This window comes from Cydia strobilella, chromosome 6 (assembly GCF_947568885.1).
Source record: "Cydia strobilella chromosome 6, ilCydStro3.1, whole genome shotgun sequence".
Lineage (NCBI taxonomy): Eukaryota > Metazoa > Arthropoda > Insecta > Lepidoptera > Tortricidae > Cydia > Cydia strobilella.
Window position 1 is genome coordinate 16,673,305 of NC_086046.1, and position 288,358 is coordinate 16,961,662.

Genomic DNA, 288,358 nt, shown 5'->3' on the forward strand with positions numbered 1-288,358 from the left:
GGCAAGCGATTTTAACGCGTCCCAGGTTCCATTGAAATTAATTCCGTACAAGACAATCAGACGGGTGTGTTCGACACGCCGCAGTCGGGCGAGGCTGTCATTACTTCATTAGTGAACGTACTAATGGCGAAAATGAACCAAGGATAATGTTGGTATGGTTGGTGGCTCTGGTGGTGCACAAATTATTATTTTTTTTAGTTTTTAGGTACAATTGTTATAGTTACCTAAGAAAAAGAAGAAGAAGTTAATCCTGAAGAAAGGCCAGGTCAAGAGCACCCTAAACCGGCGAGCGCGTATGAGGAATGTTAGAAAGTGAAGGAAGCGGAAGAGGTATGTCAGGATTCACTCAGGATCGTAGCAAGTGGAAATCCGTGGTCTCTGCCTACCCCTCCGGGAAATAAGCGTGATTATATGTATTAGTTACAAAATAAAAATAGGCATTTGTTATACAAATTGGCAGTTTAAAATGGTGCCATACTTGCTAATTTCTTATTTACGACCTGGCAAATATGGGTAAATAGAGAAGCACAAGTACCCATATGGCTCTATGTAATGGTGGACTTGGCATCAATAATGGAATGTATACAAAAAATCATGTAAAATAAGTATTTATCATTCGTTTTAAAACTCTAACAACATTTTACCATAAATAAAAGCCGTAGAGCTGCTTAAGTTTGACGTTTTATTCATTTCGAAAATGGCGCCATATGCCTATGTCTGTAAAAAATAACATAGTTTTAATTATGTTGCAAACAATCTTTCATTACTCCTTGTCGAAACTATAAAAGACGAATTCATGGGACATAAAAGCTGAATGTCTCATGAATTCGTAACGCGCAGCGCAACGCGGTAGAAATTTTACAGGTATCAGTGAAATATCAACAAATTCAACAATATACCTACTCAAATTTTTCTCTTAAATGTCTCATGATTGGTGCCGTTACTATAAACTGAATTATTTTCGTTAAAACAAAACAGGTTGTACGTATAAAAAAAATAATGTGTACATTGGACCCTTTTCCGGAAAAAACTTTGAAAGCTTCATGTGAATTCCGTAATAACTTTTTGGATCGAAAGTACATATTTGTTTTCACGAAGACGTGAACCCAAATTGAGGTAATGTTCGGTAACCATCGTATATTCTTTTATATGGCAGCTGTCCCACTGGCGACGAGGTCAAACTCACTTGCAATAGTGAAAAAGACAGCAATATGACACTGATCGTCAACAACTTGTTTAACTGACGGTAAGTAGAACTGTTTCTTTCTAGCTCAAGAAACTTACAATGTAGGCTGTAGATTCTATAATTATGATTTTCAAATGATATTTTTTTTAAATCATTACTTATGTGTTGAATAGTACGGAGGCTGCATAGCCGGCTGATTATAACTTCGGCCTTCTGTCACGGTGCAATTTTAAACTTCTTTTTACTATGTAATTTAATAGCACAGTTTAGATAGCTATAGAGAAAGGGTTATGCAATTTGATTATAGGTCCCTTTGTACCTACAAATTCAGTATACAATTTCAATTACAACCCACGAAACAATAGCATACTAGAATACAATCTATTTTAGAAAGCACAAGATGAATTGTAGGTTAGTGAATCCAATCCATTGTTGAGTCAATACGAGATGATGGAGGCGGTGAATATTATCATATCATATCTGACCAGTCCGAAGACAATAGGATATGCAATACACCTTATCAAAATTACTAGTCAATTAACTTTTATATTGTTCCAGTAGGTCCTATTGTTTGCCAATACAAGCGTGAAGTCGGTGTTACGAGTATCAAAGACAAGTTAAAAATATAGACCAGTACACTACAGATACAGAGACCCATTGCTCATCATTGTTGTAGATTGCGTAACATTATCGAGATGCAAGTTTTAAATATTTTATTGACCTAGACATCACTGTAACACCATCTCTATATTATAGAGTAAAAACGGTGCAGTACGGGTAAAAATTATCGTCAACTTAGAAACCAGTGATTCACAGGTTGAAACCGAGGGATCTTATTACCAGTGTACGGATGTTGTGAGTGTTGTGTTGTGCCATAGACCATTGATATAAACATGAACGGGTAGCTTCAATTTCTTTGTCTACCTCAAACATTTTTATAAACTAGGGTAGTTTAGTGTTGTTTATTATCCATATCTCCGTTGATATTTTGCTGGGATGTCAGCCATCCGTACCACGGCTGGTGCAACCCAGCTGAAACGTCGGACAAGGTTAATATTATGAAATAATTTAAATCCTTAAATATGTCTAAAAAACGAGAAAGTTTTAAGTGTTCGTAAGAATTCGATGAGACTGTAAATGATGAGAAATGCGAATTTATGTAGATTGTCAGCTTTTATTTTTTTATCTCCGCTGTTATAAACAGAATTGTAAGAATGTTTATCCAGGTAGTATTACCAAGTAAGCGTTTCCGGCACTATGCGAATTTAACCCGTGAATATAAAGAGAGGGTTACAGCTCCGACCAATTTCGTGTAATGTGGCCATAAAATGCTGATTTCAAATCTACAGCGTCGCTTCGAATCCAACTGGGGCGGTTCTGAGTATGATTGCATTGAGATAATTTGCAAGGAAATGTCACAAGTTGGTTTGATTTAATTATCGATAGTTGGAAGTTGTTAAATGCTTTGGGACAACAACAGGCTCGTCCTAATTTGAGTCGGATAAAAGTGATCAATAATGATGTTTAAGTTTCCAAATTACATTTTGATAGACTAGGTAACTTTTTTGGTAGGTACTATGAAAATGTTATTCAAATGTTGAATGGATAAACAAAGTTTTCTGTACGTGGATTGTGTTGTTTTAATTAAAAGTTACAGCATCATAATCTCCTTTAGATTCATATTCGATATGCCGTGTTAATGTTTATTTAATTTGACCTACTTCCGATATGGGGTATAGGGTATTTGACAACATTAAAAATATATAACGAATTGCTGTCATCCTGAAAGATAATAAACTAGTAAAGTATATTTCACTATATTTGAATGTAAATTATGTTTAGTTTTTGGAAAATAAACGAAAGAAAATTTAATATTTTTTGAAATTTCATCAGGGACGTGAACGCTCTGTGATTGGTCAACGCTCGGATGACGTCACACGCGGGTAAACATTCTTGATTGCCTTGAGTGTTTTAACTGTTTTATTTGTATTTAGTTAATTTTAGTTATTGTTCCACAGTTTTCTGATATATTCCGATTTATCCGTATATCTAGTAGCACAATATTCATAAGAATCTCAAAATGGAGCCGAAATATGTGAAAGCTGATAGCGGCAACCTACCACATAGACGCATTAATGGTTGCACTTTTCTTTAAAGATAATCCGGATTACTATGCTGCGGAACTTAGAAATGTAAAAACAGCTGTGTGAGTATACGTAGAAATTGTTTATTTACGAACATTTCGATTTCGATAATACGAATACGACGACGATATATATAAATAGAATACGATGACGAGAATAGTATCTCCATACTGCACTTTAGTTTGAAAGAAAAAGTATGGTACTAACTACCTACTAATGCTGAATAATGCTGTCAAGTATGATGTTTAAGGCGCGTTCAAAATAAATAAACTTTAACATTGTTTTTTTATATTTAATACAGGAAATTTCACGGAAATATCAATGTAGTGTAATTACTGTAATTATTAAGTCATAAACAATCAATTAAAACCATTTTCAAAAATTAGTCAAATAGCCTATTAAATAAAAAGAGAATTAAAGCATAGCAACACAGGACAGGAAGATACAAAAATAAAATATGTATATTATGTAGATTCATAGGATTATGTCATGATATCTGAAATGGAGCAAGCGTATTTGAGTGTACTCCGTGATGTACATTATTAGGATTCTTAGAGCGTGTCTGTTCCTTGATCCAAATAAAATGTAAATCATGGGATTCTCACCTCTGCTATGCTAGTCGAAGGTAGATTGTCCGATGGCAGAACTCGATTATTCTCATGACGTGGTGAGCCTTTCAATTTCCAACAATGTTCAGTATGCGAAAATTGTTGTCGACCTTTTGTACGTGTTTACTGCAAGGTATCTCGGAGCGTAACTCAAACAAACTTTAACATAACTCAATGCGATTTTTCATTCAAAAGCTTGTAGGGTTAGCGCATTTTGATGCATGCTTAATGTACATTTGACACACAGATATCTACAATTAAAACGATTACTTAGTACTTAAACTAAGCTACTGAGCGTTATACCTAAATGTTTCAATATTGGTGTAATAGGATCTAAGTACCTACGTATGCAAAAAAAATTTTTGTTGTTATAAACCAAAGGTTTTTCTGAAAGAAATCGCTCAACCTCTACTCACGTTTAATCTTGTGAATGATTTAATTTCTATTAATAATACATTAATCATTATGATGTTTGAGGTGCGCAATAAATAAAATATCTATATGTATGTATATTATACATGTACCTTATACTACCTATACATACATATATACAAAATAGAATGTAGGTTCTCCAGTGAGTTCGTTTTAATATTTTGATTTAGTCGCCCGTCTAACCAAACCAGTCCAACCTTTTACTTAATTTTTTAATAATATAACAAACAAAAATTATTAGCCTATTAATGCAAACAATTTTTTTTTCAGTTCTAAGTAGGTATTCCTGGCGCTGTTTATGAAGTAGTAATAAAGTTGGATAAAGTTTCATTCACGCTCCATTTCTTATTGCCTCGACTTAGGGAGATATAAAAACAATCGTTATTGTGTCATGTAGTCATCAATCTTAGGCCATTAAGCGATTAGATAGAATGCTCTTATTAAATAAATCGATAACTTGCCACCCACGCGTGCATCGATTGATCGAATCAGACCAACTCCCGAAATCTGGATCCGATAAATTGACCACGGCTTCATTTTGTTTAATGAGATTAAGCCGTTCCCCATCCATCAACACGTATCGGCTTAAAATAGGTTTAGCCATGAAATTAACGTTCTCAAAATGTAGTAAACTTTATCTTATGACTGGTAAAATAAAGTTCAATTCAGACAGTTTTGAGGCTCTGTTAAATTCGATATATTTGTTAGGGACTGTACAGCGTTCCCGCCTTTGAAGCCGAGACATCGATATTAATTAACGCGTATGATTTTGAGTGATAGCTGCTGTGCACAAAAAATAATTAATTAATTATTTCAATGGCTTAAATTTAATTTCCACACAGCGGGAATTTCGGTTCATTTGACGTCGATAACGGACAGAATAAAGAGTCTGTACTAAAAATGTGACGACTTTCAACAACACAGGCACTAAGATTAAGAAACATTCCGTACCTATGTGTCCAAAAAAAAGTTGGACGGATCTCGCAAAATTCTAGAAAACATCACAAAAATAAAGCAATTTCCATTATGGAAATGAATAAAATAAGTATAAGTTGATATGTAGTAAATAAACATGCATAATCTCCCAGTATGAACAATCGATGATATTCATTTCGATATTTCATAAATCTGTAAGGTAAAGTAGACCGAGCTTAATCTGGCGGCGCGGCGGCCGGTATCATTTATCCATCTAGCATGACCACTGCCTGAGCAGCTACGCCTGCATGGCAGCTAGGGCTATTCCAGTCGGCACCTAGAAATACTTATCGAAAAATACATTTCGAACACGAAAACCATGTATTCGGGGATTGAGAAAGCGGGAGGGTGTGTACTTCGGTTGTATTAGCGGGGTGACTCTTCGTTCCCTGGGACCTTTTGTTCGATCTGTATGTTATTTTGTTGTGGGCGGAGCACATTGCTAGTAGAGCCGATGGCCGCTGGGACAGAAATGCTCTTGAGTGGCGATTGCAGCAAGACTCAGCAAAGCCCCAACGAGGTGGACCAATGATAGGTTCAAAGTCGCAGTGCAGCCGCAACTGATACTTGGGGAAGAACTTCGTCAAATATTGAAATTACAGATACAATAAACTTTCTTTAGAAACGGATCTCCAATCACTCCGATTCTTGAGTAAAAAAAGTTTTGGTTTCGACAGTGTGTTCATTGAAATCGTCACATTCGTTTAAAATCAACGCAACAAGCGTGCCGTTAAAAATGACATCATGGACAGCAATTGACTCGTTAAGTATTCTAAAATGCATTAATTACTTCATAAAAATATGTAAGCCGGCTTTGATATATCGTATTGCGAGTGTTCCTCAGGAACGCACCTCAGTACTAGCCCTTAGCGTCGCACGCGCACCTCGCCTGGATTTACACGGTTGTTTTATTTATGCGCGGCACGGGCGGGGCCGCGCACGGGCGCCCTCTGGCCGCTGTTTATGCACATAGGCACAATGTGCGTAGGAATCATGTGCTTATAAAATACATTGTAAAATGGAAATATACTATATTATTGTTTAGTTTTAGTAAACTAGTTCTAGCCCGTTTATGTAATTACTAGCTTTTTTGTCTGCGGTGAATGAGGATTTAAAAATTCCTATGTCCTTCCCCAGGACTCAACCAGATCTCCGTATTTTTTTCTACTTCAATCAGACAGTTAATTTCGCATTTATAATATTAGTAGGGGATTATCTTAGGATTATCCCAAAATAATATTGTAATTAGATAAGGAAAGAAAGAAAGATAGCAGAAAAAATACACTAATAAATACATAGTACATCCTACAGTCGTAATCAGATTATTAATCAGTGTCAGAGAACGCAGGTAGGAAAACACAGACATATCGCAATATATTATTGTTATTAGAGGAAACAGCAGTAGGTAAGTACTCGCACTGAAGTACCTTACTTTATCTTGTTAGGATGCTCAAATAATTCCCATCGCTTACTAAGCACTGGTTAGTCGATGGCTCGGAAAAAATAATAATTTGATTTGTCTTAAAAATTTACGGAACCCCGCTGTCTAGTCAAAGATCTGTCACAGATCATCTGTGGAGTGTATAAGATAAATAAAGTCTAAGAAAAAACGTACTCGTACCTCAGAAAAGCAAGAAAAATTTATGCTCGAAAAGATGGCGCCATACTCGTTTAGATGGAGACACCGTTTCATATTTAACAATTTAAGAAAGAACACGGGTTGTCATATGGAGTTCTTAAAAAAACATTATAATCATATATATATATATATATTTTTTTTTCATTGTTTTTAGTTTTAAGAGCCCGGTTACGATTTTAGTCGCAAAAATGTAAAGTTGATAGATTTCTTCTGTGAAATTGTACACCTTTTGTTACCTAATTGAAATAACAATTACTGGTTTCTATTAGCACGACTTCTTATCTCTAGGTTTATCAGATCATTTTTTTGAAAAAAGGCTTACTAAATTAGTAATGAATTTTTTTCTGATGGACGTTTAGGTAAACGCGTGTAAAGCACTGACTTTGATGCTCTTATTTGTAAATTTCGTAAAGTTTGGACTGCTATAAATGGTAAATTTGTATAACACATATTCTGTACTCTAGGTTTATCAGATTACATTGTTGTTATATGACTTAGAGTTCGAGGAAATGAAAGTTAAACGAATTCAATTTTCTCCAGAAATGACCTCAAAAGAAGTGACAATTTCTCCGAAAATCTACTTATTTTCGACGTAGATTGCATACTCAAATAATCTGCAATGTTTACTTAAACTGTTGCTGTACTTCATTTTATTTAAATTGCAACTTTTATTTTCTGACGATTTTTTAAAAACTTCCCCTTTTTCTGGCATAACATCGGTGACACGCGCTCGCGGCCTCAGTCCCGCGCGGGAGCTGGTAGAGGCAGGACGTTTGTTGATCGGCTCCGCACGTTGCATCGACGACGACGAAGTTATTTATCATTGTGTGCGTCGCTCGCCGTGTAAAAAGTTATATTTGTTTGCGTGTTTGGCTGTACTGTGTGCGTGTAAACTGCGACCAGAAACTTTAATCCTTGGGTTGTAAGTACTTGTTTATTACGCCTTCAAAAAAAAGGAGGTTCTCAGTTTGACCCGTATGTTTGTACGTATATGTATGTATGTTTGTTCGCGATTATCTCGCATTTGGCTGAACCGATTTTGATGCGGTTTTTAGAAAAGTGTTTGTTACATTCTGGAGAAGGTTTTAGTATACATAGAGCTAAGCTGATGCTGAACCCTGGCTGTACCTAGTGGAACGCAGGTTTAGTGCAACATAGGCAAACGCTGTTTTGGTCTGTCTTGATGAGCAATTAGGAGAGCAGTACCCAAGATGGAGCTGATGCTGAACCCTGGCTGTACCTAGTGGAAATCAGGTTTCGTGCAACATAGGCACACGCTGTTTTGGTCTTCCGACACGTCTTGATGAGCACTTGGGAGAGCAGTACCCAAGATAGAGCTGATGCTGAACCCTGGCTGTACCTAATGGAACGCAGGTTTGGTGCAACATAGGCACACGCTGTTTTGGTCTTCCGACACGTCTTGATGAGCAATTAGGAGAGCAGTACCCAAGATGGAGCTGATGCTGAACCCTGGCTGTACCTAGTGGAAATCAGGTTTCGTGCAACATAGGCACACGCTGTTTTGGTCTTCCGACACGTCTTGATGAGCACTTGGGAGAGCATTACCCAAGATAGAGCTGATGCTGAACCCTGGCTGTACCTAATGGAACGCAGGTTTGGTGCAACATAGGCACACGCTGTTTTGGTCTTCCGACACGTCTTGATGAGCAATTAGGAGAGCAGTACCCAAGATGGAGCTGATGCTGAACCCTGGCTGTACCTAGTGGAAATCAGGTTTCGTGCAACATAGGCACACGCTGTTTTGGTTATTCGACACGTCTTGATGAGCAATTAGGAGAGCAGTACCCAAGATGGAGCTGATGCTGAACCCTGGCTGTACCTAGTGGAAATCAGGTTTCGTGCAACATAGGCACACGCTGTTTTGGTTATTCGACACGTCTTGATGAGCAATTAGGAGAGCAGTACCCAAGATGGAGCTGATGCTGAACCCTGGCTGTACCTAGTGGAACGCAGGTTTGGTGCAACATAGGCACACGCTGTTTTGGTCTTCCGACACGTCTTGATGAGCAATTAGGAGAGCAGTACCCAAGATGGAGCTGATGCTGAACCCTGGCTGTACCTAGTGGAAATCAGGTTTCGTGCAACATAGGCACACGCTGTTTTGGTTATTCGACACGTCTTGATGAGCAATTAGGAGAGCAGTACCCAAGATGGAGCTGATGCTGAACCCTGGCTGTACCTAGTGGAACTCAGGTTTCGTGCAACATAGGCACACGCTGTTTTGGTCCTCCGACACGTCTTGATGAACACTTGGGAGAGCAGTACCCAAGATAGAGCTGATGCTGAACCCTGGCTGTACCTAGTGGAACTCAGGTTTGGTGCAATATAGGCACACGCTGTTTTGGTCTTCTGACACGTCTTGATGAGCAAATGGGAGAGCAGTACCCAAGATAGAGCTGATGATGAACCCTGGCTGTACTTAGTGAAACTCAGGTTCATTTATTGTTATCAGAACTTCCACCCCCTTTTAACCCCCAGTACCTACTGCATGTTAAACGTGTGGTAGCTCTGGTCAGGTGCCTGCTTCATCTGGCAGCCCTCCAGGTGTTCCAGGTCTTGAAGAACTTAACCTGCCTACAGCATACTCTACCAACTTCAGATTAAAAGAGTTTTACCCCTGATCCGATGCGTCCAGCAGTACTCCAGGTGTTCCAGGTTTTGAGCTGTCTCCGTCATACACTACCCACAACACGTTGAGCGAGTGTTACCCACCCTTTGCACTCAGCAGCACTCCAGGTGTTTCAGATCTGGAGCTTTCCCCATCATACACTACCAGCGGCACGTTGAGCGAGTGTTATCCGTTACCCCTGACCCTTTGTACCCAGCAGCACTCCAGGTGTTCCACGTCTGGAGCTTTCCCTATCATACACTACCAGCAGCACGTTGAGCGAGTGTTACCCCTGACTCTTTGCACCCAGAAGCATTCCAGGTGTTCCAGGTCTTGAGCTGTATCCATCGTACACTACACACTACCAGCGGCATGTTGAGCGAGTGTTACCCCTGACCCTTTGCACCCAGCAGCACTTCAGGTGTTCCAGGTCTTGAGTTTTCCCCATCATACTCTACCAGCGGCACGATGAGCGAGTGTTACCCCTGACCCTTTGCACCCAGAAGCACTCCAGGTGTTCCAGGTCTTGAGCAGTATTCATCGTACAACCAACCACACGTTGAGCGAGTGTTAGAAGAGTGGAGAAGAGAAGAGGATGACTGGAAAAAAAAATTACCTATATTATCACCCTTCCCAACGATTAAGACTATCTCCATAATATCAAATTCCATCCAAATCGGTTTTATTGGATCCCATACAAATTTCCATTACCCCCCCCCCCCTGCCCCCCGTTTCTGGGGTAAAACCTATCCTATGTCCTTCCCCAGGACTCAAACTATGTCCATACCTCATTTCATCTTAATCGGTTCAGCGTTTATTGATTCCCCATACAAATTTCCACCCCCTTAAAGGGTGAGTTCTTGAATAAAAAGTATTCTATGTCCTTCCCCGGGATTCAAACTATCTGTATACCAAATTTCAACAAAAGGCTAGTTTCCCCTCTGGGTTGGAACGTTGGAAAGTCAGATCGCAGTCGCTTTCGTAAAAACTAGTGCCTACGCCAATTCTTGGGATTAGTTGCCAAGCGGACCCCAGCAGACTTCCATGAGCCGTGGCAAAAAGGCTGGGATAACGCGAGTAAGATGATTATATATATATAAGATATTGCCTTAGTGCAAATCATTATCATCATGCTATATAATTTGTATGTATTATATGAATACATAGGTAAATTGTTAAGAGTAATAAACGATTATATCAAATTTACCGAAAGTTTTATTTTAACCTAATTAAAGTTATAAAGTGACGCATAATGTTGCGAAAGTATCAATATTGTTTAGGCGGTCGCGTTATTTCAAGCAGCGGCCGGCGTTCGGTTACTGTGTAAAAGTCGTATCTTCGCGCGTTTTCAAATCGACTACGGGCTCTTAATCCTGCGTCGAAAGATGGCTGTAAATTTTACTGTGTCTAAGTAAGTAAGTAAATATTCTTTATTGCACCAAAATTATACATTTTACATACATGTAAAACTACAAAGAAATATTTAAAGAAAAAATAGAACCAGGTAACAATAGGCGGTCTTATCGCTAAAAAGCGATCACTTCCAGACAACCTTTGGGTAGCAGGAAATGTAGAACTCATACAAAAGTCAACAGGTAGTGCAAAGAGCTAAATATGGAGACTATTAAACACAAACACACATACTACAATTACTACTTACAAAAACACACAACAAACAAACAAACAAAACAACAAAGTCTACAAAGTTTACTATGACAATAAACCCTCTATACACAACAGTCTCTTTGCTCTAGTTATTACAAGAACCCTAAGTTATAAGAAAATGCCAGTAACTACATAGCTGGCTTTTAGAGGATGGCCAAATCTAATTAAATATTCCAAGCGCGAATGTTAAGGAGGTTAGTTCGTATCCGACCTCAAGTACTGAAGGCCTATTTTAATTCACGTCACTGGTTCTCCCGGGATTTCACTTCACCCAATTCTCGCAACCATTTTGGAATAACACTATCTTACCGCAGCTGCTCTCCATTTTACTTGTAAAAGAGGAATCTCTATGCGAAACAAATTGCAAGTCTGAGGAAATAATACCAGCTTTTTCCTTATCTCACTAATCGCGTAGTTTACATTAACGTTTCAACTACAGTTGCACCAATTGCTGTAGGGTCAAGGAGGGAACAGTGGCTTGGAAAAAATTGCCGGGTACAGTGGCTCACTCAACCTAATTCCAACATGAGAGAGGCTATTTGCTTTCTTGCTAATACAGCAGTAACATTCAATAATTGAACAAATTCAATTGGACGAGCAATGGCGATTCTATCACGTAAGTGTATAGCGATAGTTGGGCGACTAATCCACTATTGGCGTTGAGCCACTATACCAGCCTTGAACCTACCTACAATGTAGTAAATATCTTCTGTATCTCAGTATATCAACAGTACCTCAGCAGCTCATAAAATGTTATTAAGTATAAGTGAGAAAATAGGCACCAACTTAACTACTACACCGATATCTTTAAATACAGCTAAAATCGAAAAAAAAACCTATATAAGTAGTATATGACATTAAATTAGAAAATAGCCAGTAACTTTTAACCATTACGAGTTACTTATCAATGTTTATCATCCTGAAAAATCAGTCATACTCTATGAATAAATAAATGAAAATAATGTAAAGTAATAAAATAGTATGTCAGATAGTACAGGAGGAACACGATAACACTGTGTATATAAATAAAAAATCATGTAAAGAAATAAAATAGTCCAAGATAGGCAGTACTTATATGAGGTATAAAAGTAGGCAAGAAAGTTTAATATCAACGCTTTAGAATGATACAATGACACGAGTGTTTGCCTTCTCCTTTGCGTGCGCGGAAGGACGATGAGTTCTTTGTGTCTTCGTGTCCTTTTGATGCCAGTCTGGATGTTTTCAAAAGAGAAACTTATATTATAAATATCAGTGCAATAAACGAGTAGTATATTTCCCTTGCTAAGTTTTCTACCTTGTTTAGTACGATATCAAAAGTAATAGAACAAGGTATAATTATTACAGACATGACATGATATTGTAATCATATAGAAGGAAATAATTTAAAAGCGACCAAGCGCTACGTAGATGTAAATAAGTATTGAACATTTAAAAACTGACTTTAGCAATGTAACACATGTTTTAATGTCTTAGGTACCTTTTTTCAAAATAGAAAAAAGTTTTTTTCTTACTTGTTTTATGTGGCTACAAAAAAGTCAGAAGGACTTATTATTTGGCATGGCTTATGCTGTCTGTAGATGCGTAAGTAATCAAATATATGTGCCGTGCCTTGAGTATAACTTATTGTCAAATTCACGAAAACAGGTTTATGAGTGAGATCATTAAAAAAGCTGAACAAAATCTATATAGAGCATATTAAGTTTTAAAATAGTACATGCGCTGATTATAATCAATTGTTATCGCGTTTAAAAATTTTTGGTTGAAAATTGAGGCAAAAACTACTTAAGTCGAAATAGTAAGTATTTAAAATTGAATGGGTAAATGAGGCTCTCATACTGGCGTAAATTAATATGTTATTATAAGTTATAAACTATACTTTACCCATAAGTCTGCGCGTTCGACTACCTGCCAAATGACACCTAACAATTATTTCAAACTATGATAAACTACTGACTTCGAACGTTGTAATTTGGCCCGACGTGGCGATTAACATATAGCTGCCCACGTCTCCAAATCGATTGGAATCTAATAACAGCGTCTCTCGACAGTTTCTTCGTTATTAATGTGCAACAGGTATTTTTTTTTAAATAGGGCTTCGTATAATTTATTTAGAATGAAAATTCAAAACTATTGTTGAATCAGGGCACCGTCCGAGTGTCAAGGTAAAAAAAACTGCAATATCACTATTTTATTTTTTGTCGTTGGCTAAAAGGTTTTTAACAAACGGCTAGGTAACGTTTATTTATCGTTACAAACGTTTTATACATTATATAGAATAATTATATACTAAGTTTTGGTAGACATACAATTAAAAAACATACACGCTCGATTTTAATTCAAGCCTTTAGAAGCAATCGTAAAAAACTTAATGACTCAAATTCGATGCACATCAACGCTTTTATGGGTTGTCGCCCAAGGTTACACTGAGACTATTAAATTATAAGGTGTACTATCAGACCACATAATAAATCTGTCTGAAAGTCATCCGCATCAAACCAAATTGCTTCAATTATATCAATTGACGGCTGAGTTTCAATAGCCAATGCTTGACGGTGATTTTGAATTTCCTGTCAGTATTCGTAGTTTAATGAGTCATTTTACACACGCTAAAATAAATTAAAAGCGGTATTCTAATTGTACATTTTTTATTATATTGTTATAGTATGACCTTGAGTCCTTGACACAACTTCCGTTAATGCAAGCAAGATAGCTTACGACACGACTTGCAGTTAATTTCGCGAGCATTTTCAGCGCAACCTGCGCAACCAATCCTATCATAATATCAATATCAAACAAATCCTTAACAGATTTTTAAGTCAGAATACCTACAACAGATTTGTACTGGAATAAGTAACAGATCATTCGTAATATTGTCTTCGGTTACCGCGATAGTTACTCATGAAATAAAACTATGAAAACGGATTATATCGCGTATAATCCGTTTCGCGTATCGCGGGGATGTATTATAAATTCAATATACGCGATATAATCCGTTTTCATAGTTTTATTTCAGATCATTCGTACTTAATTTCATTCTATAAAGATTCGATTTTAATTTCATTCTAATATCGATTAGAAGTCAGTGCACGTTCGAATTGGCCTGTAAGTAATGTTATAATACAGCCATGCTATGAGGGGTATAACATGTTCTTATTGATGTTTGGGTATCGATAACTTCATCAATTGACTATACGGATTGAAAAGTTTTAGACGTTTGCAGTTTATATTTAGGTACAATTATATTAATATTAGGTGCTGTAAGTAATAAAACTTATTTTTAATTGATAAACTTTAATAATCTAAAATCACATTCTTTTTATCAGGTTATTATATCTATCTACTTACCTATATCGAACCAAAGGTAATAGGGTCTTCAATAATTGACAATAGGCTCAATCTGGATTAGACTATTATTGGCAGCTATTGTACTGGATGCGATAATTTAGACACTAGTTCCCCAATCAAGCAAATTGGTTGCATTAGGTCGTCAGATGCGAGATGCGTATTGCCCACGAATAAGCTGATTTCGCAAAATTCTGTTGTAATTTCTTAAAATATTCAGTACACACATAGTCAAAGTAAGGATATTACGATAGCTGTATATCAAGACTAAAAGGTAATATTTGGAAGATAATACGTTTTATTATGCTTAAATGATTGTAGTTCTAATTTTTCATGACATTTTTTAAAAGACGTGTAAGTAAGAAAAACATGTTGTAAAAATTCTTCGTCAACATATTTTTGGGCTAACTTGTGGAAGATGCTCCAATCTCCATCTATAATTCAGTTTAAGTTATCAATATTGCGTTGGCGGCTTTGTGTTTCAAGAATGTGCAGACAAATCAGTGACTGTTCACTAAAACAATCAAAATCCAACTCTATTTTAAATTTTTAAGGTCTTCTATTCAATGGTCGATGTTTTATTTAAAATGTCCCTAAGTAAGCAAGCTTTCAGTGCCCGAAATCCTTTCTTTAAGTCCAGTGGTTTCCCACATACTAATGTCCCGTGAATAAGCAAATAGTTGTACAAGATTGGTAATGGTTTTTGGAGTGCTTAGCTAATATTATTATCTCTATAGTCGGTTGCTTCCCGTGTTTGGGTAAACTTTACCAACATTTTTTTGGGGTTTTTTACACTTGAGATTTCTGTTGGTTCAAAAAAAAAAACATGAGAATCACTGCTATTTGGTGCGATATATATTAAAGTTACAATTGAAATAGGAAAAATAGTAAAGGTGCATTCTCGCCGCAGTTAACTTTTGTGGATGTAAAACTTGACTAGGAATATATGATCACGCGCCTTGCGGAATTTCACTGGAACTATTTTATTCATACTATACTGAGCTGTCATCCTATACATGAAAATAACAGCGCCCTCTTGACAATGATCATATATTACTGGTCAGGCCTTACAATACAACAGTAGATACCTAAGTAAAAAAATGTATTGACATATTTCACTGTTGTTGTGGCGCGCTATGCGAGATTCTGTCAAAATAAGTGTCTATAAAAATGCAATATAACACTTTAAGCTCTCGCGTTTTGTACACATAATTAACGTCATTAACGGGTTTAACGCGATTAAATTTCGGATTAAACGCTTTAAATTTATTTGTCTACCCCGAACATTTATATAAACTAATATCGAGTAGTTTATTCATGTTGTTTACTAATATCTCCGTTGGCATTTTGTTGGGACGTCAGTTTTCCGTGACCACAGCTATTGCAACGTCGGAAAATTAGGTAAAATAATGAAATTTAATCGCGTTAGACCTGTTAATGTCGTTAATTATGTGTAAAAATGCACCTACCAACAGCAACCTCTGTGGTAAACTACATAAAATGTATTGAACATATAATAAATGTGGCCTGGATATATTAAATATGTATGTTGAACCTGTATGCCAGCGTAAATTTAATTTTGCACGACAAACTTACTCTACTCGAATTAATAAGTATTATTTTATTAACAAAAAATAAACAGTAAAAATCCATGATAAACAGATATTAAAAAAATCTTATGTAATTGAAGAAACGTACCGCTCGCAATTAACAGGTTTTTTTTTCTTCATTTTCTACAAACAATAATGCATTCGCGATGTACCACGGATAGTCACGCTTGCATAACGTGGGAAGCCTCTTTGTGATGTTAGAAATCTACATTTCTTTATGGATATTAACATACAAAATAAACAGGTATAACAGTACCAGCATTGTTAGCTGAGTGAAACATTCTCTTTGTAGCATATAAGGAACAGGAATATAAATTTGCGAGTCGCAGGTAAAATTATGCCTAGTTACTATTTAATTAAAAACGACCGTGGCTGGCACTACTACTTAAATTATACATATATATCACCTTGAGGTTATTGGAACAAATGGGGCTACGTTTAAGCTATATTAAGTTTAAGCAGCAAGTTTACAGTCCACTATTCAAATTTTGCAATGTGTTTGCAACAAACGTTAAATACTGTTTTATTTGTAATGTTATTGATATAAAATATTGAGTGAAAAGCATTGGGATACCAATAATTAGTCCGTTCATAATGCAATGCTACACTCATGTAGCATTGCGGGCCGAATTATTTTATAGGGGATTTTTTTACAAACATTTTTTACTTCATTGAGTTTCAGGTCCAATGCTAATTTCAATATTACGTCGTACTGAATTTGCAGAGTTTAAGATAGTTTCGGTTGGACGGTGGTTTTGACCTCGATATATCAAACGCTCGTCAAAAGTTTCGCATATCATGCGCTTGATTAGAATTCAATCGAGCGAACAGCCACAAAAAAACTATATTCGGAAACTAAAATGTTATGCTAGTATAATTCACTGTGGGTCTCTTGGAAGTGCGATGATAAGATTGCTTTGAAAATTACGCCTGGTAGGTAGTATGGGGTCATCGCAGCCTATAGTATGATGATTGCAACATTTGCAACGCGTGCATCAAGTTGCAGATTCTTTATTCGTATACGAGTTTTTAGGTTTTAGTCAATAGACAGAGTAAAGGGCATGAATGGCTAGTCTTTCGCCGTTAACACAGTGGATCTTTGTGTATGAGCGTGAAAGCGCTAAGAATACGTGTGTTAGCGATGTCTCGCACACACAGGGGTGGCGTGCGAATCCGCATCCAATGTATGAAGACCGCCTTAGCCTTAGCTGGTTTAATGAAAAACTTTATCGCAACCACTGATGACGTGCCATCGTGCACTCTTAAGGGGACCACTGACTATCAGTCCGCCTGACGATATCGGCCGGTCAGTTGTTCGGAACTGTCAAATTTTAATTCTAACTGACAGGCCGATATCGTCCGGTGGACTGATAGTCAATGGGCCCCTTTAGTAATTTTGTTTTCGATATAATTTTTATGCCTATATGGACGTTTAAGAATAAGGCTTGATGTCGATAACATCAAAGATTTGTAATTGGTGAACGGTGTTTCGAAACTATACTTAGAAACAATGAGTGAATGTAATCATTATTATAATAATTAGTTTTTATATGTATCGCTGTACTAAACTAACTGTACTAAGTCGCGTTATTTTAACTCAACGGACAAAAACCGTATACCTATAGAAGGGTAGGTATATTAAAAAATATTAACACTGGGATGGTTAGCTAAAACATATTATGACGATGTGGCATGATTTTAATGCAATATACGAGTGAGTACCCATAACCTGCACCGAATTAAGGATGACTCACGTTAGACCGGGCCGTGACCGGGCCGGAGCTTCCGGCGCTTACTTTTCTATGACATGACGAGACATCAGCTTTCCATAGAAAACGAAGCGCCGGAAGCTCCGGCCCGGTCACGGCCCGGTCTAACGTGAGTCATCCTTTAATCTCAAAGGTCAAAGTTACTCTTCAAGGCGAATGTAACTCAGCTTAAGTAAAGGCTAAAAGTTTTATGTCGAAAATAATACCTTAATAAGGATAATGTCGCTAAACGATCAGTCAGTGAATTGGAAAAGATTGATGTGTCTTCATTCCGTGTTACCACTTTCCCATTATAGGTACCTACGACAGTACCAAGTTCATAGAAAATAATTTAATTTGTTCTTAGAGTACCAAGTTCGTTCAAACATTAAAAGAAAACGTCTGAAATATTTTTCCCACGTGTAATGTGCTGAGTCGAGAGGTAAATCAAACACTAAGATTTTATAGTAACTATACCTACTTCCAGTGTAGGTAAGTAAGATAAGTTTTGCAATAGACAAATATGAAACAAAGAGTTGGCCTATCACATATACTTTTTTAAACTATATTTCCATAGACAATGTTTGGCCGGAAAATATTTACTTATTAAAAAATAGATTTAAATTTGAAAAACGTCGGCGGGGCCAGACGATTTACGAATATTTTTTACAACATTTTCATTTCATACAAAGTTTAGATTTTCTAATAAGTAGATTTATAAAGAAAGTAAATGTTTTCCGGCCAATTATTGTATGTGGAAATATGGTTTTATTAAGTATATGTGACAGGCCACCTCTTTGTTTCATATTTGTCTATTGCAAAACTTATCTAGTGACCCATGTATGGACAAGAAAATACCTATTATAAATTTGACATAAATTTAAATACAATATTTATACGACAAAATCATAATGCATTCATGTTGTATCACTGCATACCTATAAGTACATTGCCTCGTGTGATACTTAGACTGCTAAAATCAGACCATACTTTTGGAATAGGCCTGGAGAATGGAGAACGGACCTTGGAATAGTCCGGCAAAATACAATAAAAGAAAACGAACTGTCAAAATATAGTAAAGTTTACGATTACAAAAATATTATCTTTACTATAATTTACTCCACAAATTACGACAAAACATAGAATGTTAAAATTAAACGAACATTTTGCTATAACCTAGTCATAAGCCGAGATCCAATCCGCTGACATAGTCTTAATAAAACATGTCCAGAGCAGAATTATTTATTACCTGTGTGTACAAACATTTATACGACTATATTGCTCAAAGTACCTTCATGATAAAATGTTTGTTCAAAACTGAAACTAAACTCAAGCGTAAAAAGGTCCACTTTCCAGGGGCTAAATTCATTAGGATACGATTCTTTAACAGTAAAACCTCGATTTGTGGCCTAGACTTGTGGGGAAATAAATCTCGTAAAAATAAGGCTTCCCCGTCCCATTTTGTTCAAGCATACGTGCCTGTCATACTAAGTTCAATATCGACCGAGCTACCTCTTTCCTATACTCTAACCGATAAAATTATTAAAAGCTTTCAACGTTATTTGATATGTTATTTGTGGAATAAAGCACTGGGTTTAAAACTTCTCTACACCTTATAAAACAAAGTTCCCCGCCGCGTCTGTCTGTTCGTATGTTCGCGATGAACTCAAAAACAACTAAACGGTTTTCACCTATGACTCTTGAGGAAGGTTCAAGTGTATAATTTGTTAAGGTTTTGTGTAACCCGTGCGAAGCCGGGGCGGGTCGCTAGTATTTAATAAACATGGATGAAGGGCGCATTAATATGACGTTTTTAGTAAAAAGTACCTACCATTTTAATCGACTTTTAATTGTATTATTTAGATCATTATAATAATAGCGCCTTAATTACTGGCTATCGAGTATCATATTACTTGAAGGCTGAATGTTTGTTTTAATTAAATAGAACTGATATCGAATCACCAGGAATCATGTGGGAGGAGGTCTTCGTATTTTCTAAGTCAAATTGTTTTATTTAATTACTATGTTCAGAATATGAAACAAATTATTTTATTGAGTAGGTATTATCTTTCCACGTAAAAAGTTAAAATTACCGTTGATTGAAATATGAATTCCATTTAAAATCCCAACAAGGTATCAAGTTGCAATAAAATAGCCAATTAATATAACCAAGTAAGTACATATAAATGGCTGTGTTGAAACGCACATCCAGATAAACCCAATTAAGTACTTCATATGTCACCATTTACAAGATTATTTATTTCCCAGTTGCTAAATCGCGCTTTTATGTTAAACTAAAGATCCACTAACTCGATAATACTTATTTATTAACTAGTTAATCTTTTCATCACGCCAGTCTACTTTGATTGGTTATTAAGATTGTAAGAGAGCTTACTTAACTGACGTAACCAATAAGGTGACAAATCAGTGTTATTGCGTTGAGATTTGAGCTTTATGGACACTGTTTTGTTGGTTCTATAGTTGATATGTGATGCGTATGATAAAAACAATCCCCCCAAGACTACGCATTGTTAAGACTTGCGTTCACGCAGACTTGACGATTTTATAGTATGGCAAACACAACCATGATAAATAAATACATATTATAAGACATTCTTACACGTCTTACACAGATTGAATAAGTCCGACGGTAAGCCCCAGGAGGCTTGTGTTGTGGATACTCAGACAACGATATATATAATATACAAATACTTAAATACATAGAAAACACCCATGACTCAGGAACAAATATCTGTGCTCATCACGCACATAAATGACCTTGCTGGGATTCGAACCCAGGACCATCGGCTTCGCAGGCAGGGTCGTCACTACCCGCACTCGGCCAGACCGGTCGTCAATAATTTATTCTAACACCACCACGCCACCAGTGGCTCTGTGATCTGTTGACCTCATGAACTTAACTTAAAACCGAATAGGTATATGTATGGCTCACTAGTAAAAAAAAAAGCTAAAATTAAATCGACAAAAAAATGTACTTATCGAATTACTCACAAATTTCCTTTTTGCCTAATCTGAAACGGAGACGCTTGGCCTCTTTGAGCACAAAGGTGACCGCAAACCCTATACTAAATGATTCATCTAGAGTTAAGTGATCTGTGGTGTTTGGGATTATGATAGTTATCGCTCCGTTTGACACCATGTCATGGTTTATCAAGATAATGCATTATCTATGTAATCAGTTAGTAGGAAATAGGGCGCAGCATATTTTATAACGTTTGCTGCGGCCATTATTAAGAATCGTTAAGATTTTGCGCTATTTTTCGTAGCTATATCTACTGTTAAGAGTATAATAAAAATTTACAGTGGTGATATAGTAAAATCGAAGGCGATAGGCCGAGACGCAGGAGCCCAATGCGGTGGACAGACCAAATCCGCTCAGCCCTTGATGTAACGCTCCACGGTGCCCTACACTCGGTGACAGACAGAAAGAGGTGGCGGCAAATTGTCCAAGAGAAGCTGCTCCCTAGAAGTGACCACGACCCGCAGTGATGAGGAAACCGATGCAAGGAGGAGGAGGTGATATAGTAATTACTTCGACTAGTTACAGTGTAGTATTGCTGTGTTTTCCTGCGAATATTGTATCACTACGACCCTCACTACTTTTATCCTGATTTAGTGATTTATCTACGCAGGCTAAACAAGTAAACACAAATATATCCCATTAGTCGAGTAACATATTCCGGAAAAGTACTCGGTTACTAACCACGGGCTGTAAGTAGTAGTTTATCAGCCTGGCACGTTTTGTCTCCGGCCAAAATAAATAAACATGAACGTTCGAGAAGGCCAATTAGTGCGATTGTGGTGTTGGAAGTGAGGTACCCGGGCCACGCGACAAACGGTCATTTTGTCTTTTAAGGTTTAGAGGTGCCAAAGTATTTGGAACAGGTATCGGTGTCCATTAAGGAAATGAAATAAAAAAAACTTTATTTTCAGGCAACTATTGAAGTATTGACCTTAAAACTAGCATACATATTATCATAAAATATATCTTAGAACTAAAAACATGCAAGTATGGCTGTGATGTATTTTGCAACCCTTAAGAGTCGGGGAACTGGCCGCGGAACCGCCGGAACTTGACACCCTTCGGCCGAAATTCCTCCTTGGATTATTGGTATAAAGGTGCGAAATGGAGCGAGCCTGGCACAACTGCACAGTGGCGAGCGAAGCTAGGCCATTTAGAAAATTCGAGTCAGTAATAAAAAAAAACGTGAGTGAGTGAGGTCCCTTACAATTCCTCAGATTTCTTGCGCAAGCTGAAGGTAGTCTACCAATCCGGACTGTGGTTGGGGTTGGAACGATATTTTTTTATATATGTAGTAAATGTTTTCCAATTATTAATACATAATACACATAATACACTGATTTTGTACGGAACAAATGTGTCAACTATCGCTTTGTTGTACTTTTGACTGGCAATGCAAAGAAACTATCCACAGCGATAGGTACTTATTCTGTTTCACGTTCTGCAAGTTTTGTCAGCATTGAGACCGCAAAATTGTAAAAATTATATAAAATATTATCAAGTGCCGGTTAACAAGGAACACGTAATTTTATCACGCATCATTCACGCACCATTTTGCTTTTAATTTTACATATTTGAAAGCAACACTTCATAAATTTCATCACATTGGTTTCATATGTCATGTCAGACCTGAAAAGCCAACTAACCTCTGCGCTAGACTCCCTGACCAAGTGCCAGACCCGTATGGACGAGATAAACGGCAAGCTCACAGACACGGAACGTCGCCTGCAGGCTTTGGAAGACCAGCAATCCCAAAATGTGCGCATTAAAGCTACGTTACAGGACCTTGAAAACAAATACAACATTCAAGCACAACTAGCTTTAAGAAACGACGTAGAAATCATAGGATGCCCAGAAACTAAAAATGAAAATTTACATCATACTATGATGACCATAGCCACGAAGATTGGTGCCAGCGTATCAGACATCGACATCGACTACGTTTCAAGAGGGGGCCCCAAGAGGAAACAGTCTAGCAACGAGTCCAATCAATTACCACGACCAGTGATTGTGCGCTTTGCCCGCAGAAAGGTTCGGGATGACTTTATAGCCAAATCAAAAATCCGGCGAAATTTGGATACTACGGATATTATCACGGAAGGTACTCCACAGAAGTTATACATTAACGAACGACTAACTCGCGAAAACCGTCAGTTATTTCGAATCGCCAGAGAGCGGGCGGGCCAGGCAAATTTTAAATACTGTTGGACACGAGGCGGGTTTATCTACGCACGAAAGAGAGACGGCGCGGACGCCATCAACATTATCAACTACGACTGCATTGACCGCGTTTTTGGACCTGCACAACAGCCTGAACCTGCCTCTGAGGGCTTCCCTGCTATGTAACTGTTCCCCAACTGTAAGATTACCTCGTACTTTTTTATTAATAATTTAAAAATGTATAGTTGTCTATGGTGTATATATTACTACTGTATTTTTAGTAAGCATGTAACTAGCATAACATTATGTTGTTTTCAGTGTGTTAAACAGTCACAAACATTACCAACACATAATAACATATTACTCACACAAAAAAACACAACTACTTGCAGACACTTATCTATTGTAAAACATGAATCTGGATCCCACCCTACCCTGCGGCTTAGTCCTGATTCTCCCTACATGCAACCTCCGCCACCGACCTAGACCCGGGGGACGATATTGACAAAACTTTCACGGTAAGCTGCCACACGGTAGGGACTCCAGAGCTCGGCCAAAAACATCTTAGCCAATCACACACCATCAAAATTTTAACCTTTAATATTCGAAGCCTGCAACGCAACATCTCTAGTTTTTTAGTTACTTTAAAACGCTTTAATACAATGTTTGATTTTATAGTACTGACCGAATGTTGGCTGAAGGAAGGCTCTGTGATTGAACAAATTGACGGCTACAACTCCTACCAAACTGAAAATTTAGGGAACCAGGCAAGTGGAGTCGTGGTGTACATAAGAAATATTTGGAATGCCCAAGTAAGTGAGCCAAAAATTCAAGATGCAAATTGTCTTTTTATTAAAGTTCCTAAATGTCTCTCTCTTGTTGGAATCTATCGCTCTCCGTCAGTGAATAATATTGATCCTTTCTTAAATTCACTAGAATCATTTGTAAATAGTACAGACAGTAGTTTGGATCTCATTATTACAGGGGACATTAATATAGATATTATGAAGGTAACACCCCAGTCCTCTGATTATTTATGTCACATGGCTAGTCTAGGTCTCAAATCTGCAGTGGATAAGCCCACAAGAAATGAAGCATGCCTGGATCATTATTTAGTGAGATCTAAGCAAACCTATGAAGCAGTAGTTTGTGAAACGGACATAACTGATCATGATATGGTAATACTCTGCTTGTCAACTAAAACTAAATCAGTCCCTATAGAAAGATCTGTTTACAAAGTAGATTATGATGCCATGTATAGTGAACTAGGACAAGCGGACTGGGATGCTGTTGCCAATAGTTCCTCTCCCACTGAAGCTGCTGATATATTTACTAAAGTTTTGACGACAATCATCCAAAATAATTCAACAAAAAAGGCAGTCAGTCGCTCTAAGTTTATTTTAAAGCCCTGGATGACACCCGGGTTAATTAGGTGCTCTAAGCATAAGGACCGATTGCATCTGATAAGCCGCAAAAACCCGAATGACCTTAATGCTAAACAAATTTTTAAGCGTTATAGGAACTTTTATATAAAGCTTATTCGGAAACTTAAAGTCGAGTACGAGCATAAACAGGTAACTGAAAATCGAAACGATCCAAAACAACTGTGGAAAACTATAAAGCAAATAATACAAATTCCGAAAGATAATGGAACCCCTGGGTTTGTCACTATGAAACCGACTATACTTCAGTCATTGAATCAAATAAATAACTATTTTTCGTCGGTAGGTCAGTCGCTTGCAAACGACATTCTTGCCAATTCGGGAGAAACTGAGGCGTCCCTTGCATCTAAAATTAAAAAATTTGCATCACCATCAAAATCTTTCTTTAAGACCCCAACTGACACCCAGGAAGTTGAAGGCGTAATCATGAGTTTAAAAGCGAGTGCTGCCTCTGGCATAGACGGAATAAGCAACCAGTTTTTAAAACGCGTAAAAGACTACGTAGCGAAACCCCTTTCAACCATATGTAATCTTAGTCTGGAACACGGTTCTTTTCCTGAGACCTGGAAGACAGCAGCTGTAGTACCAATTCATAAATCTGGTGCCAAGGATAATGCAAGCAACTATAGACCAATATCACTTTTGTCTAGCTGCTCAAAGGTGTTAGAAAACCTAGTTAACAAAAGACTTATTAACTTTCTAAATTCAGAAGGCTTATTGTCGGATAGGCAATTTGGATTCCGCCAGGGGAAATCTACAGAGGACGCGGTCTCTCTTTTTACCAAACTAGTGAGTGCATACTTGGATAAGGGTAATCCGTGTACTGGAGTATTCCTAGACCTGTCCAAGGCGTTCGACACAGTTTCGGTTCCTATACTACTGCAGAGACTAGAACACCTTGGAATCAGAGGAGTAGCCCTACCTGAACCTGGTTCAGTAGTTACTTAACTGGCAGACGTCAATGTACAAAGCTTGGAAATACGTTAAGCGAGGCAAAACCAGTCGCATTCGGGGTACCACAAGGGAGTATCCTCGGCCCAACTCTTTTTATAGCATATCTAAATGATTTAACACATATTCCCTTAAAAAATTGCGTCTTGAGTTCGATATTGTTTAAACGTTGAGCAAATTGGTTCAGTGCCGTATATCGTAAGTACTAAGTAGTCATCAATATTTGAATTTAATTGAATTTAAACTGTTGTGAGACATACTAACATTAAATCATTTTACGGTTTAGACTCACTTGTTTTAGTCACTCGCGCGACATGTTTCGGAGAGCCTAGGTCTCCTTTCTCAAGCACTAATAGTGTGTACGCAATACACGGTCGTCGTGAACGCTGCTCGCACTATTCGTGCTTGAGAAAGGAGACCTAGGCTCTCCGAAACATGTCGCGCGAGTGACTAATACAAGTAAGTCTAAACCGTAAAATGATTTAATGTTAAGTCATCAATATGATTATGAAAATGACTGTGACATTAGAAAGTCATCTTGACACAGAATAGTGTTTAAATAAAAAAACACTAAGAACAAATTAAATTACTTTCTTATGAAAATATTTTAATTTGTGTTTTTTACAAGTAGTCACACTACTATTTAAACTATAAACGAAATAAATATCACATACAAAGAAAAAAATGACCAAGGCCTCCAGTGCCCGGGGCTGGAATCGAACCAGCGTCCTCCGTCCTGGAGGCCTTGATCATTTTTACCTTTGTATATTATATTTATTTCGTTTATAAATAAATAAAACACACAAGTCTTATAAAATTGCGTTGTCTAATTAAACGGTTGTGTGGGTTCCCTATTCCAGTATTAAATTAATAATATATTCAAATTATCTCCCTTAGGAAAATACTTGCAGGAATACGTAACCAGTTTCCCCCCACTAGTAAGTTTGCTTGCAAGTTTACACGTCCGACCACCACCCTCAATTTATGCGCATGTAATTGCTACTTGCTCGCGGTCTCGCATCGGCGATCTCTGCCACGTTTTCATTAAACTCTCAATTGTTTTTCAATTCTCTTTGCTGGGTAATGTGGGGTGTAATTAGTCCGCATATACAGAGTAGATTCGTTTAAGTCTACTTGCAAAAAATGTGCAATCCGTGCGTAAAAAATAAGTGACGACACACACTATAAAATGCACTTAAAATTTTAAGAGTTTGTAAGTCACGTTTTGAAATGTCAATGAACTGATGATATGAACTATTATAATCTTATGGTTTAAATGATAATCATGTGTTGTTCAAATGTAGACATACCACAATTCAATTAAAAATGTTTTAACTGAAACAAATACAGGGTGGGCACAGGGATTCCGACAGACTTTAACCGTGGATTCCTGGCAGTGTTACGAAAGAAAAATGTTATATCAACATGGGTCCAAAATTGCCTAATTAATTTACTTAATTTCTGGAACAAAATAAATCAATTAACGATAGTACTAACTTGTGAACGTATCTTTAGTTTGAAAGAGTGAAAAAGACAACATGCGACACCAATATGACACTTTATAGTCTAGTTTATAGCAGGTGACAGGTAAGTTTACTATTTTTAACACTTCTGCTTTGCATGTGTGATTGTTTGTGTCTTGGTATGTATGATTACGTCACATAAGGGCGTGTTAGCCTTGAGTTTTTTTAACTTCGAAATTACTTAAATAATTGAATATCTCGTAAATTAGGCTTTCTATGGCATTGTTATATTACTTTTTTTTTATCCAAATAGGCACTAGAATTCATGGTTAAAGTGTGTCGGAATCCCTGTGCCCACCCTGTATAATATCTGAGGCTCGTGCCGGGAAGCCTTGATAGCTTTTTCTTTAGTACCTACATTTAGTAATTTTAGTAAGGTACCGTAAAATCCCCGGTAGCATAAATACGTCATAATGACGTCAGCGACGTCATTATGACGTAATAATGCCGTCATTATGACGTCGCTGACGTCATATTGCTACCTGGGATGGGGTGAGTAGGGGCAAAACTGACATTCAAACCTCGATAACATTTTGTTTTTACATATGCAAACTGAATGGTGTATATAATAAGTGTTCCGGACGTTGGTGTTTTATTTTTTATTTTATTTTGGGTAGTTCCATTTCATAACTTGACGATAAACAGGAAATCCCACCTCATCCCGTAGTCCCTTGTAATTGGGGTGAAATGGGATTTCATACAAAGGTGATTTTGGAAGATTGTTGGATCGTTTTTATTTATTATTATGAGTAAACTATAGCTCCATTTTAAATTGGAATAAATTATTTTTGGAGCATTATCCTTAAAATCCCATCTCACCCCCCTTTCATTCTTTCTCTCCCCATTCATAACCCAACTCTCTCCGCAAACCCTACTCACCCCATTTTACGGTATATGATATTTATTTCCGTTTATAATTAAAACTTAATAAATAACTACGTGCGAGGAATGCGAAGGCTATTATGGTCCAATTAATGATAAAACATGAGTCGTGTTACCACTATATAAACACATACATATGTCACAGGAAAATTTTAATTCCAAAAGCCTCCCCCGTCCCATGCGCCCGTAATAATTTCGACGAACTCCAGATTTGATGGACACCACAGCATATGATGAGCAGCGCCACGCGTGGCAAATTAAAGAACTAATTCGACCAAAATGCCGCGGCAAATTGCAAACGGCGCTGTTAATGTCATGGGGTATTTTACAAAATGCCGACTTCTGTAATTCGCCTTTGGAAATTTTACAAACGGCGGATTCTAACAATATGCCTGCGACATATACACCATACCTATGGCATTAGGAACAGCCTTTATAAGTTTTCGATCCAAACGTATCAGCTTTTTAGTTTTTTTACACCATAATTTTAACTTGCAACGACTTGATCTGCGCTCATTGCCACCTGCCTCTAGCTCCCAGTTTCACTTCTTTCTTTACTACAAACAAGTTTATCGTCCTTTACTTCTATTTTTAACTTTTATGCGCTTATCGTAGGCTTATTAATTCCATTTGTGAGTTTTTTTTACTTGTCTAGTTACGAGTTGTGTTAAGAATGGTAACTTGGTTAAATAATATTATACTATCAAGGATGACTCACGTTAGACCGGGCCGTGCCCGGGCCGATGCGTCCGACGTCATTTTGTATGACGGCTGATCGGTGATCACGTGGTGCTTTCTCTAGAAAACACATCATAATACTACTTATTTTTCTACCATCTCGCATATTGTACTTTAATAGAATTCTAATGAAGACACGCCAATTTATTAAAACAAAATTAATAGACTGAACTAAAGCGGTAATGATCGAGCCAGTTTTTATTAAATCTTAACACCTCTTTAATGTTGCCATAATTTACAGTTTTACACGTACAACTAATTGGGTATCAGTCATAAATTAGTAGAACCTGGAAACCGAATACGGGGTGCTCGACGCGGCAGTTCACCTCTATAACAAAAAGGTATATTTTATAGACATGTTAATTGGTTGAAAACGCCCAAACTTTTGTTTCAACTGGTTTGAAATAAGATACTGCCCATTCCAGAAGTGTAAACGTTATTCTTACCACTAATATTCTCTGTTTAAATACCTATTTATTAGCATATCGTGAGAGAATAATTTAAATTCTATCACGAAAATGGCCGGTGTTGTATAAAAATTTAAAATTCAAATGAATGTCCACCCTTGGTGCCATATGGGAGGCATTTATCATTTTACTTAAAATACCTAGGTAGGTAGTTATTAATTTTATTAGTGTATATATATATATTATTAGTTAGTAATTATTATTGTAGTTAATTTTACGCTTAAAAGTTCTACACTTACATTTTTACTGCGTAGTTATTTTTTGACAAGCTGATGATGAAAGGAAACGACAAAAGACCACAAATTATTTTTATAAAATATGTAAAGGTAAATTAATGTATGTAAACTTATATGTATGTAAACAATTCTGTAATGGGCTCGTCGCAATATTTTTGATGTTAAAAATTAACATTTTAAATTACGAACATTAAGATCTAAAAGATCATGCTAATTCTTGGAACCTAATGGCGTTGGTCTGGTTAGTCCCCAAGGGTTCGCTGAATGTAGTTTAAAAGACGTTGAACTGTCTTTAGAATAATAAATAAGTAATATATAGGTACATTTGTGTTAAAATAAAAGCTGAATAGACCTAGACAAGAGCCAGTTAAATATGTCGTAAAACTCAATTTCCAAAGAATTGATTTAACCTTTAACTGCGACTTTGAAATAAGGCGTCGTAAAATTGTCGTGGTAGGTGGCTGGCCTCTCATTTCTTTTATGATTATGACACTTACACTATAATTATGACTTGTTATATAAATATCACCAATCAGACTCTTAGGGAGTTAAATATTACTGTGTGGCTGGAATTAATCACAATAAAGATTATATTTGAGTGATGTACCTATAACGACGCATCACATCATTTTCGCAGCAATGTAACAAATAAAAACAATTTAATTCCATTAACTGTAGTTGTACCGAGCTCTGCAAAGTGCGAAATCGTGTGCAAAATTTAATTTAATGTCTGGTACTTACACATTTCCAATCAATAGGTACTATACTGCATTTTTATAGGCAGGTGTTCTGTATTAAAAAAAAAACTGATAAACTTAGAGAAAGCTTTTTTAATATGGATAAGTAATAATTAACCATAATTTTGAATCGAGTGAAAGCAGTGCCCAAGAAATAAAGTCTCAATTTAATATCTTAATATTATTACATGTATAAGTATACCTAATGGTAATATGTATTATTTAGTAAAAGGGCAAGTACCTACTTAGGTACCCATAATTACAAGAACTTGACGGCATCTGGCACTGTAACCTTACGTCTGCCCCGACCCCGAGCCGTATAATTAATTCCCAGGTTCCTGTGCCTATAGTGCCTATCATTAGTCATTGTTAGCCATTGGTCTTTGATCATAATGATCTTAATGATGGGTTGTATTGATTCCTTTCATCATCCATTATTTTGTCCGCAGCTCAGCGTGATATTAAATTAATGGAATATTAGTGTTAGAGCTTTTGAAAACAATAACGCAATATGATTAAACCGACAAGAAAAGAGCTAGCAGCTGATAGGGGTAAGATCGGAGTAATTGAATAAGCTTTTTATTCAGATATAGTGGATTTTATTTCTTATTCGGATTATTCCGTTATAATCACTTTTTCTAAACATAAAGCTGCCTTTCCACTAAGACGGAAATGAGCGGAGATGAGAGATATGCAGGAATCAACCAATAGCATTGGTTGTTGGTTGTAATCCAGCGGAGCGGAGAAGAGATGTGGATTACCAATGCTGTTGGCAGTTGGTTGATTCCCGCACGTCGACTCTCATCTCCGCTAATCTCCGCTTCAATGGAAAGGCAGCATTACGGATGCGTGTACGGAAAACGACCTAATACTAATAAGGCCTGATTTATAATATGGGTTGTTTTTACTTACTATTAGTGTTGTTTTGTAACTGGGTCAAAATTCTTTTCGTTGTCTTGTTTCTGACCACTCTGTCACGCTTGTCTTTTATCAAAAAAATAAATAAAGTCAAGTGGTATTGCATGTCTTTCTAGCTGTAATTATAACTCACATGAGCAAAATTAAAAACTAAATTTCACCTTATACAAAAAGCTCCACTCGTTCACATTTTTTGGTGACAAAAAATAAGAAAACGAAAATAATTTTGGACCAACTACCTTGTACTGTTAACTTAACCACCGATAGCTAGTTAAGAGTGTTGTTTTAATATTTATTAAAGGTATAATTCTTTATTTACATAGCCGAATCTAACGCTGTTTGTTTACGTACCTAAGTAGGAACTGTCCACTTAGCGCTTAAATAATTTGTGTTAATTTTCTGATGTTAATTTTCTAGAAGGCACTAGTTAATTACCCGGAGTGTCCAGCTCTTAAACTCCAAACGAAGAACATTACCAAACTAATACCATCACATACGTCCTTTAGAACGTGTTAGAACGACTGACTCGTTATCATTTTTATGCAAACCAGACGGAGCTTTCGAGCAACTAGGACATTTATCTGGAGAAAGCCGGACCCCACACGACTGGAAATAGTGGAGCACGCAAATTGCATAAAACAACGAGGCAATAAACTGGGTGCTGGTGATAAATGGCACTTTATTGTACTGAAAACGCTAATTAGGTGTAGCATACTTTATGTTTCAAAGGATAATTAGATCGTTCATTTAAAAGCTACTGCATATTGAAGTCTATATAGAATATAGAAAATTCAATTAAAACTAATACTGTCTTCGGTTACCGCGATAGTGAATTAAAATGAATTTATTATAATTATAATTTTTCTAATATAAAACGAATTGACATGCACGACTTATATAATTATAAAACAACCTATCAAATTGCTCTTATGTTTAAATTAAGTTTAAACCTAGTGTTGCATGATAATTATTGTACTTAATTGTAATTTATTAAGTTTACTTGTTAAGTAACATGTCCTATTTTGTATGACCTAGCAGGGTATCATGTACCTACTAAGACTAAAATGTAAGACCTTAATGTACTGATGAACATGATAACAATGGATTAAATGAATATGAATAGTTACTCAGGAAATAAAACCCACGAACTCTGTAAAGGGTTCGAAACGTCGGGATGTATTATAAATTCAATATACGCGATATAATCCGTTTTCAGTTTTATTTCATCAATTAAAACTAATCACAATTATCAACAATAGCTTTTTTAAAAAGGTAATACTGATTAAATTAATAAACCAAAAAATTTATACAACTAAAAAACCTCAAAACTATGTAATGGTGAATTGTTTTGGAAAAAAAAAGTGCAAAAATCTCTGAAATAGTTAAAAAGAGTGATGGAAATCGGTTCCCAGGTAGACCAGATTTTTCTGTAACTACCAATATCTAATTATATTTTTGACACGTGATAAAAAGAACGGACGTATTGTATTATAGGTAGTCAGCTAGTCCAATTTAATTGAAACTCTTAAATAACTTAAAGCTTTTAATACAAAGTTGGCCATAATCGATATAATATTAAACCGCAAAATGTTTAAGCGTATCGAACGCTTCATAAAAGTATTTCAACACTAAGTCTTTTGAACGAAATAGCGAAGCTCAAAACCGCACCGCCTATTAGTGGCTTTTAGATGAACTTCCAAAGATGTGGTAAGATAAAAGATTTTAAATGAAAGGATTCAAGGACTACACAAAACAAGTAATCAGTTGCTTAACTCTTAATTTAATAATACATAAATCCTCGTATATTAATAATATAAATAAATTAAAAAACTTATATAAGTAACAAAAGCGTTGCTAAATAGAACTAAAGAACCCATTCCGGCTATCACCTGGTCAGAAAATAATAGCTCAGCCAACAATAATTATTATTATCTTAACGTAATTATTTAATGTATCTGTTTAGATACATTCAATAATTGAATGTTTATTCAAGATTTAATTTTAGAGAAATAACTTTCGTCCTACCCTACCCGATTAGAGTACGTAATAGCCTACAACTCATTTAGAGTCGAATGAAGCTAATTGATACAGTGTGGCAGTGTAATGCAGTGCAATATCAACGTCAAATTCCTATAAAAAAATTGAACCCCAACCTTGATCTCTTGGTCTCTTGGTCTTGATTATGACCTTCCAGCTTTGGACACTGGAGGTTTTGGTCAGTTTTTCCTTCGTATATGACATTTATTTAAGTTTAAAAATTATGACGTTCAAGAAAATAGTGTACTCCCATCTTAAAGGCCGGAAATACACTTGCAACCCCCCCCCCCTGGTGTTATTGCTTACCATGGCGATTGGTCAGCTCGTTAACGTCGTCATTATAGTGGCTTTTGCATGCTTTGTCACTTCAAAGTCGGCGCAGAGTTGGACTCTAACTGCGAACTGCAAATGAGTCTTTGGAAACTGCAAAGTCAGTGTACTGACAATTATATTTTGTGACGGACAAGTGCTGTGGTTTTCGAACGGGCCGCGCCTCGGCAATTTCAAGCTCCAAAGACTTGCTTTTTGTCCAGTGAACATTGATAAAAGGTGAAATTCTCTTTAATAATAGCATCTTAAGGGTCAATGACTTTATTATAGTGTGGTTTCCTATAATGCCTTTTAGGAAATGATATTGATAGCGCGCGGTTAAATTGACCGTTGAGTTCACTAAGTGTTGAGGTTGTATTACCATTTTCTTATTTTACGTGGTTTATTGTTATTATAGTATCCCTTTACATGGCTACATGTATTTTAAAACAAAATGGTTTAAATATAAATATTGTTGAAAGCCTTTCAGTGTATGTATTATTGTATGTATAAATAGCTCAAAGGAAAATAGTCACTAAAAGCTTCAGTGCTTTTTAATGATTCGTACTTTTATTTCGGTCTATTTAAATACAGCCAACACACAAAATTAAATAAACGTTCTTAAACTGTAAATATATTATACAAAATTATGAAACTGCAAACGAAAAGCGATAAGTAGGACACTTAACCTATGTGTCCTACATATCTCTTTACTCATCACGGAACAATATGGTGTTCCTGACGTTTGGGAACGTGCGCGAAGCCGAAGCCAACACGCAGCCGTAGCTAGCTAACACTTTTGACACTTAATGAAATGTAATGCCAGCTGTACTACATACTGATCGAGAGCCCCCGTGACAGGCCGAGAACAAGTGTGTACATCCTGCTCCCTTGTTATCTCGCTGTTACTCGTCTCGTCTTGCGCTTCTCCGATTGGATCGGAGCGGTGCCGAGACTCGGCGAGCCCTCTTACACAACGAAGACAGCGAAGAAGAAGACGACACAACACAACACACAATCGGATGACACCAACACATAGGCACGACGCACACGCCAGCGTCGCCAGTTTAAGCTGCCGGTCGCCTTCACTGCGGCCCCGAAACCTGCCCCGCTCCAACGGTATCACCAGCCTAGGGGTCGTGGTGTTGGATAACGGCCGGTACTGACAGAGCTGGCCAGACACACAGCCGTCCCCAAAACCTGGTACCTAAGGGCACAAAAGCGTTCAACACGCTCATATGGCCCTGCCAATTGTTATTAGATAAATATATGACATAATATCTGGCAATATCTGCAATATCTGTCATGAATAGCGCGCTTGGCTGTACAAACTATTTCTGCAGGTGACTACAAGTGTACATAGAGTACCAAGAGTTCCTAAGGGAATTTATAATGGTTAAAGCACACATGCGAACTACTGCACTCTAAATATATCACGTAGCAAGAATGTACCCACAGTCGCGGCAGTATTTAAATTACAATCGAACTATTAGAATACATGTTTATGTAAATGGCCGCTAAATGGTAGTTTTGTTTGAAAACGAGTCGTGGCACATTAAACTAATGTGCTTAATAATTTCCCTGGTCAGCGCTGTTCTTAGCTTTGACTAGTTCTAATAGACTCCGCATTGCCAAGTGAAAATAAACACACCATTTTATATTAAGTATAATTAGAAACAGATTATGTTTATTCTTGAAATTATTTATTATTCATAGATATTTTAGATGGAAGGATGGACATGGAAAACAATCGTAATGTGGACGTAACGTAGTTGTGCTTTCATACTTAAGTATGAAAGCACAACCTATCCTACGTACTCTAAATTAATTTCCGTAGGATCTACATCTACGCGTAGGATCTAAAGCACAATCACAAGCATAGAAGTTTGTAGATGTGCCTGTTGCTCAGCCCGCATGAAATTCGGCCTCGGGATGAAAAAAAAAAGAAAAAAAAATTAGACATGTTTTCGTGATCTCTTTCTATCGAGCCAACTTAAACCTTTTAAGGTTTTGCTTAGAGTTTGAGCTCGCAAATTTTATAGTCTAGTTTCCGTGTGAAATTATTCATGGCATTTGCCCTTGATTAATCCGCATAAAAATTCAATATAAATACTACAATTTTGCGTTAGCACCCTCTTAACACCAATTATTTGCGAGCACAACTCGTCTAACTCGTCTTCAATGCTCCATCTAGTGGGTAAGTCATCTGTGACATTACCATAACGCCGGTGTCGTGTAGCGATAGGTTGGGCCAATAATTATTGTCTTGGAAGGTTAATGTGGGCTTTCGGTGTTAAAACCAGTCCAGTGGTCTTTGTCGCGGACTAAATACGGACATTCTTAGAACACTCACATAGGTTCAATCGGGGCAGTTGCAACTGTGAGACAAAGGATTACTCTTGAAATGTAAGGAATGAAAAACCACATATACTCTTAAGTACTTGTAAAACCTGTAATGTACATGTGAAATGCAATAAATAAATACTATAAATACAAAAATACAATAACGATAGTATGGCAAAAAGGCTACAACGTAAAATGAAAGCAAACAATATTGATATTGATAAATACAAGGAACTCTTGCATGTTTATATCCATCTATTAGTCATTTTTACAGTCATTGACAACTTTTGGAATCGACAATCTTGGGATTGGGTTGCCGATCAGATGCCGGACGAAATAGCTAGGACAACACTAGGTGAAAAAGTTTCGGTACATCGACCTGTTTATCGTAACTGGTCTTATTAATTGAAATTTAGAAAATTAGTAATGCTAATAAGTAGTATATAATATATTATAGTGAATAACATGTTTTGACATACCCTTCCATTCCAGGGTCCATTACGTACTTATGTAACATACTGATATGCGAATAAAGATCTAATAAAAGGGCATCATTTTAATTTCGTGCTAGCTTGGTGGATGTGCCATCTGTTATTAAACACGTTTAATTTTAATGGTTTAATATATTCAGACGAGACGACACTTGTTTCTGTCAAGCTTCGGTAAAATCATAACAAAACGGGCTACTTTTCTGGCCAACCATTAATCGTTATAAATCATAATGTATTATGAACACTGCATCAACATTATGACAGACCCAACGTCGCTTGTCCCTACTTATTTTAATTTGCAACCGCGTGTAATAATATGCAGTTCGAGTAACATTACTAAACTCAAAAGAGCATAACTGCATACACATTTCAATGATGAATATGATCTTTTTTATTTAACTAAGTAAAATAGTGGTAGCAATCTAGACCGGTCTATCTAGTGCAGCCTAGGATAAAATACCGCCTGTGGTCAACCAGATACACTGTCTTTTTCAAAGACGCTGTATTTCCAGTTGATCAAGATATAACACCTTATAAGCTAATGGATATCTTTCTTTAATTATATAGAACGATTCAGTAACATTTGAATTGCAAAATATCCCATATTTTGGAGCCTTCATAATTTCACTTAATTTTTGAGAAAAATCCGTGGGTAATAGTGAAAGCTTGTTAAAATAAGAGAACAACGTGAATTCACTTATATTAGGTTTGATACATAAGTAAAATGACACATAAAACATGAATATAAAATTACAAATATTAAAATCATCAACAAATATGAAATAGGTTTAACACATTTTGAATTTATTTTAGTCTTAGCGGTACACCCCGAAATTCAGTTAATCTTTAGGCCATTTGAATCAATTTGACCCGTAGAACCAAAAAAAGGAGAGTTTTTCTTTGTCATCTTTTTTTATACGGCTTTTTTTATATATATACGATATTAATATTTTTATACACACACACACACTTTAACATTGATATTTTTTTTACGACAGATTCCGAGATAAAAGCGACCATCTGAAAAAAAATACATTGATATTATGCTTTCTTTTTAAATATTTAATAATGAAAAATTAAAAACAAAAGTAAAGGAAAAAATATAAAAAAATTGCTTTCTTAGGGTTCGATTTTTTTATACTACAAACAAGCATACGGCCCGCCTGATGTTAAGCAGTCTCCGTAGCCTATGTACTCCTGCAACTCCAGAGAAGGATATGAGGTTATTAGGTATAATTTGAGGTATATTTTCCAAAAAAAAACGGTATTGTATCTGGAATCTGGAGAAGCCAAAACTTGGTATGTTTTGAAAATTATTTTATTCTAATATTGTCTTCGGTTACCGCGATAGTTACTCATGAAATAAAACTATGAAAACGGATATTTTATTCTAATTAAAAAAAAAACTAAAATGTAATGATGTGATATATTTTTAGAATCGGCTCAGAGCCCTTTCATCTAATACCACGCACGATAGGTTTCTAAACAATTTTTTTTCCCATACAAAAAAAAGATGACGTCATAACTTCGTCAAAATTTTTCGTTTTTTGGTTCTACGGGTCAAATTGATTCCAATGGCCAATAATTTAATAGTACCGATTTTCATGTTTTGCAGCGTTTTTTGGACTACTACACTTTTCGCAGGTGTGCGTGCAGGTTTCCTCGGAATGTTTTCCTTTATAAAGCAACGGGTAAATATCTAAAGATATTTCGAATACAACTACAGTCCGGAGAAACTAATTGGCAGGAGTCGGGGTTTTCGCACAGGGGGAAAGTAAAGTTTACCAACTAAAATAGTAAATAGTGTATAGTTTTAATTAAATTTAACTTGTGCACATGCAATGTGCATTGGTTAACTTTGCTCATAACTTCGTTCTCAATGACTTAAATGAAGTAATGTTCAGATTCGCTTGTGGTAGTTTCGATTCGATTTTACATCGATTATCGTTGTGTACAGATGTAATGCATAATTGTTTTTCATCGTATTTTATCGGAAATGTTCGTATTTGTACCGTATCAGTACCAGTACTTTTTGTACCGAGACTGACTGAAACAGCAAGACACCTTCGTACGTTTCCGTGAAAATACGATGGAAAATAATTAAAATGCACTACTGACTACATCTGTAGTCCGTGTAAGCTCACTTTGTACCGACTTGGGCAGAACAAAGTGATGGCGTGTCATTACAAACGGCATATTTTCATAGAAATTTGACATAATCTATGATAATACCACACTTTGTAATTGCAAATGCCATGTAGCTTGGTTTATACTCAGTACTGACTTCTCAGTTGATTTATCTAATGCTGTAGTATAATTTTAAATGCAAGCAAACATGATCTAATTGCATTAACTTGTCTGACTTTGTGTTAGACCTTCGATATCATTCTACCAATCACTTTTTTATAACATGTCGGAAGAAAGTCTGTGTACTGATTTTTTCTGTGGAATAAAAACCGAAGAAGTCTCGATTTAGTATGGAAAACTGATATCGGGAACCTATTTAACCAGTAATATTTTAACATTTTTAATGCTTGGTAAGAAGTTAATCTTCACAGCCGCAGTACTAAAATCGTACAGTGCCCGATTCTTAAGTTGGATGAAGAGATGAAAGCACTACCCATCAGTCTGTCTTATTTATTTATGCTGTGGCCAATTATTTCGTAGTTACCTAATTTGATTTTTACTACAACATTTTTAATCTTAAACTAAAATAGTACCTACAGAATTATAATTAATGATAGACCGTTTTCCTGATACTAAAGTTATTTACAATTTAATTGTTTATTTATATAAATTGGTCTTAGCTCTGTTTATCGCGCTAAACCCATTGGATTGGAATAAATCAAACCGCGATTCGACGGGTAATAAACGAATTATTAACGTCCGATATTATGCAGATTGCAGGTCTACATTCATCGGATTGGTCATGGAATATTAATTTTAGTTCACCGATATCACCTATCAAATTGTTACCTATATTGGTGATTAGTTGTCTCACAAGTATTATTATTTAGGCCGGTGTGGCCAACCACAAAACACGCACATACATCGAATCCACAGTGTTGGCTCAACCAGAACGGGTATAACATAACACTAAATAGACTACCAGGCTCTCGCTTGGATTGGATACTAGATAAAATAAATAAAAAAACGCTCTTATGAGTTAAAAGAGTTATGAGTTATGAGTTGAGAAAATATAAAATAGCATTAACGTATGGGTATAGTGAAACCAATCATATTATGATTATTTCGGGACGTTAAATCATAATCAACAATACTAAGTTCAGTGGAATTAGCCCAAATGGATTTTTTAAATGCATTTACGTATAAAGCGTTCATAAGTTCATAACGGTTTATAGCCACGTTAAATTAAGCCGAATATTGGCAATCAGCGAAACTAATTCGTGTATTTTTGAAAGTTTGTGGTGTCCAGATAAACATACAAAGGGTACCATCTTCGATGGTGGGGGGTGTGCTGAGGGTGTAGGAGGGGGGGGGGTGTTGAAGGTACCTTTTTCATATTTTTGCACATATCTCGAATATCTGTACTGTCTATACGAATAGCATTATAATTACTTCGGACAAAAGATTCTACATCAAATTTTCTACACATTAGGTCATACATATACATATTCATTTTTACTCTACGATCAATGCTTTAGGAGCTACAGGGTGCAGTTTGTTAACAAAGAGATAAAAATAGACGATTTAAGAAAACGTCGTTTTTTCGTAGTTGTTCATCATAACACAAATTTTTAAGCAAGCGTAGTCACCTGCTGATCAAAAATAAAAATAAAACTGGCCAAGATCATGTCGGGCCATGCTCAGTGTAGGGTTCCGTAAATCCGTACTTCCGTAGTTACCCGCCCATCTAAATATACTTTTTGCATAAACGTATATTTTGACGACTGGTCTGGCCTAGTGGGTAGTGACCCTGCCTGTGAAGCCGATGGTCCTGGGTTCGAATCCCGGTAAGGGCATTTATTTGTGTGATGAGCACAGATATTTGTTCCTGAGTCTTGGGTGTTTTCTATGTATTTATATATTATATATATCGTTGTCTGAGTACCCATAACACAAGCCTTCTTGAGCTTACTGTGGGACTTAGTCAATCTGTGTAAGAATGTCCTATAGTATTTATTTATTTATTTATTTATACGTATTATATAATATTGTCTTCGGTTACCGCGATAGTTACTCATGAAATAAAACTATGAAAACGGATTATATCGCGTATATTGAATTTATAATACATCCCGACGTTCGTTGTAAAGAGTTCGAAACGTCGGGATGTATTATAAATTCAATATACGCGATATAATCCGTTTTCATAGTTTTATTTTATACGTATTATATATAAAGTATGATCACAAAATAAAATACATAATTAACGTATAAAGCATAATATTATTTTAGTAGTGGTTAATAATAGTGTCCACTAAATTATATGCAACCGTAAGCTTAATTGATAGTGCAGACAGGTGCGGCCTGTTCCAGTTTCTAGGCTGCATAATATAGGGAACCTGTGTTCATTTTATTTAAAATATCGTTCGATTCAACTTCATAATTACAGATCATTTTGGGAACATCAGAAATGGCAATGAGAGTCAATCCGGCGCGTCAGATTTTGGTCGTATGAAGTCTACTTGGTAGGCGGATTTAGTAATTTTTGATCGTGAAATTCGTGAACAAGCTTGTTATATGTTTATATAATTATTATGTATGTTTTATTTAACTTTGGTAAAATAGGTAGTAATACAAGCAAACCATACCTAATAAAAAAACTAAAGACAAATCTGAAATAAATAAATAAACAGAAATATATCTATGAAAATTTCAACTGTCTAGCTATCACGGGTCATGAGATACAGCCTGGTGACAGACGGATAGATAGACAGACAGACAGACAGCGGAGTCTTAGTAATAGGGTCTCGTTTTTACATTTTGGGTACGGAACCCCAAAAGTGATACAACTTTTTGCGTCTACCTTACTCCTTCATTTCAGTTTATAGACTTTATATAGAACTAAAATTCAGTAGCATGTTGTTAAATATAATGCATTCTGCAAAACAATAGAATGCAACTAATTTTGAAGTTTAATTTCCAAAACAATTATGAAATTCTACACTTTAAAATCTCGGACCGTCTCTGTATAATTGCACTTTACTCTAGACTGTAGAGAATGCAGTGCAGGGCGCAAAAATGTAATGAAAATCGTGAGTCACTTGAGTGTTCGTGGTTTTTTTTCCTTCATTTTTAGGGTTCCGTACCCAAAGGGTAAAAACGGGACCCTATTACTAAGACTCCGCTGTCCGTCTGTCCGTCTGTCCGTCTGTCCGTCCATCTGTCCGTCTGTCTGTCTGTCACCAGGCTGTATCTCATGAACCGTGATAGCTAGACAGTTGAAATTTTCACAGATGATGTATTTCTGTTGCCGCTATAACAACAAATACTAAAAAGTACGAAACTATCGGTGCGCGAGTACGACTCGCACTTGGCCGGTTTTTTAAACAAAAATGTTTAGCTGTAGTTATATGTTTTTATAAGTGTATTAGGGCAAGCGTGTTCTCTTTGGAAGTTTTAGAAAAAAATCTCGCTTGAAAGAAGCAGACGCAGTTGAAAGAGAACCAGATACTTTTTTTTTTGTTAACTGACGCTGGTAAAAAATTGTGTAGTAGGTAGGTACAGTCGAGTTCATAAATATGTGTACATTTCTTCACCTTAATCCATTGCAATAAGGTGAAAAAATGTATACATATTTATGAACTGTACAGTCAGCGAACGCGAACTGTGGAGATATACATATCTCTATTTGGATTGGAAAAGTATTTTAAGGTAGCAGATACTTTTGGTGCGTTGTTTCATACGCTAATACTGATGCTGACTGTACTAGTCAACCAACTAAAAGTGCTATATTTTATGATATCACATTATTCCAAAAACAATTAACAGGATCGCAAACTGTTGCAGTTTATTATTATGAACACCGTCATCGTGATCCCAATGTAATTCAGCGTGATAATCATCTGCAGGATAAATTGGATCTGTAAATTGAACAATTTAATTATTCGAACAGAACAAGTGACCGGACTTGTTATAATAACGCCACACCCGCTAACCAGAGGTTCCGCCACATTAATTCACGATTTAAATAACTAGTGATCTTCTGGTTGCCTACTAAGCCCATGCGAGTCGGACGCCCTGGTTGTCCAATTCTTAACTGTGACTTTGATGAAAATTTTACTGGTAATTTACAAAAACCACAATTGAAACGTATCCACATTTACCGACGCATGCCATCTATTGTAAATAGCAGATTTTTAGGTAGGTAATTAGAGCTTGTATTAAAGTGTCAACACAAAAAGTTTACTTCACTGACTTCACGAACAAAAATAGAATTTGGACCCAAGTATATAGTCCTCCACATCGATTTCGATGACGGCGACCTCAACAATCAAGGTTACCGCCAACACCCCATCGCCGCAGGACTTTTTAGCTCGAGTCCAGATTTAATTGCTAAGGTCATCTGCGCGTGAGCTTATTTATAGTGGACCAGCGGTTGCGCGGGTGCAAGTCCACTTCACTCGTCCCTACCTCTGTGGCCCAATGGACCGGTAAACCGGTACGATCGGCAGAGGTCGGGATGCAGCGGGAAGGCCGCAAGTCACTAAGTGGATTCTGACTAACGCCCTTAAGGTTTCCCACATTACCCTGCTACATCAACATTTGGGAAGATATATATCGATGTAGACTTTACATTCACGGGAATCATCCGTTAACTACTCCACAGCTGCTCGTGGAGTCCCCTTTCCTAGGTTTAGCCCACTGACGTGGTTGCCCGGGGTGTGGCCGCTGTGACTACAGCTTCTTGGAGCCACTAGGAAAGAGATTGCAGAGGTTGATCGTTATGAATTTAGAACACTCCGCTACACCCCACACGCAAGTAGTAGGTAAATGGATTATGTTGTAGTAAGCGTACTCCAACTGTGATTTTACGTTGACGGAAAATTTATTAATTATACAACATAACTTAGACTATATTCTAAGTACATGTAGAAGATAAATTAAAGTATATTCAGGTATGTTATATCAAACATTGGGACCCTTTAATGCGTAATAAAAAAAACTTTTACTAGTTCACATAAACACTCGACACAACTGCAATTGAAATTATATTACACGTACTGTGGACCGACTTCTAATGTATTTTAATCCGAATCAGAGGCCAGAGAGCTCAGGCCTTATTTAAAAGCGGACTGTACAGTAAATTCCATGTTTTATTGTACAGAAGGTGCGCCAAATGACAATCGCAGCCTTGCCTAAGCCACACCTTGTTTGGAATTAGCAACACAAATTTCTATAACTTTGGCTAAATAACTTTACAGTCACATTAACGCTATTAAAATGGTTGTGGATGCTTTCATTTGCAGTGTTTTTTTTCCTATTGTTAGTTGTAGGTATATCGAAGAAATACCTACTTCTATGTGTTTTATGACCAATTGCAGCCTATACATATATTGCCGATTCCTAAACTTATATTATTAGGTGAATACCATTCCTGAAATGAGCATCGATTTCCGATAGGTACGATAAATAAGTAGCAGAAGCGTCAAAAATGTGCAAGCTTTTATTGCTGTGTACTAGGCAGTTATATTTTCTGATAGTTGAATTTCCCGGGATGTATCTATTAAAAAAAACACTTACAGACTTTAAGACACCTGCTCGACTAAGCAGTGCTTAGTGATAAAAAAATAGTTATTTGTGCAACAAGAGAGGAAAGTTGGTTTTTCTTGCGAGTGTTTATTTTGAGTCCCGAGAAAGCGAAAGATTCTAAGGTAGAATCTTGAGCGTAGCGAGGGACTCAAAAACACGAGATGTAAAATAACTTTGCTCTCGTGTTGCACACATAATTTTTCACCTCAGTAGTGAGAACATATTAAAGGTTATTTCTAATTACACAGAATAAACAGAAAAAAAAAAGTATTATAATATGTACGATACGATAAGATACGATACGATATGAGACCGGACCGGAACGGACCGGACCGTACCGTACCGTACCGTACCGTACCGTACCGTACCGTACCGGACCGGACCGTACCGTACCGTCCGTACCGTACCGTACCATACCATAAAAAAAAATGTAATAAAAGTATGAAGTTCATGGCCTTCACTAAATTAAAAAGCTACATTGTTTCACTCCCTGGAGTGAGGAAAGTCGCACTTTCCTCACTCCAGGGAGTGACGAAAGTAGGCTTGTTCGAGCTGCTGAGGTGAAAAATTATATTTTTAGTTACCTATTCATGTAAATAAGTAGGTCATTGACAACCACTCCTAAATTCTGCCTACTTCCCTTCTCATACAATATCTCTCGCTTAAGCATTAAATTTATTGCCAGTCAGTATACTCACAACACTACATCACTTATTCGATATCTGTTCCAATCCAGAGATTGTATAAGTAGTCAGGTTTTCGCTTACCCTAGTCTGACCACAGCCAGGTATGATTTAGGTTCTATAATAGCACTTTGGACCGTTAATATAACGGTAGCAGGACGATAGATATTATTAATGAAGCCTTGCTGCTTGGAAATTGTCCAATTTATTTCCAAAGTAAAGCTATAAAATGTCTAGGAGCTTTAGTTACGCATGTTAGTAATCTATGCTTCTATCTAGAACTTTAGACCTAAGTTAAGATGTAGAACTACATAAATGGTGTAGCCGCCGTGCAGGTCTCGACGACAAATAAAAAGACTTCGATTTGAAGTAAACTTATAATTAATAGGCGCTGGTTACGTTACAACAAGGTACAGTTGACGAAAACGGTTAAAGGGTGTAGAAGTGGTGGTTCTAGTATGGAGGCTGATGCAAGAGTGATTAAGCTAAATTTGAATGGTAAAAAGGTATAATTAATTTAGGTGCCTCTAATTGGCCGCGATACAAGTTATGTGGAGCGCTCCTATTGGTGCTTTTTAGAAAGCCTCTGCATAGTAACTGAGCCCGACGGCTGCGTTTAGCTACTGCATTATACAAATAAAAGGTTGCGTTCGCAACAAATGGAGCACATGTAAGATAGCTCGTGGCCATCATAACCCTTAGGTAAATGGCACGATTATCATGCTTTATAAAATTTTTATATGAGGCTGCTTTGAGCTCCCATTTTGTATTTTAAATTTTTAGGAACAACCTAGCCTTTTAACCATTGAAATACAAGTTGTTTACGCTGCGCGCTGCCGAGTAAGGAATTTACACTATTTTGTCACAGAAATACACACATGTAAACAATAAATATACCTACCGTTTTAAGAATAATACACTTACAGAGCAATAAAAAATTCTTAACCAAATTGAGGACAAACGAAGTTTAGTAGGTTTCTGCTTCATTACACTCGGAATGTTTATAGAGCTTCCCAGAAACAGAAATTAATTTCATTCAGTTGGGTTCAATTGGCATGACGTACTCATACTAACTAGCAATGTCAATCGTTTTCCTATATATTTAGTTCATACCTATCCTATACCTACTAAAATATATAGTTAAAATTATTATTTTCCGAGTGAAATACCTATTCTCATTGAAAATAGAATACAATATATTTTTATTTAAATCTTTTTTTTTCATCATCAATCGGGTTAAAAAGTATACAATTATTATATAACTATTCTCTGCCCGCAGCTATGTCTACGAAGACGTCACAAAAGTAATGCCTCCCTCTTCTTGACCGGGCGTGTCCCCCATTTCGTTATCCGATTTTCAAGATAAAAATTTAAAAAGTATCCTCAGATTGTATGCTATCTGAATTTGAGTTACTTAGTGAGGAACAGTATTAAAGTTACTTATAATACTTATGAATTTATTAATTATCTTAATAATATAATATGAATGTTTATTGATAGATATAATTTAGTAGAACAATTATTATTTCAGGGTAGTAATTATTAGCTTTAAACTCATGTACCTAGATTTTAATTTACTGTATTGGTAGGAATACAAAAATTAACTTCAGTTATTATTAATAGGTATGCAAATATACATTCGTCTAATGTTGACGTGCAAAGAGTAATTAATTATGGTTCCAATGTATTTGAATACGAATGTCATGCACATATTATTTGTATTCACCAGTAGGCGAGGCAATGCAAGCTGTCACTCAAATCGAGAAGAGCTTATAACATCCCCTCTCAAATCTTTTATACGACATTTTATTTAAACGTTGCGGCAATGCTCTCGCGGGATCCTACAAAGTTAAAACGACACAGTCGTAATTGAGGAAGCACAATACTCGTCCGATTGTGAAGCTACGTGTTGCAGTACTTTGTGTCATTGCGCTCTTGACGATCGTTTATTGAATCTGCATTCATAAATGGCTTTCGTCTGAGTTTATTGCCGTCTGATTCATCGTGTGTTGTCATCGTTGGTATGGTGACATGTTAGTGAAAATATTTGAATCACTGTCATACAATTATGTACACTATTCAAATAATCCTGCCATTCCTACCGCTATGATGAGTGGGTAGTATTACGTGTGAGAATTTACCTCAAGTCTATATACTTGACCCATATAGTGGGAAGATTTGACTATGGATGAGGTCTTGGTGGCTCAGTTGGCAGAGCGCTGGAGTATCGATCCAGAGGCCGTGAGTTCAAGTCTCACCCAAGGCAGTAATTTTTCCACTTTTAAATTTATTCTAAGCTTAATAGCATCGATCGCAGACGTTTCTGCTTGTTAATAATTAATTTCTATATACTTGTATATTTTTTGACATGCATGTGTTATTGCCCAAGTAGGTAGGTATCGTTAGGTGATATGGGAGTGCTGATAAAATAAATAATTTAATTTTGGCATTTATAGACAGCGTTGGCCGAACGTTAATTGCAATTAACCATTAGCCACGTTTCGGTCAACACTGCTTATATACAACCGTTTTATAAGTCTCCCACCGGAATCCACTCGGACTCTCCCTACATTTGGTCATCGTTTTAATATGGGCATTTATAATATGGTTGAAATACCTATTCGTTGCTAGCTGACCAAGTATTGCTAAAGTAAATGTTTAGGACATAACTTAAACACGTGTATGGTAAATTTTAAAGCGACACGAATTCAGAAAACTGCACTGCGGATACTACCGCTATTTAAGTTACGGCTGTACCTAGACCTACATATAGGCGGCTCTTAGAATATCGCCTGAAAAATGAGAGGGACGTGAGTAAGGACCGTGTCACAAAATAAATGAAGACAGAAAGTCATTTTATAACATGCTTTTGATGCTTGATTTTAATATGAGGTATTTGATTATACCTCACTTAAAATCAACTAGTGATATCTACTAGATTAGGGGTCGGCAACCTTTTAGCAGCCAAGAGCCACATAGTAGTTAACGAAATTGACGTGGGCCGCACTTTGTTAATATTTATGACTTTATCAGGTATTGTTGTTTGTCAAAATTATATACAAAATAGCCAAGGAGGCTCGCGGGCCGCAAGTGAGAGGTTCGCGGGCCGCGTGCGGCCGGTGGACCGCCTGTTGCCAACCCCTGTACTAGATTATGTCAATTATGCGCCCGCAACAATATGAAACGACGAACAAATTTACGTTTTTTTACGCATTATGTTTGTTAAAATTGTGGATAAAATGATTAGAGCGCGATCTTAAGAGTTCAACTAATGAAAATATTATTAATTGGCTTTAAAATCTAGGCGACCAGGAGTAGGTGTTTATTGACTTATTTCAATGTTAAACTAACCTTTTTCATTGGTTGACAACAATGTTGAAGTGTTAGTAGTAGGTCAATTAAACTTTGTTCACCGTAATAGCCGAAAATAGTCGTAGAAGCATATTTGCGACAACTTTGGACAAGCGAAAGCTGGGTAAGAAACTGCTTACAGCCTAGGAAAGTGGCGTGAATTTGTGTCAGTTCAACCTTTAAAGTCGGGCACGGGCAGGTTTAGAGGTAATTAAATTAATGGTAAACGGAAAACCTGTACTATACCTCAACGAGACCTGAGATTAAGATTATTTTGAATTACTCGACCCGGCAACTATTTTACTAACAACTCTTGGCAAATGTTTAGTACTAGCTTACGCCGCAGGTGCCATTTCTAGATTTAGGTATAAATCGCTCTTAAGGAACTACACATGAAACTCGAAAACGTGGGTAATATAAAATCTTACCTTTCTGTTCTTAATAATTTTGTGTCTAAGGACTAGCGATATTGATGAAAGGCCAGTGTTCAATGGATACAAATTGACTTGACACTCACCTCGAGAAGAAAAAGTGGCGTCGATATTAGATAACATTGTTATTGGATCATGTTTTGTCTAAGTTCGTTGTTTGACTTCTAAGAAGTACAATAGTAGGTCCGGTATATTATATTTCAATGCCAAACACAATTAATTGGAAGATATCTTTTGCTATGAGACAAATATTAATTACAGAAAAGTCTATTGTTGCCTGCTGCATTCTAAGTAAGTATCAATTTATTTTGTGGCAAAGTTCTAATTTCGATACAAAATATATTGAAGTCTGACGTCTAAAAATTGATTTCCAAATGGCACGCGACGGGTGAAACAATAGCTATTAGTTATTCTGTGACAATAGTGACAATGGCTATTATAATTATCACTTCAGGCACAGAATAACTCATAGTTACTTCAGGAGACCATAGGGCTGGCGCTTATCTCTCCCAGCGTAAATCGCTGACAATACAGAGAGGTAACGCAGGGACGGGGTGTTCTTTTTATAACTTCGGTAGACATTTTTGTAATTCTATCTATAGTTTTTGTTTTAAAATATATTTAAGTAGAATGACAATAAGCATGTATGTATACATGCATTTCGTCGTCTAGTGTACAGATACTGACTACTTGTCCGCTACTATTGATGCTGACTAGCATCAATAGTTAGCGGACAAAACATCGATTAGAAAAAAACTGAAAAGAAAACATTGGCACCCAATGGTAGCGATGGTGGTGATGATGGTGGTGGTGGTTGGTGCGCAGAGTATCCCGCTTAAGAACTTGATGGCGTAGATGGTAATATTTATATCTATACCATAATAATATTTTTATAGCAGTTTGGCGATTCTAACTACATACCTGTTCCAGAAAACACCTAACACAAACGTGACATTTAGAAACGCCCTGGCACAAGCCGTCATATCTATACAAAATGGTCGGTGGAGATTGGCAATCGGTGCCGGTAGTGCGGGCGTGGCGGGTCACGACTGCACCCTGGTCTGATACTGCCATAGCTTACTGAGTCATTGCTTCACGTCGACCATTATGATCTTCTGGCATTTTTTTCTAGACTAGCAAATTGGCGCTTAGAAGTGACGATTTGTTGTAGGTACCTGGGAAGACAATTAACGAATGCAAATATATGTAGTCGCTATGTTCTTTTAACGCTTAAAAAGCTTGAAGCTTGGCTGTCGAATTTGGGGATGGGCAGTAAGACTCCCGAGCTTGAAGTAATTGATTCAACCTAACAATCAGTCTGCAAATTACTCTCATCGCTCTTATGCGTTATGATTTTACAAGATGCTACTCAATTCACTTGCTACTAGCAATACAAATGCGCAAAACACTTTAAGACTTCTATGAGGTGGTAAAAACAAGGGCATATTTTAATTTCGAGGTCCTTCTTATAATGACACGTTCGAGGTAATAGTTCGGTAAGCAATTAGAATGGAACTCCTGCACATTGTCCGGTGCTAGTGAAAGGATACAAATACTTCAATTAGATAAATTGTTAGGTAGAGAATTATAGCGGCTTTAAATCCTTTTCTGTTGTGCACTGATTATGCTAAGTTATGGAGGTAATAAGGTTCGTTTGTTTGTAGAAATAATATTTAATAATATTTATGCTTAGAACACTGATTTAAACTTTCACGATTTTTACTCATTATTATTTATCTCCACGGGACTTAATCGCGTAAAATAGTTTTAATTTTACCTCCGACGTTTCGAGGACGGCGTTGTCCCCGTGGTCTCGGAGAAGACTGGCTAAAGTTGACATCAACATCTTCTAGGCGCGCGAGTTTTTCGAACTACCCGCACTTGGTCTTGTTTATTAACTTGAACGTTTTGCGCACTAGGGATGCTACCGGGTCGACACACAACACTCACAATATTCGATTTTTCAACTTTCGATATTTGGTTTCGCTTACACTTACTAATGACTGGGTTCCATGTGGATGAGATCTTAAAACCTTCGTCTCGATTGAAATTTCTATGTTTCTCGATTTCAATGGTTTCACGGACTTTTATGCTTAGAGCTAACATTTGGGGTAAATTAGATTTTTTTTAAATTTAAAATCGACTGTTATTCACAATATTTTTTCTAACTGAAGCTAGTTGCTAATGTAGAACGCCCATCAGGTCCTAAAAACTAACTACTAACATGGCTCAACGACCCAAAGAGGGCCTTGGCCTCCGAAACGAGAGCACTCCACTTTTCCCGATCCTGCGCCGTTTCCTGATTATCGGCTTGAAGCTGACGCAGATCTACTTCTACACTGTCTCCCCAGCGGTATCTGGGCCGACCTACCGGGCAGCCGCCAGTCGGTCTTCCCAAGTACGCCCTTTTGGCAGCCCGATCCTCTCCCATTCTTAATAGGTGACCGAACCAGCGAAATCTGCTCCACCAGGTCCTGCTGCATATATTTATTAAATTAAATACAAGTATTAGCCAATCTAATAACGGCAAAGATAACACTGCACTGCACTGCACTGGGATAACTAGGAAATCAGGGTAATTTTTAAGTGGCAAATATCTACACAACTAAAAGCACTTTCTAGTATAGCAACAGTAAGCAAGATGCCTTGGTAAGCGTTGCAGTAGTATAAGTGTTGCTAAAGTATCAAATGCCTCTGGTTTTAAAGATATTGGCCCAAAACTACCCCGCTTTCGAAGTCACCCCAATGCACCTTACAAGAAAGTAAATATAAAAATCGAGACGTAAATAAACTTTAAACAAGCAAATTAGTAATAGGTATTGGTTAATAAACAACGAAAGTAGCGGAAGTTTGAACCAGAGATCAGGCGCGTGTCCGCGGAGATTAAGCAACTGCCAAGAGAATAAGATGAAACAGTATTATAACTAAGATAATTATCAATTTGTCATAGGATAAACTATATATTCATTATTTTTACATTTTTAAGAGACATACAAATTTAAAACTCTGATAATGTATTTGTCAAAAAAAAAAGGAATAATAGTAATGAAAAATAGTAGTATTTTTTTAATGATCATTACAAGTATCTAAATAAATATCTGAAGGATGCGGCTAGTAGGTAGGGCACGAAATGTGAATTTGTATTAGCAAATACTGGTTATACTATTTTGACTGTGTCAAGAGGGCGCAGAGAATCATGAATTTCAACTAACCACTGATAACGTTGATTAATCGATAAAAAGTCAAAGCTTGTGTTAATTACATTTCTGTCCACAACTAGTATATCTAGTTTTCATTACATTAGAATTAATTTGATTATAATCAGTAAAAGTTCAGTTCATTATTGAGTCTATGGAAGTTCGAGTTAGTAGTTGACCAACGTAATAAATAATGATTACGATAGTATTTCTTTTGTTATCTTTTCAATTATTACACAATTATTTTCATGACTATTGCGCAAAGATTAATAAATGGTATTAGATTTGTAGTCTAAAAAACCATTCTCGAGTTTAACAGGAGAACTAGATGGTAAATTAAGTTACCGCATAATATTCGGAGCCGCAATCACTCTTTGATATTGGTGACGTCATTGGTGTCACTAGTTTCAGTTGTTTCTTTGTGTTGTTGTTGTGTGTTTGTGTAGTTGTTTGTTGTCTATACCTATTAATTATTTCTATACCTAACCTTCAGCCTACGCTGTTTGCTTAACTAAAACGAGCAATCTTTGAACTATGATTTAATGTCGGCTCATTAAATGGGTTTGTCGAAGTAATTTAATAGTAAAAGTTAATCGAATGAGACATAAGTATGTCTTCAGCAAGCTAAGGCGTCGTACCTTTTCTAGATTACATAATTAATAGTTTAAGCAATTTACAGTTAGGGTTCTAGGAGACCAATTGTTTTAAATTATGTTTATTGCCTCAAGGTTAGGCTGGTTTAACAATAAATTCAGAGAACATGTCTTATTAATTAGCATGTTCTTTGTGGGCTTATGTTTTTAACAACTAACTGTAATCATTAAACTTAGTCATATTAGACACGGACAGTACGAGTAAAGCTAAGATTAATATGAAGTATCACGATAACATTTTGATCATGTTACCGAGATTGATGTAACTTCCTTTATTGCTAAATGGTTAACTGAAAAAAAAAAACGTTAATAAAAGTGCATACATTCGGGCTTTGTTCCGTGTAAGGATCTTATGCCCATACGAGTTATTAAAAAGATGATAGGTCTGGTTTGAATAACTTACTTACTTTGAATAACTTCTGGTTAGAAAATAAAAAATAAAACCTTTTGGATAAACAGATTCTCGATTCAAACAAGGTGTGCTGGGTCAACTTTAAAAATTAGAAGTGATAGCGAAACAAATGAGCAAACGGATCCATTAATTGAACGTTTTTCTCAAACGAATCAATAAAAGATCGATGTTCTTCTTAAACCGATCTTTCGAACTTCTAAATTACGCCGTATGTTTTAATTACTTAAATTCAATTTTGAGGAGCTACTGAAATGGAAATAAGCAGCTGAGATCAATTGCTGCTCGTTTGAAAGCTTAATTATGTTTATACTTACTCATGAATTCTGGAACCAGTCCGTTTAATCGATACGTTTATGGATGGATACATAGAAAAGTTTTTAAGTGATAGTGGAAGGCTGGTTGGTAATGTACCTTTTAGACTTGAGATAATAGGGATAATGTCTTCTCTTTATTTTATGGGTATGAGTGAGTAGGCAAATGTATTATGTCCAGCATTACAGATAGACACATTTTTGTAGAATGACGCTTCGATTTGAGGCGTAAAGTGATGATAAAACGTTTCTATTAGAAAAGTCGTAGTGACGTACCTAATATTTAACTCACTGTTCGTATCGATCAAATTGTGACTTGAGAAAAAACTATACTTAAGCTCAACTTTATGACATTATGTAGGTACAGATTTTTTTGAGGACGGGAAAAGACAGATTATTGATTTGACAAATTATTAAAAGGATTATAGGGACTCCCAACGGCCTCGTCTCGGAGGACGTACCGGGCCATGCGGGTGTGCGTCAGGGGTGTCTCCTTTCACCTCTCCTATTCCTTGTCGTCCTCGATGGCATCATGAATAACACCACCAACAACAACCGCCGCGGCATAGAGTGGGGACTGTCCAACGTCTTGGAAGATTTGGAGTATGCCGATGACCTATGCCTATTGAGCCACATGCGCGCCGACATGCAAGCCAAACTGGACGACCTACGGCGAGACGCTTTGGAGGTGGGACTAAAGATTAACATCCGGAAGACCCAGGAAATGAGGTGCGGAGCGACGAGCTCGTTGCCGTTGCTCATCGGCACAGAGGGGGTGGAGAAGGTCCACAAGTTTACGTACCTCGGTAGTGTAGTGTCGGAAACAGGAGGAACCGAAGAGGACATCGCTTCGAGAATCGCCAAGGGGAAAGCAACCTTCGCACAGCTCCGTCCGGTATGGCAATCGCGGAAACTGACTAGGAGAGTTAAGCTCAAGATATTCCGGTCCAACGTGAGAACCGTATTGCTGTACGGATGTGAGACGTGGAAGGTCACTAACAACATCTCGCATCGGCTCCAAGTCTTCATCAACCGCTGTCTTCGCCGTATCCTCGGTGTATACTGGCCCGAGAGAATATCCAACGTAGATCTGTGGGAACGTTGCGGTGAGACTCCGATCGACCAGCAGATTAAACGCCGCAAGTGGAACTCCGAAATGTAACTCCACACGCTCCGAAGGGAGCCGAATCACATCCTGAGGCAAGCCCTAGACTGGAATCCCCAAGGAAAGCGGAAACGTGGTCGCCTTAAGCAATCTTGGCGGCGGACGATCATCGCAGAGGCGGCGACCATTGGCAAGACGTGGAGCGAAATGAAGCGCGAAGCTCAAGACCGAACGGGATGGCGGAGCACTTTGGATGCCCTCTGCCCCATCTAGGGGATGTAGGACCATAAGTCAAGTAAGTCATAGGGACTTTTGAAAATGGACCTACCATCAACGTGGAACAAGGTATAGTGAGTCTTACTTACTTATGAGTCTTTGATATTGTTGTTGGCGTTTGCTGTTTCAATTACCTCAATGCCCTAATCGCTTTTGAGGTCAAAACCTTGGAATTGACACGAGCCGACGCATCTTTAATGCAAGGCACTACTTTCAGTTTGGAACGATTTCAATCAATCGGCTATTATTACTGAACGTTAAGGCAAAAATTAAAACGTAAATATCTATGTAAGTATTCGTAATTGAATAAGATTTACGTACAACCTATTAGGAAGCCCAGTTTTTAAGGTTGATTAAGGCAAAGTTATAAAATTATCAAACAAAAACACCATTCACCACAATCGCCCATGTAATGACTCTAATCGATCCAGATCCGCTCGTTGCACCACCTCTTTGTGCATAACCAATTCGCTCCCCAAATCAAATAAGTTAAAAGTATAGTTCTAGTACCTGGCACTTACGCCCTGCAATTTCTAAATTCCGAATTTTGGACGGATTCCAATTACTCGAAGTGACTCTGCACTAATAATCGATTTAAAAAACGATGTTACCGAATGCCAGGTGCTTCTTACCCACCGCCGTGAGACGAATCGTCGTGACAATCGCTTTAATTAATCATTCAAGCGTCTAAGGAAATTCGTTTAAAATTAATTCGACTAATAAGTTGCTTGAAAAAAGTCAAACAGATAGATGAGTAGGCAGTTTGACTGCTAATAGGTAGTTATCTAACTAACCAATAGGTAAACCAAAGTTAATATATAAAATATAATACAAGTAAAACCTTTGTCACATTTTTCGCATTCGCTTCGCTTTACGCGTAACATATCGTAAATTTTTTGAGGTCATAATTATAGGTCGTACTTTATACAATAATTGGTGACCTGCTCCACTGAATATTTATTTTCAAACTACATATAATCAAATATCTGTGGGGCACGGGAGTGCCCCCGCCAAGACGAGCCAAGCGAATACAATTTTCCAACTAGTATAAAGGGGCCCACTGACTATCAGTCCGCCGGACGATATCGGCCTGTCAGTTGTTCGGAACTGTCAAATTTTTGTTCTAACTGACAGACCTGTATCGTCCGGCGGACTGATAGTCAGTGGACCCCTTAAAGTAAGGTTACGTTTACACTATGATGACTTCCAATGAACAATTAACAGCTCCGTACTGTCGAAAACAGTAGGTAAGTGGACAACGTGTTAACAATAAAGTGTAATATAAAATATTTACTTTATTTAAAATGTAGTTTCAAAAGTAATAAACTTTATATTATAATATCCATCTTGAGAAGATAAAAGTGATAGGGTCTAAGTGCACTTATACCTTTATCGTAAAGGGGCCCACTGACTATACGTCCACCGGACGATATCGGTCTTTCAGTTAGAACAAAAATTTGACAGTTCCAAACAACTGACAGGCCGATATCGTCGGCAGATTGATAGTCAGTGGGGACTTCCGGTTCGAACGCCATCTTGATAGTAGCCTCGTGATTAATTCCTTTGTTTGTTGTTCATTAAAATTGTTTAAAGTCTAATATGGATAGCTTTATTATACAGTAATATAATTTGGTAGTGTGCAGTGAATGGAGAATTAATCTCAAAGCGTGTTTAACCACCATTTTGGAGTCAACGGCCGGTAGTCCACGTGCTTCTCGTAAAATCCAGCTATCGGTTTTACGAGACAATAACAACAATAACTACCGAACAACGTCGGGCTCTAAGAGCATTTGGTATTTCTACCTCTAACCGTGTCTGGCTAGAGCCCTAGAGGCCCATAATTTTATTTACCGTACACTGGCAGAAGAAAATCAAGAAATATTAATTCGATCCCACGTGGATTCCACTTTGACGTTGGCGAAATCATCGACAGTATCGATGGAGCCATACTACTTAAAGATTGATTGATAGTCAGTGGGCCCCTTTAGATACGAAAAGTCAAAACACTAAAGTATATTCGGTTACATGATGCATTCTCCTTATCTTTTCCCCTGTCTTAACCTCTTAACACTCATTAACCCCTACATTTACTGTGAAGACATTCGATACAGGCGCAACTATCTATAGAAAACTGTCAATATGGTGTTCTTAATGTGGTGCCAAAATAATATTAATATCAATCCGTTGGCTAGCGCTGGCAATCAATACGTTTTCGGTATCATTTGATATGTCAAACGCGCATTCATAAACGTTTGAGGAGGAATGGAGGATTCAACTATTTTATTAGCCGTTGTATTTGAAATTTGATTCTACATAACCGTTGAAACGATTGAGTCAACAGACTTTTATCGCACTATAAAAGCTGAATAAACATTCGAATGGCTCCAATGAGACACCTTTAGTTGTTTGGATAATATGGTTTTTAGCGATTTGATACCAGCATGCCGGAATGTTCAATGTTTGCTCTGTGGGAGGTCAATATGTCAAACATGTTTTTAAATTTGGACTATCTATTTATCTATCGCAACCAGCGATTAATCTGTACCGTGTTGCATGAGAAACTACAACTAATATTACACGGCCCTGATCGCAACGCTGTTTTAGGGGGAGACTTACCCAGATGGCAGTGTTGAACCAAATTAAGCTGAAATTTTCTTAATCTTTATTTCTGGACGTATGAATCGTGACTACCCCCGTTAAATCGTGCTCAAATCTACGTCGGCAACGTTTTCAAGTATAAGCCGCTTACCGCCCGTTTAAAGTGGGGGTAATCTTTAACAGCTTACGAACACTGCAATAACTCCACTTTACAACTACTTCAACATTCATTTTATGGCATCTTCAGCGTAAGAGGTTATTAAGAGCAAGTGGCTTTTTATGTTTAAAAAGATGTTTCGATCAGATTTTTACTTGTTAGGTACGTTATCGGCAATGCAAATACAATTAAGTTACCGATCGTAATAGGGGTGTAGGGGAAGTAAAGAGGTGTTTAAGGTACTTTACAATCAGATCATACCTGATAACTGTTCTTTGAATAAAATATAAGGCCGCTCTACCATGCGCTACCACTGGATTTAATTCAAAATAAAATTGTTACCGGCGCAATCTACCAAGTGGGTTTTATTTGGTTATTGATGATGATGCACGTATTTTAAGGACAGGAAGGATTTTATCTTGCCAAATAAAAAAAGACACTGAAAACTAACATTGTCTTACAGAAATGTGCTCGAATCGTACACGCAATCGTTTCCCCATGTATTCTAGTTTCATCTATCAAGAATAAAATGTTTAAATATTCCCTGCACGTTTTAAATAGGCGCAGACTGGTTGACACAATGGCACATAAATACTATATTATATTCGCAAGGAAATGGTCAAATGTAACGTATGGTTTGCTTGGTATTGTGCATACAAGATTTGAAAACAGTTTCTAGCTAAATTGTAAATTTATTTGCAGGAGATTGCCGTTATTTTTGCCTTAAAAATGACAATGTAAACAACAATTTACTGACAGGCCGTACATACCTATACAAAAATTATTATAAGTAACTTCTACTGCGCTTCTTCAATTATTTGAGGTGTACAAAAAGAGAAGGTATTTATGTTTTTTATTATATATTACGTGATTTGTATTATTAAGTATGTATATTCTTAGGTTTCTAAGTAGGCGAAAAGAATAATTGAACTTACCAATTACGTTTCTCTCTCAGGCGTTCCGATTGTAATGGGACACGCGCCACAAGGAATTAGGTACATGTTTATCACTGCACCGTTTATTTTACCTTATATTATGCTTATACAAATTAAATATTTTATTTACTAAATAGGTAATTATTGGAATTGAATATGTGACTTTAATGTCTTTATCGTTTTGTGTTAGCTAGACGTCAAACATCCAATAAAGAGACAGTATGCCTCTTTAACCTCTTTTAAAAACATTCATGATATATTCAACAGCGCAGCTAAAGTTTGTTGTCCACTTTTAGGTTTTTAAACGTGAGATATCATTTCACTTCCTTACCAGGAAAGGTGCACGTTTCCGACTTTAACGCTTGCTTCACCTTTTCGTATATTCCCATTGGCTACTCTAACGTGGTCGCATGAAGTTCTTAGGCGTACCAATTTAACGTGACCTCGAGACATGTAAAGACTAGGTGCAGTTGGAAAGCGCATTTATATTTGGTTTGCCTAAATTTACGACTGTAAGCAATTGGAATGACAGCCCTGTTTGTTTTGCCTTCTGCCCCTAAGCGGCACACCTTTCGCTAAACATTGAATCATTTGCATTTGTATCGCAAAACACGGCAGTATGTCAGCCAAGTTCGGTGGCTCTATCCGATTACGGCTCACAGATCGTGCTCAGTGAATACTTATCGAAGGTGTTAAGAGGTGTCTTTTCATGCTTAATGTTCTATTCAAGCGTCTTTCTGGCCTTCTAGGGATTGGACTTGTCTTTGGGCTTTGCTTAATTTATGGACGACATTGGACTAGAAATCTGACCGAGTGCAAGTCAAACTAGCGCAGTGTTGGTTCTGTAACCAAATCATCTCTCCTACTTATTTATTTATTTGTTCAAACCAGGTTTTTTAGGGTTCCGTACCCAAAGGGTAAAAATGGGACCCTATTACTAAAACTCCGCTGTCCGTCTGTCCGTCTTCTGTCACCAGGCTTGTATCTCAAGAACCGTGATAGCTAGACAGTTGAAATTTTCACAGATGATGTGTTTCTGTTGCCGCTATAACAACAAATACTAAAAAGTACGGAACCCTCGGTGGGCAAGTCCGACTCGCACTTGGCCGGTTTTTTTTAGCTTATGATATTCACCATCTTATTTTTAGTTTACTTAATAATATTACATATAATACACTTTCAATAAATTGCATCTCTGAACATGAATATGGGGCTATACAATAGCCAAAGACACACTGAATAATGCCAGAATTAGCATCCTACGACCCGTTTCTACAAATGGTTCCTAACATATCAAATCAATGACCATGAGAGCAAAGACTAAAATAAAATAGATACCCTATCAGCTGATCATACACGGCGGGCGGAGGCAGACGACGGATTATTGCCGCCCACACTTCCACACACAAATATTTTCAAAACCAAAATGCATCAAGTTGATTAAAACATCTGTCGAAATTTCATTCTTCTTGCAACTCTGTTACGTCGAATTTGGTGTGAGCCGAGATGAGATTGGTGGCTTTTCGGATATCGAAGGTATATACTTACGTATACCTCGCAGATGTCTCAGTAACTTAACCCGAGACGATGAATATGTGGCGACTATAAAAATGCTATAACATTAAAATAAACGTCAATTAAAAGTTTAACGCATTTCTTCATTGGAAAAGGAAGTCGCTTATGGGAAAAACGTCGCCAAAATGCTTTTTATATTTATTTAAGAACGGTTCTCACCGGTCTCTTCTCGTTATCGTTTGTCATATTGACTTAGGGATTGAAGTAATAGATAAAAATGACACAATGCCAAAGGCTGTTGACAGTCGATAAGTATAACTAAATATTATGAAAATAAAATATATTGTGATTTTGAAATTGTTTATTTTATAAACAAATAATTATTTTATAAACAATATCATAACATGACTTGAGAGATTTTAAATAACATTTTAATAGCACATTTTGCGTCTACTTACAATTATCAGCTAATATCACAGACTTTTTTTAAAGACAACAATTATTACATCACCCATGTAGGTTTTGAATTCGCGACATTTATATTCTTAAAAATACGTTTACCTTTTTTTTTGACAGCGAGGTCTTTGACATAAATAATTTAGCCGTGCTCAAATAGGCAAATGAACTATGTACATTTTATTCTGTAATCTTTAACTTCTTACATGACCAAAAGTTTATAATGAGTTTTCAAATATTATTGTTTTTTGCGGTAGATCTATGATAGATTATATAATATTTATGAGTGTGATCGGCTCAGTCATAAGCTACTTACATTAATGTTTCACAGCAAAATGAGAAACAAGTTATATTACATTTTATAAATTATTTTACCAGTTAAATATGTTTGAAAATAAAAGCAAATTTAAATGTGTTAAATATAACAAAAAGAAAACAAGATAATTAACAAAATGGAAGTGCGTGAATTTCAGTGACATTAGTTTTATTTATTGCACTTTCAAAACTTTCTATGTTTATGTAAAAGGTATGATTAATTTTAAACAAAATATAGATAAATTATAATCTTGCATTACCGTGTTGACTTTTTCTAATTAAAGCAAGTTGAACATAGTTATTATTAACAAAATATTATAAAGATAAATAAAAAATAAAGAATTAGAAACGTATCATCTCTAAAATCGATTTAAATGACCTGATAATACAATAACATATTCTTAAGAAAATAAAATAAAAGTCTAATAAAATACTTGTGATAGGGTGACTCCTGTAGTTATTGTATTGGCCCCTATATAGAAATTGGATTTTACTAACAAATCAGAAAAAATAAACAAGCGAAAAGAAGTCATTGTTAAGAGTGGCCAATTATTATGTAGTGGACAAAAACTATAGCAGTCACCCTAAATTCAAGCCATAAACAAAAAGAAAACAAAAATACTTTAAAACTATATCAGGCAACCAGAGATAAATTAGATAAACTAGCTTTCCACACAGGTGTTGGCTTTCCACACACGTTGGCTATCTCGGACAGAACTTGAAATGCGGGAACAGGAAACAATGCAGAGACAGGAACCTGCAACAATGGAGGCCAAGTCGTAATTCGCTTTTATCATAAAGTTACAGGAAACGAGGTTTTCTTTAAAACGTTAGCCCCCAAAGATTATTAGATAAGATAGGTATTGTTATTTTAATGGTTGGCGAATTTATTTACATTTGTACAGTTATGGACTTAATAACTGCTACTGTTGTTACAACACTAATCAGTGTGTGAACCGGCCCCAATGTAAAGGCCGCCACACATACCCGTTTTGACCTTACATATTACCATTTTTTTTTACTGCTGATAAATATGTAGTATCTTTTTGGTGCAGACGATATTGAAATGTACTCACCTAGTAGGATCATACAAAGTGTCGAAACCCGGCACGTTGACTACGTTCCACTCGTTCTTATATACGCTGTAGCCGAAGGAGACTTGCTCCTTTAGCTTCTCAGTCTCCAAGAGCTTCAATTGCTCCAAATGTGAGTGAAACTCCGGTATCACCGTCAGATTTATATGCATTATGTTTTCTGTGGACAGAGGGGAGGCAATTAGGTCTGATAAGTTTTTCCTATAGTAAAAGATATATATATATATGACGTAAGTACGAAAGCAGTACAAATATATTATTTTGGGATCTGTCTTTTCCAAACGCGAAGGGAAGGGTAACATTTGAATTTTATTAATTCCATGCCATTGACGTTTCAGACCAATCCTTTTTTAACAAAAATAACTTGAATCCCAATAGGACAAATTAATTTTTTTTTCGTAGCTTAGCGTATCTAATTGTAATAGACACAAATCACCAAAAATTACTTATGTTATAAAAATAAAAAGATACATTTTAATATCGTTGAGTTGCATTACCCTCGAGTTTGAAAAATACTATATATATCTGAACAAATGTCTAAAAAGACGTGACAATGGAATAAAAACAAAATTTGTGAAACAAATTATTTTTGTTCGAAAATAAAGGCACAAACAATATGAAAACTTTATCATGTTGGCTACAAATTAGGAACTAACTAACTAATTCAAATTCTACGGAAGTCCCAAATTGCTCTGCGTCTACAAATTCTAGAATTGGACACGGCAAGTTTCAAATTTTACACCAAATGTTTGTTAGTTCGACAACAGAGTTGGAATTTAAATTTAATTTTGACTGTAGATTATTTAGTGAACTGCATTAATAAACTGGGTACGGAAAAAAATTGCGGAAAACAAGGCAACGTCTTTATCATTGAAAATTAGTCTTAATAGTAGATAGTACCTTACCTATAAGATATCCAAGGGATACGTCGTCAGGAAACCGAACATTATCACAAAAACTGATGAACCGCCCACCACTGGAAAGAAAGTTACGTGTTAAACATGTACCTTAAATAGCTGCGTGATATTTATTCTTCACGAAAAAAAGATTGAACTTTACTATTATTTAATAACCAAGTCATGAAAAAACGAAGGTAGTTATGTCAAGATAAATAATAATAATTTTTTGTATCAAGATTTCGTATGTTGACTGCGCATTCTTATCAATTAAAAGATAAAATATCATTTTAACATTCGTACTAATCTGTACACAAGATTTAATCAAGTCAATTGCAACATAATATAAAAATAATATACCTAATATGACACATAAATTGCAAGTCAAGCCGTATTTGGTTACAGTAAATCATAAACACGTAGCTGTTATTGGATTGGAATGCAGCTGGTGGTCAGAAACTCTAACAACCTTGGCACTAATTCTGACATCGATTAATTATTTATAATAAGCATTAAATTCTATTTAATTCTTTATTATTAAAAACTGATATCATATCAATTTTCTGCTTTGTTGTATTATAGCCAATGGCCAAAGTAAAAGCCCTTGTGCACGTTCAAGCGTACTACACGACAGAGATGAAAGTAATCGTGTAAAGTCCTCGCTACACGCTTGCTTGGCTTGAATGTCCGGCAGTTGTACAACCACTTGACTGTCCGAGAACACTAGAGTATCACAAAAGAGTATCGACTAACAATAGGCTTTCATTTTATTAATCGGCCAATTTCAATAAACGATAACATAACACAATGTACGTAACAATATAAACGCAGATGCATTTATCTGTTTGGAAAGAGTCGTGGAATGTATTGGGCCCCATACATTCCACGACTCTTCTCTTTCCGCACAGACTCTATAATTATTTGATTACTGGCTACACAGAGTAGTTAGATACTGTCACTGAATTTATCAGCAACAGTTGTCATTTTTCGTCAACAATCGTTTCCATTTAAAAATAAAAATAAATCTTATAATAGGTACATTACTAAACATACAGACAGAATTGTGACCAAGGTTGTTAAAGTCATTTAAACCTCAAATCGATTCTTGTTTAACAAAATAATATTTTTTTAAACTACTCAGTGCAATTTAGCTAAATCATGTTGCGGAACACATTTTCACATACCTATATTTTGACTTCAAAATTATAGACAAATTGTGGCTGTCAAATGCCATTGTATTCTGATAATGCGTGGCGTGATTTTGCAAAATGTTTTGTATTCCTGTTTAAATGATGTTGCTTACTGACTTAATTTGCCCAGTGATAATGGATTTTTGAACAATTTTTTTTTACCATTATGCTATTTCATTTACTGAGAGGTAGTGACGATCTTCTAATAAGATTGGAATTGTGGGCCTACATTTAGAGACTAGACTATCTGTCTGTTGTTTGTATTTTTAATTAGTTTTATTTTTGTGTAATTCGACATTTAGAGACTGTATACATCTCTAATAAAGTATCTAATATTTCATTAATTCCATATTTGTATTTGTATTTTGTAATTGTTGGTTATTTTTATATCTTGTAAAAATTTTACATGTAAAAGTGCCCCTGTGGCCTATTTACATACATATTTGATGCTTGATGTTTAAGCATGCGGTAATAATCATGCACACAAAGTGGGTAATTTTTTTATTGTTTATTGACTCACCTCGCAAAAGGTAACATTTTTAAAGCCAAACTTCGGCTCAAGCATACTCCAGCGCCGCCCGTGCCGAACCAAAACGAATATTTTAACTGGAACAAATTTTTTTTGTTACTTTTATGATCAATCAGAAATTTACAATTACAATACAAAAAAAAACATTCTTAAAAGCTAGTATGTTAATACAACAGTTCACATTATACTAAACAGTTGCAAGTACAAGAAAGCTACCTACAGATATTTGAATATTTAGGTAAGGTCAATACGGATAATGGTAGCTGCGGGATAAGTGTGGTTGTTCTTCAAATATTGATAGGTAAGTGTTTGTTGCCAATTTATACATTTGCTACTTACCTCGCAGCAACACTTACCCGTACTGATTTACCTATTTAATCTGCCAATTGCTTAACTTTAGTTACTAAGTATAGGAATAACAGTATAATATAACATTTAAAACTTTCGCGTTTTGGACACATATTAAATCACATTTACAATCGGGTCTATCGCGAATTTATTTTGTTACCTTTATTTACCGACGTTTCGACACAGGTTTCACTGGATGCGGCTAACTGTGACGTCTCAGCAAAATGTCAAAACAGAGATTAGTCACACAAATCTCTGTTTTCACATTTTGCTGGGACGTCAGTTAGCCGCGACTACGACCAGTGAAACCTGTGTCGAAACGTCGGTAAATAAAGGTTACAAAATAAATTCGCGTTAGACCCGATTGTAAATGTGATTTAATATAACAGTATAATAATTGAAAATAATACACAATATACAATCAGCATGCTAACTTTAAAATTTTCAACCTTCGCATTTTTGCTCTTCTTGGACTTCTGGTAGATCCGCACTGGCTTGTAGACCGAGGTCCGGCCAAGGTACCAGTCCTCTTTGTAGTCGTACCTTTGGAGCACTTCGACTAGGCGTGGTACGTTCACGTAGTTGTCATCGTCGAAGTGGCAGAACCATCTGTAACAAAGTTATTTATTACCACAAAGGAAAAAAAACCGGTTAAGTGCGAGTCGGACTCGCGCACGAAGGGTGTCCGTACCATTACGGAAAAAAAAAGAGAAGAAAATCACGTTTGTTGTATGGTGGTATTTAAATATTTATATTATTCTGTTTTTAGTATTTGTTGTTATAGCGGCAACAGAAATACATCATCTGTAAAAATTTCAACTGTCTAGCTATCACGGTTCATGAGATACAGCCTGGTGACAGACGGACAGACGGACAGACGGACAGACGGACAGAGGAGTCTTAGTAATAGGGTCCCGTTTTTACCCTTTGGATACGGAACCCTAAAAATTGGGAATAGTTTGTACGGTCGAGTTCACAAACATCTTTAATACAAGACAATCTTCCTAAAATATATTTACCAGTCTTTAATATTTTCAGTGTCTTAGAGGCGTATAAATATATTTTTGGAACGGTGGCTTGTAAAATATATGTTCCTGAACTCGACTGTATATTATACTCAGTATAAAATTTACCATTTTTCATTGTTTTACCAAGTATGTTTGGTTTTGTTATGGTGCTTTTTTTATGTAACGCAATATCATTTTATGTACATTATTTGTTTGTTGAAACCAAAATACATATAAAAATTGTATACTTATTCAAGCGGGATTTTTTGTATGATTTATTTATTTAATCTTTATTGCAAATAAGAAAATACAATTGTACAAAAGGCGGACTTATTATGATAATTGTAACGAAGCATTCAGTATGCATAATTATGTAACTTTAACAACCAGCTAAATTCACTCTAGGACAAATAGACTAGATGTCGGCTTACTTGATTCTATACTTACACAGGAATTCAATGCCATTAAAACATCAAGTACTTAATTGTGATTACCTACGATAAATATCAAAGGCTATGGGGTTCTGTGATAAAATTCTGCTAACCTTGAATGATGACTTTAGCTTCTATAGTTTAGAATGTCATAAGTGACGTAAGTTTGCGATTGAAATAAGCGTTTTTGTGTAAGCGTGGCGGAATTGCGTCCAGCGTGTGTAATTAGTGCGGTATAATTTAGTGGCATTACCATTACACCGACGCAAATAACAGGAGCTGCGCTGGCGCAGTCCGCAGTACTCAGATTAACAATAAGGCATTAGTAATAAGTGTATGTATATAATAACTTAAAAAAGATTATGAAATCCATTTGTCTTTTCGTAAATAGGATCGCTTGAGATGAAATATCCATCCTAAACTAATATTATAAATGCGAGTCTGTCTGTCTGTCTGTGTGTTACCTCTTCACGCTTAAACGGCTGAACCAATTTAGTTGAAATTTGGCATAGAGATAGTTTGAGTCCTGCGACATAGGATAGTTTTTATGTCGGAAAACATCCCTAAAGAGAGTGAAAAGGGGGGTGAAATTGAGAGATTTAATGAATTGCCTGATAATTGATGTGAAGCAATTAAGCTTATGCTCAAATTGAATGATTGCTATTATCTTTATCCAGGCGCTAAACTTACTCTAGCTGCTGTTACTGATTCCACGCAGATTCCGGGCAAAAACTAGTAATTACATGTTAGGATGATAGGGCCTGTGCGGAAATAAAGAAACGTTGAATATAAGGGAACCAATATATTCTATGACTCATCTCTTTCCGCACAGTATTTACCTAATAGGTACGAGTACGTAGGTACTATAGCGTAGGTGCTGGCTATGTGGGTCCAGAAGGTTTGTAGCTGAAGTAAAACACTTGTCTATGTACAAGAATTGAATGAATTTATTTACAGAATACACGGTTTATATACAAAAATGAAGAAAGAAAGAAAGAGACATATTTACATAGAAGAGTGAAACAAGAGATAAGGAGGTACGCTGGTACATGCCGCAGGCGCGCGCGGCGCGCCTATAAAACTGAGTGGCCCGCCTTCGCGAGTCCTTTCGCTCGCCGGCCGCTGTGGAGTCAACATCGTGTCGTCGGTCCGCCGTGCCCCGCTGCTTGGAAACAAGACACGACGAGTCCGACGAAGATGCTGCAGGATATTCCAACTGTCCTTCTCAGGACAATCCAAACTGCTCTTATCAGAGCAATTTCATGTTTCACCGCGGAGTATGTCAATCGCACCGTTCCTCAGCCTCAGCACACGGTGTCAATCGATGTATCTTCACTTGTGTAGTGTGTTCCCACAGGGTTCCCCCTCAAGCGAAGCGTACCGGCAGGCGAATGGTGCGGCCTCGGCGGGTTGTGCTTGTAGGTACTTGAACGGTCGTGGTTGTGTTTTGTTCATTTCTTCGTTTCAGGATGCCTTTTTTCTGTTGTTGGTTGTTGTTGTCATTTTTGGTGTCTTGTGTTGTCGGTAAACTCGGTGAAACGGTCGGTTGCGTCGTTATATTCGATGTTGTAGCTGTAGGTATACTCGTAGTTGTGGCTGTGGGTACATTCGTTGCGATCGTTGAATTTGTAGTTGTAGGTATGGTTGTTGAACTCGTAGTTGTAGGTATATCTTGCTCGGTGTCGGCGATGATGAATGCGGGTTTTAGGCGGTCGATCGAAATATTCATCTGGCGGTTAGGTAGCTGCAGAGTGAATATTTTGTCGTTTCGTTTTAGTACTCGGTAGGGTCCGTCGTAAGGTGCTTGTAGCGGCTTCTTTACGGCGTCGACTCGTACGAATACTTGTTCACAGGTTTGAAGGTCACGATGTACGAAAATAGGTTTCTTGTTGCCATGCGGGATTGTCGCTGTCGGCGTTAGGCTTTGTATGGTCGCTCGTAGTTTTTCGACGAAATCGGAGTCCATGGTGACGTCATCGCGCGTAGGTACTAACAGTTCGCCGGGTAATCGTACACTGCAGCCGTAAGTGAGTAGGGCTGGGCTTACACCGGTGTCTGTGCGTAGTGCGGCTCGTAGTCCAAGTAGAACGGTAGGTATTGTGTCGATCCATGTCTTCTCGGTTTGTAGTCTGGCCTTGAGTGCGGCCTTGAGACTTCTATGCCATCGTTCGATAATTCCGTTCGACTGAGCGTGATACGGCGTTGAACGGGTTCTTTCGATGCCGAGTAAGCGGGTAAGTGACGCAAATACTCGACTCTCGAATTGCCGTCCTTGGTCGGTCGTGATGGTAGCGGGGCATCCGAAGCGGGAGATCCATCCTTCGTATAGGGCTTTAGCGACGTCTTCGGCGGTGATCTCGCATAAAGGTATTGCTTCGGGCCATCTAGTTGCGCGGTCGATCATTGTGAGTAGGTATCGATGTCCGCTGGCGGTAATAGGTAGAGGTCCTACAAGGTCGATGTGAATATGTTCGAACCTTGTAGTTGGCGGGAAACTCGAAATGGGGCTTGCGGTGTGTCGCTGGATCTTCGCACGCTGGCAGTAAACGCATGCTTTTGCCCATTTGCCTACATCGGCATTTAGTCCGGGCCAAAAGTAGCGTTGAGCAACGAGTTTTCGTGATGTTCGGATTCCGGGATGGCTTATGTTGTGTACTGCGTTGAAGGCGGCACGGCGTTGTTCTTCGGGCACATAAGGTCGTAAGTCCGTGCTTGATGTTTCGCAGTACAGTTTTGTTGTAGTTCCGGGAATCGTGACTTGTTTCAGCGACAGGTTATCTTGCTGTGCGAGCGTTCGAATAGTGTCGCTATCTCGCTCTTGCGCTCTTGCTAGTTGTTCGTAGTCGATAGGAGATGGACATGCGATGGCTTCGATGCGAGATAGGGCGTCGGCAGCGGCGTTTTGAGTTCCCGGAATGTGTCGTATGTCTGTTTTTTTTTTTTTTTTTTTTTTTTTTTTTTTTTTTTTTTTTTTTTTTTTTTTTTTTTTTTTTTTTTTTTTTTTTTTTTTTTTGAACCTGACTTGGGCTCTATTGCAGGGGGGGCAAGTAGAGCGGTAGGACTGTGTGGGGGGATGGTAGCCTGGGGAAAATCCAGGACCCTTCCGCATCACACGAGACGGTTTTTGCTACGCTGGAATACTCCTAAAGAGTTTTCGCTCCAGCGCAGATCGGTTGAGCGGTCTCAACCTGATCTGAGGGTGTAAAGGGAATCGAGCTAATGGGAGTTTTGTCGCTGGTTCGCTACAACCTAGCCTAGCCGAGAAGACTCCAGCAAGAAACTCAGCTAGGCCCGACGACTGTCGGAATGATGCTAACCGGTACGCGGCGGTACCGGGTTGATAACGGACTGAATGTGTCGATGTGGTCGCGTGGTGGACGTCCCCGCCGGCGGGCAAGCCTTTGTGTACGCGTTGTGTCCGCGATGGACGCCGCACGCTCAGCGGCCATCCTAGCGATGGACGCTGAGATTGCGTCGTCCGGATCCGTGAGTGTGTGCCTGGGACGACGGACCGAGCGTCCCCTAATCAGTGTGGATCGGGTTACTTCAGAGGGGGGAGGTGGAGGAGTGGGAACGTAGTTCGCAGCCTTCCTAACTAACGGATTTCTATGGTGCGGAGCGTTATCAAAGTAACGCCGCGAAGTCTGCTTAAAGAAACCGTAAATGGAGTTAAGCCCCGAGTCACGGTGCAAACTGAGGTTCGTCTGGTACCACGGGGCACCAGTCGCCCTACGGAGGAAACGATTTTGAACGACCTGAAGCGGCTTGAGACTTGACATACTCACGTGTGAGAATGCCACACTTGAGTATGTCATGATTGGACGAACACAAGTCTTGTAAAGGGTCAGCTTATTTCTAAGTGACATTTTACTAAACTTGTTAATCATCGACCCGAGCCTTCCTAATACGAACAGCGCTCTGTTACGTACCCTACGGATGTGGTTTCGGAAAGTCAGCCGACGGTCGAGTGTGACGCCGAGATATTTGACCTCGTTCACCCACGGGATGGGTTGGTCAAATAGCCGTACCGGTTCCACCTTCCTTTCGACCGGCGCGGTGAAAGTAGGGTGGAATATGATAGCCGCGCTCTTATCCGGATTGACTTCAATACGCCAAAGACGAAACCATTGACCGAGGTCGATGATTGCCTCTTGGAGGTATTTCCGGATAAGGTCGCGACGAACGTGAGACGTGAAAAGCGCGGTGTCATCAGCAAACAGACCAAGTTGCACCATCGGGTGTCTTGGAATGTCATTTGTGAACAACGAATAAAGCGTAGGAGAGAGGACGGAGCCTTGCGGGACTCCTGCCCTAATGGGGTGTGGGGCTGATAGCGTTCCCTCCAATCTGTAGCAAAAGCTTCTGTCCGTAAGGAAATCTCGTATTATGAGTACGAGTCTATCCGGCATTCCGATCTGATATAACTTGTATATCAGCCCGTTATGCCAGACCTTGTCGAAGGCTTTTGCTACGTCAAGAAAGATCGCACCAGTCTTTACCCCACTTAGCCGTGAGAAGCCGTCTAAGATGTGCTCCGTGAGGCGGTGCACCTGCTGGACACACGAGTGCCCTGCGCGGAACCCGAACTGTTCGTCAATGACGATTGAATTTGCGACCGTGAAGTTAAGAATCCTAGTAAGAAGGATTCGCTCGAATAGCTTCGCGACGGAACTAAGTAAGCTAATCGGCCTGTAAGAGGACGCAGACGTACGGGGTTTACCCGGTTTCGGAATTCCGATGACCGTTGCACGTTTCCACGCGGCTGGAAAGTGACAATTGGTCAGGGCGGCATTGAAGATGCCGACCAAAACGAGCAGTAGATGCGCGGGCAAAAGTCTCAGCATGCGGTTGGAAATGCCATCCGCACCCGGAGACTTCCGAACACGCAGATACCTTACGCGGGAGCTGACTTCCTCAACCGACACCGGAACGAAAGGTCGTATGTCTGTTGTGAACTCGCTTATATACAACAGCTGACGGGTGCGACGTGGTGATTCGTTGTTTGTGCTAGTCTTCGTAAATGCGTAGGTGAGCGGCTTGTGATCGGTGAAAATCATAAGTTCTCTTCCTTCGAACATTTTTCGGAAATGTTTCGTACTTAGGTATATTGCGAGTAGTTCTCGATCGAAGGTACTGTAGCGAGTCTGGGCGTCGGAGAATTTCTTCGAAAAGTAGCCAAGTGGTTGCCAGGCATTTTCGATGAATTGATTAAGTGAAGCTCCCGCGGCCTTGTCGCTCGCATCGCTGAATATTGCTAGCGGGGCGTGGTGGGAGGGGTGCGCGAGCAAAGCGGCGTTTTGTATGCTCACTTTGCACGCGTTGAATGCTTCATCGGCTTCGTTGTCCCAGCTGATTTCCGTTTTGTCGTGCTTCTTCGCATTGTGTAGGTATTTGCAGAGTGGTGCTTGAATTTGTGCGGCGTTTTTAATGTTTTCGCGGTAAAAATTCAGCATTCCGAGAAATCGTCGTAGCTCGTCGATGTTTTTCGGCTTAGGATAGTCGATGATTGCTTGCACTTTCTCGGTAGGTGGTCGTATGCCGTCTTTGCTGACTTCGTAGCCTAGGAACTTGACCGATGGCTGTCCGAATACGCATTTCGACGGGTTGATCGTGATACCGTAGTCTTCGAGTCTGCTTAGTACGGAGCGTAGATGTTTTTCGTGCGTAGATTCGTCGGCCGATGCGACAAGTAGGTCGTCGACGAATGGGAACACGAAGTCAAGGTCGCGCAGTACTTCGTGAATAAAGCGTTGAAACGTCTGTCCGCAGTTTTTGAGTCCGGGGCACATTCTCGGAAATTCGAATAGGCCAAATGGAGTTATAATGGCGCTCTTCTCGACGTCTTGCGCTGCTGTTGGTAGTTGTTGGTAGGCGCGGTTGAGGTCCAAGGTGGAGAATATTTGTTTGCCGGCGAGTTGGTAAGTAAAATCACGTATGCGTGGGATTGGATAGCGGTCGGGCTTAGTGATTGCGTTTAGCCGTCGGTAATCGCCACACACACGTAAATCACCATTTTTCTTCGGTACGACGTGGAGAGGTGATGCCCAAGGGCTTTTGCTTGGTCTGCATAGGCCCTGTTCCATCATGTTGGCAAATTCTTTCTTCACGAGTTCGTAGCGGTGCGGTGCAATCGGACGTGGTCTGCAGTGAAGTGGTGGTCCGGTTGTTTCGATGAAATGTTCGACGTTGTGTTTCGGGCTAAGCTTCATGGAGGTAAGACGAGTTGTACCAGGGTAGTCGGCAAGTATGTTGTGGTACGACTGTTGCACGTCTATACTGCGCACGGTAGGTATGTTTGCAGTACAGAGTTGTGCGTTCGTGTATAATAGAGTCTTGCCGTCGATCAGTCGTCTCCTCGTGATGTCGACTATGATGTGGTGGTAGTCCAGGAAATCTGCACCGATGATGGGCTTCGATACTGCAGCAATGATGAATTTCCACCGGAATGGTCTGCGTAGATTGAGATCAAGCTCCAGCGTCTTCTCGCCGTAGGTAGGAATAACTGTATTGTTAGCGGCGTACAGTTGAAAAGGTAGAGGTTGCGCCTTCGTGCCGGGTGTTCTTGGTAGGACGGAGATGTTCGCCCCAGTGTCTACCAAGAAGACAAGTTTGGTAGTTCGGTCTCGTACGAAAAGGCGGTGTGATTTGGTGGTAACGCCGGTTTCCGCCGCAGCCAGCGTTACGTCTAGTTTTCCGATGGTGCTGCTGTTGTCGCCGGGATTGGTCTGAAATTGCACGGCTGTGCACATTTCTGGGCGTCCATTCCAAATCGACGGTGGTAATGGCAATATGGCATCGGTGAGCTTCTGCGGCTGCGTGGGCTTCGGTTTCGGTCTTGCGATTGCGAATAGTTTCGTGGACGCGACGGGAAACGGCGATGAGAGCGGCTGTAGCGTTGGTTACTGTAATTTTCGCGCGGTCTCGAACGCAGCTCTGCGACTTCCAGTGATAATCTTCTTATCTCGCCGATGAGGAATTGGGTGTCGAGAGCTGACGTAGTCGGTGGAGGTGGTGGCGGTGGCAGTGAGAGTGGTAATACTGCGGGAGAAGAAACTGCGGCGATTTGGTGCGACGATGATGTTGACGTGTGCTCCATCATTTTGTCAGCGAGCAGCGCGAGGTCTTCGAGCGTAGTTTTTATTTTGAAAGCTTCGCTGACAGTGAGTACGGAGCGTACGTGTGGCGGAAGATGCTCGAGCCACATCATCTGGATCGTCGTATCGGGAAACTTTTCTTTGTTCAGCGTCTGCATACGCCGTAGCAGCTGACTGGGCTTCTGGTCCCCGAGCTCGACTTGTGATAGCAGTTTCTTAGTCTGCGCGCTGTTGCTCTCCTCGTACACCGAGATGAGTCTGTTTTTTATGGCGGTGTAGTAACTTTCTTCAGGCGGGGAGTAGATGAGATCGCTGATGTTCTGTATGTCTTGCTTTTCCAACTGCGCAATGACCATTTGAGCGAGCTGCGCCTGACTTCGCTTCAGCTCAGCCGTTGCCGCCTCGAAACTGCAGAACCAAAGTACTGGCTGGTCTCGCCAGAACGGTGGAACGCGAAGAGAGAGTGATATCGCCGCCACGTCGTGAGATAATGTTACAGCCGGAGATGGGCTAGTGCTGTCTCCGTTCGGGGTATCGCTCTTTTTCTCGTCATCTAGACCCATCTTCTTGGTTGTGATTCTCTTCTTGCTTCTTGTCCAGAGTCGGTGGTCACCACTATAGCGAAGGTGCTGGCTATGTGGGTCCAGAAGGTTTGTAGCTGAAGTAAAACACTTGTCTATGTACAAGAATTGAATGAATTTATTTACAGAATACACGGTTTATATACAAAAATGAAGAAAGAAAGAAAGAGACATATTTACATAGAAGAGTGAAACAAGAGATAAGGAGGTACGCTGGTACATGCCGCAGGCGCGCGCGGCGCGCCTATAAAACTGAGTGGCCCGCCTTCGCGAGTCCTTTCGCTCGCCGGCCGCTGTGGAGTCAACATCGTGTCGTCGGTCCGCCGTGCCCCGCTGCTTGGAAACAAGACACGACGAGTCCGACGAAGATGCTGCAGGATATTCCAACTGTCCTTCTCAGGACAATCCAAACTGCTCTTATCAGAGCAATTTCATGTTTCTCCGCCTAACCGCGGAGTATGTCAATCGCACCGTTCCTCAGCCTCAGCACACGGTGTCAATCGATGTATCTTCACTTGTGTAGTACACACTACACAAGTGAAGATACATCGATTGACACCGTGGGAACACTCCCACAGTACTTACATAAATTCATCGTTATAACAAATATAAACTTTTCGTTTTTCATATTATGCTTTATCTATATGTGATTGTTCTGAGTTATATAAAGGTGTAACAAGAAGGAAATTAAATTAATTTATTCTAAAAAACTAAAAAAATAAAAAGCTAATAAAAGCTGTCAAACACAAAGTAGGCAAATGAATGATATTCTGATTCGGATTTATTGAGATAATCAGCTTATTATTTAAGTATTTTTTTTGGCATAAAGGTACAGAATAAAGTCAAACTGCGAAGGAATAATATGTTAAAACTGTTAAATTCTGTGCACTGTTACCATGCAAGACCACATGATTGCAAGGCGTACGACAAACGGCTTTGCCGCTATCTTAATAATCACGATCAGGTTTCTTACATTGGTTGCTCTGTTAATACCCAATCTTTTAAATCACAACATGAAAAAGGAAACCTTGCTCGTTACTAATAAGGATGATATTCCAAAATAAGGAAAAATAGAGATACGAGGTTGAAAAAATTATCTGTTTCGATCGAACTGGTTGCAGTGTTTAACCGATGAAGCATAAATGGCGAGACAGATGTTTAACGAAAGGAGAGACAATATTTAAGATCAATAATTTTGTTTTCTACTGTCAAATTAAGATGAAAACTGAAATTTGTGCTTTTCACTGTCGTAAAACGTAGACACCTATTTCGTTCACCCGATTGTTCCAGGAAATATTATTTTCGGGCTGTAATAGTTATCGTCCTATTTTTTAAATGAATGATGTTTTCAATATGAAAACGTGTTTATGTTGCGCGATAATTCAGATATTTCTAAAGGATTGTGAAATGATTTGTTTAATTTTAAAGTCAAATGTTTATTTAGGGTAGGTTTTAACTGGCTATAATAGCCAGTAGTCTTGCCTACGTATACTTAGTATTCCTGTACGGTATCTACGCATGAATATTGAATCTAAGCGAAACTCCAGTTGAAGTCACAGCGGAGGCCGTAAATGCCTGGGGAGATTAGGTGTCGGACAAGCGATCCTACGGCCAGGCAAGGCGCGTTTAAGTGGCCAAACATGGAGCTAAAAGGCGAGGAACAGAATCAATTGATTGACAGATGGTGAAATACTATACGAGCATTAAATGAAGATAGAACAATAAGTTATTATGAATAGTTTGAAATATATATTATGCCGGCACCGCGAGTAAGTTATGTTATATAAGTAGGTATGGCGTTATTCATAAACACATATGGTATGTTTAAAAGAAAAAAGTTTAAAACTTAGTACTTCCGACTATATGACGTCACACATGGAATGGGGAGTCAAATATCAGAATGGAAATTGTATAACAAATCCATTTAAACTCAAAATTTAATTGTTTATGGCAAAATTTTTAAAAAATCGTACTTCGAACATAAAATGCTCTAATGCAGACACGTATCATTTTGTGCACACCTTTTAAAACAACAATGACCCTTTTTCAGAGCATGAGAAATGAAAATAAAGAAACATTTACCTTTAAGTAAACCCGTACAACCATCTAGATATTCCAGATATATAGTTAGCTCGTTGTTCAGAGCCCATAATCCTATTACACCAGCCACCTGGGTCCAATAAAGATAGATCGTTCTGCGCCAACTAGTGGCCTTTCTTAAGAGGAAAGTAGATACCGCTTTTCATATAAACGTAGTCAACATTTTCCTCTATGAATATTGATATTATAAAAAATATTTTTACACAATTTAATGAATCTATTTTAACCATAGCTTTAAAATTTAAAGCTAAATTATTATTAGTTCAATTTTTAAAAGCTACTTAATCTTACAATATTGCATAAATAAAAAAAATCTAATGAAATTGCCTAGCTATGGTTAATTAATATAATTATTATTCACAACGACGGGTCTTAATCGCGTAAAATTAAGTTTTAAATTTACCTCCGACGTTTTGAGGACGGCGTTGTGCCCGTGGTCTCATTAATTAACACCAAGCTGTTTTTTGTGTGTGAGATACTTATATTAAAATCCAGAGAGGAAAATAGGTACTACGTTTGTATGGACTAGCGGTCGTCGAATTTCTTCTAAGTCCTGCCGCGGACCGCACAAGAGCAAATAGCACCGGGATCTTACAATTTCCTAAAATGCCATTATGGATTCACGGGGGTTTATGAGGTTTTAAATTTGATCGTTAGGGTCACACGGTAGCTTTTGATGGCTTACCCAATTTTATAGCTTTGGGGACATTACACACTTAAACTACATAATTAATGTGCATGCGGTTTACACGTCTATTACAAGATAAAACAATTTTGAAAATTAACTATACCGCTTGTGCAAGACTGCACAAACTTTTTTTATAATTTTACCTTTTTTACGTAGGTATTTTGTTTAAATGGTTTTACGAGTATTATACTTTGTGTCTACTTTTACCATTTTTCAGATTACGTTTTGTTTCTGAGAAAACCAGTGTCTTTTATAAAAGTCGTCCATAAAACCGTTTATTAATAAAAATTGAGTTTATTTTCAACCCCCGAAGTAAAAAGAGGATTGTTAACGAGCCCCCGGCAATCTCGCCCGTTTCACCTTCCCATACAAACGGAGTTTCATTATCATTTTAAAACTACGTGTTGGATTGTAATGAAACTTTGCAAATATAATGACATGAGGTATAGTTATACCTGTAATTAGTTCATATAGCTCTAGTGTATAAAACAAACGAAATAGAGAAAAACAAGTTTTGTATGAAAAACTAAAATTCGCTGTATTATTTTTACTATGGTATCTTTACCATAGTAGGGAAAACAATACAGGCAGTATTAAAACCCAGTTTGTGACTTTTGTGGGAAAACAAACCCAAATAAAATCACCCGTCGCCGCTGTGTCAACGCGTGAAAATTATTGTGAGCCCAAAATAATATTGGACTTGCTCTCCAAAAACCATTAACGTTTGTTGTGTTTGAACACTGAGGTTCGAGATGAGACCGCGGATTAATGTTTGAACCATCATAAGCAAAAAGTTGCCCCGAATGGTGGTCCCTAAATAAATTTTGAAGACACCGATGGTGTAATAAGATGTCCATTAAGATCCTTTGATATTTTAGTAAACTCGGCAGACGCTTGACGATGTTTAAAATGCGAGAGTGATTTAAATATCCTTGATTTTACGATGGGCGACGAAAATATTTGAGCACAATCAATATTCGAACTTAAACTATCGTGAGAAATAGAGTGACGAGTGACGACGAGTGAGTCAGGGACGACGTACAACCGCCGCGGACACTCGTGCTTGAGGAAGGATTCCCAAAGAATCCGAAACATGTCGCCAAAAGCGACTAAAAAATAATAGTGAGTGAAACCGTACTGATCTAAATATTTCACAATCAATATTTTTAAGCGATTTTGCTACACACAAAGGCATTTTAAATTCTTGTTTTGATTTACTTTAAATGTATTTAAGACTTCAAAGTTAGAGAGCTCCAAAATAGATTTTGTTTTATAAATAAAACACATTAAAAACTTAAATTTTTTTTTAAAGCTTTTTATTCTTGTTTATTTTTATTCTGATTTCACTTTAATGAACATAATCATTTGCTGTCCTGTCGATAACCTGATGCGGGGTCTGCGCATACGCAGGCGACGTAAGACTCATCAAACGATCATTATACCTCTCAAACAAAACGGAAACCCAATATTTACCCGCACAGCTTCTAAAAACAGAAGTTAAGAGGGTCTTGTTTTTAATAAAAACAAAAACGTTCTCCATGGGCATGTGTACGCAGTGCAAACCACCATGATATTTAACCTAGCCCAAGTTTGTTGAGATAACGAGAAATGATTTCAAAATTAATTGGATCGATAGTAACTTATATGAAATTCAATTTGTTTGCGAATGAGATCGTTGGGGTGTGTAATTTCCTCTAACAGAGTTTTGTTTGTTGCATTAAATTTTACACCATCCGTATATATAAAAAATAGCTTCACAGTATTAACGGCTGATCAGAGGGCCTATCGCGAACCACGTTCGACGTTTTTCCTCTCTTTCGCACTCGTAAATTCGTACGTAAGTGTTGTCACACTTACGTACGAATTCGTCGGGAATTCTGTCGGGAGGCACGTGGTTCGCGGTAGGCTATATGATCTATAGACGCAATGACATTATTGTTAAAAAAAACCAACCGGTGCGTGTCAGACCACGGATAAGGGAAGGTTTTTTACATAGCATCATACGATACAGAAAACCATACAAGCAAAAGTGCGTTTTTTCGCGTAACTTAATTTGTTTTAATAACGTAAGTTTTTTTGAAAAGATTTACCTATTTTCTGAATTTTTTCATTTATGTTCAAATTTTTTTTACACATTATTTTGGCCTTTCAGAGCGATTATTTCCAAAAGTATTCGCTAAGTCAATAAAACGCTCTTTGCAACCTAAATATAAGAGTTATCGAATGGCGTGTCATATATTGATATTTACAAAAATAGTACATTTCGATGCTAGTGCGGAAAGTATGTCATTACTTCACGAGTACCGAGATAGCAAGACTCGGGACGAGTGAAGAATGACATTTCCGCACGTGTATTGAACGACGTTTTTTAATACAGTTGCGAAAAAATAAGAAAAGATACAAGTAAGGAATTCGAAACTTTTATATTATTAATCCTGTAACATTGTAATTCATTCACATTGACATTATGAAGAGGTGTTTTTTTAGCTGGGTGTTATTATTATTCAACCCATATCAATGAGTTTTTTTTTAAATGCATGTTCTATAGACAGAAACAATTGTAAATATAAAACATTGTAATATTATTACCCAAATATCGTCAATTACGATTATTTGTGTATCGTACATTTATAAAAACAATATCGCATGTTGCCTTTGGAAACATAAAGCAGAAAGAAAAAACGCCTCCACTTTGACAGGCGTTCCGTTCTATTCAGACAACTTATTAAGAACGGTTTTTCAATATTCAATATATAAAAAAATAGACGTTATAATGATGAAGAGGTAAGTAATAAAATATGAAATATGTATATTTTTCGTATTCTTACTTTAACAGTAGGTTTTTATGTTGATTACGACGTTTAAAGGAAACTAATATTAACACTCATCAATAAGTAGTCATGAATTGGAACAAGAATAAATTTAAAAAAATTGGAAAAGTAAAAAGCACTAGTTCGCGATAACCAACTTTCCGCACGCTAAACAGCTACGTAAAGTAGCACTTTTTGAGCAACTGTATTAAAAATATTTTGGTTAGCTAATAGGGTAGCTGGCCACAAAAATAAGGTTTCAAAGAGAATAAAAAATATCATTACCTTATATTACCGTTGGTTTCAAACTCTTTGTTTCACATTAGAACAATAAAAAACATGAAGTATATAACAGTGTGCTTTTCTCATTAATCTCACGACAGGCCCCGCCTTTTTTTTAAATAACCCTCAATTTCCGTTTGATCCAGATTGACGTACACGCAACTTTATTTATAAGCTTGTAAAACTAATTGCAGGCATTGGTATAATTATACAGATTTGTAGTGTTAGTATGTGAAATTCTGGTTTGATTGCATTATAATTGCTCGGTTGTATTGGATGACTGATGTGCCGTATTGATGTCTGGTCTCATCGGTGTTGATGTCAGAGTCATGAAATAATTTACTAAATTGTAGTCTTTGCGTGTATGACAATTCACGACCAATTGTGGCGCACCATAAGACATTCTGCTTCTTTTATATTTTCTATGTTTTCTATAGTTTCGAATCGGAAAAAATATAAAAATATAAAATATAATAAAAAAATATAAAATAAAAAATATAAAATATCTCTTCATTAGAAATACACTTATGATTTATTCTTATTTAGTCTTTGCATATTGCCTGTTGCGAAAGTGCACGCTTCTTTAACATCCCATCTAACGTCCTGTCAAATAGAATTCTCGCAAAGCAGAATTATTTTTGTAGATATTAATGATTACTCACTTTTTATTACTTTCTAAGTAGCGATCGTATTCTACTGCCATTTTGCAGCAAAGTGCATTTCTGGAGTGATTTGGAGAGCATTTGGTATTCACCATGTGGCCATCTGTCAACAAAATAATTTGCTTTAGCATAGGTATGATATTTAGATGTTCAGAGATATTGAGTGATAATGGGTTATTTTTGAGGTATTGAATATTTAACTCGGATGTGGTCAATGTAATTAAATTAACAAATAGCCAAGAAAAAAGTAAGTATTCGTAATAAGAAATGTGAATGTTGATCAAAACTAACTTATAAATGGTTGTGAGATAGAAACTTACTTGTTTGGGTTTGATGAACTTGATAATCTCTGTCGGTGAAAAACCATGTCTGGAACAACAATGACACACAGTTTAATAACATAATAAAATTATATTTAGGAATTTATCACAATAAAAAATATACAGTTAGACCACGAAGTCCGAGGAAGTTTTCAAATGTCAGTCCGCTTGCCCCCTAATATAATATGTGTCGAAGTCCCACTTTGTCGCTTACCATAAGGACGAGATTTGCTTGTATCTTTATACGAGTAACTAATAAAAAATATACAGTTAGACCACGAAGTCCGAGGAAGATTTCAAATGTCAGTCCGCTTGCCCCCTAATATAATATGTGTCGAAGTCCCACTTTGTCGCTTACTATGATGACGAGATTTGCTTGTATCTTTATACGAATAACTTAAGCCGTCCTTATGGCAAGCGACAAAGTGGGACGTTTTGCCGGCCGCGGACAATAAATACTTGTCTATACCTAAGCCTCCGCGCCAGAAGGCCTACCGCCAACAATGAAAAATCGAAAAACGTTAATCTGCGTCTGTATAGCTCTTGTGCATATTCGAGCGATAGAGAGGTAAATTAAGAAATTTCGTATTTCGCAGTAGGGCGTCAGATATCCCACCGTAGCGCACACCCTTAACGCTTCCTTATGCTTTATGCCACGTACCCATGGTTTTCATTCGAATATTCAATAACTGTATTTCTTACCCAACGGTCAATGTCCAAATAAACGTTTTTAGTAAAATAAAATGAGTACAAGATAAATTAGCTAAGTACCTACAATAAACGAATATTATCTTCAACGTAAATTGTATGTAAATACCATTGCCCAGTAACAAATGCGTATACAATATGATTTAATGCATAAAACGTTCACGCTTTGAACAAATTAACTTAACAACGTATTTATATATGCTTAGTGTGATCAATTCTTTGGTATTTAAAAGTAACTGAACCGCGAATAATGCACATTTATTATGGGTTGTGTTTTAATACGTTTAATATCTTATGACTCGGAGAAAAAGAAATCAAGCAAGTAATTATCTTAAGAAAATAAATATATGTATTTCAAAATTGTCATGGATTGACGAACCTAAAAATATCAGTTTTAGGCCAAAAGGTTCACCCGCTGTCTTACACTCGCTATTTCGTCAACTAAGGGCAACTGTACGATAAAAACTGTTATGTGGTAAATATCATAGATTAACCTTCCTTTCCTTATTCAATAATTACAAGAAAATAAGTAGTCCTTTCATAACTTCATAATTCCAATAACTTAAAGCTCCTATATAATGTCCAAAAGATGACCAAAACTTATACTGTTCAATATATATATGAGCTAAATACCGTTTCACATAATTTACCAGGAAGCGTATTCAGAAAAACTAATTATGTTATACTTAACTGAAGCGCGTCGATCTTAGGCTTGTTAACAGGGTGTTTATTAGACCAACCCGAAATCGCGAAATAAAAATTAACTCCCTCCCATACATTTTGGCCGGCTGATGTTGATATTTTGTATGGGAGTCAATTTTTATTTAGCGACTTCGGTGTTAATCTCAAAGTAAAAGTTGCTCAGTATGATCTATAATATTCACCTCATAAATTATTGCAGGTGACTAAACTAACCTGTATGTGTGCGAACGCGCCATTCTGATAATTATCTCAAATTTGTATCAGTCATCATAGGTACCTATCTGAGTACGACCTCGAGTCTAAGCTACAAATAATATCGCAACATTAGCATTTGGGGCGGAATAGAGTTACCTACAATCTTGTTGCCCGCTGACTTAGCACGGCTTGCACCTCTACTCTTCTTCAATACCTACATAAAATGTGTCGTTCTCAAGTAAAGGGTACCACATTGTCGCTTACCGCAAGGACGCTCTGACAGGTTATTCGTATAGAGATGAAAGCAGATTTCACCCTTATGGTATGCGACAATGTGGTACCTTTTACTTGAAACGTTAACACATAAGGGTAATGAATTTATGAATTTAATTATGGTTTATCCAGACCCGAATAGATAGAACGGGTGAAGGTTTTAGTCCCATGGGGTTTATTATTTGTCCTTAGTCTGATATCTTTGTTTTAAAAATATTCATGTCTTGAAAATATTATTCACAGAGAAGATAAAAATAAAAGTTATGCAAAATGTTAGCGGATTGTGGCTTAAACTGGTGATTTATTGTGACACTGATAAGATTCACACATGGGGCAGCCGTTTACGGAAATATGACTTTAGATGGATGTGCACAGCAAAAAAATTGTCGTATGTTTTGTCGTTTTTATTCATGAACTATTTTGTCATTATTTTGTTTCGTTTTGGAGGGATATTTTAAAGACCACAATAGTAATTCGTTTAACAAGGGGGCAAGGTTGTTGTTTTAACCACTCGTGCTAATTTGTATACCCGAGCAAGTGAAATAAAATCCAAAATTAGAATCTTGAGCGTTGCGAGGGTTTCAATGCACGAAGGTTAAACAAAATGCTACCGAAATTTTTCACCACACCAACCAAACGCCATCGACATAGGAAATAACAAATGTAAATCATCTCTCTTGCAAAACTCGTTTGTAGAAAATGCAACTTACTTATCAGTTCTTGAAGAATAAGGATAGCCTTTTAAAGCTAGTGTGGTGAAAATATAATATGTACTAAGTACAAACAAAGGTGGTGGTTTAAAGAGCACTTTCTGTGTTATCTTCTTCTCGTGTCGATGGTTTCGAATTTCATATTAAGCGGGACCAGAAGGTAGCGACACTTTGTGTTATCTTATGCTGTCACATTAAAACAGGAACCGAACTAAAAATCCCTACTTCTAAAAAACTAAACGAATTTCCCTTTGTTAACTCTGGTTTTACTTTGCTAACAATAACACTACAACATAGGTAAATGAGTAAACAAACGTAATAAATAATAACTATAAGTAATTTATTAGTTTCTTCTTAGTGACTTAAGAGTCTCCGGCAAGCTCGGCCGAATTTCACCTTTCCATACAAACGGAGTTCCGTTTTCATTTTAACTACGTTTTGGATTGTAATGAAACTTTGCACATACAATGACATGAGGTATATCTAGGTCTGAAACTAGTTTATATAGGTCCAGTTTATAAAACAAAAGAAATAGAGCAAAAACACGTTTTGTATGAACAACGTACATTCGCTGTATATTTTTAACTATGGTTTCTGAAGCTACATAAACTAATTTCAGACATACATAATAGATATACCTTATCCTATTGTAAGTTTGTACTTTCAGTTTGTAGTTTCAGAGCAAACTAGCTACTCGTTTTAAAATGTGAGCGGAACTACGTTTGTATGGAGAACCGAGTTTGCCGGAGACCCTTTAACTCTCTAAAGTCTGCAAATAGCATTAGACACATCCCGGTTTGCTCACGACATGTTTCCTAAGGTGGTGTAGTACTTACATGATAAAGGTTACCAAAGGTTTACCTCCAGGTGGTCAATGATCTACAGAAAACTATATTGGTGATTTAGAGACAGCTGTGTTGGATTGGTATGTTCTTGATAAGTAATCTTAATTCATTTCTGCGAAATTATTTTGCCTACCTTTATCATATTCATATTTTTCTATCTGTGTTAGGTATGTCTATTATAATATGTGTGAGCTCGTTAGATTACGAGTACTTTTAGCTAAGGTAGTCATAGACAAAGGCTTTTTACCTATATAAAACGCTTCTGTTTGTTTTTAGGGTTCCGTACCCAAAGGGTTAAAACGGGACCCTATTACTAAGACTCCGCTGTCCGTCTTTCACTAGGCTGTATCTCATGAACCGTGATAGCTAAACAGTTGAAATTTTCACAGATGATGTATTTCTGTTGCCGCTATAACAACAAATACTAAAAACAGAATATTTAAATGGGGCTCCCATACAACAAACGTGATTTTTTGATGTTTTTTTCCGTAATGGCACGGAACCCTTCGTGCGCGAGTCCGACTCGCTCTTGGCCGGTTTTTTCACTATATGTTAATCCTATGATTTAACGTTTGTCTGGTATTTTTAAACGATTTTGAAATTTGGTATTGTGATACAAAATATTAACAGCATTTTTGCAAACGTACCTGCTAAGAACTCTCCCGGTTTAAAAATTCATGACATGCGTTTAGGTTCGTTTAGGGAATATTTTGCAGTCCTATTTATGCCCACTCAAATCATTTGTGACTCTGTGTCAGTGACACTTTTAACTTAAAAATACTTTCCCTGAAGAAGACAAAACAATCGCAATGACTTTGGAAGACTTTGTCGTTTCAATTGCTTTGAGAATAAGTAATTAATTTTTAATGAGTTTTTTACTTGAGATCTTTAACGGAGAGTTTCTTTGAACTATTAATTTTGTTAGTTAATTAGTAATTACGCTAAGCACTGTTGATGTTTAGTTGAATTTTTTAAATGAAGGTTTTCTGCTGATGGTTAAGGATAGAAAGCAATGAAGATACCTATCAATTTATTATCTAAAAATAAAAAGATTACGTTAGTCATTTCATATACACTCATGGACAAATTATTTAGAGGAACGCAAAAAACCGGCCAAGTGCGAGTCGGACTCGCGCACGAAGGGTTCCGTACCATTACGCAAAACAACGGCAAAAAAATCACGTTTGTTGTATGGGAGTCCCACTTAAATATTTATTTTATTCTGTTTTTAGTATTTGTGGTTATAGCGGCAACAGAAATACAGCATCTGTGAAAATTTAAACTCTCTAGCTATATTATACAGTTCATGAGATATAGCCTAGTGACAGACGGACAGACAGACAGACACAGACAGACAGCGAAGTCTTAGTAATAGGGTCCCGTTTTTACCCTTTGGGTACGGAACCCTAAATAGTTTTAATTATTAATTATAAAATTACATCATTCAAAAATAGGTGCTTCGTCCTTAACATTAGGTTCTTATTAATTAAGTATCAAGAGTGTAAGATTGTTAACAAAATACCCCCATCAGTAACAACACGAGATAAGCATCAGTTCTCAGAACTTGGCTAAGGTGCGTGCTACAATTTCAAAATAACGCAGATAACCTAAAGAAACACGATAGCCGGAAACATTTCGACGTTCGTCGGCAAACAGCTATAAAAAAAAAGCCTATAAGCGCTGTTGTCGTTACCTGGGTGGGTGTGTTTTATGCTTATACCTACTTGTGTATTGCCGAGGAGACTCGATACTTGGTAACTGTCATAGGACTCATAGGTTAGACTAAACGTATACCTACCTACATATTATACATAACATGTTGTTCCTTTTACGGTGACATGCAAACATTTTTGAAATGCAAAATAAATTTACAGATAGTAGTGTATTGCTAGTACAAATCATGGTTAATTTATGGACTGTAAATACGTTTATATATAACTAAATCCATAATCTTAGAATAAATTTCAAAGTGGAAAAATTACTGCCTTGGGTGAGACTTGAACTCACCGCCTCTGGATCGATACTCCAGCGCTCTGCCAAATAAGCCACCAAGACCTCATCCATTGTCAGCAAATCTTCCCACTATATGGGTCTAGGGGACCCTAGCGACATCTACCGTAAGAGTGTTACAAGTCATATTGGAAATTCACCAGTTACGATGTGCTACCCATTCTAAATTAATTTTTAACAAGCAGAAACGTCTGCGATCGATGCTATTAAGCTTAGAATAAATGACAATAACAAACAATAAATGACAATTGATGATGTTAGATTTGCTGACAATGGATGAGGTCTTGGTGGCTCAGTTGGCAGAGCGCTGGAGTATCGATCCAGAGGCCGTGAGTTCAAGTCTCACCCGCGGCAGTAATTTTTCCACTTTTAAATTTATTCTAAGCTTAATAGCATCGATCGCAGACGTTTCTGCTTGTTAAAAATTAAATCCATAATGTTTTTAACTATTCTCTACTTATAAGTTTTGGTTAGACGGAATTATGATTCTGTATCTAAGAATAATACACAAACACACAGGAGCCTCGTCTGCCAACAAACCACTGTGTGGTGTGGCAGAAGAAAATATGTACGTATTTAGTTGTGCGTAAGATTTTTGAATAAAGGATTTTTTATTTTTATTTGCCTAGTACCTAGGTACCTAACTAGTGGTTTAACAATAGAAAATTAATCAATACTGCTAGTCCTTCCATATCATTTTTGTTTAATATTTTAGGTATGAAAACTAAGTGAATATTGTTTCTTCTACAATTGATAAATGTAGGTACCCATCAGAATATCCAATTATTGGGGCCTTAAACAATAAGAACTTGATTGAAAGCAATCCGACAACGGTACAGTTGGCAACATAACATAATGTAAAACAGTTTCTAAACAAGACCACGATTAGAAATGCGATCGGCCACGAGCTTTCGATACAAAAGGCCTAATGCAACATCACAATCGGGTCACGTGGCCGGCGCGCGCCTTGGCCACGCGCGGGCGCAGCCGAGCGCCCGCACAATATATGATGCTGGTCCTTCGAGCCGGATTAACGGTCGATTATGCACGTTCCATGCAGGAAATGCAAGCTGAACGAGAGCACGACTGAATTTGGAGCGTTCTCTATTGTTTGTTATATCCACGATCATTTTATAGACTATTTCGCTTCGGGAATTCCCGAATCACATGCTATACTCGGCCTGAGTGATAAATGGAATCACCAAAAATGTTTGCATAATAATGTTGTGTCGGTCCTGTCCCGTATGCTCATGGAATAATAATGTGTAGGAAATTCAAACGAGTTTATTATAAGAACTGGTGCTTTTCAGCTTGTTTTAGATTCATTGTGTATTCATGCTGAGAGTAGAAAATTAAGTCGATGTTTTATAAGCAATTCCGAAGGTAATGGCAATATTGACCTGGTGAAGACACTGCTTGCTGCGATCTTTCTAGTGCATTTATCACCCTAGTATTGAAAGTTAACTCAGCGGGTTGTCTTTTTATTGCCATTATGTTATGTTACCTACATAAGGTAAGGTAAGGTAGGTGGGTGTTATAGGTATTAACTATTAACTGAACGAAGGTGCTTATAAATATTGGTATAGTTTGCATAGTTTTGCGAAAAGCTATCAGTAACTGCAAATATGCATTACTTAGGTACCTACCTTTTATATAATTTAAAAATTGTTACGTTTTAACATAATTTTCTACTAAGTAAAATGAGTTTATACTCATTCTATTCGGGTTTAAACTTAGTTAAGAAAAATAATATTTTCGGTTTGTTTTTCTAAGATTCATCAGGCCCGTGTTCTTACATGCAGTTTTATATTTAAAGTGGGTAGGTAGATAATTTATTTTTCAAAATTATTTTACATATGACTTAAAATACATATTACTTGTAAGTGCATAAGGCATACAATTCTCAAACCATGTTGGTGAATTTGACACGTTAATTGAATGTCACGCATGTATATTTAGTTTTTGCAGTTTGCATGCAGTTTTATATTCTAAGTGTTACAAACATAACAGACTTTGTTAAAAACCAAACTCCCAAACTAGGTAGGTACACAAGGATTTTATGGAAAACTGCCACTTATAAATTAAGTTATCATTATTTTCACTCTTAAACAAACAAGAAAACATTCAAGAAAATGTGAATAAGTAGTAGGTACATGTACCTTGTTGTTGATAATAGCCAGTGCAAAAAATAGTCTTTGCCTTGCTCAGTAGGTTCTTCCAATGCAACTTCGGAACAGTCATTAAGATGCTGGCGGATGATAGCTCTTGTAAAAATAAATATTGTTGACCACTAACAAGGTACGAGTAGGTACCTACTCACTTTATCTTATTTGAATAATCTTGTTGGTTAACTTGTTTTGACATCTTTATAAGTCCTTTGCCGGGAGATCTGACAGTTGTCTTAAACAAACAAGTTTGTCATTTGGCCTGACATCTATCTTAAAAACTTAACTAATTAAATGTGAGAACTCAAAATGGTTACCTGGTTTTTTGCCAATTGAAACCATGTCTTCAATATTATGGGCAGTCTTGTTTTTTCATAATATTTTGTAGTTTTAACACTTATAAACAAATCATCCAATGTTATCTTTTTTGTCGTATCACTGTCATTAACACTAGATTTAGTCACTGGGTCTATAGTCAGTTCTTGCACTTGCACTCGTGGTTCTTGGAAGTTAGAGACACCGCCCTGGTACACCAACAGGGTGCAGTATAAGAAAGCGATGATCGCGGCAACTTTAATCAGCTTTCGGCTCGCCATGCCCGAGCCGAATGACGCCAAAGCGCGCATGAGCTTCAAAAAGCTTCCCCGTCTCTTCACTCATCTGTTGGATTTTGTTTACCGAAATGTTATTGATAAACAGCACGCAAGAAACAAGCTGTGGTGCTGAGTCAAAGAACGGTTACAAACTAATAAAAATGTAGCACAGGGCTTCGAACATGCCCGCGCCTCCGCGCAGCCGCCCCACCACGTGGTGCGAGCGAGAGATCGGATGTGCGGCGCCGCTCGGGGCTGAACTACCTGCGCGCGCGCCGCCCGACCTCCTGTTCCCATCTCTTTCCGTACACCCGTAGAAAACCAGTATCGGTGTGACCTCGAAATCCACAATTACTGAGGGTAGTCAGTATTCATACTATCCTGGTTTGATTGAGACATGTGCTAGTAAGTGATGGGATTAACAACCCTTGCAACGCCGGCAGCTACTCCCGTGTCAATGGCTGGAGTAATTGATGCCTACAGTATCGTCAACTTTTGAACCTTGCTCGTACTCTTGTATTGGCGGTATAAACAACCAACAATAACCCTTTGTTAGAATCATCTTAATACATACACTTAACTGGTGCATTATGTAATGTAAACGTAGTCCTTTGATGAACACGAATACAAGTGTTTTATCTTTATAAATAAAAATATGACCAAGCCCGGGTTACGACACCGGTGATAAGTGCTTCGTACTATTGTATGAATCGTTCTGATCTGACAGGGTTGCCACCCATACTATATTATATAGTATTGTACTATATTTCAGTTAATTGTACTATATATTATACAAAAACAATATAGTACGAAAAATACTATATTTTCATCACTCAAGAAAGGTTTATACAAAATGTCACCGATATCGCATCGTATGCGACTTAGATTTTTAATTCGCCTCAAGTCGGCGTCCTATTTTTTATCATTTTTCCCAGTAAATACTAAATACTATATTTTTTCAATATTTTGACAAAAATACTATGTGTGTATAGAAAAAAGGTGGCAACCCTATCTGACGCTAGCCGCCCGTAAATCAAAACTTGCAAAGACAAATGCAATAGGTATACTGGTTATATCAAAACATAATGAAATAAAAGGCTTTATTATAAGCCTCTGGGCTACAGGTAATGCAGAAGTTATAAAGCTTCTATTTTAGATGTACGTAGACAGAAAAACAAAACAATATTGCTGGAAATTATTTGAAGCACTAACAAAAATAAGCTGATAGTTGTGCAATAAAGAGTATTGTATTGTATTATAGGTATTACAAAATGCAATTCGAAGGCATCCAATATACCTACTTATATTGGTGACACAGTTTGAAGGCACATTTCTATAAGGAACAAATTATTCTGAATTTCTCTGTATAATTGTAAGTCTCTGTATATAAGCAAATCATTTCGTAAAATGTTATCCAGGAGATCAAAAAAATTACAATATTACTTATTTATATTAACACCAAAATATTTACAACAATGACAAATACGTTAGTTGACAAGCAACATGACAACTTCGAGTATGGATGGTATAGAAAGGATGCCAATCTCCTATGGCAGAATCTCAGAATAATGACTAAAGCATAGAAGTCGGGCAAAAATGCTTCGCAAATATGTATACCCGTACTTTACTTCCTTACGAATTAGATAATGTGCCGAAAAGAGATGCATATATGCTTGTTATTTCTCATTTACGTACGGTGTCATAAGTTTGATAATTTGCTAGGGATGTGACTGTGTCGACTTTTTATATCGATAAATTATGCATAAGTTTATGTGCCGTGTAAAAGAATAATCACGAAATTGGCAAATTGATCTGGCTAATGAAAGTTGAACCTAAAAAAACGCGGCAATTTCAAGAAATCTGTAGCAGGCGGCTCGTTGAAATGAATTGAAATGCGTGGAATACAAGGATTGCATAACTTTTATACTTTTTATAATTTTCATATTCTAAAAATCATTAAAAAGTATAAAAATTTTGCAATCCTTGGAATCAAAGAGCCGCCTGATATGAGGATTAATGCATGTACCTAATATAGCTTTTATCTCATTTGCAGTCTACCACTCAGAACCGTCTAACTATACCTCTCGTTTTTTTATCATTAGAAAGAAGGCGAGCGATCTTAACGTGTCGTTTTATCGAAAAACACTTTGAAAATAAGTCACAACAAATATAATATACGATCATTTACATACTTTTGCTTTCATAAGTAAAATATTGCTATATTTATAAAAAAACTTGTGAATAAAAAGACACGTGGAAATGGTTTACCGTTTTTTCTAATGCTAAAAGACTAAGTATAGTTTCTAGTCATGTACAGTCAGCTGCAGAGAAAAGGCACCCCCCCTGCATACAAAGTTCTGTAAATTAGTATGGACGTGGGGTACCTTTTCTGTGCAGCTGACTGTACCAAATAGGAAATGAAAAAAAAAACGTTCGTGTAATATTTTTTTTTTATTTAATAATAGGGAATATTACGCGAAACTCGGCGTAGGTGGCGCCACTATCACAATCTGAGGGTCTATCGCGAAACAAGAAAATCGATCATCTAACATCTCTGTCACTCTTGCGTATTCGAGCGATAAAGAGGCAGCTAGATAACGAAATTTCGGATTCGAGTTTTCCGGTAGGTCCCCTGAAAACTTGTCAAAAACCTGTTAAAGGTAGAGTATGAATAAGTTACGATACGGTGCACTAAAAAAGCTAGTGCTGCACTCTGGTGGCAGAACATTTCAGTAATATCCCCTATTCCTCGTCCTTTGGAAATCTGAAATAAAAAGTTGAGTTTTGTGACCAACAATATTAATAAAAGGATCATTCATCAATGATCATTAATGTCTTTTTTATTAGGGTTCCGTACCCAAAGGGTAAAGACGGGACCCTATTACTAATACTTCGCTGTCCGTCTGTCTGTCACCAGGCTGTATCTCATGAACCGTGATAGCTAGACAGTTGAAATTTTCACAGATGATGTATTTCTGTTGCCGCTATAACAACAAATACTAAAAAGTACGGTCCCCTTGGTGCGCGCGTCCGACCCGCACTTGACCGGTTTTTAGTATTAAACTATAGTCTGGCAAACACAATCTGTCAGTAAGTAAGAACAAAGAAAACTATAGGTACAGTCAAAGGCAAAAATATCGATCCAGACAAATGGCTTAAAAATATGTGAACACGATTTTATTGTCTGAGCGTACACATATTTTTGAGACTTTGGGAATGTATATATATTTATGCCCTTGACTGTACTCATCAATTAAAATGAGACAGTCCTGGGCCAAACTATAAGAAAGCTGTAAATGTCGATAGGTTATTGATCTGAGGTCGATACATCACTATGCCAAAAATATAACCTTTCATACTTAGCAGAAAAATTCGAAAATTTATGCAAAAATCTATATAGACTTGAATGCAAGTAATAATTACATAAACAATATATCGATTTCTATGTTTAGGGTCAGGTCCTATAAATTAATTTCTTCAAAATTGAACAAAACTCACCGATTAAAGGTTATCGGTTCGTGCGTATTTTCTTTTCTTCCTGTATTCGATTTACAGCCCTCGATCACACAAGACATTATCACAAAGGGAACTTCAAACCATTACAAATAAAAACAACACGTTTTCCAACAATCTTTCAGGAATAGCAAGAATATAATTAAAATAAACCAAGATGACCGCTGAAACATCCCGAAATATTTCAACTAAAATAATACGACTATGTCAAGTTGTTACAGTTGACACCTACCTGTGAAATAACGAACTTATATTTTATTTGGCTGGATTATATTATAGAACCACATAGGACCATTTGACATTTCCCTCAGTTCATCTTATGACAATACTGAAAAAAACGAAAGAACTTGCGGATTGTTGTCTCACTCACTCATAGACAAAAAGTAATAACGTGTTGTGAATACGATATCTTTTACCAAGCTTTTATTTTTGCCCGGCTTCTTTGCTTTAGTCATTATTCTGAGGGCAGAATTGTTGCAAAAGTGAGCTTTCAGCTTTAAATAATAGTTCCTAATCTCTCCGGTGGCGCTAGTTAGGCTCTGGGACATGAGTATAACATGAACCAACAAATAACCCGACCAAATTACGTAGGTTGTTTTTGGTAGTATTTCGGGTGTATGGTGGCGCCGCCTAATTACTGTTTTTTGATGGACACTTTTCATACATAGAGATTTGGCTCCTTTATATAGTCTCCATGACTTCGAGCATGAAAAACTAAATCCGTCGAAAACACTAGGAATACAACCTCATCATAACCACAGATCATAACCATTTGTTATTTTTCGGTTTTTGACTTGGCTCGTTTCTGACAACTGTACTCAACATAAAGTAATGACAATTTTTTTTACTAGGTATGTAATAAATGTAATAAAGAACAATTTGCTCATATTTCATCTATTTATTTTTAAGATATGAAACATTAATTTGATGAGGGTGTTTAATTTGTGTCGAGAAACTATTAGGTACATTAATATTACCATGTACAGTCAGCAGCATGTACACTAAGCGGGCGAGGTGTTCAAAATGATCTGGACGCGACTTTATTGTTAAGAGAATAAGAGCGCGTCAAGGTAATTTTGAACACCTTGCCCGCTTAGCAACTTCTGCTGCTGACTGTACCTGAATTTATTTTTCATTTGTAAGTATTGTGTAAATTCTTACAAATGAAAAATAAATTCAGCTTAAACCCTCGCAACCCAACCCCCTAAATTTAATTTCCTTGCACTATAAATGTTCCAAATTTTAGCTTTTAGAAAAACGCATTTAACCGACTTGCAAAACCAGTGATCCCATATTTAAGTGCATCGTGAACAAAGTTTTGTACGAAGAACTACAAATAAAAAAAATAAAAAGGTCATATCGAAGGCGTCCTTCCACTACAAAAACGATTGTAGAGTATATAGGCTTTTAATAAGTAAGTTCTAATCAAATGTAAGTAGATTGAACAGTGTAAAAGCAATGTGAAAAAATCATTCTTGAGGAAAAGAAAAGACTGTCCTACATTTGCAAATTTGGATGCTTTCTCAAGTGTTCGGTCACGTTTCACTTCATCATAGCGCTAATTTGTTTCCATTGATCAACAAAACATCATTGTTCGTCCGACAGCGATGACTACCCACCAGCATACTGTTGCCCGACTTAAAAAACAGCCGCAACAAGCATAAAAAGCAAGTACCCTTACTACCTTTCATCTTTCACGCATGTCAAACGATACCCTCCGTCCAGCCGTGGGTGGTAATGAAATTAAGAGCCAGTCATTGTTGCGTTAAATTCCGCTCAAATGAGATAATAAAAGATGAAATTGCCTACCCGAGATTAACAGCATGATTTTTTAAAGTGCCGAGAGAAAGAACAAGAATATTGATTCACGCAGCTAATTTTCAATTGTCTATTTATCTCGTATTGATGAGAAATGTCTCTTAATTTCAATTATGTGGTTTGTTTACCTTGGAACTTTTCTTCTTAATAAATTGTCGCTGCAACAATCATCTGGCAAGATGCTGTGGCCAATGATGGTGATCATGGTTGGTTTATCTCTGCGTTACTATTTAAGCAAAATTATAGGCTTTTTTTTTAGAGCAGTGCCTATTGGTTGCAGTTGGTTTATACGATCCGATGTCATGGTCAATTGGACAATATGTACGGTTCGTCTATAATGAAGATCTTTTAGAATGAAATTACGATTTAGTAACTAATTAAAGTGGGTACTTAGGAGATTAGTACTGCCATATAAGGCAAGTAACAGCAACACTGGAAACATTTAATTGTTTACCATATTCTCGATGATTTCGAAATTTAAATTACCTAATATATATACTTATATATTTTTTAAAGTTTTGGCTGTCGTTTTCTATCAGCCTTGCTATCCAAGCCCCTGAATATATTTCCCACATAATATTAGAACCCCAAGTTCCGTGTCGATTAATGGAGTAGAAAATAATTCATTCGAATTCGACACTATTATCAACTAACCATTCATTGTTCCCGCTCATTCCCACGGTCATGGCTGGAATTCCCTATTCTATAAAAGCCTAACTACTTGTATAATTTGCTTACACTTACGTCTTCTCTTGATGGATTTGTATTGGCGTGTGCGCAGCTCATTACGGGCTTAGCTCCCGCAATTAGTGATGAGATAGTTCGACTTTCATAATGCCGCGATTACATCCCGTTATTTCATAGTGTCTAATGGTAGACCACCAATACTTTGCTTACAGTTACCGTTGTTATGTTTGCAAAACTTAAGTCCCCGGCAAGCTCAGCCGAATTTCACCTTCCCATACAAATGGAGTTTCGTTCTCATTTTAAACCTACGGGCTGGATTGTAATGAAACTTTGCACATATAATGACGTAGCTCCAGTTTATAGAAAATTTGTACTTACAATAGGATAAGGTATATCTAGGTCTGTAATTAGTTTATGTAGGTTCAGATACAATTTCATATAAAACTTGTTTTTGCTCTATTTCGTTTGTTTTTTAAAATAAAGCTATATAAACTAATTACAGATCTAGATATACTACATGTTATTGTATGTGCAAAGTTTCATTACAATCCAATACGTAGTTTCAAAATGAGAACGAAACTCCGTTTGTATGCGAAGGTGAAATTCGGCCGAGCTTGCCGGAGACTTAACAATAACAATAAATAATAGTTGTTAGACCCTGGCGGGTGCTGTCTCTGCGTGCGTTCCTTGACACGGGCAATGACAGTATCCGCTCGGCGTATCACTTACATGTCATTAAAGTGTCAAAAAGGCATCTACGTGTTGGCTTCGGCTCCGCACACGCCTCTTAAAGGTCCGGAATACTATTGCTACGTCTATGCGATATGTATGCATTCTTAATGCCAAGTTGGTGCATAGTTAGCGTGGTCAGAGTCACACCGGAGCGGCTTGCGAATAAGCATCCAATATGAACACCGTCTTAACAAGGGTACATTATCCTGCAGAAAGCGGTTTAATACAATAAACGTCGTATTTATTACAGTTTCGGTAACAGCAAGTGAACAGATTGGTGACGTCCGGGCGCAGCCGACGCTGCCATTATCCAATTTAAATTCATTTATTACGCGCGTTGATACGGAGGGAAAGGATTGTGTACAAGTTGAACAAGACTCGTTGTGTATGAAGGTGGCTTGCTGTTTCCTTGACTTAAATTACTATATTGCAATTATATAGGGAAAATTGGATTGATTTGATTGAATTAAATTGAACAAAATATTTTTCCGATTCCGTATTTCATTACTTTAATTTTAACAGATTGCAATATATTTTACACAATAAACTATAATTGAATACAGTTACCTACTAATAGACTAATGTCACCTGCAAAGGAAAGTTTGTTCACTTAAGCCAACTTAGGTGATCAGGTTCTTTTATTTATAGACCATTACTTAGGTTATAGTTACAAAATCTTATTGCTGTATTTCATCATCATCATCATCATATCAGCCCTCTATCGCCCACTGCTGGGCATAGGCCTCTCTTCCAGTACGCCACTTGTCCCGGTCCAGGGCTAATCTCATTATTATTATCATTATTATTGCTGAATTTACTTAATATAAAGTAGAAATTTATTGTGTCCTATACCTATTACATGTTTGTGCGATTGATATAAATACGAAATATTTATCAGTACGGTTTTTACTCACTATTATTTTTAGTCGCTTTTGGCGACATGTTTCGGATTCTTTGGGAATCCATCCTCAGGCACGAGTGTCCGCGGCGGTTGTTCGTCGTGCACTGCCCGCGCCGCCCGCCTCGTCGCTCGTTGCGCACGCGCTGATGGGGCGGGGGCGGGGGGCGCGGGGCAGTCCGCAGATGGAGTCGTCAAGTGAAGGTCTGGTAGGGCGGCTGTATCGAACGAAGTCAAGCACACTGCACTCACTATGTCCCCGCGATCGTCACAACACACTTGCCGCTTGACCCTAGGTATTATAGGCTTCCATGCAGGTGGCAACATCCAGCCTCCGTCCCGATTGAAATTAGGGCGGCGTGAAATTTCAATCGCCTCGCGAATCTTACGCGGCACAAAACATTTCTCCCGTACCAGTAATCTCGCTTTATCGAAACGAATGAAATGGGACGCGCCTATATCGTTCGCATGCTCTGCCACAGCTGAGTTCCTGGTGTCCATGTTCTTTACGCTGCGTATGTGTTCCGACAACCTAGTGGAGACATTCCTTCCGGTCTCACCGACATACGCCCTACCACAATCGCAAGGTATCACGTATACCCCCGGGCTCCCCAGCGGGTCCTTGTCCTTTGGAGAGCGCAGCAACTGCCTGACTTTGGTATGGGGTCGGAAGATTGTCCTAATGCTAAAACTTCGGCGTAATAGGCGTCCAATTCTATCCGTTATCCCCTTAATAAAAGGCAAGACGACAGGTGCTCTCTTGACCGTTTGTACTTGCCTTAATGTACCCGTACTTGCTGCTCGCTGACTCTGTCTCCAATTGTACCCATTGCTCTCTAATACCTGCCTTACATGCTGCAGCTCCTCTTGCACGTACTGCGGGTCACATAGCCGTAAAGCCCTATTGATGAGCGCGCGTGGAACCGAAGACAAATGTGCGGGGTGATGGTGTGAGTCAGCTTGCAGGTACCGCTCAGACGAGGCGGGCGGCGCGGGCAGTGCACGACGAACAACCGCCGCGGACACTCGTGCCTGAGGATGGATTCCCAAAGAATCCGAAACATGTCGCCAAAAGCGACTAAAAATAATAGTGAGTAAAAACCGTACTGATAAATATTTTGAAATATGTCTCACGATAGTTTAAGTGCGATATAAATACGTTTGAGAATAAAGCCTTCTAGAGACGGCACTTAGTCCGAAAGATCGAGCTCGTCTGCTCGCTACCGCGGAATGGGAGTCGGCTCTGTGCTTGCAGATATGTACTTCCATCCACAACAATAGGCACATTTCTGGACATTACCACATTCGGGTGGCCACATGCCTTAAGGCGCCTATTACCAGTCCGCGGGACGATATCGGCCTGTCAGTTGTTTGGAACTGTCAATTTTTTGTTATAGCTGACAGGCTGATATCGTCCGGCGGACTGGTAATGGGTAGAATAGGGGCTTTAGAATAGGGGCATCATGCCGCACCGGTGCCAATTCGGAGTTATGGTAGAGTCTGGGTTACCGCGGCCTCTCATGCGGCCGTTGTGCTGGGAGAATAGCTCGGCACGCCAGCCTTAACAACGTTATCCGGAGGGCCCTTGTCAGTGCCAAGGTGCCTCCAGCCGAACGGAATGACGCTGGTTCCCAGAGGTCTGGCCAATATTCCGCTTAGCGGATCAGCATTGTTATACAGCGGGGCAATGCGGCCAGCCTTCTAGGCCTACCGAGCGACCACGATTTAGGTAAAAAGTGTTTTATTTTAATGTTTAACTAATAAAATTGCATTTCGTTGTATTAATAAATTTACCTCATAAGATTTAATACTTAGTATTAAAACATGCCAAAACACTCAAGCCAGTTCGATAATTCTGAAACCGAAACCCAGTCAGACTTGTAGCTTAGTATACTGGGCTACCCAAGCAAATAAAAATTCAGTTGCTTATTTTAAGCACTAGTCTATCCAAAACAAGTTTTGTGGTCCACTGTATAAGTAAGAGGATAATAGATAAATCGACGTAAGCCGACGTGTGATGTGACGGGATATCGTTCGGATTAAATTGAGTGTTCTTAATACGTTTATTTCGATACACGCAGGTTTTGTCCGGTATTGGCTCTGATACGATTAAAACGGATTAAATCATAATTAAATTAACATAAAGTTTAATTTTTTTTGTTGCTACAGTGATTCTAACCCTTTGATGTTCATACTGTCAGTTCAAATGGAGGCAGACGTCTATCAAAACGGGAAGAATATATGCATCTATAGACCTAATACGTGCCAGGCCATAATCAGGTTTTTTAGGTAATGATATTGCTTGCGTCCGGTTCGTTATGGGACTGCAGGCGTGTGTCAAAATTTAATTTGCTATGCGAAGTGCATTGTCATTAGAGATAAAACTACTTAACATTTTATGACTTCATTGAGATGGAATTTATATGTTTATTAGAGCCTTTAATGGAGACACTTTTTTCTATTATTATATATTTTTAGAGTTCCAAGTCTTATTTCTACCGCCTCATCTCCCTTAATCGGACAACCAATGGTACCGTAATATGGATTCGTACCGAAGTACCATTAAATGTAGGAAATTTCACCTGAATTGGATCCCAGAAAATGGACTAAAAATGGTGGACGAATAAAATTTTATCACAGGTTAGCTAAAAAGCTTGTTAAATTCTTCAGACTAGTGTACGGCACTGTGTGGCACAAGCATTTTTGTACTGAATATGCTTGTGCCGCACAGTGCCGCAACTGGTGCAATCCGCGATTAGGTACCTACTTTTTCTGACATCTCAGTTATTAGAACACTTTACGCCATTTAATGAACCACCATTGTAACATCTGCTCAGTAACACAACCACTGACCTCAAAAGTTTGATTCTACCTTATTAAAATTAGAGTAATAAGCAGATTACCTCCCGTTGTTCCGGTAACTTTAGTTGACTTTCGGAACCCTTTTCCGCCGTTTCAATCCAGTGATGGATTAATGACCTTTATCAGGAACTTAGGAGTATCCGTTAATTCCCATTGTCTCGTTCAATCCACGTTTAAATAATAAAAGGGCCGGAAAGGTTTCGGTGACCTCTTGATTCATCTGAACCGCTACTTAACTGTATGAAATATCACCCAACCACAATGTAAAAAGTTAGTCTAGACTGTGACCCAACTATGGTCTTAAACTTAAATAACTTCGTTTTAATTTATTTATATGGTCCATATTTGTAATTCGATTTTGTTTATTTTTTTCTTTTTTAATTATAATTAAGAATAAAAAAAATAAATTAAATAAATTAGCATTATAATGCTAATTTATTTTATAGCATAATTTTATTCTCGTACCTAGAAAATGCATTGTGACCCTATGTAACTGACTTGGACTGTGTTAGGTATTACTAATTTTACTAATTTAGTATTGTGTCATTCATATAGCAGTTACGAGTAAGGCATGACTTCTTTTGAAAGAGCTCTATTGGGTCACGCGTGACGAGTCACGTTTTTGGAAGCCTATTTTGGAGGCTATGAATATGACAAAACTTCTATGGATGATTTAAACCTATTGAGATATTTTTGGTCACGCTACTTAGGGCCACTTGCACCGTTCAGTAACCCGGGGTTAACCGGTTGAATCTGGATTTACCATGGTTACCAGTACAATTTGACACTGGGTTAACGGTTTAACTGGTTAACCCCGGATTAGTGGGATGGTGCAAGTGGTGCTCATAGTATATTTAGCATCGCAGAATATAAAATATATGCTGGTTTTGGTATGAGATAGGCAGATTCACTGTTTATCATGAGTGGCACGTGTATTACTTACAAAAACGAATCCCGGACTCGATACAAATATACATGGTCAATATTATTATAAATTTGTGGCCTTAATCGAATTTAAACTATCGTGAGACATATTTGCTTAACTTAACTTAATATTGTCTTCGGTTTTTATCGCGTATATATATCTTTACTTGAAAATAATTGTAGTGTATAACTAGCCTTATGAACCGATTTTGCATGTACAACCAGCCTTAAAGTTTGTAGTCTATGATTGTTCATTATTTTAGTATGTGGGTATTTTTGCATTTTGTAATTTTTCCTCAGTCACCCGTTGACCACGAACGCTGTAAAGAGTTCGAAACGTCGGGATGTATTATAAATTCAATATACGCGATATAATCCGTTTTCATAGTTTTATTTCTTAACTTAACTTAGTTTAACTTAGTTTTTTAATTTGTGGCCTTGTATATGTCACACCAACACCAGAATGGTTTATTCTGGTGTGACATACAAGCTTTGATAATATGATATTGATTTGTCATTACTTGCTATGCATTTTGTTCATATTTGTACTAATATATAAGTACTGAGACTAACTGAGAGTAACGGCTTTGGTTCCATTTTTCTATTTGCTGCCCTATTTAACTCTAGAAATTCCGACAAAACCATTTAATATGCCATAAAACATTAAAACAATAGCGCACTGTGGCTTGCAGACAGCTAAACAAATGGCCACAGCCGAAATATTAATAGCTGCCTCACTGAGAAACGACGTTAAAGGTAGACTGCCTGTGGAGATAAACTTTCCTGACGCAAATCAATTAGACGTGTACTCTGTGGGATCTCTGTTGTTGCCTGTTTTATTTTATCTGTTAATATTCAGGTTTCATGCAATTAATTTTGGGGCTATTAAATGTCGGTTGTGATTTGTTTGTTGTTTGTATCTAAAGTGTGTTTTAAAATTTTATTAATTATGATGACACAACGTAGAGAGTTAGACTATTGGCGTTACTGATAAACGCCCGTCAAGTCACAACAACAACAACCGTGGTAACAAGCTCTTGATAATCGTTTGTCTTTATCCATCATTTAGACATTAGTGTTTGTTAGAAAGGGTCGAACAGAGGTTTGCTAAGTTTTATGAATAAGCGCCACTTGCACCATCCACTAACCCGGGGTTAAGCGGTTAAACCGTTATCCCTGTGTAAAATTGTACTGGTAACCATGGTAACTCCAGGTTTAATTGGCTAACCCCGGGTTAGTGAATGGTGTAAGTGGCAATAAGAGTGTATAGGTGGAGTCTGCAACAGATAGAGTACGATAAAAAGCATTAAACTGGCAATATCTTAATTTATATCATATAGAGTAAAATAATGGCATTTTCTATTTAAATCAATAAATGTAAATGTTGGAATAAATGTTCGCGCTAAATGAGACAGGAAAAATAATTCAGAAAGCAACTGGTTCAAAATAAACCAGAATAAATCGATTGCAATATTTCTAATAAGACATACTTATCAAAGAACTCACCGGCTTCATATCTAAATAGCAAGCAAAGAAACCAACTTGAAAGCTGATACAAACAAACAAAAAGAACATAGAGATTCATCTTCATTAAAAGATCTCAGTGTTTTTTTGTGGGCGGCCTAAGAATTATTTGGCTTGAAACCGTGGGTAACGCCCACAGGAATTCCTTCTATCATCCCTAACCCTTTAAGTTTGTCCTCTGTGTCCTACAATCGCAAATACAAAAAAAAGGATATAATGCCTTATATATATCCTATTTTTTTTTTGTATAAGCGATTATTAACATTAATGAAGAAAAAACTAATATGGCTTGGAAATTTTCTTAGCATACCGTGTTTCTAGAATCCATATATTATACTCGCCACTATAAATAGTTATTTTAGATAATAGTGCAGAAAAAAGGAAATTCGAAACGAGTGGCGATAAATTAAAACACGACCGCAGGGAGTGCTTTAAATCGACACGAGTTGCGAATTACCTTTTCGCACGTGTATCGAACAACGTTTTACGGTACATAATTATGGCCCTTTAAACTTTCGACATATGCACAAAAAGTGCACTTTACGCACTAGTGCGAGAAAGTAGCACCATATGTACTGTAATAGTTATTTGTTATACAAGGGTGCAAAGTTGTATTTTACCCGCGAGTGTTTTAACACACGAGAAGTAAAATACATTTGCACCCGTGTGTAACACAAAACCTTTCCCCCATACTATAGCGAGGAAAGTGCAACATCCACAGGCGTTAGATCATCTTCATCAACTGGAATCACTCATTTTTTTACGATATTATAACAAAAAACTGGAAATTCTGTACTTTTACGTGAGAAGTTTTTAAGTAAAATTTTTGTTGACAATGTTGACATTTCTGACGTATGAAATGTCAATGATGCATTTTGAAGTTGCATCGACTTGTGCGTTCAGAATTATATTTAACATAATTATTAAAAAACAAACGTTTATTATGGAATTTTAAGGTTTATGACTTAAAATCATTAAATAAAGCTAAATTTGGTGTTTTTTATTAGATTCTCAAACCATTTATTTAATGATAATTAATATCGAACGAACCATTATTATGAGCGTTTTACGTTTTATTATCTGTCAAGCTACTTAAACACGCTCCATTCAAGGTCAAATTACTTTCCACACTAGTGGATAAAATGCGTTTTTATCCGCTTGTTTTAAAGGATAAAAGACGGCTTTCCGAGCTAGTGAGGGGAAAAATCATTTTCAGTCTAAATCTAAAATATCTGTAGAATACCCATACTTATGCGAATACTCGTAGTGTGAACATTAATTACCTACAGGTCACTCTACTAAATTATGCTATTTATTTGTATCTATTTTTACACATAGCCTATTTTGAATTTATTTTTATATAAGTACATTGAAAAGCACTTGAAAACAAAAATTCGTCACTTATTTGTACGGTCTAATTTAATTGAACCTAATTTATTTATTGAAATTGAGTGTGCCTATCATAAAATTGTACTTTAATAGTAATATTAATGCACAAAAATAACCTTTAAGATTAAAATCAATATACTTACATAAATCTACCTACTTACAAACAAATTTAATCACTTATAGTAGGTTTAATCTAATATTTTAAGGAGAAGTTGGATTTGTAAGCATCAAACGCCTACTTAAAATACTAAAGCAATTTGTTCACAGCTGGGCACATTTGCTGTTAATAAATAATTGGTTAATCTTTGACATAATCAAAGCTCAAACTTTGTGTGTTTTGATTGAACTAGCAATTACATTATATCTGCCCTACTTAAGACAAATGACAGTTGAGTAGGCAGATGTGTGGGAGGTAGCCTAGCTTAGATTTTGAATGTAACCTAGTTAACCTAGTTTAAATAGGTAGGTACCTAAGTTCTTTTATTCACTTGACAGAGTAATGTTTAGCGTCTAGTTTGTGTTGTATGTGTTTTTCAATGTATTGTCTAATGTTTATGATGCTATTTAAATGTATTTTCTTTCTTTCTTTTTTTCTTTCTTTAATGTCTCAACCACTTTTAACTATGTGAGAAATATTTCGAATCGAATATATTTAATAATAGGTAATTGAAGTCATACATGAGTGATTATGCCGATATTTTCAAGCACTATTTTAGCGGCGCCTACACCATTATATAAATTAATTTTGTTTTTCGATACTTGGGTACCTACCTAACCTACCTAATTAAGTTAAGTGCAATAAAACGCCAATCTCCCCCACTGAAACTTTTTGTCTTTTATCCAACTTCGTGATTTTGTAGGGACGATAAAAGGAGGCAAATGGAAAATTACTTAGTTGACTGTCTTTACGTCAAAATCTTTCCTTTATTTTTATAAATGAATCAATGAATCCATCAATGTTTGGTAGATTTACTTAGATTTATATGTATGCAATGTATGTGTGTTGTATGGGTGCCCCACTTAAATATTTATTTTATTCTGTTTTTAGTATTTGTTGTTATAGCGGCAACAGAAATACATCATCCGTGAAAATTTCAACTGTCTAGTTATCGCGGTTCATGAGCCACAGCCTGGTGACAGACAGACGGACATACAGACAGACAGACGGACATATGGACAGTGGAGTCTTAGTCCCGTTTTTACCCTTTGGGTACGGAACCCTAAAAAGGAGGGTAGGTACAGGTTTTTAAAGGGTCGGCAACCCTCATGTAACACCCCTGTAGTTGCAGACGTCCATAGGCTATGGTGACTGCTTACCATCAGACGGCCCGTATGCCACTGACGTGGTATTAAAAAAAGCGTGTTTATTACATAACGAAAGTGGCCATGATCCTGATATCTTGAGCTACGAAATTGGCCATGATCCCGATATCTTGAGCTGTCATTAATACACTCGAATAGCGTCTTCGAGTTGAACAATTTTCTTTAAACATCAAATAAGAATTAATTTAATTTCCTTGTACTTTTGGAATCAGTTTCAAACTCATTGATTATACTTAGGAAGTTGTAATAAAATTTAATTACCGAAGCAGAGATCTTGGACGCGTCAGCTAATCTCTTATTTATCGCGGCCCAAGGGACTGCGTGGGAGGCATAAACCTATCACTACCGGAATATATGGTTGTTGTACATAGGTGACGATAATCAGTAATTTAACTATGGCGTTTATGCCGTTTTACATAAAAGGTACATTTTCTTGTTTCAATACTCAATACTCAATATCTTTATTGCTAATAAGGACCCATTCCATCCATTCCATTTCATTTTGATTCCATAGTAAGCTTTTAGGTAAATTAACACTAAGTAATTACTTCCAGTGATCGGCGATTCGATTTGCCACACCGCGAGATCTGGTATAAATGCTTGTATGTGTATGTCGCAGGCAAATTGTAAGATTCGGCAAAAACGACGTCGTCATTTTACAAACGTTTTCCCGTTTGTAAATTGCCGAAGGCAAATTGTTAGTGCGCTCAATAGTGGCAACGTAAACATGATGGTTATCTGAGGGTGACCAGAGGGTGAGAGTTTGCTGTTTTATCAATTTATATTAACCGTTATATCACACCGCCATCCTCACGGCTACCAAAATTTCAAGGTACAGTCAGCTGCAGAGAAAAGGTACCCCATGTCCATACTAATTTACAGAACTTTGTATGCAGGGGGTGTACCTGCGTAAACTGCGTCGTCATTTTACAAACGTGAAAACTTTTGTAAAATGACGTCGCCGTTTGTAAACGGCGGATTCTTACAATTTGCCTGCGACATGTGTCACGCTAGGAAACCCGCAATATCGATTGAATTGTTTAGTAGCGTTTAGTGGTGTTTCAATATAATTAACTACTAATAACAATTAATAAGATGAAAACGTTGTCTTAACCCTAGTGCCAACCAAATAATTAATAAGTGATTATTTCTGTTAAAGTTAAACTCGCATTGTTTAGTTTGTTTGAATGGAGTTCGGTTAGTGCTCAGTGCGTTCTGTGATTTTACGCACCGTTTTTAACAAAGCGGCATCACTTCTACGACGCCTACGACTGCCTGTTGTAACATACTTTAGCCCGCGGCTTTCAACGTCTAGATCACATTTTACATGGTAAATAACTATGAGTGTGTTGGAGTCCATAATAATTATGCCTTAATTACTTTTCTATGTGAGCATGTGTTTACTTTTGTATGTTTTTTTGTATGTGTTTTGTATTTTAATCACATACTACAATAAGTGATCCGGCTTTGGAATGATCTCCCACTCAACATCAGACAGGCTCCAACCAAGCTCTCGTTTAAGCGCATGTTACGCAAGCATTTTTTCGACAAGCTCACTGGTTAGTTGTCCATCGTAGGCATAGTATTATTTGCACTGGGTACATAAAATAAAGTAATATATATGTAAGTTTATTTAATTATAGTATGTTATAGTATGTATATGTAAGTTTATTTTCGGTAGTGTGTATTATTTATCGCTATATTTTTTGTTTTAAGTTACCTATTCTGCTTTTTTTTGTTCAATGCCTATCACTGTTTCTGTTTAGCCTGGTGGTTGACTGGTAGAGAATGCCTTTAGGCATTAAGTCCGCCATTTGTACTTTATTTGTTATATTGTGCAATAAAGTTTAAAATAAAAAATAAATATAAGTTGGTAACAGGGAAATTAGACTTTGATAACTTTAAAAATAAACATAATTTAATAAAATAATTTACTCGTATTGCATGGTAAAAAGTAGTGATGGTTTGTACATGTGCCTGAACTAGGATTCCCTGTGTTTCAGGTGAGAAATATAGCAAACATAATTCATGCAAATTAATTTTCACATACAAAATACACAATATAATTTAGGAACTTAATACAATACATTAATCGAATAATGATTCTATTTATGTATGTATACAATGTCCAATTGGCGAGAGTTCGCACAGGATCGAGAAAAGTGGCGCTGTCTTGTGTCGGAGGCCAAGTCTCATTTTGGGTCGCTGAGCCAACGGAGTAAGTAAATAAATATGTATACAATGTATGTATAGGAAGTCGCTTACTTTTTGTCACGCTGGATAAATGCATGACCATTTTGCGGTTGAGTAGTAATTATAATTTATAGTAATGTAGTAAACTAACTTTCGTATTTATTTTTGGGTTTGTATGACTACGTATTAAAAAAAATTTAAAAAAGAGGCCAAGTCCGAGTCGGACTCGTGCACTAAGGGTTCTGTACCATTACGCAAAAAACGGCAAAAAAATCACGTTCGTTGCATAGGAGCCCCACATAAATATTTATTTTATTCTGTTTTTAGTATTTGTTGTTATACCGGCAACATCTGTGAAAATTTCAACTGTCTAGCTACCACGGTTCATGGGATACAGCCTGGTGACAGACGGACAGACAGACAGCGGAGTCTTAGTAAAAGGGTCCCGTTTTTACCCTTTGGGTACGGAACCCTAAAAATATACTTTAATATTTTCTTAATTTTGTTTAGTTTTGATAAAGAAAAAAATGATTGATCTTCCCAAAGTGAGTGTAATTTCAAAAGCCAGCTTCGGCGGAGAGAAAGAATATTATATTTATAAAAAAACCGGCCAAGTGCGAGTCAGACCCGCGCACGAAGGTTTCCGTACCATTACGCAAAAAACTGCGTAAAAATCACGTTTGTTGCTAACCGCCTTAAAAAAAAAGGAGGATCTCACTTTGACCCGTATGTTTGTGTATGTATGTATGTTTGTTCGCGATTATCTCGCGTTTGGCTGAACCGATTTTAATGCGGGTTTCAGAAAAGTGTTTGTTACATTCTGGAGAACGTTTTAGTATGCATAGAGCTGAGCTGATGCTGAAGCCTGGCTGTACCTAGTGGAACTCAGGTTTGGTACAACATAGGCACACGCTGTTTTCATAGTATAAACAGGGCAAAGTATGTTATCTTCATACAAACGCGCTTGCCCTGGTTATACTATGCTGTTTTGGTCATCAAACACGTCTCGATGAGCACTCAGGAGAGCAGTACCCAGTTTGGCACCGCCTTCAAAACCTAAGTCATTACCCGGATGGTTATTAATTTGCTTATTATTAGGTATTAATTACTTTTTGGTGGAACTTTTACGGGATAGGGACTGGACAAGGATAGGGGTGGGGTATATACAAATTATTTTGTGCTTTCCAGTGGGTTGGTTTTTTGAAGGCGAGGCGGTTCCCTTTTTTTAAGAAAGAAATAAAATTAAGTTTTTTTTAAACTTTTTAGTGTTGTTTTCTTAATACAAATTTCAACTGTCTAGCTACCACGGTTCATGAGATACAGCATGATGACAGACAGACGGACAGCGGAGTCTAATTAATGGATCCCGTTTTTACCCTTTGGGTACGGAACATTAAAAAGAAGCAAAAAAATACCCCAAAAATTCTTATAAACCCTGACTCAACGATCGGGACTGTTTTTGTCAGGAATTTATGTATGTGTTTACCAGAATCCTACTTACCCATACGGTCTTTGGTACAGGGAAAGCGACTACTTTATATTATATTATTTATTCTCGTGTTAAAAACACTCCACCTTATATTCTGGCCTGTTTGAAAAAATAAATATCTGTAGGATATCCTTCGGGCATCTGAAGCTACCTAACGAACCTAACCTACCTATCTATCGACTTAGTGTGACTATCGTGAAAACATTAATCTTTGGGGAAAAAAGCGACTAGGACATACGCGTGTGATTAAATTAACTACTGAAAAAATTAACGCCTAGTTAAAAAGCAGAATGGGGAAAAACGCGAATGGAACAAAAGCTATTGGGGAACAAAAATTTTGGGTAGCTAATCTAAACAGTCGTCAAATTGTGTCTATTTGGCAAGTTATGATTGCCACATTATGAGTGGTACATTAAGATGATCTTACTCCAATTAACAATTTAATTTTTTTAGGTCGTATATACATATATCAATTCTTTTGCCGAAGAAGTCAACAACGACGCATATTTTGCCAGAGCTCAACGAGGGAGAGGAGTGTTAGGGTCGGCAACGCGCATGTAACTCCTCTGAAGTTGCAGGCGTACATAGGCTACGGAGACTGCTTAACATCAGGCGAGCCGTATGCTTGTTTGCCACCGACGTAGTATAAAAAAAAATCACATTTATGTTTTAATGGGTCTGTTTTATGTGAAACGAAAATATTTTTTGTTTTATTAGAACATTACACACTCGGAAAAAACGAATACCCGCTGTTCAAATTTAACGATGATCCTATGTGTAAATTTGTCTATTGCAATGTGATTGCAATCATAATGGGCAAGAGACAGTTACGACTTTGATATCTTCATTAGATACGTACGCCTCCGTTCGCCGCCATATGTAGCCGCCCTGCAGGTCTCGACGACAAATAAAAAGACTTCGATTTGAAGTAAACTTATAATCTGGAATAGGTGCTGGTTACGTTACAATGTACAGTTGACGAAACGGTTAAAAGTGTAGAAGTGGTGATTATAGTATGGAGGCTGATGCGAGGCTGATGAAGTAAATTTCACCCCAGCTCAAAAGTGATGTGTTATGAACTATACATACATTTTATACAGGTGAAAATGACGGTTGTGATATTTTTGGCCTGTGAAACGTGGACTGAAAAACAACAAGCATCGCTCAACGACCCACTTCGCGCAAAAAAATCTCAACAAGGACAACAAGCCGAATATTCAAAACAATACACGGCGTCAGGAAAGAGCATTTGATTTCATCCAAAATTAGGGCTCAGAAGGACAACGTCACATTCACCTAAGGTTTTTTTTCCACTTACAGCATTATTCGTTTAATGAAGCATATAACGGCCCGGTCAGGATAAATGATAAGGGTAGGGTAAGAGGTACGAACAATCGGCGTCGCTTTCAAATAGGATACGGGACCCTATTTTTTAACGTTAAATTTTGGTAGGTATTTGAGATATCAAGACTTATTACGTAAATAACAAATGCCGAATTTTCTGTAAAAATAGATACTCGTATACTTAGGTACCTGCATAGAATCAATCAAGGTATTAATTCCCGAAAGTACATATTATAAAACAGCTCTTCCTTTAAATTTGAAAACTTTTAAGAATATTTTGCACATTTTTAGAGGTAAAAATGGGGCAATGTCGCGGGCCGCGCGGGCGGAGGTTAGTATGTACTCGTAATAAAATAAATTACATTATAACATAAGTATTTACATCATACCTTAATCAACTTTCGTGGATTAAATCGTTATGCTCATGACGTAGTAAATGTAACGGATTGTTTTGGTCCGAGTAACCTACATTTATTTATGAACGAGAGTTTGACGTCACGTTTCTCGGTTTTCCTATCAAGTCAGGGGGGTTACCATGATTGCTAAGTTAAATCGGGACGGCTTCTGATTACGTATTTCATCTTATCTTCTTCTCTTGATTTTATGCTTAGAGTAGTTTTACTGTGTTTTTGAACACCAGTGTCTTAAGGTGATATTCGGATGGCAACTGTAGCGGCATTACTATTGCGGCATTACTTGGGTTAAAATTCTTTTCGTTGTCTTGTTTTTTGTCCCCAAAAATTGTGACGGAGTTGAGCTTTTTGTATGGGGTGAAATTTATTTTTTATTTTTTTATAATCTACAGCTAGAATGACATGCAATAGCACTCGACTTTTTTTATCACTACATCGTATAAAACAAAGTCGCTTTCCGCTGTCTGTCTGTCCCTATGTATGCTTAGATCTTTAAAACTACGTAACGGATTTTGATGCGGTTTTCACTAATCAATAGAAGTAATTCTTGAAGAAGGTTTTAGTTTATAATTTGTAAAGATTTTGTTTAACACGTGCGAAGCCGGGGCGGGTCGCTAGTTTATTACATAAAAAACAAAAATAGAAGCGTGACAGAGTGGTCAAAAACAAGAAAACGAAAATAATTTTTACCCACTTGCATTGTCACTGTCAATTTCCTTGATAAAATGAGTGACAAATTAAATCACTCATTTTTTTTATAATGCAATCGTGGCAGTTTGTATTAATATGATCAGTTTTTTTTCGAAAGTGCGTGAACAATATTATAATAGTAGGTAGTTAATAATTGAATGAGGGCTATCGTTTTTTTGCTCACCAGTTGGCGCCTCTGTTGATGGTGGTCCAAAAGACTAAAGAACAGCTGTCAGTCATTGAAGTGACAAGTGACATTTGACATTTCGAACTATGGAAAAGACCACCATCTACACTAGCGCCCCTTGCGGTGAATTCATACGCGTTAGCCCTCATTAAATCTGCTGTATAAAATACAAGAAAAGATATAATTGGATACTTATCCATTATTAAATCTCTTTTGATTCTTTACTTATGCACAAAGAAAAACGAAGCATTTTTGTAATATTTTGGTTACATAACATACCTATAACACCCTGACGGACACCTTTTGATATTTAACATTTTTAACAGATATCAGTGAAAGAACAAGGCTCAAAGTCATATGGCGTTCTAAAAAATAAAAATAAAAAAAACATTTATCCTTATATTATTTTACATTTTTATGTTTAGTTTTAATCGTGTCTCGATAGGTGGCAGTAAATTTACTGTAACTACAAAATTTACTATGACAATAATCCTCTATACTATGTATTCTCTTTGATAATATGTAGGTTCGTATCCGTACCCCAGCGGATCCCATCCAAACTTTCCGTCAATGCACTTAACAAGTTTTCAAGTTTTAGAAACGATTGCAGCATTATCCGGGGAAAACGGCACGGCTGGCAACCCTACCGAGCTCCCGCCGGTTCGCAAGTGCACCACGCATGCGTCGAAATTGCGCCAATTTCGCGGGCAGCGGCCTCTGCCGGCAGTACCAGTTCGCAGGCACCTCGGGGCAGAGGCGGTGCGTCGCGTCGCTGCAACTGCACGGGATGGCACTAATTTTGAAAATATCATAGTTCGAAATGGAACGACGTGGTTACCAACCGTCGTTTGCCAGGCTTAGCTAACCTGAGTGTTGTGTTTAGGTTTAGTTTCGGTGTTTAAAAAGATGTTGGAATAGTTTGAAGCTTTTAGTAGTTACGTATGTTAGTGCAGTGTGGCAGAACTGGCAGAACATAACCTTGACATGTTTCCCGCGCGATATTGCCTCTTGTTTTCAGTTGCACTTCAGTAAAAGCGAGAGCCTAATAATTAACATCAACTTTCTCCTAATAAACTGTATAAATACCAGTAAATTGTAGATTTAAGCAGTTATGTGTGAAGTAGGTTTAAATATCGTAATTCTATAGCAGTAGAATGTTGCAAAATTATATGGAAAAATGACATTTTTGTGACCTATTCTAAGAAGAAAGCGGTGCGGTGCTGTCAAAATGCGAATTTATAAAGGTAAGCAAGAAATACCCATTAGGTATAAATGTTTACACACTTCGATAACAAATAATGCAGGTAACAAAAAAAGTAGTTCGATGGTTATGTCAACTTAGTATTGCTATTAGAATCCTACATTTTAATTATTATTTAAATATTAAATTCGACGTTAGTGTGAACCCTAAATTTGATATTTAACTAAAAAAAAATTACGCTAAAATCAGCTATACAGTTCGTTCCGATTTTAAGTATTTTGGCCTTCAATTAAGTAACGTGTTTATGGGGACATTGTCGCATGCTCCTGAACTCTATTTGCCAACATGAGGGGAAATAGATTATTAGTATTGTATTGACCATCGTGGTAAATAGCTTTGTAGTTAGGGTGTTAACTAGTGGTAACTAGTTAAGGTGTTAAGAGGGCTAATACTCCTCAGAGAACGGAGATTTTGAAAAGTCGTAGCGCTTTTATAGATCACAATACGGTTGCCAAAAATTTAATTAGCAATTTTGAGGCCTTTCTCTAGAAACGTTAGCGATTTGAGTGGTGAGTTTTTGACTTTCACTAGATAAAAAAAAATCATGAACATAGAGGTCTAAAATGCACATTAAAAAATTAAAATAAATTTTGCACAAAAACTCAAAATATGAAAATTATTTCTAAAAATGAGCAATATTATATGCTTGAGGGAACTTGTTTACTTGTTTTATTATTAAAACACACAAGAAATTAAAATACAAAAACATGATAAGTATCCGCGGTCCCGAGCACGCACATTCATCTCGCTCACGCTTACGCTCGGTGAGAGGGAGAGAACACGAACCTACTGGGCCTTATGGCCTGATTCGGACTTTAAGATACGTCAAAAATTTGCTAAAGATACGATATGGATCGGATATGTCACTGTCAAAAGTGACGTTATTGTTTGAAGAAACGTCACTTTTGACTGACATATCCGATCTGGGTGCACTACATTTTTTATAACTACTTTTATATATTATACCAGTAAATTGTAGAGTTTTATATAGAGAGAGATAGTTTAATATATCGTCATTTTGAATAACGTAATAAAAGGCATACTACAATATTACCTAATCAACAACATACATAATGTTATTCTTGTTATAATGTCTAATATACACTGCCATAAGTATTACAAACTAAAACATATTTGTTCTAACTAGTGACATTATATAATTATATGTAGGTCTCAATAGAAATAAAAGGCTCCTAGAAAAATGGGTCAGGTTAGGTTAAAACTGTGACCCCACACAAACGAATATCTTGCAAAAAGTGGGTTAGGTTAGGTTAAAACTGTGATCCCACACAAACGAATATCTTGCAAAAAGTGGGTCAGGTTAGGTTAAAACTGTGACCCCACACAAACGAATATCTTGCAAAAAGTGGGTCAGGTTAGGATAAAACTGTGACCCCACACAAACGAATATCTTGCAAAAAGTGGGTTAGGTTAGGTTAAAACTGCGACCCCGTATAAAAAACATTGTTTTTGATTGTATAAAGTATTACGATATATTAAAACATAATACAGAAAACGACATTATACAATATTTGTTTATACTAGTTAAAATTATATAAAAATAGGCATTATATCCATTACAGTTTAGATTGAATCATAATATTTACTTAAAGTATAATAATAATTACATTATAAATAATAATATATGAAATGGAATTATGGCAAAATATGTACGATAGTTTTTAATAATTATATTAAACATTATACTACCGACCGATATAAACATATATTTGCCACTTGGCCCTTATCGGTATTTTCAGACGTGACCGCACAAACGGAAAAAAAGTACCGCGTTTATGAACAAAAGGGATAGTCTGTAGCAAATCCGTAGTGATATAAAGGGCAAACAATATAATAATAATATAAGTCTAAAAATAGGATTAATTCGACTAACATATTGACCTGGAGTTACCATGGAGTGACACTGGGTTAACGGTTTAACCGCTTAACCCCGGGTTAGTGGGATGGTGCAAGTGGCCCTAAAAAGCTTACTCGTACCTACTAGCCTGTGTCCGCGACTTCCGTCTGCGTGAAATGATGATGATGATTGATAAAAAACCCGGCCAAGTGCGAGTCGGACTCGCGCACCGAGGGTTCCGTACTTTTTAGTATTTGTTGTTATAGCGGCAACAGAAATACATCATCTGTTAAAATTTCAACTGTCAAGCTATCACGGTTCATGAGATACAGCCTGGTGACAGACAGACGGACAGACGGACAGACGGACAGACGGACAGACGGACAGTGGAGTCTTAGTAATAGGGTCCCGTTTTTACCCTTTGGGTACGGAATCGTAAAAATTACCCTATGTCCTTCTCCGGGCCTGGGACTAGTGCTAGCTCAGACAGACATAAACTGTATCTGTCTTTTGTCCATGAAATTTCCCAGCTCACTGTACATGTGTACAGTGAGCTGGGAAATTTAATGGAGAAATTATGAATGAATTCATTGATAAATTCGCCACGCACTTTTACGGCTGATGGTACGTGTAGGAATGACTTGTGTCCATGAAATTATGAATGAATTCATTGATAAATTCGCCATGCACTTTTACGGCTGATGGTACGTGTAGGAATGGTGGTTTTATATATTATGGTCGCTATGTCACTGAAACATGGCGAACTGAGTCCCCGTTTTATGACATAGAGGTTTAGTAAACCTATTTAGGCTCACTTTTTCCTGCCACCAAAATCGCCAAGTATAAAAAGAAAAAATCTTTAAAAGCTTTGTCGCAAGAAGCAATTCAAACTTAGTACGGCGAGAACGATAAAAATAAAGGACAATCTGCAATGCTCGACGGCTGGGACGTACATTTTCACGCAGTTTTGAAAGAAAATTTGCAACGTGGCCGGGATTTTTTATTAAATTTAGCGAAAAAACTAGTAAATACTAGTAGTTCGCCTTAAACAGAGACCTCGCGACAGATCTATATTTTAATCTTCCATGCTGAACTTTCTAATTAAAAACTGAAAAATTGTACTTAAATGAACTAATTTCCTGAAAAATTACATGGACATTGGTTGAAAATTACTCAAGACATTGTCTAATAACTATGGAATTTCAAAATACGACCTCGGTCGACTATAATGTTGTTAATTTATATTTTTAATGTAATTATAAAAAAGACATGTAATATGAATTATTATGAATATACGAATATGAATATGTTCTGAGACGTAAAACGTACTAGCTTACTACGAGACTACGACGTAGGTACGTGTACCTACTAAGCTTACTATTATTGTTGCGAACTGTATTCTAACAACCTCGATAACTATTTAAGGCATTAAAAAACATCCCCGAATAAATTTAATAGTAAATGTAGAAAACAATTGAACTATAAAGGCTTAAATCTAATAAAGCCTCAATTGAATTCTCCCGTATTAAACAAACCTTGCTTCAATCAAAGATAGATATAACTCCGTAATAGATGGATACAGTCTAAGGAAAAAACGCGCCTCGAAAATCAAGAAAATTTGATTCTCGATTAGATGGCGCCACTACCCTTGGCCTACTTTCGTATAGATGGCGTTGACGGTTTCGTTTGTTATTTAACTATTGTAACGCATATCAGTGAAAGACCCATGTGGTTAAAATAATATAAAAATAATTAATGCAAATATTGCAAATATAAAAATCATTTATAAATACATTTTTTGATATTTTTATTTTTAGTTTTAATCGTGTGTCGATCCATGACAGTGAGTTTACTGGTGGTACAAAATTTACTATGACAGTACCGCTCTATCCTATTATATCCTCTTTGCTTCAATGAATGAGTTGTATCAGTCACCTATGTTTTAGGTAGGTCATCCACAAAACATAATAAGGTACGTATTCACTAGACTCATATTGACCGGGATATAGACCGTGATTACCTTTTGTATTATTTGTGAGCTCCCGATATTTCGACGCAGTTACATCCATCCATCATGTTTTTTTTTTTTTTTTTTTTTTTTAATTATGGCAATCGTTTTTAGACATTCCTGCCAGCTTCACGTCAATATCAACAGAAAAAAAATATATAATGTGCAACGATTATAACTACTCAGATCTGGGCTGAAAGGACAATGGTTAATGTTATTGATTAGTTGTGTTACAAATATTAGTCTAGTTAGTTCTTCGTTAATACACATAAATGAAGCAGCTAAACTATTTGTTATGTATTAAATTTGAATTTTATTAATTTCTAGGAAAATTGCTAAACATCTAAAAACTGTTGGGTCGAACGAGAGCAGAGAGCAAACATGAGTAGGTAGCGGAATTTTTTGTTTAATTAACCCATTATATAATTGTGTATGATTTAGCCGAGGGCACGATAAAAGAATATGATTTAATGTTCCCTCTTCAAGCCCGCATTCACAAATCGAAGTGTCACGTATTCTTAGCTTTTTTAAGAAAACTGGTGAACTGCAGTGTCCAAGTCTCATGCGAATTATTGAAGATGACGCTAATTTAGTTAGGGCTAATTTGGAAAATCATGGCTTGCGTGGGATGTCTGGTTGTATTTTAGAATAATGGAGTGTCTTTGTTCTAGTACTCAACCTCCACCGCGACTTCCAGGAGTTGTATATAAAATTTGGGAAGGGATAAAAGATCGTAACAGTAATTTTTAAATGGAAATTTATCGCCACATACTACAGCCTCTTTAGCTGTTTGATCCACCTTTTCATTATCCGCAATACCTGAGTGGCCTGGAATCCAAGCCAATACCACCTCCTGCCCTCTTTTGTTACAAAGTACTATAGCTTCTTTAATTAGGAAAATCAGGGGGCTGTGTAACTTAGAGGAAAAGGGGTTAGTTAATAGTGCCTCCAAGGCACTACGGGAATCGGAAAAGATAATAGAACGAACCAGTCTCCCCAGCAAAACGTATTCTAGACACTTAAGAATACCTACACATTCCCCAGTAAAGACCGAAGACTCCGGTGGACATTTTGTCTTCTGGACAATGCCATATTGAGTGTGATAGGTTCCAACCCCGACGCAACCCTGTGGTGATAGTTTGGAAGCATCTGAGTATAGTGTATGCCATCCCGACCACTCTTCCCCCAAAATGGAACAGGTGCGAATATTCGCGAATGGATCACCTTTTTGGATGTTAAAATCTAGTATCACTTGAGGACGAAATGTAACCGCTTCGTACGGGTGTTCGAATATTGGAAGTTTCAGAGAGTGATGCGCTGGATCACGAATATTATTAAATTTACTGAAGCTATTGACGAGACATGGGCAAAGTTTGTTTCTCCAATATTTCGATCTATGCGCATATTCCTCTAACAGCTTAATTTTGTAATACATAGGATGGGCCGTAAATTGCAAAACTCGGAACAAATATCGATCAGACAGGTATTGTCGACGAAGATCAAGGGGGGGTTCTAAACACTCCACCTGCATGCCATTAATGGGGCTAGATCTCATAGCTCCCAATATTACTCGAAGTGCCTTAGCTTGGACTCGATCTAGATAACCCATGCCTACACTACTAGCCGGTTCCAATAAGTATGTTCCATATTCTAACACACTTCTAATAATAGCGTTATAAAGAAGCTTTAGAGAGAACGGGTGTGCTTCCCACCACACTCCAGATAAGCACCTAAGAATGTTTATACTACGTTCACATTTAGTAGCCACATACTCACAATGTGGTAGTCCCGTAAGCTTTGAATCTAATATCAGCCCCAGAAATTTAATTTTAGGTTTTATTGGAATGGGGTTACCCTTTACTGTTACAGAAACGTTGGGGATCTTACGTTTTCTAGTAAAAATGACAACATTACTTTTCCCTGGGGACAAGTCTAAACCATGTTCCTCTAACCACACATTAAGAGTCCCCAATGATGTTGAAACCGATTCAGCTGCTCTTTCAATTTTCGAGTCGTTGGAAAAAAGCAGAATATCATCGGCGTATTGTAAGATATTCGATTGTCCAATATTTCGCTCTAAATCATAGGTATAAATATTGAATAATAGAGGGCTAAGCACTGACCCTTGAGTGAGGCCCTTCCAAATACGCCTAGATGGCGTAATTGTTTTACAGTTGCCTCGAAATGTGATATGTCGTTCAGACAGCATTAACATAATAAAGCTGCTCAGTCTCGCCGCGACTCTCAGTTCTTGAAGCTTTTTCCTGAGAGAGGGAAGCCGAACGTTATCATATACCGATGCTATATCAAGGAATGCCGCAACCATTGATTCATTACGAGAAAAGGCCAATCGAATATCAGTAGTAAATATACTGAGGTTGTCGGAGGTACTTTTACCTTTCCTGAAACCGAACTGTGATTTGGCTAATAAATCGTTCCTCTCCACAAACCACTCTATTCGGTTCTTTACGAGGTGTTCTATAATCTTTAGCATGACCGATGACAGAGCTATAGGTCGATAGGATCGTGGGTCCGCTGGGTCTTTGTTGGTTTTATGGATAGGCATTAGTAGAGGGACACAAGAGTAAATTGTTTGATTTTTATTGCAACAAAATGTAAACCATCAACGGGGGGAGTTGGAATGACATTAAATGTAATATTGTCTCTAATAAGTAAAGCACAGCCGGCATATCCATCGTTTCTGTCGTCACGAATGTTGACGAATCCAGGGATACGGAAGTTAGTATCCGGCTTAAGCCAAATTTCTGAAAGTGCGACGATTATGGGTTTATGCTTGTTCAATAAATAAATTAAGTCGTGGTTTTTACTGAGGACACTACGAATGTTCCACTGTAGGACCAACTGATCCATTATTAAAAGTTGAAATGAAAGAGGAGAGTAAAGGAAGGAAAGAGGCGACGTGGGACATCAGATTGTTTGGTGGGGACCATTTTGATTTGGAAATGGTAGAGATTAATTGCGTGAGTAGGGCAATAATAGTTTCCAAGGGAGAAGACGCATATGGATTATTCAATGCCGATCCATTGGGTGACGATTCTACCTCTTCATTAAACAGGGCCATATGGGCAACTCTGTCATATCCCATGCGAGGAGGGGGAGATGTACGGGGTTTTAAAAATACCGTTTTTTTATAAGAGGTTTTGTTAGAAGCCGAGGACGTGACCGCGTTGGAATACGATTTCCCTAATGTAGGATGCATTTTATCAGCCTCTGCGTAAGAAACGTTACTTTCTGCCATGGTCTTCTTGATGTTGCACTGTCGGTTGTATTCGGGGCAGGCCTTGCTGGTAGCAAAGTGTCCCGTCTCACCCTTACAGTTCACACATTTTGCAATATCGCTATCGTCTTCGCATTTGTCACCCGTATGGCTGCCGCTACAACGGAAGCAGCGAGGGGCCGATCGACACGTATTTTTTGTATGCCCAAACCTACAACATTGGTGACATTGAGTAGTCGGAAACGTGTACACCTCTACCTGTAAGGAGTTAAAACAGGCGAAAATCCTGCTAGGTAAGACCTGTCCGTCAAATGTAAGCACCACTGTTTCCGAGGGGACCCATTTATACGTACCATCCTGGTAATTATTTTTCTTAAAATTCAGGCGTCTGGATTTAATTATCGGTCCACACCCCACAGGGACCTTGACACATTTTTGTATGTCCTCCGGTGTCCACTCAGTTGGGATCCCCTTAACAATCCCTACTCTTGTCACATTAAATGAAGGGATGAACGCTTTGTATTTTTTGTTGACAATTGTGTTCGAGAGGAGAAAGTTATTTGCATCTTCAGCAGAGTGAAAACTGACAGAAACTCTATTTCGTCCTATACCCTTAACGGATCCGTCAACGACATTCAGAAATTCCCTGTGATGGCTGTGAAGAAATTGTCCAAAAGTCACAGGATGCAACGTAGCACCTAAGGACTCACTATCGTATTGTACGTGAATGGTAAACGGCCCAGGGTCACTAAGCTTGTACAGTTTCCTATCTGTGACGGCTAGCGATGGAGTTGCGGGTAAGCTTTCAGTTTGTGATACCGGGGGTGAGGTCTGTAGAGGAGTGGGGGGAGTTTTAGTCTGAGATTCAATTGTTTTTTGACCAAGTTGGAGCACAGATTCTTGAGACTCAGACACTGGCAAACCCGAAAACGTATTTTTTACAACTAATGTAGTATGTACTTCCCGGTCCGATTCAGAATGAATCGACCTGGACCTAGATCGAGAGTACGGACCGGTTTGCGATTTTCTCATTTTTCGAGCTTTCCGTCTTTCCCTCCTACGTTCGGCCTTTTCGTCCTTCATTTCCGTGTCTTTGATTTCATCGTCGTGGTTTACAGTTATAAAAGCTGCCGGAGACGGGGGCGCCGAAAGAAAAATCTCGTCCGACCCCCCTCATAGCGGTTATCGCTCATAGCGGGAACTACCCGCACAACGTTTTAAAAAACTAAGTAAACTATGAAGGCAAACTACAAGCGGGACAAACACAAAATACCACTTACCACCTTCACCCAACACCACACATACACACACACAAACCCTGATCTGAGCGCAAAATGAAAGAAAATCCAAATTTAATATTTAACCACTTTCAACACGTCAGACCGCGATTGACGCTCGGCCGGAAGTCCTCTGCATCATGTTCACGGGTGACTGAAGATAGCGGGTGGGTGTCAAAGTTGTGTAGACAGCGCTCTGTCTACCCTCATTCTTGCGCGTCGGCTGCGTTCACTTTCAACGTTACCAACGTTATATAACGGTAACGGTATCAACGTTCTATATCCCGGTCAATATAAGTCTAGTGAAACTAACCGTGAATCATTCAAAACTCTAAAGGTACGTATTCAATCTTATACTCGTGTCTCCTAGTTTATCGACTCTCAAAGGTCGCACACCGGCTTTTGCTACACGCGGCGCGCCCCGAACTCTGTTGTTAGGCGGTTGCACATTGTAGACGTTTTTATACGATTTTTCTAATGCGAGCAGGTGATTTAAGTTTAACTTGCAAAACATTGGTATGGTGTAAATTCATAAATGCACAGTACATATTTGATAAATTCGAGTCAAAAATATTTGCACAGGACCAGTATGTTTTCACATTTTTATCGCATTCACATTTAGATATCTTTGACATTCATTGAAGCTTCGAGCCGATCCGAACCCATGCCCATTTCATCTTAAAAAAATATATATTAAAAGAGACTAATCAAGATAAAAAATATCAGAATAAATTGTTAACTTTACAACTAGGGAACAAATCCAACTATTTTTATGGAATATTTTGATTTGTTTTTCTCCACTAGTGGTCTAGTGGTCAGGACGTTAGCCGCGTAAGCTCAAGACGCGGGTTCGATTCCCGCCTCGGCCACCGGTGGACTTGGTCACTTTTTCTTTAGTGTATGATATCTATTTCAGTTAACAAGTTAACACTTTAATCATAGACAAAAAACTTTAATATACAAAATTTTGTGATGTGCTAAAAGTGAAATGTAACGATCTTTGAAATGAGTTCTAGACAGTTTTTTTATCCCCCAACTATGTTTTAAATTTGTATTCAATGTGCGACCAGCCTTACGAATGAACGAGAAAGGGATACCTTATGTTTTCAGCGGGCTATGAACCCGTCTCCTTTACGTAACCTTAACTCCAGTGAGATTCATTAACAATGTTACTTAAATTTAGTTCTACATTACATTATATTTTGGAATTGTGTTCATTATGTTGGACTAAAAGTTTAACATGCCAGATATGACACAAGTTTCGTAATTAAACTCGTGTTTGGAACGGTAGTTATGGTTTTGGTTATCACGGTCCCTAATAAGTTTTAAGTTAATTAACATCTAGACCGTATATGCATAATTTTTTAAATCTTATTAAAATTTCATTTTACACATTATTATATTACTTAGGGTAGACCGAGGCGAATCGGATCAACATGGGAAATCCGATGATATTCGAAATATTGCATTGATATGACCACATTAAAATGACACCGTACGTCTCTCCTGCGTTGCTTGGTCATAAGAAATATTTTAAATATCAAGAGATTTTCAGTGTGATCAAATTTACCCTGTGGTCCGGTTCGCCTCGGTCTACCCTACGCATAATTAGTGTTATTTTCATGAAGCGAAACCTGCACTAAGTAAACCACATCTAAACTGTAATCTTAACCAGATCACTTTGGGTTTTCGGCACGTGTTTGCTATTCACTAACGTTTCTGCCACCGCTGTCAATAGTTCTATTAGATATGTCATCGCCATAAATTAATGTGGAATTTGACATTTCATTACACCTACATCAAATACTGACTTTGCCAACAATCAGTAATCAATAACATCAAAGATCTAAAAGGAAATATTTACCTCAAGTAGCCGTGGCTTTCTAATACGATCCATTATTATAAGCTACATTTATATTTATACCACTCAACAATATCATTGTAAAATCAATCAAGTTCTCAAATGCTTAAAGTTCATATTTCATTAACCATGTAAGCGGTGGATATGACGTCGGTTAAGACCTCATTCAGCGTAAACGTCTCAGAACGGCGTGAGTTATGACAAGCCACTGAAGGTGAATTATTTATCCAAGTATGTAAAACCTCGGGAATTTTGCCTCGTGTTAAATACCCTTGATAATGCCGTTCCGACGACACATGAAGGCTTAATTTAAAGTTACTATGGTTGGCAAATAATTTTCAAACGATGAAATTCTATGCACATGATTTTTCTTTTCTTTATTTACGATGTTTATTGTTATTGTCAAGTAAGTTCTTTTTTGTATTGACGTAACAAACATTTTATAAGTATATTGTGTTATTTTGTATTGCAATAGAACCTATAGTTAACGCTATCTCTACTGAGCTCGTTCACTTACGTACTAACAATGGCATTCTGTTAAACAAAAGCCATTATTTCTTTTGTGTGAGCGCGTGCTGGCCTTTGTGCCTGAGGCTCACACACAATGGCCACGCGCCCAATCACAAAGGCCACGCGCTCATACAAAAGAAATAATGGCTTTTGTGTAACAGAATGCCATTGTTAGTACAGGTAAGTGAACGAGCTCAGTAGAGATAGCGTTAACTATATGTATTATATTACGCGATGTATTACACCTAAATACATATTATACGTCTGAATTTACTAGCCCAAAGCCTATGCTTTCAAGGTTTTTTCACATTACACCTCGAAAGATAATAAATGAATATTCACGCAACATAAACTTTCAAAACCATTTTATTATTCTTTAATTTTCACTTCATTAATAGATTTTCTTCGGTACTAAGCAAATGAGAAAATGTTTGAAAATTTTTAAACGTTACTAAAATTCCTTTGATATTTTGTTTGTTCAAAGAAATAAGTCGTCTCGCGGCGTCTCGTATTAAGAGTCCCCGGGAAGCTCGGCCGCGTTTCACCTTCCCATACAAACGGAGTTTCGTTCTCATTTTAAAACTACGTGTTGGATTGTAACAAAACTTTGCACATATAATGACATGAGATACTATGCCTGTAATTAGTTTATATAGCTCTAGTATATAAAACAAACGAATTAGAGCAAAAACAAGTTTTGTATGAAAAAAATAAATTCGCTTTATGTCGCGAATAACGCGAATCGGCTAATAGCTGCCAACGTCATGGAGTAGATGGCGCTCGTAGTCACGTTTAAGTAAAATAACCGCTTTTAGGTTGTTGTGATTTTTGAGGGTAAGACAAGAGGGTATTACGCGCGAACGACAGTAAGAAAAGGAGGTTGTGTGCGAACAAAGCTACGGGAAGAGTGATATTTGCTGTAGGATCTATTCAAGAACTTTCTTATGGTGTTATTAGAATAATGAGGTGTCTCTTGTAGATTGTGACTAACATTCATTGTGATATCAGTATTCAGAGTGTCAACAGTGATCCGAGGGAATTGTTCATGGCTAATGTAAGCGAAGTTCAATCATAATTATACAAAGGGTTTCGTCCCAAGATATTAGTAATTTAGAATTATAGAACACATTGTAGTTACGAGAAAGTGTAACCACTCATCATATGAACTTAAGGTAAACTTAGTGTGCGGAAAGGGCTCGCTATAAGGGGAGGTTGGAGGCGACTATGAAGCCCAAGTAACCAGATGGATAATCAGGTGTAACTCATGTTATACTTAGGTAACAAAGTAGGACATCAGCAATGAATTATCGTCATCTCACTAACGTCCAGGCCTCGTATAGGTATGTAGTATGTTTACATATCGTTTATCCAGTATCAGTAAAGGCATCAGCTCATTCAGTAAAGGTATCAGCTCATTCGATAGGTTAATAAGTATAGTGAGCTTGACGACACTTTATGACAAACAAGTGTTTAATTTGTAACGTTTTGCTGAAGATGTTTAATTAAAAAAAGAGCTATTATTTACAAAATAGAGTAAGAAACACATAGGTACATTACTTATTAAGAGTTCTTTTTATATAAGAAATAAGAAAAATAGATATGAACTTGTTTGGTATCTTTTCAATAAAATTTTATGAGGAACGAAATAGAGTTTGGATAAAGCTATACAACGAAGTTTTGAGATTGTCAGACCAATTTCTCGGCATGGGGATTCTGGTAATTGTATCGACAATTCTTGCAATGGCTTTCTATGTTAAATTCTTTCTACTTAACAATAACCTAAAAGTTTATATGTATACTAATAATATATTCCGTGTCTCTCAAATATACTAAATATAATTACATGTGTACAGGACAACCAGTCGCGTAGCATCTGGTATTATTTATATACAGAAGGGTAACGCATGATATTGAAAACTATAACTATCATTTTAAGTTTCTGATTAGTGATTACGCTATCAGCAAGGTCAGTGCAGTAGGCACCATTAATTAAAGAAACCTTATATAGTAACATAATTATTTACTGCTGAAACCGAAATAAAACAGTCGACGTAGTTTAAGTCCTAAATATATACGCCGGCCGGTTTTCATTACATATTTCAAGGGTTTAAAATGCAATAACGGCTGACGGTTTTATAGGCACATAAACATAAAAAGGAGAATCCAGTTCTTGCTTAGGTTTTTATTTACTGCGCTTTGAAATTAGACCGAGGTTAAGTAGTCCGAAGTAAGATAGGTATTCCCGCAAACTTCGTAGGGAACAAGTCAATAATCACTTGCTGGATCAGCAATTTATGGAGAATTGTCAATGACTCTTCTTGTCTGTGTAAATCCGTACGTAAGTGTGACAGGAAGGCAACAAGTCGAACGTGAATCACGGTAGGCCCTCGGGGGCTATGTTTCGTCTCATTCTACAAAAGTTTGGGCTATAGTTCCAAAAGTAGATTTTACTAAAATTTATTGGAAAAATTGTCGGTGAGTCATAACATAACACACTTTTAGTCAAATAAATAAACTATCTACTGAAAAACATTTTTTTTTCAACTTCGTCGTATCTATATTTTTATAAGCAATAACATTCAAACAAAAGATACATTTCGGTTTGCTTCCGCTGTCTATGACTTTGTGACGGGACCGCAATGAATTGTTTCCAGAATATCTGGCGGTTTAATATCGGGCTGTTTAAAAAAGAAAGCCCCCGTAAAGGCATTCGTTTCATTTTGCGCATATTTGGAATACCTTTCATTGGTGTTTCGCAGGTGAGATTACGTTTCGAAAGGTATATTTCATGAATATATTAAGCGGGGCAGTTGAATTTTAAGGAATTTATTTTTATATAGTAATTAAAAACGTGATTTATGTCCGGGTAAATTTACTGTACCTAAACATAATTATAACCTATTTCCTGTACAGTCATCAAAAATTGTGGTCACTTTCTTGTATCACACTTCACCTAACATTGGCAACTAGATAATCATCACAATCACATTGTTTTTGTAAGAATTTACATGTAACTTTCACATCATGTCAATCAGTTTAATGTGTATCATAAAATGCTTTATTTTTATGTCGATCACAGTAACTGTCGTCCGAAGTAACTCCCATCCGAAAAGAAGTCCGAAGTAAGAAAAATAATTGCCTCACAATAAAGCCAAAGTAATTGGCCTTTATTGTGAGGCATAAATAAACACATAAGTAGGTATATAGCAACTCGTGAGATAAACCACAATATAAGCAACATGCACAGAATTACAAGTACCTCCCCACCGTTGTTTGCCTACACACGTTTGATTAAGCATCTGACTTCAGAGCCAACATTGATCAACTTGAAGGATGTTTTGACATTGAGAGCACATTGCGCAATCGAGGGTTGGAACAGTATTATGAGCCCCGTTTGCGTCACTTGCTTTGCTTATTAGTACCTACTTTGTTCTTTTTCGGAAAGACCTCAAAATAAATTTTATTTTGCCATCTCCGTTACTAAAAAAACGACAAGAAAATAACTACAGCCACAAGTCGAAAGATCCGGTTATTTTACCTACTTATACTCGTAAATACAACGCAACATCGGCATCGGTTGGGTCGGCAACGCGCATGTAACTCCTCTGGAGTTGCAGGCGTACATAGGCTACGGAGACTGCTTAACATCAGGCGGGCCGTATGCTTGTTTGCCACCGACGTAGTATTAAAAAAAAATGCAACTTGCAAAAAATATTCCAGACATTCTGTTCAATTTTATCAAGGGATTAAAGTAACCTTTGCGAAAGCTGATCTCGCACAAAAAAATTGTCCTAAAAACACGAGTAATCCAAACGCGACTGATATTAATGGAGCGAGTCTCACATTTTCATTTTTACATTTTTTTTCAGAAACTCTTATCGCGGTCAATTTCCATTATTGCAAAACAGCCTTTGCTGCGTACAACATACGCTTAATATTTCTATAAAGCATAAGAGTTAGATATGCCGTTAAGTAAAACAGCCTATTTCCCTGCGGTACTCGAAGTGTTCCGCATGAATTCACCGCTCACGTAACGCAGGTCGGTCAACATCACATCAGCAGTATTTTGAAAGAGATACATTATACCGTTTTGATCCATTATTAATTGAATGATCTTTTTAATGTATAAAATTAACTGTTACCGCAGTACATTGAAATAAACATGATTGAGTAGTCCATTGTGGAGGTCCATTCATTTCATTGGTATTATAGGTAAATAATCGATGTAACTATGAAAATCATGATAAAATAAAAAAGAACATTGGAATATTGTTTTAAAATAGGTATATTTTGTGTTTTAACAACACAAACCATGCAGATGATGTTATCTATAAGTTTTGTCTAGATACCGATATTCTATACAAGGAGTTCGGGTTTAAGCTTATAATTTATAAATGTAGCTTGAAACTTACTTGATTAAAGTTATAAAAGTCATGTGATACACACACATACACTCAAACAATACCTCATTCATGCATCATTTCATCGTCATCATCATTTATGCATAACATACCACAATAAACAAGTAACAACCGACATGTGCACATAACACCCTCTGTAATAATAATACATCATACAAAACTGTATGAGCAAAATTTTAGCTTCAAAAGACTCCACAAAAGCATGATTACGCGGAAACTCATTGTGGAATTACATACGTAATTCTGTTTGAAACCATGACGTCATGAATACTGAGATGGCAGCCACGCTAATCTAAATAAAGCGACCAAGATTGCAATGCGATGAGAAAATGTTTTGAACTGTTGACTTGTTTACTCAGGTAGAGGTGGTGGGGTTTTCAGTTATGGATCGAATTAATTCTGTAATAGAAATAGCTGTTTAGCTTGATCACATCTTATTGCTAAGTACACGTCCCACGTCCATACTAATTTACAGAACTTTGCATGCAGGGGAGTGCCTTTTCTCTGCAGCTGACCAATCTTTTCTTCTTTTCCCTAGGATTGACTGATGCCTTTAAGTTCGCCTTTTGTACATTTTTTTTGTGCAATAATTTACGAAAGAAAAAAAAACTATGAAAATGTATCAGTGCTTCAAGTTCTCGATTAAATTCGCCGGCAATATGCGTATGTATATTAATAGAAAAATTATTGACGATAAATTACGTGAAGCCCAGTTGCGTCAAGGTATTGTTATTCCTTATATTTACTGATGTTGTTACATAACAATGTTGCTGGAATTTAATACAAAATATACCAACGCCGTTACATGTAAACTTATTATTAATCTTAAAGACAACCGGATCTCACAAAGCGGTCTACAAGTTATACTTAACTTAGTTGTTGATGTTGTAGCCATCGGATCAAATGCAGTAGAAGCAATCGAAGTTACGACCCATTTAATTTAACTAGGCAACTGGGTATCTTCACAAATGTGTTGGCACTAACTTATTCTTAACTTTCAGGCTGACCTAATTTCTGATAGTCGGTAGACCCGATCTTCGAATTAGAAGGCTACGCTTCGAACTTAAAAGATCATTGTAAGTTGAGAGGGGAAGAAACTTGGAATTCCGGTCTTTGATGTTGGTATCGACTTACAAAGGTGACCCACTCGATTTAAGGGTATTAAAGATGATTCAATAAGGATAAATAAAATTTAAACATCTCTTTTTTTGTTTTATACTCTTATGCTTTATTATATTATGTGCCAAATAACTGATTCAAACAAACTAATAGAAAAAAGTATAACAAAAATCATTAAAAGCATCTCCGAAGTAGAATTATTGATTGATTAGGATAAATAAAGAATAAGAATCACAAAAAAAGTATTTAGATGAGGATCGTCACTAACGAACTATATTTCTCAGAGCTCAGGTGAAGACAGCACTTACAACAGTGTGCGATCTCGGTCAAAATCCCAACATCCCTGAAGTGTGCTTGCTGATTATTGGTATTTAGGCCCGAACTTCGGGAAGGAAACGTTAAGGGTCTATCGTAAAGTAAACCCGCAGGAGTAGGTTGCCGAATTAAGCTTATGTGCTCTCAAGCAGCTAAAAACGGTTTCAAATACTATAGGATATTTTGCCATCATTATATGTTATTTCTTTTTTACCGAATACATTTATTATCATATATTTTTATTCCAACTGACAACATAATATGATTATAATAATTATGGTTGTCTAGAAGAGATCGCTTACAGCGATAATACCGCCTGTTTCTAACTTTATTTTGATTGTAAATCTGTTTTTAAAATTGTTTTATTTTGTGGTGCATAAAGAATATTTACTTACGTATTATGAATTTATTTATTTAAATTAGAGTAAAATAATAGTATAATAAATAAATAATTTGACGACCGGTCTGGCCTAGGGTAGTGACCCTGTGAAGCCGATGGTCCAGGGTTCGAAAATCCAGGCAAGGGCATTTATATGTGTGATTTGTTCCTGAGTCATGGGTGTTTTCTATGTATTTAAGTATTTATATACTATATACGTCGTTGTCTGAGTACCCATAACACAAGCCTCCTTGGGCTTACCGTGGGACTTAGTCAATCTGTGTAAGAGTGTCCTATAATATTTATTTATTTGTTATTTATTTATAACCGCGACCATCACACGACCACAGGGCTCGTGGAAGAAAACCAAGGTGCATTCCTACGAAGGAATACATTTGTTTACATTACGTACCCGCCCTACATGTCTCGCGCGTTTTATTTCGAATGTAATATTTGCCTTCAAATTTCATGATATTTGCCTCTGCGTACTTGGCGTTGTTTTAATACTAGCACTGGTGTTAATAACGTGGCGTGTGCTTATATTTAAATTTTCTTCGTTTTATGTGGCCATTGTTTTGTTCTATAATTATATATGGTTGCTGGTTCACATTATCCCTTTAAACAAAATTCTAATAATGATGCTATTGATGTGTGTATATAGTTTTTAGTCAACACCAATTTTAGTTGCAATTTAAGGAAAAACAATTGATTAAAGAGGCAGACAAGAGGCGGTCTCGTGCGATCTTTTACAGAGCTATGGGTTTAAGTATACCTATTTAGAATACTAACTTTGTGATTAGGCCAGTTTATTTGCTTATTACTTTACCACAGTGCATATTTACTGATGAGCTGTCTGAACTCGGTATTGCAACCATTCAAGCATTGTGGTATCCTAAGCCTGCAAATGCTTGCCGCTAATCAGCATTCCTATTCATAGATGAAGCTATGCATGCTAATATCAGCTGAGCGTCGCTGGTTCGGAGAGTAAAGGATTTAGAGATTGTAATTTAGTCACATCTTTGTCATACTAACGAAGGCAAAATTTCATGCGTTGTATGTATGTGTACAAGTAATATAATCAGAGCCCGGAATTTTCGCGGCAAAACAAAAGACTGTGGCAATCTCGCTAGAGTTAGAAACATTTTTTTATCGATATTGATAGTTGTGTAATAGAAGAAAAAGACGGTCAACCAAATAAAAACAATATTTCAAAATTAAGAAATTGTGAGGTTTATATAACATTATACACAAACAGATACAATTATCTATATATTTTATATAAACGTAAAAGTCCTGACTGACTGACTGACTCACTTAAATCAACGCCCAGCCCAAACCGTTGGATCTAGAGAGCTGAATTTTTCACAATAGATAGTTTTTATAACGTTAGTATCCACTAAGAAGGGGTTTTTCAAAATTCATCCCCTAAGGGGGTTAAAAAGGGGATGAAAGTTTGTATGGGGTTTAAGTTTTATTTTAAGCTAGCAATTTGAAACTTGGTAAAAAGATATATTATTAGAGTACAAGGAAATCAATTTCAGCGTTTTTGAAAATTCATCCCCTAAGGTGGTGAAAAAGGGGTTGAAAGTTTGTATGGAGACCAAAAATTTTATCAAGTGCGGGACTTGAAGCTTTGTGTATGAGCATATTATTAGAATACAGGAAAATAAATTTTAGCGTTTTTGAAAAGTTTGTATTAATAGTTTGCATCGGGAGCGAACCTTTTTTTAAAATAAGTAGTGGAATTAAACATCTTCTAAGAGGGTTGAGAGGGATTATATCGAGAACATTTTTTTTCAGTTAGGAGCTTGAAACTTCGTAGTTTGTGAAAGACAAATTTCATGCGTTGTATAATCTTTTGCTGCATAATGTTCTATGCTCATGTAAAATATATAACCTCCAACATACAAATCCACGCGTACGAAGTCGCGGGCAACAGCTAGGTATACATAAATGTCTTTATACGAAACTGTTTACTCCCAGAGAAGTTTGAGAAATTAATGATAACATATGATTGTTTACTCCTATCACTGTCACAACCCAAATATAATGTCGAAGAAGAATATGCATCTGTTTCTATATAATTTCATGAACCCTTACGTAAATATTCTTATTATTATTTTTTATTGGTGGGATTTTTTTTTCTTCCATTATCGATATCGATAGAAAAGTGTTTCTAATTCTAGTAAGATTGCGACAGTCTTTTGTTTTGCCGCGAAAATTCCGGGCTCTGGACTAATATTATAATACTAGAGTTTTAGCCTCATATTTTCGTCGTTTCATATAACTGTTTAAAACTGGATATTATATTTCATTTCATTTATTTTTACTCACTAACAATATACATTGTATTTGAATGTCATTCTATTTTACAATCTTAATAACCATTAAATATAAAATTAATTATGAAAATAATATTTACAATACAAAAATATTACACTAATAAAAATATATTTTTTATTCATACCTAATTAAATATACGTGATAACACTTGCAACAAGTACGATAATATAAATACGTGACTAAAGGTGGTACTCCACCTGTCAAATTTCTTTGTCCAATGTGTAGGTATTTGCGTCTCACATTTTTCTTAGCCTTTGGGTACCCTAAAAAGCAGCAAATTAAAAAAAATTAGGCGCGAAGGGTTATCAACCCAAACAAAATTAGAATTTCGAGAATTCTTCTACTGACAAACTTGATTGACCGGCTATAACAACTGCAATATAGAACGTAACTAGAAGAACGGATTCTTGCTCACCCAACGAATGTGACATGAAAGCGTTCTGGGCCAGTCCGCGGCAGATGTCAGCGCGGATGACATTTCCGCGCCCGTCACGCGCGCTGACAAGTTTCCAATAAGTCGTCTCTTATGATGGGCCTAGAATGTATATAAACGATAAATTGGGAAATTGTATTGATACGTTGAATCTTGAACGATTTTACATGTATAGATTTAGATTTAGGTATTTATTTATTTATTTAATCTTTATTGCACAAAAGAAAATACAATCGTACAAAAGGCGGACTTAATGCTATGAGGCATTCTCTACCAGTCAACCTTCGGGCAAAGCAGATAATTTGTAGGCGGTGCAACATAGTGATTACATATATACAAGTATAGTTATTCTCATAATATAATTAAAATTACTCGGGGCTCGAATACGTCTCCCGAGCACTTTGATTATTCAATCTTAGTCTGGCAATTTTACCGGTAAATCGAAATGTGAAGAAAGGTAAAAATATGTAAATGTGTTACGTACAGAATACAATCTCTATTGTCGAGATGCTCTATAATTTCCTCTGGGAGTCTGTGAGGCCGGCCTCTATGGGCTAGGTGTTGATGTAGAAATTGCTCTTCACGCTGATTTGAAGTTAAATAAATAAAAATGTTTGTTTTCTTTGCATTGGAAGTGTTTTTTTGAAATGTAGACTAATTTTATAATTTTTATTTTATCCACTGGCTAAAAAGTCATCACTAATAAAGATAAATACGCAAGCTTAGAATAAATTTAAAAATGGAAAAAATACTGCCTTGGGTGAGACTTGAACTCACGGCCTCTGGATCGATCTCCAGCGCTCTATCAACTAAGCCACCAAGATCTCATCCATAGCCAGCGAATCTTTCCACCATATGGGTCTAGGGCTCAGTTGGCAGAGCGCTGGAGTATCGATCCAGAGGCCGTGAGTTCAAGTCTCACCCAAGGCAGCAATTTTTCCACTTTTAAATTTATTCTAAGCTTAATAGCATCGTTCGCAGACGTTTCTGCTTGTTAAAAATTAAAATAAATCCGCAAGTCGATAAGGAAAGAAAGACGTTTTTTTTTATAGAAGCGTTCATATATTTATGATACCCATGAACTGGCATCTTCCATTTACATATATATATTTTTAGAAATAAAAGAAAATTTTCACGAAACAAAAAGAAGCACGTTTTTCTAGTCAAAGCTAACTAGTTCCTAAATTTTTTGATAACAACTAGATTATTTAAGCGTCTTCTTTTATTCAAAACTAACTGCCTCGGAACTTTTTTACAGTCTACCCCTACTTAATATTATAAGCGCCACTTGCACCATCCCACTAACCCGGGGTTAACCCGTTAAACCGTTAACCCAGTGTCAAAGTGTACTGGTAATCATGGTAGCTCCAGGTTTAACCGGTAACTCCGGGTTAGTGGGATGGTGCAAGTGGCGCTTAATGTGATAACTCTGTCTGTCTGTCACCTCTTAAAACCGCTGAACCGATGTAAATAAAATTCGGTATGGCGATAGTTTTGAGGCCCGGGTAAGGACATAGGGTAGTTTTTATCAATTATCATTCCACGCAAACGAAGTCGCGGGCAGAAGCTAATAAACGTATGATCACGAATTGCAAATGCTAAAAAGTATCTACACCTCCAATTTCCTTCAACTGCCCACTTAGTTACAAAGTCCCAGAAATAGTGCGATCTCGTTCACTTCCTCGTGTGTCGTTGTAATTTCCATCTGGCCTGGCGTCGAATTAGCATCCAATTTGCTTAAATGCCGTTAATACGAGCCTAACGCGTTAAATTCAACTCGTTATGCCACTTTACTCTTTACATTTTATTCAGCGGGATTATTTCTGTTAGAGCTCTTTCCCACTGACGTCCAGTTTTTTGCGGGTACGGTTTTCTGCAGGATCCCGTTTTAGTGGTATACGTGCTAATATAGTCACGTTCACACGAGAATTCTATTTGCTGGACACTGCACGCATACTATTGAAAACGGGATCATGCAGAAAACCGTACCCGCAAGAAAGTGGAGGTGGTGGTGGTGGAGGAAAGAGCTCTTAAGGGGCCCACTGACTATCAGTCCGTCGGAAGATATCGGCCTGTTAGTTAGAACAAAATTTTGAGAGTTCCGAACAACTGACAGTCCGATATCGTCCGGCGGACTGATAGTCAGTAGGCCCCTTTACGCTTCAATCTATTAGGTAGGTAGTACACTCAAATTTCCATTTTGTGAACATTATATTTTTGAAACCAGTAATTTAATTTTGGAAACCTTTGTCTGCATATCTGGTTTAAATTTTTATTGTTCGTAAAACCTAACGAATGCAGTACAATTTTATTTTGTCTTCTTTGTTTTTTTACCCGATTTTTTGGGACAAAACCCGAATTCATTCCGCAATTATATTTCACACACAAATGAACTAGCAATTTTATTGCAGATTTAATTGGTTTTGTTACATTAATTTTGTTAGAAAGGATTTTTTTACCTTCAGTTTTTGCTATTGTATGTGTGTATGTAATATGTACGTATATTCTTTATTGTACATAGAAAAACAAATACGAGAAACACAGTTACAAAGAAAGTTAAATACAACAAAGGTGAACTTATCCCTATATGGGATCTTTTCCAGTCAACCTTTGAGGAAATGAGTAGAAAACAAACAAAAGCAACAATGTACAACCACTAAAAGTAATGAAATATAAATTTTGAATTACAAATATACTTAAATACGAATATAGTAATATGTTACCGTAAAACGGGGTGAATAGACACGATTTTGAACTTCTAGCTCGATTTTCAGAGGGATTATAATATCTTAATTAATAAAGTTAACTTTTTTGTATGAGTCTTAGTTGGTTCTTCAATTTTACATACGTATTTTTAAATTAAAACCGCTTATTTTAGAGAAAATCGAGAAAAACTACCCGATTTCGTCATATCCGTAAAACGGGGTCGATAGACACGTCATATGTGGTGATTAGAAAAAACAGTCAGGGCTGTCACTAACTTCAAATAGGTTTATATTAGGATAAAAGAAAAACAATAAACTGACAAATCACTTTTTTATTAATCAAACATAATTTTAAACTATGACAAACTCATAATACGTATGAGAATTGTATGTAGAAAAAATCAACTTAGCTTACATTTGAAGCGTATTATTTAAGTAAGTACCTAGACCTACCTATTATTTACCACCGTTAATCTTAGGCTTTAACATTTAGATTTTAAACCTTTGCTGTAAAATATTATCCTATTGTTGTAACATTAACCGGAAATAAATATTTTTATTATTATAATTTTTTTATTTTTTTTTATTTAAGGAACAGTTTATATACCTACACGTATATACTCGCATATATTTTACATACATATATACAACACACAATACGACATACCTGACATATCTACATAGAAAAGAAATTATAAAATTGGAGAAAATATGTTTTGGCAACCCTAGCATAAATATTTCCATTCACCCCCATTCGTTACTCTTCACCCCTCAGTGTTGTCTTTTTACCCCATATGACGTGTCTATTGACCCTATATGGCGTGTCTCTTCACCCTGTTGTCGTGTCTATTCACGCTGTTGGGAAGTAAAAACGGTTATGATTTGTTTTTTGCACATTTATCTTTAATTAATAAGGATAATCGGCGTTACCTTTTATTATTTAAATACTAGAAGAACTGGTTTACATAATACACTTTAAATAACACAATAACTAACCTGTATTTCACTGCTACACTAAAGTTCAGACAGGCAATATATGTTACTTCCACAAGGCTTCACTTCAAACTAAAATATTTATTACTTGTGACCAACTTTATGCTTGATCCGTGTTACCAGATTAAAGATTGAATATTCTACTATAATTTTATCTCAAAAGAATTCTCCATGGTAGTGTAGTTTTTAAAATGTTACAACAATGTAAAGGAAAGTACCGAAATTTTCTCTTTTCACCCCGCGATTTCTGATCACCCTGTTCTACGGTAATACATACCTAAATGAATATAAAGTTAATATAAATAAACAAATACTCAATATATAATATAAATAAATGTATACGAAATCTTACTTGAATGCTAAAGGAAATTAAAAAATACCTATCAAATAGAGAGAAACAGAATTATGAGTCGAGAAGCCACAATTTTTAGCTATTGTAATGTAACTCCACTATACACCTTGAACTTATAAATACGGTTTCTTTTTTTGGATATTTCAACCAAAAAGTTAGTTACAGAAAACTTATTGAATGTTCATAAAATTTTTCTAGATTTCGGTAATTATGCTTAAAATGTAGTTAAGTTTAAGGCTTCATATCCTACTCCTATTTCATAGTAATTCATGACTAAATAAGACTAGAATATCCAAAATACTTTCTCTGAACTCAAAAGAAAATGATTATATAAAATAAATTTCATTCAATAATCGTTACAACGTCAACGCAACCTCATACCGACGTCTGGGACTTCACGGTGCTACCGCTAATCTATATTTATATGCTAAACGGTGCAGATGACATGTAAAATGCCGCATTCCCATGGGCAAAGAAAACGGATCACTGCATAAAATCTTTGTACAATGTTACCCATTTTCATTGCTAGTTAGTTTATTTATAGCCCCTTGTCAGATCGAAGGAGTGATAAGTCAGCCGCGATCGGTAGGTATTACGCGAGATGAAAGCACGTGTCAGGTATGGGATCCTTTGAATCTATTTATAGGTGACGTGGCAAGTTATTACGTGACGGTATAGTGACTACTGTACTTGGAGCTTAATATCAAAATCGTTCTGATAGCCTCTGATTGCCTTGTTGCCTATAAAAAGGCGTTACTCATTTAGCACCACCCAGGGGACACGTGCATGGTAGTGGTGGGTACTTCCTGTGGACGCGAGTAACAATTGCCCCCCAAGAATATCAAAATTGTGTAACGGGCGTGTGGTCTACCACTTATGTCCGGCAATTAAGCTTATGGTTGGCAAAGAAGTTTCGCGGCGATTTTCATGTAAATAGTAAACAGAAGTAATAGCCGAGTGTTGGGAATATCATCGTTACACACCTTTGTTACCATAGAAATAAGGATGTGTACCGTTATATTTGGCAACTTTGTATTTGACGCCGACTGTACTATTGACTTTATCTATATAAAATGAAACCTGTGGGAATGTAGTTCGTTAAATATAACATGATAAATTTTATTATGAATTAGAACACGACACTAATCAAATTTGATTAGCCGTAATGTCCCATCAATTACTCAATAATCCAATTGGCATTTGAGACAGTGTTCCGACAACTTAACTAAAGTAACTATTTGTACTCCTTACATTATGTAGAATAAATAAATAAAAAGTAATTTATTGTCGCAGTATATGAAAAAGGTATGCTTTGAAAGCCTTATTAAACTAGTCATATTTATTTGTTAATTAACTGAGCTGAAAAGTTTTGATTGGTGCGAATCGAAGCGGAATGTGATACTTAATACAAAATATTTCCCATTGAGTGACCAAAACCCCATACGTTTTCGAACTCAGAGGAAGATTTTGAGGTCACACGGTGAAATCTACCACATTTTATCGAAATCGGACGAAAAAATTAACAAACAAATAAAAAATCTGCCCAGCATAGACTGAATTCAGCGCGTATGTAAGCCGTAGTAACTAACATGTGCTACGCCGTAGCACCAAATAATGTAATAAAGTATAGAGGGTTATTGTCATAATAAATTTTGTAGTCACATTAAATTAACTGCAATCTATCGACACACGATTAAAACTAAAAATGAAAATGTATAAAAATAACAAAAAAAAAATGTATATACATGTTATGTATAAATATATGGATAAATGATTTTTTATTCTTATTTTTCATTGTTTTTAGAACGCCATATGATTTAGACCCATGTTCTTTCACTGATATGTGTTAAAATTGTTAAATATCAAACGGTGTCGTCAACGCCATCTAGCCTAGTATAGGTCAAAGGTGTGGCGCCATCTATTCGAGAAAGACTTTTTCTTGATTACCGAGGCACTTTATTTCCTTAGACTTTATTTATCTTATACGGAGTTACATATATCTTTGATAATATCTACTATAAGGAGCGTAGCATGATCTACTCTTTGGTACCAAATTCTTTAAAGTATTTAATATCATATTCAAGAATATTTAGGTACATTTATTATTTACTGTCGGAAATGTTAATGATTTTTACTTTGTAAATCAAGAACAATAGCAAAAGTCCACAATCTTGGAAATGGCTTACATAATATATCTACGTGAGAGTATAATTTACTGCCTATACCTTGCGGGATTTGAAATGTCTTCGCATTCCAATTGTATGTACCTAACTCTCACAAAAACCAGTGCAACTGTGACCTCGAGGCTTGTAGTGAATATATGCAACTGGAGATAGCATTATACTGTTTTTGTGCAAAAATGAGAACCCTTCTAGAACCTGAGGCAAGTTAACCCAACTTTCAACAACCGCGATATAAACAATGGAATTTCTCGCTACTTCTGAGACAATTTGCTCATAAAAGTTTGTTGAAAACTCAAAGGGTACACAGAAATTTTCAAAGATTCTGAGACGAATATTGTTTTAATGATTCATTTATTCGGTATAATTGTGAGCTCGGGTCTAGAACAGCGAATAATAATTAAGTTTCAAGTAGTTATTGAGAAATTAAGGGATTCAGAGTTCGTGCAGCAATAGGGAAAAGCGTTCTGTTTATATTATGTTGCAAGTAAATAAACTAAAAACTTTATGTACACATGTGGAGTTGATAGGGAATATTACGCGAAATTGCGTAGGTGGCGCCACTGCCACAATCTGAGGGTCTACGCGAAACAAGCAAATCGAAATTTCGTTATTTAACATCTCGTCACTCATGCATATTCGAGCGATAAAGAGGCAGGCAGCGAAATTTCGGATTCGCGTTTCCCGGTAGGTCCTCTGTAAACAAACCGCCTTGATGCATCAATGTCATATTTTATTATCTCTGAAAACTTATCAAAACCCTATTAAAGGTACAGTACAGTATGTATAAAATACTCTATGGTTTACTAAAGTGGCTAGTGCTGTACTCTGGTGGCAGAACATTGCAGTAATATTCCCTACTTATTTAATTTTTTATTAAAGCCTTTTATAGAATTTTAAAACCTTTTACCTATACAATGTTTTACGTTTGTCATATTACTAGTACAAGCTTCATGAGGCAGTAACACATTTTATTTGAATTACTTTTTTTATTTTATTTGTAACGAAAAAGCCTGATTGCTGATTGTTTGCTCAAATAAAAAAAAAATTCTGCAACGTCAATCTTAAAAATGCAGAAAGGCTGAATAAGAAACCCGTGAGCACACAATTTGTAACAAAATATTCACCGCACCTTGATTAGGCGCCAACTGACGGCTCCCACTCCGAGCTTAAAAGATTTATCTTTGACCAGCCTATTAATGCTCCAATACAAAGAAGAAGCATGAAAGGGTGTCATCGCCGCAGCCCGGAAAGATTGATGACAGTTTCACTCAAATATATCCATTCATATTGAGCTTGCGAATAAAAGTTTGCGCCTCGTAGTTATTGCGGGGATGAGCTGGATTTCCTTAGTTATTGAAAATTATTCCCCATTCATTGCTGTACTTGCGTGTTGGAAATTATCTCCATAGAGCTCTGAGGGTATATGGGGTGGAAAAATGTGATGTTATTTATAATAAGGAAGCATAAAACATGTGCCGGTGATTGAACGTAATCCTGATGAGGGTTGCCAATATTGTACATATTATGTACGAGGAGGTATTATACGTAGGTAAGTTTGCAGCAGATCTAGAATCTGTTGTTGGTCTTCTTAGGACTTGATGATAACAAATGGTTTATGAAATATTTTGTGATATTTTTTTAAACAAATTTCCTTTTTTAATAATATAGTGGAAATCGAATGTAATGCCAGACTATCTACTGGCTCATTACTTTACAGTAACGTAAAAAAAAACAAATCTAATACGAACATTGCCGACGCTAGACTGAGCGTGACAAAAAAGCAATAAAATTACTATATTTGTAACTGCTTTATTAGTTTTATTAGGTTTACTGGTACTCGGTTCAAAGCACGCAGTATAATCATGGGGCCAAATGAATCCATATTGATGAGCTGTTTTGAATTCAAATAGATTGCAGGTGCCTCACGTAGTTAATTCTGGAGCTTGGGGAATAATAAATTCGATGCCAAGGAAATTGGACTGTTCCCATTAATGTGGCTTAATGTAACTTACAGATTGAGAGATTGTGGCAATGATTAAATTTTAGATGGGCACAGACATACGAGTAATATCAATCCCACCAAAAACATTTTCATGTTAAATGTTGCCAAGACGAAACCATAAGGCTCGCACTGTCAAAAAGTTGTCAGAGCTCTTGTAGAGCCAAGCTTCTAACTACAAGCCCTAACTTCACAAACTTTACACCTCTTCTTTGCTTAATAAGTCCACTATTGACATCATATCCCGAGAACTTTGTTTATCTGGTATAATCCAAACCCAAGTTATGAGGGTTCAAAAAAACGAAGCGCTTCGTGAAAGGGTAGGCATTGCCCTTGCGCTTCGCTTTGCTCGTCTTACTGCAAAGTAAATATTTAGGTCAAAAAACTCAGATAAAATTATAAAAGCAATCATTGTTTACAGAAAAAAAGTAAGTAAGTACAACAAATTAAGAGAAATAAAAAAAAAAACTTTAAAGTAGTTTGCCTATTTGATAAACATGAGACACATGAGATTACATGATATGCTCAATGGATTGAAAAATGTTATTTCTCACAAAATAGAGAAAAATCCGACCGACAGCAAATTGAATCAAGTACTCTTGGTTGTTCCCCAAATAAACAAAACGAAATTAAAAGCAAACATGACAGAGAACTACCTTGTTTACTGTACGTTTCTAATCAACCGGCTTTCAGGTTACCTTGGCTTTGTTTACTGCCTGTTTATTGTAAGACTTGTGTGTCGTGGGACTTGGCTGTGTACTTTCTTTGGTCGCACGCTTTAGCTTGATAATCAAAAGTTCAATCCGCGAGCGGTCGCGCTTTATAATCACGGAAGGTCCAATTTATTATTACATCCAGATTTGCAACAATAGGGATGTTGACATGAATCGCGAATATATAAAATATTATGTTTTTACCATAGCAAGGAATATTAGAATGCTGAAAATTATATTTTGTATGTGTAAATAATGCGTAATAAATTAATTAAAAATAATTTAAAAGTATTTAAAATAATGCCCAGCATCACGAGACTGCAAACGCAAATCGGAGCGCGTGAAGTCACGTTGTGAGAAACACGCACAGACAAGTTGTGAGGACCACCAGGTCAGTGCCAGAGGTGGCGCTGACAGCAGTTTGTTTATCACATCGTTACATCATTCATTATATATCAAGGAAAGCTCACAGGCCGGTAATACACGTTCCATTAAGAAAGTTTTTATAATCAAAAGTTATGCTAATTATTCCAACAAGTTGTCAAGTATTTCTTACTAGTAGAAAATAAACCTGAACATTACTTGTTTCAGAATACTACATCGCTGTCAAAATCATCTTAATCATCACAATAAAACTGACTGACTGCGACGTCGTCACCGAGACACCAAATGGCATTATAACCGGATTTCAAAGAGACTCGTACTCCATAAAAGACATACCAGAGCCAGAGAGCTTGCCCGTACTAACGGGTAACGACACTAGATGTCGTATCTCGGAGTATCAATGTACTAATAAGAAATGCATACCGATAAACCGATTCTGCGACGGTAGTAACGACTGCGGGGATTCGTCGGATGAACCCAGGCACTGCACACGTAAGTTATATTTTATTTGACTTTAAGCCAAAGTGGTTTTAAATGTAGTCACATATCTAGAAAAGCACTTAACCTTATAGAGATATTCATATTGATTGTAATTCAGGCGTAATAAAATTAATAATAATATTTTTTCCGGCTGGCTACTTTTACGGAGAATATGCCATTTTTATCAGATTCATTATGTTAGATTTAGGTCAAGTTCTGCGGAAATAAAATTGAATTACTGCGCCAAGTTGCCAAATTCTGGTGGCGGAATGAGTAAAATTGATAGATATCCTGTCTTGGCAGCTTGGCACGTTGTTAGATTAGTAAAATTATTTCCGTGGATTAAGTGTAACAATGATAAAATCAAGGCTAGGGTATTTAAGGCTAGGTACTGAAAATGGAGTGATTAAGAATTTACACATAAAATGTTCCTATTTTTATAGGTCAGTCAAATTGTTTATACAAACCTTACACATTTAAACATTTTATATATTTTATATATTATCGTAAATAATCGTAAATATGTAGTATGTTTATATATGTATGTATATATGTTTATATATGTATGTATGTATGTTTATATACTAAGCATCGTAAAGTATAAATTATTGGTACAAAAAAATACAATGGTTTCCGATGGATTTGCAGACGATATGATATCCAAAATTTTAGTCAAAATATGTATAAAAAATTATCTGTAATTTTTCCACCGTGGCTAAAAATCTAAATAGCTAATCGGCATCTCACTAAGCACCTAAGCAGGAACACTGGCAGCCGCAAGTGTTCGCAAATGAGAAAAATAATTGGCTTAAGTAGGTCATCGGACTGGATTGTAGTTCCCAATACTTACCAAACACTCGCTCCCAATGACCAATATAAATCTAACTAAATACCTGTAAGCACTACGCGTAATCAGAGATCAAACTTACGCTGGTTCTTTGTGAGAAGAGCATACTGTAAGTGGAAAGAATAACGTTCCAGGTGGGTCGATACGAGGAGTGCCTGAATTGGCACGACTCCGAGCCTAGCTCTATGCGAGGCCAAATGGCCGGTCAATAATGAATACGCATTACAGCTTTACGGAGCGCTTATTACCTGCATAAAAATTAAAATAAATATTTTAAATTTGTTGTACTAACAGTTAAGACTTATGTTTTTTTTGTCTATTTTATAATATAGAAAATCGAGAAAATATGTTTCATAGGTCCTACGTTAAATCTGTCTTCAGGGTAGAGATTCTTATTCAATTTGTGTGGCAAAAAAAATCAACAACACATTCAAATTAAATATTTGAAAAAATAGTAGGGTAGACCGAGGCAAATCGGATCACAGGGCGAATCGAGATCAGACTAAAAAAACTGTTGGTGTTTAAAATAATTATGTCTTACGACTTACGACTGACGTCGCAGGGTAAGGGAAGAGACGAAATTTTAGTGTGCTCATGTCAATGCAATATTTCAGATATCAACGGATTGTGATCCGATTCACCCTGTGATCCGATTCGCCTAGGTCTACCCTAGGTATAATATACCTAATTAAGGATTACTGTGTGATTAAAATTTAAATGTGTGATATGAGACTGTTTAAGGCGTTCTAGTGTTACTCCTTTGGGTCATGGGTGTTCCCTTTGGTGGGTTAATTAGCAAGATTTTTGTAGGCCCAATCCTCTTGCTACAGTAGCTGAGATGATAAACATAATCAAGTTTACATTCCACTGATATAAAGTAGGAGGAGAGTACTAAAGCCTGTTGTGTTAACGTAACGCATGCATTCCCATTATGTTCAGTTGAGCAAGCTGCATTCCAATTTACATAAATACTCATAATACAAATCCCGCCGGTAACGACCGTCGCCGGACATGTTTAACGAGTCCAAATCGTCGGATGAGGCTACGTATTCCACGAGTGTGGCGAACCAGTATAATGTGACCTTATGACGGTCTTCCTATTGGGTGCCATTCGCACGTGAGCGGGGCATTGCTATATGTGCAATTTTATTGTACGTAGCACCGTCAATCACACATCAGAGCGGTGTGCTGTTCCACATCAGTGTGATAGTTATATTGTTCGTTTTACGCGAAGTAGGAAAACTGCTGGAGAAAATACTTTGGGCATAGTTTGACCTGCTCTCTCACATTTATTGGTAGAATGTTTAACTGTCACATATTTCATTGAGGCTATCGCTCGGGTATGGTACTATTCGTGAATAATTCCATTAATTAAAGTGGTCAATGATAAACTCCCGTCCCGTCCCGTCCCGTCCGTGGGACTTAGTAAATTTGTGTAAGAATGTCCCTTATTTATTTATTTAAACTAGTCCACCAAACCCTTCGCCTCGCTCGTGATCGGTAAGCAATTAGCACAACATCCTTGGTCTCTGTGGACTTTATTTTATAATGCTACCCCAAAATCTATTCACAGATTTCCGGAACTGGTTGGCATAATTGTTGCATTTATAGCATAGCTCACTGTACGTTAGGACTGGTCAGTCTAACGTCAGATCAAGCTCAGATTGACTGTTCTAAATTGTTTCGACGCCTGAACTAGTAGAAATTCCATCGTACTAAACAGGTCACAATATTTTAACGAATACGGTCGCAAAACACAAGATGATGATAAGACTACCATGCCTAAAGGTAAGATAACTTAAAAGCACGCAAAAGCACGTATACGTATAAAATGTGATAATATTATTATACTCGTACGTTACGGACATGGTAAAAAACTGTTTTGAATGATTCACGGTTAGTTTCACTAGACTTATATCGACCGGATGGACTGTACAACATGATGCATGTAACTGCGTCGAAATATCGGGAGCTTGAAAACAATACAAAAGGTAATCACGGTCCATATGCCGGTCGATATGTCATGGTAAAAAACCGGCCAAATGCGAGTCGGGCTCGCGCACGAAGGGTTCCGTACCATTACGGAAAAAACGGCAAAAAAATCACGTTTGTTGTATGGGAGCCCCACTTCATTATTTATTTTATTCTGTTTTTAGTATTTGTTGTTTTGTGTTATGGTACGGAACCTTTAGTGCGCGGGTCCGACTTGCACTTGGCCGGTTTTTACCTTTTGGGTACGGAACCCTGAAAAGTATGGATGGTATAGAAAGGATGCCAATCTCTTATGGCAGAATTGTTGCAAAAGTGACCGCTTTCAGCTTTAAATAATAGTTCCTAATCTCTCCGGTGCCGCTAGTTAGGCTCTAGGACATGAGTATAACATGAACCAATAAATAACCCGACCAAATTACGTAGGTTGTTTTTGGCAGTATTTCGGTGTATGGTGGCGCCGCCTAATTACTGTTTTTTGATGGACACTTTTCATACATAGAGATTTGGCTCCTTTATATAGTCTCCATGCTGAAAAGTCAAGTTAGGAAAGACTGCTCTAAATATTTTTGTATGGGGTAACAATTAAACGAACAAAAAATATTCTTTCTACTCGTCGACTATAATCTGTGTATTACAACTTCATATGCAACCTTACTCTTTTCAACGTTGGATAGTCTATGGCACTTCCGACTCAAGCATAAGAATTTTATCGATACGGTTTAGTCAATTATAAAAATTTTGAAAATAGAACTTCATACATTTCGATAAAATATTTCTAGTTTGAGGAGATTCGATTCAATGCAAATTAGCCTACTTAAACACGCTGCTGCGTCGCATCTGCTTTGTGATTGGTTGGTGGTGGAAAACTGTCTTAAAATTGAATTTAGCAAGGAGCAGGGACCAGGGCCTCATGAGTTACGAGGAGGTGTCGTTGACCAACACGCCGGGGGTGCCGGGCCCCCGCGGCCGGGGCGCGTACGAGTATGAAGGTATCGCGGGCTGCGGCAGCTCGCGTATCTTAGCTGTGTACTTTTTGTTTGTTTACCTGTATGATTCTACTAGTTGAAAGTATTTTTTTTTGTCTCGTAGAAAAAGTATTGTATACAATAGTGATATAATCAAGCTTTTCAATCTCGTACCTTACTTAAGCAACTCAGCAAGCTTCGTTGCTTAAACACGGTACTCGACTGAAAAGCTCTGTATTATATCACGATTGTATAAAATACTAATACCTACCGATTTTCTCTCCCAACTTTTAAGGTTAAAATTATCCCGTTGGAGTGGAGTATGTTTGCGTCCGCTGCCCGTCAACTTCGGGTCCCTCGTGACAAGCATAATATAAATTTATTTTCACTATCTCTACCGAGCCTATGGAAAAGTTGTGTTTAATTTCCTATTCAAAACGGATTTAAATGGATCAAGTAATTCGTAGGCGGTGTGGAGGATTTAAAAATCAGTAACATATTTTTGATAGGTCACTTACCTAAAACCTAGATCACTGGCAAAACAACATTGCAGCCGCCAAAAGTCTAGAGGAGAACAGTAAAAATTAGTGATGTGTCTACCGACGGAATAATTTAAATTGATGTAAATACTAAAAATCTTTCTTTATACATGTAAATAATTCATCATTGTTTTAAGCATTTAGTAATAAGATAAGCAATATTGAACTAAAGATGGTTCGCTTCCATAACAGCAAATTTCCTTTGATAAATTATTGCCGAAGCCACGCGTAAACATAATTATTACCTGACGCATGAACGTCTAATCTTTACCCGTATACTACTGATCGAGCCGACCTCGACCCTTCGATCGCCAAGAGTAATGGGTGTCTTTATCCCCCTCTTTATTGAAAAAACACACGAAATGCCTAATATAATTTCGGCTATTCATGCCTGAAAACGCCTCTTGGGCTCGTAGATCTTCGGGCGCCAGCAACAGATGCTCCAAATGAGGAAACTGGGATGTTACTGCTAAGTGTTACTGCACTGTGAACGTGTGATTTAGCATGCCCTGAGTTAGCTTTGCTGCATGAGAACGAAAATTTAAACCTCATTTAAATATTCCTATTGTTGTATTAAGAACTCGATTTAACTATGCAAAACATTTTTGTAATTTATAACCTATTTGTAGCGTTTGGCATAGTAAACATGATAATTAGCCTCATGCATGAAGTTTATATATATTTTTTTTTTTTTTTTTTTTTTTATTTAGGCAACAAACAGTCATATACAAAAATGATGTAATAATAAGCAATGTGTTAATAGACCTTGAGTGCCCTACCTTAATTAAATAATTTCTAATCTAAAGTAGCTAGTGTAGGAGCAGTAAGCGGAAAATAAAGTTATCATTAATTAACAAACTTATCAGTAACTTGAAGTGTATCTATATTCATTCATCCATGTATATGTATGCACGGACAGGTTGCTTACTCGTACATACATCCACACTGACACGGGGTACACAAAGAAAGTTATAAATTATTTGTGCATAAGTTACCTATTACAATGTTAAATTATAGAAGTTGTTACAAAAGTTTAATTATACCTACTTAAATAAACAGTTTGTTATTGTTTACAATTTCGATTTGAAGTGAGTAATAATTTGTTTTTTAAAACTTTCACAGGTTTTATACGAAAAAAGATCAATGTGGGATACATTTATATTATAATAATTGAGACAACGGTTGAAATAAGAATTTGAGCAATATCTCGTACGAGAGAAAGGAATAGAAAATAATTTCTTATGGCGTGCAGTGCGTCGAGGTATCTTAAATAACAACGTACCAAGAAGTGAGGGGGAGTCAATAAAGCTGTTAATGATTTTGTAGAGAAACATTATATCAAACTGTGCTCGACGATCTTCAAGTGTCAGCAATCCATAGTGAACAAGACTATTTTTATATGAGTTTCGACTCCGTCCCATACGGAAGTCGATAGACTTGAGAAATTTCCTTTGTACACGTTCTATCCTATTGATATGACACTTAAAGAAAGGGTTCCAAATGATACACGCAAAATCTAGGATTGATCTGACTAAACTGTAGTATAATATCATGTATGTAATTTCGTTTTGAAAAGGCCTACAAACCCTTAATATAAAACCAAGTTGTTTGTAAGCCCTTTGAACAACGATATCTATGTGATTATTAAAAGTAAGTTTATTATCTATTAAAACCCCAAGGTCACGGACTTTGTCAACCCTGATTATGTGGTGATTATTTAATATATAATTATATGTTATTGGATTTTTGTTACGTGTAAATGTGATTATATTGCACTTATATTTGAACGAAATATTTTTTATTCGGATGTTTGTTAGCGTTATATCATGTTACAAATGCATTTCCGTTATTAAATTATCATTTAATTGCTTAATATAATAAATAAAAAGTACAAAAATTTGTCCGCGAAAAGCTAGTGAGTGAAACGCGCGAAACGCCACGTGACGTCACGCGTTCGACAGATTAATTCACATAAGTGTCATTTGTAGCAAACGTCAGTTGGACCGTCCAACGTCTGACGTCATCACGCTCTGTCGAATTCGCGCCAGAAATTTTTTCGACATTTTAAATATTTTTTTATAAAATAATGTGAAGGTATTTTCATTTTTTCCGGTGCACAAACGATATATATTGTGATTACAAAAATTAAAATAGAAATCATGCATGGAGCTAATTAAGCTTTGAAAATGTCCCGTGATGAAATATTATTAGTGCGTTTACAGGGAGTATGTCTTTCAACCAAAATGCTTTGCTTATAAAAGAGTTTATCGTGACTTTAATTCAATGGCTCTTTTTGATATGTATTAACTTTTACTGCTTTCACTTGTTCGGAAATTCAGCTATCCTGTATATAAATAAAAATGTATTCGTCTAGCGTCTGATAATCTCATGTTTTATTCCGGATACTAAGCTATCTGTCTCTATGGATTACGTTGGAATAAGAAAGTGAAGCCACAAACACGGTAGGTTTTTGTGGGTTTCCTTCTGGTTTGATAATCTTAGAGATGTTTACCTACATAGCAGGTATCTAACCAGAATATTTTAGTTTATAAAAACAATTTTGCGAATCTTTTTAAATGTCTGTTTTTATATCGACATTTAAGTTATATGTCCATGTTTGTACGGTATCTATATCTTACAGTTGAAATGGCTACGGTGTTTTTTACACCTGAGTTGTTGTTAGGCGCCAAAGAATTTAATTTCCGATCCATTTCGTACTTTGTCACAGTGACAATCAATATGAAAGTCACTAGAGGCCTCATACTATTGTCACTGTGACAAGATACAAAATGGGTCGGAAATTAAATTATTTACACTGTACGAGTAACATTGTAACTTTAGGCTTAAGGCAGAAATATGTTTTAGTCATAAAAGTTAAAGCTAATGTAATTAAACATGGATCAGGAAATTCTGCTACATTTTCCGGGTACAAAATGCAAAAACTATAATTTGGTAATGGGCTAGCGTGCAACATTGAGGCCAAGTTTCCCGCTGCTGGCAAAATTTAGACTCCGAACTAATTCCATTGACTTAGAAGCGAAATTTCTTTGCTTAGTCCTAGAGTGTTATTCCTTTCGCCTACCAAATATGGCTAAGTAAAAGGCTCACGTAAAGGGTAGTATAAGCACATTCTCTTATTACACATAGTTTCTATGGTTCACTAAGGTCACAATAAACTAGTTTGCGCAAGATATCAACTTACTAACACTCGCACAATCAACGGGAATACGCGACCAGATTACTGGCAGCCATTGTTCTTTAGCGAATTGGTAACTTTATTTTAGCATAAGTCTTGTATGTGATAATGACTGCAATGTGCTGAAAAAGCAAAGTAAATTTGATGCACATTTTGAGTTATTTCCTAATATTAATGGTTGAATTGACTTTTAAGTTTTGATTTCAAATGATAAATAATGAATAGTGTTCATTTGGATTTGATGTGTAATGTTTTAATGTGGCAAATTTTGTTTAACCCTCGTACTTCTCGGGCCAATCGCTACGCTGGTTAGATTTTGTAAGCTCGCTTGGGTATCAATATTAGCATGAGGGGTTTAATAGGTACCTTAACGTTGCGCCCTCGTAAAACAAATAACTATTTTGTATATGCCTAATGAAAAAAACAGAATAACTTGTGTATTTTAAGTGATTCAAGCTATATGTTTCGGAGGGTAAGTTAAACCGTATAACTAATTTAATGATAGTATGCTTATGCGCGATAATCCAAATACGATTAAGTGCCTAATGATATTATAGTTTTTTGCAAATTTTACACCCTGAAGCTGGACTGGATAAAATTTCGTACTTATAAAAATTATTGCCGTACTCAATACCGCCTGGAACCTTATTGACCGTTAACAAATTCTCTCGTATGCCGAAATTATGTAAAACTATTTGAAGTAGAAACCAGGGGACCCTGGGTGGTATGGAAGTTGAAGAATTTGTGAGAGATTTCGGTCACCGGTCATGGGACATACAAAACATTTCGCCCCGTACCATGCAACAGATATTACTGGTTATAAAAGCTAACAGAGTGTTAAGATTTTACACTTTCGACGAAACAAAACACGAGATACGCGAAATATTCTCTAATTTTCAGGCCAATATTTTTTTAACTTATAAAACTTACTTTGTAACAAAGACACATAGTCCCTATGATAAGATAGGAAACGGATAATAATCAGGTTAGACAATGCGAGGACACGAGCTCGCTTCAATTCGATTTAGTTTCCATCTCAGAAAAATGGATTTGCTTTCTGATCGCAGTTCCGTCTTCAGACCATGGAATTGAAGTAATTGTAAATGTATTACTAGAGCTTTTGATAGATACGGGTAGGAACAATCATCGACGCCGTTGTTTAATCATTAAATTCGACGAAATGAAGTCAACCAATGGCCAGATGGAAAGGTATTAAACTTTCCATTTATGATCGAAATAGACTGCTACGAGTCTTTATTATCTTGCTACTTTTAATATATATTAATAATAGTCACTTTCGCAACTAAGATACCATATTTAGCGGTCACGTAAAATTATTAATTCTTGCAAGCTGGTTAGGCTGTAGTTGGTACTTTATACTTATATGTGCCTATGATGACGAGATGTATACCAATTTTATCATGAAAGCATAACATTTGGAAAACATTTCTCTCCCTTACTCGTTTTTGGGTAAAGCCTGTTGTTTCCGTGATTTTTCTCAACCTTCCATACGCTCCAGGTGCACAGGTGCGAGGTTTAACGTAGCAAAAATGCAATTTATCATCCGCATTTCTGAAGCCCTCCTTCGGTCGGCATTTTCTTTTATCGCGATGACATAGCGTGATAGGAGTATATATGAAGGCTACACGGAAAGAACATGTCTAGTCACTTTTTTCGGAAAATGAGATTTTCATCTCAAAATGCAGAATGCTCTTAATGAACTATTAGTTACATGTTTTGCTACCACTGTATAATATATGTAACACAACTTTTTTTAAGTTAAAAATGACCTGGTCACGGAATTACCATATATTTTGACATGGTTCCAAATTTTAATACCGCGATTACTCAAAATGTGACTAAAGTGACTAGACATGTTCGTTCCGTGTACCCTTCATATGTACATAGGTTCACTCCTAAAACGTTAATTAATACAGAGATATTATGTAAGTCCTTAAACCTGTCTGTGGCTACCGAGAAATTTTGAACTTTGATATTTCGTGGAAATGAGAAATATTGAATGCGATATTTCGTGGATGTAAATAATTATATAACTCATAGACCCTCTCGCGGGCAGCTTTCTCGCACAAGGGATTGCCGTTGCAATACAGCGTATATAGGAATGCTGCCTGCGTGTTGGGAACCCTGCCAAAGGGTCCCGGTTTAGTGGTAAGTTTTTAGCAGGTATTTATTTTTGTTAGGTTTTTAGTTTTAGTTAGTTTATTTTAATGGTAGTTTTAGTTTGATATATATTATGAGTTTATAATTATTATGTTTTAATAACAAAACTTCACTCACGTATTTTAAGTAGAAAAACGCTCGACATGTTTCACTCCGTACCGAGGAGTGTCACCAGGAGCTTGCGTTGACGGTGACTTAAAATACGTGAGTGACCCGTTATTAATATATTTAATTATTATGTTATTTAAGTTTTCATTAGGTAAAAATTAAAATAGTGATGTCATGTTACTTCATAGTGGCAACTAAGAAATGGTTCTGTTTGTAGGTTTTGTATGTTACAATAACCTTTAATTATGTGACGTTACCTACAATAGTTTGTTTATTCATAAAAGTTTTACTCACCAATTATTTGTTTACGTGTCCAAAAAGAATTTCAGATTTTTAAGTCTGTTTTCTTTCATGTGTACAGTGCACAGTTCTTATGTTGACCCAGATTCCGTCAATAGAGTACACCTAGGAACTAATTTTAACTTGCCCGGCGACGTGTTTATGAAGAAAGTTTTGAAGCTGCTCCATATTTATGGCCATTGTGTCTTGTCTGATCTTCCATGTTTTTCAATTAAAATAAATAAGACAATTGAACTCAATTGTGCAGTTAAGTGAACTCACTTACAGTATTTTCAATAAACGTCTTCACTAGGGAACATATCGTTCAAAAATTAATTTTTTTTATTGCTTGTTTTCTTTTAATTAAGTACTTTCATAACGCTGCGAGTTCGAATAATATTCAATTGTAACAGAAGTGTGTGAACACAAGTGTTCAATTCAAATTACCACTTACTACTTACTTACTACTACTTACCTTATTACCTACTTATTATTACTTAGCTTGTTGTTTATTTTGATTTGATTAACTAGAAGTCAAGTAATATTGTCTTCGGTTACCGCGATAGTTACTCATGAAATAAAACTATGAAAACGGATTATATCGCGTATATTAGTGTTGGATGATGCTGGACATTCTGATGTTTTGAAAAGATGTGTCCCGCCGAGTTTGTTGCCGGTCCCATATTGGGATACCCTCCTACAATTTAGGAGGGAATTAAATCTTCTCGGGTCCGTGGTGTAGGGTTGGAGCCGGCATAGTTTATTTTTATCGCGTATATATATATATCTTTACTTGAAAAATAATTATAGTGTATAACTAGCCTTATGAACCGATTTTGCATGTACAACCAGCCTTAAAGTTTGTAGTCTATGATTGTTCATTATTTTAGTATGTGGGTATTTTTGCATTTTGTAATTTTTCCTCAGTCACCCGTTGACCACGAACGCTGTAAAGAGTTCGAAACGTCGGGATGTATTATAAATTCAATATACGCGATATAATCCGTTTTCATAGTTTTATTTTAGAAGTCAAGTAACTTTTTTTTTATACCACGTCGGTGGCAATCAAGCATACGGCCCGCCTGATGGTAAGCAGTTACCGTAGCCTATGGACGCCTGCAACACCGGAGATATTACACGCGCGTTGCCGACCCTTTAAAAACCTGTACACTCCTTTTATGAAGAACCCCATACTGTAGCCCCTCGGGAAAACCTCGGCAGGGAGCTCATTCCACAGCCGAAACTATAAAATATATTATTTTCTGCTTCTACTTATTTCGTGTAATCTGTGTTTCTTGGCTAGCTTCCATGGATCTATTTATTCTCCCGTGTTTAAATAAAAAAGGTTAATTAACTAAACAGTTTACAGGTACAATAAAAATAAATGATTTCAAACTAGGAAGCTTCTCATTTCTTGAAAATCGGTTAAAAATCCCCGCTATCTTTATTAATAAACAACCCGACTCCCTTTCTAAAAGCCAGCGCATTTACGCCGCTTAAAGCTAAATTGAAATCTTAATTTATTTTACGAGATATTTAAATTCAAAATTATAACACCCGTTTACCGAGATGCCAGTTTAAAATTCGTAAATCCAGCAGAATTTAGTTCTATTGAGGTTGCCGTTATTAAATTTGTACTGGCAAAGCACAATGCCACCAGCCTGGAGTAGGCATGTGTCGTAGTATTTCCTGATTTCAGGAATAATTAACCAAATACGGCACATTTATATGGTAGTAAAACATAAAATTAGCTTTCTATATGCTAATTTTTTATATAGACTTATATTGACCGGGATATAGACCGTGATTACCTTTTGTATTATTTGTGAGCTCCCGATATTTCGACGCAGTTACATGCATCATGTTCACGGGTGACTGAAGATAGCGGGTGGGTGTCAAAGTTGTGTAGACAGCGCTCTGTCTACGAGTGTGAACGCGACCGGACCAACAAGTGTGAATGCGACCGTTGGTAACGTTGAAAGTGAACGCAGCCGACGCGCAAGAATGAGGGTAGACAGAGCGCTGTCTACACAACTTTGACACCCACCCGCTATCTTCAGTCACCCGTGAACATGATGCATGTAACTGCGTCGAAATATCGGGAGCTCACAAATAATACAAAAGGTAATCACGGTCTATATCCCGGTCAATATAAGTCTAGTGAAACTAACCGTGAATCATTCAAAACTCTAATTTTTTATATTATTGTATTAAGTTATTATATACCAATTAATAGTTCAAAAACAGGTTATGTAATTAATTATTTGATTTTATGCTGGTAATTATTCATTATGTAGATTGATCCTAAAAACTTTATTATTTCATTTTAGGTAATCACGTAATATCGTATTTTGTTTACATACAAAAGCATAAAAATATGTAATTTTTGTTGATTATTTTATTAGCTTCAAAAATATTCATAGTCATATAAAAAAACCGGCCAAGTGCGAGTCGGACTCGCGCACGAAGGGTTCCGTACCATTACGCAAAAAACGGCAAAAAATCACGTTTGTTGTATGGGAGCCCCACTTAAATATTTATTTTATTCTGGTTTTAGTATTTGTTGTTATAGCGACAACAAAAATACATCATCTGTGAAAATTTTAACTGTCTAGCTATCACGGTTCATGAAATACAGCCTGGTGACAGACGGACAGACAGACAGACAGCGGAGTCTTAGTAATAAGGTCCCGTTTTTACCCTTTGGGTACGTAACCCTAAAAAACACCCGTTTTAGGATATTTTCCATTTTCTTTAAAAAAAAATTAAATAAATTTTGGCAATAATCTTAAATATTTCAAGAACGGCATATCACTACACAGGGTCTAATGACTAGAAAGGTGCCTAATAAGATACAGTGGTTCGTTAATTTGCCAGCCTCTGCGTGGCTAATTTACGAAAAGGTTTAACTTTAAATTGAATTGTAAGCCATTGCGTCTTTTGTAATGCTATAGATTTTAACTTAATCCTGATGTAGAGTTACGCCATTTGCGTATTTTACTTTGCTAAGTTAGTAAAATTGCGATTGGAGAGTGAAAGGTAGCTAATATTCTATTATTGTATTGCATGAATTACAAATTTTCGGCTGATATTGGTGAGTGTCCTTAAATCATGATTCTTACCTTCTACTAGGTTCATGGTTGTCAAAAAAAAATTGATATGATTTTTTAGTGTAATTAAAGTTTGCTAACATATTCTGTAGTACAAAAGCATATATATCTAGAATACTTGACTCATAACAGCTTTGTAAAGGTATATTTTTTATCTTTAACTAAAAGCGAAATATCACCGCAATTGCTTGAAAATTCGATCCGTCACATCCCAAAACTGGGCAGGCTCCAATCAAAGAGAGTTTTTCCTCCTCTTTTCACAATAAACACATGGTCGTTGGACGTAAAACGGTAGTCCTATATTACTGAATATAGCCAAGCGTTCGCGTTGCGCTACCCAGTCTAAATATAATATCAATATCCATACCAACAGTGCGTAATCATGGTCACACTTTAAACTGTTTCAAGTGAGGCCATTGCTTGGCTGCGTTCTGCTTACGATGTGAACAATCTAGGCTACAGCGGATTCAATCCGCCATTATTAAGTTTTAATGACGTCGGCCACAATGCTAGGCCTCGGGGCGATAAACAATGGATAATGGGTTCTGTTTCGCTTGTGATAAGATATATAACCGCGAACGCAATCTGGTCCAGCGAGGGCAATGTTATCTCGAGACGACTGAAATTAAACATGAATAAAATTGAAATGAATGAAGGTACAAAACAACAAAAGATTGAACAATAAATCTTAATGGGTGGCTTTTGGGATAAATTGATACTCTTATTGCTCACGACGTCGTGAAATACTAATACCTAAAGGCGGCCTAATACGAAATACAAATATATTATGTAAGGTAGGTATGAATGTAGGCTTACGGAAAAGTATTCAATAGAGAATTAATACGTAGGAAACCGCTATTCACGTCTGTATCAAGAGTGAATGTCAGAATACGTCCACATCCCATAGTCAGTTATTAATACTATATGCCGAATATTTTTGTGCTTTTATGCCAATACAAAAATCTGTTATCGACCATACATTCATTAAAGGGTGGCCGTGTAAGGAGTTACTCATGCAGGAGTAACTCGTAGTTTCCATAGACGGTGCCTACTGATATGGTTAGGTTAGGATTGACCTTTCATGATGTGGTCAACCGATTATTTCAAAAAAGTTATTGCCACATCCTGAAATGATTAATTCTAAGATTTGGCAAAGATATATATATTTCTATTCAATTTCACGTAGAAATAACTATCACTTTCACATTAAACTAGAACTCCTTCACACGAAATTTACCTCAGAGTCGAATCTCGATTAAATCGGAGTAATGTACACGGAACGCGTGTACTCAACGTACGTTCGTTCCACTTTCAAATAGGTAGCGAACTTAGTCACAGCAGGGGTGCGAAACTCCTCTTTTCGGGCATTCTCGGCTCCGTTCGGCTCAGCATTGCTCCGAGCAATTATTAGGGCTGGCACACACCTCCACACCACACATAAGCCACACCACAGATAAGATAATGACTTGAATTTTCTCAAACCTAAATAGCCGAAAGGAATAGTATACCATACATAAATCGCTGTCAAACCTAGGATTTGTCAAATTACTTATTCTGTGGTAACAGTTCAAGCAATGAGGTTAGAGCAGGTCAATTGAAACATTTGAAAACGCTTACTCCTGAACGACCCCCTTATATCTAAAGGTCAAATCGACGTAGGTATAAATCAGACACTATAGACAATTTTTCATAAACTTTATTCTCCAAATTTAATCATGAATCTACACAGAAGGCTACGTAAATGACGCACGGTGACTCCTGTGTGGAAATGTTCCTTTTTAGGGTTCCGTACCTCAAAAGGAAAAAACGGAACCCTTATAGGATCACTCGTGCGTCTGTCTGTCTGTCTGTCCGTCTGTCAAAGCCTAATTTCTCCGAAACTACTGGACCAATTAAGTTGAAATTTGGTATACATATGTAAGTTTGTGACCCAAAGACGGATATGGAACGTAAACAAATGAATTTTAAACTCGGGGGCCACTTTTATGCACTTTGGTAAATGAGAAAATTAAAAAATAAAGTTTTTCAAACGATATCGTGTTACATATCAAATGAAAGAGCTCGTTGTGAGCATCTCAAATATTTTTTTTTTATAATTTTAGGATAAACAGTTTAGAAGTTATTCAAGAAAATAGGCAAAAAATTACCATTCCCCCCTTTATCGCCGAAACTACTGGGTCTAAAATTTTGAAAAAATATACAAAATAGATCTTTACCTATATAGATCACAGGAAAACCTACTAGAAATGTGCAGTCAAGCGTGAGTCGGACTTAATTACTTAGTTTTTGATCCGACCGACCCCTACGGGGTTTTTAAAGACATTTCACTCACGTTTCACGTAAAAAATACATTGTTTAAACTGTGTTAACTGTGTAATGTACGGAACCCTTGGAACGCGAGTTCGACTCGCACTTGGCCGGTTTTTTTGGATTCTTTCGACACCGTTTCGTTTTTACTACCTACTCATGACTGTAGTACTTTTACAGAGGTGAATAGTGCAAAAAATAGCAAGTATCTTTAGAAATGTTTTTCAAAATGTTGACAATATCAAAAAATTCAATGAAAATTAAATTCCTAAATAAAAATGATTCAAATTATAAATCTCACGAGTTTTACATCTACAAAAGTAAATACTCGTTTTAAGTCGAGCGCTGAAAATTTAAAAAGAAAGAGGTACATTACTGAAATTTAATTTAACTGGAAATGTATCTAAACGGTGAATTTCTACAATTTTTAAAGCACGCTAGCTGCAGTTAACTGTGCAACAATGTGCATTCCATTACTTTTCCTCAGCCCCAAACTGCAGTAAAATCATAAGCTTGTATCTAAATACGAGTTTCAGAATAACTTACATTTTTCTGTTACTGGCTTGTAGGTAGATTAAAGGAACTATGTTGTATACAGCTTGATCACGCATAGTCTCTTTCTCTTTCAAAGCAGTTACGAATTGGTGCATTGTAAACAAGTTGAGAACTCCCGCTAGTAAAGTTCTAAATTAACTCTCTGCCATACGGCAAGCACGGTGGGTATTTAGTACGCTGAAATTATATTACTCTGAGGTCTGGACGTGACAATGGGTGAGGAAGAGCTGCTAATGTAGGTGCCACTTCAATGTGCAGACATAATTGGATATTAAAACCACAATTTTATCTTGTTAACAATCGCGGAGTAGACGGATATAATTAGAAACATTTTAGATTGCGCGCCGTGTTTCTTGTAAAAGTTAAATGAGCAACAATGGTAATACACGTAGCGGCTTATTTTCTTAATAAACCAACGGACTGACACTGACTAGACCAATATAAAAAATAATATGTATGTATGTAGTTACGTAAATAAAAAGAAATATTTTACAAAACGAAGTTATAGCTTATAGTTATAGTTATAGCTTTATAGCTACAGTCATGAGTAGGTAGTAAAAACGAAACGGTGTCGAAAGAATCCAAAAAAACCGGCCAAGTGCGAGTCGAACTCGCGTTCCAAGGGTTCCGTACATTACACAGTTAACACAGTTTAAACAATGTATTTTTTACGTGAAACGTGAGTGAAATGTCTTTAAAAACCCCGTAGGGGTCGGTCGGATCAAAAACTAAGTAATTAAGTCCGACTCACGCTTGACTGCACATTTCTAGTAGGTTTTCCTGTGATCTATATAGGTAAAGATCTATTTTGTATATTTTTTCAAAATTTTAGACCCAGTAGTTTCGGCGATAAAGGGGGGAATGGTAATTTTTTGCCTATTTTCTTGAATAACTTCTAAACTGTTTATCCTAAAATTATAAAAAAAAATATTTGAGATGCTCACAACGAGCTCTTTCATTTGATATGTAACACGATATCGTTTGAAAAACTTTATTTTTTAATTTTCTCATTTACCAAAGTGCATAAAAGTGGCCCCCGTAAAGATACTTGCTATTTTTTGCACTATTCACCTCTGTAAAAGTATTTTTAGAAATGTTTTTCAAAATATTGACAATATCAAAAAATTCAACACACACATATAACTAATCCAATTCCTATTTTAATAGATTGCCTAGATTTCATCCCATTGATCGAAATCGATGTGTATCCGATTCATTATCAGGTATTGATGTATGTTGACCCACGTCTATTGAGGTTTCAAAACGAATTGGGGTAGGATGTTCTATCAAGATGAACGAGTTTAGCTTTGATATATTCTCGAGGATTAAGTTATAAGCCCTCATTTATTTCACGGCCTTAATTCTATTCGACCCTTAGCGAGTCGGTACTTATTTCACCCTTTACCTCAATTGGCTTTTATGAAGCTGTTTAAATAACAATAGGCTATTTTTTTATCTGCTTCAATTACTGAAACGTTATTCTTATTTATTCATTTCAATTTACATAGCTGCATTACGAAAAAAAAACGACTTGATTATCAATTTTAATTTTTTTATGTGTAAGTAACTGTAACGTCAAATGTTATAAAGATATGACTTATAGATTAAATATCTTAAGTACACATACATACACACACACACATATAATCACGCCTATTTCCCGGAGGGGTAGGCAGAGACCACGGATTTCCACTTGCTACGATCCTGATATACCTCTTTCGCTTCCTTCACTTTCATAACATTCCTCATACACGCTCGCCGGTTTAGGGTGCTCTTGACCTGGCCTTTCTTCAGGATTTCCCCGATCTGATCAGAGAAAGTCCGCCGTGTTTGTTTAAATGAGAATGTCCATATTTGTGCAATCACATCAAGGGTTAGGCGTTTTACCGGAAGCACGCAGGACTTGTTAGCACTTACACCGGAAGCAAGGGATTGGCTACTCAATTTAGATATTAAATTGTAAATATTTTCGTTCTGTGTAACTACCTATATAAATTGTAAATTAAAATCAGGAATAAAAGCCATACGAAATAATAATAAGGGTGATTTTTCTGTGCAGAGCTGTAGGGTTAGAGCCGGCGTAGCTTTATTTGACGTTCATAAGGGCATTGTAATATGCCTACTACTTGAATAATAAACTTTCTTTATCTTTTAGATATGTAAGTTCAGTCAAAGAATTTAATTTCTGTACCATTTTGTATAGTCACCTGCAATAATATGTTACTCTTCGAAGATTAACATATTATTGCATTGCAGGGGACTGTACCTTGTCACAGTCAAAATCAAAATGAAAATCGCTAGGGACCTCATATTACTTGTCACTGTGAGAATGTACGAAATTGTACTGAAATCGAATTCCTTGGCGGTATCTGAAGTAAAAAGAAGTTAATCATGTATTGTACATTTAACCATTCACCATTAATGTGTAATATGTATAGGTAGTTATTTGTGCAACAAGAGAGGAAAGTTGGTTTTTCCTGCCTTCCCCAAGTGTTTATTTTGAGTCCCGAGAAAGCGAAAGATTCTAAGTTAGAATCTTGAGCGTAGCGAGGGACTCAAAAACACGAGAAGTAAAATAACTTTGCTCTCATGTCGCACATATAATTTTTCACCTCAGTAGTGAGAACATGTTAAAGGTTAACACACACCTAACCTTTAATATGTAAATATCACTAACATTTAATACTAAAGCTAATGTAGTTTAATTTTATATGGTAATATTCTCCAATAACTAAATCCAAATACAACAAGAAATACCGCTTGTACTAAAAGAAAAAAAAATCACGTTTTTTTATTTTTTATTTGACGGGTAGGAATATAACAGATGTGAAAAGAGCTATTACTAGGGAAAGCAACACGGCTCTACCAATGTACTGACAATTTTGTTTCGAGTCCATGCATGCAGCAGTGCTATAGGAGAGGACAATATGATTTGGAGAACGTTTTTGAAAAGTACATTTTTTTAACAATGCGAGTCTCATGCAATTTTATTATACTATCAAAATAAACTAGATTAATATTACGGTTCATTTTATCTTCATGTGTAAAATTTATTAGAATAAACAAAATTGTTGTGTGGAACTAGACGAAATAATTTGCATCGGGGCTCGTATTTATGTGTAACAGTACTTACAGTACCTATAGTGTGTAAGGTCAGGTACAGTGATTGAACCATTAATCTATTCCGTAAAATAGGTTGATAATATTAAACACAAATGATCTTGCGTGACTGTGACAAATAAATACTGAATAGTCATGATACCTTACGACCAATCCTATCAAATTCCTTAGCAATTGTAACATGCAAATGTTAGGCAGAGTTTTTACATCGCATCTCCATTGTAAATGTGTAAACTCAACAGCGGATGGTTTACTAATAGGGACTAACAGTGTATGCAAATTAGTTGGAGCCTGGCTTCCGTACTGCCGCCGAGAAGGAACTTAATATGGAGTGGCTAGGAACTGCAATGTAAAGGTAGGAATCCTGTCTAGTGCATATTTACCTACAAAGCACAGTGATAACTTTATTCGCAAAATGCAACAAGCAATCTGTTTTTCTCAATACCTCAAATCAAACATTATTTACTTGTAACAATAATTATTAAGAAAGCTGCAGTCTGGAATTTAAAAATATTTTCTCCTCGCCTAAGTGGCCTACTAAACCCCTGTAAAGATAAGGTTTTCTCTGCTCCTAGTAAAGCTTAGCTAGAACACCCACATAAAAGTTGGCGCGAGTCTGAATTTACAATCAGGTCTCACCTAATGAAGGAAGGCTTATGTTAGCGATGGTCTTGCTACTAGTTAATGTTACTTTGAATAATGTTATGTAATTACAATATTGAAGCCGGCATCATAGTTGATAATATGATAATTATTTGATTTTTTTAGAATAACATTACATTGCATGCAAAGTATATATTTTCTAATGTTTGAAATATACTAAGTTTTAAAATTATGATTAACTTTTAATAATTAATATAATAATATCCATTGTATACGCAAATATTTAAATTTAATTAAAGAACTGTTTGGAAAGCATACTTTCAAAAAATTTAAATAATTCTCAGAAGCTACTTAATATTCTCTAGATTTAATATAAAAGTAAAGAGAAACTGTGTAAACAAGTAAAAAGTGAAGTAAAAAGTACCAGTCAAAAGTAAATTGCCATTTTTTCAAGAAGAAAATACTGGAACGTATTTAACCTTTGTAGAAAACTTAAAAAGACACGACAAAGGACTTCTGTTGTTTGAGTTAGCGCAACGATAGTAATTGTAAATGATTTAAATTAAAAATGAATTGAAATTAAATACCTAAACGTTTATTTGAGATCATTAGAATCCATATAGTTCGTTACTTTTATTTAGATAATGCGTTCAAGTTAAGCGAGCAACGATTGCTATTTATGCAGCTATACCTACGGATAATAACCAAAAAACTGAAATAAAATGATGAGTTTTTCTGTATAGCTATTATTATTTTCCATTGGTACTAATTATGGTATCACATCAGCTGCAGAGATAACTGTCCCCCCACATAAAATTTTGTTTGCACGGGGTTCAAGTATCTCTGCAGCTGACTGAAGAAGTACCTAACTATTTAAACTTTAAAGCTGTTAAAAACAAGGCACAAGAGTATTTAGGAAGAACAAACAACACTCACTTTAGCTCTAGGTTATTGTGGATTAGATTTCAAACTGTGGCGTGCAGATAACGGCAAAGTTCCCATGTTCAATTTCCTTCAGAGGCGTCGGCAGGTACGAGTATAAATACGAAACTTGTTGCGAAACAACTTTAGCCATCAACTTCTGGGACTCCGTGTAGGGGCTTGTTCTGGAAAGTGAGCTTTACGTATTAAAATTATATAGATAACATCGAATGTGCGCTCCCCTTTAGTTACACCTACATATGTGGAAGTGCAGTAGACTGACATCTTTAGATGTAGGGATGTATTGACGGTAAATAGTAGTAGTAGTAATCACTTTATTATACACATTACAGGTTTACATAAAATATACGAGAAATAGAGGTACAAAGGCAAATAAGGATGTGACTAAATCATCTTCTTTTTTCACACTGTCAAAATGAAAGCCACATCTGTAGCTTTATATGAAAAACAAAGCAGTGACTTCACTTGACTGTAATGTCAAATTACCTATTCATATCTATAGTTTTTCCTATGTATTGAATAGAGAGTCTGTCCTAAAGTGACTGTGATTTGGGAGTCCGATATCTTTCTAGTGATTAATTTCATGCATAGTGTACCTATAAGAAAGGAAAAAAGTGTACATCTGCAGCACAGCATTATACGGTAGCAAAACGTGGAAGACGCTTCAAAAGAGATAGTAAACGCCATGAAGGTTTTGAAATGTGGTGATGGCGACGTATTGACAAATAAGCTTTACGGAAAACTAACTAATGAGGAGGTCTTAAATATAGTTAAATAAAAACTTTAGCTATTAAGAACCATCGAAAATAGATGACTCGATGAATTCATAAGAGATGGTCGAAGGAAACAGGATGAGCGGGAAGCCAAGAAGGGCATACATGGATCATGTGAAAGAAAATAAATACATGGAGATCTCCACCGATAAGAACTCTGTTTTTAAGCTTATGACGATGATGATGTCAAATAAATTATGTGAAATACAATAATATCCCTATTAATATCGTATCTCGTCTCGGAATACGCCTATAGCTTTAATCTCAAACGCAAACATTTTAATTATGTGGTGTTCGTTTGAACACCGTTAACTTTGAAATTAGCGATTTTAATCTTGGTTTTGTGGTTATTTTGGACTGTTTTGTTCGTATTAATATTACCTATTTCCCCTCGTGATTATTTCACGAGTAAATTTGGTGCGATTGGACTTTTGAAATGAGATCCCATCGAGAAAAAATATTTGTTTTGTAACAAATTTTTAGTTAAGATTTTTTTCCTGTCATGTAAATACTCGGCTATAACTTAACATGGAAAATTTCATAAAGTACAAATTGAAACCATCGATGTAAAAATACAGACGCAGTAATTTCACTCACTTTCCAAGGCACTAAGTTATTAAAACTGCTGACATCATTATTCGAAATTAAAATCGTTTCCAGTACGGCTAAAAGTCACGGCTGATTCCCATTGGCTACATTTATATATGAAATATTTTACAACGCCAACTTTAAAATTGCGAGCTCGTAATTTGTAGCAATAATGCGTGATCCCAGGGCACACTTGTATTGGTTTTCCTGAAGCGAATGTTTGGCAAGTGATCGCAATGAATGCCCATGCTATATACTATACTATGCCATTGTATACCGTGGGCGGGCTAGGCTCGCTCGTCGAACGCTCTGGTAAATCAGTCTTACTTGGGCCTCGAGATTGTTCGCAACTAAGTGAAATCGGATATTTAACTTATACTGGTCCGCATGAGCGCTCTACTCGCCTACACCCGGTGTGCTATGAGAATTCCCAGGACGGGAATAATCGCCGCTGGCTCGCTGCCAGTGTGCCAAGAGCCTTTATTCTTCAGATTTTCATCATCAACTTTATTCATAAATCGGTGTTTAAGAACTAAGCCAGTTTACAGCGCGATAATCAGGAGTTTAATTGAAAAATGAAGTATTTAACAACTTGCTTCAACTTGATATTAAAGTTGAAAGTTTCAGTTCTCTTTCGAACGCAAATTATAATCGTTACATAATTTTTCGCGAAAATTATTTATATTTTGGTAACGTTTTGATAACGCATTTTTAGTAGGTACCTAAAATGTATGAAGAATAGTACAAAATAATGTTATCTATGGCTCCCCCAAGAAAATAAAACTAGGCACAGGGAAAACAGCAATTACCTAATAGTATTAAATTATTCCATCTGTCTTCATTATTAAATAGAACAGTGTCAATTCATATTTACATAAATGTCAATTAAATTCATTATTTCTGATTATATTGGATCTAAATAATAAACAGAAAACTCACATTTATAAGATTGGCCCACATGATCATGATCTTTTTCAGAATGCTAGCAAAGATATATTCGAAGGAAGAGGGGAATGATGAAACGAGTTTGATATATATTATATAATTACTCCAGAATTCGTATTTTATATTTGTACTAATTCTAGTATCATGTTTACCAACAAATAGTTTCATATCAATAGTTCTAGACCATTAAAACTATCGTTTGTGTGTGTGTCTGACATCAGTTTTTTACCACTGACCGTATTCGTAAAACCGTACTGAAAAAAATATCTAACAGAAATTTCATTTTAGATTTTATTACTCAGGTCTATCAAAAGGCTCTTAGAAGAGTTTTTATAGCTTGAAGAATTTCTTATTCCATTGTGATTAAGAGTTATGGGTTATCATCGGACGACTTGCGAAATTGTAAAGAAAGCTTCTAAATCTTTGAGCAATTTATCTGTGTTATGTACATAATTTATATTATATGTAGGTAGGCCAAGCTGAAAGTATTCTAGCCATTCCACAGTTTCCTTATATCCTTTGATGATCGGACGACTTGCGAAATTGTAAAGAAAGCTTCTAAATCTTTGAGTAATTTATCTGTGTTATGTACATAATTTACATTATATGTAGGTAGGTCAAGCTGAAAGTATTCTAGCCATTCCACAGTTTCCTTATATCCTTTGATGAGGCTTAACTCTAGCAGCAATCGTCTTACGGGTAATATGATTATGATAATAATATATCAATCATCGATCAGGATGCACAGATATTGAAATTAAATTTAAAATATATCCGACCTAAAAGACGACGACGACATTGAGCGCGAGCGCAGAGCGTTGTCCGTCAGAGCGAATATGATAGCCCGCAGATTTGCTCACTGCTCGAGGGAGGTAAAGCTCAGTCTCTTTAGAGCCTATTGTACTTGCTTCTACACCAGCAGTCTGTGGGCAGACTATACGCGTAAACGGTACAACGCTCTACGCGTTCAATATAATAACGCGTACAGAGTGCTGATGGGGCTGCCTAGGTTCTGTAGCGCGTCAGGGATGTTCGCGGAGGCGCGGGTAGACTGCTTCTACACCACTATGCGCAAGAGAGCAACCTCCCTGGTGCGCAGAGTCCGGGCTAGCTCCAACAGCATCCTGACCATGATTGCAGACAGGGTTGACGGTGTTTATTTGAACAACTGCTGCCTCATTCATGTGCGCAGGAACTTATAAATCTGTAAATAAATATGTAATACGGAATTGATAATAATAATAATATAATTAATTTTGCTGTTACTAACCGTAGTATAAGATTACCCATAAGCATTACTAACACTGATTGATCCTAGTTGGTCGTTGAATAAAGAATTTAATTTAAAATACATTACGTCTCCAAATGCGCCTCTAATACATCCATTTTCGATCCAATCTCAATGTGTAAAATAAGTCAACACCACATTCGATCGACACGTACAAAGTTAAACATTATTACACCACCCCAGTAACGAGGCATTATCAGTAACAACCTTATCCCGGGCTCCGACCGGAAGCTGGGAAGCCTCCGATAAAACCACCACTATAAGCTCGGCTCCTCACTGCTCCGTCATTAAATTAAGCTACATTTTACAAAGGTACCTAGGACGGGGACAAGGAGGCTGGATTGATATTCATGTACAAAGAAGATGCATTACGTTCGTCTCTTGTACGTTTAGTTTCTTGTTCGTGCGATGAAGTTATGGCATTATTAATCTTAAAACTTACGCGACTAAGGTTTTATTACGCAAGATCTTACTGTTGATGTTACCACATGTCTCTAGACTTTATTTTTAGTTATAGCTGTCGTGTTTTGCCGACCTGAATCTTTATTAATTTTATTAAAGACAGACAGACATTTTTGTTCATGGTACTCAGTATGGTTATGTGATGCGTAGACCAGACGAGTATGTCGTGAAGAAGTGCTTTTCCATCGCAACAGGAAAAAGGGGAAGCGGTAAGATCGCTAGCCACATGGCTAACGACTGTCCAATGGGACATGAAAATTCTCTCATTAGAATGCAATGACGTATATGACCGCAACAAATGGCGTGGCATGGTTAAGAAAGCCGACCCCGTGTAGCGGGACAAAGGCGAGGACAAAGAAGAGATAATTCCTTATTCTGTACAACATAAATTTCACTGTATGTCCTACAAAATCTTCCACTGAGTTACGGAAACGTATGGAATTTTCCGTAACTTAATGGTAGTGTGTTGTCGGACGAATACGGTCTGGAGTGCGGGGTGAGGCAGGGGGACCTGACCTCGCCCAAACTTTTCAATTTTTATATCGATGCCTTGATCGAGCTCAGCAGTACACGTGTAGGCTGTCATATAGATAGGGTATGTTTCAATAACATAAGCTGAGCCCGTCGGTCGGTGGTCTGAGATTGCTTATTGAAAAGTGTGAGTCATATGCCCTAACGCATAACCTAAAATACAATGTGAGCAAGAGCGAGTATATGGTGTTCAAAGCGGGAAGCAAGTGCCCATCACACATCCCACCCATTCGTTTGAATGGCGTAGAACTAAAAAGGGTTTCTTCATTTAAATACCTTGGGCACTTGGTAACCGACGATTTCCGAGATGACGCCGATATTGAGAGGGAGCGGAGGGCCCTGGCCGTCAGAGCCAACATGATAGCTCACAGGTTTAGCAGGTGTACAGCGCAAGTTAAAATAACATTATTTCGAGCGTTCTGTACATCGCTGTACACCTGCAGCCTGTGGACTCGGTACACGCAAAGGGCTTTCAACGCCATGCGCGTACAATATAATGACGCGTTCAGGGTACTGTTGCGGCTGCCTCGCTACTGCAGTGCGTCGGGCATGTTCGCGGATGCTCATGTGGATGGATTCCACGCGACACTGCGCAAGCGCTGCGCCGCGACGCTCCGCAGGGTGCGCGACAGCCGCCACAGTCTCCTGACCGTCGTGGCTGACAGATGGGACAGTGGCCTGATAAGGCACTGGTCCTCTCTGCGTTTATCCTTAGCACCTAAGATAGTTATTTAAGTTTATCTTTTAAGTTAACCGTTGTTATAAGTAAATTAACAACTAACAAAATATGGACCATGTATGTCTGAAATAAATGATTTATTTTATTTTTTATTTAATGGGAATTTTTATACATTTTTTTGTCCCACATTTGGATTTCGTGTTTATTCTGACCAGAAAAGGAGCTTTTCAAACCTACCAATTTTTATTAAAATCTAGCAAAAAAAATCGATAAAAAAATAAAAAATGGCCCGTCCATTTAACTAACTAGCTGTGCCCAGTGCCCCCGTGGGATTCGACCTCTGTTATTTCCTTTCCCCACTCAGGAGCGGATTTTCAAAAATATGACTGTTTAATATGATTATTATTATCAACATCAGATAAACCGTTTACATACAGACAAAACAGATTTCTAATCAATCGTAGCTGAGCCATTTAGTCAGTTTTAAGCTATGCAAAATCAGACTTGCAAAGTATATTGCTACTTAGTAATTAATGAGCACTTCAATATAGATAGGTGTAGCATTCTAGTTAAGTCGCGCGACAATATGTATTTGAATAAACATTAAAAAATGCCTTAGTACAAAGAGGATTCCTCTTACCCCACGGTATCTGCAAGAATCCGGGCTTACACGTGTTTTCACGTGTAAACATGAGATACCCCTGATATATGTAACATAACTTCCTTTTGCTGACTACTGATCTGTTTCCTTATCTTAAAGGCTTCTTATTACTACATTATGTTTTCGGATCTTATGTAACGGAAATATAATATATTTTGCTGTAATCACCACATTCCAATAACAATGAATTTATGTACCTATGTAGAAGCAAGTAAACGTTGTATGTTGTATATTTGTGCCATTTTCAACCAAAAGGGTACTTATTGTCGCTTGTTAGTTAAGGCGCTATTTCCATATAGCTTCAATTAGAAATCAACCTTATCAACAAGCGACAATGTGGTACCTTTTGGTTGAAAACGTCACATTTACTTTGGGATTGTAATGAATCATTAAATATTGTTTGTATTTAATATGATATTACGGGTATTGATAGTATTTACTCGGTACATTTTTCTTATGGATTAGTAATGATTAAAGTTTACAATTCCATTTTTACATTCACAATATGATTAGAAACGTTATGTTACTTCTATTAAATCTATTTACTTACCTACTACCACTGAACTCTACTATAAGTAATCAAAATAATTACTTCAATTGACAACTTAAAACATATTATAGTAAAACCAAAGAGAATATAATAAGATAGAGCGGTACTGTCATAGTAAATTATGTAACCGCTGTAAATTCACTGCCATCTATCGACATACTTTAAAACTAAAAATGAAGATTTATAAAAATACGTTAAAATGTATTTAAATATGGATAAATGTTTTTTTTATTTGCATTAATAATTTTTATGTGGTTTTGACCCATGTTCTTCCACTGATATGCGTTAAAATTATAAATAACAAACGAAACCGTCAACGAAATCTATACGAGAGTAGGCTAAAACTAGTGGCGCCCTCTGATCGAGAATCAAATGTTCGTGATTTTTGAGGCACTTTTTTTCCTTACACTGTATCCATCTATTACGGAGTTATATCTATCTTTGATAAAACTCTCCTTTTACCTATTGCCTATAAGACATAGCCTATAAAACAGCGACATCTATTCTGTTACTTATAAAATGCAATCACTAGCGATTGATTGTTTTTTTCATTCGCTGGTGTTCAAAATTACCTTGACGCGCTCTTATTCTCTTAACAATGAGGGCTAACGTGTATGAATTCGCCGCTAGGGGCGCTAGTGTAGATGGTGGTCTTTTCCATAGTTCGAAATGTCAAATGTCACTTGTCACTTCAATGACTGACAGCTGTTCTTTAGTCTTTTGGACCACCATCTACAGAGGCGCCAACTGGTGAGCAAAAACACGATAGCCCTCATAAAGTCGCGTCAAGATCATTTTGAACACTTCGCCCGCTCAGCAACTATTGCTGCTGACTGTACCTACGACCTCGTATGTCAGAAAGCCATAGAAGCCCATTAAACCTCCCCATAAAATGGACCGTTTCCAGCCCATTTGTATATTCTTAACGGGAAGCTCTTAGAGCCCATTAGTTTTAGTTACGGGGTGCTGCCGAGGTATTAACTGCAACATGTACGGTCCACGTCAAATATACTTATATTGATTTCACCTTGTTACATGGTAATAAGACTCGCACAAGTCTTGACGTCAACCATACCAGTGTGTGTGTGTGTGTGTGTGGGTGTATGGTGGTTAAGTAACCGGTAACTTATTATTTTGATAAAACATGAAAACACGAATACATACTAGATAAAGTAAGACTAAACGAGTTAAAGAATGTGCACAATCTGACCGTTACTGCCATTATTTTCTTTGTCGTTGTCGGAGGCTGTACTTACAGAAAATTCACATTTTAACCACCATTTTGTGAACACTAGTTCAATCTGTAAATGTGCTTGTTTCGGAAAGTTTCTAAAACCTTACAAAACTTATCGGAAATTTCAGGAAAATTTCACAGGAAACAAAAGATACTTTGATTCTGGAAAAGGAAAATTTCAATTCTCATACAAATATATGAGAAAATATTCATTTTTTTAACCGCCATTTTGGGAACAATAGTTCATTCTACAATTGTGCATGTCGCAGAAAGTTCCCAGAAACTTGGAGAAGTTCTCGGAAATTTTCGGAACTTTCACAGGAAACAAAGAAAAGTTTCATTTTGGAAATGAAAAATTTCAATTCTCAAGAGAAGTTTCTGATTTTTTTCCATGTGGAAGTTTCGCAATATTGGCAACTTTCCGACAGCACATCAGTAGTTCATTCCTGTTTGGCAGTTGATGTGTTCAATGACAGTGATGATTAATAATTTCTATAAAGAAATATGAAACTTGGTTACATTATTTATCTCGCTATGTGGGTTTTACTCTGCGTACATTTACAATCAACCCAAGAAAAAAGGTTTTCTTAATCCTTTTTTAGTAAGCTCCTCACATCTTACTTAGGTGTACTCAAAGTAATAAGTTATTCACAAAACCACGAGAGGTAACTCTCGTGGCAGCGTTAAGCTATCATTTGAATAAAGTTCAGTCGACAACTCGACACATAATCAGTTTTAAACAATATTAACATTTAACCATGAAAAAAGGGGATTTTTTCAAGTGTAAAATAAATTTAAATTCATAAAAAGCTTCTGGTTTTTTATTATATAAACTAATATCAATAACGTTACTGGGCAAGCCAAAAAATATTAATCAATCGCTTTATAAAATGTTGTTTGAAGTTACACTTTAGTTTAATATAAAGCCTTTTCCTATTCATCAACAATTTTCCACAGAGATGCGATCAAATGCGGCTGAAATATTATATAAAATGGTCCAGTAAATTATCAAACCATGCACGCAAATTGCACGTCCGATGGGTCGCTTAGCTGCGCTGCGGCCACTCATCAGTGCTCACTTAGCTCGCACCACTAGCCCAATCGACATATGAGCTGTGAAATTATTTACTCATTAAACTGCATGTACTTACAATATAGAAGAGTTAATAACAACCGGGTGTCCTAGTTCATTTTAGATTCCATCAACTCTCAATATACTTTGTCCTTACACCCGGCGGGTGCAGCCTTTGCGTGCGTCCCATGACACGGGCAAGGGCAGCATCCGCTCGGTGTACCTCTGTGATCAGTTAAGATCGGACGTTCAAAAAGCTATCTAACTGAAGACCGCAACGAAAAGTAGAAAAGCCCATTGCCTTGCTTTAAAGCGACAGAGAAGACTAAGGAGCCAACTTGGACAAAAGAAAATTACATTTATCTAATTCCAGGAATTATTTAATCAGCAGTAAAGGCATCAAACAAACTCAACCTAAGTTAGCTCAGGCTGTTCTTTCCTATCCTGTCATTCTCAGAGAAACCCTTCATCTAGAAGCTTTCATTAGACTAATATTTAAAAAAATAAAGACTGGTTTAGCATCGCATTTTATAAATATTAGCAGAGTAAGAAGGCAAAAGTCGCGATTATTATATAAGAAGCTTAACAAGAGCAACCATACCAATTTCAAAGGTGATCATTGGAAACTGTTTGTACCTTAGTAGATTTAAAGAGTTGTTGTAATAACAAATAATACATCGTACTATGCGCTTTGTAACACTTTGTTGCAAAATATCAATAGAGGTGACATTTTTTTAATGTTCTTTTCTCAACATTAAATAAGCCTATATACAATGGGGCTAGGGGCTCATTAGGTCATTTGCTGATCATAATTGAATTAGTTCAGGACACGCGACGGAGCGAGCAACAAAGTGCTCTGCGTTCACCTTTCGACGCTCTCGCATCAATCCAATTACTCTCGGGAGGTAAACCCGTGACCTGGATCGATGTTTGTAAATCTATACAGGCGACATTTGAGGGTTATATAATTTAGAGAAAATTATAAACTAAACAATAGAGCATCGGTCAAAAAATAACCTACTCTGAATTCTACTTGAGTCAAAAGTTTCCATTCCCTTCCCCGCTAGACTGCAATTGATATTGGATACTCTGCTAATCAGATACAATCCAAAGCCATAATTACTGCCACTTTTTAGGGTAAATACCACATTTTTTAATCCTCGTCAAGTCTTAATCAATTTTATATACCAAGTGTATGAAAAGCATTTTCTTTCATTTGTGGCTTTTCTAGTGCCCTAATGAAGGTTGGTCCAAATAAGCTTTTGATCCTATTGGTATTGATTGGCGAAACTAGAAATTTACGATTTTGTCCGTGACTGTCCTTTTTTCCGAAACTGTAAATGTCAATAATCATTAATAATAAAACTTAGGGATGACCCTTAGGACTAATGTTGGCGTATCAGACCGGGATCTGGTAGCTGCCCTCAGTACCCCATTTAAAATATCCGTCCCTTATAGCCATGTAATTTGTAATTTAATTGATATCTATGTATGAGTAATATTTATTATTTGCTCTAACCTTCTTAAAGATCGCTCTTTAGCGATAAGATCGCCTGTTGTCTACCATAGTTTAATTTATATGCTTAATTTGTATGTTATGTTTCTTTTGATTTGTGAGCAATAAATAATTTATGTATTGTAAGTGGAACCAGTTGAACTGTCTGTCGTCCTCTGCTGTCTGTCGTGAACTGGTCTGATTTTGTCTACGTGATTGTCATGTCTAATTTTGAATATAAATGGTCGTTCCAAATATGTATGTCAGTCAGCCAGTCAGTTTAAACTCGATATTTAACTACCACGAATCGCCGCCTCGTGTCTGACCTCTAGTCATAGGTACCTACTTTATTCTGGTTTTCCAGATTTCGACTCATCCCTTCTCAATTAAACGGCTACAACGTCATCCCTGATTATAACTGGTAATGGAGGGTTTAATCGCGCATTCAGTTTTAATCATCCAGTTATCCGCTTACGGTGATTCCTAGCGATATTAACAGGATATAGTAGCTTGTTAAAATTCACGGCTTTCGTTATAAAATGAGCAATGGAATAACTATTTCATTGCTCATTAAACTTATTGAGAGTAATTTGTATAATACTGTTGTATTTGGCCTTATGTTTATTTTTACTTGAATATGTACATATGCTGTGTTTTCTAAATGGAATATTCATAGAATTTCCTATTTTCTATCACAGGATCCTAGACAGTTAGACACATAAAGATTAAAGCCGCGTGACATGATTTATCCAGGGCTCCGTAACAAGCTGTCAGTGCTGAAACAAAAAACTGCTCCAGTAAATCCAACCCGACCCCATTTTCATGCGGCGCTGCCCTCGTAAAACTAGCACCAGGTGAATACAACAAAGCAAAAAATCTTTTTGGTCAACTAAGATTTGTGTATGCCAAGAGAGAATATAGCGAGGTGTTTTATTCATGCGAATAATAATGATACTACATACTCTTATTTTTAACATTATTATTTAATGTATTGTAAATGGTTCCATAATTTTAGCGCATAAAATAAAAATAAATGAGTTGAGTATATTAAATCAAATATAATTAATATAAGTAGCAGTATTTTCACATCTATCATTTTCTCTAGTGTCCTATTTTCGTTTGTCCCGTAGTTTTGTCGGTTTTCTATTATCGAGTAGAAGACTTAGATAATTGTTTTTTTCGGAATATATTTTATGTGTGTGGATTATACAGATTCAACCAACTTAGAACCTTTTCCTATATGTAAATTCTCCATTTCTTATATGTAAATATCGGAATACTTTCAAAAGACGACATTCTATTTTCGTTTTAACTATATTTAGTTCTATATTGATTAAAACAATAAATGTCGAAAATGAAACAATTATTAAATAAATTTTCTTTAAACAGCACACAATGGTTCAAGGAAAAATTTAGTTTATTAAACAGTAAGGATGCGTTTAAAATTCATGTATTTCCAGTTCAGAAATGCTGGCAAAGCTATGTCCTTCTATGGACATGGCAAAATGGGCTAGGTCGAGTAGACTACGTAACTTAAAACAAAAAAAAAAAGATTTTTCTAAATATAAAATATTGTTTTCGAAAAAAGTGACAAAGAGCCGAGAAGTAAATATAATTCATGTCACAGTAACTTAAGCAAATAATGCAATTAAGTAATACAATCTCTTCAAACTTCAGCATTTTCTATAATAACGTCACGAAATAGGTCTGAAACGAAAAGTTTAGTAATGGAATGGATTCTCATCTACTCGTTACCTAGGAATAATACCTACATACTTTGTTCTCATATTCACGTAAATGCTGCAATACATTAATGTTGCATTAACAACTCTCGTTTAACATACATTACATACTGTCGAGTAAACTTCTACTTAATTATTAAAATTCCGCATTATTTGATTTTTTACAATGTACAAAGATGACGCTATTAAAGCTAAACTTAGCAATATATTTTATTCTGCATCTATCGGGAGAATAGGGGCAAAAAATGCAGTATTTCTTCATTTCATTTAAGTAACTGGAAAAGTGTGGAATATTTGTCATTTTCTTGTATACATTTTAGACGCGTGAAGAATTTAAATGAAACATCCCAAATGGAGTAGCTGAAAACAATGGGTCCGTGTGAGCAGCTGGCCGGCTTCACACAAACGGACAAGCATTTACTGTGTTTGCGGAACTTGGTTGCTTTCTTTTAGGTACAATTTCGGAGCGCAAAGTTTGCGGACTGGTTAAAAGCCTTTTAAGTTATTACTAGACACGGACGTATTATGTATCTAACTCTTTTTTAATGGAGTTTCGAATTCATTTTTAATTGTTTATTTAAATAAGTTAAATACTTAAAATAGGTTTACTTAATCAATTATCTTAGTTAGTATTAGTAGTATAATATAGTACTCATATGTCTCATATAATATAAATCTCTACAATCTAAATCGCTAGTCTAATGTAAAAAGCATTATTTCATAACCACTTACCAAGTCGCGTGAAAAAATACCGATTTATAGCGAGCAATCCTACATTTCAGTCAGCTTGTAAAAGTACGCCCCTCTAATTTCGACAACTTGCCAAACTTATTATAAGTTAAATTGAAATTCCAAAAGACCTATGCCAATAGGTAGGTACAGAACACGAGAATATTTAAGAGGAAAAAAGTATATTTGGAACTTTGGCTCACATTTTGCTAGCCTTGTTTCGCCAATTGTGTTTGTTCAGGGATGAAATAGCAACATTTTTTTTGTGCGCTCTGAACTTTACATAGGTGCAGGGTGAAAACTCATCGCATCATAAAGGATAGGGTAACGAGGTTTTGTTATTTGAAGTCGGCTTATTTCTTTTATTGTGCCCGCGGCCCTCGTTTGTTCCGGACTTGAAAAATACTCTCATTGCATATGAAAATTGTTGCGGTGCGTTAATATAGAAGAAAAAAATAAAGATTAGAAATTAAATAATAAATTTAATTAATAAATTTTGTGCTAATTTGATAAAAAAAATCATTGAGGCATCAATATTTTTACGGTATCGGTATAGAAGTTGATCAATTGAAAGTAACACTTTTGCAAAAAACGTCCCGATACAGTATTGAAATTGTTTTGAAACCTACTTACAAATATTGACGTATTTTTAGTTTTGCAAGTACAATTTTAAAACTAAAAGCTTTAAAACTAGATTTAACAGTATCATTAATATTCCCTTTAAACATGAAACGTTTCAAAAGCTCATCAATGAAGCAAAGCAAACTTTATGAAGCGGGCCATAGACGGCAAACAATCCGCCGCGAAGTCAGCACTCTTGCGGCGTTGTACACTTATTTACGTTAACGCTGCGTCAGTTGTGAAACATTATTTTTGGGCCCTGACCTGACTGATTTGTTTTTACGTGATTGTGTACAAAATTGAGATTTTGTGTCAAATATGAAATGTAGAAATTCATATTCTGTAGGTACGTACTATTTCGAATTTTTAGCTCAAAATACAATCCTATCCAGAAGAAAGCATGACATGATGTAACTGATGTATTATTGCATATTTAGTAATACCTGTACTACATATAGGTAATAGTTTTTTTTTTGTGGATCTAATATTATAGGCCCATAAAGTACCACTTTCATAAAGTTTCGCCGCATTATGTTTTTTTTGTGATTTACGTACTTCCAGAAGGACAATTCCCAACTTAAATTATGTCGTTGTAAAACACTCCAAAAAATATAGCAACTGCACGTGGCTGTAGTTAACTAAGGCAATATGACGCAATGTAATGCAAATAACGCAAACGGCACTAAGGACAACAAAAACTGATAAATAGATATTTCAAGCCAATTTTGACAAGTGAATCCGCTACTCTGTCTGCATCGAACGTAAATATTGAATAACACCATTAACACCGCTGTATTTGCAATGCAGTCTTAACGTGCGCGGACAACAGTACTTTGCATATCCCAACAAGCGGCGGTCAGCTTTTGTTTATTTTATTATATTACTACCTAAAATAAAAGTTGGGAGTTATTTATTACGAGTAGTAGAAACGAACTTTCATTTTCTGTTAAACACAAGCTTAAGTAATAGCAAATAAATATCGGTACCGTTAAATGGGGGGAATAGGGACAAGAACCGGGAATGACATTTACCTGATATTTAAAAAAAAGATATGTATCACAAATTGTATCTTGCAATTGAAAATAATAGTAAATTATATTCTTTTGATAATAGAAAGACTGGAAAAGTATAAACCTCGTGATATATATCGTCAAACTAACAGTTTAGATTCAAGATTCAAGATTCAAGCATTTATTCATAAAACATAGTATTTTACATGTCAAGTTTCATATGTATATACAATTTGATACAATTCATTCACAAAATTTAAAATTGAGTTTGTCAACGAATGGTCGATATGAGCTCCAAAACTACCTTTAAAAGTTTTAGCTGTTTGTGATACTTTTGATAGTGAAAAATTGGTTTGGCATTTAATTGCGAACCTATTAATTACATGATAAGCATAAATAATCCTTGGTTTGCTATAAAAACTGAGAAGATAGAGATCCATGATAATTTCGAAAAAAATAAGATGACTATAGGGACGCAACGGAGGTGATTAGGGACGACTGAGGGGAGGAGCGGGACGCCTCTGGTAGTTAATAGAGACGCAATAAGTAGGAATAGGGACGGTAAAGATTGAATAGGAGCAGGGCTGCCAAAAATTAGTTATTCTTTGTTTAGTGTTTTTTGCTAGATTAGTACTAGGCACTTAGTGTATAACTTAAAACAGGCGGAATCTCTGAATGGGATATAGGTAGGTATATGTATAAATATATTAAGTTAATGTTTTTAATTATTCTGACTGTTTTATTCGTGTTTTAACTTTTATTTACCTAATCATTTTAAAGTACCTAAGTACAATAAACTCTCTAGACCTCAACTTATTATATTTTTGACAAACCTGATCACTTGTCCCTATTTGTACCTTAGTCGTCTCTATTCACCCCGGATCCAGTATAAATCAAAATGGTCTGTTTTTTTTTCAAAACACAGACATTAAAATGAAATTATAAAAAAATATTTTATTATAAATCGATTCTCAAATATACATCGAAAGTTTATAAACCTCAACATTTGTGGCCCTCGAGGAAAAACTCCTTTAAAATCTCTCTAAAAGTCCAAAATTGTCCTTATTCACCCCGTTCGATGGTACTCAAGTATTTACTCATAAGAAGATTAACCGGCAAATACTACTTATAATTAAGTACTTTAGAGTACTTATACTTATGTTAGTTAAGTATTAATGCTGTATTTAGACGCTTACTAAGAATGAAGCTCCGTAAATTTGATCTCGTTCTACCACATAACTGCGCCCGTGCGCCCTGTATGTGGCTTACCTAACAGAGACTGCTAGCTGTATTTGCATATAATTTCTAACTTAGAGGTCACAAAGTTTAGTCGCCTGTAATCGTGGTGGTGGGTAGTGTAGGTACTATAATAAAAAATCGGCCAAGTGCGAGTCGGACTCGCGCACCCAGGGGTTCCGTCGTACTTTTTAGTATTTGTTGTTATAGCGGCAACATAAATACATCATCTGTGAAAATTTCAACTGTCTAGCTATCACGGTTCATGAGATACAGCCTGGTGACAGACGGACAGGCGGACAGATGGACAGCGGAGTCTTAGTAATAGGGTCCTGTTTTTACCCTTTGGGTACGGAACCCTAAAAACGATTATTGATACTTATTTTTTTACAGAAACGTACAATATGATTACGCATACGTATGTACGCTGAAAGTAAAAACCCCGAGTATTTTTAAAACAATACTGACATTACTGGCATTTTAATGCCATTCATGGCATTTTGATGTGCTCACATGCTTTCAACTTCTCCCAGTTTTTTTTTGTAAAAAAAATATTTTTACAGGGTCATTTTACTAATTGGTACCGTATTACCGGAGCTTTACCGATGAAATAGGAAAGTAGTAATCGAAGTGACTAAGTGACTAAAAATACGTGAATGAAACCGCTAATTAATTAAGGAAATAGTAAAGTCTATTACTGCCTGTCACCCCCTAGTGTCCCCATACAATTTTTCAAAACAAAACGCGTACCTATTTTGTTCTACGGTAGTTCCAATGTCACACTGCTCATCACATCAAAAAACCATTCCATCTTACCCTAACACACCTTACTTAACTGAATATCATTTCAAGATTGTGACAAAATAGTTATAATATAATTATTATGGCACATACACAAGCTGGATGAAATTATTAATTTTGATATCTATTTGTTGTGGGATAACGGTTAGTGATTCGATTATTGACGGTTAAATTAAAAACGTACAGAATAATTGTGACAAAACCATCCTCACCAATGTTGATTGAAATTTAGCGTTTTCTTGAACATAAATAAAACAACAATATTTACGCAACATTATCCCGAAATAAAAGATAAATTTGTGTTTTTGTCGCTGGGCCCAAGTGTAATTGACATACATTAGAAGACTCTTATGTTGGATATTGTTTTGTTTGTCCATATATTGGAACACAATACATATTTTTCTTATCGAGTATATAGGTAAATAATTGTATACTAGACATTAAAGGTTGTTGCCTATCGAACCAACTTTGCTATCTGTTCGTCACTCCAGGCTGCCAACCAATAGGGTAGACAATCATAAAAGTGTGTACTCAGCAGCGATAATAAATAAAACCTTTTGGCTTGGCTTTTCACGAACAATAAACAGCATTTCGAGATAGTGTTCACCTTGCTACCATAGGTATTATTATTATTTACTTTCCTTTTTTCTATGGACCTGTATATTTGAGATTTTATTTCCTTTACAAAGATGTAAAAATATAAACGGCTAAATATAAACCAAGTAAAAAGCGAAAGGTAAGTTACGAACAATAATGTAATTAAAACGTTCAAGGTTTTCACGCAAATAAACAGAAGGATAGAATCTACTTTGTAAAAATAAATAAAATCCCAAACTGGTGGATAACAGCGTTCGTTCGCAAACACCATTACCGGGGTTCGGCAGTAAACCGTCCGAGATAAGATGGATAGCCGGCGAGAACGTAAAATGCGTATCGAGTGTTTCACTTTACGTGGTCGCGTAAACCCTTATTATGCTGGAGAATCTTTCAAGGATTACGTAATACGCATATTTTACAATTTGCACATAATTCATGGTTCTGTATCATTTTGAAAACGTAAATTAAAATCGCTATACATATTTTAGTTACCTATAACCCTAGTTATGTAGGGCTTATTCGTAACGATTTCTCGAGTTATTGATTAATACGTAGGTACTGCTAAATTAATTTCTGTAATAGTTGATTTTCTGTTAGATATGGTACGAACACTCAAGAGTGATTAAAACACACACCCATCTCCATATTACCAGAGCCATTTAAATAAAGAATCGACGGTATTTGTGCCTTGCCTGCGCATGATTAACAATGGGCTGGCAAGGAAGTGTGTGTCACGTCCTAACTTAATGAATTGTGTCTCCTTTACATTCATGTCGCCCTGGTACTTAACTTCCGAATCTCAGTGTCTTCCTTTCAACCGTAAAAAAGGGGTGTCCTTAAGGACATAAAATCCCTTTGCAAGTGCGTGGACCACGTGCGTGTTTGCATTCCGATGAGTTGGTCAATCAAATTAATTTTATTTATAATTACTATAAAAACAAAAATAAAAACAAAAGTGCGAGTCGGACGTGCCCACCGAGGGTTTCGTACTTTTTAGTATTTGTTGTTATAGCGGCAACAAAAATACATCATCTGTGAAAATTTCAACTGTCTAGGTTTATGAGATACAGCCTGGTGGCAGACAGACAGACATACAGACGGACAGACGGACAGAGGAGTCTTAGTAATAGGGTCCCGTTTTTACCCTTTAGGTAATGAACGCTAAAAATACTCATAATTAGTTTGTTACAGTGCCATATATCGCCACATGAGCGAAAGGATTATAAGTTTATTTCGTTTAAAATAAACAATCACTTTATTGAAATAAGTTTGAACAATTGAACATGACTCCAAATAGCCATTGACTTTTTTTTTTTGATTGATTGATTGGTGCACAAATGGCGTTGGTGAGCATTTTCTTTGGTGCACATGTTCGCTCGTCATTAAATGAAAGGGCCCTGAGCTCTGCTGAGCTGACTTTTGAAATCTTTGAAAATAACATGCAAATGCAATAAGATCAAAGGAAACGAAGGATCACTTTGAAAAAATCGGATTGGGTATTCTTCTAGGGTGGTATCGATTACTGAAACGTACGTAACGATATCCTTTAGGGATTACATTCAACAGCTACTTATGTTTATTTGTGAGTCATTATCTTATTATTGACAACTACATTTTAAATTGCAGGTTATTTATTTCCAAAAACTCCTCAATAACATATGTAAAACCTTACTTTTTATTGTTGACCAACCCTAGATACGATATAGTTTTCAGGTCACGCAAACGAGTTCAGCCATGCACGTTACGTTGGTACTTTTCATAATTTTGTTGCGAGTGCTTCCATAGCAAGTTCCATAAATGTGCGTTGTTATTTCACTACACAGCTAATACCCCACTAAGTACGTCAATTCAACCATTTCATTTCAATATTGTGGCGATAAAATGCAATTTGGTTTATCGACACCCTTTGAATACCTATGCGTATAATAGGGAACTGAAATGAAAGCGGATATTACTACCTCTTGTGATTAGAAGATTGAAAGTCTTTTTATTTTGGCAGTTGCTAAGAAGGCTTATTTTCTTTGTAGCAAGCAGCAAATAAAAAAATATGGAGTTTTGGCTAACGGAAATCAAACACGATGATTTTGAACGAAACAAGGTATTAAATATGTAGCTTCCTCTTGAAAACGGAATTCTTAAGCTTGAGATCAACATCCTTATAATTTTAAATCTATAGAACTGTGCTTTAAATCACCAGAACCGTGAAAGTAAAATATCATATCAAAATTGATTTAAATAAAATTATCTTTAAACTTCTATCTATCTTTATAGTCACCATTCAAAGGCCCAGTATCTCAAATCCACTGGCCCGATTCAAACTCCTTGGAACAAAGCGGCGACACACATAACTTTCGGATGCCCCACTGAGAGCTCTCTCTTAGATTGCTACGATTCTAATACTTGAGATACGATGCATTTTGAAAACTTCGAGAAGATCGTAGAATGACGGCGAGAGACGGAGGCAGAGGGGTTACAATAAAAATATATATATTTTAGTTCTGTACTCTGTAAGTACCATATTTGTGTTTTGTGTTTTCTGTACAATAAAGAGTTAATACATACATATAGGTTAATAAATTATAGCAGTTGCTTTAATTTGGGTGCTGCATATTATATACAGTCTGCAATTCCAGGCATTCCGAAGTGTTTTGATTTTTGATAGTTAATTGCGTGATAACTAGTAAATTTGTTCTAATTTAAATCTCCGTAAACAACAGTAATCCGTATCTCTAATATTATAATTAAGTCTGAGAATTCGAAAGGTTCCTTAATATAAATTCAACGAAGTAATATTTATAAAAAAAACGGCCGCCATCTTGATTTTTGTCCCTATCGTAATGAAAATTGATTTATGGGGATCCGAAAGGCCTTTTAAAATAATGTTTTTACTTGTTTTTTAAATAACTAGAATACTTTCGCGTGTCATGAAACATTTGCGAATAGGTCCTGCGCTGTGATGCACTTGCAAACACGGGACGCGACGCAGCCACTTGGCAAGAGAGTGCCCTCCAGTTGATGCATTTTGGAGCTTGGGAAAGCAAAGTCGTGCTTCCTGATATGGAACTTTGCCTTTGAGTCGACATAAACCAGACGATCGAAATAGGATTTTAACGTGAGCGTTGCGGGCAAAGCATCAGTGACTATTATAAAATGAAAAATTAGTGTTTTGGATTGCGTCGATAAAGAGTTTTGATGATATTTAAGTATACTTGTACAGATTTGCGAACCAAATTCAAGTTTTATTTTTATTTTCACTGCGCTAACCTATTTACTACTATTGTCATTTCCTGTGTTTCATAATATCGTCTCAAAAGTGCAAGACACTTTTGAGACGATATTACTTAGGTACTAAATTATCTAAAAAGTTTTCGTAAAATATTAATGTTCTCTCAGTTACGGAAGTAAGTTACCCATAAATGTAAAAGTGCCCCTGTGGTCTATTTGCTGAATAAATGTTTGATGTTTGACATATAATTATTATTCTCCTAAACTCCATGGAAAAGCATAACATTTTAACAATAAACCACAAGCAACCTCAAATTAAACCTAGAAATATTGCTCGACGCTGCAACTAAAACTCTTCCAACAAAGCTGCTTATATTTTGCGAGTTTTCATGCTGAAAATTAACCCGCTTCCACCAAAGTTAGCCAGCTAATAATACGCTTGAAAGAGCAATGTGTGTATTCCATGTGAGGGGTACTGTTTGCGTTTCGGCCATCTATTACAGTGCCATTGGACTGCATGCGAAGTGTTTGCCGACAAGTCCGACACGATTGCCCAATGCAAACGCGCCGCTATCAGGAGTTTTATTACAGTATAGGACGTTGTTCAAACGAACGATATATTGAAATAGATAGTTTTGTTTACTTGAAACTTGAGTTCGTGTATTAAAAGGGTAAACCTTTTACTGTGATTGTGTATTCCAGTTTCAGTAAATAAACATCGTATGTGTATTATAATATGCTTTTATTCATCATTTATATAAATGAATGACAGATGAAATGAAGATAGGTACTAATGATAATCTCAATCTCTAATTGTGAAAATATGAAGATTATTATTGCTAGTTTAAATAACTATTTCTCAAACTTGCAATGAAATGTTGATTGCAAGTTCAAACTTCTCAAGAAAAGCACTATAAAAATCTCGGCGAGAAACGGGGTTCTTCGTTTCCCGGCCTCTAAGTAATGTACTATTACATAAATTATTACACCATGGTGGTTGTGTGTGGTTAGTCTTCACATGACCCATTAAAGCCTCATACACACAACACACAATCATATTTTAATCTGTAAAAATAAATCGAAATATTTACTCGACAAGAGCGAAAAAATATTACCAGACAAAACGAACAAAGCAAAATATTTGGCACTGACAGAATATCAAGCAAATATATGGCGCGGCGATTGAAATAAGTTCGTACGCATCCATAGTTATGTGGAAAATGGTTTGTGCAACTCAAAAACGTAGACAAATCTATCAAAAGTTTATTAAGTTCAACAACTAAAAAAAAATACAAAAAAATCATAGATAATACAAAAGGTAATCACGGTTTATATCCCGGTCAATATAAGTCTAGTAAGTTCAACAAATTAATGGTAATAACATATTTATGGTAAATTAGGTAGGGTCATTGCGCTTGTTTTCGTCCACCTGACGAAATTTGAATATAAACCTACATAACATTGCTGCACAAATTTGGACTTATTGCAATCCTTAATGTCTAAACAATAGGTATATGTATCGACATAAAAATGATATTTCGCAAGTAGCAAATTAAAAATGAAATATACTATTTGCTAAACCGTCAAGTGGACGAAAATAGAGAATGGACGGAAACTAGCGCAATGACCCTATATGTTTATCAACTAATAAAATGTATTGTTTTTTATAACTGATTAATGAATCAGGGGACCAATGCCGCATGACGCCATTAGCGCATTTTAAATAAAATATTTAATTGAGTCCCTAATTCGCTCTATGGACATTAATAACTGATCAAAAAAATACCCACTTTTCTTTTTAAGTAGCAAATTATGTACCCAGCACCCGAACATGTCAGAAATATTAATCCATCAAGCATAAATATTTTTTAGGACACATAAAATATAACGCTACTTAAATATTATCTTCGCACGTGTAACCTACGTGAAAGTGTGAAGAAAAATGAGCCCCATGCAGACAACAGACACTTATTTATTGTTCGGCCAATCAGCCTGAAAGCACTTTAGAGCGGCGAAGAAGAGGCAAGTACAACTTTCCGTTGTATACTTTGATGTACGTGTAAGCAAAGTATAGGCATAGTACGGCTTTTATTATCAGTACAATAGTAGCTAGGTAATCGAATGTTACAAAAGTTGCAACACGATTATACAACACGAACAGAGGCCTTGCGATTCATGTACCTACCTGTAACGGTGAGAAATATAAATTAGCTATTATATTAAATCACATTTAGAAACGGGTCTATCGTTTCTAAATGTGATTTAATATGTGTTCAAACCGCGAAAGTTTTAAATGTTATATAAATTAGCTATTGTCAGGAAACTTATTATGTATTTACTTTTTAATGCCAAAAAATGTTTTATTTTGGCCAAAACTCAATAATGCAAAATCGATGTTCATAAATCATAATATTATTATTAATTTATTTCATCGTACTGCTTAAATTATGTCTCCTGTAGAGCCAGTAACAGTTCCGCTCCTAAAGAGAACTTTGCTTTGTCTGGAGATGCAGGTCGTTTGTCTCAGAAGGCGGCGTCGCAAATATTTTCATTGGATTGTGTTCGTGTATGGAACAAGTTTGTTGTGCAGCTTCTGTAAATTATAAAACTTAAGTAGTTCTTGGGAACATAAAACATTTAGTTTATATAAAATGTTTAAGCAAAAATTCTGGTATTGCTCTCACTGTGAAGAAAAATAAGTTTTTGGCAAAAAAAAGGTACCAGCTCTTATCGCTGACTGTACTTTTCTTTCCACAGGCAACTAATAGTCATCGAGATAATTCTAATAACAACCCCACACAATTAGTTTGAATTGTTTTATCACAGAGTTCCCATGGCCACCTTCTGTTTCCATCATCAGATCAGCTCCTGGTATAATATTACATTGTCATCCAATTTACACATGTATGCAAAATTTCAGCTTAATTGGAAATCGGGAAGTGGGTTAAATTTAGCTTCCAAGATTTGACAAACACTAACGAAATAACATACCTACATATTTTTAATTTAAATTATTTAGTTAAGTAGTAATAAGGATTATTTTTAATTTAAGGTTAAGGCACTATTGTATTAGGGTTACCTGTAAGGATAGTTGCTGTATGTAATAAATAAAATAAAATAAATAAAATATTTACTAACAGGGCAAGTTAAATAAAAGCTTGTAAAAACTGTTATTTGACAATATCTGGCTATAAATTGTTTTGCTTTATTATTTATCTGAAAAACAAAGTCGTTCTTGCGATATATATCGTCAGGCTTATTCTTATTACCATAAAATTATTCCGGATTTCTCGTATTTCAATCGGACGTCAATTTCAGTTTTGTTCCAAATGACAAAATGATGTAAATTACCCAAAACGATTTGGGGAAAGATAAAGATGTCATGGAACGAGTGATTAATTGGTTCAGAATATGGTTTATTTTATACTAGTACATTGAAAATAATTGAAAATGGAAAAAAGCAATACGAGTGCCTACGTTTATTAAAAACCTATATTGTAAAGATGACAATAAACTACCAACCTACCAACAAATTTGTTAGGTACATTAAATCTTCTCGGGTCCGAGGTGTAGGGTTGGATCCGGCGTAGCTTTATCGCGTATATATATATTTACTTGAAAAAAGGTTTTATTGTATAACTAGCCTTATGAACCGATTTTGCATGTACAACCTGCTTTAAAGTTTATAGTTTATGATGGTTCATTATTTTTGTATGTGGGTATTTTTGAACTTTGTAGCTTTACCTCAGTCATCCGTAGACCACGAACGCTGTAAAGGGTTCGAAACGTCGGGATGTATTGTATGTATACGCGATATAATCCGTTTTTATAGTTTTATTTCATGATAATTATCTATTTACTAAATGTATTCTAGTATGAGTAAAGCACAAAATTTACACAAACTCACAAACGTTGTCTTTGTCACCAGGTTGCAACAAAACTTACTACGGGGACATTGGTCGTACGTATGAGTTGGAGCTCCACCGGCCGCGTGAGGATCTTGTACCATACGTGTGTCTTCTTACCATCACAGCGCCTGGAGGCGTGCATGGGGATTTGGTTCAGGTAAGGTTTAAATTAATAAATGTTTAGACATTGAAACGCAATCTGACCGCTTATCCCGACATTCATGACTTGCGTTGTCGCGCAAGACTCCATCGGGGGCAGCATGGTTCCATTTTTATCGCCTGTCACTATGCCTGTCACTTTCGCACTTACACACTTGTTAGAACGTGACAGGCATGGTTACAGGTGATAAAAATGCAACCGTGCTACGGCCGCATATGTCAAAACGCGATTTCAAGTCCTATGGAGTAGCGTGCAACAACGCAATTCATGCTAAGCTGTCTGAAGTTTGAAACTTCTCTATGATTCTGTGCGACAATGTATGAACATACCTACATGTTTTTGAATACATCGATGAAATACAAGTCTTAAGAATTATATTCGTGTTCATCATGCCTTTACCATAAATATAAAGACCAAAAACTAGTGAAACTACCGGACCAATTAAATAAGAAAAACAAAACACAATCACACCTTAAGAAATATTCGTGTAGAAAGTGTAAGCTTTGTACTAATTAAATTATTTTTATAGTTCCCTCTTCCGATAACCGTTTGAGAGACCGTTTTGGCCTTTATTCCCTGCATCAAAAGTAAGCGCTATGTTAGACTTGTAAAAATAATTAGGTACCTATACGTGCGTAGGGCCTACATACAGAATCAAGTATATTGCGTGAGATAATATAATTGTAAATAAGAAGCGGAATTAATGAATTTGTGCGTGTAAAAACATCATTAATTTCTTTTAGACTGGCTCAAATGTCCCAATGTGGCCGTAGACTACGTGTTCGTCTACAACAAGTCATGAATATTCAGCAAATTGCTTTTTTGCTGTTATTGATTGCGACACCGGCGACCTTAGACACTAATGAATAAACGTGGCCGTCATTTGTCAAGCGACCACCTATTTGTAGCTTAGAGCAACGATCTGTATATTGGAAAAGGATTAGGGGTTTTGCGAAAGAATATTATTCAATATATTCTTTCGCAAAACCCCTAATCGTAATGTGAAAAATCTCAGTTTTCACAGATTGGGTAAATTGTTATTAATGCTAATTGTGATGGGATAAAATACTTACTTTAGGTAATACCTTTTCTATGACGCTCAAGTGTCAATATACGGTTAATTTTTTTTAGGTTTATAACATCCTTTTCTGTAAGCAATAATTTTAATACTTACTTAAAACGCTACGCGAAGTGATAGTCTGTGCACCGTAAATAGACAAAACTATCGGCAAGTCAAATCCGCCCGTGGGTAAATCTTCCCGGGATCCGGAATATGAAGGGAAATATAGTGGAACGCTCTCGGGCACCAAATGGAGGAATATGAAAAATGTGCTGTCAGAAAAGTCGTTTCTTACCGCACTTATATAGGGCTGGCACTCACGAATGATGTGATATTTGAATACTCATTTTAGCCGTTGTTTTTTACTTGCATAAGTGTTTGATGACAATGATGACTGCGTCAGAATTAAGAGGATAAAAACATTAACGGGCAAAATTATAAGAGTTTTGCCGTCAGGAATGAATACTTCCAGCTGTCACACACACATTTAAAATACAAAGGATTTATTTAAACTTTTGTTTGTTACGTTTATTAGAAGAATTATACTAGGTATCAATTACGCATTATTATTTCTTGTATGAATACTTAACTGGCACTGTTTTATGACAAATCTAATCTGCATACTTTTTCGATGTATAACTTCTATCTGAAATACGAGTTTATTGGCACGCAAGTTCCTTTTCACAATCGGCGCTTTGATATAGTAATTTCGGACTCGAAGCACGTCTCTTATGATGACTCGCTCAAAGACTCATGCGGGAAACGTAATCGTTCAGTTAATAGAACATTCACTTGTATGTAACGGGCTTTACAATTCTATAACTGTATCCTACTATCTAGAATCAAGCAGTCTGCACTGGCCCGAGGCAACCGGCTTGTTTCAATCCAACCCTTTGACATAATATCCGGACGTACGATGATGCTTTGTATGAACATGTAGGAGTTAAAGCTATATTGGATGTAGTCAGTGAACAATCACTATTGTTTTAAATTGGAATCGGAAGCAATCATATGGGTAAAATGTATTCCTATATAGAAAATATCGAGGACTCCCTCTAGATAGGTGCTTATGATATCTAATGTTCATTAACTAAACATAACAACAGGTATTTAGGATAAGTACACTTACATTCTGATGAGGACCAAAAATATATATACTATATAGAGGTTTATTAGATAACTGGTGTCTGTTTTATTGCAATAAGTCTTGTAAATAAAGTTAAAATGCAATGATAAAGGTAACATATCTCATGTTCGAAATATGTTTTCTCGATGTTTCATTTGCCGAATTTTCATTTGACCGAACGTGTTTCTTTTTCAAAAACCGTTAACTGTTTCCAAACTTTTGAAACAGGCATCCTGCCAGAAGCCATTTGCACAATAAAGTGTTTACATACATAGTAGGTACTTGCTAGGTCAATAGGTTAATCATAAACCTGTCACCTAAATCATCTACAAATTTTCCGACGTCAGCATAAATGCAGTGCACTGCACGTACACATTGCTGGTCCCATGCAAATGTGGCGTGTGTCACGAGATCCTAACATTGCTTGCACGCATCGTAAAAAAAAGTTAAGAGGAAAGTGATCCGGATCCGGAGAGGAAAATGGAGACTACGTTTGTATAGAGAAGCGGTCGTCCATTATCCTCCTAAGGAGATGACCATGCAATTGTATGGCATAATACAGGGTGGGCCAGTGATAAATGCATTTATAAAAAATTTAATAAATAATCAATTTTTATGTTTATAAATAAAAATTATAATTAGAATTTGGGATAAAGAAAGAAATTTTACGTTATAAATCAAGATGTCGTCCGTAGCGGTTGCGGCACTCTTCCAGTCTTGCTTGTAAATTTTGAAAGACTTTCGTTAGAAGTTGCGGAGATATTGATTGGATTTATTGACGAATATTCTCCTTTAATTCTGCTGTGATTGTCGGATTATTGGAGTACACTTTACTCTTCAAGTAACCCCACAAAAAGAAGTCTGCCGAAGTTAAGTCAGGGCTCCTGAGAGGCCAAGCAATGTCACCTCGCCTTTTTATTAATTTTTTTTTGAATTATTGAATTACGAGATAAAAAAAAACTGTCCTTTTATTTTTTCAGTCGCTTTATTTTAATTACAATAAATATTAATAGATACTAGTGGTTCTGTGAGCACGCCCACGAATCCCCATGTCTTCGCCATTAAAAAAAAACCACAAATAACTGAATCGTCAAAAATACAATGATCGCACCTGCTCACTAAATTGTATGAGAGTCGTTGAGAAATACGGCCCGTAGAGAAGAACATCCAGATATACGAAAGCATTTTTGCCCAAGCTGAAACGGAGACCTTCGCTTTGCTCGGTCAAATATGTAGATCGTAACATTTAATTTTTAAGTTCACGTGATTTAAGTTTCTATTGTGTCAAATTTAATATTAGTTAATAAATAGTAAAAGTCATCACTCGCAGAAGAAAATTGTTACATTATTAACTTGGAAACTGAACTATTTTATAACTTGTCAAAAATACACACAGACTGAAACAAATGCTGACAATAATATAAATTAACGGCGAGTATGATATTCATTTAGTAACATTCAGGAGATTTAATTTAATATCCTGGCAGGGAAACAATCGAGAGGCGTCCAAGAGAACAGAAACTAATGGAACCATCGAAATTTAATCTCGTTTGATTTGAGATTTTCAGTTCCATATTTCAAGGGATGTATTCTCAATAACGTATCTAAGTGTTATCAAAACTAAATTTCTTCTAATACACTCGCTTGCTTTCGTCTGCAACCACACATTTACCCACCACACGTGCCCTAAGCTGATAATCATATAAAATTGGTATTTTAATTTTGTTTCAAATACGGTCTCAGATGGAAATCAGTGCAAACAAAAACACGTAAATCGTTGGACCACCATTAACTGTTTATTAAACAAAAAACACCAATAACTCAAAAATACATTCAATTTTTTAACATACAGATACGTCTGCGAGCGATACTTCAAATTTTTTGCAAAGGCTTCCGTAGCTCAAATGGTTAAGAGCAACGCACGGATTGCGGAGGTTGCGGGTTCAAATCCTGCCGGAAGTGTAACTTTTTCCATTTTTTCCTTTAATATAAAATTTGCAAAAATACATTTACAAATAGAAAAATAACTAATAAATAAAACACATTTTTGAATTGTAGAAATTTAGAGGTAATTTAGTTTTGAGTTCATATGAATCCCGTAGGTACTTTGCTTTATTATAGTAAGTAGTTATCAACTTATCACAGATCTATAATGTACAAGATTGCCTGTCAAAATATCCAAAGTGCAAGCAACCAAAATCGGAATAATGTCAAGTGTCATAGGAAGTATTGAATTCAGAAATAACATGCGTTTGCTTAAATTATTTGCTTTTATCACAGTATAGATACAAACACCCACCCACACACAACAAAGCTTTTTGTATTTTCCTGTCCGCTAATCTTACTTGTTGGTACATTCAATCGGCCGCTAGCCGCAAACTTATTCTTCCCCAAAGCGGGCAATGACAACATATTCGTACGAGTATTTACGAGTAGGTAGGTATACAGTTTTTAATCCTGCTTGTTCCGGCGCCCTTTATTCGTCATCAAATGCATACATGTACCTTTAAAATGTTTGCTACTATAATATGTCAAAGATCACGGTATACCGACGTAAAGCCAGCTAATAGCTACCGGTAATATCATCTTTACAAATTACATCCTAATAAATAGTTACTTCTGATCAAACTGAAACAGTACCGACACATTCTCTTTGTGCCGGTTGCAAAAATGCTAGCATCCATCTTTTTGCCTTTACACGGTCGACATGCAGCATTTCAGGTCGATTGGTTCTGTAGTTTCCACGTGGAGGGACACGGGCTCACAAAACAGTAATCGTTTGCGTTCACGTTTGAATGTCGTCATAGTAGAGTAGGTAAGGACCCGGAAACACTTTGAAACCAAATACAGTACCGGCCAATAATATATCACCTTTGATTGTTTTTGTATGAGCTTGTATAGAGTAAACAATATAGGTTAGTTTGTAGATTGCATATTTTACTAGTCATTTTGTACAAATATATGATTAATACTGCAATGAAATACTGTGAATTACAATACGATACAAAGCATATTACTAAAAAACCTCTAGTAAAAAAATGAAGTTGACAATACATTAAAAAAACCTCTATGAAAAAACCATTACATCTGACCAGTTTCTTCTCATCATCCGTACAAAAGAATACTACTAGACTACCTAAAGCAGTGAGGTGGAAATCACTCACAAATATTTTAAAAAAGTTGGCCGGTACTGTAGAATGCTTCAGATTTTGACATTTCCTACAATATTTTAATCTCAAGTTAAGTTGTGTAATTAACGCTTCGAATTTAAATTATCTACTGCTATAAATGTACATTGTTTATTAGAGGAGTACTATTAAAAGTATTGACAGCTTTTTTAATTTGAGTTCAAAATGTGACCTCAAAGCATTTATATTCAGGTTTAAGTATGTAAATTTTTTTGCCTTTTTATGCCTTGTCCATTCAAATTTAGTCAACCTTGTACTTTCAAATTTGCCCATATATCCCATTTTAGTATTTTATCACAAAGTTTAATAGAAACTTCACTCATGATGATCAAGTCGACGGCCGATACCAACTGCTTTCTGTTTATGGGAACTGCTTTGAAATCTAAGACTTATTAGTTCTAATAAGCAGGTACGTATATATTACTTGTAGTTCATAGTTCATATTTAAAGTGCTGCAATATTGTAAGGTAGGTATTTTATCGTGTCTTGCTGAACACTCAACGCCCTAAATTTGGCTACATAAGAATTTACCGTTTGGTAAGAAGTACCAGCTTAAGGTAACCAATTTGTTTCATTAACGTTCTCGCAACGTTTTGTTTTCGAGTTCGTTTCACGTTCATTACCCATTTCTCTGTTTAATTTCCACTGAGTTGTCTGTTAGAACTGTATCCTTTAATTTGCATGCAATTAGACAGACTTTGCAGTAACTCGGAAAACTTTTATTTCACGTCTTTGTTCCTGAACTTTTATGTGATGTACATAATTAGAATGGATGTAGCGATTTCAGGATTAAGGCTGCCTTTTTGTGTACATTGTCTTCACTCTTTCTCATTTCCCTTTATCCTGTTCATGAATGTTTATGAGATAACTTTAGACTTGTCTTCTTAGATCTTTGGATGTATGTATGTCATAAATCATAACAGAGTAGAAGATAGGCACCATTCGGAAATTTTCTTAATTTTGATTTTTCTAAAATTGGTTTTAAAGATAGATTGCTCAATTAGTTATTATAACATTCTGCGTACATTCAGCTGCCAACTAAAAAAGTTAGAAGTCGATAACTTTTTTAATAAATGAACGAATTGAGTTTTAGTAGAAGCTCTCGAATGTATGAATCTACCCCACCGAGGGGCTACATCTATACATAGGTAAGGGAACATTCAGACACCAACAAAATAATTATCAAATATCTTTTTGATTGGGCATGAAAATAGCAAAGATATAATAAATTAAACATTAAAACCTATTGTTAACAAAAACATACTTTTCTTACATTACAAAATGTAACACGGTACAGGCAGGTTTTTGTGAGACAATGTTCCTTCCAAAACATCTTTTGCCGACGTCATGATATTTTATTTTATCCATTAATGTGAATCTAATGTCTTTCTGCTTATGATTCCCTATGATTTTTGGAAATCTTGTTAATTGGGGTACATTCGTACAGTTTATTTGTAATACGAATGTGCCCCTTTAGTAGGTGTACGAACCTACCCCACAGGTAAAAAAATTTAAGATTTGCACCTGTCCATAAATCATGTAGAAAATCCTACAAAATATATACATTACTTGCTATCCTCGTGATCGTAGTTACTTACCGTTGAGCAATATTTACATACAATTTAACACTACTTCAGCACGAAACATCTGAGAATATGCTGAATATAAGTATATTTACTTTGAGAGTGCAAAAACACATTACTTCCTCTCATGTCGCTTACAACGGCTGCGTTGGCGGCTAACTTCGTGGACACCTGACACTATTGCCAACGGCTAATACTTTTACACGCAAAGCTGTAATAAATACCTACGCTGCTCCGATATGCTGTAAGAGTGGCTGTATGAATCTACCCCGTGTCTGAATGGTGCCAATCTACCCCTAAAAGTAAATTTTATATTATTTTTTATTAAATCATTTGTCTTATTAAATATACAATGACAAAACCATTATTATCATGAACCTCATAAGTTTCTAGCAGCTGTCTTTTAAAATAACAGGCCGGTTGAAACTATACCTTGCATCGAAAATAAATGCAGACTATTCACGAAACTCTATATGTACCTACGAAGTACCTAGAAAGCTTATATGAAATAAAATAAACTTACTAAAATATATACGTAATAGGTATACCTTTTAGCTATATTCGTGACCACGAGAAGTGAAACCTGCGTCAAAACATCGGAAATAAAAATAAATTAGCGATAGACCCGGTAGAAATATGTTTTAATATGTGTTCAAAACGCGAAAGTTTTAAATGTTCTACATGCCCCCTTTGTTTGACATAATTATTGAAAGTCATAATGTAATGATTGTCATATTATCATTGGTCATAATTCTGAAACCGTTAACTTTTCAGGATTTTCCTCGAGTTATCCTATAGATAGGTTAGGTTAGGTTAGGTTTGTTTTATGGCAATCCTGAAATTACGCGTTTCTAAGAAAAACCAAATTATGACTAATCAAAATATGACAATCATTACATTATGACTTTCAATAATTATGTCAAACAATGAAGACCCGTTATACATACAAACATATACCTACAGAAAACCCATGCAGTATCGAATACCGATCTGGGTCCCGTAGTAAGTTACATAAAAGTAAGGCACCCTATAAAACAGGTCAGGCGGTCCACGCAGTGACCGGAAATTGTGTTTGTTTCTCCCCTCCAGTAGGATGTGGTTCAATAAGCAGTGCTAAACTGTATAATGTGCTTGATTGAGGAATAATATTAATTGATTTTTTGTTGTATTCCTTCATTGTGCTATCATTGTGATAGTTTTTGCGTCGTGACAATAATTTGACATAACTAGGCAATTAGGCAACGGTATCTGATTAGCCGTCACAAAGGTTTTTATTTATCAACAACAAACATATTATAAAGTCATTAATCAAATACAAAATATTTTTATTGGTTGTTTAGTGACTTGTTTAGTCTCTTTGTTCAATAAAAAAGTGTACATACTGATCTTCATTTGTACAGAATGAACGATTTCGAGGAAAGCGGCATCACGAAGGCTGTATGGGCAATTGGGCAGTCCTTTCGCAGGCTCCATTTCTTCTTTAGTTTCCCTCCACAAAGCCTATATGAGCATTAACCTGTCGTGCCGTGGTTCCATCGAATCTGGAACTGGGTCAATCGTCGTTTGCGTCACATTGATACAGTGCTATTCAGGCCGGACTCGTTAGACCAATGCCATTACTGCGGCTATTGATAATCATACTGTGCTGAAAGGGTGCGATATGTTGCAGATGTTGTAGTGAAATAACAGTGACTATTTAATGGTTACAGGAACGTTGCTACCGCCATACAATCGAAATTACGTTCTCATTTTAAAACGGAATGCTTTCGCATGATAATTAAGGTATCAATCATGTCTGGTATTATTTTTTGTTGGAAATTGCAAATAAAAGCACTTGCCTAAGTTCTTAAGAATCCTAAGAAAAAGTATCATCATCATCATCATCATCATGTCAGCCGATAGACGTCCACTGCTGGACATAGGCCTCCCCCAAGGCTCGCCACTCCGACCGATCCTGTGCCGCTCGCAACCACCGAATTCCCGCGACCTTCACCAGGTCGTCGCTCCATCTCGTTGGAGGCCTACCGGCAGTTCGTCTTCCGGTACGCGGACGCCACTCCAGAACCTTCCGGCCCCACCGGCCATCAGTTCTGCGAGCAATGTGCCCCGCCCACTGCCACTTAAAAAAACCACTTAGAAAAAGTATACAGTTAAATAATCTGCATTTTATTCCGAAAGAATGCCTTATTTCACGGCTGTCAAATATATATTATGGCATACATATAAGGTATGTATGCCATAATATATATTTAATATTAATGCGATTTTGTGTGGTGTGAATATTAACGTATGAATGTCGTTCAGTCGCCATCAGATATATCGGAGCCGCCAAGGCGCTTACAAATATCTGAACACGTCTCTATTAGAGTTTTGAATGATTCACGGTTAGTTTCACTAGACTTATATTAACCGGGATATAGACCGTGATTACCTTTTGTATTATTTGTGAGCTCCCGATATTTCGACGCAGTTACATGCATCATGTTCACGGGTGACTGACTATCTGGGCTATCTTCAGTCACCCGTGAGCATGAAGCATGTAACTGCGTCGAAATATCGAGAGCTCACAAATAATACAAAAGGTAATCACGGTCTATATCCCGGTCAATATACGTCTCTATTGTCAAGGCGTTAGAGTGCGTGTTCAGATATTGTGAACACCTTGGCCGCTCCGATATATCTGATGGCGACTGTACCTACAATGATCAATCAACTTACAGTTAAACCAACACGCAATTTTGAAAACAATAGACTGGGTAAACTAGCTAAAGCTTGTCTTAATTTATGATTATTGGGCATACGGGTTATAATTTAAGAACAGCCTTTCAGATTACGGTTCAAAGTCGCAATTTGAGGTAGTTTTCGGGCCCGGATCCTCCATAAATGGACCTTGTTACGGTGCATAAGTAAGTTTATTGTTAGTGGTAGCTTATTTTTATATTTAGGTATATTCAGTGAATGTTTAAAAACAAGTTCGTACCAAAGTTCATTATTGAACAACTCTTTCTGACTTGATAACTAGGTAAGTACCTATAACGCTATTCAAATAAATTTGTGTACCGTAAATCATGTAAACATTGATTTGTTTTGAAGAATAAACTTAAAAAAAAACGTTTAAGTGCAAGTAGGACTCGAACCCAAAGGGTTTATTAGTACCGTCATCAATTTTTTTTAAATGTATAAATGCTTTGATGTTTGTGAGGTCTATCATTTGTCACCATACCTGTCACGCTCTAACAAGTACGTAAGTGCGAAAGTGACGCATGATCAGAGTTGGGCGTTATCTAGATAACTTCTTACCTAGATAATTATTTCAAATAAAATCATTTCAAATAAATTAATCGAAGATAAATTCAATCACAAATAATGCGATGACTACTTTTTAATTTAGATAAATTATCTAGATAACTGGCCTCGTTTGTTATTGAAGTAAGTTTATAATAATAAATTTATAGAATGTCACGTCGAGTCCGTCACACTGACACTGTACTACTGACATTCATCTTTTATTTAAAATCCCAACTAATTTATCTACATAAAAATGAAACTAGATAAATTCAAAATAACAAATGACGGATTATTTAGTTATTTCAAATAAAAGATGATTTAGTTATCTTCCCGGTTATTCGTAAATAGATAATTTTTGTCCAACTCTGCGCATGATATGACTAGTGACAAAAACGCAACCATGATACCGGTGCAGGTTGAGGTTTGAATCGTTAACCGTTACTGCGATAAAAAACTGGAGATGGAGAGTCCCCTTTAATTATTTAGGTATTTATTTTTAATTTATTATTTTGTTGTTAGAGCGTTAATAGAAATAAATATTCATTATGTACTTATAAATTTCAGTTGTCCATTTATTACTATTTTTGAAATACAGCTCTCAGGTCAAAGTTTGTTATTTTACATATTATTTAGGTACTTTATTTGTATCTTTTCGTCAACCGGTTTATTGGAATTAGCTAAAACTTCGAGGATAACGAACTTAGTGTATAAAGCAGAAAGCGTTAAAAACTCTCATTGCTTTTGTTGTATTTGAGCGCCCGAAACAATTGATCCTAAAAGTTTTCTATTTAGAAACGTTTCAATCAAACTATATTGCAATTCAGCTAAAAAATATTTCATTCATTTGTCTTACTTATTTGATGATTAATCTTTTAATGTGCTAAATTATTAACTTATTAATGAACAAAAAAAAGTAATTTATACACCTATATATACCTATATATAATTTCATTATTCAGATTTCTATGATCCATTGGTTAGGTACATAATTACTTAAAATCTATTGTTATACAGTGTTTAGGGTTTTGCCATTTTTAATTTAAGAAGATAAGATGTGAAAAGAAATTGTGGAATAAACAAAACCATGGAATACAAATAAATAAATAAATATCGGACAATCTTACACGAATCGACTTGGTCCCACAGTAAGCTCAAAAAGCCTTGTGGGTACTAATACACGATACTAGACGGTACATACGTAGAAAACATAGGTACTTAACTTAGACACAAATATTCGTATCACACACAACTGGGCGTTTTCTAAAATAAATATTGAAAACCTGGTTCTTACAGATCTTGGTGTGTTTGGATTCTTTCAGCTCAGAATCACTAGCATATTCAATCCTGATGATAAAAAAATGTCCCTTAAATTTGTATGATAATTATAAATTCCACTACGTCACGCACATAAAAGTAAAAAAGTTCACACAAAAACGTGACGTAATGGAATGGACATTTTGGGACATCTTTTTTTAATGGCAGGGTGGAGAATGCTGTCGATTCTAAGTAGAATGAGCCCAAGAATATCCAGATTTGAAAGAATAAGGTTCTCAATATTTATTTTAGAAAACGCCCAACTAAAGGATGCTTCACCTGAACTGTCCGGGGCGCCCGACACTTATGTTCTATGACAGGTGATCGGTGATTTCCATAGAAGACTGAAGTGTCGGGCGCCCCGGTACGGACCCGGGCCGTTATAACGTGAGTCATCCCTAAATGTCCTTCCCGGAATTCGAACCCGGGAGCTCCAGCTTCGTAGGCAAGGTCACTAACTAGGCTACGGACACAATTGTTGGGTACTTTTCCAATAAAGACAATTTGTTTATTATTCAAGTGTTAAATTAACGTACATCGAAAAAAAACTATAAACCAGTAGCGCGCGTAAAAATGAAACTATCCATTAATTGAATATTTCTCTCTTGTGCCGCTCACCGTTAATCCACTAAAACCCTAAGCGAATTATGTTTGAAATTGTTAAAAAATAACTTTTTACACCAGAATTTAGCGCACAGTGAGACAACGAGTTTGTCCCTTTTTGTGTCGCTCCGCCTGGAAGCGCAGCGGTTTAGATTAAGGCTAATTCTAGATCATAAATTAGCCAGATCTTGGGGAGAGGAGGAGCGACTACTGCACTTTGCTGCCAACTCCACGTCCCCAGTTAGAACACCGACGCTTAATTGCTTTGACGATTGCGATATGCCTCATTGCGATGCGTGTTTGACTTTGGTACCTATTCGCAGATCTTTATCCGACTTACAGCGCTCTTGCATACAAATTTGCAGTTTATTCTCCATATTTACACGAGGAGCAATTACTCGAGTACTTAGTATAACCCTCAAAATTTCCATCTGAAGGGAAAGAAAAACTCAATTTTTTATGCGTCAATAAATCTTTTATTAAAAGACGATGATCAGAATACGTGTATATAATCATACCCTGACATTTTAACAATTTCCCATCCCCAATAATATAAAATAAATATAAACGAAAATGGTAAAATGGAAGTAGAAATTTAACGTCCGATTGATGACGTCGATCGCTCTTGCAAAAAAAGAACCAATATTATCATTCAAGGAACGTTTAAATAACCGTTCCAAGTTCATCGATACGTTTTCCTAAAATTTATTTTTCCTTTAGGATACAAAGTGTCTCTGATATATTAATGTGCAAATAAGAAAATGAATTTATGTAACGTCGAAGCAAATATCGCGTGTTAATTAACAATAAATATATTCATGGGCCCAATAACAAATCGTTGACACCTTTGGAAAGAACTTCGTAGCTTTCGTTGACATTTTTTGTGATATTCACAGCTGGATTGTCATTGGAAACCATCCACGTAGTTCCACTTTGGCCTCCACGGATGACCTCTATAATGCCGGTGACAGCCGACTCAACCCTACAAAGAAAAACTCGTAAAAAAATGTTTATGAACCCCACTTACGTTGGCGAAGACTTTACGGCATAAATCCCATTTTTATCGGGAAAAATTTCTCTTTATTGTTAGGGGAAAATGAAGTAAAAGCTGTCTAATCGCGAGAAAGCCTTTGGCACGTTGCATATATTAGGGTTGAGGATTATGTGAATAAGAGGAATACTCATCATGAGGAACAACGAAATCCGCTTCACTTCGTGACTAATATTGATTTATGTGTAAAATAACATGGTTTTGTTTTTAAGTTGATCTTTTATTGGGTTCCCCTCATCTGGCAGAATATTATTTGTCAGAAACACACTTAGCATAACACGTATCGCAGAAAACTTTAAGTCGAATGATACTTTCTCATAAATATACACTTGCCAAAATATTCATTTGACAGAATTTTCTAAGTGGGTTAGGTTAGGGTTTTCTGCCAAATTTAAGTATGCAAAAAGAAATTCTGCAAAGTAATATTATGCGAAAAGCAGTATGCGAAATTTAATTATGCGAAACGACATTTCTTCCAAGTAAAGTAAGTATGCAATACAAAAATATGTCAAAAAACTTTCTGCAACACAATAGGGAACCTCTTTTATTCTTTCCTTATAATCTCATCTTTTGCAAACTACATATATATACATACAATTTTTTTACCTTTGTCTTTTGTCTGCATGTGATATGAACGCAGAGTCTTTATCTTCTATCAAGCTGTTTCTGTGTAGGATTGCGGTATCAGTGGGACCAAGGCAAACAGTCATAACCCTTACATTAGTTTTTTTGTTGTTCTGTTTTCCCTGTAAAGATATTTATAATTATTGATATTTTTCTAACAAAATGCACGCGAACATCTGTTTTGCAGAAATAAGCATGCGCACAATATAACAACAAACAAAACACACATAATCAACAAACTATATATTCATAAACTATAAACTATACTACACTATACTACGCTATACTATATAAACTATATTTATCTGTTACAGTTTATAATTATATATTCATAGTTATTGAGTTGAAACTGAGTATAGAGCAAAGTTTGCCTTAAGGATTGATCAAATGAACGGTTAGAAACTTCAGTAATGCAGTTTGTACAACTTACCCCAATGGCATTGCTGAAATGAAGCACCGCGGTTTTTGTGGCTGCGTACACAGGTAGCTGACTGTCACCTCTGAGAGCCCATAAGGAAGAAATATTGAGGATTGTGCCACCCGCGCCTCCTTTGTCGGCCCGCATTAAGTCTAATGCCACTAACGAACTTTGGATTGTAGCTGTCTAAGTAAACATGAAGCAGGAAAGCGTGATTATTACACAAGGGGAGAAATAATATGTCAGTAACGGAAGCAATATGTACAAATGAAGAAAATAATACTAAGAGAATGTTCTTTATTAATTGATTTTGAGATTGAATGAGATTGATTGATCAGGATGATTTATAGAAAAAAAAACATTTATGGTTTGCAAAAAAATGGCGGAATACTTTAAAAAAAAGTCATTTATTGTTGCAGTATATAAAAAAAAACAGTAGAACAAAACAGAGAGTAGTACAGTAAAACTAGTAGTCCTGTAAAATTATAAAAGTATACTATTATAACTACGTTATAAAGCAAAATAGTTTATTTAATAATACTTACAAAATTAATGTCAACAATCTTCTTAAAGTACTGCGTCTCATCAGTGTTCAAAACGGCGGCGTTATTAATGACACCGTCTAGCCGACGATATTTGTCTATAACTTGCGTAAACGCCGAGTTGAGTTGATGCTCGTCGGCAATATCGCATTTTATGAACTTGGCTCTTAGGGCGCCAAACTTGCTGGAGAGTTCGGCTTCTAGCGCCGCGCCCTCGCGCTCTCTTATATCGAGGTAAGCGACGTGCTGCAATATTGGGGAAATTACTTGTTTTACAAACTGTTAGGAGTTGGGAATATGTTGTTAACGGTGTAAGCCTTGTGTTATTGTAATTTTCTAAAAAGCCTCAACAAAACAGTTTTGTTCGTTAAATGGCATACAATTCGCTTAATCATCCCACATAACTATGTACAATTCACATTTAATTTCAATTTCTCACGTACCTAGGTGTTTTATCATTATTCGAAATGTAAATTAATATCAAAGTGTTATTTACCCTGGCATTTTCTGCTAATAGTGCCCTGACAACTCCAGCACCAACCCCAGCAGCACCGCCGGTCACCACAAATATTTTGTTTTCAATTTTTACCGAACATTTTAATCCACAAGCTGCCATCTTTCACACTTTCCGATAAACAACACTTTTCAAATATATTTTTTTAGATTACACCATAAAAAAGGTGATTGCTGAATTTTATCACAAACTACTCGTGTATCTCTTTGATATAAAATTATCTCTCGATAAGGCTCGTTAAAACGTCTTTTACGTCCGTGGTTCATGAACAATCTGGCAATAAACTGTAACGGGCATTATTTTTGCATTGATCCTTTTTTTATCAGTCAGTTGCCTCTGTTGACTTGAAGGCACTCGAGTTCAAACGATAAGATAATAATTATTATTTTTCTGTGTGCAGGTGGCCTATACCATTTTCGAACTATCATAAATACATAAGGTCAGTTCACACCGGATGCGTGTGCGTAGATGTGCACGCGCGCGGGCGCAAACATTTTGGAGCCGTACTTACATTACACGCGTCCGTCACGCAAGTGGTGTGCCGTCTGTAATAAGCATCCGTATATTACATATATGGTAGGATCCTATAGATGAGCTATACGCGTGCGCCCGTGAGGTACAGAACAAACGCAATGCGACAAAATTAAAAACACGTAACATCCTGACAACATACCTACCAAAAATAACCTACGTAATTTTGTCGGGTTATTTGTTACCCACCATAAACCATACTTTTACGGTGGGGAAGTAAAAAATGTGAGACTGTGACACGGACAAACAATAGTAGCGCTTTCTCTGCTACTCCTATTGAAAGTTCCATAAATGCATCTCGTTCGGTCATCTGGCCCCTCCCCCATTTCATCTCCATATTATTGTACCACTATGTATATACAATGTATAACAATATGCACACTGCACAGTGCACGTGCACGTTATATGCATCCAGTGTGCGCCGACCTTTATACGTGCATATCTACTTTATTAAGTTCATAAAAAAGATGATAAAAGAGATGAGTTGATGACTTGTTTTGTTTCCATTTCTATTTTATTTTATGGTACCAATATAATTATATTATAATCTCAGCTAAGTATAGGTATATGCCGTGTGTCAGGCTTTCTTAGGTATACTTATACCAAACTAACAGGTACCTATTCGCTTAGAAATCTATACTATACCCTCATATTTTCACCCTCAACATCAATAGGATACCTAATAAGCGACATTTTTCCACAACAAAATTATAATATTCTATTCTTAAATCCTAATTCTGTAATAAATGCGCGAATTGTCAACAATTTGTCTTCTTATTCACGCAACTTACTCAGGTTCAGTGGGTATATTCCTTAGGTATAAAATACTTACCTACATAAAATTTTGAAGGGTAAACATAGATTTACATCGATGTCTTGCATGCGACTTATATGTATATTATTTAACTTGATTTTGTCTCAGGCACGTGGCAACCAGAACAATCTTATCTCTAAAATTAACAGCTTCTGTAGTTATGAAAACATCCATTGGAGGTAACTCGGATTCAAGTCGTAATGCGGGATCCATAGATCATCTCACATACACTTATTACCTGAAGTAGGTGTATTATTAATATTAATATGTTACCGTGAACACTCGTTTTTGGTGACATCACGTTAACACTAATCAGAACAAATTTTCCGAAAACTGTTGAAAACTAGTTTTACCTGAAAAATTCCAGTTACTTTTTTCACGATGGTTTTATTTACTCCTAATTAGTTTTCACAAAACACAAAACCTTTACCACATAAAACGGGTATTAAAGGTAGCACTGCATATTTCGACTCGCAGTCATCACACATAGGACATAGGTAAGTATGTAGGTTTTTTTTTAAGTAGACTTGCAGCATGCTTGAGACTCGTACTACTAAGTTGTATCCCTCACAGTTCCATACCAACTACAAAAGTTTATGTTAATCTTTGAAACTATACGTTGTAGATTTTTTATTTACGTCTTTACCTATACGTGGACGCAACTGACAAGCGGTCGTTTTGTACTAAATTAATAAGCATGTTCCAATGCGTGTTGAAGTCGTCAAACATGCTCCATCTACGGCCAGTGATCTGTAGCGGTATCTCAAAGGTTTTAGACACGAGGATAATATGGCAGCCTTCATTTGTTTGTGTTGCGAATAATGTAATGAGAACGCCCACGTTATGTGTCTAAGGTAATATGAATTTAATTGCGTAGGTATGCTTGTATAGCCTACCTACGTACTTTGCATGTTAAGATTCGAGATTAATTTTCTGTAAGGGATTCGAGGGTTTCCTGGAGGTATATGCCATTGGAATAAAATATTTTTGTTTCGTGGGCATAATAAATAGTCGTTATGGATGATTAATGTGAAATGGCATTTCGGAAAAGTATGTGGGCTATTCTGGTGGATAATTAGTATGGATGTTCACAAGAATAATCACAAATAATCACAGGTATATTTATTGGTTTGTAATTCCTGTTCAACTAAATTGTTGTAAAGTAGATATTTTCCAAGGATTACTTTTACACACCAGGTTGATAAGTCTTCAATCTTATAACAATGTCACTCTTTATTCCTCCTCCCAAGACGGTGACCACGAATTTCTCTCAAAACCTCTTTTAAAAGGGATCCATCTCAATCTCCTGTACTTTAGACACGCAAATTTGACCGTGATCGTGTGGTCTCGTTTACTCACATTTTGTAACTAGAGAGGAAAGGAGATAGAAGGATATTTGAGTCGGTGTCAAAAATATGTTAACACTTTTGCGCCTTATGCTATTGTAAGAAGGCGAAACACGTATAGATTTTTGACGACGACCCTGTTGCGGCCACGTCAAGTGCTCTATACAGAACGCAACAATGACATCTAATAGAGCGGCTAACGATGCCGACATTTTTGGAATTCTTTCTTTCACATTGTATTATGGCAAATCATGGCATCAGAAATCTACACGAGACTGCAATATCAAAAATGTAAAGGGTCTCCTCTATTATAATTAATTTATTTTACAATTTATGTGTGTTTACTAATATATTTTTAAGAATACTACAAATAAAAAAATAAAAATAAAAATCGTTTATTTCAGATCTGCATTGATCCATAACGGTGTTAATATAAAAAAACCTAAAAACTATGTTAAGTACTAAATTAATTAATAATAGTATACCTAAAAAATATTTATCTCTAAGTAAAAACTAAAAGCTAGGTATTTGGTTAGACGTGGCCACTCGGAGACCAGTAGCGCAGGTTGCCATGCTTTATTTCGCTCTCCCAATGGCCACCTCCATCCAAAACTTCGTAACAGGGCAGTCGAGGCGCTTGGCCAACACCCTGAGAAGACTGTTGCTGCTGCCGCGCACCCGTCTCAGCATGGATGCGATTCTTTTCCGCCTAATGGCGAAAAAGTCATCTACTCGCGCCTCAGCGAAAATGCCGGACGCGCTGCAGTGCTTCGGCAGCCGCAACAGTATCCTCAAGATGTTATTATATTGAACGCGCAATGCGTTATAGGCCCGTTGTGTACACCTCACCCACAGGCTGCTCGTGTAGAAAGTCTGGAAGTAGGCTCTAAAGAGCGTCAACTTAACTGCTTTGTTACACCGTGCGAACCTGCGGGCGAGCATGTTGCCTCTCACTGCCGTTGCTCTTCTCTCTCCTTCCAGATCTAGATCGTCCTTCAAGTCATCTGTAAGCATATGCCCCAGATACTTGAAGCGATCGACAACTTTTAGGGGTACGCCACACAGCATGATCCTCGGCTCCGTAGACGGGTTGTACTTACGAGCTTTGAAAATGACCAGCTCACTTTTGGCCGTGTTGTATTTTAGACATGCTGCTCGGCGTATTCCTCACATATAGTAACGAGCTGTCGTACCGCGTCAGCCGAAGGTCCCAGCAGCGCCATGTCGTCCGCGTAACTGATATTATTAAAACACACATCACCTATATGGCAACCGACATGTGCCCTGCTGAGTGCCTCGATCAGCTCGTTCACGTAGAGGTTGAAAAGGAGAGGCGATGTTAGCCCTCCCTGTCTCACCCCACATTGTAGTCTGTACTCGTCAGACTCCTCTCCCGCCCACCTCACTCGGTTGACCTGGTTGTTGTACCAGTGCTTAAGCAATTCAACATATTCAATGGGCACTCCCGTTTTTGTAAGCTTGCCCCATAGCTTATCGTACGCAACCAGGTCAAATGCCTTTGACAAGTCCAGAAAGCACGCATAGATGGGCGTGTTCCTGTCCTTGTAGTACCTGATATGGGCCGACAGGCCTGAAATAAAGATTTCAATTCAATTCAATTCAATTCAAATTATAAGTATCTATGCCATCAGTGAGTCCAAATTTTACTCTAAAACGGAGAAAAAAAGATCTAAAAGTAATCTAACGATGCTCACTTTTAGGGATGATGGAACCAGGTAGACTCATTACTAGGTTAAAGTAGGCTCGATGGAAAAAAAAAAATCAAAACATGTCGAATTTTCATTTAATTTCAATTGTATACCACATACCACAGCAATATTATTTTATTATAAAATAGCTATGGATATAGCCGAGAAATTTGACAAGCAAAATTTTATGGAAAAAAAAATCAAAACGTCGAATTTTCATTTAATTTCAATTGTATACCACATACCACAGCAATATTATTTTATTATAAAATAGCTATGGATATAGCCGAGAAATTTGACAAGCAAAATTTTAAATAAGTAAAAATATACTTCCAGAGTAATTGAGGTAACCTGAAAATCCACGCGATCATCAAATCTTCCGTCGCAAGGTCCGCGTAGCGCGCCATCTTTCGTTCCCTTCTAATTTCCAGTGAATTCGAATTAGATAAGACAAACAAATGTTACTTTGATTAATAGATGATCATTTCACCTACTTAGTTACACCCATCGTTGGTATATTACAAATCCTTAATAGAAACCGACATCCTTAATAGAAAAGAGCAATTCGATTAGTTTAGGAGGCAAATGGAAACATTCAATTCCTGTACACAAACATACCGACATTAAACAAACTCTAACTCTGAATGAATATACTTAGGCTCCCGTTCAGTATAGAATAATCCATCTAATCTAAATTTGAACAAAACAAAGTGTCATTATGAATGTCACATTTTCATAGAAATTTGACATTCTTATTTTTTCATTCAAAATCCAAGCAATGTTAATAGCTTGTCCCGACTCGAATGCTACCAAACACGTAACATAATAAAAGCCATGACGATAAAATATGTCCAGCATCAAGGTTTGAAACATATGACTTCTCTTTATTATTTACAACGACGGGACTTAATCGCGTAAAATAAGTATTAAACCCACCTCCGACGTTTCGAGGACGGCGTTGTCCCCGTGGTCTCGGAGAACACACACACACGGGGACAACGCCGTCCTCGAAACGTCGGAGGTGGGTTTAATACTTATTTTACGCGATTAAGTCCCGTCGTTGTAAATAATAATGAGTAAAAATCGTGAAAGTTTAAATCAGTGATATGACTTCTCTATCAAATAGTAATGCATTAAATCTTGCTAGAAAATGTAATGTCAGAAATAAAATTGGAATGCTAAGCGGCTTCATACGCCGACGCTTGGCGTTTCATAGTTACGTGCCTCGTCTTCAAAAACGTGACCATTTTATATCGTGAGCTTCAGCTTGTGTTAGGCAGGGGTTTATTCAGAGATCATTTACTTAATGATAAAGAAAGAAATATTTGCAAAACAGTAACCAAATATTTTGTTACGTACCTACTACTTACACAAACATTGGCAATTGCAAACTATGTGTTACATCGGTCAACGCGTCACTCTGTAACAACAAAATTGGTTGAATTAGGATATTCATCATAATTTATTTCTTTATAACTTATAGGCCCTATAGGTATAGGGACCTTCAAACCCCCCTCTCCCTCCGGCTCAAGGGCTACGGGGATTTTTGATATGTTCACATCCTAACTAGTCCAACAAACAAAGTATCTCTCTATAACTTTTTTTGAGCATTCGTTGTCTGACCTGCCGAGAGAGAACCATATTTAACAAAATTTAGTTTCAATATTGTGTCTAGATTAAGCCTTAGTTTGTAGTTAGTAGTTTCTTACTGAATGATAGTTTTTAATTGTAACAAAGTCTGATATTTAAATTGTAATTGGTTCCCCGCGATACAGGCACTGCCTAGTGCGGAGACCCCTGGAATATCTGTAACCTTTAGCTGAAAATAAATGATCTTTATTCTTTATTCTTATTCTTCACCTATTAAGTTCAGTAAGTATTTGAATTACTCAATGTTCAGCGAATTTTTTTTTCAGTGTCGATCGAGCATAAACTATCAGTATCTCGTAGCACTTAGCAGTTATTGTAGATGAGAGATGTGAAAATCTGTTAGTAACTGTCAAGTGCCACTTATATACTACGAAATACAGGCGTGTCTACATACAATACGACTTACTATCACTACAATCTTTTTGATGGAAGCCAAATGGGCTACTCTACTAATATAGCATAAGAGCGCCACTATTATTTATATGTGTCCAAGTTTATGATCCATGCTTTTGTCTTGCCCAGTAGGTAGTATGAATTGGTATAGAATTCAATTGTGTGGCAAAGTAAATTACAAATACAAAAGCGTCTATGTCTATGTGAGTGGTAAGCGGTGACCAGGTAGTATATGTACATTGTACAGGGTTTTATTAGAGCTATGGAAAATTGCGTGGCGGGCGGTGAAGGGTGCCTATAGAAGCGCGAAGTGATTTAAAAAAAGCCTGAGTAGCACAATGGACGGCTCGGTTAAAAATATCTCCCCTTATGGTGAAGTGGAGTAGGACCATTGACTCTATAATAATAAAAAACCGGCCAAGTGCGAGTCGGACTATCGCACCGAGGGTTCGGTACTTTTTAGTATTTGTTGTTATAGCGGCAACAGAAATACATCATCTGTGAACATTTCAACTGTCTAGCTATCACGGTTCATGAGATACAGCCTGGTGACAGACGGACAGACGGACAGCGGAGTCTTAGTAATAGGGTCCCGTTTTTACCCTTTGGGTACGGAACCCTAATAGTAGATATTGTGGATTATACAGCGAGAGCATAAAATGATTCATATATCAATCGAAGTAGTTTTATCGGGCTGATTGATTTGGCCAGGGTCGATTTAAGTAAAGGGGATGAAATGGGCACTTATGCCAGGTTTATAAGTAAAGTGCTTTTAACTTAGATTACGACGAAAATAAATTTAAATATACAAAATTAATTTGGGGACTTTGATGTTTTGGGAAATGTTTCTTTCGGTTACAGTGATAATTATTAATTAATGAAATAAAACAACCCCGCCCTTGGGCTTGTTGACCACGAGTGAAGGGCTCAAAACGTCGGGATGAATTTAAAATTATATTTACGAGTTATACTTACTAATTATATAATGTGATTAAATTGTTTTATTTCGTAATTTCAGTGCTGTCATAATCTTTTTGAAACGCTAAAAACGCTAAAAAATGATTACCGTTTGTCGTTTAGAATAAACTAAATTATATTAATTGAAAAAAAAAAAACTACATAACTACGAGTATTGTACCAAATTCAGATTCCAAGCATACAGAACGCGCGAAAAATTCAGGACTGCTCTTTTAATAGCTTCGTTGTTTTATTATTAACGAGAAACGCGAAATAAGTAGAATTATGCCAGCATAGACAAAAGCGCCCACTTCAGTCGGAATGCGGCCGAGGCAGCCGCAGTGTACTCCGGTAAATAAGGATTATTTTCTTCAACCAGAAATGTCACGTTTGATTGCTGACAGATCATAATATCCATTACAAATCCAGGATTCCGATTCAGATTTAACAATTTATAACGGGTTTGAACTAGTTTTGATACGATTTTGACGATCATCTTGGCGTTTGACGTGCATCTTACCAAAGATAGATATAACATGATCTTACGCACGATGTTCACTTCATCTCGTATGCACTAATTCAGCGTGAGCGATCTTCAAGATCGTATCAAAATGAGATCAAAACCAAAAGAAATTGTTAAATCCTGGAGGCCAATTCATACGTATATGCCCTTTACTTTCTTTATTACTTAAATCTTCACCGACAACGTTACAATGCTGAATTCAGATCGAATTGTGTCAGACAAGTGCCTCGTTGATTAGTCTTGTGCGGCTAATGAGTAAACTGATGTGTGTAACTTGCTTATTCCCGAGGGCTTCTGTTGTTTTGTGGACTTAGTAGACAGAGACCAAAAGGTACATCTGCGTGTTATGTTATGGTACAGTCAAATTGAGGGTTTCAAGTTTTCGTAGCTTTGATTTTACAGTTTCAAATTTGAAAAAACTAAATAAAAGCACGCATGAAAAAACAAATACAAAATATACTTTACATCAACATCATGATGTAAAGCACACACACACACACAGCTGCAAAAGTGCACACCCACTTTATATAAATTAATTATTCATTATTGTTTGCTGCAAATTATTTGATGAATAAGGTTTTTGTTTTAATTTTGACGTTCAACTATGGATGGTATAGAAAGGATGCCAATCTCTTATGGCAGAATTGTTGCAAAAGTGACCGTTTTCAGCTTTAAATAATAGTTCCTAATCTCTCCGGTGGCGCTAGTTAGGCTCTGGGACATGAGTATAACATGAACCATATAAGGCAACAAATAACCCGACCAAATTACGTAGGTTGTTTTTGGTAGTATTTCTGTGTATGGTGGCGCCGCCTAATTACTGTTTTTTGATGGACACTTTTCATACATAGAGATTTGGCTCCTTTATATAGTCTCCATGATTTCTATGTTTACACTACAATGCCGGTGAAACGTGAAATCAGAGTTCAGATGAAAACTTATGAAAACCTGTTTTCAAGCGAAAAACATATTTATTCACGGATATCTACATTTTATTAATGTAAAAAATCATGTTGATTTTTCCCCGTCTAGTTTTCTGGCGATGCAAGCAAAGTTCGGTGAACTTCGTGTGTCGCAGCTCTTAACTTTGAAAGTAACTCTTAGTCTATTAATAGTTAGAAACAGTTGTGTGTGCACAACTTGCCAAAGTCAGAAGTTATCGCCTATTTATCGAAGCGTAAAATGTTTATATTTTAGAAGGTAAATAGCAACACATCAGGGCCGTATTTCACAAACATATGGCAGTTGACACATTAAGGTGCTTCCACACTGCGCTTATCTTTTGTGGAGCAGCACTGTGCACCACGTGAACATTAGATAACTTACCTAGTTGCTTACTGTTGCACAGTGTTGCTCCACAGTTGCTGTACAAAAGTTAAGTTGCTGCAATTCAAAGTCTTTTTGCAAACTGGCGTGAACAGACAGTCAACCGTTTTTCCTTACTGGCTATGTTTTGCTACGTAAATGTTTCATGCTTGCAGTCAGCTGCCGAGATACTTGACTTAACTAATTACGTAACTACTCGTACATAGTGCTACGACGATAAAAAAAAGAAGAATTTATACTTTTTGGATTACGTTAATGATCCAATTTTATTGAGTGAATAAGTACTTAACTATTTGTTTGATTAGCAACTCGCAAATAAAAATTGAGACTCATTGCCAATACAGTTTCCATTGAGGCCATTTAGACGTGATAAGGTTTTGCTTGAAAAATAGCACGGCCAATCCTTCTAAGCAATATCAAAATTTCATTTACACCAGCAAAATTGTAATAGAATTCCATCTTGTTTGGTAGATATGGCAAATTTAAGTCTAGACTGCAATCCAGCTTAGGTCGTAACCTGCTTACACCGCGTGTGTACACTCGGCACGGAAATTGAAATGCCACGACGTGTTTTCGTTGGCGGTAGCACATTTAAATTTCATCAAAGACTCGCGAGAACCATGTCTCGCGACATGAAATTGTATTTTCCACGCGAATAACGCGTATATGTCGAAAGGCGTCGGGTACAATTTCGTTCTCTTCACGTTGGTGTTTATAAATGTCAATTCAATTTTACTTCATCTTGCTTACTTTGGAATATATTTGGATCGTATCTTAATCGGCTTCGGCGAGAATGATGACACGATTAAGAATAAAACCAAGAACATTCCTAAAAATTTCTTAATTACATATCATACTTATACTACTAGAGACTACGAGATGAAACATCATTATTTCTAGATTATTTATTTTTACGTTTTACGTTTACGTTTTATTTTCATATTTTACGTTTGCTTATCTTGATGTGGTAGGTACCTACAGTGAACATAAAACATTATCTTTCAGTAAGAAAGAGACAGTAATTAGATAGTTAAAATTAAACCCTGAAAAAAAATTAAGTGTACTGATTATGAACATTCATCCTCTAAGGCAATAATATTGCAATATAATGCAATGATATTCTGTTTTGGCAATAATTTACGCTACGCCAATCGTAGCACGGTGCTACGATGTTAATATTTGTTTTCGTACTATTATATTGGTTAAGAAGTTTATTATTTTAGATATATTTTTTTTAATTATAAACTAATCGGCGATTGGCCCTAGTCACACCTGATGGAAAGTGAAGACAGGGCCTAAGATGGAGCTCATCGGTTCAGTAACAGCCTATTCACTCTTGTTTTAAAGAGACCGAGGTCATATTGATCAGGGAATACAGATCGCGGGAGCGCATTCCATAAATAGATAGAATACTGTTCTTTGGCATTCCTCAGTAAAAGATACAGCTAAAGACAGTTAAGATAGATATAGATAAGCTTTGTATAACTATGATAGGTAGCTTTAAAATATGGTCAAAATTCGACGGCAGCAATGTCATTGGAGCGAGTGTCGTGTCAGCGAACACAATATGTTGGTGTATTCTGAAATTCATGACTAACAGTTGAAAGTAGAGAAAACATTAATTTGGATCTCTTAGGTACTCCAACGATAATTGTTATTGCAAAGTTAACAGAAAGATCGCTACCATTTTGGTTTGACTTCTCTTCACGCGGAAGTGGCACCCTGAAATGATAATGATGGTAACAGTGCTAGAAGATTATATAAAAGCCCTCAAATACCATCCGAAATATCAAGGGTTGATAAAATACACTTCGCCCAGCGGTATGTGAGATACACTAGAAGATCACCAGTTGAGCGACCGTGTCGAAGACCATAATGGCGGCCGCTGATCAGATCATGTTCTTCTAGGTACGTCTTCAGGTACGTTCCATGACCTTGGAGAGAAGGGAGGTAATAGCGATAGGCCAGTAATTCGATGGATTCGATCTATCGCCCTTTTTAGGCACAGGGTGCACAAGGGCCATCTTCCACGAAGATGGATCATGTTGTTTTTTGCTAGACTGTGAAAAGACACGCCAACACGGGACACAGTTGTGTCCCGGAGCACACTGCTTAAGTACAACTGCTGGTACCTATGCCGCTCGACTTATGAACGTTCAGGAATAGCAACTCCCGCCGAATATACCCTCTGCATGAATGAAATTATTTTAAATGGTTGTTGCATTAATAAAAAAATAACTATAATCGATTACGTGTTATAACTAAGTTCTTTTATAATTCAGGCACCATTGTGTAAAAGGTAAGCGTCTGCAGAAAATCTCTGAGCAATTGTCGCTAAAACACATTCAATCGGCCCGGGCCGCAGGAGCCCGCTATAAAATTTGTCCTCTCTTTGTTGCGTTGCAGCCAAGCAAAATAAATCCTTAACGGAGTCGAATCCTTATCGACACTTTATATAGTAGATACAGGCGGGATGCAATTTGCACACTTAAATTGTGTCCGCGTTGCCTAGTTGGGTCAATTTCACCAAACGAGCATTTTTATCTAATTTCCATGGAATTTTAAAAATTGCGTTCAGAAAATGACCCAGTTCTATTTTGGCCTTAGAGCTCTGTACATTAACTGTAACTTCAACGTAAAACATATCTAGTAAATTGTGGATTCTAAAGGTTTATTTACTTTATTTACGGTATAAGATGGATGTTGGTTTTTCCCGATAAGGCAGCTCTGGGTTTTGCTGAAATTTAAAATGATTTAGCATATTGACACAGAGACCACAGATATATCTCCGGAAAGTAAATGTGTAGAATTTTGAAACAAAATTGTGCATATTTTCTGTAAACTACTGTAATCGATAAATTCTAGAACGGCATTGCCTCACCATGCACAATAGTTAGCCGATTAGTTCACAGTGTTTGAGTCTGTCGAAATGAGTTGAATTATGCCAGGGTTTTTGGTACTTATCAGCTTTGATGACTTGTATTTGGCACTATGTTATTGTTTATCTACTTGTAGGTACAATAATACTAACAAAAAGGAGAATTTCAATTTATACGTACCTATTATTCGAAAATAGATTTTGCATTAAGGGCATATCGCTATTTATGTGATGAAAACGAATAGTTTGTACTCAAGTCTTGGATATTTCTACCTATAAGTTTCAACAATTGATTACCTAGTTTGAAGATTTTAGTTTGAGGATAGATGAGTCTCAAAAAATATACGAGTCATTATATTACAACGAGGATAAAACTTATTTTTTTGTCTTTACAGGTGTTATTCGACAGTTTCACTCTCGGTCGCTTCACATCCTTCACAGAAGATGGATGTCCCGATGGCTACATGCAGATCCAAGAGGCCAGTAGGCCACAAGTTGGTGGCTCCTGGTGCGGGACCTCGTGGGGTCCGTCCATATACTACAGCGAAACAAAATCCATTACGCTCATTATACGCTTACTACACTTATCGAAAGAACAGAACAATTACAATTTTGATTTCCGTATGGCGTACAAAGTGTTAAGAAGAGAATATGCCACAGTACGATTTGGAGGAACGCCTCCATCAGGTAAATTTAATTAAACATGTTTACATTATGTCGTATTCGCCCATTACATACGTCTCTTTTATGCCTCACATTCAGCTAGAACCATAAACCGTATAATAAATAAAACGTCACACAAATATATTACTTTCTTACGGGAAAAAAACAAAAGAAATAGGCTACAAAAAGCGTTCACAAATCTCATAACAATTTCTCGTTTCAGAACGTCCTTTTTTCAAGCTTAGGCCTATGCCTTATCCCGTAAACATATCACGGGGTGAAGATACGAACGTCGCTAGAACGACAAAAACCGAGTATTACCTCGGAGATTTGATCTCCGGAACTTATTGCTCGCGGATTTTCAGCGACTGCGATCGTAAAAACTGTAGGCTACAGTCGCCAAATTTCCCAGGCGTTTATCCCAGAAACTTGACCTGTTACTACGCCGTGCGACAACACGAAGTGCCTCAAGGAAAACACGCTTTAATTGTGGTGAAACAGCCAAATGGTCAGCTCGTCTCAATTAGAAGTCAGAAGGCACTGTATGCCGCGTCTCAACAAGAGCGTGGAAACAATGGGCGGGAGCTGAAAGTCTGGGAACAATGCGACGAAGTGCAAGACTATGTTACCGTATACGACGGTTATACGACGAGAGATCCTGTTATTTTGAAGTTTTGTGGCGGCGGGGTCGCCGTCCCTGAAGCGATATCGAGCGGACCTGAATTATTAGTTGAATTCACGACATCACCTTTTGGAACTTTCTTGCAGCCGGCGACTTTGCAGTCATTGCACGGATTTCAGCTGGAAGTTGAGGTAAGATTTAAAATATCCCGACTAATAAAATAAAACTATGAAAACGGATTATATCGCGTATATTGAAATCTTTGTATAATCCGTTTTCATATAGTTTTATGTCATGAGTAGCTATCGCGGTAACCGAAGACAATATTATATTCCGACTAAGTAAAGTACTTTATTTATACAAATCTGGAACTTCATTTGCAAAACGACTGAAAAGTTATCCAAGTGTCAGCGTTTGCTCTACCTCGTATAATAAATGCAAATTCGGTTGCAGCGTCGTCGGTGGCTGCAAAACTATAACCATTCACTGTAAATGCAAATTATACTTTAAAATAGTTTAATGCTATAATCCCAACGATATTATAACAATCGAATTTAAACTGTTGTGAGACATACTAATATTAAATCATTTTACGGTTTAGACTCACTTGTTTTAGTCACTCGCGCGACATGTTTAAGACAAGTGAGTCTAAACCGTAAAATGATTTAATGATATTATAACATTTAAACAAACTTATATTTGGTTCATTATTAAATTGTAAGTTTTAAGATTTAATCTAAGGTTTGGAGGTAAATCTTAAAACTTAAATACCCGATTAAGTCCCGTTTTACAATTTAATAATGTGTAGAAATCGTGAAAGTTTAAATCAGTGTTTTATATTCGGTTCAGTTAAATTCTGCTTTTATGTTGCAATGTGAATACGTACTAGTATTTTATCGTCGCTGCACATGTGATATGATTTTAACGGTGACTTGTTTTTAAACAATTTTAAAGCGGTTTCTGGAGCTGGTTTGGCTCCACGCCAAATTGCAATTAAGCGAAAAGTTGATTCTGGATAAGTGTTCATTATTAATGATCATTAGCTGCGGTAAGGATCATCTTTGTAATGTTAGTATCTATACTAGGTAATTTAGAAGCTCTAACAGCTTCAGCTTTAAGCTTAGAAGATTCTGACCGTGAATTTAATAACAGTGAACAATGTAAAAATAAAATGCATATTTTGAAAATAAAAACATTAATGATAGTCAATACTGCTTACAAATGCTTATAATTTATATATGTATCGTGCAAAGGAAAATCTGAAATAATCTGAATTCTATTTAACATAACGCTGGAGACATATCATCAATATTATCTCTAATTAATCATTTACATTAGAGCTCTCTATACCTAATAGGTACCCAAGCCATTAATTTTCCAATATAAATCCTCAAATGATTTACGATTCGTCTGTAACTATCAACACTGATTTACCATGCTATTTTATTATGTATGTACACCGAGCCATATAATTACATGGCCACTTTATGAATGGATTTCATTACAGTTCGATGCGTTTACTAATATCTGTCGTTTGAGTGTATTCGTATCTGATATGTGTGACATGTTACTGAAAGGGGTTAACGATTAAATACGAGTATATCATCGCGCAGTTATTTAAAGTGTTTCTTTACGGGTGAACGGTAATAAATCAAGAAGTGCCCTAGAGACCCCGCTTGGGCTCCGGCCAAAGTGTAATTAGTACCGTAGGCCCGAGCACATAATGGGGCAGCGACCAAACTGTATCCACATTGTTTCAACTACGAAATTAGGACGCGTCCCCTTTTTTGCAATGAAACTTAAAAGCAAATACTGGAGGCCATGTTATTCGACCCCAACACAAACTTAAGTAGAACATACTGACAAAGCAATCAGATTCCACGAACGCCGTTTCCATTTCATTGGCTTTGATTAACGATTGCGTTCTGTTTGTGTTCATGTAATTAATCTGTTTCAGGTTAGATTCGTCGATCAACAGTCGCCGACATATGCTAAGAACAAAAGAGCTTGTGAATTCTGGATCAGAGGCACGGGGAGGGGGATTTTGGAACACCCACAGCATTCTCTGCCACCGAACACAACATGTCTTTATCATATGCAGGGAATTGACACATCTGGGCCGTCAGGGCGGAACCTTATATACAGAAGGCCTTCATTTTCTGCCCCTAGATTCAGAGTATGGTTCTCCGTATTAAAATTCTACGTAATTAATGCGCTTAATCCCAATTTGCCCGAAGACGAGTACTGCGGCAGCCATTTAAATATATGGGATGGTCCTATGAGAATATCACCCGGATGCAGCGATATTTTTTGGTAAGCTCTTTATCCTACTTTATATGTCTGAATTCTTAATGACTCACGGGATTAATTCTAAAAGTCTAAATCTCTGGTGGATTTGAGTCTCAGAATTCCTTTTAATCTGTAATTAATTGCAAATAAATTACCTCGGTATAGATACAAATGGGTCGTGTTCAAGTAATATATTTTTGTGCTCATATTTTTATTTAAATGGAAACAAACGATTTAACGAAATTTTAAAAGTGGGTTTGTAATCGAAATAATGTCATCATCTTTATCATACTGATGAGATTGAGTACGAAGACGATGCTGGTGATAGTATTATTAAATAATTTTAATGATTATTTTACCTCTATTTCAGCGACAAAGAGCGCTCAGTCCAAATGTCCCGCGCGACATCAGCTCAATCAGTGATTGTTGGTCGACCGCCCACAAATGCCACGCTCATCGCCCGCTTCTGCCGCGAGCGAGCACCCAGGACCTGTGAGCACGCCATCTTGAGAAGATCTAGGATTTGCGCGCGCACAGAGAGCTTTCTGTCGAAAGGAGACTCGCTTACGTTGGAACTTAAGTTGACACAGGGAACGGCTCTGAAGTAAGTCAATCAGCCTTTTAAAGCCTTTGCCTATAGGTAATCGTCAAGGTCTTAGAATGGTTCTGCCCCTAGCAGGTACCTATGACCTAGGTATGAGCACGCTGTTTAAGGAGATCTAAGAGTTACGAGCGCAGCATCTTGTCTCTCATTCACGTTTAGTTATAAGGGATAACGCAGAACGCTTCTGTAATAAGTCCAATAACTCCCGTAAATAAGGGGCATCAGTCAATCAATTAACTCATAGATGGATTTTATTTTTGCACAATATACTGTAACCTGTATTGTTCATGTACGAATATTCTAACCCAAATAAAATGTAAATTTATGCATTTTTATGCATGTAGAAGATAGCAAATATGTTTAGTAAGGTGTTAAAAAAAACTTAATTTCGTGTTTTTTTTTGCTAATTTCGTTTCGTGTTCTTTCATTCTAGGCCAATATTCTTCAAAGCCCTGTACGAGTTCGTCGACCTACATCAAGACGGTGAGCCTTGGGGTCGCGGCCCGTGTTCTAGAAGATTTTCTTCCCGATCCTTCCCTGAGGCACCCCCAGATCCACCTGTCACGTTCTCCTCGCCTAGAGATGTCTTCCTGTATGGTCGCGGTGGCTCAAGAAATATAAGGTAAGATCTGCTCATGCCAGTATAATTATTATAATAAGGGTAGGTACTAAGTAAAATAACGGTAAATAATTTAATTCTCACTAGTTTTCGTTTGGTATGTTTTCACTTGCCTGTGATGGCTGTGATCTATGCTTTTATATACATATCTTGCCGTATTTTATTAGGATATTTGAAAGTGCATATAAAAATATATATTTTTTATTTATTTAGTTAGACCACAAACAGTCACATATACAAATGGATTTGTGGTACAATGTAGTGTACTTAACATACTTAAGAAACAGACCAGGAGGTTCATTATTAAGTACATAATGTTAACATACATAATAACAATAACAGCATAAATAAAATGAAATCATGAGCCATACCTACTTAAATTCTATTTACCAGTCTTTGTGTGAAATTATATGGAGGGTAAGTAGAAGATTGGTAAATAGGTTTAATATTCATGTCTATTTTAGTATTATTGAATAAGTTGTAATCAATTTATTTTTCTATTTGGTAGAATAACCGAAAAATTACATTTTAGCCGGGTGGAAAATTGCATTTCCCACCATCCCAGGGTGGAAAGTATTTTTTTTATTTGTTATCTGAGAAACTGCACACAGCCATATATGCCATATTATTCAGTTAAACGGTTGTCGTATTAGCTTTCGCATTTTCAGACAAAGTATTACCGAAATAAAATGTCAATTGCATTGCATTAAAGCCGTTTCAGACACATCCCAATTTAAGATCGGATTGCCTATGGTTTTAGTATTTATTTCCGATCAAAATGTAAATGGCGCCAATTCCAGTCCCTAATTCTCTTAACCCTCAAAACATCTTCTTGTGTTTGACTTTCCTCATAGTCCAAATGAAAAGTAGAGTGTTTCACTCTGGTAAAAGTAACCATCTCACCTTTGAAAATATCTCGGGTGATATGGTTCACTTTCCACCCTTGGTTAACAATCTACTAATGTTTGGATTTGTTATAATCATAGGAAATATAATTCTGTCTAATTATCAATATTTTAAGTCTAATCTAATTAACACAACTTATAGTGTGTTACAATAAGCATCGGAACCAAGCAATCGGAAAATTAATGGTTGAGCATAATATTTGCAACTGGTTAATAATGATGATAGATAGATGTATTCTCGTTTCAGTTGCACCTATCGTTTCGAGGCCAATCCAGGCGAGGTGATTCGGCTCCGGGTGTGGGGCGTCCGCAGTGGTGGTCGTCTTTGCCGCTCGGTCCATTCCGCGCATTCGCCCTGGTACCGTTGTGCAGGAGACCCGACTGCGGCGGTCAGGATCTTTGACAGGCTGTGGAGGGACAGCGGGCCCGGGGTGCCAAGGGATTGCTTGTGCAGGTAACTCATATTTCTAATAACATGTTAAATAGTTATACTCATTTTATAATGCAGTGACATGTAAAGATATGCCATACGATAAATAAATACTCATGAAACCTTTACATTTCAAAAATCTGAAACAATATAAAGTGACGTCCAACTTGCAGTAGGCTGACATATAGGTGGTAAAAAAACTATATTGTACGACCATCAGGACCGCGTGTCCATCGCTAATCTAACCTTACTTTCAAGACTAACGCTAAATAGTTTTACAAAAACGAATCAATAAGCTAGTCGGTACATATACCCCATGTTAGTAAGTAATGTTTTATAAGTAGCATTAGTACAGTCAGAAAAAGGTCTACACCCTGCCCGCTTATTCACTTCATCTGTCGACTACAATATATAAATTTAAGTTACATACGTTTTGCTTCGAATTTCCAGTGACATCAACGACTACGAATTCACATCGACCTCGACAATCGCCGAGCTGAAATTCGACGTAGTAAACATGTCCGCTGTAGAAGACTTCAGGTCCTTCGGTTTCGAGGCGTCGGTGGAATTCATCAGGCTGGATACGGTGTGCGAGAGCTCGCACAAGGTGCATGGCGCTACAGGCGAGCTGAGACTGGCGGCTATGCACCCAGCATCGGAAGCGGTAGGATTATTTTTCCTAGTCGGCTTGTATTCAGGCATGAAGCTATTGTCTCTCTTGTCCATGCGCTAAGGAAAATATTCATATATTATTTCACATTAGATCAGCGCAATAAGATCTGTAAACAACGAGACAAGTTCTTGCTCGGCTTCCCTTTTCAAGTTATATACGATCCTAATTAGAGTTCGTTTATTGACAACATGTGTTTAATTCATTCATTGTCATTAAATAAAATTGTAATCGCTGAAACATTTTGTTCAATGGAATCTGTATTGGAATAAACCTCGATCGTTCCAAAAAATATCTTGATCAAATACAGTAAATAAGCACAAATAGGAATTTTGCAATGGAATTTTTCCCCATCACATCAGATTACTGTTTTATTTCACATTACAGGAACACTGTGAACATCGTCCGTGGCTAATCGACCCGTCACCAGGCCGTTACCTGTACCTGCAGATTCAAGGGAGCATCATAAAAGAGCCGGAGCTAGACAACTTCACTCTACTGAACAATATCACCGTGGCTCCCGACTTGCGACATTTGTGCAGGACGCAGAATAGAATAGCAGTGTATGCTGGTGGATTATCACCTATCTTCATTTGTCCACAACCCCCTGAAGAACAGGTAAATAAACGATTATTTGTTTTAAAATATAACACAAAACTAACAAGATCCAATCACTTAACCATCATCAAAAACATTAGATAAAAGGGACTCGTTTAGTTGGATAAAATTAAGAACTCTGAAAAACTCAACTTCACAATGTTGGCGTAATTTATGATGCTGCCAAAATTATGTTCTCGATCAACAGAAACATCGAATGAGGATTCGTTGTTTTTACAATAAATACTTTAATAATTGTTTAAGAAGTGCGAGTATTAATAGAGTCCAATTTAATTTTATATTGAGCGTATAGGTATGTAGTTGTATTTTTAAACAATATTATATTAAAATACTTTTTGTATCCTAGTTATAAACCATGTTTAAATTTTAGTGGGATGAGGCCGTAGAGATATTCTCCGAAGGCTGGTCGAAAGAAGTAGACGGTCTAGCGCGTCACGTATTGGGCCCGCCGCCGTCGCCGGACCGCTTTGACCTCGACTGGCCAAGGTCTCTCTCAGTGGAACTTATTGCGGTGGAACACGGCTCTTACTACGTGTCCTGGCTAGAACTGTCTAGAAGGTAAGAAAATAACAGTTTGGTTTTCATTACATACATGAAATAACATTAAGTACGATTGTTCCGCTGACTGTATCCAATATAGTAAAAGCCTTTTTGTTCATTCATATCATTATTTTATGAAGGTATTATTTTAAAGTACTCAAGTCCTACACACGGTGTCATCGTCGAACATGATAATTATTTAAAGGTACATCTTAACTTAAAGGCTTAGTGTTAAATAAGAATGAATAGATTTAATGGCTCCTCTACACGATGGCGCTGGACCACTGAGACGGCCATGCGATGGTTGATAGTACGCGCTATGGAATGGGCCACGTGTAGAAGCGTACGCACCATCGCTGGCACTCCCATTGATGTGCGGACGAAAAACCGACACCGTGGCCATCCCATCGCCACCCCGCCGCCATGAGCCATCCGACACTACCCTCTCTACACGCCGGCCCATCTTAGTGGACCAGTATGATGCCCCATCGTGTAGGGAAGTCATAAGGATTTGGTATCTATGAGGCGCCCAATAGCCCTGTATAATTTAAGAGATTCTGAAAGCCAAGGTAGCGAGTTTACATAATATTATTTTACATTCTATTTTACTTTTTCAGACACGCCAGCGAACGTGGCGGCGTATTTGCCTTGTCCGGTGACTGCGAATACCGCTGTGCGTCTCTAGACGCCTGCATAGAGCCCGCGCTGTGGTGCGACGGGATCGCGCAGTGCCCGCACGGGGAGGACGAGCGCCTGGCTCAATGCTCCGCGTTGTTGCGAGTCCCGGCGCATTACGCTGCGGCTATGTTGGCGTTCGCGGTGTTGGCGGCCACCGCTGTGGTGAGTCTTTACCTATACTAAGTTAGTTGTTCTGGGCAGTGTCCGCAAGTTTATTCTACATCCAAAGTGCTTATGTGTGACTACTTAAGCATAAGCGGGGCGATGATAATTATACCGTAGCGAGTAGCGGAAGCTACAGATCAAGCTCAGTGACGTGCCAGCGGGGAGGCCTATGTCCAACAGTAGAATTATACAGTCTGATAATGATCATCATCATCATCATCATAATATTTTTATTCAAAATAGATTCTCACTGAACACTTTTTGAATATATAAAAAATAAATCAAACCTAACCTAACCATATCATGAAGTGATCAATTTTAAAAAGGCATTACAAGATCAAATTCTATGATCTAGCCACGACATACCTACATATGCTGTTTAGACTTATCTTTTTCTTGTATAAATAAAAGTTTATATTTTTACCAGTTGGCTGTAGCGCGCAACTGCCGACGGCGCCGCTCCGCGCTCCAGCAGCGCCTGAAGAGCCTCTCCTCGGACACCGCCATCTTCGACGAAAAAGAAGTGATTTGCTGACCAAGCGAGGACTCCGTGCGATACGTGGAAGTAGACCGCGTCACCACCGTGTGACGTGCTTCCCGCGCGGAGTCCTTATGGGCACATGTTGTTTCACTTTCCATATCGCCAGCTCTGAGGATGGAAATGTACTGTTGTTAAGGAGCTTTATTTGCAGGAGGGTCAGTTAGGAACACGCAAAAGCACTAAAGCATATAACGCTCAATATTCATGAATGGTTTTATTTGTCTAGTTCCAAAGATTGTCTTTACAGGCACCGTATTTTGGAACGTTTAGAAAGAGCGCGAGGTCACTGTTACCACACATAGCTGCAATGTTTTCTTGTTTTTACCCTGCGATCAGCACTACTTACTGAGGTGCATCCTACATCATTTTTGTTGCGCACTAAAACAACCCGAGTACACACAGATTATGACAGTGAAACCCATTTCTGGAGACACTACATGATCACAGGTAATGAACACGGACGCAAACTGAAATAAGTACTAAAGTGAGTACCTGTACTAATTACTAAATTAGAACTTACTTGAGTACTAATTTAGTAATTAGTACAGGAGCACCCGTGTGATAGTAAATGTGATGTTTGACCTAACCTCAATATGATAGGATGGAGCCTTTTTATTATTATTAATATCACAAAAAATAAACAAGTAGCGTCTACATAATTTCACTTTTGCGTTGTGTTGCTGGCTTTCTGTAAGTAAAAATACTATGTATAAATCACTAAACGCAAAGCGATTAAGGTTCGACTTGTTGATAGGATTAATGGTTGTGTAAAAAAGTATTCGCATTTTAAGCACTTTTCGTATGCAGCCAATTTTATGGATTATAAATAATAGACGATCTCAATTGATATTGAATAGTGATGATAATGGGCAGTGTTTTCAAAATTGAAGTGCTGAGTCCTCACAGCTGGTTCAGAGTCGAAGTTTTTAAAAATGTAAATACGGTTGGGACTTAAAGATGAGAATGTTCTTAAATTTTGGACCAAGTGCAGTCGATCGGTGTTTGTAACTTAATATAAATATACCTATAATTATTGTTTAGATCCCGGATCCTTTTTATTCGAGTTATTTACGCAAGAGGAAAACAATAAGTCAACGAAAATTCATGGTACAAACCAAGAAAAGTCATTAAATATTTTGAACAAGTAAAAAAATATATGAAAATATCTATTTATATTAAAAATACTTATATATATAAGTTTATATTCAAAAGCAATGAATTCACATTTTTCAGTAACTGCATGTATTTTCAATACAATTTAATAAAGAAAAAAAAATATCTTAAAGGGTAAATACATTTAAAATTAAGACGTCATACGAGGGAAAATTAAACAGATAACGCACAATGTATGATGATTCGCGGTGAGTGGCCGATCGACTGGCACAATTTGAGTTACGAGTTATTGTGATGTTTGCAACATTTGTACATAAAAAGTAAATTCGTAGCAAGTATTGTTCTCATTCGTTAATGTTTAGGCACAGTTACATAACACTACAGCAAATACACCACTCAAAACAATATTTCATGGATGTGCGTCAATATTATGTTATGAGGCAGAATAGATATCGGATAGAAGACGGTGTGATAGTAATTTTTCAAAACATATTTTTTCGTGTGGTGTGTCTGATGTAGCATTCTGTAATCGGTGATTTAGGATTAATAATATATGATATCGTTACGGCAATAATTTTATTTAATGTTGTTTGATTGGTGCAATCGAAATCATACCCTGTGTTCTGAATAACTTAAGTAGTATTCGTATACGTGATATAAAACTGCCATTTTTATATAAAATATTGTTCGTATACATGTCGTTATGAATATTATAAAAATTATTTGTCTCGTTTGTTTTTGTAATTCGTTTTGGATGTCAAATATTGTTCTAACGTCATTTACTGTACCTACGAATATTCCAATTATTACCATCTTGAAAAATCATAGTAGAAGACTTAATATTGTAATTCATGAAATATCCTATTGTATTGGAAACGGTGTAAATATAACTAAGACTATTCATATCTTAGAAATGTATTAAAGTGATATTGTTTGTTTCCCAGGGAAATTAATAAATTTTACGATATCGCGTTAACTATTAGTGAAAATAATGAAAATATATAGCTAACTTATTCAACTAAATAATAACGCTGAAAGGTTGATTACTTATTTAAATCTTTAAGGAGCGTTACTATATAGTTGAAAATGCTATTAGAAATCCAAATAAAAATTTGAAAATTTTAGATAGAGAACCATAAAGCAAATATTACAGTTATTACCTATTTTATTTAGTAATATGAGTTTAATATTTGAAACCCGCTTTGTTATGATATTTTCAATTATTTCGGTTTAGGTATCCTACAAATAAGCTAGTGAATTTATTAATTAAGGAACTATATAGTGACACTGGATTAGAAAAATGTTTGTATCGTCTTCCATAATGTATGAGAATTTCGATTTGTTTTTCCGTCACCTAAACTATGATTTAATATATGTAGATATCATATACTGAAGAAAAAAGGTTCATGACTTCGAGCGCCCAATAAGGTCGGAATCGCACCTGCGTCTAGATACGGCATTTTGACGTAATTTAGCGAAAAAGATCCATCCTTTAAACATGTTATTTCTTATTTAAATAAATTACTTTTCTTTTTGACAGATAGTTCAAATTGAATTCACAGATTTATGTGGATTAGTTCCTTTTCCTTAAAATTAGTTACGTCAATTTACCGCTAGGCTCGTTTTCTCATTCTCAAGTTACAAGGTTCCATGGAACTGGCCCCTGGTTATCGACGTCATTGTTCCAATTAGGTTAAAAACTGGATTGCATATTGCGCCCCTGAACCTATCTTCTACTTAAAAATAAATCTTCTACTTAAATTCGACCCTCTCAGCAAACACCCTATTACCTTTTAATACCAAAATCGACTAATCTGACAGATGGATTCATCCGAGTTTGAAGTTACGCGACTCAATTATTGATGCTTTGGAATGCCTATGTCAGTAAATAATCAGTCAAAATAAATTAGTATTTATCAAATTATCACCCCGTTTAAAGAGCTATTTAATTATCAGTTTTTACCCAATTTCCCAAGTATATGCAATCTAAAACCCGAAATGTTTCATAGAGACAACACGGTCATTATAATGGTAACTTTACAAATCGACATTATAATGGAAGATAAGCCGCATCAGGTTCACCCTGGATGACAATAATGATGGATAATAGCTAAGCAGAGATACCTAATTTCACGTTCAAAACATTGATTACGAAGAGTTAAATGATGATAAATAAGAAGTTTTTGAAATAAATTATTTATTGCATGATCTGTGTCTTGTTATTTCTACACAAGCCGTTTTATTAGGTACCTACTTCTTCATACTCGCATAATTTAAGTTTATAAATTGGATAACTCATAAAAAGAGGTTTACTAATATGGATCATTGTTGATGTATATACCGCAGGATACTTAAAGACAAATATGTTTATAAAATTACGCGGTAATCAACCTTAAAATATAATAAAATATTAAGTACATACAGAGGGACAGATAGCGAGCGTCTCGGACAGGAGAGTTGAGGTGAATGATTACACACACAGCTACACAGAGTACTAATCGCATAAACAGTATTGAATGAATGAATTAGTGAATGTAACTTAAGTGCACGATACTAAGCTAAAAAAAAACAATTTGCAAGACCATAGTGATGCCATAAGTGTTCCGTAAACAGTTTTATACGGAACACAAAAACCTAAAGAAACTTCTTGGTCCATCTTGCAGTTGGCTGTAATGTTCAACTTGCTATCGGTACGAAAAAATAACACAAATTTCGAAATCTCACTGTCATTACATGTCATGATTGGACCTATATATATTTTTATAAATCTTCATTTTTAGTTTTAAAGTATGTCGATAGATGGCAGGGAATTTACAGTGGTTACAAAATTTACTATGACAGTACCGCTCTATCTCATTATATCCCTCTTTGCCTATATACAAGTCTCGTAAAAAAAAACAAATGAATTTATTACAGCTGTTCTTAGTTAGTCAGTCTACTTTAAAGTTTATTCTATATGTATACGTTCGACACATCCACCTCACAACATTGCAAGCTATTGTAGGGTTAATTTGCGTAAATAGGAACACGTAGCGCCATCTGTATCATATCATGCAAACTTTGTAGACGCTAAGGTAGAACGACTGGGAGTAGGGAAGACAAAGTACAAGTGATCCCAGCAATAGTCAAAAGATGGCAACCAAGTTTTTATCTTAGTACGTAATTTTACAATACAGCAAAGTTGTCATTTAAAATATTAAACGACAACTTTGCCGTAGGTATTGGAAAGTGATAAAAGATTGGCGCTATTTAAAAGTAATTAGTTAATTACTATATAGTTAGACATAGCGTACGCATCCTACTAGAGACGGATCTTATGGGATTTGTATGCATTGTCAACTGCCAGGTCTATGCAAACTTAGCATGGTCGGAGACTATTAAATAAATAAATATTATAGGACAATATACACAGATTGACTGAGCCCCACAGTTCAAATAAGGCTTGTCGGTGGCAAACAAGCATACGGCCCGCCTGATGTTAAGCAACCTATGTACGCCTGCAACTCCAGGGGAGTTACATTACTTAGAGGAGTTACTTGTGGGTACTTTGACAACGATATATATGACAGAATATACATATACATAAATATATATTTAAAAAAATGTATAAATAAATATAATATTGTCTTCGGTTACCGCGATAGTTACTCATGAAATAAAACTATGAAAACGGATTATATCGCGTATATTGAATTTATAATACATCCCGACGTTTCGAACTCTTTACAGCGTTCGTGGTCAACGGGTGACTCCCGGGTCACCCGGGTCACCCGTTGACCACGAACGCTGTAAAGAGTTCGAAACGTCGGGATGTATTATAAATTCAATATACGCGATATAATCCGTTTTCATAGTTTTATTTCATGTATAAATAAATACTTAAATACATAGAAAACACCCATGACTCAGGAACATTCTATATTTCATAACAATCATAGCCTACCTAAAACTGTAATGTGACATGTATGTTGACAGTATTGCCAACATTAAGACTGAAATTAGTACCTAATACTGTCTGTGGTACGCGTGCGGACCACGCATTTTTTCTAACTGTTTGGATAGTCTGTGCACTCTCTCTTTCTCTCCGTATGCACCAGGTGCGGGTGTGTTAAAAATATATAATTGTGAAAGTCTGAAATAAATGAAGATGAAACTGAAACACCAGCTATTAATTTATACAGTCCATGTATTCTGTCTACGGGTATTACTTATACAGGATGGCCAAAAAATATGTGCATTCCCGTTGCCAGGGAGCTTTTGGAATTATACTGAGCAACTTTTACTATGGGACCAATCACGAAATCGCGAAAACACATATTTTTTGGCCACCCTATATAGCAATAGACGGGCTACATATAAATTCAACAGTTCTGGTTCATTGCAATAAAATAACCTGCTTCCTGTCACAATAATAGTACTTAGTGAGGCATTAGTTGATTATAATCCTATCCACTATTTTGTTCTACTTATTTAATAGTTGATCTAGCTATTCATTTTGATTGAGAAAATAACCGCTTTTTGCAATGTTGCCGGGTATGAAGTAACAATATTGCTGATACATAATTGCAGCTACCTACACCAGCATATACTCGTATTGTACTTGTATTTTTCACATAGCTTGGGTACCGTGACAACTGCCATCTTACCCAAGCTATATGAAAAATACACTATTACTTAACTGGTTAATAAAATAAATAGAGCTAGAAGGAATATTTTTGCAAGAATAAACTTAAATTTTAAGTGAAAAATGATCATCCACTTTCAAGTTTTTTTCTAAAGTAAAGTTTATTTAAGTTTTAATTTCTCAAGGGCCTATTTTAGATTTAAGCTAGTTATTAATTTCGTTTACGTAGTACCACTGTATATATCTTGTATGTAAATAAATTTGTGAATTAAAAAAAAAAATTGAGATTCTCATTAAATACCCAATTAAATTTAAAAATATTTTAACGGTCGAGTAACAAATAAAATAAGATAGAATAACAAATTTCTTGTCTGCATACATTCATAACTGTTGTACCTATAACATCCATATTTTGTCCAAAATTCTCTAAACAGGCGTAAACAAAACTGCTCCTTAAGTAACCGATTTATCGAGTCATGGGGCCCGATTCTCATTTTTTATAGGATATACTACAGCGGACTCGACAAAAAGGTAAATTTGTTTATCCCTCAACCCACGTTTAAACACAATCTAGTTTAAGACATACGTGGTTTGAAAATGTATTATGCTACTGCTGTTACGCATATTTAAATGCACGGGCAGTTGAAGAAGCTCAAAACCGTAGGAAAAGAACTTTATACAAATCTGAGAATATATTTTTGAAAGGATCAGTGGCACTTTTCTGTTCTAGGACACTATTATTTACTTTTTTGCATATGGTACTATTTTTTAACTTAAATTATGTTTTGAAAGATAATAATTTCTTCCTCAGATTTCTTCATAGGTGACGTGAAAAGCAGTGTGTCACATGGTAGCAAAATTATTTCCACCTTGGGCGACACTTGAATCCCTCACCACGCTCAGGATTCAATTGTGGAATCCTTTGCTTCATTCAGGATTCAATGTACGCTCCCTTGTGACACCATCTACTATGTATAAAAACCTGATGAATTTTCATTCATCCGAATACATTTTTTCCACAACTAGCATATTTATTTTTGGAATAGAGATTTGTGACCGTTTCAAAAATCCAACGGTTTTATTAAAATATAGGTATTGATACCCATATTTTTAAAGTTTCGGTACCTATATTGATATGAATGATTCATGTATAAGTATTATACAATTGGTGTTCTCCGTGATTCCCCTAGCGTTTTGTCGTGTGTTTCATATGTTCCATATTCATCGTATTTATAAAACCTTGAAACACAGCTTCGCAGTTGAAGGGACGCTTTGTGAATTTTTATTTGGAAATTAAATTAAGTACCTACATTATATTTAAATAAAATTTCTTAAAGTACTAATGAGTACCCGTACCATGAGTCACTGACAGTGTCAAAAGTGACATATACTCTAACGCCTACGTAATTTACTTTCTATACATCTCGCTCGCACTAATATGTCAGTACGAGCGAGATGCATAGAAAGTAAGTTACGTTCACGCTAGCGTTTATGTCAGTGACGAACTGATGGTAGCCGTACCTATAGGTAAATTTATAATAATTTGAACATAAAAAAAGCTTTTATTTCGGATTAATTACATTAATAAAATTGAAAAATCATTTTATTTAGTAACAAAAAAAAAAAGGCATACCATCAGATCCACAGCGCAGACTTCGTCACATTACAATAAGCTCATCCACCTCAGGTTTCGTCAAAACATTAATATCTCAAATTACGACATGAGATTTATTATGACATGTACCTACTTTGTCCCCGATTACCTATTTTAGCGGTATTTATGGTTTTCAAAACTTTGCATCATGAAACTACATACTACTTGTAAAGTGACCATCTAAAACTATAGGTATAACCTATCCATATGTTATGTAAGTACTCGTGATAATGTGGGCTATTAAAATCGCAAAAACTAAGGACGCTACCGAAATTTAACATAAGACTACACATAGTACAGTTTAAAAAAACGCGTTAAATATATTACTTAGTATTGTCAATTACTTCTCATTCATCTTAATAAAAAATAAATTATAAGTGAACTAAATTAATCAATGAAATTCATTGAAAATAAAGGTTGGCAAAACCAGCTAGTTTTGATAGGTATAATGTAGGGAACACTAATTTCACCAACGGGTGCCAAACTGCGCCCAAAAAAAAAAAAAAAACAAAAATAATTTTACCCAGAAATAGAGTTGCGTAATAGTACATTATGATACAAGTGTGCTAAGTTGGTCATTACACACGAGGCGATATTGTGCGCGCGAGCTGTAAGCGAGCGCGCAATAAGAAAGCCGTTGTGTGTAATGACTAATGCACACGCGTTTCATACGACGTTTTTTAACGCACTTGCGAGAAAAAAAAGAAACTCATATTAATCAAATTTTAATAGTTAAAACAGTTAGTATTGTGTGTTGCATCTGTCATACTGCCGGCCGCCCCTCGCCCCGGCCGCGGGCGGCGCGGCAGGCGAGCCGGCCGGGCCGCGCACCGCGCAGGCGGTCGGGCGCGCCGGTGCCCGCCAGTCTGACCAATTAAAGAAGGCTCCCTTACCATGCATATTATTAGTAATCAGTTACCTTCTTAACTCAGTCGGATAATATAATGAAAAAGCACGAGTGGAATAATACACTGAAAGAGCACGCGTGTTTAATATCTAGGATTATGAGCCAAAAATCGGTGGAATAAAAACGTCGTTTTGAGCAAATGTGTTGAAATAGTTATTTACGATACAAGTGCGGAAAAGAGGAAATTCGAAACGAGTGGCGATAAATTAAAACACGACCGCAGGGAGTGTTTTAAATCGACTCGAGTTGCGAATTACCTATTTGCACGTGTATCGTACAACGTTTTACAGTACATATGGCTATTTAAACTTTCGACATATGCACGAAAAGTGCTCTTTTACGCACTAGTGCGAGAAAGTAGCACCATATGTACTGTAAAATATGTTTTAAAGTAGGTAAAAAAAAAATCGTGAAATAATCTGATTTCTCCGCCCGTCCCCAACTTCGCCTAATCATTTTTTTATTAAAGCTTATTCCAAGTCCTTAATGTTGAATTAAAAAATTATCAAACGTCTTAACTAAGCAAGTGATGAATCTGCAAACCTTGCGTCATATTACAAATTTCAAATATGGAACGTCTATCAATACATATTACACACAAGCAAAAGGAGCTTTAGCTAAGTTTTTTACCTATACCCCTTTATTCACAGGCTATTATTTTTAAAGGCTCCGAGCATAATGGACGACCGGTCTGGCCTAGTGGGTAGTGACCCTGCCTGTGAAGCCGATGGTCCTGGGTTCGAATCCCGGTAAGGGCATTTATTTGTGTGACGAGCACAGATATTTGTTCCTGAGTCTTGGGTGTTTTCTATGTATTTATGTATTTGTATATTATATATATCGTTGTCTAAGTACCCACAACACAAGCCTTCTTGAGCTTACTGTGGGACTTAGTCAATCTGTGTAAGAATGTCCTATAATATTTATTTTATTTATAATATTTAATGATATAGTTCGTCAAACTAAATTGTCAGTAAATAAGAACAAACAAAACTAAACATGCTTTTCCTTTGGGTGCTAGTACAAAGATAGTATGATTACTCTGTCTATGTTTGAAATGAGACAGTCCTTTGACAAACTATATCAATCCCAGTTGCAGAGCGTTTTCTAAACGACGGAAATCATCACGCATATTGTTCCGGGAATGGTACTGCGCATATGTGGTGCGTCGGCACACGGTTGTTATAACGTGAACGCATCACTTCAGACGAACCACTTTAACCCTTAACCAGGTAGTGTATCAATAGGTACCACTTAAAATAAATGATTTTTTTTGACGAGCAGAGTAAATACAACGACCACAAAATATCATTGCCGAAAAGTCTAGCAATTTCTGAACGTAAAGAAATGAGTGTCAAAACAAAATTTTAGTTGTCAGTTCAGTTCAAAATTGACAACAAATCAAATGGCAGTTCTTTTAAGGGGACCACTGACTATCAGTCCGCCGGATGATATCGGCCTGTCAGTTGTTCGGAACTGTCAAATTTTTGTTCTAACTGACAGGCCGATATCGTCCGGCGGACTGATAGTCAGTGGGCCCCTTTACGTTTCTCCCACTATAAAAGTTCCTTACGCCGAAAAAAAATACTAAGTATTTTCTGTTGTATTTTTTTAGTAGATTATTAGATAATGTATGTGTAGTAAGTCATAATTTACCTTAGCTATTGTTTTCTGTTATTGGTTTTGTTGTTTTGGTGTTTGTATTCGCTCTAAAAGCTTGTGGTTCGTATGAATCCTCTGCCCGTTTGGGGCACGTTCACATGGTTTCTAAGTGGCCACTGCCCTGTAGGGAGTTTACATGATATTTAAGGGTGATTTTTTACTATGAAGGAACCCCTATAGTACAAAAGTAATATGTTTTCCTTTGGTTTTAAATTAGATATTTATTCAACGGTTAATCTTACGAGCCACGACTTCCGCGCGAGCCAAGCAAGTGCTGGCAGTTAGTGCATTTTGTGACGCAAGTGTAAATGTGACGTTCACGTGACTTACCCTTAAAACTGCTCTGTATGGCTAACAAAGCAGGGGATATATATGTACTACGTAGCACCATTGGTAGCATGGGCAGTGGGCGTATAAAAACCACCGGCTGTTTTTTATTGAATTAACAAGATATTACTTTTCTTTTAACGCTATTATCTACCCGAATCTGTAATCGAAAGTCAAAAATGCGTCAGGGCTGCTTAAGGATTAAAGAGACATTTTCAGCGCCTACATAATAAATTTTTGATATTCTTTTTAACTTTAAGTGTCAACTTGCATTCATAAAACAGTTTTATTTTACTACGCCTTAAAAATGACTTGGATAACTTTGTTTGAGCTACAATGATTTGCGATATTTTCAAATATTATGAAAATGTAGGTATACTATGTTAAATAGTTTACTCAGGTATAAAATTAAGTAAAATTAAATAAGTCGTCAATCCATATTAGTTCCTGTTCAGCGACCCAGGCTTAGTCAAGTGGACACAAAAACAAATCATTGTGGCATAAAAATAATTGAATATGTTTACATTTTTCAAATAAATTATTCCGAAGAAATCGTTAGTTTTCAATTTTTTTTTGTAGCTACCACATTAACAAATAATGAAATAATACATTTTTCCGTTTAGCTGCAGCCAAAATGCCTTCATATGTCCGGCTCTTCAGCTAGTAAAGTACTTACCTACAGGTCGCGTTTCTCATATTTTTAGTCAATTTGGTTTTATTTTTTTTATTAAAAATGGTGGACACGTGAGGGTTCGCGAGGTCTACAGCTCACAGACTATTTTTGACAATGACTCGCTGGAGTCGCTGGCATTCACGCAATGAGAATATACTCGACCAGGATAACGGTTGCATTCCGCGTTCTCACACCAATATTGTCTGATAGACAGCTAACAAGTAATGGCACACGGTAGTGCATTATACACTCGAAGTCAATGTCACGGAGCTGCAAATGTTGCTGCATCCAATCGTTGGAGTTAGATAATCGAATCACTGACGTAAATGTGACCCGTGTTATATGCAATATGAATGCATCATTGTTGTTGGCACCAAAACTGGGAAACATATTTTAACAAAATCATATATAACGGTAGGTACCTAAATGATATTTGTAAAATAACAATAATGCGATCAGGGTAATGCCAAATTGTATACAATTATGATATTTGATAAATTATGCGACCAGATAAAAACTCAATTTAAATGAAACATCTGCTGGACATGCTGAGTTCCGAAAACCTATAATAGAACAATTTCCTATTTACTCTCGTCATGATTAAGGTGCCTTTTGAAATACGAATATGCTAAAAGACAAACATTGAAATCGCTTTCTGTAGATTCAGGGATATCAGTAATCTCATCTGCCTCTGTCATGTTAATATAACTTCCATAAGCTATGTATGTTTATTTTAAGGCTGTTTGTTTCTCAATAAAAAAGCCTTCATTGTACCTTTATTTATTCATGTACCTACTTATTACTCCTTTCATCATCATCATCATGTCAGCCGATAGACGTCCACTGCTGGACATAGGCCTCCCCCAAGGCTCGCCACTCCGACCGATCCTGTGCCGCTCGCAACCACCGAATTCCCGCGACCTTCACCAGGTCGTCGCTCCACTCCACTCCATTACTCCTTTATTGGAAAATTAATTAAAAGATGTGCCCATAAGACGATATCCTTATTTCCAAAAACTGTCCTTCCGTCTTACGACGACAAAAGCCTATTTATCAATACTTGAGTAAACAACAATTACTGGAATGAAAAATGGCTTATGAATAAACAAACTGCGTAGCAGCTCTTATTATAATATTAACCACAGAAGTTAGGCAAAAATGTATCTCTTTGTTTACTTGCTTACTAAGAAAACCAACGGTGAAACCAAGTTTAATGATAGTAACATTATGATATTATTTGAAAAAAATACTGGAAACCTAGGCAGTGGACATTGAAATTATGCAGAAGTCGCAGAGTACCTATTAAATGTGTACATTTCAATTTGACTAGTAAAACAAGTAAAATTTGCATTCATGCATTCTTTCCGATTTTGCGTCCATCTGTTGTTACGATCAACGGATAAATAGCAACGGTAACGGTAACAGTCAAATTACCTTAACCATCACGAATCAATCAATTCAAAATCCTCCGACCATCATCTTAAACTATCCCAATGTCATAGGAATCTCGAGACCTTAAGGTCTTGCAATTCTTCCGCACATCATAACGCGGAACGACCTCCGAACTATTACGAGCCGAATTTGCCTGTAATCTCTCCGGCCTTTCAACCGGGCGACAAATATTGTCGTAATTGTCGTCCAATGCCGACGGGTGGAGGCCAAATAACATTTGCGAGACAAACGATCAATTCTTAAAAAATTCTCCTTGATCCTTGTTATCTCTGAACACAGGAAAATAATAATTTCAGTTTAATTACAAATGGCAAAAACATTTGCGTTCATAATTAATTAATTATGTACATCATACTAATGGTCCGCGAGCCAGGCGAAAATTTCGTCAATCATCGCCTTCCTCGCGAAAACTCGTATAGTGGTTAACGGCTATTTAAGATGCACCCTAGTGGAAGTCAGCTGCCGCTCCGTTGGTGGGTTGAGGAATGGCAGCCACCGAAACACGTAAAAAAAAAAATGTTTTTAGTCATCGCCTTCCTCTTGATACTTTGTCAGATGGTAGTTTAGGTGCTATTGATAGTAAAACCAATCGTCAGCCGGTTGTATCGCGGTGGAAACATCGTCAGCTGGTCACATGAACTTGTAAAAAAAAAAATGTTTTTAGTCATCGCCTTCCTCTTGATACTTTGTCAGATGGTAGTTTAGGTGCTATTGATAGTAAAACCAATCGTCAGCCGGTTGTATCGCGGTGGAAACACCGTCAGCTGGTCACATTAACTTGTAAAAAAAAAATATGTTTTCAGTCATCGCCTTCCTCTTGATACTTTGTCAGATGGTAGTTTAGGTGCTATTGATAGTAAAACCAATCGTCAGCCGGTTGTATCGCGGTGGAAACACCGTCAGCTGGTCACATGAACTTGTAAAAAAAAAAATGTTTTCAGTCATCGCCTTCCTCTTGATACTTTGTCAGATGGTAGTTTTGGTGCTATTGTTAGTAAAAACAATCGTCAGCCGGTTGTATCGCGGTGGAAACACCGTCAGCTGGTCACATGAAAATTTAAAAAAAAAGTTTCAGTCATCGCCTCCCGTTTGATACTTTGTCAGATGATAGTTTAGGATCTGTTGTGAATAAAAATAATCGTCAGCCGGCTGTATCGCGGTGGAAACACCGTCAGCTGGTCACATGAACTTGTAAAAAAAAAAAATGTTTTTAGTCATCGCCTTCCTCTTGATACTTTGTCAGATGGTAGTTTAGGTGCTATTGATAGTAAAACCAATCGTCAGCCGGTTGTATCGCGGTGGAAACACCGTCAGCTGGTCACATGAACTTGTAAAAAAAAAAATGTTTTCAGTCATCGCCTTCCTCTTGATACTTTGTCAGATGGTAGTTTTGGTGCTATTGTTAGTAAAAACAATCGTCAGCCGGTTGTATCGCGGTGGAAACATCGTCAGCTGGTCACATGAACTTGTAAAAAAAAAAAACTGTTTTCAGTCATCGCCTTCCTCTTGATACTTTGTCAGATGGTAGTTTTGGTGCTATTGTTAGTAAAAACAATCGTCAGCCGGTTGTATCGCGGTGGAAACATCGTCAGCTGGTCACATGAACTTGTAAAAAAAAAAACTGTTTTCAGTCATCGCCTTCCTCTTGATACTTTGTCAGATGGTAGTTTAGGTGCTATTGTTAGTAAAAACAATCGTCAGCCGGTTGTATCGCGGTGGAAACACCGTCAGCTGGTCACATGAACATATAAAAAAAATTGTTTTCAGTCATGGCCTCCCGTCCCGTTGTTTGATACTTTGTCAGATGCTGCTGTGTTGCTGCTGCACAAAAAACTGTTTTAGGTGCAGAGCAGGCATGAGTTTCAATAAAATTTTAGTTAATTTACTTTCATATATTTAGTGATAGCATATCAGTAGTGTGTTAGTGCCGGTTCTAGACCAAAACTTTTCCGCTAGGGGACGACACTAAATCTAATAAAAAATACTGCAAAAATGGAAAATATATCCACCTGGTGCATCAAAACATTCAAAGTATTTAAGATGCACCCTAGTGGAAGTCAGCTGCCGCTCCGTTGGTGGGTTGAGGACTCCCGGTTGATACTTTGTCAGGTGGTAGTTTAGGTGTTTAGGTGGTCAGTGAACTTGTAAACTTGTGAACTTGTTGGTTGATGTTAAAATAAATGTATTTTCTTTGTTTCTTTCTTTCTTTCTTTAAAAAAAATTTGTTTTCAGTCATTGCCTCCCGTTTGATACTTTGTCAGATGATAGTTTAGGTGCTGTTGTGAATAAAAATAATCGTTAGCTGGCTGTATCGCGGTGGAAACACCGTCAGCTGGTCACATGAATTTGTAAAATGCTAATTTACTCATTGTTATCCTTATACATAGTAATTTATTAATCTCATGAAAAAGATCGTTAACTATTTATAAGCATTTGGGTATACATATTTTCATTCCTTTTGCTTGATACCCTCTAGCCACAAAGACGATAAAGAAATTAAAAGTAAAAAACGTTGAAACTTCATTCCCCTCCAATTCATTTCTATCCATTCCTTCCAATATTTTCGGAGAAAGAAATGAATCAAAGGACCACGGTGGGTACGTATTTTACCGGTCAACTAATTAATCTAATTCTGGTTGTTTAAATAAATTTAAATGAGTACTAAAATAAATAGATTAGCAACTAAAACGGAGCTAAGTTATACATATAAATATGAGTAGTGTTTTAATGCTGTTACAGCTTTTGTTTGTTTTCAGAAAGGTAACAAGTATTTATTTGGCAACTGAATTATTATAGGTACTCGTATTGGAGACCATTTATGAAGCACATTTTAAAAATAAATCGTCTATCTATTAATTCAAAAATGAAGTTGTTTTAAGTCATGGGTAAATGTTGTTGTTGTTGTTGTTTGTTGTTGTTGTCCTATGGTACCCCATCGGTACAAAGGGCCTTCGTGAGACGTCGCCATCCGCTCCTGTCCTGCGCCTCGCGCTTCGCGTCCCTCCAACTCAGTCCTGCTGCCCGCAGCTCAGCGTCGATTGTGCGCTGCCACGTGCAGGGGTCGGAAACCGGTATTTGCTCCATACAAAAATACCGGTATTATTACGTTCTTTTTCGTTCTTTTGTTTATAATTTCATTTTTAATGGGACATTTTAATAATGCAAAATTGTTTCCTAAATACATGATTCAGTCCTACGTAATGAGCATAAAACAATTCAAAATATTGGGCTATTTCGGGGTTTAAAAAAAATACCGGTTCCGAGCCCTGGCCACGTGTGCGCCGGCCGGCCCTGTCGCTTGCTCCCGTGCGGCTTCCACTTGTAAGCAATCCTGGCCGTGTTGTCATCTGGTCTTCGGAGGGTGTGCCCTATCCACTTCCACTTCCGTTTCGCGATTTCTTGTTTGACCGCGACTTGGTGGCATCGATTCCATAGATCCTTGTTGCTGGAAATGGGAATCCTTGTCGAAGGAATGGATCTTAAGCACTTGGTAAATGAGAAAATTAAAAAATAAAGTTTTTCAAACTGTATCGTGTTATATATCAAATGAAAGAACTCATTGTGAGAATCTCAAATATTTTTTGAAGTGAAACTTCTTATGGCACTTCCAACTGACAGCGTTAAACGTTTAACGCTACCATACATAATAATTTAATTTATACCATACATAATATACATACATATACCAGGCGAACATAACTATGAATATACAAATACAAGAGTGTGACCAGTAAGTTGAATAGGGTAATTTCCCGAAAGTAGGGTAATTGATGCTCTTCTTAATAAATCAAGAATAAATCGCTACCATAGATAATTTAATTTTATACTCTATTATTAACTCACTAAAGTTAACTTTCGCTCGACCAGCACGGTGTCTTATCTCCCTCTCTCTCTGTGTATACTTGTTTGATACATACATGTACCAGGCTAACATAACTATAAAGGAGGTTTAAGAATTATATAACTGGAGAGGTGACAGATAAAAATGCCAATAGATAATTTATACCAACGAGTAAAGTAAGTATAATAGGTAAAGAGAGCACTTGAAGCATTTTATGGAAACTGATTTGAAAGCGCCATCTTTGATTTTATTCTGAAACTAAGTATATATGTGTGCGTGCACAACTACATATGCATACATACGTGTACTTTCGTCCCACATAATATTAGGTCTACTTGGCCAGTTTACAAGTACCATTTTTTGTTTGTAACAAAAAACTTTTATTGATTGCAAGATATCAAACAAAAAAAATTACTTGTAAACCGCCCAAGTAGTCCTAATATTATGTAAAAAAGATTTAAAAGAGTTGAATGAATATAACAAAACCATAATAGTAAAGGAAGTATTTTTATTGCTTTTCAATTTGGTATACAAAGATAGTACCTAATAAGAGCAGGTGTACCAGGTTGTCCCATAATGACCTGGACTGACCCATTTCTGCGCGACATGTCATGACATGTTATGCACTATTGGATAGCAATGTCCAAAATTGAGTACCGAAGTGTCATAAAATTCCTGTTTAAAGAAGGATTATCTCCCGCTCAAATCAAAGATCGTTTAGATGGCGTATTCGGCGAGTCTTCTCCTTCTTATAGCACCGTAAAAAACTGGGTAAACGAGTTTCGATTTGGTCGGGAAGCTGTCGAAGATCTGGGACATGATGGAAGACCAGTGGAGGTCCTCACTTCTGAAAATATCAACAGCGTCCAAGAGGAAGTTTTAAGTGATCGCCGCCTAAAGATCAGAGAAATAGCAGCAAGACTAGGGCTTTCTAAGAGCACCGTCCACCGCATAATTCACGATCATCTTCACATGAGTAAGGTCAGTGCAAGGTGGGTACCTAAACTTCTATCAGCTGTTCAGAAAGAAGAACGCGTGAAATGTGCCTCTAAATTTTTGGAGCTCTGTGGCGAAAACCCTAAAAGCATAATTAAACGGCTGGTAACTGGAGACGAAACAATGGTGCTTTATTATGATCCCGAGAGCAAACGCGAGTCGATTGAGTGGCGTTTTAAAAACGAAAAGCCCCCTATTAAAGCGAAGGTGCACCAGTCCACCAAAAAGCTGATGTGCACAATCTTTTGGGATGGCCATGGTATCCTGATTGTCGATTTTAAAGAACGTAATACCGTTATAAATGGCTCTTATAAATTTTTCAATATATTTGTACATTCTTATACGATGGCCCAGCGTAGGCCAGTCCAAGGGACGCAGCTATGCGGTGGAATGAGATATCAATATCACTTGCTCGCTCTCGCTCTAACGCATAAATGCGTCCCTTGGACTCCCTCGTGACCTTGTAGATACTACTACTTTCCGAATCAGAAAATAGATATTTTGTCAGCGCATAAGGTGGTAAAGATTGACAACTAACTGAACTAACGGATTAGCGTCTTTAACATTTCATACAAGTTATATGGGTCGAAATGGAAGTTTAATTTACGATTACTCCTGAGATATTAATTTAAATTGTATGGTGTAAGGGACCTTTGTAATCTGTATGAAATGCTTAATATAACTGACGTATTTAATTTGGTAATTATTATTAATACTGTATCCGTGTAAATAGCTTTGCAAATACCACATACTATGAAATCTTTTTGTAGTAAAGATAAGAATGGGTATAGTAAGTTATCCTTAAAAGATAGACATACACCATCGCGGACTTTTTTGTAGAGCAATGAAAGAGAGATCTTACCACCATACATTGTTTTGTTATATCTCAAACGGGTTGGGCAGCGTTTTCGATTAAATGTGTTAGCCAGCGTGATTTTTTTCTGACTTGATTACCAAATATCGTCATATTACAACCAATTTACACAAAACCTTAACAAATTATACGACTTAACCTTCCTCAAGAATCACTCTATTCATAGGTGAAAACCGCATAAAAATCCGTTCAGTAGTTTTCACTGAAATTATTACGATATACTTACTGCTCGCTTAATACTTTGATAAAATACAAGCCTATAGTTGCAACCGCTGTGTGGCGCTGTCTTCGTGCACGGTCCCAATAACCATTATTCGATAAATTGTCCTTGAAATGAATAATGTGCTGATTTTATAACGTTTTCAAGGCAAAATCATATTTTTCTGCCTTAATTTTGATTTGAATTCTTTTTGCATACCTACCTACATCAAGCCTTTTAAGGCCATCCCGCCGATTCGTCGCCGCCGCCGACTAATTTTGACCGGCGGCGCTCATATCTAATCAGTAGGCCGAGCACATGATTGACGCGACAGTATCTCGCCGCGAAATAGACTACCCGTCTTTTACTAACTGTATGAATTAAAGAGGGACGAGTAGTCTATGTCGCGGCGAGATACTCTCGCGCCAATCATGTGCTAGCCCGGCTGATCACGTCTATTTTTGCATTAGCATATTATTACACTGTCATCGGACATAAAGAAGTAATTTAAATTTCAACTGAATCAGATCACGGTTGTTCCTAAAGGTAGGTATTTTAGTTTTTCGTAAATAACTCGTAACATCATATAGCAAATTTATATACAATTTTCCATAAAAAGTTTCTGAACACTCACTTGGATCAAATATCTGGACCCAAAGAGGGAACAGTGGCTTGGTAGAAAATAGGTGGCTGACCGAGCCAATTTTGATTCACAACAGCACCTAAGCTATAATCTGACAAAGTATCAAACGGGAGGCGATGACTGAAAAATTTTTTTTTTGACAAGTTCATGTGACCAGCTGACGGTGTTTCCACCGCGATACAACCGGCTGACGATTGTTTTTATTCACAACAGCACCTAAACTATCATCTGACAAAGTATCGAACGGGAGGCGATGACTAAAAACAATTTTTTTTTTACAAGTTCATGTGACTAGCTGACGGTGTTTCCACCGCGATACAACCGGCTGACGATTATTTTTAATCACAACAGAAGCTAAACTATCATCAGTAGGGTGCATCTTAAATAGGCGTTAACCACTATACGAGTTTTCGCGAGGAAGGTGATTGATCACGGAAACTGTTCGTGGCTCGCGGTCTATAATGAATTAATGCCTCAACTTAATAGTTAATAACCACCAGGTGGGGTTCGTTCACCAGACTTAGTTAATTCGGTCGTTAATTATATTAAATAGTCAGTTTAAATTTAAGGAACGTAAGGACATTGTATCCATGTCTGTTGAACGGACTATAGAACTAAGTGCAGTAGAATGGGAGCAATTTTAAGATAAAGCGGATGATACCTGTATTATTGTACAAGCGGATAATTTCAACAATTTAAAGTACAAACTCTGTCACGTGACAAGTTTAATCGAAAAATGGTTCTCTGCAAATGGCATGTTAATTAATCTTGACAAGACAAATATTGTTCATTTTCGACTATAAAATACAAATACAAATAAACTGAATATTGTAGTAAATGACACCTAAATCCCACAAGTAGACACTGTGAAATACCTAGGATACCAAATCGACTCAGGACTAACGTGGGCCCCGCACATACAATCCACCTGCGACAGACTCGCCTCAGCCTGTTTTGCGCTGTCCCGAATAGCACCCAGTTTATCTATTGAGAACTTAAAGACCGCCTACTATGGATATTTCCGCGCAATACTTTCTCAAGGTGTCGATCTTTGGGGTACAGCTGCTGATCGAGATAGACTGCTTAGAATGCAGAAACGCGCCCTTCGTATTATTGATGGCAAACCCGTTGACTATCCTGCACAATCTCTGTTTAAAAAACACAAGATATTAACGCTACCGTGTATATATATACTGACCGCATGTACGTATGTCAGAACAAATATGCACTTGTATAAATCCAGTGGATCTACCCGCAGTGGCCCAGCCCGCAGGTTGCCTATTCTTCTCGCCCCTAAATGCAGGCTCGCGAAGTCACGAAAGTCACTAAATATTATGGGACCAAAGCTTTATAACTCAGTACCGACCGATATAAAAGAATCGAAAAGTGACACAATATTTAACAAAAAGCTAAAATCGTTACTTGTAGAAAAGGCTTACTACTCGATCGACGAATTCATGATGTCTATGCGAAATGATCATTGATTCCATATCGTAACTTCCTCTAAACATTTATATTAACCTATTATTGTGTATAATAATTTTATCTTTATTTTATTCTTAAGAATTTGTGACTTGTAAAATGTACTTTATTTTACCAATAAAGATCTGTATATCTGTAAAGATGTAACACTTTAAACTCTCACGTTTTGTACACATAATTAATGTCATTACCGGGTCTAACGCGATTAAATTTCATTATTTTCCCTTTTATTTCGACGTTTCAACTAGGTTTACAGTTAAAGATAAAGATGTGTTTATTTGTACAAATGTAGTGATGAACATAGGTGGACGGTAATTTTGGATGCGTACATTTCACTTAAAGAAGCATGCAAATTTTTCTTACTAGCTACGTACTATAACTAATAAGTTATACAATAATAACATCATCGGGATACAGATCATACATGATTTCATTTCTACCTACGGTTTTACAATATTACTATTACATAAAATTATTTATTCAATTACAGATGTGAAATATTCATTAATTTTATAATAGCATTTATATAAGTAATTTCTTACTAGAAGGTGATATTTTAAGTAGGACAGATTCCATTATGCTTTCAAATATTTCAAAATTGCTCCAATTCTACTGCATCGTTCAACAGGCATGGATACAATGTCCTTACGTTCCTTAAATTTTAAATGACTATTTAATATCAGTTTAATGTCAGCGATGCGCACAGGGCCGCAAGAGAGAAATTTCACGAGTGGACACTCTGTGGTAGACCGGAAGTGGGCAGGTTATTTAATGAGATGTGTGAAACGCGAAGAATATTCAAATCTCGCTTAAAATGGTGCCAGGACCATCAAACCCAAATAAAAATGAATATTCTAGCTTCACAGCACTCCAAAAAGGACTTCCGGTCATTTTGGAACGCCACAAACAACATGAAGTTTCGACCTTCGTGCCCTATGAGTGTTAATGGCAAAACTGACACCAAAGACATAGCTAACACTTTTAAAGATCATTTCGTTGTCAAATCACCTCTTGTGCGGTCGCAGGATGAGATGAACGGTGCTGAGGTCAACGTGAAACCTGGACCGGGATACTCTGCTAAGGATGTAGCAGAGGCTATTAAATCTATCACCCGAGGCAAATCCCCAGGACACGATGGCCTCAGCATCGAACACCTTCAAAATGCGGGTCCCCATATCTCGAGAGTGTTAGCTTTGTTTTATACGCTGTGTGTAAGGCACTGTTATCTGCCCGAGGATATGATGAAAACTGTAGTTATTCCTGTACCCAAAAATAAAACTGGAGATTTGTCCGACACCAATAACTACAGGCCTATATCCCTTGCGACTATTATTGCTAAGGTATTTGATAGTGTGCTTAATGTACAATTAAATAAGTACGTGAGCCTTAACCCCAACCAGTTTGGTTTTCGACCAGGGTTATCAACGGAAAGTGCAATACTGTGCCTTAAGCACACTGTCAATTACTATTTAAACAGAAAGACGCCAGTTTATGCGTGCTTCTTAGACCTGTCTAAGGCTTTTGACCTGGTTTCCTACAATATCCTATGGAAAAAACTAGAAGCCATTAAATTACCTAATGAGACCATACAAATCCTGAGGTACTGGTATGGAAATCAGGTCAATAGCGTTAGATGGTCAAGTACCTTATCGGACCCGTATCGGTTGGAGTGTGGGGTGAGACAGGGGGGGTTTAACCTCGCCCACACTTTTTAACCTTTACGTAAATGAGCTTCTCGAGGCGCTCGGCAAAACTCATGTCGGCTGCCATAACGACACAGTTTGTCTGAATAATTTGAGTTATGCAGACGATATGGTTTTGTTGAGCGCGTCGGCTTGTGGTTTGCGAAAACTTTTATGTATTTGCGAGACCTACGCCATCCATCATGGGCTAAAATATAATGTGGGTAAAACGCAATACATGGTGTTTGAACCTACTGGGTATCGGATACCCAAGGTACCTCCCATCAACCTGAGTGGTACTCCACTGGAAAGGGTGAGGGCTTTTAAATATTTAGGCCATGTTGTCACCTCAGACCTAAAAGACAACATGGATATCGAGCGTGAACGGAGGGCCCTGTCGGTGAGGGCAAACATGATTGCGCGTAAGTTTGCGCGATGTACTAGAGAGGTGAAATTAACTCTCTTTAGAGCATATTGCACTTCCCTCTATACGTGCAGCTTATGGACATACTACACGCAGCGGGCCTATGGGGCTCTCCGGGTCCAATATAACAACGCGTTCCGGGTCCTGGTGGGGCTGCCTCGCTTCTGCAGCGCGTCAGGGATGTTTGCTGAAGCACGCATAGATTGCTTTTATACGACTATGCGCAAACGATGCACATCCCTGGTGCGCCGGGTGCGGGCCAGCCCCAACCCCATCCTGCGGTTGATAGCCGAGAGGTTTGACTGCCCATATATGAGGCACTGTGAGGACATGCATGTTTCTAGAAGTACTTATTATGTATAAGCTACTTGGGTATGTACTTCTAGAAACATAAGTCAGTTCATTTCAATATTGTTTATTTTTTATTATTTATTGTAATGTTAATTTTTGTGATAATAATTATTCTGTATATATAGTGATAGATGTAAGCATTAACATAGCTATAAGTACTTACTAACACAAGCTATATGAGTCTGTAAAGTTACTCGAAATAAAAATGATTTATTATTTATTATTTAATATAATTAACGACCGAATTAACTAGGTCTGGTGAACGAACTTCCCACCTGGTGGTTATTAAGTTGAGGCATTAATTCATTATTAGTTCAGTAATACATAAAATATCAATATCAAAATCATTCAATAAAGTTCTATCTGTAAATATTTTCCTCTAATACATTGAATGTTTTAATGCACCAGGTGGATATACTTTCCATTTTTGCAGTATTTTTCATTAGATTAGTGTTGTCCCCTAGCAGAAAAGTTTTGGTCTAGAACCGGCACAAACACACTACTGATATGCTATCACTTTTTACAAGTTCATGTGACCAGCTGACGGTGTTTCCACCGCGATACAACCGGCTGACGATTGTTTTTACTAACAATAGCACCAAAACTACCATCTGACAAAGTATCAAGAGGAAGGCGATGACTGAAAACAGTTTTTTTTTTTACAAGTTCATGTGACCAGCTGACGATGTTTCCACCGCGATACAACCGGCTGACGATTGTTTTTACTAACAATAGCACCAAAACTACCATCTGACAAAGTATCAAGAGGAAGGCGATGACTGAAAACATTTTTTTTTTTTACAAGTTCATGTGACCAGCTGACGGTGTTTCCACCGCGATACAACCGGCTGACGATTGGTTTTACTATCAATAGCACCTAAACTACCATCTGACAAAGTATCAAGAGGAAGGCGATGACTGAAAACATTTTTTTTTTTTACAAGTTCATGTGACCAGCTGACGGTGTTTCCACCGCGATACAACCGGCTGACGATTGGTTTTACTATCAATAGCACCTAAACTACCATCTGACAAAGTATCAAGAGGAAGGCGATGACTAAAAACATTTTTTTTTTTACAAGTTCATGTGACCAGCTGACGATGTTTCCACCGCGATACAACCGGCTGACGATTGGTTTTACTATCAATAGCACCTAAACTACCATCTGACAAAGTATCAAGAGGAAGGCGATGACTAAAAACATTTTTTTTTTTACGTGTTTCGGTGGCTGCCATTCCTCAACCCACCAACGGAGCGGCAGCTGACTTCCACTAGGGTGCATCTTAAATAGCCGTTAACCACTATACGAGTTTTCGCGAGGAAGGCGATGATTGACGAAATTTTCGCCTGGCTCGCGGTCTATAAGTTTGAGAGAAAGAGACCGATTATTTTTGCCCCAAAATAAGAAATGAGATAAGTCTAACGATGATATACTGTTGATGTTATTGTGATTTATTTCGGGAGGGGCCATAACTGCAGCAGTTAGATGATCTAGGTCAAATATTGTGATAATCTTCTATGGGTAACAAGGTCATGATGCTTGTTTGTTTGCGGTTCCCGGAGTTAGTCATGGCTAGTTTAATAAATTATATTCTTCTGTTTTATTTGATAACTTAATGATCATACGGGCAAACGTATCCAAAGATAATTTAGTTGGCACCAAAATAGAAGTAACCTATCTAGATAATAATTATTATTATTGTACTGTGCGACCACACCAAATTGCTTACGAGTAAATATTGTTTATTTTCGGACAACATTTACATTCCAATATTTTGCATTAGAATATTAACCAGCACGATTGTCAAGAAACTCTTTGTTCTAGCTATTAATCTTCAAGGCATGGTTGAAAGCCTTTACCATGCTTCTTTGAAGATAGGTCTTAAGATGAATATGTCCAAGACTAAAGTTATGACGAACATCCTCGGTAAATCGATTCCAACCATTATGGTTGGGAACGACAGACTGGAGGTGGTCGAGTAATACGTGTACCTATCTTGGACATATTCTATCATTTGACAAAACACATTAGAAGAAGGAGATCTCCAGGAGAATCCAGCTGGGTTGGGCGGCATTCAATAAACTAGCGGACATCCTCAAACCCGTTAACATTCCACAATGCCTGAAAACTCGTCTCTTTAACCAATGTGTCCTGCCCACCATGACCTACGGTGCCGAGACATGGACGCTCACTAAGGAGGCTGTGCATAAAATCCGAGTGGCATAGAGAGCCATGGAGCGCGCCATGCTCGGCATCAAACTTCAAGACCGAGTGAGGAATGCCGAGATCCGACGCCGCACCAAAGTGCAAGACGTCGGATACGTCATTACCGAACTTAAATGGAGCTGGGCGGGACATGTTGCCAGACAGAGTGATGGCAGGTGGGCCAAAATGTTTATTCATATTCATATTCATATCTTTATTGCTATCATGTTCATCATAATACAGGTGTTACAATAAATACATTTGTAGGTACATGACACCCTGTTAGGGCACTGCAACATTCTTAAATCTAGGTACATTTTTACATTTCTAGTACTTATCTTAATATGTACGTAATTAAAATAATATCATTAATACATTAAATAAAAATCGAATTATTAAATATGCGTCAAAATATTGGCTTACAATATTTATTGTTCATAAAGAATTCAAATTAATTAGAATTATACTTTAAAATTATAGTGTTAATTATATTAGGTATGAGAATAAAGATACTGGTAGGTACTATTAATTATTAAAAATGAATTATTAGTTTTCCGAAAAAAAAATCTTTAGTAGAATAAAAGTTTTTCTGTAGTAAAATTTTTTTTATTGGGTTTTAAATTTGGGTAGGCTATTTTCATTCTTTAGGTCAGCTGGCAAATTATTGTAAACTTTGACGCACATTGCAAATGGTCCGTTATGTACCATTTGTAACTTTGAGGTTGGTCTTTCCAATTTACTTCGTGTACATAAGTTTTCTGGTCGCGAATGTTGCGGAAATAAATTCATATTTCCTTTAACAAACATGTTCGCCTCTAAGACATAAATTGATGGCAGAGTTAAAATTTCTAGCTCTATAAAACATTCCTTACAGCTATCTCCCATGCCTATATTACAAATTATTCTAACGCACCGCTTTTGTAACCTAATTAGATGAATAGAATCTGAGCTATTTCCCCACAGCACTATACCGTACGACAACCAAGCATGTGCGTAAGCATAGTAGGCGCACGTGGCAGTTTTTGTATTTGTACATATTTTTAGTTTACGTAGTGCGTATTCTAAATAAATCTATTTAGTTTTGTCATTACTTTGTTAATGTGTTCTCTCCAGTTAATTGTGGTGTCTATAGTAATGCCTAAAAGAGGGAATGTATCCACAAACTCTAGTTGGGTGCCTTCAAACGAGTAAATTTATGTTTATTGCACTTCCTTGAAGTGGCTTAAATTCTAACAGTTTTGTTTTTGTAAAGTTAACTTGTAGATTGTGGTCGGCTAACCAAGTTGTTATGTCCGTTAGCACAGAGTCCAATTGATTTTTCAAGTCATGATCATCTTTACACGATATAGCAAGGGATATATCATCCGCGAGTAAAGTGGTGGGGTGATTTATTACGTTGGGTAGGTCATTTATGTATATTAAAAATAACACACAGCCAAGTACGCTACCTTGAGGTATAGAATGGGTTACTCTTACCCTATCAGAGCGTACCGTAAGTATTTCGCCCGTTTTAGAGTCATAATGTTCAATTTCTACACTTTGTGAACGATTCGTAAGATAGGAGAGGAAAGCCACTCGTAGGCAGCTCCCCTCACGCCGATACCATACAATTTTCGTAGGAGAATTTTGTGCAAAACTCTGTCATAGGCTTTACTTAGGTCGAGCAGAACACCAATCGCATGTTTTTTGGCATTAATAATAGTTAGTACGTCATTAATGTATTTAAAGGTGGCTAACGCCGTCGAACGTTCTTTTCCTAAAGCCATTTTGACTGTCGCTAGAAATTTTATATTTCTCACAGAACGAGTCATGGCTGATTCGAATATCTTTGAGAATGTGGCTAACAAGGCTATGGGACGGTAGTTATTACAGTCTGTTTTATTACCTTTCTTAAAGATTGGTTTAATAGGTGATATTTTAAGAAGGTCGGGGAACGATTGATTTATAAGTACAGTTAATGGATCAGATAATTCCTGTGCACATTTTTTTATAAGAATAGGGGGCAACTCATCTATACCATAGCTTCGCTTGTTTTTTAGATTTTTGATAATTTTTAATGTTTCCTGGGGTGTTACAGGGGATAGATACATTGAGTTTTCTGTTGGGGATATAACTGGTTGACCTTGTCCGTCTGTCTGTCAAGACCCTTTATCTCGGGAACGTGTAGAGGTATCAAAATGAAATACTAGAATTGAAGCTGTGAAAAGATCAAACTTCTAAGTTAACGTAAAAGAGATACAGCCGTTTATGCCGCAAAAAATGAAAATTTCCACACTCAAGGGAATCAAAATTGAATGTACTTGTCGTTGACCTAGAACTATGAAATTTGGCAGATAATATCTTACACTACAAATACAGGAAAAAATCTGAAAACTGTGAATTTGTAAAAAATAAAACTAAAATACAAAAATTTATAAATTTGTCCGGAATCCTCAATGGGCGAGTCCAACTCGTACCTGGCCGGTTTTTTTTAGTATTCTGTACAACTGAACTCATAAGTATCTACACAGTTGATACTATAACATAGTGTAATATAAATAAATCTTTGTCACTTTTGCAAAGCCCTATTAAGGTCAATGCCAATAACATAATATGTTAGACCTTAGGTATACAAAATCTAGGCTAATATTTACTTACACATATTGCGTAGGTATTACTCGCACTTAAAGTGCACGACATTTACTCACCGATTCACTCGTATATAAATATAAAGTTTTCAGAATCGAGTAAATAGTAAAAAAGTAAGTTGACCCGATTAATTAAATTTTATTATCTATTCATAAAAACTTTCCATATAAAAGCATAACAATAGTATTTTAATAGATACAAGTGTGGCTGTGGAAGTAAACAGTTTCCAACGAGTGAAGATTTTTTGTGGAGTAGTTAACAAACAAGATGGTATTTTTTTAAAGTATAATAAACCAGTAATTTTAAAATTAAATAAGAATTTAAAACTTGTAGTTTTTTGTCGCAAAACAAGCCGGATAAGAATGGATGTATCTAGGTAAGGTTCTACACATTGTAACAATTGGAAAAGTAATATCATAATTATTTCATATTAGACCTCAAGAATATCCTACTTCCCGCTATCTTCACCAGGTCGTCGCTCCATCTCGTTGGAGGCCTACCGGCAGTTCGGTGGCGGGAATTCGGTGGATGCGGCACAGGATCGGTCGGAGTGGCGAGCCTTGGGGGAGGCCTATGTCCAGCAGTGGACGTCTAACGGCTGACATGATGATGATGATGATAATGATGAATATCCTACTTACGTTATTAAGAATTCTCTTGGGATCTTAATTTGGAATCGTAGTGAGATTTTAATCTACAACAGGGAAAAGAACAAACATCTTAAGTTGTCCATAGGTTACGGTCTCAGCTTTCCAACAGACAGACCGTACTTTAATTTGTAACCATCGTGATATGAAAAAACGTATGATTATTTTAATGCCCGTTTCCTATTAGTTACATCGAGATTGCCTAAATGCGCCGCGAAACTGCGCGCACATTGCACGCGCTGGCTGTTCACGCTTATAACTTATTGCAACTCTGCACGCTTAAAGCGAGCATTTTTTCGGAAAATAATATGCCGTATCCATTTATGAGCAAAATCGTTTTTAAATGATTCCTAAATTAACAAAAAATATGATATAATTGCACTATTAAAAAAAAATTAAAAAATAATTTACACCCTGTTGACAAAAAAATATCACAAAAACTGTAACATATCCAAAACTTTGTGTCATGTCATACATTGTACGTTTAACATTTACTTAACAATAAGTTTTTGACAAAAATTAAATTTTTGGTACAAGCTTTTATCGCTGACTGTACTTTTCTTTCCACAGGCAACTAGAAGAGAATTCTAAAAACCCCAAACACAATTAGGTTGTGTTGTTTTATCACCGAGCTCCTATGACCACCTCCTGTCTCCATCATCAGATCAGCTCGATGGTACCATAATATTGCATTGTCACCCGACTTACATATGCAAGCAAATTTTCAGCTTCATCGGAAACCGGGAAGTGGGTCAAACTTGCAAGATTTGACCCGTACAAACATAGTTACATATTACATACATACCTACTTACTTACATAGGAACATTGCAAGTTAATAAAAAGCTTGTAAAAATGGGTAAGTATGGCAATAATAAAAATGCTTTTATTTCATGATTATCACTATATTTAAAATATTTGTATAGTACTATAAATCTTTGCCTAAATAATAAATAAATTGAATATTTCCTAAATGTAACACTTTTCGAAAAATATTTATTTTTCATTCTTTTCGCTCTCCTGCAAACACATGTGCTTAAGTAGCGTATTAATGGAACAAACGTCCCTAATTCTCACCCGTTTTATCGCTCATGTTTTTAGCGGTGGTCCGCATGAATCGCTACGCGTAGTTAAACGCGACGCGCACTGGCAGTGAACTTGCGCGAGGTCAGTTATATCGCTCATTCTACCCAAGATAATTGAATGGCCTGGCATTTGTTGAATTATTTTGGTTATTAGCATTTACAGTTCATTGTGGTTACTATTATTACAGTAGTCAAAGTCTGAATATGACTTTGATTGGTGTCAGTGAGAGTGAACTGTGTTGAACGTGTACTTTGGTATCATACTCCCGTAAATTTTGCAACCCTTAATTTCCATTTTTATTGTAAAAAAAAATAAGGTGAACTCAACGAAGTAGAATAACTTAGGCTAACTCGATGATGAGGTCGTGATACGGCTAGCATAAGACTTCTTCATTAAATTATTTTTATTTTTATTATTTCTTTAATTTTTCCATTATACACGTATGTGTACTCATACTTATTTCTTTACTATATTAGGTAGTACCTAAACATAAAGGATGACTCACGCTAGACCGGGCCGGGCAGACATGTCATTTTCTATGACGGTTGATCGGTGATCACGTGGTCAAAACGAAGCGCCGGAAGCTCCGGCCCGGCCAAGGCCCGGCCCCGGCCCGGTATAGCGTGAGTCGTCCTTAAATAGCCTCATTTCTGTGATACTGGTGTATTTCTTAAAATGTTATACCTAAAGTTAAAGAAAAGTACGTAAGTTTTAAAACTTTACGCTCAATGTGGACTTCAAAGTAAAAAATACGCAGCACTTCCTCATTTAAGTCCCCGGCAAGCTTGGCCGAATTGCACCTTCCCATACAAACGTAGTTCGGCTCTCATTTTAAAACTACGTATTGGATTATAATGAAACTTTGCACATACAATGGCATGAGGTATATCTAGGTCTGAAATTAGGTTATATAGCTCCAGTTTATAAAACAAACAAAATAGAGCAAAAACAAGTTTTGTATGAAAAACTTAAATTTGCTTTATTTTTTTATGAACTATGGTATCTGAAGCTACATGAATGAACTAATTAAAGACACAAATATACCTTATCCTTTTGTAAGTACAATGTTTCAGAGCAAACTAGCTAGAGGTTTTAAAATGAGAGCGGAACTACGTTTGTATGGAGAACCGAGCTTGCCGGAGACCCTTAAGTTCCCAAGTCAGTCGGGAAGCGCTAATAATCCCGTTAACAAGTACCTAAGTAGGTAGGTACGTCAGATCGGGAACTGACACCAGCATTAACTGTAAAATATTCCCTCCAAAATGTAGGTAAAGTATAACAGGAAGTCCGAGGAGTCGATTATGAAAACAGGATAAATTAAAATCTTGCTGTTTTATTTAATCGACCAAACACCGGTTTTTAGGGTTCCGTACCCAAAGGGTAAAAACGGGACCCTATTACTAAGACTCCGCTGTCTGTCTGTCTGTCCGTCTGTCCGTCTGTCACCAGGCTTTATCTCATGAACCGTGATAGCTAGACAGTTGAAATTTTCACAGATGATGTATTTCTGTTGCCGCTATAACAACAAATACTAAAAACAGAATAAAATACATATTTAAGTGGGGCTCACATACAACAAACTTTTTTTTGCGGTTTTTTGCGTAATGGTACGGAACCCTTCGTGCGCGAGTCCGACTGGCACTTGGCCGGTTTTTTTTTTTAATATGACCAAGAAGCAAAAATAGAACCAAATATTATGTTCACGTATTTATGAACCCTTCGATAACCCAGCTGGTCCTAGGTTCCCTAGCGTATTAAAAACTTTGGACAGGCATTGCAATCAACCAATATGAGATAGCCACTGACCTTGAGCACACGCCGATGATTTTCGGGAATCCTGGTCCTTCTTCAGCTAGCTAGCACTTCCAGGGCCTTGAGAGATCGTCACACACGCCTTGTCACTTGATTGTTCGCAAACACCACCGAAATACCGAATTTTGGTAATATTAATACACAGAGGAACATGCGTTTTCGTGAGGCTTTTTTAAGAGAGACGGCGAAGATGTAGATCGTGGTTTAATACTTATTATACACGGTGTTACTTGAGCCACTGAAAACCTGAGACACCCCAACAGTTTTTATTTATTTTGAACTCATATTGAGTATTTATTCTTTAATCGGATAAATATAAAAAAAAAATTAGTTGAATAATTTTCTTAACAATTCTATTCGACTGGTAATTCTACACAAGATGCTTCGTCGTTTTAGTGACATCAAACAATTGCTAGTTACCATCATAAACACTGTTAACTGACCATTTGCATACCTTACTGCAACGAGATAAGGTTTACCAATGGCCAGTTAAGGGTGTTGCTCATTGAAAAATAACGTGTCAAATGCTAGTTATTGATATTGTTGTATTACAAACCTTTATATAAAAATCTGAACAAATTGTTTTTAGGTTTTCAGTGAGTCATGAAACACCGTGTATACCTAATTACTCTATATACAGAATAGACATCTATAGACAGAACATGGTCGATCGACCATTATAAGTTTATGAATTTTATACCCTTAGCTGTACTCAGTGAGACAAATATTATGTAGATAGATAGTGTGAACGATTTTTATTATGAAAACAGCAACAGCCACAAGAAATTGGCGGTGTCATTAAGACGAAAGTGGAGGACCCGTGCGAAATCGCCTTTTCATACAAACGTAGTCCTCATTTTCCTCTCTGGATATTAACATCATTGAAAATATTTTAATACAATTTATACAACAAATTGTATCAACCACAGCTATGCCCCACGTTTGATTTTTTTCAAATTTTGAATTATTATAAGAGTTAGGAGTATTTAAAACTTTGTATGAAATTTGTTTTTCGCTTCTAATTTTTACAATAATAAAAAAAGGCAAACGTAGGGGCATAGCTATAGTTAATTTAGGTACATCAAATTAAGTACATACTTTCGCATTTAAATATAAATTATAGGAATTGACTATATATCAAATTTATACGTTTTTTATTCATTATTGCTTTTTAGAATACAACAACTAATTAAGGTACCTATAACGACGAATTTGTATTTCCTAAGATCATCGTAAATAAAATTCTGTGATAGAAAGTAATATTAGTAACTCAAGAATCTTTTAGGATGGTGCGAGGTTACTATAAAGAACACTGATCGTTAAGCTATCGAGCATCTTCAGTATATTTATTGCATTAAGCGACTTCGTAAGTTACTAATTTTTTCCCTACTGAGGTACCAGCTTTTTGTGGTTTTGTAATTTTGCTTTTCTCTATAACATTGATGCAAATTAGGTATGTTAGTTAGTTAAATAACTTAGCTTAGCTTTTATTGTATATCTTGAAATATATTTTAGTAAGTAAACACTATAAGTTTTTAAATGTCGGCTCCATAGCGTTTTCTGTATCACCCTTCCTGCAATTTGTCACAGTCAGTTTCGTTTCGTTTACACAACCCTCGGCGGCGACAGCGATGTTTTAATTATAATTAGCAAAATTTAATATCTCTATCCATCTTCAGACATTAAGGTAATGTAACTGGATCGGTTTCGACTTGTTCCTTTTCTTTTCACCTTTAACACACTCAAATCAATTGCTTAGTAGCCAGCCTGTCACAATAATGTTCGCCAACTGAGAACTTATTTTGCTACGTAAGATACCTACTTTTTTATTTCATCGCTGTTAGGTAAGCGACTCATTATAGATAGTTTACAAAGTGTCCCTGCAACATTTACGAGTCATTATTTGCTTGCAATTAACTAAATACGAAGAACATCCCTATAATGTCTGTGTACTTATGTTGTTATCATCATGACATTAGATTTTTTACCTACATTAGTGCCGAAAAATAGTAGTTACGTATTTTTTGCACTATGTAATTCTGATCGGTTTGTTTATTCTAAATATTGTGAATCATTATTCGTCCTAAGTTTGCGAACATTAACATTGTATGAAGAATTATAGGTAGCGGAAGACGTGCATGATTTGTAAATACTAAGATGTAACTAATGACTCTGTTTACTATAAGTTTCCCGTCGCAAACTATACTCTAACTCTATTCACAAATTTTGAAAATGTTCTTATTGTCCTCGTGTGGATAGCACACCACAGTAAATTAAGCATTGATAACATCGACTAATTAGGTATCTCGCCGCGAGATAGACTACCCGTCTTTTACTAACTGTATGAATTAAAGAGGGACGGGTAGTCTATGTCGCGGCCGAGATACTCTCGCGCCAATCATGTGCTAGCCCGGCTGGCACAGATTGCGGGTTAAAAAATAGACTAGTCACAGTTTTTACATTTACCGATCTATTTATTGGTACAAAAAATAAAACAATAACATAATAACTTACGACTCCCAGCTGGATACAAACTTATCGCCTTGATATACGAGTTTAGGACACATTAACGTACAGAAGTTTCCCAAATTATTGTTTTGAACCAAAAAAACGTAACGAACTAAGTTTAGTTCTTCCCGTTGTCACCTCTTTTACGTAATGTATTTCCTCAAGAGACGTATAATACCTTTTAGGTATAATTCCAGAGAACGCGTAGTTGGATATAGAAATCAAGGTAGTCCATAGTGGACGATATCACGAATAAGGTAGGTAGGTAGGTAGGTAGATAATATAAGACTGGTAGAGAATGCCTTATGGCATTAAGTCCGCCATTTGTACTTATAATTTTATGTGCAATAAAGTTTAAAATAAATAAATAAATAAATAAATAATATTTTAATTACTGTTCAACTCGAAGTCCACGGCAATTAAAGCGTTTCTTGATAGGGTGACTGCTATAGTTGGCCATTCCTAACAAATCAGAAAGAAACAAGCCAATTGAAGCCTTATTGTTAAGAGTGGCCAATTACTATGTAGTGGCCAGTAACTATAGCAGTCACCCTAGCACACAGTTGCTCCGGACCTTGAAGTCATATTTACATAGGTTCTCCTAGGCATTCAACTCGTCTACTCTTGATAAGCTACGGTAATAACTACTCGGCTTGCTCTAAACTCAGCCAATAAACACTACTTACCTCTATTATCGCAATCGCCATGAAAGTAAAAGCTGGGTGTATCCATCTGGGCAGGTATAACGGTTTTATGTTCCATAATGCACGGCCACCACTTCGCTTTAAGAGGCCATTTAGTGTATTCTACCATCGACACCCGGAGTACAATTTTAAAGCTATTCGTGTTTTTTTAAAGTGTAATACTTACAAATGGCCGTTTCGTTTGAGGTTTATATCTCCTTCAAAAACCACAAAAGGGTACACACAGGTTGTATGTAAAGTACAACCGTAATCAATTATAACAGAGGTAGGTAGTTTCCTACCTACCTACCTAAAATGAAGAATGGTAGGAGGAAGATTTCCTAGAAATATGTGAGATTTCTTTGGTGTGTGTCCCGTTTGTTTTTCAGATTAGAAATTTTATAACCTCAAAAGTAGTAATAACTTTTTTCCTCCAAAATTAAATCTGAGTAACTATGCACTGATTTATAGTGTCTTTTACATATTATTGTACCGCAATATTATATCATAGGAACCCTAGCATTTTGAAAGAAAAAGTTAATTAACACTACTTTTGAGGTTAGAAAAATTCTAATCTTAAAAAACGGGATATAATAGGGCTGAATTGTACATATATAGATAAACGAAATAACATATGTATAACTATAGCCGTATATCTTAAAAATAAGATTGCGTTCATTAAAATTTAGATTAGTGCGGCAATGATTTTTCGAACGTCAGGACACATTTTTAAAGTTTTAAATCAAAAATACCCTACGACGCATGCTTGGATTCAGTAAATTTATTTCCAGGTGTATTTTTGATGCATATAAAAAATATCGGCAATTTACACATTAGTCAGTCCTTGACTTCTCGGCTTCTATGTATTATGATTACGACATATTTATGGATGTAATAAAGGATTCTCTTCCTACTACACTTTATTGCAAGTTTATATCATGAATGACTCAATTAGACTGATTTTATGGAGCTGATTTTTATGAGATGCATTTGAATAATGCAATGACGATATTTCATTTTCATAAATTAGAATAACAAACGGGTTACTTTGTTCTGCATATGCTATTACTTTTTTGGTTTCATAATTTTGTAATAAAATGTTTTATTTCCTTTTTAACTAGATTCTTTATTTACTCTAGATTTTATGTCAGTCTAACTTATTACTACCTTCCTTCTTTCGCCTATATGTAATACGAAATATTGTAGGAACTAACATTTATCAAACAAAGGCAACATCAGCATTAAAACAAACATGCCTTTTTTTATTACTAAACATAACAAGATTTAAAACTCGTTGCAATAAAAATGCGCCTGACAAGTTTGGTCACTCGGTTAGTTGTAAGCTGTTTCTTGTTTTATGTTTTTTTGTTAGTTTTTCTGTAATAAAAACAAGTTTTTTTTTTAATTATGAAGGTATGACAAATGTCATCTTTTATTGTGCGAGGCCGATTAGAAGACAATCCTGACAGGTGTCAACGCAGTACAAATTAATATAACCTCAAACATTGTTTCAGGTCAGGATTGGCTTCTTATCGGCCGTGCACTATAGACACACTATGGGCCCAGATGGAGCTGATCAGATGATCGTATACGGACCAGCGTATTGGCAATACCAAGATTATTTGTTACTTATGAAGGAAAGACAAAAAGACGGCCTGCATAGTATGAGGGCTTGCCGTTTGATACCTTAAGAAGGTAGAAGTATCCCATTGGTCAACAAAGTACCCTTAATCACTACCAAAAATATACCACAAACACATATTTATCTCAGTACTGAGTAACTAGCAGTCTTGTTATAGAACCATCGAGGACATTTCACTCTTTTTTGGCTAAGTATACAGGAATTTAAATCAGCGACATCACATCAGCCGGGATATATGAAACAGCTCAAACAGCCAAATTTTTTTCGTGATTTCGTCATTTTCCCATACAAAAAGTTGTTCAGTATGACCTGGAAAGTCACTTGTCCCTACGCTGAATATGTCTGGTTGTTTTAATTTCACTCGATATATTCTAGCAGAGCAAAAATGGCTAAATATCATGTACCTACTATATGACAACTTCGTTAACCATATTTAACCAAACATTGATAGGTCCTATGAAAGGACGATAACAAAAATAACGCAACTAACAAACCTAACACCTGCGCAAACTTTCCAAAAATAGTCACGAATTTGCACTAACGACAGTCATTAGGAGGCAGTCAACCCATCGGGTAAACATTTAAATCAATAAGTTAGGAGGTAAGCTGGTCCTAAGCAAATATAATGACTCCAACTGCCGGCTAGGGAATTGTTTGAAAACACAGGCTATAAAGAGTCTTCTCGTTTATGTTACATGGAGTTATAAGGAAACTGGACTGGATCTTATGATTTTGACCCAGTTTTGGTTTATTAACTCTAAGCAGGCATCTGAGTAAGTGAATGCGGTAAATAAAATAATAATTGCTTATACTAGATTTTACGTCGCAACCATTTCAGTGCAACTTGTGAATATGTTCAAAATGGGCTATTTAATGACAATAGAGTTACAAAAATATCGAAATTTGTTATAATACGTTATACTAAAAATCGGAAGCTAACAAAATACAATTTTCTTCTTAATTCACGTAGGTAAGCTACTTTAAGATATTATTAATGACGGCGTAAGCTCTTCCGTAAAAATATAGGTACTTATGATACAGATAAATGGAAAAACTAATAAAATTCAAAGCAATACTTAATTCTGTCTAAAAATGACAACTGTGAAGAACTTGACTACCCTACTTGTAATATAAGTTTGACTTCCCTAAAATTGTGTGCATAGGAGAGGATTAGCTAATTTGTCATATTCGTATTATTAAGTTTTCCTTTCTTTGCTTCACTTTTTTGCTACAAATAAGAATATATGTTATCGTATCGTGTCTTCTATCTCGGCTTTGTCGTAAAGTTTCATTTCGTCTGATCTTGGAAAATCTCTACCATATCACACAGAACAGCGTCAGTAAAACCAATAAGTACCTAGAGTATCCTTATCCTTTTAATTTGATGAGACGGGCAGGTAAAGTACATTACATAAATATATTCAGATAAAGTTATATTGTTTGGTCAAATTATGATATTATATGATTAGTGATTTAAATCACTTAGATATAGGTTTTTTTATAAGCAGGACGATTGAAAGTTAACAAGTTCTAATAATAGCAGTCATTTATAATCGCATGTTAAGCGTCTATTGTCCTTATTAAACAAATATTATAGTAATGTATGTCAAAGTTGCGCCTAAAGAGTTGAACCGTAAATAAATAGTAACACTAACATCATAAGATCGATGGTGTGGGTATCAACTTGTTAGATGGGTTTCTCCTAATTGATTACTTGAATAGGCTAGGTATAGCTAAATTTTCCTGCTCTTTAGAATGTCAGTTGGGACCATAAAAATATGACGTAATTCAAAAATATATTTTTCATTCCCCACACTTGTTTCTTGTGAAAATTCCATTAAGTAGTTCATTGTATAAGTAGCTCCTAGCTACTTAACACAAATTGTATCAAATATGACAAGAAGTGATTATCATTCAAAACGCGATTCTGTTTAGACCCCTTTTATTCATATTCATATGACGTATATTTTTAATAATTCATATTACATGTCGTTTTTTATAATCACATTAAAAATTAAAAATTAAATTACATTAGCATTAAGTCCAATAATTACATTAAAAAAAAACAATTAAATTTCAATTAGCGTTATACATACAATGTCAAATAAAAGTATACCTACAGTAACATTAGGTAATTACTTATTTAATAAAATCTGCAAAACTGTACAAAAGCACTGTAAATCCAGTAAAGCACAAGTCTACAATTTTTAATGAGAATCAGAATCGTGTCAAAGAGTGTCCTTATAATGGCCTTATATACTTGAATTATCTGGCATACTGTTTGCAAGATAATATTATCTGTGGCATAACGGCATCGCGTTACAATAGCGCTATTTCTGTATTTTGCTGCTGTTCAGTTTCTATACCTGTCTGAGTTTAAATGCCCCTAATAGACAATCTACTCCGAAATTGTATCTCATTCTGAGATGAAATAACTTTAAAAGTTAATTGTCTGCTGACAACCAGTATTATGCTATGACAAACCTTTACAAAGGCGTAAATTACTTTTTTCTTTAGGTTAAGACAATTTGACGTAGGACGCTTTGCCCTATAAAATGCAAGGGGCACCGTGCTTTAATAAACTAAATTGTACAATAACGGGAAGGCTAGAGAATGATGTATGGGAAAATTTGTTTATTTAAGCATAACATTTGACCCCAGCAATATTGCCAATCAGATGGTACTATTGAAACCTAAATTATGACTGCAACACTTCGCAGCAAAAGTGCAATATGAGGTGCCGATGAAATGTCAACTGTAGGGCTAAGATGGCCGGAATTTTATCACCTGTCATCATGCCTGTCACGTTCTAACAAGTATGTAAGTGGGAAAGTGACGCATGACATGACAAGTGATAAAAATGCGATCGTGATACCGCCGCTGGAGTGAACAACAACAGCGTGAGGTGTGGTTGATAAGAGAAAAGTGTACGACCACCCCTGATTTTTTCGATTTATTTAATTATTATAAGAGTTAAGAGCTTCCAAATATTTGTATGGAACTTGGGTTTCGCTTATAACTCCTGTATTGATAAAAAAGATCGACAAAGACGATAAAGGGGCACCTATCGTTATAGGTAATATACATCCAATTGTGTCTAGAGAGAAATTTAGGGACTACGTTTGTATGGTCGTCCAACATCCTTTTAAGGTTGATAATTAAAATAAGACTCGGTAAGCAAAGTAATATTGTCCTAACCCGTAATTTCAAGCTATGTTGCAGATTTGTTTTATCGCATGGCTTGACATGACAAGTATACGTCTCTTACATGCTAATGAGTTGTCAGGCCAGCGCCATTTCTAGTGTGATAGGTACTTAAGCGAAGCAACATTTAATACTCGTATGTCTGCTGGGGTTGCTTTGATCCTATATCAACCTTAGGTAAGATGACTAACCTTTAGTATGATATGATGCATTTTCGTACTCACTTAGACACTATGCGCAAAATGTCTTATTTAAAGGCCATAACTTGGTATAACCATAGTGTACAAAGGTAAGCCTATTAAATTCCAGTACCGAGTCTATCGCTAGCGATTATTGCCTGTTCGCCGGTATTTCGCCAGACTTTGAACATTTCGATTGGAAAACGTTGGCGAAGCTCGCTTAGAAGTATTCGCTAGTTTCATTTGTTCATCAACAATTCATTCACAGAGTATAAAGCATTGTTACATTGTAATTGGCTTAGAGAGAGTATTTTTCTGGTTTTATTTGGTTTTCTTCAATATTGCTCTTCTGGGTAATGGATAGCCACAGTCGATTTCATTCTGTTTAATATTTATACTTAGTTCACACCAGACTTTCAGTACCAACCCACCTATAATATATAATTATTCAACTTTCTGATAGCGAGAGGTTAGTAGTAAAGTGCAGTGTCCAGCACCTATCAACTTAAAAATATAAAAAAAAAATCAAACGACATGAAAATTCCTCGCCAGTCTGCCTGTGACCACGAACGTAACGTCACGTTCGAAACGTCAGGCCATATATAAACGTGTTAGTTTTAAAATGATGAGTGAAAATCGTGTTAGTTTAAATCAGTATCTCGACATGAAACGTAAAAATTTTAATCTAACTAATCTACCTATTTTTTCTTTCTGCTTGTCATTCGTCCCGTGTGTATAATTTTCAAAAATAGGAAAGTCTTCATATAATATGTATTTTCATACCTTACTATTTTCACTTGCATATACCTATAGTAATGAACTGTATGCGGTTGCACGCGATTCAATTAGGTCTTGTTATTAGGTATCCTATTTGCCGTGTCTTGTTAGCATTCTGGCTGAGTGGAGCCATTCACGGAGGACAAAGGACATGATTTCGAGCAGACACGTAGGAACCATACAATAATTGGATTTAAATATGTACATCAGTGCGTATTGGCAATGTGGTGGCGTCTGGCTTTAAACATACTGAAGGTCACGATGAGCTTAACCATTAGCTTTGACTTTTTGTGTGAATACGAGTATTTATATTATTTATTCTAATTAAAACCATAAACATAACAAAATTAATTCTAAACTTACAATAAAAAGTAACCTAAAATTAAAACTACCTACAAAACTAAAACTAATACCTAAAAAAGAAATAAAACATAACATGGATGACCTGGCCCAATATGTATACAGGGTGTCCTTAGCCATTGGACAAAGCCGAAATGTACATATGCATTAGGGTAGGATTTAGAATCAGTATACAAAGTATCATAACAACCGGTGTAGCGGTTACGAAGGATTTAAAAATTACAATTTTTTACTTTGGAGCAGACTGTATGTGTTAGTAGCTCCTGAGGTAATAAATACTATGAAACCTTCTTTGACCTTATCGATTATCTATTTTATTTATGACATTAATAAGATTCAGACTTTTGACAAATGTCATCATTGTCTCACATTTTCGAACAAATTGTCAAAAACACTGCCAATGATTAATACAGTATGTTTCTTTTCTTTTCAGTATGTTTTCTTTTTTGTTGTCGATCATTGGAATCTTGAAGTTTGAATTTTTTTTTTATCTTTTGTTCTAATTAAAAAAAATATTAACGTTAGAGCATTTCTGAGCAGTAACCCTACGTGGGATTTCAGGGTTTGTCCAATGGCTAAGGTCACCCTGTATATTAGGGTAGATCACCCAGGTCCGATCCCTGTGGAAGGGTTCCCATGAGGCTGGCTGCGTTCCCCCTTTGGATAGCTATGCCGATCCGTTGGGCGAGGAACGAGGCAGCCCTACGGTCCCCGGTGACCTCGTAGATTTTTCTAGATAGCTGACGAAATAATTTGTGAGCGCTTGGGCACCACGGTCCAAGTTTCGACTGCAAATGCCGCAAATACACCTATGCCGGTCAGTGAGAGCTACCGCATATATTTGCGGCATTTTGCCGCCTCAGCCGCTGCGGCCGCCCCGCCCGCTCTCTATTTATTTATTTGCTATAGTATTTTTAATATGTTTGTGTAAGGAAAAACGTTACATAGGCAATAGATTTACAAGAAACTTTAGTCATAGGTAAAGAACATGACTACGGATTGATTAAGGTTTGCTTTAATGATACTGAATTAAAAGATATGTTACTCATTCAGCATCAAATGATTACTTGGACCTCATAATACATTTATCTATGTGAAATTTAGTATTAACATTTTTTACATTTTAATTTTATCCCATAAATATGTAGTAGGTACAACGAGTGCTATATAATAGGCATTTTCATCTGTGCCAGATGTTTTAAGCAGCATCCCGGTAACGACACTTGCGTTCGTGGCTATGTAGCCCTATGCGGGAGAGGATCCCTCGTCCACACACGCGGCAGGTGTATGCTCCCCCAGGTGGGCGGGGGTTGGAGGCCTGCTCGTGGCGCCCCAAGCGTTTTTCTTTCAAATAGGTAAACCAGGCATCGTCGTGCTTGGATTGGCCATCATGGACAACACGACGCCACATGGGTCGGTCTTCGGCCAGTTTCTGCCATTGGTTGCATGGGATATTAAAGGCAACCATATCACGCTTGACACAATCTTTAAAGCGCTTTAAACGAGTGCTAGTACTACTAAAATAACATACCTATGTAGTAATTTCAGTGAAATAATTATTTTTTACGACTTTGTCGAAAACCGAGGATGAATTTATTCGAGAGCCAATAAAAAATAATGTACTATAATGTTTATTTCACTACCGTGTATAAATCAACTTTTACTACAAAGGCGATGAATCAACTCAGTTTAAAAACAATGATAAATTATTCGAACAAAAAGACCGGACCGGCTTGGTCATCAAGAAATGCATCTCACGGCCAGAGGTGAACGTACAGCGGCGCTGAACTTGACTCACCTTAACATTGCGTCTAAGAACACTTTAACTGTGATATAACCGATAACAGGAAAGTCCGTGCACCTGAAGCATTTGTCACGTTAAACATACATCTGCTTTACGGCAATACGGTATACTTATTAATGTAAGTTGCCTACATACAAAAGTTATAATTGTAATGCTTGTTGTTAAATTAGTCAGTAACGCAATTAAATAATATTTATACTATTTTAATTACTAATTTATAATTATTTGTAAATAAAATCCTTGACGTCTTGTTATTCCTAATAACGTAGTACTAATTAATGACGTAAGGTTATCTCACCAGACGTAGTAACTTAACCTCTGTAATCTGTAAAGTGTCAACACTTCAATGCGATTCCAGGGTAGGGACCGTGAACCCGGCGCACACGCCTGCTCGCCGCCGTCCGATGAGTCGAGGCCGGTATATATATCGGCGGCGGGTATGCCCGACACCATTCGCAACTGCACAGCCCCGCCGCGAGCTTCCGTGGATCGAGGTCACGTTGACCGCGAACTGAATTGACACAATTGCCACTTGCGATCCTTCCGCAATGTCTTCCATACGTCTCTTGGTCCTCGCGATCGTTCTGCTTCTAGCAGCTTCGTCTATCGATAGTGCCCCATTTTTCGACGCTCTCTACGATGCCATCAACGGCAACGGGAGAAGATCTTACGGATACAGTGGTTATGGGAACCCGAGTTACGGCTACCAGAACCAATATCCCGGCTACGGATACAACGGATATAATGGGTACGGAAGCGTGGAAAGACATCCGAGGAAGCAAGCAGAGAAATCATGGAAGGATATTTGTAAGGTCCATTTCCCAGATTCCATATCAGGAGTGCCTGGAAGATCAGGAGTAGTGTGTCCATACTGAGGGTCGGATCGCGTGTTCTACGCAATGGAGCGGTTGCTGCGGCGCCGAAACATTATGAGGATGGGTTGATTTCAAATTTGAACCACCTTGACGTACAAAAAAAAAACAGATTTTTTTTAAATGAATGGAATAGACAAAGTACACATAGCCACCAGGTGGTAACTGGTCTGAGAAGTCTTTAAATTTAAAGATCAAAAATGCCCAAGCCAAGTCTTAAGCGATTTGATTGAGATCCGACCCATGCTACAGTTATTACTAAATTGAAGTGGTTTTTAACCATTTTTTAATTATAATACTTGTGACATAAAAGTGACAAAAACTGTCCCCCGTGACTTTTGCGTCATTGAAAGTGATAACCTTGTGATAACAAGTTCACCTATTAGTTTCGAACGATGATACGTTAAGTATAGTTTCTTAAGCGAGACGATTACAGGATGCACAGTACTAGAACACGCGATGTAAATCTCACGAACACTAAATTATTTAATTGGCCTTTTTGTACTTAGAAATTCTTTAATTAATCAGATATCTTGTGTTTCTCCTTCTCAATAATATTCCTTCGAAGTGTAGCCTCAAATTGTCGGTTTATTTGTAATATTATTGGTTATTTTAATTAAATAATTGAAAAATACTCACGCTAGAACGGTCTGGGCCCGAGCCGAGGCGTCCGACACTTCAGTTTTCTAGAAAGCATCAGGTGAACACCGATCATCCTTCAAAGAAAACGAAGTGTAGGACGCCTCAGCCCAGACCCGACAGGTTCTATCCTGAGTCATCCTTAACACTGTTGGTTGAGCGTGTAACGAACGTGTAACACTGTTGGTTGAGCGTGTAATAAGTTCCAAATCTGTTTGCAGTGAGCTATCCTGACAGTCGATATTGTCAAGCTTTGTATACGCTGCAATGCACAGTGCCATTAGATTGTATTCTTAAATTAGGGGTTAGATTAAGTTTCTAGTTTAAGTACGTGAATAAAATATTTCTGTGTTATTTTTTTGTTTTGATTACAACAGAGAACGAATCCTTCTCTGTCAGCAATATTATATTCTTTTGAGAAGCCCAAGATAACTATATTAGTTTAAAAATATTTTTTATAAACTCTTGAATTACTTCATTTCGTACCGAATTCCTTTATAATGCAAGCGACAAATTCGCTTTAAGTACTAGCTGCTAATTACAGAGGTATGGGAGTGAATGGTCTTCGAAGTTAATCAATGCTGGGTGCAATTTGATGTGTTGCCGACGGTTGCCCAACGCTGTCATCATGCTTCACGTGTGTTAGGAAAGATTATTTAGTTAAATAGGTACAGTCAAGGGCATAAATATATATACATTCCTAAAGTTTCAAAAATATGTGTACGCTCTTACACCTTAGACAATAAAGTTGTGTTCACATATTTTTGAGCAATTTGTCTGGATCGATATTTTTGCCTTCGACTGTACCTAGTAATTAACGACATGAGTGTCATAAAATTAGCAATAAGAATGCATACCTACATTTAACTGACAATATTTTTATTCTCTAGATTTATCTTTTACTAATCACGGCGTTAGGACATAAAGTTCACATTTATGTACTAAATAATTTGGACCCAATACTACCGCTTCCGCTAAATAGTAAAAGGCGTACGTTCAATGAAGTCTGATGTATATTACTCCATTCTGTTTTTGTAATACTGCAGATATCAGCAAACTCGGTTTCGTTTATTCCTTATAGCACCAAATGTATTGAGCCATTTCAATGCACACAAAAGTGCATACCCACTTAAGAATGGAACTCATTCATAAAAGTGTGTATACACTTTTGCAGCTCGCTGTAGTTATCTGATATTTACTTAATCGTATCGCGATATAGTCACGTAAGCAAAACAATTTATGTACAGTATTTTTTATAAGGCAAGATCAAAGTTTTGCAACCACTATACAGCATAGCATCGGGCTTCAAGTCTAATATATCATCCGGACTACCCGAGTATGCGCGGAGTGGGCACCGCTGGATGATGTGCTCCATGGTCTGATCCTCGATGCCGCATTCGCATAGCGCGGAGTCACTCCAGCCTCACTTATGCCGGAAGAAATTGCATCGGGAAGGTCTGTTATCTGATGATTATACGAAAAATATTTTCTGATACTTAAAACAAGCATTTTTACAGGATCCACGATAGCGAAATCTCGTAGGTATCAGTTATCCAAATTAGATTTGATTTGTATCGATCCAGAGGCCGTGAGTTCAAGTCTCACCCAAGGCAGTAATTTTTCCACTTTTAAATTTATTCTAAGCTTAATAGCATCGATCGCAGACGTTTCTGCTTGTTAAAAAATAATTTAGATTTGCATTGTTCTTAGATTTCAAACAGTTTTATTTATTACGAAGTTTCTCACTAAGTTGTCTCAAAATAGACAGTTTTATAAAATTTTCAAATATATTCAATTAATAAATAAGTTAAATATGTGAGAATCATAGAAGTTAAATCAATAAGTTAATAATAATTAAATAAGTAAATAAAAAACCATACATAGTTAAATATCGAAACTGTATAAAATATATCCCTTAAAATTATTAGGACAAAGTAGCCAATTTTTATTGAACGATTAGAAAACGTTTTCAAAAGTACCTATCAGAAGAACTTATTTAAATGTTTTCGTTCGAATGTAGTTTCTAATACCAACTTACGTTACGGTATCAATGCTACAAGTCCCAAGAGACTCAGATCCGTAACTGACACGAATGGGTTACGATTCGCGGCCATACTTCAATTAGGCACAAAAGGTACCTTCCGCATCGCTGTTACGAAATATGTTTACCAACACACTCTTTAATGTTCACGTTATTAATTTATATGCACCAGACTGAAGTCTATCTATCTATCTAGGTACCTCGAAGGGTATTCAGTAATCTCCTTGAAAAATAGATGATACATTGGAATTGAATATTTAGTTACCGTTTCTTTCCAGACGCCCAAAAAGTTTTTAACTTTCTTTCCAATAATATATTTAAGAAAATAATTTTTATTTGTTCCCAGTCTTTTCAGTTTTAAGGATTTACTGAAACATGGATTTTACACACAGTCACTGAAGTACTAGTCATCTCATTGTATTGGTCTCTATTTGTATTTGTGTTGTTATTACTTAATTAGTTAACTTGACACAAGTAATAGGATCATTTTAATAGTTATGTTAAACGTTTGATAGTAAACATAATTACGTTAAACGTTAGTGTCACAACATTGTACTATATTCTGATCAATTAGGTGCATGTGATTACAATAATTTAGTAGCAACCTGAGATTATTTGACAATTTAGAGACGTCAATTTAAAACTTATACAAAGAGGGACACTTGATCCGAACTTGAGAAAAAGTTATATATTTATAAATATGAAGTTTAGCATAACATGGTGCGTTATATTTGACCAATATGCATCTACATCTATACTCATTTTTAAGTAGTTCATTCCGAAACCTTAAGTAAGGTTAAAACTGTACCTATATATGTATGTTTAAAACTCTGTATTTGCATACGTACACATTGCACAGTATCTATTCAACACTTACATTGTATTCCCGATATAGAGGAGCCCTTACAAGGTGTAGTGAATACCCGAATGTTGGTCAAACTTATGACCGACATAGACTTAGTGGAGTAAGTTTCCTGATCAGTAAGTGGGGCACCGAACTGTTACACAATCATCTCAAGTACACTGGCTTTATCACCACTAACACAAACATGATCATTATTATATGTAGATAGTTAGCTAGGAATAATTTAAAGATTTTGTTAAATGACTAAAATAGCTTTCCTGTTTTTATTCAAACACAATTACTCTATCGAAATTACTTAAATCTGGACCATCGTGGCTCTTAGTTTGATAGCTTAATCAAACTAGGAGGCAAACGTTTTTTTCTTAAACTTTACATGTCTTCTACTACCAATAACTGGATCATTAAAATGCCAATGTATTTACATACTGTATTGCTCGTAATAAGACGTTTAAAAACTTTTAATATACTTACAAGCACTTCACTCGAGCCATGCCTTAAATTTTATAGGTTAGTGCTTGACAGGCGAATTCTAGCAGCTAATACTCGTGTACCACGATGAGTCCATTTAGGTTAAAAATTCTATTTATCAGAATTTCAAATGTGATATAATTTCAATCAGTCAGGGGCCCTTTTTTCAAAAGCTTGTAACTTGACAGCTCACTTTTTGACAGCTTTTGTTAGAAAGGGACTTCCACTTGTATTACAAGCTACAAGATTTTGAGTAACGGGCCCCTGGATCCTCGTTCCTGCGTACCTAACGATTCTGTAACAATTTATTATTATTGAAATCATTGGGCATCTCACGTCAAAATGAGGAAATGTTTCAAATTTCCCGGGACTGGGTCAGGAGTAGCCACGGGAATTCCTGGGAAATTTCGAGACTAAAAAGTTTATTTTTAATTAGAATATAATCGTTCAATCCTTTATTAACTTCGAAGACATTAGAATAAATAGTACTGATTCTGAGGTAAGAGCGATTATCGATGTACAGTCAGCTGCAGAGAAAATACACCTCCACCCCTGCATACAAATATCTGTAAATATGTAGCTACAGGGAGTCTAATCAAACTCAGTAAATGCTCTGGAACTCCCATCTCCAGCAACACTAACCACAGTTAGTCCCACTGCACGCGCTCAAAGGCTTTAGTGTGTTTAATCTATGAAGCATACATTGTATCGAATTGTTCCACTCTCTGCTCCTGTCGGTAACTTGACGAATAATGAGTGTATGTTCCTTTGTGCCCTTACCCTTTACAAATCCTGCATGTTCTTCGGGGATCTGATGACGGAGATAGTGGTAGAGCCGTTGATTGATGATAATAATATACAAAGGGATTATACTTGCATCACTTGCATGTGAGCTCGGCGACAGTTTTGTAGTTTTTTCGCTTTCTACACTCTCAGACTCATGTGGTCTAGACTCATGTGTCTCAGGTCTTATTTTTTTTCATAATTCATAATTCTTAATTGCAACCATGGTACAGTATAGATGTAAATTATAATATACAATGTCTCACATGGACCCTGTAAGGGCACAGCATATCACTAGCTTACTCATAACATATTATTATTATATTTATTGTATTGTATGTAGCAAATTATTAATTTATCTAAAAAAATATCAGGTCATAAAACAATTATTCTAATTACACATGAGATCATTAATAAATAAATAAATAAATATAATAAATATTTATAAAATCCTTCATACCTGTTTTTTTAGGACATATTATTATGTGCTTTAGCCGTCTGAATGATCGTCGCTTTTAAAAGATCCCATTCAATTTGGCGTGCAAGTCAGATAGATAATGTAGATATATTTGTTGAATCCCATAATGTTAGCTAATCCTAGAATTGGTTTAAATACAGGTGAAATCTGATCTGAATGATTAGATTCTTTGCGTATACGTCAGCACCAACTTATCAGCGTTTAATAAACCAGTCCAATATAATAGTTTTAATATTTTAAGACTCATGGTCGTACAAAAACAAGAAATCTTATGAAAACCTTAACAAAGTGTTAAAATCAAAATCGGCCAGGACCAGGAGGTATAAAAAATGCTGCATAGATACTGCACCAATTCTGCACCAACCGTGCATGTATAATGGAGACGACACTAATTTGACCCAGCGTTAGCGAACCGATCTTAGTGAAAGTTTGTGAGCATGTTCGATGATTAAATAGTTTTTTTTGTCCATAGAATTTTTGGAAAATTTTCAAAATGCAGAAATTGGAGACCATTGTGGGTTCACTGCGATAATTACTGAACGAACTAACTATTTCTCTCTTACATTTTTCTAAGTTTAACGCGAGGTCTACAGCTCACAGAGCAACTAGTTAACCGAACGTTAGCGAAGGTGTCCGTTTCAGCTTGGACAAAAATGCTTTCGTACGTCCGGATGTTCTCCTCTACAGGTCACAGTTCTCAACCTATTCTTGTGAAATTTTGTGAGCATGTTCGATAATTAAATAGTTTTTTTGTCAAATCAGTTTTTGGATTTTTTTCAAAATGGCGGAGCCATGCATTTATTTACTTTTAAGTTATGTCTGCGAGATCTACTGCTCACAGAGCCATTGTTCGTTAAAGACAAACGCTCACGAGACTAGCCGCTTTACGATAGGATAGAGCAGACTCAGTGCATCGCACGCTCAGAATTTTAAACAAGCATTACACTATGAAAACAAGAAGGTCATTTACGCTTGTATGCAAAGCGATGAAATATATATAAAGTCCATTATTTGTGGTTAAAAACTTATACATTATGGAACCCCTATTCTGCAAGACTACAATTTAATTTATACTGTTCACGATGAGTATAAAACATGTTGACAAGTACTCACTATAATTCCGTACCCAAAGGGTAAAAACGGGACCCTATTACTAAGACTTGGACTCTTAATACGACACGACTACTTCTTTAAAACTATCCTGGAGGGGCGGATAGGAAGGAAGCGGGGTAGAGGAAAACCCAGACGCAGCTTTTTAGATCAAGTGCAAGAAAAAGTAGGGGTCGTGTCGTATCAAAAAGTCAAAGAGCTGGCGCGGGATAGGGAAAGCTGGAAGATACTCCACCGACAAGAGAATAACTCTTAAGTTAATGATGATGATGATTACTAAGACTCCGCTGTTCGTCTGTCTGTTTGTCCGTCTATCCGTTGGTCCGTCTGTCCGACTGTCGGTAACCAGGCTGTATCTCATGAACCGTAATAGCTAGACAGTTGAAATTTTCACAGATGAAGTATTGCTGTTGCCGCTATAACAAAAAATACTAAAAAGTACGGAACCCTCGGTGCGCGAGTCCGACTCGCATTTGGCCGGTTTTTTTATTGTTCTATCTACTAACCCCCTCATTCATATAACTTCACGAGCCTGACCTAGTTAAATTATATTTTATCCCTTTCTTACACAAATACAAAAGTCGAAATTACTAGCTACTTATTAACTAAGAAGTTTAGTCATAACTCTACTCTCTAAAATGTATTATTATTATTATTGGGGCGTTGTGGGCCTTCGAGTGTCACGTCGACCAAACAGTGATCTATTGTGACGGGCATTTAAAGCTCATTACTAATACCCGTTGAATCTTTGGGCCGTAATGTTCTGTACCTAATAGGGTTGAAGTACGTGCCGCCCTAAGTGGGTACTTCTTTTTGACATTAGTGGTCCACAGGAACAGAGAATTTGCATTGCAGTCTCCTCTGACTCCTGGCAGAACCTGCATGTCGGATCTTGTTTCTTTCCTATTTGACTCTAAAATGTAAGTTGTGTGATAAATTTCAGCTGCTACAAAGTTTTTTTACTCTTAATAATCAACTTTAGGGTAAAAATAAGCTTTATGTTACAATATGCAAAAGCATAAGAACAACGATGTAATTTACATACTTGAGAAAATTACAATACAATACATTACTCTATATTGCAAACCTCACATAGTTTATAAATTTTACAATAAATATACAGTAACATAAACAAAGACAATAGTATAGAGGTAACAACAGGTGGACTTATCGCTTAAGAGCGATCTCTGCGAGACAACCTTTGGGTATTGGAGACAATATTAGAATTATAATATACGGTAGATGGCGCAAAGAAAAAATATGACAATTCGGATGGAATATAACCAACCAACACAAAACATTAATATAGATAAACATACTTAAATACGTATAACCATAAACATACATACACATACATACATAAAAAGTACATAATATTAAATAAACAAAACAACAGTGTCAATAATAAATAATTTTTAAGAAAAAAAAAACCGACTTTAATGGGGGATGCCGCTGAAAGTTTACTTATTGTTGATGGTGCACTCTTAGATTCCAGACAATGAAATGAAATAGACAGCATATTTTGCGTAATTATCCTAATCCATCTTTTGACTAATTTTGCCTAATTGCCTAATTATTATATATTGCCTAATAATGTAGAAAAGGAGGTAAAATCACCCACTTTTCTAGTAGCATTTCGTTTTTGTAAGGGTCGCAGTTCTAACCTAACCTAACCTACTTTTCTGATAGCATTTCGTTTCTGTAAGGGTCACAGTTCTAACCTAACCTAACCCACTTTTCTAGTAGCATTTCCGGGTCCGGGTCTGGGTCCGGATCCGAGTCCGGGTCCGTGTCCGGCTGTCTGGGTCCAAGTTTGGGTCAGAGTTCGGTCCGGGTCCGGAGCCGAGTTGGGGTCCATGTCCAGACCCGGGTCCGGGTCCGAGTCCGGGTCCAAGTTTGGGTCTGGGTCCATAATGAAGAGAACAAATCGCCAAACGTGAACTATGTGTCATGGAAGAGTTCCATTCTGATCATCATCAGCAGTTCCACTTAATCAAATGTCACTTTTTTTAAATGTAAATGCTGGATTTGTTGATGAAAATACAAAAATCACAATATGTATGCATTTCACATTTGAGGAGTTCCCTCGGTTCCTCATGGGTCTCATCATCAGAACTCGAGCTTGACAAAAATATGCCTTAAAAACTTAAGTTGCTTAACAAACATAAAGAAGAGGACAAATCGCCAAACGTAAACTATGCGTCATTAAAGAGTTCCATTCTGATCATCATCAGCAGTTCCACTTCATCAAATGTCACTTTTTAAAATGGAAATGCTGGATTTGTTGATAAAAATACAAAAATCACTATATGTATGCCTTTCACATTTGAGGAGTTCCCTCGATTCCTCATGGATCCCATCATCAGAACTCGAGCTTGACAAAAATGTTTCTTGAAAACCTAACTTGCCTAACAAACATAACGAAGAGGACAAACCGCCAAACGTGAACTATGCGTCATTGAAGAGTTCCATTCTGATCATCATCAGCAGTTCCACTTCATCAAATGTCACTTTTTTAAATGTAGGTGCTTGATTTGTTGATGAAAATACTAAAATCACTATATGTAAGCCTTTAACATTTGAGGAGTTCCCTCGATTCCTCATGGATCCCATCATCAGAACTGCGTTTTGATAATAACGGGGGCAATCTGGATGTATATACTTACAATCAAAAAAAGAATTTTCAAAATCGGTCCAGAAATGACGGAGTTATGAAGTAACAAACATTAAAAAAAAAAAATCTAAAGTTGAAGTCGTTTAAAAACTAACTAAAGGAAAGATAGTATTACTTAAGGTTTGAGTTGAAGGAGGTAACAGATTGAGAACATCTTACCTCAACAGGGAGAGAGTTACATAGTCGAATGGCCCGAAAAGTAATAGAGCAATTATAGAATCTGGAAATTACTACACGTTGAAACTTTTTTGATTTAACATTATTATTTATTTTTAAGTAGCCTATTTATAGTCTAAAGTCCAAATTGTCGTCCCTAGATCGTGCGAAAAATTAATGAAATATAAAAATAAAATGTAAGTACCTATTGTTTAAAGATTCCGTGTCGGTATTTTATTCGACTCACGTAAACAATTTTGGCCATTTTTATTTGCCATGTCATGATACTACAGTGTACCTACTATATTTTTACTTGTGACATTTTTATTTCAGTTCTAATAGATACAACGACCTCAATAAACAACGATACGATTAAGAAACAAAACAAGCTCGTAGTAACACTTTAAACTCTTGCATTTTGTACATATACTGAATGTCATTAACGGTTCTAACGCGGTTAAGTTTCATTATTTTATCTTTTTTCCGATGTCTCAGCTAGGTGACCACAGCTAGTGCAACCTAGATGAAACGTCGGAAAAAAGGTAAAATAATGAAATTTAATCGCGTTAGACCCGTTAATGATATTAATTAAGCTCGTAGTAACCAATCATTCTTATACGAGTATTCAACAAGTATCGTCTGCAGATAGCATCGCCAAGGGCTGATATCGGTATTTCGTACTAAAAGCCCAGACTGTATCGCTTTGTTGTTGTTCAATATTCTCCTATAATATTTATATAGAGTAGATAGGTCATTATTTTACGCAATTTAGTAATACATCTTAATAGGTATACATTTTTATAATTATTCAGCTATGACAAAGTAGTCAAAGTACTTACTAAGTGAATGCACTCAGTAATGACAAAAACCTATTTCCTGAACCAAAGATGCCCATCCGTATTTTTATTTTGCTCATGTTTAATATGAACACACTTAACACTCTTAACAGCAACACTCTTAAACTGTCCATTGGTGGATCTTATACAAGCGGCATAAGGGCGACCGATGGAGAGTAATTGACAGTGTGGGCGATGGTACCAGCGAACATGGAAGCAAAATTTGAACCCATTCACACTTAAAGAAGTATGAAGGTACAGTAAGCTGTAGAGATAAGTGACCGCCCCCTGCATATAAACTTGTTTGTTTGTTACTGTACCTACCTTAGTTTTAAGAATTTATAGAAATACGAATATAAGGATAGTTTGTCTCGTCAAATTTTTTTTTAGTATTTAATTTTAATATTGTAGGTAATTTCTACTTTATTCTAAAACAAAAACAATGTCTGACAACAATTGAACAAAACGCTTTTCTAATATAGTATTTTACACAATCGTGATATAATACAGAGCTTTTTAGTTGAGTGCCGTGTTTAGGCATCGAAGCTTGCTGAGTTGCCCAAGTAAGGTACGGGATTGAAAAGCTGGATTATATAACTATCGCATACAATTCTTTTTCTACGAGTCATCATAAATAATATGTTTTTTTACTATAAAACCTAAATAATTAATGAAAATTGGTAAGTATCTTAGTAGACAAAAATAGTCGCGCGTTTATGTCTTTTCTATGGGAGCGCGGCGGCATGTGATTGGTCAAATTCTTTTATAGTTAAGTTGGGAGCCTATACATGAAAATACGCAATTATAGTTTGGTATACGAAATCTTAATTCAACAATTGCAGTCCACGAGTAGAAAAAAGCATTTATACACTAGTTAGGTCCAAAGCATCCTGTAAATTTAACCACTCTATCTAATCTCCAATCGAACTGTCAAAGTTGTATAACGCAGCGGTGGAAGACAGGATTCATCGATCAAGGTGGATATTCGGCTTATCGGTATCTTGTGGGCATCACCGGTTGTCGACGACCGACAACCCTACCTTATTTGTTGACGTACGCAGCTCCCTTACTGTACGATAAACTTTTGGAGTTCGGGTCAAAAAGGATTTGGTTGTTCCAATCATGTGGTTGTGTAACGCAATGTGCAAATGTTCCGCATGTATAAGCAAGTTGGGTTGATGAATTTAGGTAGTGTGATTAATTAAGATACTAACTGGTCCTTTTCAGGGTTCCGTACCTAAAGGGTAAAAACGGGACCCTATTACTAAGATGCCGCTGTCTGTCTGTCTGTCCGTCTGTCATCTTATGAACCGTGACAGCTAGACAGTTGAAATTTTCACAGATGAGGTATTTCTGTTGCCGCTATAACAAATACTGAAAACAGAATAAAAGTGATTTTTTTTGCTGTTTTTTGCTTAATGGTAAGGAAACCTTAGTGCGTGAGTCCGACTCGCACTTGGCCGCTTTTTTTTTTAATTCTGTCGTTTAAATGCATGAAAGTTTGATATGTCATTTGATACTGCATTAGCGGCATAGTCGGGCTAGTAGGAGATAATTTTACCTGGTTTTTTATTGAGACATGAATGTATATTGGATATGGTGGACGGTTTAAACAGCTCAAATTACGCAGGCCGGTATGAATAGAATAAAATTAGAAATCAGCATGTGTTCTTATTAGCAAGAAGACAATTATTTTGATTTATTTCATACAAATAAATAAATAATAAATAAATATTTGGGGACAATCTCACACAGATCGACCTAGCCCCAAACTAAGCAAAGCTTTTACTATGGGTATATACTAGGCGACGATATACATACTTAAATAGATAAATACATACTTAAATACATAGAAAACGCCCATGACTCAGGACATCCGTGCTCATCACACAAATAAATGCCCTTGCCGGGATTCGAACTCGGGACCATCGGCTTCGCAGACAGGGTTACTACCCACTAGGCCAGACAGGTGGCCGAACATAATTTGCTTATACTATATATGATAAGTATACTATTCCTTGTCTGTAAATGATAGGTAAACATTATTTCTAACCACAGAGTAATGACGAGTAATGTTTATCTTTTTTTATTGCTCATTATTTTACCACAATTATTTTTAACATAATTTGGTTTTTCTCAGAAACGCGTAACTTTTCAGGATTGCCATAAAACAAACCTAAAACCTAACCTATCTATAGGATAACCTGAGGAAAATCCTAAAAAGTTAACGGTTTCAGTATCATGACTAAAGATAGGTAATCATTACATTATGATTTTCAATAATTATGTCAAACAAAGGGACCCCGTAAATAACTTGCCTAATGTCGTTATCATAAAAAGGTGTTCCTCTTTAACTTCTAATATCTATCTATACTTATAATAAAGCGGAAGAGGGTCGAAAGTCTGTACATGGAAGATATTCGAAAAAAAATTGGCTGGGGATACTTAGAATCGATAACAGAACACATTCCAACAGTTTTTAGAATTTTTGTCTGTTTATCTGTTTGTCTGTTTATCTGTTTGTCTGTTTATTTGACCGCGCTACAAATGAAAACGGCTGAACGGATTTTGATGCAAACTTTACTAATCTGTCGAAAAAATCCACGGCCAGGTTATAGGCTATAAAAATTTGAGAAATTTTACCCCTAAGGGGGTTAAAAAGGGGGATGAAAGTTTGTATGGAGTTCAAGATTTATTTTAAGCTAGCAATTTGAAACTTCGTAAGAAGATATATTATTGAAATACAAGAAAACTAATTTCAGCGTTTTTGAAAACTCATCCCATAAGGAGGTGAAATAGAGGTTGAAAGTTTGTATGGAGTTCAATTTTTTTTTTGAGTGCGTTACTTGAAACTTTGTATAATGGGCATATTATTATAATACAGGAAAAGTAATTTTAGCGTTTTCAAGAATTCGTCACCTAACAGGGTTAAAAGGGGGTTGAAAGTTTGAATCCATTACAAATGCTTTGAAACTTCTTAGAAATGTATGATAGACGATTACAAAAAAACTAATTTTGACGTTTTTGGAAATTTAACCCCTCAGGGGGTTGAAAAGGGGATGAAAGTTTGTCTTGGGGTGCAAATTTTATTTTAAGTCAGGAACTTAAAACTTTGCAAAACGTTAATTATATTAAAAAGCAAGAATTTTTTTTCAGCGTTTTTAAAAATTCATCCCCCATGGAAAAAGGGGTTAAAAACTTTATCTTGATAACTATATCATTTTAGCTACTAGGCCAAGTTAGGTATCGTTTTTGTATAAATCGGGTATGCCGAATTCATTTATGATATCAAAATGACACCATTCCCGAGTGAAAACACAAAAAAAATGAAAAAAACTTTTTTTAATTTCTCTTTACGCTTAAACCGCTAAACCGATTTAGATAAAATTTGGTATAGAGATAGTTTGAGTCCCGTGGAAGAACATAGGGTAGTTTTTATCCAAAAAATTGAGACTGCGTGATTTTGAAAATCGTAAATGTTAAATTCGGTGTTTGCCACCATCGGAATTGTTATAGTCGAAATTATGTAGTTCGGAATTTACAAAATTCGGCTTTTTGGGTTTTCGGAAATATAAATCTTCGTGATTTTCATCATTCGTAATTATGACAGTCGGAATTTTGATGGGTCGAGCATTTAAAAATCGGAATGATAAAATTCGACATTCTAAAATTCGGAATAATATTTTTTCGGAAATATGTAGTGTACCCGATTTGGATAGGTACAGTCAAGGACGTAAAAATACAAAAATGGTACTGTATCGTTCGATATACACCTACTACTCTATGCCGTTTAAATCACGTCAAAAATTTGAATAAGGGCAACAAAAACCTTTTGGAGTGTAATTTTATTTAGTGGTAGCAAAGAGGATGTAATATTATAGAGCGGTACTGTCATAGTAAATTTTGTAACCACACTGCCATCTATCGACACACTTTAAAACTAAAAATGAAGATTTATTAAAATACGATAAAATGTATTTAAATATGGATAAACGATCTTTTTTATTTGCATTAATTATTTTTATTTTTTTGACCCATGTTCTTTCACTGATATGCGTTAAAATTGTTAAATAATAACAAACGAAACCGTTAACGCCCTCTATACGAGAGTAGGCAAAAGGTAGTAGCGACATCTGATCGAGAATCAAATTTTCGTGATTTTCGAGGCACGTTTTTTCCTTAGACTGTATCCATCTATTACGGAGTTATATCTATCTTTGGTGGTAGGTACCTAATTGTAAAATATTTTATCTGGACTACAGTCCTCTAGCGTATCCATTTGTCAACTTTACTTTAAGTTCCGTCTCCCGGGGACAGGGAGATAAATTAGGGGTGAATTAGCCGCTTACTGACACAGACCGAATTCCACGCAGGCGAAGCCGCGGGCACAGCTAGTAACTAATAAAGTCAAAGTCAAAGTCAAAGTCAAAATATTCTTTATTCAAATAGGCCTAGCAACAAGCACTTTTAAATTTTAATATTATATGGTAATCAAGTGAATACTCCCGTGATATTATTTAGCTAAAAAATTCATAGTTACTAATGAAGGTTTACCTTTGTGCGCGCAAATTACGCTAGACTAAACTGTCAACTGTCAACGACTCGCCGTGCGTGATGAGACTGATGAGTTATGCTTTATTCACGAATTTCACAATACTACGTCATCAAAATGTTTGCCCTATTTATTGAAAGATTTTTTGGTAACCTTACTTCCATAGATCCAAACGAAAATCTAATTTAATTTAAGCTGTTAAATTTGGTTATAGGCACTAGACAAAGACTTTTACGAGAGAGTTACTTTTTCTTTTAATGGATTATGATCAAACCTCATTTGCGTCGTATTGAGCCAATTTTATTTTTAAAATCCAGTAGTATTTTCACAAATTTTTACTTCCCTATCTTCTGAACTGTATAATAGCAAAGAGGATATAACAAGATAGAGCGGTACTGTCATAGTAAATTTTGTAACCACTGTAAATTCACTGCCATCTATCGACATACTTTAAAACTAAAAATGAAGATTTATAAAAATACGTTAAAATGTAAAATTAAAAACTGTAATAGATGTCATATATTAAAGAAAAACGTTAAAATGTATTTAAATATGGATAAATGATTTTTTTATTTGCATTAATTATTTTTGTATGATTTTGACCCATGTTCTTTCACTGATATGCGTTAAAATTATAAATAACAAACGAAACTGTCAACGCCCTCTATACGAGAGTAGGCCAAAACTAGTGGCGCCATCTGATCGAGAATCAAATTTTCGTGATTTTCGAGGCACGTTTTTTCCTTAGACTGTATCCATCTATTACGGAGTTATATATATATCTTTGATAATAGTATAATTAAACATTATATTCTCTACAATAATATACCTATCACAATTTGCAAACAAACTTTCAAACTGAAATCTATACAAATATGACCCAATACCGAATAAACAATTTACATAAAATACAATTTACTCAAGTGACGAAATGTAAATATAATGAAATTGATACACTAAGACGCCTGCAGACGGTATTAGAGCAATGTCTCCGACTGTTCTTAATAGGATTTATTTTTTACAGGAACATGCGGGTTTTCCCATGCAGCTGAGAAAAATATTACCTATGTAGGTAACTGATGCATATGGTACAGGATTAAATTGCCACTACCAAAAAATATACATTTGTATTTTTTCGTGTTCACGTGCAAAAAAAAAACAAACAGCAAGACGAACCCACAAACACACTTTACACCAACTACACTATTCGCCAACAAACTGTCTACAGTTTGGCGAAACTTTTGTATACCTAGACGTAAGTATATTTTTTGAAATAATAATATAATAAACCATTTATTTCAGGCAAAGCCCATAAAAGTGTTAGTAATTAGGTACATGTACAAAACTTACAAGACTATTGTTAATAATTATTAAGTAATACAGAACAGAACTAAGTTACAAACACAGACACAACCGGATGAGCGCAAAGATACTTAAATGTAAGGTTTTCTTTGGTTTGTTTTGATTTGATTAACACTGTCAATAAAATAATAAAACTACAATGGTACAATAAAATTATAAAATTCAAAATTAAAATTATCATTGCAAAATTAGGTACGTCAGACATAAATAAATAAAAAAAATCTACGGTCATAATAACGGAACCTGATGATAGTGATGATATTTATATTATTTTGAATAAATCTTCGAAACAATAACAGTTGATTACGCAAGATTTGTTAGGTGATACGAGTACCTACCAAAAGTTAGTTCAAATTTGATATAAAAATCCATAAAAGTAATAACAATGCAGTACCTACTCTAAATCAGAATCGAGTAATTTCTAAAAAATAAATGTTTTCAAGATTTCCCAGAGAAACGAGAAAATAATGCTTTGCATTAGAAACACGAGGGATCGTTTTTTATCTCCGGCTGTGACTGTAAGAAATGTAAAGGCCCTTAAAATTCGTTACCCTTGTAAAGCTTGACGTTTGCTAAAGAAAATGTTTTCGGTTGAGTTTTCTGGAAAAATATCTTTTAGAAGGACATTGTGTTAAGAATCGTCTTACATCCCACGGATGCGTCTTAGCGTAAGAAAGGATTTCTTGTTTGTAACGGAATTCTTATGTGCGGATACGGATTCAACTATTTACAGGATCGTAAGCCGTTGGATAATAAAAATGATACTAATCCCGAGAGAAGTTTTTTTCTCCCAATTGCGGCGAACTCAAACAAGAAGGGTTTTTTATGTGACTGACCTAATAATATACATGTATCGTGTGTTCGGCACACTAATACTAAATTAGGTTCTAAAAAGTTAAATAGTAAATAAAAATAGTTATTGGTGCAACAAGAGAGGAAAGTTGGTTTTTCTTGCGAGTGTTTATTTATAGAATCTTTCGCTTTCTCGGGACTCAAAAACACGAGATGTAAAATAGCTTTGCTCTCGTGTTGCACACATAATTTTTCACCTCAGTAGTGAGAACATATTAAAGGTTAAAATGTATTTCGAATTACACAGAATAAACAGAAAAAAAAGTATTATAATATGTACGATACGATAAGATACGATACGATACGATACGATACGATACGATACGATACGAGACATACCGTACCGTACCGTACCATACCGTACCGTACCGTACCGCACCGTACCGCACCGCACCGCACCGCACCGTACCGTACCGCACCGTACCGTACCGCACCGCACCGTACCGTACCGTACCGTACCGTACCGTACCGTACCGTACCGCACCGTACCGTACCGTACCGTTTTATTTAATTTTCAATATATATAGTTTTTATTCTTGGTTAAGACGACACAAATTTCAAATAAGTTTTCTTCGTAATAGCCGCCAATTTGTCCTGAATTACTCGAATTCGATTCAACCTTAATCCGCAATTAGAGCTCGATTTACTTTATGTGGTTTAAGGCATTTTGTAATTTGTGGTCGTTGTGTAATCTGATGTAGTCAATTCGGGCCCAGTATTTTTTTATGTTTAATACCTAATATTTATTTGTCTTGGCCTAGAAAGACTTTTCATAATCAACGCTGACAAATAATAATCCTTCTAATTTTAAAAACAAAGCTTGTATTCAACGACATACAAGCACATTTTGATTTACCTCGTATATAAGTGCATCGTTTGCCAAATCATGTGCTTAAAATTCTTTGTAAACTTTATAGTTTATCTTCTTTCGAATAATGTGCAGCAAAGCTAAAAACCTTTACGGACTCTATTGATTTGCAAATTTTGAGCAACGACGCACTAGATTCGCAATCGATACGTAATGTTTTTCGTAATTCACACGTGACACTTGCTTAAAAAAACTCATGGGCACAAGGTTTTTGGAGGACAAAGAAATATAACAAATGAGTCAACCTATCAGCCATTTGAATTGCAAACGATGAACTAAGCATCCAGGGGTTCAGCCCTGATGACAATCGTTTGTAGAAAATGAAACTAAACGCGTCTTTCTGTCGCACTAAAAAGGAAGAGTGATAGAGAGACAGGATAGCGTTTCTGCAAACGATTGTCATCTTCGCTAGACCCTATGTAAGTTTGGTTAGAAGTTAGGTTAGGGAACCCAACATTATCTGCTGTAGTTTATGTATTTTATTATATTTGTCTAAATTGTTTTCACAAATTTTGCTAATTTCATTTATTTTTTTTGCGCCACCCGTACACTTAACTATGTTCGCCGTTTCGCTATCTGAAGGTTGTCTGGAAGAGATCGCTGTTTAGCGATAAGACCGCCTGTTGTAACCTACGCCGTTAAATTCCAATGTATTCTCTGTAACCTTTATTTTGTAGTGTGCAATAAAGTATTTTATTATTATTATTATTATTATCCAAGAAGTCACCATATGAATGGGAATCTAACCAGTGGGTCAGATTAGGCAGCGGCCTAATCTGGACAAATCTCAAAACCATTTTCCAACGTCAAAGGGTTTACCGCCAAATTTTTTCAGCCATATATCATCCCTGTCCGGATGAAAAGAGTGACAGAAGTGAATAGACAAATTGTACTGTTACCTGTGACATAAAACAATAAAGTGGTAGTCCCCGGAGCGTTCCTTTCGGCGCATTCCTCTGACTCATAAACTTGAAAGGTAATAAATCGCAAGCTCGGGCAGGTGGGTCGGATTAGGAACCTTGTGACGGATTGTGTCGACGCTATGTTGACGTGCAGTGTATAAGTTGACAGGCTAGATTTATAGTTTTTGTTTTGTGGATTTTTAATGGGACGTTCTTAAAGTCAGTTCACGCTAACGCAGCGTACTACGTAGGCGAACAACACGCGAACGCAAAGCGATGCGGCGCGGGGTGAATCAACCTTTTGATAGGTAGGTACCTATAGAAGCGTCCTACGTGGGCGATTAGTTTAAAGACTGCTGCGTTAATTTAAAGACGTCAAGTATAATATATAAATATTTGGGGATCGTTCTTAAACAAAGGTGTGTGCGAAGTCTAATGTTTATCCTTATCCCATGCCCGATTGTCAGAACGATGTAAATATTTGTCATAGTTAGACCAATGTTTTTAAACACATTTGATAGCCAGACTTATTGCTAGAATTTAATAATTGAATAGTTGCTTACTAAACGTTACGGCGCCATATTACATAGATACGTAAATATTTTTAAAATCAATTCTGATATTTCTGATACAAAAAGCCGCAAAGTGCAAAAATTTAAAAATAAAACCATGCCATAAGATAAACCACTCAAGAGCAAACAGCAAACGTTGATAAAACAAAAATCTATTAGAAAGAAAATTAAAAGCAAAATTGTTTAGCTGCCACGTCTACAGGAAAATGGTATTAAAAATAGCAAACAGGAGCCCAAATATTTTAATTATCTTTTTCCTGACCCAAATTTGTGATATGCAGTGAATGGGAGTGAATCAGCAACTTAGTTTGTGCGTAAATAGGAAACAAATTGCTAGTTTCCGCGCACTCAAAAAGCAATCAAGTTGCCAAGTTGCACTTGTTTGTTAAATACGAATAGTCGTTTCACGGCCAGTTCGACCACCTTTGCAACAACTTTACGGCTAGTTTTGTTTTACCGCATATAATTAAAAAAAGTTATGCAGTTTTTAAATTATATCAGCATCTGCTAAGACAGAAAATAACACTTTACTGTAGTTTATTAAATATTTTGGTACAGGTGCCTATAGGCCTACCGTTTAATTGAGGCGGTAGGTAAGAAGTTATTTAGTCAGCTAAGAACTGGTTGATTAAGATTTATTGATTCATAACTATAAATTAATTGGAAGGTTTGGCTACATGAAGCTGATTTGTAGTGTATTAGGTAAGTAAAAATATTATGTATAAACTAGTTGTAGTCCCACAACTCAGTTACCTTCTATTAGAAAATCACCGCGCAACTTCTTTGCCAATCGCCTAAGATAACTGGTACACCAATTGTTTCTTTAACCTGTCGTATGCCTGAACGTGGATCCCTGCAGTAAGCATTGAATATCCGCTTTCAAGATTAATATTATCATACAAGTGATTTACAGCTGTTTTCATGATCCTCTTATACAACTAAAATATATCTCATAGAGTTACTTTCGATATTATTCATCAATGATAAAAATAACGCATGAGGCGTAGATATCAGACGCTCCTCAAAAACTATGGATGACGGGGTTTCAATTCAGATGCATTGAACTTGATGTAAATTTTGATTGGCTATCAGCTACCGTCCAAACCACTGCACCGCTCTAAAGTTTTACAAGTTAGCTGTCTATGGTGAAGACGGGTCCTGCATATGACACTGTCTTTTAGCACATAATATATATTCTGTTTTTTTATTCCGTAGACTAAAGTGACATTTCATGTGGTACTAAGAAATGTCATCTCATACACATGAAACGTCATTTTAGTCTACGGAATAAAAAAAAACATCAGATGTAGTGAGAACGACATCGTATCTTGATTAATGTCATTAACGCTAATTCGATTAAATTTCATCATTTTACCTTTTGCTGGGACGTCAGTCTTCCTTGATCACAGCTAGTGCAACTTAGCTGAAACGACGGAAACAAGTTAAAATAATGAAATTTAATCGCGTTGGATCCGTTAATGACAATGACATTAATTATGGGATCGTATCTTAGTTTATATTCATGTTTATAGTGCTTCAGACAGTTTTAGAGTATCCATCGAAACAGGTGGTAACAAAATGCCATCAGGTCAACTAGACAATTATTTATTAGGAAGCGAGCTGTTTACTGAGGAGTAGGGCAGGCAAGTGCTTAGGTACCAAGCGGTAACGTCGTGCTCGCCAGATATTCGCTTGGCTATTTGTGTACTAGTGGCTAACTGCTGAACACCCGACCCTACCTTATGCTTTTGCGGTAAAAAATATAGGGCCGTGGAGTGACGACGCCCATATCCTTTTCCGAAATAAAAAAAAAAATGTGTCAGTCACAGACCTGGGGGACTTTCCATAAGTGTTTTTTTTATTACATTTAATTTATTAAGTCTGTATTTCATTGTTTTGTATTTTGTATTAGTGTATACCTATAATAATAAAATGACTGAAAATTAATGCCTAAAATCTTAATTCACATAAACCCGAAGATTTTGAATATAATAACAGCAACAACAACTTTTCCAATACGACACCGTATCTCTAAAACATCAAGATCCGTCCATTTTGAGCCAATTTTCCGCTGCGTTACAGTCCGCGCGAACAGAGGCCCGCTTTAAGCCAATTGCAGCCAACTGCAATATGCGTGTAAATTGAAAACGGCTTTATTTGCGTTCTGCTATGGGCTGTCGGCGGCCATGCGTTTTTCTGAAAGGCAGCGTTAAGTTGAATATTTAGCGTTTTATTTTAAAGCGAAGCGGCTCAACGATTTGTCAATTTGCATTCAATTTTGGGTGAGTTTCAATTTGTTTACCATCTAAAATTGATAACACACATCCATATTTTAAATTCGTAGATTAGATATTTTCATATTGCCAATTTCCTTGACTAAATAAGGTTAGATTGAATAAATAGTATTTCAACAGTCAGTTCCTACACCTTAATAAAAACTTTACCTAAAATTTTTTGCAAGACATACAAATTAAACTTTTGCCGGTCAGAAACTCCACGAAAGTTCAAGCTAATCAAATTTTAATTTGATCAAAATGTGTCAGGTCTCAATAATGATGAATCATTATTAGAGCTGAAGGAGGAAATAACTTTCCTGACTAAAAATTTTAAATTTATCGATTTTTTATTTCGTCTCTTAG

At 36.4% G+C, this 288,358-nt stretch overlaps 4 protein-coding genes across 5 annotated transcripts; 2 read left to right on the forward strand and 2 right to left on the reverse strand.

Annotated features, from left to right (window-relative positions):
- Nucleotides 1-22,641: 22,641 nt before the first annotated feature.
- Nucleotides 22,642-23,367, forward strand: LOC134742333 (uncharacterized). Its single transcript, XM_063675382.1, has one exon. The coding sequence runs from the start codon at nucleotides 22,642-22,644 to the stop codon at nucleotides 23,365-23,367; it is 726 nt and encodes a 241-aa protein (XP_063531452.1).
- A 36,569-nt stretch (nucleotides 23,368-59,936) lies between these two features.
- On the reverse strand, nucleotides 59,937-88,848 carry LOC134742489 (fringe glycosyltransferase). Of its 2 annotated transcripts, none has more exons than XM_063675701.1 (8): nucleotides 88,324-88,848; nucleotides 80,399-80,447; nucleotides 80,079-80,181; nucleotides 64,858-65,032; nucleotides 64,067-64,152; nucleotides 62,366-62,436; nucleotides 61,443-61,620; nucleotides 59,937-61,123 (listed from the first exon to the last, which is right to left on the reverse strand). In XM_063675701.1, the coding sequence occupies exons 1-8, from the start codon at nucleotides 88,630-88,632 to the stop codon at nucleotides 61,069-61,071; spliced, it is 1,026 nt and encodes a 341-aa protein (XP_063531771.1). In that variant the 5' UTR covers nucleotides 88,633-88,848; the 3' UTR covers nucleotides 59,937-61,068. The 2 variants fall into 2 exon arrangements, with proteins under 2 accessions (XP_063531771.1, XP_063531773.1); XM_063675703.1 differs by having other exon boundaries at nucleotides 64,873-65,032; nucleotides 88,324-88,837.
- Nucleotides 88,849-111,328: 22,480 nt separating this feature from the next.
- On the forward strand, nucleotides 111,329-226,571 carry LOC134742446 (uncharacterized). Its single transcript, XM_063675606.1, has 14 exons — nucleotides 111,329-111,829; nucleotides 141,145-141,429; nucleotides 186,329-186,465; nucleotides 214,302-214,593; nucleotides 214,793-215,382; nucleotides 217,149-217,504; nucleotides 217,851-218,084; nucleotides 218,518-218,706; nucleotides 219,856-220,062; nucleotides 220,489-220,702; nucleotides 221,096-221,326; nucleotides 221,697-221,884; nucleotides 222,484-222,706; nucleotides 223,137-226,571. The coding sequence occupies exons 1-14, from the start codon at nucleotides 111,814-111,816 to the stop codon at nucleotides 223,242-223,244; spliced, it is 3,270 nt and encodes a 1,089-aa protein (XP_063531676.1). The 5' UTR covers nucleotides 111,329-111,813; the 3' UTR covers nucleotides 223,245-226,571.
- On the reverse strand, nucleotides 199,444-201,881 carry LOC134742566 (15-hydroxyprostaglandin dehydrogenase [NAD(+)]-like). The gene is made up of 5 exons (XM_063675779.1): nucleotides 201,762-201,881; nucleotides 201,269-201,511; nucleotides 200,736-200,909; nucleotides 200,288-200,427; nucleotides 199,444-199,612 (listed from the first exon to the last, which is right to left on the reverse strand). The coding sequence occupies exons 1-5, from the start codon at nucleotides 201,879-201,881 to the stop codon at nucleotides 199,447-199,449; spliced, it is 843 nt and encodes a 280-aa protein (XP_063531849.1). The 3' UTR covers nucleotides 199,444-199,446.
- Nucleotides 226,572-288,358: the final 61,787 nt, after the last annotated feature.

What these genes read in the sequence shown, in the direction of transcription:
- LOC134742446 (XM_063675606.1), top strand. An exon ending in TGAACCCAGGCACTGCACAC is followed by an intron (nt 141,430 to 186,328) that starts GTAAGTTATATT and finishes CTTTGTCACCAG; the next exon opens with GTTGCAACAAAACTTACTAC. An exon ending in GGTGGCTCAAGAAATATAAG is followed by an intron (nt 218,707 to 219,855) that starts GTAAGATCTGCT and finishes TTCTCGTTTCAG; the next exon opens with TTGCACCTATCGTTTCGAGG.
- LOC134742489 (XM_063675701.1), bottom strand. Translation starts at nt 88,632, where the DNA reads ATGCGCGCTTTGGCGTCATTCGGCTCGGGCATGGCGAGCCGAAAGCTG. An exon ending in AGTTCATCAAACCCAAACAA is followed by an intron (nt 80,182 to 80,398) that starts GTAAGTTTCTAT and finishes TTTTGTTGACAG; the next exon opens with ATGGCCACATGGTGAATACC. An exon ending in ATCCCTTGGATATCTTATAG is followed by an intron (nt 61,621 to 62,365) that starts GTAAGGTACTAT and finishes CTCTGTCCACAG; the next exon opens with AAAACATAATGCATATAAAT.
- LOC134742333 (XM_063675382.1), top strand. Translation starts at nt 22,642, where the DNA reads ATGTCAGACCTGAAAAGCCAACTAACCTCTGCGCTAGACTCCCTGACC.
- LOC134742566 (XM_063675779.1), bottom strand. Translation starts at nt 201,881, where the DNA reads ATGGCAGCTTGTGGATTAAAATGTTCGGTAAAAATTGAAAACAAAATA. An exon ending in AGATTGTTGACATTAATTTT is followed by an intron (nt 200,910 to 201,268) that starts GTAAGTATTATT and finishes ATGTTTACTTAG; the next exon opens with ACAGCTACAATCCAAAGTTC. An exon ending in ATTTCAGCAATGCCATTGGG is followed by an intron (nt 200,428 to 200,735) that starts GTAAGTTGTACA and finishes ATATCTTTACAG; the next exon opens with GGAAAACAGAACAACAAAAA.